The sequence below is a fragment of the Trachurus trachurus genome (assembly GCF_905171665.1).
Source record: "Trachurus trachurus genome assembly, chromosome: 1".
Lineage (NCBI taxonomy): Eukaryota > Metazoa > Chordata > Actinopteri > Carangiformes > Carangidae > Trachurus > Trachurus trachurus.
In genome coordinates, this window is record NC_139891.1 from 38198605 (window position 1) to 38479533 (window position 280929).

At 41.6% G+C, this 280929-nt stretch overlaps 6 protein-coding genes and 1 long non-coding RNA gene across 7 annotated transcripts; 1 reads left to right on the forward strand and 6 right to left on the reverse strand.

Moving 5' to 3' along the window:
* Positions 1-22274: 22274 nt before the first annotated feature.
* LOC310984633 (NACHT, LRR and PYD domains-containing protein 12-like) lies at positions 22275-220268 on the reverse strand. Its single transcript, XM_083969891.1, is given in 15 exon segments — positions 22275-22730; positions 80692-80865; positions 95953-96126; positions 96397-96573; positions 96751-96927; positions 97346-97519; positions 98195-98368; positions 99821-99994; positions 100662-100835; positions 101562-103110; positions 103270-103524; positions 104564-104756; positions 216203-216320; positions 217733-217843; positions 220208-220268. Coding segments are annotated over 14 exon segments (3843 nt in total). The 5' UTR covers positions 217744-217843; positions 220208-220268; the 3' UTR covers positions 22275-22411.
* Positions 105336-191529, reverse strand: LOC310990616 (uncharacterized protein; the record flags this gene model as incomplete). The annotated part of the gene is made up of 8 exons (XM_083978075.1): positions 105336-105426; positions 119383-119556; positions 120223-120405; positions 125063-125236; positions 129383-129556; positions 130548-130721; positions 189579-189725; positions 191477-191529. 8 exons carry the CDS (start codon positions 191527-191529, stop codon positions 105336-105338), a joined length of 1170 nt encoding a protein of 389 aa, XP_083834201.1.
* On the reverse strand, positions 158056-165085 carry LOC310990622 (NLR family CARD domain-containing protein 3-like; the record flags this gene model as incomplete). The annotated part of the gene is made up of 6 exons (XM_083978084.1): positions 158056-158059; positions 159357-159530; positions 160282-160449; positions 160773-162354; positions 162526-162692; positions 164955-165085. The coding sequence occupies 6 exons, from the start codon at positions 165083-165085 to the stop codon at positions 158056-158058; spliced, it is 2226 nt and encodes a 741-aa protein (XP_083834210.1).
* On the reverse strand, positions 190090-214621 carry LOC310990631 (NLR family CARD domain-containing protein 3-like; the record flags this gene model as incomplete). Its single annotated transcript, XM_083978096.1, has 9 exons — positions 190090-190154; positions 191473-191650; positions 192317-192490; positions 198502-198678; positions 199049-199219; positions 208025-208823; positions 212662-213729; positions 213982-214061; positions 214560-214621. 9 exons carry the CDS (start codon positions 214619-214621, stop codon positions 190152-190154), a joined length of 2712 nt encoding a protein of 903 aa, XP_083834222.1. The 3' UTR covers positions 190090-190151.
* A 14654-nt stretch (positions 220269-234922) lies between the features above and the next one.
* On the forward strand, positions 234923-240605 carry LOC310984756 (NLR family CARD domain-containing protein 3-like). Its single transcript, XM_083970071.1, has 8 exons — positions 234923-234955; positions 235133-235282; positions 236009-236226; positions 236321-236589; positions 236713-238268; positions 238615-238788; positions 239674-239850; positions 240000-240605. Exons 2-8 carry the CDS (start codon positions 235152-235154, stop codon positions 240172-240174), a joined length of 2700 nt encoding a protein of 899 aa, XP_083826197.1. The 5' UTR covers positions 234923-234955; positions 235133-235151; the 3' UTR covers positions 240175-240605.
* Positions 240606-241269: 664 nt separating this feature from the next.
* LOC310985823 lies at positions 241270-247185 on the reverse strand. Its single transcript, XR_014595374.1, has 3 exons — positions 247044-247185; positions 246850-246957; positions 241270-241762 (listed from the first exon to the last, which is right to left on the reverse strand). It is a non-coding gene; the product is annotated as an uncharacterized lncRNA (long non-coding RNA).
* LOC310990640 (butyrophilin-like protein 2) lies at positions 242910-244471 on the reverse strand (the record flags this gene model as incomplete). The annotated part of the gene is made up of 2 exons (XM_083978109.1): positions 244284-244471; positions 242910-243283 (listed from the first exon to the last, which is right to left on the reverse strand). The coding sequence occupies exons 1-2, from the start codon at positions 244351-244353 to the stop codon at positions 242910-242912; spliced, it is 444 nt and encodes a 147-aa protein (XP_083834235.1). The 5' UTR covers positions 244354-244471.
* Positions 247186-280929: the final 33744 nt, after the last annotated feature.

The following is a 280929-nucleotide window of genomic DNA, read 5'->3' on the forward strand; positions in this document are numbered from 1 at the left end:
TCTGATTTCAGGGAGTGTTTTCCACCTGCGCTACCTGAGCTGGTGTGACAGTTTCTTCTCTGGAAACTCCGCGGTGAGTTAATTAACAATGCTAAGAAGCTAATCATGATGCTATCTATCTGACTCCTGTCATGTGCGGTGTGGAGGACGAGTAGAAAGTATTTTGAGAAGTAATAATGTGTTTTAAAATGTCTGTGTTGATCAGTTTGAATGTGTCTCATATTATTAAGTTTAAAATATTGTTGTAAATCTACAAGTTAATTTATCATTTAGTTCAAGTAAAATCATCTTAATTTCATAGTAAAGGAGTGATGTGAACAATTCATGTCTAAATTATACTGAAATTATTATTATTACATTTATCATTACACACAACTATGTAAAATGTGAAGATAATTTGTTTTTAGGTTAAAATCGATTATGGATAAGACCAGCATTAATGAAGAAAACACTTAACAAATATCTTTGTCCTGTACTATTTATACAGAATGGTGTTTATGATCCTGGATTTAAGATTGAAGAAATCCATGTGAAGCTGAAGGCAGCCAGAGAGGGTTTTCTGAAGGACTCATGAAGTGGTGTGGCCAGCTGCTGCAGATTCACTCTGTGGATTCACATCTGGACTTCACAGGAATCACAGGTAGGAATAAACATTACACACTCATTTAGCTGACATGGGTAGAGAAGAGAAATACAAGTAGCAAGTGAAACAAGGAACATATGGGGAATTTAAAAAAAAAGTTTTTGATTGAGGTATATACAGTATTTTTAACTGTACTAGTTGTAACTATATTTATTCTGTCAACTGTTCACAACATTCAATCTAAATTTCCTTCCTATTAACTCATCAGAACATCGTTAATAAGTAATTTTGATTAAAACTCAGCACCAGTGCTACAACTTCAAACTAGAACAGCCTGAAATCCATTCACTCTCTTGCTGTGGAAGACTTGACTCTTTATTAACAGTCAAACCACACTAGTGCAGTTTCACTGTTTATTAGTGTCATGTTTGTCTCTGTCCTTGTATTGATGACTGAACACAGAAAAGGGAAATGTTCACTGAATTCATCCGACCGTCATGTTTGAGGGTTTATTTCCATACGCAAGCGTCGTGTATAAACTCCGACTGTATAACTGAAGACTATGGAAACAAACAAAGATCATGCACCGTCTATACAAGTTTTTGTGCGTATTTCCAATCAGGCTTTTCCGAACACGTGAACTCTGTGTCCCCACGCTCTGTTTGCTCCTGAATGCATCAGTGTGCATCCATAGAAATGTAAGTAACACATTTAAAATTGCATCTCATTGCAGGTGAGTGTTTTTCCCCCCATAGTTAATAGTTGTGTCTATCATACTGTGATTCTTAGCTTGTGGTAATGTGAGTGGCATTTTGCTACTGTATGCTCTGCAGACCTGCAAGTCTTTTTCTTTGTTTTATTCTGAATAATTATAATATTTCACTAGAACGTATTATCACAGAATCACGCTCAGATTCAAATAATCCTTTTGACTAAACGGTCCGAGCCCAAACCTGAACTCTGCGTCTCCGTATTCACACCCTCACCTGAACATCAGCTACTGTTCCTACTGGACACACTGAAGTGATGGACGGCTGCCACACCTATAGAGACACATCTCACTGTCTCTAAGTGGCATCAGCTGCTTTAAAGAAGCAGTATAGTAGAGAGGTCGTGTGTGATATAGTTCAGTTCAGTTCAGTTCAGGTGGTGTAAGTCCGGTCTTATTACTGCACGTTGTTCTGATATAATGATTGTATGTAACAACACATTCAGTGCAGCGTTATCCAGCCATGTGTCTCCAGACGGTCTATTATTATTATTATTACTATAAATTTAGAGATGATGATGCTGCTTATGTTTTGATTTATTATTCATGTTAACTGAAGAATCTCTGAAATGTTTTAGTTCATAGTACTTTCTAGCTTGTGTTGTAGCTAATTGTTAGCTACTGGATACCTGTGTAGTAGGTGTTCTTACTGCTGTTCAGTCAACTGTTACTAATCAGTATTTTGTATTGATTGTCATGCACATACACACACAGACACTCACACCTTTGCAGACTAGAGGAAAAGGCCAATGTCATATGAGGAGTCATCTTTTATTCCAAGTCTTGGGGGAACTGAGAGTGAAGACTTCTGACCGATGCACTCTGTGATTATTACTGTGAGTATCCAGCATTTAATTATTAAGCTTTACAACAAACTGCTCCCTCAAGCCATGTGACAATAACATGAAAATATAGTTATAACATCATGCAGTTTATTGTTTGTTTGGGTGTGTCATTAACCAATCCAATCCAATCCAATTTTATTTATATAGCACGATTGAAACAAACACAAGGTTTCCAAAGTGCTGCACTTGATACAATATGAGGCATTTATATATAACATTTATATATAACAAAGCAATTAACAATATATAACACAGTTAAAACTGTCTTTAACTACAACAGAAAAGGACAGCTAACATTGTTTTTCAGTATTTAATTTGAATAATAAGAATAATCTCTGCATTAGATTCTTTCAGGTTACACAACACAAGCCTATTTCATAAACAAGGACAAGTTAAAGGTCTTTACAGAGAATAAAAAGGAGGAAACTCTTCATTGATCTTGTCATAGTTGTGTGGGTGTTACCTTTGATAGTTTCATTTGGTCTTTTTTGAGTTATTTGACCTTTTTGCCACTTATTTGACACCTTTTCACGCTATATTGCTGTTTAACACATCCAGGATAACTCTCAGTTAACTGGATCAACTCAGGTAACACTGGGTTTTCCTCTCTGGCGTTGTTCAGTCTTTTGTCCCTGCCAGGATCCTGTAGTAGGAATGATGACTCAGTGTTTCTAGTGATCTCAATCGTCGGTAGTTTTTTTTAATTTATTTTTATTTTTTGGCAGGTTTTGATCTGATCCTCTGACGTTAACCTGCTACACAGCAGGTGAGGAGCTCAGCATCTGTTTCCATGGTGATTCACCCCGGTAAGTGAACAACCATCACAGAAGTAAAAGTAAAAAAAGTTACCTCAATAACTTTAAATCCTGCCTCGTGGTATAGAGTTATTCTGTCTGACCAACTCAGAGCCCAAAGACATTCAGTTTAATCAATCATTAAAATATAATAAATCATCATAAAAATGCCAAATAAATGAGTTGTTGTTGTTTCTTCTCTGCATATTTACATTTTTTTTCCATCTTGAGTGGATCGACTCATCTTTCTGCAGTGACCTGAGTTTGTCCAGTAGGTGGCAGCAGAGCTACACACACACACATAGAGCTTGAAGTTTGCCAGATATGAAAGTCACCAACAAGAATTACATCATGCTGGACTGTTTATTTTATATAGGCCTAGACACTACACACACACACACACACACTAACACCAGCACTATATTTTGATCAATGTATTGAATGATAAATGTCTATGTATCCTTAATAAAACACAGGCTTCATTGTGAATCAGAATTTCTTTTTCTCTCCTGAAGCTACTGTAGATCTGACCGGCCACCGTCCGCCTCAGATGATGCTGCTTTCAGAACCTCGTAAATACGAGACAAACACTCTTTAATCTTCAAATAGGCCACGGGGACAATCCTGGATTCTAACAGAGTGATGGCCACCGTGAACTTGCATCTTAGGCAAGTCGTAGGTATATTCTGTCCATTGCTTTAGTGTTTTTATAGTTTTTTTTGTTTTGTTTTGAACATTTTGAAATTAGTTGGCAGACAGCGTTCCCCCCCGTCCCCTGACCACGACACCCCTGCTGACCATCCACGTACCTTCATCTCCTGCATTTCCCCCACTAACCAGTGAATAACATCTGATCCTAAAGCACAGAACAGATGACTCAGATCTGCCTCCTGTAGAGGCTGTAAATCAACATTTTACTTTATGTTTGGAGGTAAAAAGAAAACTACATCAAACCCACAGTGAGTAAGAGACAATTCTGACTTTATATCAAAGTTTCAGATCATAAAACAACACTCAACACTTCTGATATAACGTGTTTTAGGTGTTTACGGTTATAAAAACCTCCTGTTACAGTTGGATTTACATTAAAACAACCAGAGCAGGAAACAATACAGTGTGGCTGGTTAATGGCGCCAAGACAGAGGAGGCTCCAAACATCGCAGTGTGCATTTAAACACACACACAATACGACTGTAGTTCAACCTAAAACACGTCGTGTTATCATTAAAGTAACTCTGACGTTAAAAAAGACGATAATCGTGTTGTTTCAGTTGATAAACGAACAAAACTCCTCTGAGCGGCGGAGCTGCCGAACAGCTTCCGGTGTCTATCGACTAACAGACTATTTCAGCTTTTACTGTGGAAACAAACGTGATAGATGAACTCACCTGTTGTTAAAAAGTGAAATAAAACCTTGTGTGCTCGGTCTGGAGGGTTTGCTGCTGTCCTGGAGGTTTCTCTCCCTCTCTCTTCTGCTGCAGACTGAGAACAAACTTGCGCCAAATCGTAGATCTGCCGCCTCCTCGTCGATCAGCTGTGTTTCCCGCCGCTGCGCTCTGATTGGTCAGCGTCACAGCGGCGTCGCTGCTGATTGGACACGCGTCAGGGCGGATGTTGCGTCACTTGTTGCTAGACCCGGCCCAGACTCAGGTCTGTGGCGGGAGTTTCAATAGAGCGCTGTTTTGGCGGACTGTCATTTTCCCAGGAAACACATGAATATTAATGAGGTCTATTTATTAAAGCACAAAGCTGACAGACTTTTACTTCCTAGTTCTACTAAACTACGGTACTATTTTTTTTTTTTTTTTTTTTTTTTACTTTACAACCGTTTTTCGACAACTTTTCGCCTTTTTCATTTTCAGACACAGAACAGTTACTACATGAGAAGTTTATTTTCTAACAATATATTTTCATGACAGACAAAGTTTTCACGTCAGAAACGTATCACGTTGTTTACAGTATGAATCATTGTAGTGTTACACTATGATATGACTGTATCTTGTAATAAGATTATATAAAATAATCCTTTATTTGTCCCACAACGGGACAAAATTCACAGAGTTGCAGCAGATAGATTATAAAAAGCAGATAGCAATAGCAGTAAAAAAGAAAGTTTGTAATAGTGTCATTAAGATTATGATTATTTTTTAAAAATATTTTTATTGAAAAATACAATTAGATACTTCCAATTACAGGGATACAATTATCCTTTTCTTTTTTTATACATATATGTATATGTAAACAAAGACAAATTAATAGAAATAAAGAAATAGATATACACATTGAATTTTGTTTTTTGATCAAATTTTTATTATGTTATTTCCCCCCTTTTACAATATAGGCCTACCCACATTTAATCATATACACAGCCACATAATTCACATACATATACATATAATATACATATAAATTTTTATTTTATTTGCTGTTGCTATTTTATTATGTATAGTTTGTTCTTTATATTTTACTATTTTATTATGTATAGTTTGTTCTTTATATTTTACTATTTTATTATGTATAGTTTATATTCTTATTCTTTATATTCTTATACTATATGTTGTTATCGTCACTGTGTGTCTGTGTGTCTGTGTAATGCTGCTGCTGCACTATAATTTCCCAGCTTGGGATCAATAAAGTATATCTATCTATCTATCTATCTATCTATCTATCTATCTATCTATCTATCTATCTATCTATCTATCTATCTATCTATCTATCTATCTATCTATCTATCTATACAACCGTACATCTCGTATATACATAATTTATAATTCACTTTTTACTTTTCTACATTAGATTTGTTTGGGTTGAATATCAAAAAGCTACAATATGATTGGTAAATAATCCTAACCTCAGAGCATTTTAATGAGCTTTAAGTCCAGAGACACTGATGATGCTCTGTCAGGTCCAGAGGACACACAGGGACGACAGTGGAGCTGTTCTCAGATCAGCTCAGACTGCAGCGCTGGGAGTCACCTCCACTTCCTCTGGGTCCTCTGTCAGTCAGAGTCGAAGAAGTCTGAGTCCCACCTACACACACACACACACACGGTAGTTAGTCAGTAGTTCAGTGACTGGACATTGGCCTGTCTAACATTGTGTAGAGAGGGGAGGTGGAAGCAGCTGCAGCTTCACCTTCACACCTTCACTCTGTGTTAGTACTGTGTTTGATTTCAATGTGCAGCAGCAACTGTGTACCCTTACGGAAGAACAATATATTGCAATATATTAGAAAATATCATGCGATATATTAGGCAATATATTCCCATATATGGGATTTAATTTTTATATTTTCCAATATATTGCAATATATGCATGGATCATATATGTGTATATATTGAGAAATATATTGAAATAAAGACCAAAAAGGCACTATATTTTTTAAATATTTTATATATTTATATATATATTGCATGGATCATATATGTGTATATATTGAAAAATATATTGAGATCAAGGCCAAAAAGGCACTATATTTTTTAAATGTTTATATTTTATACAACACACACACACACACACACACACACATATATAAAACATTTAAAAAATATAGTAGTATAGTATATGTGTATATTTATAACCCCCCCCCCCCCTGTAAGTTAAGTAATTTATCTAACATCACAATTAGTCCGAAACTGAAGGTAAAAATTCAAATATCCTGCATAGTTCTCCTCCTCTGTGTCCTCTGATCAGAGCGGTGACCCTAGCAACGGTGTGTTTTACTTAGCAATGGTCTGTGAACCGATTGCAGGTCAGGAATTCTTTTTTTTTTTATTATATATACAAATAAAAAATAAAATGTTACCACAATGAAACAAAATCCATTGGCTGTCTCATCGTGAGCATTTGAACATAATTGGTTGATCTGACTGACATAATGGCTCTTGGCCAATGACAGCTGTGCGCGCCTTTCCGGCGCCAAATTTGAAAATAACCGTTACTGCTGCTGTGAAACGGGAACCGCCGCGACGCACTTCAGTCGTTCAAGAATGACCAGTCATGTGGATTATTTTTACGATACGGATAAATGGACAAACAGTCGGCTGGAACCTGGTCCCAGCGAGACCTTGAGTGAATTTAAATCCTGCAAAAAATACCAGGTAAGATATTTCTCTGTTATTATTGTGGCGTTGTTGGTGTCGGGGATTCAAACGAGGCAGGCTCTGGTGAGAGGGAGGGGGGCTGTGTAACGGACGTTCGACATGTCACCATGGAGGGTTTTTTTTCTTATTCTCCTTGTTCTAACTAACGGTGAGGAGGATGTTTCAGCCGGTACATGGCTTCATTAACGTGTTACAGAGAAAGGGGTTAGAGAGAAAAGAGAGAAAAGCTAATTGCCATTAGCACATGAGCTATCCGGCTTTCAACCCCGTAGTAGCATTCTAGCGAGCGGCTAACTGGTAGCGTTAGCGGCTAACTGGTAGCATTAGCCACCGGTGTAGGCACCAAATGTGGAGGCTCCGGGCTGCCAAAACCGCCCTGACTAATCTGATGTTTGTTAAATCTACAAAACGAATTACCGAACAAACACCACAACTTGTGTGCACGCCTCTGCAACTAGTCATGGCTATCGTAGCCGTTAGCTTAGCTGCTGCTGACAGCTAACAGCAGCAGCTAAGCTAACACCAGGACGTCAGCTGTTAAAACCCTCCCGTTGTCGGACACAACATGAAACTACTCCAGTTAGCTCAGTCATATTGTAACAAAGATATCTGCTGGAAAAAATATTTTTTTCATGGGCTGTTTATTGAGTTATTTAAGACACTGCTAACGGCTAACGGTTAGCCCAGCTAACGTTAATCTAAAATGTAATGAATGGAGTGTCAGGCGACACCCAGCGTTGTTCTCCGGAAAGTGGTGGATAGTAACCACAATGTATTGAGTAACTGTTAGCGAATTTCAGTGTGTGTGTTCCTAAAGTCAGCATGAGAGGTAAATGAAAAGAGTCTATTTATAACAGAAAACTGCCTGTTGTACAGTATGCTTGTGCACTTAGGACCAGGAGCAGAGCAGCAGAGGTTGCCTGACTTGCCTCCAGTCTACTGTTCGGTTACCATGTATTGGTGATAACTTATAGTTTTGAACACTGTGTAAACATAAGTGAAAGTTCCTTTAGAACAGTGGTTCCCGGACGGGGGGGCGGCGGTGGTAAACCGGCTTCGGAATGTGTTTTATTTTGAAAATGAACCGGATTCTTCCGCTGTTTCTTTGTGCGACTTCCTGCCCGGCTTGACAGGCTCGCTCGCAGCCATAGCTCGCGGCTCGCGCGCCGCTGCGAACCGGAGCGACGTGGCTCCAGTGTGACACAGTCGTTAACATCAAAGGGCTCCGCTTCTCGCTGCTTCGCGGGTACTCGCGGCGCGTGGGTGTGTGAGAACCACTGCTTTAGAAAACGCACTCTGCTGCAGAAGAAAACAACATGAACTCTGCTAGTAACAGAAACTACTGGAGATGAGACACTACACTGACTGTGGCCTCTTAGCATGGTTACTCACTCCTGTTAATAAAAGTAAAGTATCACTGATATTAGTGTATACTCGGTTGATGAAGTATTGGTCATCCAGCTGAAAATGATATAGTCTGCAAATAAGCCATCATTAGTGAATCCAGTTTATACACAAGGGTGTAATAAGTTCAATTCACCCTTCATAGGTTGGACAAAATAATAGAAACTTTAAAGTCAAAGATATGTGGCAGTAATTTTCTTTAGGATATTAGTTCTAAATATAGTGTTATTTGAGTAATAATAATCAGGATCAGCCGCAAAATAAAATTAAAAAAAATCATTCTATCCTTAATACTGTGACACAGCTAAAGATATTTTTGTCGTTGATTAATTAATGTTTTACTCTGTTTCTAATTGACTGAATACTCTTTGTTATGTCAATCTGTATTTTACACAGCCAAGGACCCACAGCAGTTCTCTACCCATGAGATCATCGTGCTGGAGAACCCGAAGTGACAATAGAGCAAAAGATGATGGGGTACAGACTTCAACATGCAAACAGGTAGGCAAACAGACCAAGAATTATGGCAAATGCATTTTGCTTCTTAAATTTTTTCATTAAACCTAGTTCAGATTAATTTCAGTTCAAGTTTTTAAAGTGATAGTTCACCCAAAATTGAAATTGCACTCATTATCTACTCACCCTCATGTCGACTATTAAGGGCTGGGAGAAGTTTCAGAGTCCTCAGTGGCGTCTCTGAGTTACAGGGGGTCTCGACGTAGCAGTGCATGTCCATATAACGGTTGCTAATGGATACCAGCTGTCTTCATAACAAAAAGACACACCAAAAAACATCCAAATACCTCCTAATTCCTCCTGCTCGTATGTAATGTTCGTCTTGTATTGAAGCCCCGAAATGCAAAATTGTCCCAAAAACAATGAAATAAGTCTATTTTTCGAGCTTCTCGAAGCTCCTCTTCCCAGTTCGTCATATTTGGACGAACCAGGGTCTGTTCTCTTCCCGGTTCGTCCAAATATGACGAACTGGGAAGAGGAGCTTCGAGAATCTTCCGCTACAAAACAAGCTTGAAAAATTGACTTATTCAATTTTTTTCGGGACAATTTCACATTTCGGGGCTTCAATACAAGAGGGACATTACATACGAGCAGCATGGAGGTATCTGGATGTTTTTTGGTGTGTCTTTTTGTTACCAAGACAGTTGGTATCCATTAGCAACCGTCATATGGACATGCACTGCTACGTCGAGACCCCCTGTAACTCAGAGAAGCCACGGAGGACTCTGAAACTTCTCCCAGCCCTTAGTCCACATGAGGGTGATAATGAGTGAAATTTCAATCTTGGGTGAACTATCGCTTTAAATGTATAGCACCATCCCAGGGTTTCCGCTACATGTAATTGATCGTGGCGCACCGCCACGGCAAAATAAAAGCCGCCACACCTTCAGAATGATGATTTTTTTTTATTTATTTTTTTTATGTTAAAACAATGTAAAGCAGGTTTTCCACTAGGGCTTGCACAGACTAGTCCCCTGCTCCACAATGACGTTTTGAGCTTGACGTCGACTAGTCGCTGATCATGTAACAGTAGGCTACAAGAGTAGCGGCTTGAAACAACAGCTGAGTGCGCTGAATGAAAAAAATACGAGCGCCGTCAAGCTGGATAGAACGAGGTCGTACCAGACAGGAAGTCAGGCACAGAAAAGGCGAGGGAATCCGGTCAATTTTCAAAATAAAATAAATGATGATTAAGTTTGCTTGTCCGTCTATAAATATTTGTCAGTTGCGTCTGCACACTAGACACATCCATAGGCTACATACAGCGCTAGAGACAGACCTGTGTGTGTGGAAAACCGAGCAGCCTACAGACGGGTCGATGTTTGACCTGCGCGGAGAGAGAAAGCAGGAGAAGCTGCTGCCTGCAGCCCAGGCTGCGCTTCCGCGGGCAGTGTGTCCGGGCTGCCAGCAATAAAAAAAAAAAAAAAAAACTCTGCTCATATCGACCGCTTTACGTCGCGCACAACAACAGCAGCAACCAACCAGGAAAAACAGAAACTGTGAGTGAAACTGTGAGTGAGCAGGACTGTGATGGTGACGAGGCCTGTGTGTCGTTTTCCTCCCTAATTGTTTAATGAACAGCAGCTACAGTATTTTCTTTTGCACCTGTATAAGTTACAAAAAACAAACTGATTTACAGCTTGTTGTTTATAAAGCTGCTGTTCTGTGGACTAAGTTCTGTTCTGTGCGTGAGCTGTCAGTCAGTGAATACAGATTGTTGCAGAGCATTTCCCTCCTCCTGGGATTTTAGTTATGATGGGAAAAATATGAATGATGTCATCAGCGACTAGTCGACGATCCGGTCGCGCGCACCCCCCCCCCGTCGATCAGACCACCCTCGCCGCCACTCTTTAAAAAAATCCTGGAGGAAACACTGCATCCCATACAGAAGTAATTGAAATTTCCACAGGACTGATGCTGGCTAGCCTCGCATCACCAGGCTCTTCAGACAAGCCAAGAGCCTGGTGTCAGTTACCTCCCAATTAGTCTGCATTCTGGTTCCTGTCTGTAGCTGATACCGAAATCACCAAATTCACCAAAATAAAAGTATTCACCAACATAAAACTTATAAAATAAACATTAACTTGTAATACAATAGAGTTGAGGGAAATCATTGACTATACAGCTGAATACCGACTGAATACTAACATTAAACTAGTGGTCTATTATCTTGTTTTTACTGGTGTGGAGTCTGGACTCCGGGAGGGATGGGCATTTCAAGCAAAAGTATTTAATCATCGCGGAGTACTAATCGATTGACTCTTCGACACCCCCCTCCAAACCCCCTGTGAATGATCTGATGTTTGATGTTAGGTTGAACATTAGAATGAAGCAAAGGACGTCAGAGCATTTTATACAGATCATTTAAATAATATTTAAAAAATCTCTTTTTTTTCCTCTCTTTTCCCCTAGATGCACCAAGGAGCCAGCTGATTACTACCAATTGGAGGGTGGACATCTCTTCATCTGCTACATACATACATCTGCTTTATCTGCTACATCAATTTTCTTTTGGCTATTTATTTCTTTTCCACAGTTCCAAAAGTATATGTATTTTCTGTTCAATGGCATTCTTTAAAAATGTTGCACTGTTCAGAAATGTAGAGTCAGTCACATTTCCTTTGTCTGACCATATGCCAGGCCTGTTGGCAGGGTTCTTACGGATCCTTAAAAAGTCTTAAAAGGCATTGAATTCATTAATCTAAAAACAAGGCCTTAATTGGCATTAAAATGTCTTAAATCAATTTTTCAAAAGTCTTAAAAATGTTAACACTTGGTAAGTGGTATTTTATGGTTGTAATTAGTCTCAAATCTCAAAATAATTGGTAACATTCCGACATAGAGAAGTTTTAGTGGCGGCCGTCAACGCTAAATTTCTCACAGCCACCAGATTCCGAGTCAGTGTTTGTTTGTTTTTTTTTCGGACTTTTTATGCATTTATTTTGAAAGGACAGCTGGAAAGAGACACAATCCAATGTTCATGTAGCAGTCACTTTACCTTGGATCACATAGGAAAGTGGGTAAAATTGTCCCTAACCCTATGTAATAGATGTGAGGTGTTTCTTTTTTTTTCTGCATTTGTGTTTATTATGAAGTTGGTCTTAAATTTAATTTCAAGTGGTTTTAAAAAAGTCTTAAATTTAACTTGGCTTAAGCTGTAGGAACCCTGGTTGGGGTTTTAATAGGCCTGTATAGCTCCCTACCTCAAACTGGGTTCAGTATCTGTGCCTGATTAAAAGAAAATAAAGGTTGCTTTTGATAAATTACCCAGTCTGTGTTAATATGTGGTATAAAGGTTTGTGCACATATTGCAGTTTGCATATTTAAGTATTCATCCACAATATATTGAACACATATGTCATGTTTTTGTTTCCATATAATTTTCCATATATTAAATATATTCCACAATATATTGAACACATAGCCATACATATATTTCATGTATAATTTTACATATATTTAAAATATATTCTACCATATATTGAACATACATGTGACACTATATCTTTTCATATATTATCAATACATTTTATCATATAAATCTGAATACATTATGGTGGATATTTATAAATATATAATTGCATATATTTTGGGATATATAAACCCATATATTATATATTCAGGTTTAATATATTTCAATATATTAAAAGGGGCAGTTTTTTGTATATTTTGCAATATATTGCAATATATTACAATATATTACATCAATATATAATATGTTGTATAATATATGTGTCATCAATATATTTTTCCATATATTGCAATATATAATATATTGTATAATATATGTGTCATCAATATATTGTGGAATATATTTACAATATATAATATATTGGAAAATGTAATGGAAGAATAATATATTACAATATATTACAATATATTGCAAGTAATATATTGGTAAATATATTGTTCTTTCGTAAGGGTAGAAATATGAACAAAGACTGAAACAACATTGAACTGAAGTGAAACGTGCAGCATTTACTGCAGCATCACTGCTCCAACACTTCAGTGAGGGGTTTCCTCCTGTTACCTGTCAGCTCATGTTACAGCTACAAGTTATTACATAAGTATCTGTGGGACCGCAGCATCTGATTGGCTGTTGAGATTTCATAGAGAAACTGTTCTGTTGATCATTTCCACTAAAGTTTATCCACTGCATCTGCTGGAACATAGTTTGGCCATAAAAACAAAAAGACATTCTTCTCCATATTTATTGCAGACTAACATTATTCTAAAGCAAAGATCAACAACATGTATTTAGTGAATCTGTGATAGATGCAACAGGACGTCTGGCTCATACTTCCTGGTTTTGTCCTAACACCACAACACCTTTACCTGATACTGGAGCATTAGGACTCTGTTTGGCCTCCACACTCTGTTGGTTTTGGTTCTTGTCTTTCTTCATTAAATAATTAGTTTAACTGAACTTCTATGTGTCTATATGTTTACATGTCTTGTTATGGATCTAAGTTACATGATGAAAAGAAAAAGAAAAGAGACCAATTAAAACTGCCCACTAGTGTTGTTTTTGGCGGCCTGTTTTTTTTAATTAGTTTTTGTCACGTTCATGCGCCTTTTTGTCTAGTCAAGTTTCAGTCCAGTGTTAATTTCGTCAGACGAGATGAGACGAAAAATATTCGTCAACGATGGTTTTTTTCATGACGAAAACGAGACGAAGACGAGACGAAATCAATGCCCTTAAACACTGACTGTGACGAAATTTACACGCATTTTTGTTGACGTTGACGAAAAAAGACGGGACGAAATCTACTTAATCAAATAAAAACTTAATAAAATGTCTCTTTCTTTTTTCGTCACATACTTTTAAATTACAATCCAAAAAGTGCCACATCACTGGATGCATGTCATGTTTTTCTCCTCCTGCGCTGCTGCCGGGTGTGTGTGTGTGTGTGTGTGTGTGCCTGAGTGAGGAACACACACACACACACACCGGTGCTGTCTGTGCTAAGTGCGGCGAGTAGGCTACAAACTGGTTATGGGGGGCGGGGGGCGCATGGCCATTGCAGGGGGGTGCGGGCGCTGTAAACCGGCGGCGGAATCGCTGCGAAGCTCCGAGCAACGGAGATCATGTGCGAACCGGAGCCCTCCCGTTCACATCATTGCATTTGTCAATCGCCGTGTTTTATTTTGAAAATTAACCGGATTCTCTCGCTGTTTCTTTGTGCGACTTCCTGCCCAGCTTGACAGTCAGCTTGACAGCTGCGCAGCTGCGCTGGTGTGAACGACACAATCGTTAACATCAAAGGGCTCCGCTTCTCGGCGCCTCGTTTCTGCGGCCGGTGTGTCCGCTGGTCGGTCGCTTCTGCGCTGTGTGTGTGTGTGTGTGTGTGTGTGTGTGTGTGTGTGTGTGTGTGTGTGTGTGTGTGTCAGAGATGTTCACAAGTCTTTTTTTGCAAGTCCAAGTCAAGTCTCAAGTCTTTGGTCACGAGTCCAAGTCAAGTCTCAAGTCTTTGAGGGGTGAGACTTCATCAAGTCTCAAGTCTTTGGTCACGAGTCCAAGTCAAGTCTCAAGTCTCTAAAAAATAAAAGTCTCCTGTCTCTTCTGGTTGTAATGACCCTTCTATCATCTGCTGCTATCCGGTCTACTAAAGATACTGCACAGCTATATCTAAGAGATTTACTGTAGGTTATTACCACTCCTTTATCTATACAGTATTGATTTGTTTATTATATGATCACTTTAAAGAGGATATTGCAATGCAATATGAAGAAAACACAGAATGAAAGCTTTCCTTTAAAGGAAACTGTATTCTGAGTCAAGAAAGAATCAAGGCTGCTCTGCCCCTCTGCACTGGCCTTTTCTCTTTTTTTTGCTTTGTTGAATTCAGAAAACCCAGATGAACAACATGGAAAATGATTTAGGCTGTTAATTATATAGGCCATAAGATCTGGATGGTAGGCTATAGCTCACATATTTATGTGCAGCAAAACCTTTCTGGAACCGCATGTTCCTGAGAGAAGAACTGGTTGTTATTATTTTTTTAATTAGCTCCGTCAACTCATGGGGGCGTGTCGACACGTCCAGACTTCCATACGAGCCTTCAGTCATATTTCGCAGCAAAAACATAAATAAACAGGAGGATTTAGCCTACAGTAGCCTGATATGTGCCAGTTATGCAGCAGCTTGTCCCCGTGAAGGAAGGTCTGACAACAAACGGACATTGTACCTCACATGTAGGCTACGGACGGTGCCGCTATTTAAAAAAAAATAAAAAAAAAAGAAAGCCGGTTCACAGTCACCTGTCACTCACCCGCAGCAGCTGACTGCGCTGTCAGAGGAGCTCTGCTGCTCCTCTCTCTTTAGACACTGGTGTTTGGCTGCACTCTGTAGGAGTTCAATATGAAGATCTAACCTCCATCTGAATAACGTTACCGGCCATGTGGCGCTGCTCCGCTAGTGGCGTGTTAACGGCAAAAAAAAAGATCGTCGGTCGTCCTGTCAGGAGGGAGGCACGAGCCAAAAAAAATAAAGATTGTTCACGAGTCTCAAAACACGAGTCCGAGTCGAGTCTGAAGTCTTTAGGGCACGAGTCCAAGTCAAGTCTGAAGTCTCTGTGGGTGCGACTTAAGTGCGACTCGAGTTCGAGTCGCAAACTCGAGTCCCCATCTCTGGTGTGTGTGTGTGTGTGTGTGTGTGTGTGTGTGTGTGTGTGTGTGTGTGTGTGTGCATCTCTGTTTAGATACTGACAAATAGCCTACATAAACGCACACACAAGCTGGAAAGTTGGCTCATCTGACAGCTGCCTGTCAATATTGGTTTGAGTAGATTAGTTGTGATTAACATTACTGTCAATCTGCTTTCAAAGACTAAAAAAAGACTATTGACTAAACTAGACTAAAATACTTTGGATTTTCTTTGACTAAAACTAGACTAAAATGCCAAGACTTTTCGTCGACTAAATGTGACTAAACAAAAAATAATACAAGCTGACTAAATATGACTAAAACTTATAAGGGCATTTGACACAAGACTAAGACTAAAACTAAATTGAAAAATAGCCGACAAAATTAACACTGTTTCAGTCGACTAAAAGTCTGAGCATTTTAGTCTTATTTTAGACAGAATAAATAAATGGTAAATAAGTAAAATATATATTTTCGTCTAGTTTCAGTCAATGATTTTAATCTCTTACTAGTAATGTAATTCTATTTAACCCAGTCAATGTAGCCTATATCTAGTATAGAGAAAACTAGGGGTGTGCATTGGCACTGCCCTCACGATTCAATTCGATTACGATTCAGCAGGTAACGATTCGATTCGATCCGATTCTACGATGCATTGCGATGCATCAAAATTCTACTGCACGCAACACAGCAAATTTTTCATCAGTCATGAGATATTGAACAACAGTTTTTATCGGCTGCTATGTATTATCACTCTCCTGTATCTTTGACATAAATGTCATTAAATAAAATAAAATTGAATGGTACAGGTATTGGATATGGCATTTTCAAACCTGAAAAAGAAAACATAAATCACTTCTAGGGCTGCCCCCAAAAATTAGCCGACCAAAATTTCATTGGTCGATTGGTCGCAGGAAAAAACAAACAAACCTTTGGAGCCGTGTCTTGTCAATATTAACTCAAAATCAATATGACTTAACTATATGAAAGACTACGGGGCTTTTATTTTGAAGGGCCAGATACAGGAAGTCGTGACACTTTTTTGTTGTTGGTTTTTTTTTTACACGGCACGGCAGGTCTCTCTCTCTCTCTCTCTCTCTCTCTCTCTCTCTCTCTCTCTTTTTTTTTTTGTCAAAAGCTCTGTATTAACCATTAGCGGGTGCTGCCGTGTCCACAGCGCTCACCGGCGGTGAGTGTCACGGAGCAGATCAGTGATCGTCCCCGCTGCATCAGAGACCCCCCCCCCCCCCCCCCCCCGTACACAGCCTGAGTTCAGTCACTCACCCTCCTCTACTGTGTTTATTGGTGATAACGGCCGGACTCATGAGCGTTAATTAATTAATTCTCAAGCCGACCGCGGGTAAAAAAAAAAAAGGAAAAAGAAAGCCAGCGGCAACACTGCTCCTGCTGGTGCTGCTGCTTAGCATGTAGCTACGGGCTGCGCGTGTCGTTGCTCCGGAAATGCCCCCGGAGGTAATTGAAACTTCACAACTTTATTTGAGGCCAGAAAATAAACAGTCACATAATCGATTATGGCACGTTGCCGCATCGATCCTGAATCGTGCATGTCCCGCACTGCAATGCATCGCCGAATCGATTACGGTTGACACCCCTAGAGAAAACCATTTTTTCTTTTAGTCAAACCCATTTCACAATTCAATGTCGTTGATATGTTGTTATTATCTCTCTCTCTCTCTCTCTCTCTCTCTCTCTCTCTCTCTCTCTCTCTCTCTCTCTCTCTCTCTCTCTCTCTCTCTCTCTCTCACACACACACACACACACACACACACACACACACACACACACACACACACACACACACACACATTTAGATTTCAGATTTAACTGACCTCAGAGTCTCCAGTCGACAGTCTGGACTCTCCTGGAGATCAATCAGATCCTTCAGGTCTGAATCCTTCAGGTTGTTCCACCTCAGGTCCAGGTGTCTCAGGTGGGAGGGGTTGGACTTCAGAGCTGAGACCAGAGAAGAACAGCTGATCTCTGACAAACTGCAGTCTGCCAATCTGAATAGAGAATAAAAGAAGTACAACATTCATTCACCTCTTCATGTCAAACTGATAATTGCTGCTGACCTCAGGACAGTCTGTCAATATAGAATCAATATCTGATCAGACAACTGTCAATATAGAATCAATATCTGATCAGACAACTGTCAATATAGAATCAATATCTGATCAGACATGTTGGACTAAACACTGACTCCAACACTTTTATTCAGGACTGAACTGGACCAAAGTTTACAGGTCCAGTCCTGATCCAGTACTAAGGTCTTTCTTGGTCCTGGTCTCAGGAAAGTAAAACTACACACATTCAACTGAACACAAACCTGTTGACAAACCCCACCCACCCACATCTGATGTGATGGCTTCAGACCAGACAGTCTTTATCTGAGTCAAAAGCCGCGTTTCCACTACATGGTACCAGCTCGACTCAACTCGACTCGACTCGGCTCTGGTACCAGGTACTATTCTAGAGAGCGTTTCCATTACAGGATAGTACCGCCTTTAGAGTAGCCGGTCGTCATATCGACCGGCGGCGCTTAACAAAATAAAACAAAACTATAAACAGGATTTTCCCTGTGGTTATGCCACATTTTTACCTTAATTAAAAAGCTCCGGAGTAATTTGATAGCTTACTACATGACTTGTGACTTGTTACGAGTGAGAGCGGAGGCTCTCTGCCTTCACCTGGCCTCTCACGAGTCACGACTGAAAACCAACCTTGCAACATCCGTTACCTGGCCGCAGCCCCCCGGTGTCCCAGCTCTCCTCTCCTCTCTGCTGCACCGGCACCGGCACACAAACAAGCTCCGTAACTGTAAGCCTTTGTTTTTGACAGTTAAGACTACACATCGTAACATCGTAACATCCTATTTGTTAGATAAAGTTATTCACCTCTCCGTATTGATTTTTCGCCGGCTTCGTTGTCAACAAACCCACATGGCCAGACGGGGAGGGGAGGGGCGGGGGGACAGCAACAGCGGAAAAGCGACCAGACTTGCATAGTTTGTTCATTTTAAAACATTTATTTATTGAAATGTGGTGATATCTGATGACCCGCGGCCACCGGTGACGACTCTCTGACCACTCTCTGACCAATCAGCAGTCTGCAATGTTTACACGTCACATTTTAGTACCGCTTCAGCCGTTTTGGAACCGCGGCCGAGCAGGTACTAAAAAAATAGTACCGGGTACCAGATTCTAGGTACTTTTACGTAGTGGAAACGCAAAAAGGCCGAGTCGAGTCGAGCCGGTACCATGTAGTGGAAACGTGGCTAAACGCTCTGACTTTAAGATCAGATTCAGATCATCTCTGGGAACAAAATGAAGACTGGTCTAACACTACAGAGCAGTCTAACATGTGTTTGTGACAGCGCCCCCTGAAGGTTGAAGTGAAGTGAACAGACATTATTGATGAGGACTAAGTGAAATGAGCTGAAAGTGAAGAATCATTGTCAGTGAGAGAGATGAACAACTGGAAACATGAAACAACAACTATTTCAAACGTTCTTCATTCATGACATCAAAGTCAATGATTCAAGTTCTGAGAGAAGATCAATCAGGTTCAGTTGTGGATCAAAGATCTCAGATCTACAACAGTAACAGTCAGTGAACTCACTCCAGAGTCTCCAGTCTACAGTCTGGACTCTCCAGAAAACCACTCAGATCCTTCACTCCTGAATCCTGCAGCTTGTTTCCACTCAGGTACAGGTGTCTCAGGTGGGAGGGGTTGGACTTCAGAGCTGAGACCAGAGAAGAACAGCTGATCTCTGACAAACTGCAGTTCCACAATCTGAAAAGAATGAAAGAAGTACAACATTAATTCTTGGTCCTGGTCAGAGGTGGGTAGAAATACCCTACATTAACTCTGCATACTTTTAGTTGTGAAGAAGCGGTATTGATCCAATGCGCAAACTCTTTGTTTAGGGTAAAACACACACACACACACACACACACACACACACACACACACACACACACACACACACACACACACACACACACACACACACAAATAGTTTATGGACAGCTATAGACGTCTGTATGCATATGTAAGTTATTGTGGCTGACTTTGCTTTACTTTGTTACTTTGTAAAGATTTAATTATTGACTTAGTTGTTACTGTAAGTTTTGTTCTTTGACATTATCTGAATTTGTTAATAATCTGTTTATTACACGGCTCTATTGAATGCTACTCTCTGATTGGTCCATCGCTGCGTTCTGCGGTCCGTTATTTTTGTATAATGACCGTCATCAAGTATAGCAGACTGTTGCTAGGGACGCCGCTCTGATCAGCGCAGCACGGAAAAGAGAAACTGCAGGATATTTACCTTATGTTTCATTTTTACTGTCATTAAACAGCGTCAGACTAACTGTGATGTTAGATAAATGACTTGTAACTTGTTACAAGGAGAGTGGAGGCTCCTTCCACATCGCTGCTGGAAACCAAACCTGTGATCAGAGCCTCTGACCAGGTGTCACAGCTCTCCTCTCGTCTCGGTGGCAACGCGACTCCGCCACACAAACGCACCCCGTAAACAGTAAAGTTAATCTCTTGTTTATGACAGATACGACGACACACAATACACACACCGTAACACGTGTATGGTAATCCATCTGATTGATTATCAAAGGCTTAAAATGCACGACCGGGAGGAGGCTCAGCAAAACAGTGGACGTCACCAGTCTTGCAGTTGCGCTAAATGATGCAATTATAAATCGATGAAAGTCGTATTTTGATCAGCATTATGTTTCAAATGAATTACTTCACTTGTAAACTGTGTAATAAGCGGGATAATGTATAGTTGGTCGGGTGTTATGGAGAAAACCCCTTCCATACATGTTCCATACAACCTGTCGGGGTTTATTTCTCTGTAACAACCTCCAAACTATAGCTACATTATCCCTTACGTAGGCTATTTGATTACATTCATGTGCTGATTATTTAACAAATAAAAGGTTACTCAGCAGCAGTTACTTAGTACTGGAGTAGTTTTTTCACCAAGTACTTTCTTACTCTCACTCAAGTAAATATTTGGATGACTACTTTTTACTTTTACTTGAGTAATATTATTAAGAAGGTAACAATAGTCTTACTTGAGTAAAACCTTTGTCTACTCTACCCACCTCTGGTCCTGGTCTCAGGAAACTACAACTACACACATTCAACTGAACACAAACAAAAGTGAACAGACATTATTGATGAGGACTGAGTGAAATGAGCTGAAAGTGAAGAGTCATTGTCAGTGAGAGAGAAGAACAACTGGAAACATGAGACAACAACTATTTCAAACGTTCTTCATTCATGACATCAAAGTCAATGATTCAAGTTCTGAGTGAAGATCAATCAGGTTCAGTTGTGGATCAAAGATCTAAGATCTACAACAGTAACAGTCAGTGAACTGACCTCAGAGTCTCCAGTCTACAGTCTGGACTCTCCAGAAAACCACTTAGATCCTTCACTCCTGAATCCTGCAGCTTGTTGTCACTCAGGTTCAGGTGTCTCAGGTGGGAGGGGTTGGACTTCAGAGCTGAGACCAGAGAAGAACAGCTGATCTCTGACAACCTGCAGTTCCACAATCTGAATAAAGAATAAAAGCAGTGAGTTGAGGACAAAGCTCCTTGTTGACAGCGTTCAATGTCTCATCATCTGTTCAGAGCTGAAGAAGCTTCAGAAAGAACAAGTTTAGAAAATGAAAGTCCAACATCTGAAGCAACAGGAAGCAGGTTAAACAGTCACATAGAGAGAAAGCAGCTCATTAATATTCATGAGAAGCTGCTGCTGCTTCAACACAGACGCAGTGACTCCGCCTCTTCACCTGTCAGCTCCACCTGTGGCTCCATCCATACAAACTCATGTTGAGCAGCCACATTGATCAGAGATTTACTGACCATGTTCACGTTTTATAAAGAAAATTAACATGTGAGGCTGAACTCTGTTGCCATGAAAACAAACATGTGAGGCTGAACTCTGTTGCCATGACAACAAACATGTGAGGCTGAACTCTGTTGTCATGACAACAAACATGTGATAGAAACACATGTTGAATGAAGCAGCTGGTGAAGCTCAGAGACAGAAAAACCTGCTGACTGACTTCACACATTGAACCTGCTCCAACTTCTTCAAAGAGATGAAACTAGCACACACAACTTGCTATTATGGGATGTTGGGCTGGAGGGGGAAGAAATCTGTTCTCCCATTAAAATCACTTTTCACATGAATAATCCAGTATGGACTCATAAAAGCTGAGGTTGATGTTTAACACTCCTGTGTCTGACACAACCAGATGTGTTCAGGTGAGTTCAGGTGTAGAGCTGCTGGTGTCACCTGGACAAAGAGCCAACTGGTTTTTATTCTACACATGATGAAAGACAATAAATGAATGATGAACATTCATGTTTGTAATAATGCAGCAGGTCAGAGGAACAATTTACAGCTTCAGTTCTCTGAGAATCTCATTCATATCCAAACAAATAGAAACTGTCAGTGAATTATCTCTAACTGAATCAAATCCAATGGAGTCAGGACCCTGTGGATCCAAACTGAATCCATTCAGCAGATCCATGGCAACACCAGCTCTAATGACATGTTGGCTTTGAATATTTCACTACATCACAGAGCCTCAGGAAAGAGGAGGAGCCACCAGCTATTGATGATAGATCAGTGATTGTCTGACACATTACATGTGTTTCTGTAATGGAGGTGAAATGTGAAGAGAAACAGAGACTGGACTAAAACCAGAGGAGAAGAAAACAGACGTCACCATGACGACCCTCAGTGTGGATCAGTCTAATATCAACCTCATGTCTGCAGCTCAGTGTCAACACAACTTTCACATCACATTCATCTGAGCACAGAAATAAAACAGAGTCTGACCTCAGAGTCTCCAGTCTACAGTCTGGACTCTCCAGAAAACCACTCAGATCCTTCACTCCTGAATCCTGCAGGTTGTTGTCACTCAGGTTCAGGTGTCTCAGGTGGGAGGGGTTGGACTTCAGAGCTGAGACCAGAGAAGAACAGCTGATCTCTGACAAACTGCAGCTCTTCAATCTGAATAAAGAATAAAAGCAGTGAGTTGAGGACAAAGCTCCTTGTTGACAGCGTTCAGTGTCTCATCATCTGTTCAGAGCTGAAGAAGCTTCAGAAAGAACAAGTTAAGAAAATGAAAGTCCAACATCTGAAGCAACAGGAAGCAGGTTAAACAGTCACATAGAGAAAACAGCTCATTAATATTCATGAGAAGCTGCTGCTGCTTCAACACAGACGCAGTGACTCCACCTCTTCACCTGTCAGCTCCATCCATAACTCAAACTCATGTTGTGCAGCTGCATTGATCAGAGAGGTATTCCAGAAACTCAGAGTAAGTGAACCCTGAGATGAGGGAAACTCTGGGTTTTCCGTTCCAGATTGAGAGGTAACATATGCGGTTGCATATCGGAACGTATTCTTGATGTTGTGTTCACGTGAACTCGGGCAGAAGTCAGACAGACAACAGACGCTGCACGTAACAGGATAAACAAGCTTCTATGTAAACAAGTGGTCCGCCAGCACGAGGCAAAACAGTACAGGTGTGACAATATGTTGTCATGGTGATGTCGTATTGTTTACCTGACCCACGTTTTATTTTTATTTTTTACCGTCTTTCTCTCGTCGACTAAAATGACATCCGGTTGGTTTGCCGACGGCGTCATTCAGGTGTCTGACTGCACCTGAATGCAACACCAGTGCCTCCGTCCTTCCTCACACTTATATTAAAAGTACAGGGAGAGTTAATCGAAGATAATCATGTTGTTGCTTCTGCTCTTAATAATTTTTTTCTTGAATCTATGTGAACTTGGGAAAAAATTTCCAACAAGAAAACTGGATATTGCTCCATTAGATATAACAGCACCGGTCTTCGAACTGGTAGAAACAAATGTGTCACAAGTACAAAAAATCATCAGCTCTCTGAAAAGCTCCAAATCTAGAGATGCTTTTCACTTTGCCACCAAGTTTGTTAAGTCACATAAGGATATTTTATCCTGTCCTGTCACTCATCTAATAAATCTCTCTTTTAAACGTAGTCTTTTTCCTGAGGACTGGAAATGTGCCATTGTCACACCTGTTTTTAAATCTGGGGGGGTTGCACGCAGACGTGTGTAGCCATGTTGTTGTGGTGTTTTATCCCTGTATACTGTTTAATGTGTCTTGTTACTGTGTTGTATTTTTGTGACCTGCCAAGGGACTACAGATGCAAATTAGCTTAAAGCTACAATCTGGTATAGTGCATCAAATGTCAACATTTATGTTTTAACTGTACATTGTCCCTTTTAAATAAATTAAAATTGAAATTGACACTACACAGTGGTGACAGTTTTAACAGGCCGAGCCCACAGCTCCGCTGAGTTTCCGTGGTTACCTACGGTCACGCTGCCACTGAATGTAAAAAATGGCGATGCAACATGGCAGCCAAGGTTCCGTACGCCCCCCCCCCCCCCCCATGTACATTTGTAATGACTTGTAACAATTCTAATTCATTCTAAGGTACGAGAAAGCTTTCGTTTGTATGTGGGTGTGATTCGACTTCAGTGAAATACGTATTTATCAAGCAATTTTTGATTTTTGCTAATAAAAAGCCAAATAAGTTGCATACTGGGGCTTTAAATTACTTCTAGAGCAATTCATCCATATGTCAAATCTACAGTTCTTGTGGGTTGTAGTAAAAAAGCAACTGAACTTCTTCAAATCTACAGTGGAAGGAAAAATCATCTCTCCTTGAAAATTGAAGCCTGTAATTCTGTTTGAACAGACACCAAGAATGAAATGATCAACAGTGAAAATGGACACAACAGGTTCTGTTCTAAAGAACCAACTGGAAATAAACAGGAACCTTAGAAACCTTTGTTTTTTCAAGAAATCTCAAATCTCCTGCCATTCATCATCATCATCATCATCATCATCATCATCATCATCATCATCATCATCATCATCATCACTAATGTGACTTCAGCTTGGTGAAATATTTGTTGGAGACAGATGAAGCTTCTGTCATGTTCAAATCAGCAGCACAAGATCTGTGAGTTTGATCCTCACAAAGTTAATGATTTGAAGATAAAATCTAGATAGATAGATAGATAGATAGATAGATAGATAGATAGATAGATAGATAGATAGATAGATAGATAGATAGATAGATAGATAGATAGATAGATAGATAGAACTTTTCTCCATCACAAACTCTATGACTGGTCTCACTTTCCTCTTATAGTAATAATAACGCTGAGTCCTTTCTCTTTGCCAGTTCTTTGTTTAAATCCTCAACCAACGAACAAGTGAAATGACAACAGTCAAACTGACCTCAGAGTCTCCAGTCTACAGTTTGGACTCTCCAGTCCAGCACTCAGAACCTCCACTGCTGAATCCTGCAGGTCGTTGTCACTCAGGTCCAGTTCTGTCAGGTGGGAGGGGTTGGACTTCAGAGCTGAGGCCACAATTTCACAGTGATTCTCTGAGAGTTCACAGGCACGCAATCTGTGATGAGAGGAAAAATAAAATCTATTAAAATCTAATTTAAATAGTGGTGAAAATACAGTTGGTGCATATGATTGTGCGAGAACCATGACAGGTGTAGGCTAACCATAACAAAACAAAAGTAATGGTATAATGCAAAGGTATGCAGTGCAACACTATGGAAGACATTCTCAACAAGCTCTTTTTTTATTTTTAGTTGATCTTGCAGGAACGCAAACACAAACTAAATGTGCATTGGCATATTCAGTTTATTTCCCTGAGCAAAAGGCTCAATCAATCTCTCACTGGGATGATCCTCATGACTCGATTTGGTTGACCCTTTTTAAAACAGAGTCTATTTCCTCATGACAGAGCTCTGAGGCTTCCTCTTCTTCAATCATATTCAACAACATTATTTAAGCAATATCACACGAGAGGGAGTGCTGTTGTACTGTATATCAGCACGGCTGTGATTCGGTCGTAGGCACGAGGCCGCAGGCCGAGTGCCGCAGATAATCACACCGTGCTGATATACAGTACAACAGCACGACCTCGAGTGTGATATTGCTTTTATACAACAGTGCTACGAGCGCATTTTTAGAACAGTAATAAACTACAAGAGATTAAGATTTGTTTGTTTATTTAATCATTTATTTGGCTCCGCCAACAGAAATAGTTCCGCAACTGGAAGGGAGACAAGGCTGTTGCCAGGCAACACAAACATTTCATACTAGCTTGCTACTAGCTACGAGCTGCTTCCAGTGCTGGTTCTGGTTCTGAGCCCGTGTCTGATTAGCACCGCAGCAACAGGACCAGCATGAAGACATACAGAGACGTTATCGATACCGTATTACATTTGTTTATCATCTATGTAATCAATATAAACACAGTTGAAGCTAAGTAGCTGAGCTACGTGGCTAACAACAGCTAACGCTAATATCAAAACACATCACCGTCAAAACGTAGTTGCCCCCGCGGCGATTTTTTCCCCAGCCGGGTTTAGTAGAGATTTATCGCCAATTAGACGGACCAGGTCAGGTCCAGGTTTTAATGTTCAGGTCCGTTTATAACTGTAGCAGCAGCAACAGCAGTAGCAGCAGAGAGATGGGGCAGCTCCTGTATGGGGAGCGTGGCTCTGACTTAGCTCATACATCCATGCTTAGCTCCTGTCCAGCTAAACAGCGGAGTGATTATGTCTGTGAAAAGTCCCAGTGCTGTTATACTGTATATCAGCACTATGGAATGTCTCGTTGTCCAATCAAATTGCTCGGTTGGGACCGGTCGGAACTAACTGTTGTATAACCAATAATATCGCTAATGAAAAAACTGTTTATCTTAACTAGACTTAACTACTGCTCTGATCCACTGATCAAGTCAAGTCAAGAGATCTTTATTGTCCCCGAAGGGCAATTTGTAGTGCAGCCAGCAGCATCAATCAATATTTATAAAGATCATGTCTGGACTCACCGAGCCTTCCTGCAGTTCCTCACAGCTGGGATCAGTCTCAGACGTCCCTCCTCTGATGTGTTGTACTTCTCCAGGTCCAACTCATCCAGAACCTGCTCTGACATCTGCAGCGTGTAGGCCAGAGCTGAACACTGGATCTCAGAGAGTTTCTCTGATCTGTTCTCTGACTTGAGGAACTGTTGGACCTCCTGATGAACTGACTGGTCCTTCATCTCCGTCAGACAGTGGAAGATGTTGCTTCTGTCAGGACAGATTTCATCACTTTTCATCTCCTTCAGGTTGTTGATGGTTCTCTGGATGGTTTCTGGACTGTTGTCTGTCTGACCCAGCAGACCTCCTAACAGCCTCTGGTTGGACTCCAGAGAGAGGCCATGAAGGAAGCGAACAAACAGGTCCAGGTGACCGTTTCTACTTCTGAGGGATTTCTGCATGGCTCTCTTCAGGAAGACATCCAGGGTTAAATCAACATCTTGTTTTCCCAGGAAGTTCTCCAGGACCTGTGTGTTCCTGCTGGTGAAACAGTGGAACATGTAGACTGCAGCCAGAAACTCCTGAACACTCAGATGAACAAAGCAGTAGACTGTTTTCTGGAAGATCACACTCTCTCTTTTGAAGATCTCAGTGCAGAGTCCTGAGTTCACCAAGGCCTCTGTGACATCCAGACCACACTGCTCCAGGTCTTCTTGGTAGAACTTGATGTTTCCTTCCTCCAGCTGTTCCAACGCCAGCCTCCCCAGCTTCAGAAGAACTTCCCTGTCGGCCTCCGTCAGCTCCTGTGGACTCGTCTCATGTCCTTCACCGTACTTGTTGTTCTTCCTCTTTGTCTGGACCAGCAGGAAGTGTGAGAACAGGTCAGTCGTGGTCTTGGGCAGCTCTCCTCTCTGGTCTGTGGTCAACATGTGCTCCAGAACTGTAGCACTGATCCAGCAGAAGACTGGGACTTGACACATGATGTGGAGGGTCCTGGACGTCTTGATGTGTGAGATGATTCTTCTGGACAGATCTTCATCACTGGACCTCCTCCTGAAGTACTCCTCTATCTGGGCGTCAGTGAAGCCTCGGACCTCTGTTACCCTGTTGACACATGTAGGAGGGATCTGATTGGCTGCTGCAGGTCTGGAGGTGATCCAGACCAGAGCCGAGGGAAGCAGATTCCCCTGGATGAGGTTTGTCAGCAGCACGTTGACTGATGACGTCTGTGTGACATCAGACACAACCTCCCTGTTGTTGAAGTCCAGTGACAGTCGGCTTTCATCCAGGCCGTCAAAGATGAAGAGAAGTTTACAGACAGCCAGCTGCTCTGCTGTGACCTTCTGTAATGTTGGATGGAGAACATGGAGCAGCCTGAGAAGACTCAACCGCTGATCTCTGATCAGGTTCAGCTCCCTGAACGAAAGCAGAACCAGCAGACTGACATCTTGGTTCTCCAAGCCCTCGGCCCAGTCCAGAGTGAACTTCCGCACCAAGAAGGTTTTTCCATAGCTAGCAATGCCGTTCATCTGAATCATTCTGATGGGTCTCTGTTGGACAGGTGAGACCGTAGAGACGTCCTCTCTCTGTTGGACAGGTGAGACCATAGAGACGTCCTCTGTCTGTTGGACAGGTGAGTCTTTAAAGATGTCGTTGCACTTGATTGGAGTCTCATGGAAGGTCTCCTTCTTGGGTGTTGTTTCCAGCTGTCTCACCTCATGTTGGGTATTAACCTCTTCACTCTGTCCCTCTGTGATGTAGAGCTCAGTGTAGATGCTGTTGAGGAGGGTTTCACTTCCTGTTCCACTTCCTGTTTCCTCAGCTCCTTCAGTCACTCGTTCACATCTGCTCCTCAGACTGATCCTATGTTGATGTAAAACCTTGTGAAGACGGCGATCTGCTCAAAGACAAAAACAGAGTCAGACTGAAGACAGAGAGTCTGATAATCTGATCAGATTATTTTCATCAACTACAGAAAAACTACAGACAACAAAGAGAAGGGTTGAATCATCATCTTAAATGTCAGGGCTGTGGTATGGAACAGTAGCTGTGTTTCCATTACAGGTTTTTGCAAGTGATATTTCTGAAATTTCCAAAAAGTACAATTGCTATTTGCAGATGTTTCTATTAAAAGGTGTTTTGCAAATGAGCCGCAGCTCTTGTAATGTCTAGTCTCATGACATCCCATAATTTTTGTTTTTTAAATTCCTGCAAGTCTTCATTTTGAGGAAGATGGATGTAAGTGTCTTGCGTTTCCATGGCGATGGGACAGCGATCTCAGCTGCCGCTACAGATGTTGATTGATTGCTTGATTGCTTAAAGGCAAAGCCCTTATGTGTGGCACTGGCAGTGAATAAGGGATTTCTGGGATAGGATTATGAATGAGGATTTCACAATTATGGATTCAAAACTTCAGGATGACCCGGGATACGTTCAATCTGCTGTGTGATGTTCTCGAATCAAAATAAGTGTTTCCATTGCACTTTTGCAAAACACTTTTATATCGATACGTCTGAAAAACCACATCATGAGAGCGTACAAATGTTGTTGCGATATTTGAGAGGTTTTTCAAAATAAAGGCATTTTCATTACCAGTTTTTTATTGCGATATTTAGGTTTTGCGCATTTCTAGGGGTAATGGAAATGCACCTACTGACTCTGTAGAAAACAACAGGTCCTGGTTTCAAAAATGACCACATCAGCAGACAGATGTTCAGTCTCATTTGTACACAGCTGCTCTGATTGGCTGTCTGCAGCTCACCTCTGGTTCTGGGTCTTTGTCCACACTGGGGACAGGAGGGGGGTCCTGAAGAACCAGACTGGTCCCAGTCTGAGATGAAGCACTGTCTACAGAACCAGTGTCCACAGCTGGAGGAGACTGGATCCTTCAGGACGTCCTGACAGAGACCACAGCAGGACAGCTGCTGGTCCACAGAGACACCACTCCTCTTCTCTCTGTGAAGACATTTCTGTATCAACATGTCACAGTTTCACATCCGTGCCCTGATTGGTTGTCTACCTCAAGTGGGCGAGGCTTCAGAGACAACAGGAAACGTTGATCACTTGTTTGTTGAGCTCTTTCAACTGTCTGGTTCTCATTAACATGTTACTGACTCTTCAAAATAAAAGCATCTTTGTAGCTGCTGCTTAAATGTCCCATATTTTGCAAAATGCACTTTAGAGCGGTTTTCTATCAATAATATGCATCCCCGGCCTGTCTAGAATCACCCCTGGTATGAAAAAAGTTAATCCTCTCAATTTTTTGCTTTCTCTGTCTTTAGAAAATGTGTGCTTATACAGGCCAGTTGAAGATAGTTTGTTGGTGACGTCAACGACAGACTCGACGCCACCCCCTAGGTTGGTGGCACCGCCCCAGGTGAAGGTTTGCCACGCCTGAAGAAATTTTCTAAACCGTGCCATTTTTTTCCTGCTTGTTAACATAGCTCTGGTTAGAACAATGGCGAATGTACGACCTGGAAGAAGCGGTTGCTCTGTTGTTGGCTGCACACACAGCGCCAAAGTCATCAGATATCACCGCATTTCAATCAATAAATGTTTTAAAATGAACAAACTATGCAAATCTGGTCGCTTTTCCGCTGTCGCCGCCCCCCCCCCCCCCCCCCCCCCCCCCGCTTTATTTACGTAAATGTGGTGATTTCAGTACATAGCCCAGCTCCTCCTCACTTTTCATTCAAACAAACTAATGCCACTGCCACAGTTGTTAAATTTCATCAATGAGACCAGCATTAATCTCCTAAAAAGAATTTAACCAGCCAGCGGTAAACCTCTAAAAGCATGCGGATACGTTTTTTTGGCTCGTTTTCTCCTCCGGGAGGAGGACAGATGTCCGTGCCGGCAGAAGGTCAGTAGAGCGGCTGCTGCTGCTGTGACAGCCGCTGCCACGGTCTCCGGGCGGGGCTTGCACAGACTCTGCACTTCTCCCAAACAAACAATGGAGCAAACTGACCACAGACCCTGGATTAAACTTTCTCGCATGAAAACGTGACGTGTTAACAGTGCTAAAGCCAGAATTAAAACAGGTTTTAGCAGCTTCTATGGCTGTTCGTTTGCCGTGAAACGGCGACAGCCGATGCTAATTTCTGTTAGCCCGTCTATGAGGTTTTACATTATGCGTTAGCATTAAGCTAACAGACTTTATGCTTAGTTGTGATACTGGCTTTGTGTGTTTTGAACGTTGTTTCAAGCCTAGTTTGGGACTATTGTGAGCTACATGAACCACGAGACTGCACTGGCGGCGACGTCAAGAGCTGTCGCCACGTTGTTATATCAATCGCTCTGGCCATAGTGATACATCCACCCATAAACATTAGCCCATGCTACGTCAAAAATCCTAGAGGAAATACTGCACATAATATTGTTTGCACTTAAAAGAAAAGAAAGAAATATTTTATTTTATTTATTTTATTTTAACTTTTATATATTTTAGTTTTTGTTTCAGTTTGTGGAAGAAGAAGTTGATTAAAAGCTCATGCTTACATCATGCATGTAAAGAGTTATAATAAAAACATTTCAAAATGCATGTGCAACTAAATAAAAGTCTGTTGGTCCAGTCATATATTTTGTCATTGTAGTTTTCTTTTTTTTTAATTCAAGTTTTTATTGAACTTTCCAAGGCTTGGTACATGGCAAAACTAGTTATGTTTCTCCATACAAGAACAGGTAGTCATTATTAAGAGTTAACTGTTATAGACACATTTTTGTCTCTCAAAGGGCAGAAATTGCAAAAGATAGTGAGTAAAAAATAATATCAACTAAAACATATCATATCTGTACACACACGCACATCATAATGACATGTTGCTGGGGTATACACCAGATCCCCCTGGGGGAAGTACAACAAAACAAGAAAACCAGTCCTGTACCCTACTGAGGGTTATTATTTACCTTTATGTAATCCCAGAACCTGTCCCAAGGGGTCCCCCCGTCCCCCCTGTCATTGTAGTTTTCTTAAAATCTCGTCTCATTCTCGTGAACCCAACATCGTGTCTCGTCTCGTCTTGTGAGCTGAGTGTATCGTCACACCCCTATTTAGTATTATTATTATGTTTTTTTTGTTTGTTTTTTTGAAGTATATATATATTTTTTTTCCCTTTCGTCTTAACCACTGCGCCACGCACCGCCCCAGTATTATTATTATGTTTTGTGTATGTTTTACCTTTCAATGAATGTTTATTATCTTTCAATGAACTCTTGCAAAAGCAAAGTGCTTTCCAAAAATGAGTCAATCAGACAAGAAACATTATCAGACAATACACAAATGAGTGCAAATGCATACAAACAACACAGAAATTAAGAGCACGATGCAGAACATATGTGCACATACACAAACACATGTACATTTGTAACCCCAATGAAAACAAGGAGCACATTCAGTTGTTTAACAACGCCATTTCATAAAAGTATGTTTTAAGATGTTACCTGTACACCCGCAGGGCCTGTTCGGACAGTAGGGTGTGAGAAGCTCTGTAATGTATTCTGGTCCCTGGTTATTTGGGACCATGTTTGTAATTAAAGTTAATTCTTAAGGGGATGGGAAGCCAACGTAATGAAGCCAGGACTGTTGTGTGTTAGGGAGAAATTCTGGGGATGATTCTGAGAGAAGAAGAGGCACCAGAGTCCTGGATGTCTTATGCTGAAGAGGTTTTATTTGGACTTGATCAAGGAGAATGGAAGAGTGCGTGATGTCACCTCAGTTCTGAAGAACCAGACCTCAAGTTATGATTCTTATCCACCTTTTTCCGAACGTCAAAAACGTAGCCTGTTTTGCCGGTTTTGCTCTTCTGGTGGAATTTTATGTTTATGTTTCCATGGTTTCAGTAGTCGCGGTAAATGCATGTTTTTTTTTTTTTCTTTTTCCAATGAAAATCTGTAAAACGCATGGATCATCACACCAGCTTTTAACAGTGGATATCACACAAATGGACATCCGTGTTAAAAGCCAGCGTTAATAGATCCATGCATTTACCACAACTATGACAACGACTGAAAACCATGGAAACGTAACCGTACAATTCCACCAAACCGGCAAAACCGACTTCCGGGTTTGCCCATAGATGACGTTCGGAAACTTGTGGATAGATAGATCACGTGACGTCACACAGCGTTCGCAGCCGGTCACAGCGCCATCTTGGGTACCGACTTCCAAAGGCAGTCTATGGGCTGTGACCATACATCCATGGCTGTGACATCAAATCTCACAAAAATAGTGGATAAACCTTTTTTTATTACATGGCTCTATTGAATGTCGTATTCCGATAATTTATTGATATTTCTGATATTTATTTACATGTTGATTTTGCATTTAACAGTCTGTTATTCTTGTTTAACAGGTCGTTGCTAAGTAAAATACACCGTTGCTAGGGACGCCGCTCTGATCAGCGCAGCACAGAAAAGAGAAACTATGCAGGATATTTACTTTCTGTTTCATTTTTACCGTCATTAAACAGCTTGGGAGACATACGCCAAGGGAGGCTACGCTGCCTCATTGCGTAACTCTACTGAGTGTGAGCGGCGAACAAACAGCGCCCCCTCGGTTTTAGCTTCCAGCAGTTTAGCGGCTAATTCAACAGCAGTGATGGATAACTGTACCGGAGAGGCTCAACATGAGCTTCATTTGAGGAATAAGCGGCAGCTTTTACCTGACGGGAGACCGACGCCTGAGCTACGGTAGCTAACAGTTTTTTTTTTTTTACGTAGTTAGGTTACTTTCTCTCTCTCCCTCCCTCCATCTCTTTCTTACACAGGCACACACACGGCCCAGGTTGTCTGTCATATCTGTTGTAAACCTTGTAATAACAGCTTGTTGAGTACAGTTAACACTATTGTTGCTTTGGTTTGAGTATGGATTAATTGTTAACGGTTTGTTTAATGTGAGTGGTGGATATCGCGTCCTGATGAGTTGGGTTTTAATAACAGCTGATAACGTAACTGTGTAGATGGGGGTCCATGGCACTGGTCCGACCTCCCATTAGTCCGACCTCCCATTGGTCCAACAATTCGGAGTAATGAGAGTTCGAACTAATGGGAGGTCCTCATTAGTTCGAACTGGACTAGTTATTAGTCAAACTCTCCATTCTTACCGTTCACTATGCATTTATATAATTATTCATATAGGCTCCACCTGTCAACAAGACACACGTGGAAGAAGAGGTGCAGTTTATTATGTTTCACCAACGAGGAGCTGTCATTACGCACGACTTTTACGCACTGCTGCGCGCTCATTAGTGTCCGTAATTAAACCTTGACACTCATATCAAATCAAACTTACATTACAGACAGGTGGATTGGGTTCTCTGTCTCTCTCTCCCACTCCGAACAGACAGACGGACGCAATCAGAAAGGAAACGGAGGCTGCGCATTGATCCTTTTTTCCTTTCTGGGATCAAACGGATCATGTGCAAAACAAGCACTTCATATTAATAACATATATCGCTCATTATGCTTCCAGCCTGTCTAGCCTCTACCTGGTCTTTTTACTAAACTTAACCAACTCCTTTCTTCATTGCCTGAACCTAACCAAAGCGAAATTTACTTTTTTCCCTCTCTCTCTCAGTCTGCTGTCAGCAGGAGCAGCTGCAGCAGGCTCGCGCCCGTGAAGTGAGCTCAAGCCGGCCAGGTTCAGCCGTGCTCGAGCGGAGGGGGGGAGAGAAAAAAAGTGTATTTCTTTGATTATCAGTTTACACATCTTGATCAGCATTTATGATGGTTGTGCGCGATCTGACATGATCTGGCTCTCTGACTGAATGTGGTTATTCTGGGGGAGAGAGAGAGAGAGAGAGAGAGAGAGAGAGAGAGAGAGAGAGAGAGAGAGAGAGAGAGAAAGCTGCATGCTCGTATCAATGGAAGAGCTTGTCACAAAGTAGCGATGACAGTTCGAACTAACGGGACCACCCATTGGTTCGACCTCCTATTGGTCCGACTTGTGGTTGATTTTGTCGGAGTAACGGGAGGTCGAACCAATGGGAGGTCGGACCAATGGGCAGTTCCCGTAGATGGCGTGGATTGTGATGAGAAGGTGTTGCACATATTTTAAGACTTATCTGTGCAAACCATTGTGCAAAACCTGTTTGTTGTGACTTTTTGCGTGATAAGATGATTTGCCGAATTCTTCTTCCATTCCTGCAGCCTTTTGTCTCAATGTTAACGATGGCAAAACGTCGAGATATTTTATTACTTTATGAAAATAAATGTCTGTGAGTAAAAAAGAAGTGGGCTAAGCATTTCTGATTTGATTTGGCTTTTCGTGTATTTGGTTAAACACATATAGTAACAGGAGAGAGACAGTGAGAGCGAGAGAGAGAGAGAGAGACGAGGAGAGAGAGGTCCGCTGGGTGAGCTAGATTCACTTTTAACGGGAGAGAGAGCGGCGCACCGCGCTGTCAAAGCTCGTCTCAGCAGAAATGGTGTGTGCTTTCAAGGCAAGGCCATCAAAATGAGAGGGGACAGCCCTCCATTCCGACACCCCTCCACTTCGACACCCCGCTGTTCCGAAATAGCCCCACTTCGAAACGCCGCTACTCCGACACCCCCTCCTCCCCCCCGCAGCTGTCCAAGGTGCTGAACCGCGTGACGTTGTTTACATTCTGCTTTGTGGCTTGTCTGTGAAACGTGCGCTGCTCAGAGACTGGGCAGATCTGTCCCACTTGCTTTCTCCCCGACTCCGTTGTTGGAGATCTCCCACACAGTAATAGAAATACACTTTTTTTATTTTTCTCCCCCCCTGCTCTGCTCGAGCACGGCTGAAGCCGGCTTGAGCTCACACGGGCGCGAGGCTGCTGCAGCCGCCGCTCGCACTGACAGCTGACTGAGGGAGATGCTTTAGTTAGGCTTAGGCAATGAAGAAAGGAGTTGGTTAAGTTTAGTAAACAGACCAGGTAGAGGCTAGACAGGCTAGAAGCAGAATGAACATTATATGTCATTAATATTAGTATTTGCTTGTTTTGCAGTTAATTATGCACATGATCCGTTTGACCCCAAAAAGGAAAAAAGGATCAATGCGCACTGCGCACTGGGGGTTTCCCCCAATAGCCTTTTCGGAATAGCGGGGTCTTTAGAAAAAATAGAAAACCCCGCTATTACGATGAATGGAAGTCTATTGTCGGAAAGGCGGGGCTTCGGAAAGGCGGGGTGTAACCAAAATGAGAATGTGGATGTGGCTGCACTGAGCTGAATAGAGGTTAACTCAGTGTTCGGTACCCAGCATGGCGGCGGCCAGGTGGAACGCATCGTGACGTCACCCTACTGATAAGTATCTATACGAGAAAGGTGGACTGAGCCTATGGAGAGGGATGTGTTAGCATTCTATTGGCTATTGAGCATCAACACCTAGATAAAGATTTACACTTCCTAGATGAAGGAGAAGTTACCAAATGTTTCTCTCATTCTCACTCCATGTGTTATTCAGTGATGGTGCCATTTGTCAAACAGGATGGAAAGTGCAGGGCAGATACCTGTTTCTGGCAGTATATCTAAGGGAGTGGCCTCTAAATCTAGGCCTTCAGGTTCAAACATAGAGGGACTGACCTTTGACGACATATAACGGCTTAGAAAATTCAAATTTTCTCTCGTCACAGTGTGACGTGTGTCAACTGGTTAGTCTTGGTTAAGTCTAGCTCCTGAGTTTTTGATAATTTGTCGCTGACCAAAGGCTTGATCATTAAGACAGGTGAATAAGGAATTGCAGGATATAAGTGCATGTATGATTTTCTCTGTGTTGCTGAAGGATAAAAGTGATTTTGGCGATGCCAGTAGAAACGAGTAGAAACCGTCTCTTACTGTGACTCTGAGGTTCCAGGTCCAAGACTAAAGCCTGGAGGCATCCATTCTTTGGACCAGTCACTCTTCATAGACAGACAGGTGGATCCTGGAGATTCTGCTCTCAGTCTCTGGTCTTGACCTCTGCAAAGACATGTTGTTATTCATATCACATCACTTATCAGTTCTCTGATGACAGAAGCATTGTGGGACTTCCAGCACCACACACTGTAGTAAAGGATGGAAGAAACAAAGCTGTCAGTATGAACACAGGCTAATAGCTGACCGCAGTTTCCAACTTTTTTGTTTATCCTTCTTTTAAAGTATATTTTTGGGACATTTTGACTTCAATTGACAGGTTGGTTGAGAGAGACAGGAATTGGGGAAGCAGAGAGAAGAGGAATGACACGCAGCAAAGGGCCATTACCCTAGAAAAGAGTATTAAACACATACAAAGAACAAACACAAAACAAAGAACACATTCACAAACCAAAACAGCACAGCCTATCAAACACATTTATACACTCTCTTTTATGAAAGGCAGAAACTGATCTCAGATAAACAAGTACGACTCTTTACAGTTATGCAATTTAACAATCAATAGCTCAAGCATTCTCTGTCATTAACCTAAGGGGATGGGAACAATGTAATGAAGCCAGGACTAGTGTGTGTTAGGGAGATATTCTGTGGGTGATTCTGAGAGAAGAAGAGGCACCAGAGTCCTGGATGTCTTATGCTGAAGAGATTTTATTTGGACTTGATCAAGGAGAACAGAAGAGTGCGTGATGTCACGTCAATTCTGAAGAACCAGACCTCAAGTTATGATTTGTATACAAGAAAAGTGGACTGAGCCTATGGAGAGGGATGTGTTAGCATTCTATTGACTATTGAGCATCAACACTTATGTAGATAAAGATTTAAACTTCCTACAGATGTTACTGGTTCAAAATTGCGGGGTTTTTCCTGCACTGCAGGATCGCGTGATCGCGTGACTTTTCACCACAACTGTTTTCCTCTAGGTGGCAGCACCGTACTAAATACTGCTCAGACGTTTTGGGGACAATGCTGACAGCCTGATAGCCGCGATTAGGAGTGGCGCTGTTCATGATACAGAATACAAGAGGATGAAAGGAGAACTAGCTGCAGACAGTAAATAATATAGTAGCCTCGTTTTTCAATGACAAAATGTAACGACGGCAGCTACAGTAGACTATAGCCCACGTCTCACTCTCTTTTTTCGGTCATCTGTCTCGTCATCTCCAAAATGTGTTTTTAAAATGAGCCAACTACAGTACTGTGCAGTAGTGCCGCAGATTTCTCACTCCGCACCTTGTTTGAGAGTGCAGCTGGATGATTTCTTGTGAATGAACGGGTCTGTGTCACTTTGGGGCTGGGCGATAAAACATAGGATAAATAACTTTCCCTCGATAGAAGACGCGGCCGATACAAAGTCTATAGGTTTAATTCATCCATTTTTTGACAGACAACACAAACAGCCAGTGATAATGAGAGTGGTGACACCGTCAGCCATGCAGCCGGCCTGGACTTTTTATTTTTAATTATGAAGGATCATCTGCGCAAGGCAAAGATGATAGCATCAACAAAACACGGCGTAACACACGCGGCTGTATGGGACAGGCTTTTATTTAATTCAGAACAAACCGCTTAGCAAAAATGGAAAATATAGTCTAGGGGAGAGCCGGGTCGATTGATACACTTTTCATTTAAACGTCTTTTTCAAAGATGACGTTATGTACACAAACATTTTTATCATGTGATCAACAACTCACATGTGTATTTTCTTAGTTACAAGTGTAATTTAACACATATGTTGGATGATCGCGCTGTTTTATAACTTTGAACGTAAGTTGACGTTTGTCTCAAACGCCCCACCTATGCGGGTCGTTTGAGACACAGAGGAGGGACGGTTGAAACAGCATGTTTTAAACAGAAACTACTGACATTACTCTCGTTTTTATGAAGCATATCGGACAACATACTAGTGTACTTGTTATTGCCAAAATGTCACATAATTTCTCACAATATAAATAGGTCAAATAAATATTTTTGTCCCGTGCGCAATTGTCAAGATCCGCATTTCGATTAAACTCGCCTTTCTTCTTTTGTACGAGTTGTTGGACAACTGCATTTTCATTTAATTTACTTATTTCCCTGCCCTAAGTCATGTTTATGGATACACAGTTGAACATATTGTCATTTTTCCCTCGGCATTTTCCCCTCACTTTGCTGAATATCTGTTGATTCACGTCATAAACACGAACATTAAAAATATGTGGTGTTTATTAAAAATACATGTTGTTCATTCAAATCGGTTGTTGTTCATTGCAAAACAGTTAGGCTATTAATTTGGTGATTTATATACAGATATTGATCGCGCAGTGTGACCACAATCACTACGCACGGTGGCGTGAGGGACATTTGAAACAGCTGTATCAATCGTCCCTCCAGCGACTACTGACAATAAAACCTGTTTTGCCTCTAAACTTCAAAACTATGACATTTCATAATTTAGGACCTGTTTATGTACGAATTCATCTGTTGTTAGGTCATATTATTATTGCATTAAACACACAATACAACTTTTGATCACTTTCTCCCCGGCTACGTTGGTGGAGATCTCCCACACAGTAAAAGATTTAGGCAACACATTCTTCCAGCTGGCTGTTTTTCTTCCAGTTACAGAAAGTAGCCTATGTGCAAAGTACCACATTAACATCTCTATTCATATAACGCCCATCGAAACAGCTGATTTACATGTCGGCCGTTAAGGCAAGGCAAGGCAAGGCAATTTTATTTGTATAGCCCGTTTTTACAAACAGTTTGTCTCAAAGGGCTTTACATGGCATCGTAGCAACATCCTCTGTCCTTAGACCCTCACATCGACTGAGGAAAAACTCCATGGAAACCCTTTTAACAGGGAAAAACAGGAGAAACCTCAGGGTGAGCAACAGAGGAGGGATCCCTCACCCAGGACGGACAGACGTGCAATAGATGTTGTTACAGACAAGAAAACAGTTTACAGTTTGTCACAGAATGTGCGGAATATGGAAATGTTAACACATGGCGATTGGCCATTCACGCGGCTTTGTTCTTGGTTTCGGCCAATCAGCTTATAAGCACATGGCTAATTATCAGCTTTCAACCAATCGCACTGTTTTAATGTGTGTGTGTGAAAGTTATTTTCTTTAGTTCATTTTCGTTTCTTTTGGATTTTTTTTACAACAATGTATCAATATAATATTGTTTTCGTTTCATTTCGTTATAAAAATCAATCCCTTTTCTTTGAAACAATGAGATTGAGCAGCTAAAACTCAATAAACTCAACCATGGCTTGTCTTATTGTTAATCTGAACGCACATGTATAAAGGGCAGAGTCAAGGCAGCAGATAAATCACAAAACATCAACGCGTCCGTGAGCGCAGCGCACCTCATTTTCTCCTGTGAAGAAGAAGAGAAAAAATAACCCCATGGTCCGACCTGACCCAGTTATTTAATGTTTAGGTTTATTTAGAAGAAGTCTGATTATGACTGCTGTTCTGGGTCAGATTATTTGCTCATAATTCGGGTTATTTTCAAACAGTGGCCAAACAACAGATCAATTAATTATTATAGACTATATTTTCCATTTTTGCTAAGCGGTTTGTTCTGAATTAAATAAAAGCCTGTCCCATACAGCCGCGTGTGTTACGCCGTGTTTTGTTGATGCTATCATCTTTGCCTTGCGCAGATGATCCTTCATAATTAAAAATAAAAAGTCCAGGCCGGCTGCATGGCTGACGGTGTCACTTTGTATCGTCTTCTATCGAGGGAAAGTTATTTATCCTATGTTTTATCGCCCAGCCCCAAAGTGACACAGACCCGTTCATTCACAAGAAATCATCCAGCTGCACTCTCAAACAAGGTGCGGAGTGAGAAATCTGCGGCACTACTGCACAGTACTGTAGTTGGCTCATTTTAAAAACACATTTTGGAGATGACGAGACAGATGACCGAAAAAAGAGAGTGAGACGTGGGCTATAGTCTACTGTAGCTGCCGTCGTTACATTTTGTCATTGAAAAACTAGGCTACTATATTATTTACTGTCTGCAGCTAGTTCTCCTTTCATCCTCTTGTATTCTGTATCATGAACAGCGCCACTCCTAATCGCGGCGATATGTGATACATAATCATCAAGTCATAAAGCAAGACAGGCTTTATCATATTACAATAGTTTCTGTGATTTAGGCAGTGTATACAGTAGTTAGTTCTAGTTTAATAGCCTAGAGTTTAAGCTGTGGATTACTGCACAGATCACTGAGTCATCCGCCTGTCGTCCTCCGTTCTCACAGATGCCACCTGGCGGTTGTTTTGGCACATTGAGGCTTTTCATTAAAACCTCTTGTCTCGCCAAAGAAAAAAAATGCATGAGTCTTGTGCCGTCTCGCGTGGACCACGCGTGAAGTCCGCAAATTTGAACCAGTAACATCTGTAGGTGAAGAAGAAGGTATCAATTGTTTCTCTCATTCTCACTCAATGTGTTATTCAGTGATGGTGCCATTTGTCACATAGGTCTGCAGCTATGTCTGGGAAAAGCCAAAAAATGAGATTTAGGATGGAAAGTGCAGGGCAGATAACAGTCTCTGGCAGTATACTGTATCTAAGGGAGCGGCCTCAAAACCTAGACCTACGGTTTCAAACATAGAGGGACTGACCTTTGACGACATATAACGGCTTAGAAAATTCAAATTTTCTCTAGTCACAGTGTGACATGTGTCAACCGGTTAGTCTTGGTTAAGTCTAGCTCCTGAATTTTGGATAATTTGTTGCTGAGCAAAGGCTTGATCGTTAAGACAGGTGATTAAGGAATTGCAGGATATAAGTGCATGTATGATTTTCTCTGTGTTGCTGAAGAATAAAAGTGATCTAATTTTGGGGATGCCAGTAGAAATGTGTAGAAACCGTCTCTTACTGTGACTCTGAGGGTCCAGGTCCAAGACTAAAGCCTGGAGGCATCCATTCTTTGGACCAGTCACTCTTCATAGACAGACAGATGGATCCTGGAGATTCTGCTCTCAGTCTCTGGTTCTGACCTCTGCAAAGACATGTTGTTATTCATATCACATCACTGATCAGTTCTCTGATGACAGAAGCAATGTGGGACTTCCAGCACCACACACTGTAGTAAAGGATGGAAGAAACACAGCTGTCAGTATGAACACAGGCTAATAGCTGACCGCAGTGTCAACTTCCAACTTTTTTGTTTATCCTTCTTTTAAAGTATATTTTTGGGGCATTTTGCCTTCAATTGACAGGTTGGTTGAGAGAGACAGGAATTGGGGAAGCAGAGAGAAGAGGAATGACACACAGCAAAGGGCCCTTACCCTAGAAAAGAGTATTAAACACATACAAAGAACAAACACAAAACAAAGAACACATTCACAAACCAAAACAGCACAGCCTATCAAACACTTTTATACACTCTCTTTTATGAAAGGCAGAAACTGATCCCAGATAAAGAAGTATGACTCTTTACAGTTATGCAATTCAACAATTAATAACTCAAGCATTCTCTGTCATTAACTTAACCCACTCTCTATATTCCGGTTACAAAGGATAACTCTACATGAAATAAAGCCTGTGGGGTCAGATCAGAGTTCTATCGCTCCTCCAAACCTGGCTCTACACCTCTGCCTTCTTTGACTCTCTCCAAGATGTTAAAACGTGTTTTTTTCATAACTTCCTCAAACTCAATGGAAATTAAACTGAATTCCTTCTTGTTGGCACCAAAACCACAGTCTCCAAATCTTTTTATTACATATTGATTACTCCAGTGTCCATTCCTCCCCTCAGGTCAAGAGTCTGGGTGTCATCCTTGACAGCAGCACATCCTTTACTGCCCACATGAATAACAGCACCCGGTCTGCTTACTTCCATCTCTGAAATATCAACAGCCTCCGTCCATCACTTACCCGTAACAGCACTTATATACTAGTTAATGCTCTTGTCACATCCCACCTTGATTACTGCAATGCTCTTCTACATGGTCTACCACACAAATCCCTCCATACACTTCAACTGGTCCAGAGCTCGGCTGCCCACATCATCTCCAGAACTCATTTCACACAACACCTCAATCCTGTCCTCAAACAGATTCATTGGCTTCCCGTCAATCTCCACATCGACTTTAAAATCAATAATCTTACTCCTTCATATCTAAACACTAAACTCCCCTACACTCAGGTCCTCCTCTGTTTCCCTCCTGTCCACCACAAGACTTAAATCTTTTAGACGCTCTGCCCCCTGGCTCTGGAAAACACTCCCACAGGACATCCGGACTTTAACATCTCCACTCACCTTCAAAGTACGTCTCAAAACACACCTGTTCAGACTGGCTTACCCCTCATAATATATCATTTTGTTTTACGATATGTGTTGTTTTCTTGTAAGGTGACCTTAAAGGGATAGTTAAACATTTTTGCAAATCCGTCCATTGCCATAATCCCTATAGTCATAGAAGTACAATGATAATGTAACATTACGAGACTGAGTTGTTTTCGAGGCAAAACCAGAAACTACATTCCAGACACGGCTACTGGGTGGAGTGATTTCAAAAACGTAAGTTGTGCTGCGTCTGACACACACACAAAGGTAACCTAATGTGATTACAGCTCCTCCATATCAGTGCTTATAGAAAGATGATCATGTCTCTGTCTGATCAGCTCTGTCTTGACCTTAACTCATTGAGTGCCGCGCTCCTTTCCAAAGTTTTAGTCAAGTGTACCGGCAATTTAGACCATTTTTGACTTTTTATGTAGAGCCACAGTGTATTCTATATTATTGCCACCAACACATACTGTGGCTCAATTGAAAGGTTTAACTTAATGCTTCAAGTGGCCACAAACCGTTTGTTTCTACGTGCCTCCGTTCCTGAGAAAAGTCAAGCTAAACATGGCTGGGTTTCACCAAAATCCCTCCTTTTTTTCTAGAAAAGGAGATAGAGCGTCTTTTATGAAAGGTGCGCTGTTTGTGTCTGTCGCTCTTCTCACACTCGCATTTCTGGATCAAAGGGCTCGTATAAGATAAATATACACAACAGTTGTTGTTCTATTCACAAAACCACCAGCGGGGGCGGGGGGGGCGCCACTAAACAACAATAACACAGACGCACCGTGCCGTGTCACAGCTTCTCGCCGCGGAGCGTGAGGGTCAGTCGGCCACCGCGGCTCGGGAAGACCGGTCTCGCCGGTGGTCGCGGTCCTTCTGTGGTACGGGTCGGTGATGCCGGTCTGCTTTGGCCCAGAGACCATCAGATTTTACCGCGGGAGGACTTTGGGGAGGACACGGTGTTGCTCCAGCTGAAGACCGGGCGGACTGTCGGCTGAGAGCTTCCTGTTTCTGCTCCGAGCAGCTCGAGCAGCTGGAGCAGCAGCGCGGGTGAGAGCAGAGCAGCTGCGCTGCAGCTGCGCTGCATCTGCATGCAGAACTCGTTTGCAGAAGCCGAGTTATGATAAAAACTTCCAGATCATGAGCTGTCATGTGACTTTGATCGTCATCTATTTTAGTTCTCCTCGTCGTAGAGTCCCCAAATTTACATATAATGTGTATTAAAGTGTCTATTTTCATAATTTTAAAAAAAAGCAAAAAACGTAAAATTACGTTGTTGGCACTCAACGCATGGGAACGAAAAACGAGAAATTACGTGGTTGGCACTCAATGAGTTAAGATCGTGGGTTTGATTCCCATGTTGACAGAGATGGCAAAACCGGCAGTAGCCCCTTGGGCCTTTCAAAATTTCCCCAGAGGAAATTTTCTAGTTATTATTATTATATGTATATCCATTTGTCTAAATGTCGTGATGTGGATGATGAGGGACACTTTTACTTCATGAGTTGATTAATCTGGAGGCAAACAGCTACAGATTTAACTGACCTCAGAGTCTCCAGTCTACAGTCTGGACTCTTCTGGAGATCAATCAGATCCTTCAGGTCTGAATCCTGCAGGTTGTTAAAGCCCAGGTCCAGTTCTCTCAGGTGGGAGGGGTTGGACTCCAGAGCTGAGCCCAGAGAAGAACAGCTGATTTCTGACAACCTGCAGCTCCTCAATCTGAATAAAGAATAAAAGAATTACAACATTGATAGACCTCTTCATGTCAAAACATAGTCATATCGTCTATATATGAACAAAAGAAGACTGTCTCAACACCGACCAGTCTAACATCTGTTTATGAAAGTGGCCCCTAAAGGTTTAAGTGACAAACTTTATTGATGAGGACAAAGTCAATGATTCAGGTTCTGAATGAAGATCAATCAGTTTTAGTTGTGGATCAAAGATCTAAGATCTACGACAGTAACAGTCAGTGAACTGACATCAGAGTCTCCAGTCTACAGTCTGGACTCTCCAGAAAACCACTCAGATCCTTCACTCCTGAATCCTGCAGGTTCTTGTTGTAGCTCAGGTCAAGTTCTCGCAGGTGGGAGGGGCTGGACTTCAGAGCTGAGCCCAGAGAAGAACAGCTGGTCTCGGACAACCTGCAGCCCTTCAATCTGAATAAAGAATAACATAAGAACAAAATGTATACACCTCTTCGTGTCAAAACTGGCTTCAAACCACCTTCATTCTTTACATCAAAGTCAATGATTCAAGTTCTGAGTAAAGATCAATCAGGTTCAGTTGTGGATCAAAGATCTAAGATCTACAACAGTAACAGTCAGTGAACTGACCTCAGAGTCTCCAGTCTACAGTCTGGATTCTCCAGAAAACCACTCAGATCCTTCACTCCTGAATCCTGCAGATTCCTGTTGGAGCTCAGGTCCAGGTGTCTCAGGTGGGAGGGGTTGGATTTCAGAGCTGAGCCCAGAGAAGAACAGCTGATCTCTGACAAATTGCAGCTCCTCAATCTGAATAAAGATCAAAGGAAAACATTGATACAAATCTTGATGTCAAAACTGATTGATCACTGCTGCTGACCTCAGGACAGTTTGTCAATATAGAATCAATATCTGATCAGACATGGACTAAACACTGACTCCAACACTTTTAGTCAGGACTGAACTGGATCAAAGTTTAAAGGTCCAGTCCTGATCCAGGACTAAGGTCTTTCTTGGTCCTGGTCTCAGGAAACTAAAACTACACACATTCAAGTGAACACAAACCTGTTGACAAACCCCACCCACCCACATCTGATGTGATGGCCTAAAACCACCTTCATTCATGACATCAAAGTTAATGACTCAAATTCTGAGTGAAGACCAATCAGGTTCAGTTGTGGATCAAAGATCTACAACAGTAACAGTCAGTGAACTGACCTCAGAGTCTCCAGTCTACAGTCTGGACTCTCCAGAAAACCACTCAGATCCTTCACTCCTGAATCCTGCAGGTTGTTGGAGCTCAGGTCCAGGTGTCTCAGGTTGGAAGGGTTGGACTTCAGAGCTGAGACCAGAGAAGAACAGCTGATCTCTGACAAACTGCAGCTCATCAATCTGAATAAAGAGTAAAAGCAGTGAGTTGAGGACAAGGTTCCTTGTTGACAGCATTCAGTGTCTCATAATCTGTTCAGAGCTGAATACGTTTAAAAAAATTTTTTTTGAAATTGAAGGTCAGCTGAAACAACAGGAAGCAAGTTAAACAGTCACAAAACCACCTCAGAGCAGACTAGTGAGACTTGTTGCATACGAACTGATGAAGCCCATTGGATAAGAGGCGAAACGTCTTCCCAGACAAATACAAGTCCAGTTGCCTACAATTCAATTTGCCCAGAAAAAAGGCCTTCAATGGTTACAGCGGCATCACATTACAAAACCCTTATGACTGCCAGCCTGTTTATGGTACTGCTCTTAGTGGGAATCGCAGGCTCAGAGTGTTATGGCTGCAGCAGAGTGTGTTTCTCCTCTATGCTCTTCACCTGGCTACCCCAATCCCCCCTTCACATACTAAACATACATGCATGCATGCATGCATACACATAATCAGCATAAAGGCTCGCTATATACAGTATTTTCTTGCTTAAGCTTCTTTTTGCAAAAGACAATTTCAGGATAAAATTTCTATATTATAAAAAAAATTGTTTTGAAGATTGCTCTGTGTAAATTTTCTTTGTTTCATTGACGGGGAAGGACTCTCCAATCTTAATATCTTTTCATGTACAATTCATAATGCTGCATTCACATGGAATCAGGCAAACAGCAGATGGACTACAGCCATGGGACGTAATGGGAAAAACAAACAACAAAATGGCATGACTTCATCACATTCATCTCAGCACAGAAACAAAACAGAGTCTGACCTCAGAGTGTCCAGTCTGCTGTCTGGACTCTCCAGAAAACCACTCAGATCCTTCAATCCTGAATCCTGCAGGTTGTTGTTGCTCAGGTCCAGTTCTCTCAGGTGGGAGGGGTTGGACTTCAGAGCTGAGACCAGAGAAGAACAGCTGATCTCTGACAATCTGCAATCGTCCAATCTGAATAAAGAATAAAAGATGTCAATCAAATCACTGATAATCAATCAGTGAATAGTGTCTAAATGAGCAGAGGGACTTTGTCAAATCTTTGTAACTTATTATTCTGACTTGTTCCACGGTTTTTTGCTGTCAAACTACTACTTCAGACTTTGTGCAATTTCAACAATTCATATATCAAAAGGTGCAGCTTTTTATGGACATTATTGTTATTATTAGTGTGGATCAGTGGCGTAAGTATCGACGGTGCAACTGGTGCAGCTGCACCGGGGCCCAGCCCCAGACGCCGTCAGGGGCCCATGAAGGAAGAGAGAGAGAGAAAAAAAACAGCTGTCCAGAATTGCCACAGGCCCCAGTTTTGTGAATGGAATAGCTCGGGGCGGGCCGGTAACGCTGAGCGGCTAGTATGGGAGGAGGAAATGATAATTTGTCCAATCACCTTAATACCTGTCAGTCATGATGAGTCGCAGTTTGAGCCCAGGTCAGGGCAGGCTGTTAGATAAGTGTTGATATAGAGCCGCTGTCCGTGGTGCTTAAACACTGGTTTGCAGGGTGAGAGAACTGAAACCTAGTCAGTACCAAGTCGATCCTGACACGTAAAAAATACGTTGGTACCTGCATTTTTTCTCGGCGGGCCGTGTCGATCGCTGTTGGGACTGACACGGAAAGAATACGTACGTGAGTCTGACCAGCGCGTGGTCTCCGTGCAGCTGCAGTCGAGCTCGCGGCCAGACCTCGAGTCTCCAACTGCTCAGTGTGCACCCCAAGTTTGCACCAGTTTGTGTGAAAACAAGTGAATGAATGAGAACAACAGTTCTCTTGTTGAACTACTTGAGGGATAAAAGTAATGACTCCATGACTTTCTGTGCTTCTGTTTAGGGCGGCGGGCAGGGGCACAAAAAAAATATTTGCACCGGGGCCTATCACCATGATGTTACGCCAATGGTGTGGATGCTGAAAGTATTTACTGCCCAGATGAAGTTTTTGGAAATATCAATTTCTAAAGACCCACTCCCGTGAAAATCGTGTTTTTTGAGCTTTTCACATGTTCCTGTGGCATTTTTCTTGTGTTAGAGCACATATCAGCAGAAAAGGAAGTGCAAAATTGCATTTCTGAGTTTTTCTGCCTTCAAACTGCTGTGAACCAATGGCAGACGCAAACTGGCAGTTTCAGGGAGACTGGAGTTGAGAGTGTCACAGCTCCAGGGGAGGGCACCAGTGGCGTAGATGACGTAGGGTTGGTGGGTTTTGTAAACCCATGGGCCCTCTTGTGGTGAAATCCTGCGGCCCCCCCCACACACTGCCGAGGATTTTAATTTTTTTTTAATTTTTTTTGGTTTAAATCAGGGGCCGGCTGGTCATAGGGAGGTTCGGGACGCGGTTGACCGCGGCTGCCTTCCGTCGCAGCGGCAGGTAGCACAGAGTGTAACATCAGACTGGGTCACTGCATTATGTTGCATATTAAGGGGGGATACGAGCGGGCGCGGCCCCTCCCAATTTGAGCTGATCCATGCGTCTATTACATCAAATTAAACAACAGAAGCTGGTCTACAACGTGTAAAAATCATGTTTCTATGACCCAAACACAGCCCAAACACTACTCAAATAAACAACTAAACATCAAACTTCATGAAGCACCTGTGTGTGGACCCAGTCGCCACATTTCTGGCTCGTATACTACTGTACATTATGCAAAACAGTACACAGCTACCGCTCATCTGAAAGGGCTACAAAGATTGGAACGTTACATAGCAACGCGGCTGCACAGCAGCAGGCAGAGAGAGAAGACAACAACCAGCAAAGTCCAGCACACACAGACTGCTTGACCAAAACATGGTTGTACATTTCCTCTTACCTTTGCTGTTTTGCCGTGAAAAGTTTGTTTTATGGGTAAATCCCATAGACCAGGGGTGCTCATTACGATTGGGTCGATCGTGTGATGAAGAACAAAAAAAAAAGTAGGCCTATATTTAAAAAAACACAGTTGTCTGGACAGCAGGCATTTTTCTCACAATCGACCTCAAAAGCGAGGGCAGGTCCGCCGAAGCATCATTCCGGGTGAATCAGCTCTCCGCCCGTTGTCTTTGTTGTTACTCCGCTCCACAGAGCACATGGCTACTTAATTATGCACGTGCTGACCATATGGTTGTGCTGATGCATTCTGGGGGAGTATGAGGTGTGTTCATGTCTGCACCATTCTTGGGTCCGGTGTGATTTAATGGAATATTGCGGAGAGGTGTGCGTACGCACAGCTTGATCAGTGTTTCCCACAAACAGAAAAAAAAAAAAAAAAAAAAGTGTTTTTTTTTTCCTCACGTGTGTTTACGTGCGGTGCGCCCGCACGTGAGAGAGGCGGCGGAGATGAGAGATGGTGAAACGCTAGCATGATTATTAAAAAAACACCATCTCTGCCCGCACATAGACAGACACAGGTTCACATTTATTGTGCCATATGGATTCATGCAGTTATGAAAGGTAGGCTACACCGACATATAGTATATGCAGTGTTATGTATGTTCATATACTAGGCTATATAAATAAACGTGAATCATTAATAATGTTGGTAGATCATTTTGACTTGGTCACTTGAAAAGTAGCTCTCAGGCTGAAAAAGTGTGAGCACCCCTGCCATAGACTGTAAGGTAAATCCACAATATTTCCAGTTTGAACAGAACTTTGACAGGTGTTAGCTACATCTAAATGGTCCGGACGGGCTTTAGGAGCGGCCGAACCTTTGTTGTTTATTTTTTTAATTTTTTTTTTCAACTTTATTTAAAGTTGTAGCAACAACAACATTTCAGTCTTTCCAGCTCACATTCGTTACAACAGTAACAGCACACTTTATCAGAATCAACCACTGCAGAGATAATGTTCATACATTGTAGGCTACAATCATTTGATAGAGGTTTTGAGCTTTAGCAGCATCATTCTGAAGGACACATCTAAAATATATATATATTTTTTTTTTTTTTGGGGGGGGGGGGGGGTTCTGTCCTCTATTTGTGTGTGCAATGTGGCCCGCTGCGCACGCGGGCCCCTTGGACCTCAAAACCCATGTGGAATACAGCCCAGCTACGCCACTGGAGGGCACTAGTGCTACAAGCTCCCGCCCCACTCTGCATCTGACTCAGAGGTGAACGGCTTGGCAGCTCGGTGTAGCTGTCAAGGTATAACAGGTATAGCTCACCTGGTAGAGCAGCTTTCACCGTGAACAGGGACTATCTTCCAGTCTGGGATCGAATCCCAGTGTGGAGTTTTACGCTAAACGCGCTGAATCTGTAATTGTACAATGTCCAGCTGTCAGCGAGTGGGGAGGTGGGGTGTGAGGAGGTGGCTGGGCGGGTGCAGAGCAGCGCAGTCTCCGCCCACCCTCCAGAGGTGCATTGCTAATGTGCATGGCTAATGAGCTGCTTTTAAAATGGCCGAAAAGGGTCGCGGGAGTGGGACTTTAAAGGACCAAAAAGACTATTAGGTGTGGATGGCCCAAACACATGACACAAGACACATCCAGTTTCGTTGGTTTGCATGTGGACAAGGTCTCAGACACAATCATAGTCAATGCAATTCACTTCCAGGCTTAGTAAGTTACAGTCAACACAACTTTCACATCACCTTCATCTCAGCACAGAAACAAACAGGGTCTGACCTCAGAGTCTCCAGTCTACAGTCTGGACTCTCCAGAAAACCACCCAGATCCTTCACTCCTGAATCCTGCAAGTCGTTGGAGCCCAGGTCCAGGCGTCTCAGGTGGGAGGGGTTGGACTTCAGAGCTGAGCCCAGAGAAGAACAGCTGATCTCTGACAAACTGCAGTCGTCTAAACTGAATAAAGAATAAAACATATAGATAAAATCATTGATAATCAATGAGATGAGTTATGTTCAATGGTCAGTGTCTAAATGAGTAGAGGGACTTTGTCCTTTTGTTATTGACTTCCTCTGTTATTGGGCCTCAAAGAGCCCTGAGCTCTATCAGAGCGTTTCAGACACATGTCAGATCTACAGTGGAAGGAAAATCACCTCTTGAACTGGAACCATTTGATTATTCCAGAAATCTCAAGTCTCCTGCCATTCATCATCATTGATGTGACTTCAGCTTGGTGAAATATTTGTAGGATACATATGAAGCTTCTGTCATGTTCAAATCAGCAGCAGAATATCTGTGAGTTTGATCCTCATCAAGTTTATGATTTGAAGATAAAATCTAGATTTTATCATCAACCAAATCATCCAAATCATCAGCCATTGAACAAGTGAAAATAAAAACATTTGAGCTGAATACTGAAAAAACCTGTGAGTGTGAGTAAACTGTGAGTTTGATCCTCATGTTTCTTAAGAAGATGAAAATATAGATCTAGTTAGAACTTCTGTCTATCACAAACTCTATGACTGGTCTCACCTTCCTCTTGTAGTAATAATAACACTGACTCCTTTCTCTTCTCTAGTTCTTTGTTTAAATCCTCAACCAATAAACAAGTGAAACTACAACAGCCAAACTGACCTCAGAGTCTCCAGTCTACAGTTTGGACTCTCCAGTCCAGCACACAGAACCTTCACTCCTGAATCCTGCAGGTCGTTGTCACTCAGGTCCAGTTCTGTCAGGTGGGAGGAGTTGGACTTCAGAGCTGAGGCCACAATTTCACAGTGAGTCTCTGAGAGTTCACAGTCACGCAATCTGTGATAAGAGGAAAAATAAAACCTGATTTAAATGGTGGTGAAAATACAGTTGGTGCACATGATGGTGCTACATGGTGATGTGATGGTTCAACTTCTTTTACTGGGATGATCCTCATGACTCGGTCTGGAGACCTGATTTGTTCGGCCCTTTTTAAAATAGAGTTTATTTCCTCATGACAGAGCTCTGAGGCTTCCTTTTCTTCAATTATATTCAACAACCATATCCAATGATGTTTCACCAAGGAATTGTGAAGCAGTGTGTAAGAAAGGACATCAGCGTTTGTTTTACCTTCGGAAACTGTCCCGTTTTAATGTTGGCAAAACTATGCTGATCCTATCGTGCTTTTACATGTATTGAGCCTGTTTTATCTTTTGCTCTGGTGTCCTGGTTTGGAAATCTGTCACTACAGGACACAAATTCCCTGAACCAAATCATTAAATTGGCTGGTGGGCTAATTAAGGAGCCTCAACTCTCTATGACAGCCCTCTACAACACACAGATGCAGCGTAAAACCAGCTCTGTTCTTAATGACTGCTCACATCCTTTGCATGGTAAGTTCCAGCTCCTTTGTTCTGGCCGTAAACAAATTTACCGTCTGGTAGCAATAAAGAAACCTTGACCTGGACCAATGATATCGCTAATGAAAAACTGTTTATCTGAACTTGATTAAACTACTGATCTGATCCACTGATCAATAACTGTAAAGATCATGTTTGGACTCACCCAGCCTTCCTGCAGTTCCTCACAGCTGGGATCAGTCTCAGACGTCCCTCCTCTGATGTGTTGTACTTCTCCAGGTCCAACTCGTCCAGAACCTGCTCTGACATCTGCAGCGTGTAGGCCAGAGCTGAACACTGGATCTCAGAGAGTTTCTCCTCTGATCTGTTCTCTGACTTCAGGAACTGTTGGATCTCCTGATGAACTGACTGGTCCTTCATCTCCGTCAGACAGTGGAAGATGTTGATGCTTCTGTCAGGACAGATTTCATCATTGCTCATCTCCTTCAGGTTGTTGATGGTTCTCTGGATGGTTTCTGGACTGTTGTCTGTCTGACCCAGCAGACCTCCTAACAGCCTCTGGTTGGACTCCAGAGAGAGGCCATGAAGGAAGCGAACAAACAGGTCCAGGTGACCATTTCTACTTCTGAGGGATTTCTGCATGGCTCTCTTCAGGAAGTCATCCAGGGTTAAATCAATATCTTGTTTTCCTAGGAAGTTCTTGAGGACCTGTGTGTTCCTGCTGGTGAAACAGTGGAACATGTAGACTGCAGCCAGAAACTCCTGAACACTCAGATGAACAAAGCAGTAGACTGTTTTCTGGAAGATCACACTCTCTCTTTTGAAGATCTCAGTACAGAGTCCTGAGTTCACCAAGGCCTCTGTGACATCCAGACCACACTGCTCCAGGTCTTCTTGGTAGAACATGATGTTTCCTTCCTCCAGCTGTTCAAACGCCAGCCTCCCCAGCTTCAGAAGAACTTCCCTGTCGGCCTCCGTCAGCTCCTGTGGACTCGTCTCATGTCCTTCACTGTACTTGTTCTTCTTCCTCTTTGTCTGGACCAGCAGAAAATGTGAGAACAGGTTAGTCGTGGTCTTGGGCAGCTCTCCTCTCTGGTCTGTGGTCAACATGTGCTCCAGAACTGTAGCACTGATCCAGCAGAAGACTGGGACTTGACACATGATGTGGAGGGTCCTGGACGTCTTGATGTGTGAGATGATTCTTCTGGACAGATCTTCATCACTGGACCTCCTCCTGAAGTACTCCTCTATCTGGGCGTCAGTGAAGCCTCGGACCTCTGTTACCCTGTTGACACATGTAGGAGGGATCTGATTGGCTGCTGCAGGTCTGGAGGTGATCCAGACCAGAGCCGAGGGAAGCAGATTCCCCTGGATGAGATTTGTCAGCAGCACGTTGACTGATGACGTCTGTGTGACATCAGACACAACCTCCCTGTTGTTGAAGTCCAGTGACAGTCGGCTTTCATCCAGGCCGTCAAAGATGAAGAGAAGTTTACAGACAGCCAGCTGCTCTGCTGTGACCTTCTGTAATGTTGGATGGAAAACATGGAGCAGCCTGAGAAGACTCAACCGCTGATCTCTGATCAGGTTCAGCTCCCTGAACGAAAGCAGAACCAGCAGACTGACATCTTGGTTCTCCAAGCCCTCGGCCCAGTCCAGAGTGAACTTCTGCACAGAGAAGGTTTTTCCAATGTCAGCGACGCCGTTGGTCAGAACCACTCTGATTGGTCTCTGTTGGAGAGGTGAGACTGTAGAGACGTCCTCTCTCCATTGGACAGGTAAATATGTAGATAACGTGTATCTCAGTTTGACAAAGTAGTAAAATATGTTGTGTCCCTGTTGGATAGGTATATATTTATATAACGTGTATCTCGGTTTGACAAAGAAGTAGTAAAAGATGTTGTCTCTCTGTTGGACAAGTAAGTCCTTAAAGATGTCTTGGCACTTGATTGGAGTGTCATGGAGGGTCTTCTTCTTGGACGTTGTCTCCAGCTGTCTCACCTCATGTTGGGTATTAACCTCTTCACTCTGTCCCTCTGTGATGTAGAGCTCAGTGTAGATCCTGTTGAGGAGGGTTCCACTTCCTGTTCCCTCAGTTACTTCAGTCACTCCTTCACATCTGCTCCTCAGACTGATCTTATGTTGATCTAAAACCTCCTGCAGACCACGATCTGCTGAGACAGAAGAGACAGAATCAATAAAGAGAAGGTTTTAATCATCATCTTAAAGTGATAGTTCAACATTTTTGGCAAATTGGCCCATTAATCCCTATAGTCATAGCAGTAGTTTCGTTACCTTTAATTGTCGGTGTAAGCTATTTTTAGAAGCGGGGAGCAGAGCCGTGAGCTGCTCAGAGCTACGCTATGGAGACTGGAGAATGGGATTTCTTGGTTTCCTTCATCAAACTCATCAAATACACAATCCAACAACTCCAAAACGCTCTGGTGGACAAGTTGTGACCTGCACATTCACCACGCTATGAGATAATAACAGAACGTTACCAGACAGAGTTGTTTTAGAGGTAAATGCAGAGACTGTTGATGAAAAACTGTCCCTGAAGGCAACGCACATCAGCGGTTTCGCATGAATTTACCTCTAAAACAACTCTGTGTGGTAACGTTGTGTTATTATCTCATAGCGTGGTGAATGTGCAGGTCACAACTTGTCCACCAGAGCGTTGTGGAGTTGTTGGATTGTGTATTTGATGAGTTTGATGAGGGAAACCAAGAAATCCCATGAGCCTCCGTAGCGTAGCTCTGAGCAGCTCACGGCTCTGCTCCACCGTTCTAAAAACAGCTTGCACCGACAATTAAAGGTAACAAACCTACTGCTATGACTATAGGGATTATGGCAATGGGCCAGTTTGCCAACATGTTGAACTACAGTATCCCTGTCAGTGCTGTGTGATAGAACAATGACTCTGTAGAAAACAACAGGTCCTGGTTTCACAAATGACCACATCAGCAGACAGATGTTCCGTCTCAATTTGTACACAGCTGCTGCTCTGATTGGCTGTCTGCAGCTCACCAATGGTTCTGGGTCTTTTTCCACACTGGGGACAGAAGGGGGGTCCTGAAGAACCAGACTGGTCCCAGTCTGAGATGCCGTCCTGACAGAGACCACAGCAGGACAGCTGCTCGTCCACAGAGACACCACTCCTCTTCTCTCTGTGAAGACATTTCTGTATCAACAACATGTCACAGTCACAGCTCCACATCTGTGCACTGATTGGTTCTCCACCTCAAGAGGGTGGGGCTTCAGTAACCAGAGGAGCAGAGAGAGAGACAGTAGAGGAAGACAAGTGTAGAAAGACTAGCTGAATGAAGATCTGGTAATGAACTGGTCTGGCTTCTGTCTCTGTTTATCATTGACCTTAAATTTTGACTGCAGCTGCTGAGGCTGAGCTTAAAGCCACTGAGGGGATGCGATAGGGGCTAACAGCTGACTGTCGTGTGTAGTGAAATCCAACTTTGTTACTGGAATATTTCGATGCTCACAGTTAAAACTCTCCATCAGCTGATTGTAGCTGTGTCTGAATCCATCTATGGAAACTGTGGAGGTGGAGATCAGGCTGGTGTTGATGCACCAACTAACAAAACATTAACATGAGGACGCTCTGCTTTACCAGTCTGATGGACAAAGTGTGTGTTCATGTTTCTGTCTCTGAGGTTTGTAGTGAACCTGCACAGAGTTTGATGGATCTGGTTCCTGGTTTCTCTCTGTTGTTTTTATTCATATCAAATCAATCACTGATCAATTCTCTGATGACAGAGGCATTGTGGGAAGAAATAGTATGAAGGAGCATCCAGTGGAGGTTGGTTTCAGGGGCTGCTGGCTGTGGCTGAAGTAAAAGGACACAGTCAAGGTGCTAACTGACCACTTGGCTGGTCATTTGGTCATTTGGTGGTGGTGAACCAGCTTCAGCTGACGGTGCCGTCTCTGTTGTGGAGCATGCACACATTTTAGCCCGATTAAGGCGTATACATGCTGAAGAATATCAGTTTCCAATTGCATTATCTGGGTGTCTCAATCAGAATTGGAGAACTCCGATATTAGTCAGACTAACGCGTTTACATGCACTTCAATTGTCCAGTTATAGTTGGATTGGGGCAATAATTCGTTTTCAAGTCTCATGTTAACGTACTGACAGTTAGATCCCAGCTCATCAACTCTGTTAATATGTAACCACCATCAGATACAGGAATAATACGACCTTTGATCACATCATATCATAAGTCAGTATCAATAAAGTAATAAGACAGAAGAACCAGGGAGAGAACTAGCTGCAGCACTAGCTGCTACAATCCGGCACATTTACATGTTTTTATATGTCCATTAATGTGCATTGTCCCACCCAAATAAACCAATAAATAAAAAAAAGTTACTTCCTGTTCCAGAGACTTCGACTGCAGCAGCTCAACACACTAAACTAAACTCTGCTACAGAAACAGTTTGGAGGTTCACAGGTTTGTAGCAGGTCTCTTACTGTGACTCTGAGGGTCCAGGTTCAGGTTCAGGACTGAAGTTTAGAGGTTGTTCTCTGGACGCGTCACTCTTTATGGACGGACAGGTGGATCCTGGAGACTCTGCTCCATCCTCGTCCACACAAACACTCATCTTCAGGACTTCAGTCAGTCTGAGAGGGAAACCAGAAACACTGACTGTCAGACAACACACACTCACACAGTATACAGTTTTATGTTTATTATTCTACTCATCAGCTCTTGTTGTTGACTTTTCACACAGGGACAAACTGACTCACACACTCTCACACCTAAATAATAACTATATTAATAATAAATTATAATGTTGTGTTAACTCACCTGCCTCAGACTTCAGTTTCCCTCCTTCTGCTCCGTTCATATTTAAAATGGCGTCTGAACTGAGGCGTAGCTACCTGGCTGCAGTCTGAAGGACGGGGCAGAGTTCAAGGAAGGACATTAAACTACACCTACAACTGATTCCAGTTGTTTAATTGGAGGATTTGAACAGTCAGCCTTTACAATCACAACCTGCCAGAAAGAAAATCTACTATTTTACAATATTTCGGAAACATAGATATGACAGGAACTGTTCCTTTGTATGATTGTTGTGAGACAACATAAATCATCTGCAAACTATGTGTAATATTGTATGTTAATATTTTAGGATAGCCTACCTTTTTATTCTACTGTATATCTGATAGTTGAAGTTACATTTAAATTCTCAGATTACTTTTTGAACTTCCTATTCAATGACAACCAGTTTATTGTTTGCTTTTTAATCTTTGTGATGAACTGAAGGAATAGTGTTTCTTTATGGGTTGAAAAAAAATCTTCCTCACCATTAAATAAGCTACTTGGATCAGCTGGAAAATGCGTTGTAATAGAGCTGCAAAAGAACTGAGCTCATGAGAAGTTGACATTTTAGATATACGTAGACCTAACACAACAGGAAAACTTCAACATAGCACCATTATCATCCACAGACTTTATTTCAGTGTGTGTTATTCACTTACAAGTCGTTTTTTTCATTCGAAATGTAAAATGAGAAATAACCTGCTATCTATGAAACAGACTTAACTTTTTATCCAGCTTCATATAAATAATATTGATGATCGTTGTGACAGAGAGAAGGGAAGTGATTTGATACAGGTAAAAAGGTTTTACCCCTGTATTGATATTCAATGTGACTCCATGAATAAAAAGTGAGCTATAGGATACAGCCGTGGTAGAAGAGCTGCTGAGATATTTTAAATGAACAGAGGCATTAAAAGTAAAATGAACTGAGATTATCGTTGCGTCCCATGTTCATCCCCTCTCTCTCTCTAACAAAGAAAAGCCAACAGGTGAACATAAACAGATGACCCCGCCCATAAACATGTGATGATCCGCCATTCCCTAATCATTACAACCGATATCCTGATTAACACAAAACATCAAAACAATAACCTTTAACCTTACCCTTAGAAAATGCATAATTCATTCATGGTTCCTACACTTTTTCTTCAAATCAATATTCATGTCATCATACGTCACTCAGGTGTGTTCAGGTGAACTATGAAGAATAAAGGACTCTTCTTCCCTCCACAGTCCACAGGGACAAACTCACTCACACACTCTCACACTTCAATGATAACTAGCAGCATAATAATAATAATGTTGTGTTAACACTCACCTGCCTCAGACTTCAGTTTCCCTCCTTCTGCTCCGTCCACTTTAAAATGGCGTCTGAACCGAGGCGTAGCTACCTGGCTGCAGCCTGAAGGACGGGGCAAAGTTCAAGGATCAACATTAAACTCCACCTACATCTGATTCCAGTGGTTTAACTGGAGGATTTGAACAGTCAGCCTTTACAATCACAGCAACGCCAACCTGCCAGAAAAGAAATCTCTTTTCTTTTTGTGATAACCCAGGTTTTAATTTGTTACTTGATAAACATAAAGACTAATGCTATATTGGTGTGAACAGTGCTGTACGTAGTGAAAGATGAATTAATGTTGTGGTGGAAGGTGGTCTGATAGTGAGTAGCCTACGTGTGGGTCTGTGAGTATCTATGTGTTGGAAATAGTGGGGATGAGCTGGAATGGACAACTGACCATTGATCTACTGGTAATGTTTATTATCAACTATCATTACGATCATTTTTTTTCCTTTTTTTAATGTAAAGTGTCTTTGAGTTTCTGGAAAAGCGCTTATAAATAAAATGTGTTATTATTATTATTATTAATGGAGCTGCTGGGAACTTTCACAAGAGGACTATAATACATGATTGTTTACTTGCACCTTGCGATAATTTATTGTAGTCTAACTCTCTTGTAATGTGATGTTGTGAAGCACATTGATGTGTATTGTGCATGAAATGTAGGCTACTTTATGAATAAAATTCGAATTGAATTTAATATAAAGTATTTAGGCCTACATCAATGCATATGAATACATTTTAGATTTGTACAACACGTGTTTTACTTTATTGGTGTTTTTTTTCTCTCCCTCTCTCCTTCAGTTCAAAGTTTTCCCAGTGTAACTTTACCTTCCCTACGTCTGTGACGCATGGGACATGACGCTGGCTGTGATTGGCTGTTTCTGACCGCAATGTCAAGTGGTAATGTAGTTTTCCCCACTCAGCCGACGAAACGTAGCTCTATCACCACCGGATGCTGTTATTTTCCATTGATTGTGATATTAGTATCGATCTTTTCTGCAAATATTGTTTACAGTATTTTTTTATTTTTTATTTTTATTTTTTACCTGGGCTTCCTCTTGACCCTGCACAGCTCAACTCTGGACCCGTCCTCTCCTCCTGGCTGCTTCGTCTCAACAACGTGAATAAAACCCACCGGAACAGTCCGTAAGTACTTGAACCTGCTTTCTTCTGTGTCATATAATACTCGTTGACTGAAACGTTGCTCCGTTTGTCGTTTAGGGGGGAAAATCGCTACGAAATAATGTAAATATTCACTCAACTGCCCACAGTTAGCTAGCTAAACGGCTCGCTAGCTAGCACAGCTAACAGTGACAACATTCATATAACTGTTAGCTCACGTTAGCTCGTCTCGGCAACTCGTGTGCTTTACATAAAAATAAAACATGTAACAGTAAGAATTGGAAACGAAAATAACATTAAAAACTAAGATAAAACCCAAAATAGTAAAAAAAAAAAAAAAAAATGTAAACATTAAACATACAATTAAAAGAAAGTACAGAACAAAGAGAGAAAATGTAATAACATAAAAACTAGACTTAAACAGAGCATTAAATATGAGTTTGCAGCATGAAATAGGCTATTGATTTGTATTAGGTTACAACAATTAGGCTAAGATGACTTGCAGTGCAAATACAAGATCAAAATGCAAAGTTCTTTAAAAGAGCTCAGCCATAATACACATGAAAAGATAAATGTTTTTAACTTGGGTTTAAAAGTCCTCACAGTTGGGGCTGATCTCAGTTCTGCTGGTAGTTTGTTCCAGTTGTGTTGCAGCATAGCAGCTAAATGCTGCTTCACCATGTCTGGTCTGAACTCTGAGCTCCACTATCTGACCTGAGTCAGTAGATCTCAGAGCTCTACTGGGTTTAGACTCTACTGACATGTCATTCATGTAGTTTAGACTCTACTAACATGTCATTCATGTAGTTTAGACTCTACTAACATGTCATTCATGTAGTTTAGACTCTACTGACATGTCATTCATGTAGTTTATACTCTACTAACATGTCATTCATGTAGTTTAGACTCTACTGACATGTCATTCATGTAGTTTATACTCTACTAACATGTCATTCATGTAGTTTAGACTCTACTTACATGTCATTCATGTAGTTTATACTCTAACATGTCATTCACAGGGTTCTTACAGATCCTTAAAAAGTCTTAAAAGGCATTGAACTCATTAATCTAAAAACAAGGCCTTAATTGGCATTAAAATGTCTTAAATCAATTTTTCAAAGTCTTCAAAATGTTAACACATGGTAAGTGGTATTTTATGGTTGTAATTAGTCTCAAATCTCAAAATAATTGGTAACATTCCGACATAGAGATGTTTTATTTATTATTTTTATTTTGAAAGGACAGCTGGAAAGAGACACAATTCAATGTTCATGTAGCAGTCACTTTACCTTGGATCACAGAGGAAAGTGGGTAAAATTGTCCCTAACCGTATGTAATTGATGTGGTGTTTTTTTTTTCTCTTTTTTCTGCATTTGTGTTTATTGTGAAGTCGGTCTTAAATTTCATTTCAAGTGGCTTTAAAAAAGTCTTAAGTCTTAAATTTAACTTGGCTTAAGCTGTAGGAACCCTGCATTCATGTATTCTGGACCTAAACTAGTGGCAGAACTTTAAAATCTATTCTGTAGCCGACTGGGAGCCAGTGTAAAGACTGAAGAACTGAGGTGATGTGCTCTGATCTCTTTGTTCTGGTTAAAACTCCAGCTGCAGCTGTTTGATATAGCGTACGATAGATGCAACATAACACATCTAACTGTGACAGTCACTCAGCGTTCAGGAACTGCATTTATGACTTGGAACAATTGATAACGGTTTGTGAGCCTGTATCCGACACACAGCTCACAGAGGAGCACAGCAGGAAGACGGCAGCATCACTACACATCTGAGCACTGGATCACATGGGACATTCATCAGCTCTGTGAGTAACTGCACTTTTTGAACCTCTAAGACGAAGACTTTCAGACATGGTGTAGGACTTGAATTAGTTTAACAGTCTAGTGTCATTCACGTACGTATAGTTGACTTGTTAATTTATATGTTGTGGGTTTTAAACATAATTTTCTAACTTGTTAAGTAGGGATGGGCATTTGAAGAAATATTTTTGATCGATCTTCGGGAAAATTAACGATCAATTATCGATTAATCGTTAATATTAATATTAATATTAATTAATTAATAATTAATATTAATATTAATATTAATATTCATAATTAAAAAAAAAATGCGTGCGGCTATGGCGTGTGCCAGTAATCCAGGCCAGTCCCCGTGAAGGAAGAAGGTCAGACAACAACGTACACGGACGTCTGTGTGCTTGTGCTTCACCTGTAGGGACGGTGCAGGTGCCGGCATCATTTAGTTAAAAAAAAAAAAAGCACCATTGCGCTGCCTGGCTCACCTGCAGCTGAGCCGTCAGAGCAGCTCTGCTGTCCCTCTCTCTTCAGCCTCGTGTTTGGCTGCTCTTGTACAAAAAAAATCACAAGCACTTTCAAACTGTGAAAGCGTGTGTTTTATTGTTTTTTCTGTGGCCAACACACCGCAGAGCGGCGCTCTGATCAGCACGGCACAGAAAAGAGAAACTAACTCTGCAGGATATTTACCTTAAGTTTAATTTTAACCGTCGTTAAACAGCTTCGGACTAATTGTGATGTTACTTGACTTGTAGCTTGTAACTTACAGAGAGAGTGGAGGCTCCTTCCACACTGCTGCTGAAAACCAAACCTGCTGATCAGAGCGGGCGGAGCCGCGGTGTCACAGGTCTCGTCTCTGCTGCACAGAGTCCGCGACACAGGCGCACCCTGTCATATTTAATGAATTATTCCACTCTTAAACCATGTAATAATAATAATAGGCCTGTATAATAACACTTATATGGAGTTTATTGGTTGTTATGAAAAAATAAACCCGTGGTTTATTTCTCCATGACAACCTCTGCCCTCTACATGATCCCTTATAATAAATCGATAAAAAATTTCCGTGATCGATAAAATTCTTAACGATCAATAATCGATCATCGATTAATCATGCCCATCCCTATTGTTAAGGATGTTTAGAGGATGTTAAAGCAAAGTTAATTTGTGTGATGCTAGTAACTCTTAGCCGGTCCCGATTGCTGCCGCCATCTTGTGTCTAGTGTAAGTCACATACGCATTTAATCAGATATTTTGTCCTGTGAATCACGTCTCTGTCGAGTCCTGCTAGCTAAGGTAGAAGAGAAGTAATAACGAGGAAAACGTGCAGTGAAATAACTGATACAAAGTCATAAAATTAGTGAGATGAACAGAAATAATTTACACATCTTGTTCTGATTTCAGGGAGTGTTTTCCACATGCGCTACCTGAGCTGGTGTGACGGTTTCTTCTCTGGAAACTCCACGGTGAGTTAATTAACGATGCTAACAAGCTAATCATGATGCTATCTATCTGACTCCTGTCATGTGTGGTTTGGAGGACGAGTAGAAAGTATTTTGAGAAGTAATAATGTGTTTCAAAATGTCTGTGTTGATCAGTTTGAATGTGTCTCATATTAAGTTTAAAATATTGTTGTAAATCTTCAAGTTAATTTATCATTTAGTTCAAGTAAAATCATCTTAATTTCAAAGTAAAGGAGTGATGTGAACAATTCATGTCTAAATTATACTGAAATTATTATTATTATATTTATCTTTACACACAACTATGTAAAATGTGAAGATAATTTGTATTTAGGTTGAAATCAATTATGGATAAGACCAGCATTAATGAAGAAAACACTTCATAAATATCTTTGTCCTGTACTATTTATACAGACTGCTGGTGTTTATGATCCTGGATTTAAGATTGAAGAAATCCATATGAAGCTGAAGGCGGCCAGAGAGGGTTTTCTGAAGGACTCATGCAGTGGTGTGGCCAGCTGCTGCAGATTCACACTGTGGATTCACATCTGGACTTCACAGGATTCACAGGTAGGAATGAACATTACACACTCATTTAGCTGACAAGGGTAGAGAAGAGAAATACAAGTAACAAGTGAAACAAGGAATATAAGGAATAATAAAAAAAAAGTTATAGGGTATATATTATGTGTTGTGTTTGTTTGTTTTTTAATGGACCTTGAGTCTAATAATAAAGTCTATCTATATTTGTAACTGTACTAGTTGTAACTATGGCCTAATTATTCTGTCAACTGTTCACAACATTCAATCTAAATGTCCTTCCTATTAACTCATCAGAACATCGTTAATAAGCTATTTTGATTATAACTCATCATCAGTGCTATAACTTAAAACTAGAACAACCTGAAGTCCATTCACTCTCTTGCTGTGGAAGACTTGACTCTTTATTAACAGTCAAACCACACTAGTGCAGTTTCACTGTTTATTAGTGTCATGTTTGTCTCTGTCCTTGTATTGATGACTGAACACAGACGAGGAAACGTTCACTGAATTCATCCGACCGTCGATGATGATTGAGGGTTTATTTCCATACGCAAGCGTCACGTATAAACTACGACTGTATAACTGAAGACTATGGAAACAAACAAAGGTCATGCGCCGTCTATACAAGTTTTTGTGCGTATTTCCGATGAGGCTTTTCCGAGCACGTGAACTCTGTGTCCCCACACTCTGTTTGCTCCTGAATGCATCAGTGTGCATCCATAGAAATGTAAGTAACACGTTTAAAAGTGTTTTTACCCCCATAGTTAATAGTTGTGTCTATCATACTGTGATTCTTAGCTTGTGGTAATGTGGCATTTTGCTACTGTATGTTGTGCAGACCTGCAAGTCTTTTTCTTTGTTTTATTCTGAATACTTATAATATTGCACTAGAACTATTGTCACAGAATCACACTCAGATTCAAATAAACCTTTTGACTAAACGGTCCGAGCCCAAACCTGAACTCTGCGTCTCCTTATTCACACCCTCACCTGAACATCAGCTACTGTTCTTTACTGGACACACTGAAGTGATGGACGGCTGCCACACCTATAGAGACACATCTCACTGTCTCTAAGTGGCATCAGCTGCTTTAAAGAAGCAGTATAGTAGAGAGCTAGTGTGTGATATAGTTCAGTTTAGTTCAGGTGGTGTAAGTCCGGTCTTATTACTGCACGTTGTTCTGATATAATGATTGTATGTAATAACACATTCAGTGCAGCGTTATCCAGCCATGTGTCTCCAGACGGTCTATTGTTATTATTACTATACATTTAGAGATGATGATGCTGCTTATGTTTTGATTTATTATTCATGTTAACTGAAGAATCTCTGAAATGTTGCACCACAGTGACTGAGATGTTTTGGTTCATAGTACTTTCTAGCTTGTGTTGTAGCTAATTGTTAGCTACTGGATCCCTGTGTAGTAGGTGTTCTTGCTGCTGTTCAGTCAACTGTTACTAATCAGTATTTTGTATTGATTGTCATGCACATACACACACAGACATAACACTCACACCTTTGCAGACTAGAGGAAAAGACCAAAATCGTCTGAGGAGTCATCTTTTATTCCAAGTCTTGGGGGAACTGAGAGTGAAGACTTCTGACCGATGCACTCTGTGATTATTACTGTGAGTATCCAGCATCTAATTATTAAGCTTTACAACAAACTGCTCCCTCAAGCCATGTGACAATAATGTGGAAATATAGTTATAACATCATGCAGTTTATTGTTTGTTTGGGTGTGTCATTAACCACTTCAATCCGATCCAATCCAATCCAATCCAATCCAATCCAATCCAATTTTATTTATATAGCACGATTGAAACAAACACAATGTTTCCAAAGTGCTGCACTTGATACAATATGAGGCATTTATATATAACATTTATATATAGCAAAGCAATTAACAATATATAACACAGTTAAAACTGGCTTTAGGTACAACAGAAAAGGACAGCTAACATTGTTTTTCAGCATTTAATTTCAATAATAAGAATAATCTCTGCATTAGATTCTTTCAGGTTACACTTGAATCTACATTATAATCAGTTAATAAATTACAACACAAGCCTATTTCATAAACAAGGACAAGTTAAAGGTCTTTACAGAGAATAAAAAGGAGGAAACTCTTCATTGATCTTGTCATAGTTGTGTGGGTGTTACCTTTGATAGTTTCATTTGGTCTTTTTTGAGTTATTTGACCTTTTTGCCACTTATATGACACCTTTTCAGGCTATATTGCTGTTTAACACATCCAGGATAACTCTCAGTTAACTGGATCAACTCAGGTAACACTGGGTTTTCCTCTCTGGCATTGTTCAGTCTTTTGTCCCTGCCAGGATCCTGTAGTAGGAATGATGACTCAGTGTTTCTAGTGATCTCATTGGTCGGTCGTTGTTGTTTGTTTTGTTTTTTTGACAGGTTTTGATCTGATCCTCTGACGTTAACCTGCTACACAGCAGGTGAGGAGCTCAGCATCTGTTTCCATGGTGATCCCCCCCCGGTAAGTGAACAACCATCATAGAAGTAAAAGTAAAAACCCGAAGTTACCTCAATAACTTTAAATCCTGCCTCGTGGTATAGAGTTATTCTGTCTGACCAACTCAGAGCCCAAAGACATTCAGTTTAATCAATCATTAAAATATAATAAATCATCATAAAAATGCCAAATAAATGAGTTGTTGTTGTTTCTTCTCTGCATATTTAATTTTTTTTTCCATCTTGAGTGGATCGACTCATCTTTCTGCAGGGACCCGAGTTTGTCCTGTAGGTGGCAGCAGAGCTACACACACACACATAGAGCTTGAAGTTTGCCAGATATGAAAGTCACCAACAAGAATTACAACATGCTGGACTGTTTATTTTATATAGGCCTAGACACTACACACACACACACACACACACTAACACCAGCACTATATTTTGATCAATGTATTGAATGATAAATGTCTATGTATCCTTAATAAAACACAGGCTTCATTGTGAATCAGAATTTCTTTTTCTCTCCTGAAGCTACTGTAGATCTGACCGGCCACCGTCCGCCTCAGATGATGCTGCTTTCAGAACCACTCGTAAATACGAGACAAACACTCTTTAATCTTCAAATAGGCCACGGGGACAATCCTGGATTCTAACAGAGTGATGGCCACCGTGAACTTGCATCTTAGGCAAGTCGTAGGTATATTCTGTCCATTGCTTTAGTGTTTTTATAGTTTTTTTTGTTTTGTTTTGAACATTTTGAAATTAGTTGGCAGACAGCGTTCCCCCATGTCCCCTGACCACGACACCCCTGCTGACCATCCACGTACCTTCATCTCCTGCATTTTCCCCACTAACCAGTGAATAACATCTGATCCTAAAGCACAGAACAGATGACTCAGATCTGCCTCCTATAGAGTCTGTAAATCAACATTTTACTTTATGTTTGGAGGTAAAAAGAAAACTACATCATCAAACCCACAGTAAGTAAGAGACAATTCTGACTTTATATCAAAGTTTCAGATCATAAAACAACACTCAACACTTCTGATATAATGTGTTTTAGGTGTTTACGGTTATAAAACCCTCCTGTTACAGTTGGATTTACATTAAAACAACCAGAGCAGGAAACAATACAGCAGGGCTATTCAATTGGCGGCCCGCGGGCCACATCCGGCCCTGAACCAATGTCCGAGTGGCCCGGCTCGTCCTGACCCAAAAAAAAAAAAAAAAAAAGACACTTAGGGAAACACGTTTTTAACCCTTTCGAGAACTCAAAATCCCTACTGTAGGTCAGACAGTGAATGCACCACTCAACGCAGCCTAGCAACACACAACCCACCCACCCAGTGCGTTGTTTTGAAAGTTACCGGTAGAAACGAGGCTTGGTCGGTCAGCTGGTCTCCAGAAACACTGTGTCGGGCCACAGCCGCTCGTCACGGAGCGGGAGGCTTCACTGCGGCGGACGGCCGTCAGGCCGAGGCCGAGGCCGAGGCTGCCCTCCGTGGTCCTGTGGTGCTACAGGTCAGCGAGAGAAAGTCTCCCCGTCCGTCCGGGACCGACGGACCTCACACTCCACACCGGGCCGCTGTGGCACGACACGGTGTTTCTGGAGAGCACGCTGACCGATCCTCAGCCCTCCCATCAGCCAACAATAAACCGTGGTGGCTGGTTAATGTCTCTCCACTCCTTTCAGTCACACATGAGCACCGTCCACGCACTGACAGCACGCCACGCTCCGCTGTCCTTTTTTTTCTTTCTTTTTGAGGGAATGAAGTAACCAATATTTTAATTTTAATGCAACTAAATACTTGCAATGGAATCAGAACAGTAACTTGATTAGGATAGCTACCTTTCAAAGGAATAATCCGTAATCAAATACTTTCCCAGAGTAATTTGCCCAAAATGGCTTTTTGCTCCTTGTTTTTCACCAATCAAAATATCTTTGTTAATCTCTAGGCCTAATTTTAAGACTAGGCTACATTTAGTGATTTACATAACCCCCTGCTGTAAACCTCAGTGGAAACTCAGACAGTAGGCCTCAGGAAACTTTTAGTTCCTAAAAAAACCTCCAATTCAAAGCATTAACAGCTACACCTTTACTAGGTACTACTATCACTAGGTAGCTAAGTAGCTACCTAGTGATAAAAGAGAGAAAAGAGAATAAGCCAATAAAAGTAGTACTACTTTTATTGGCTTATTCTCTTTTTTCTGGCTGTGTAGATTTGTTTTTAATAGCTAATGCTGGGTTTTAAAAATGCCCCTCATTTGTCATAACCTTCTTATTGATCGCTGAAAAATGTCCGGCCCAGTTCAAGGTCTCAGTTTTAAAATCTGGCCCCACTGAATTTGTAATTGAATAGCCCTGCAATACAGTGTGGCTGGTTAATGGCGCCAAGACAGAGGAGGCTCCAAACACCGCGGTGTGCGTTTAAACACACACACACAATATGACTGTAGTTCAACCTAAAACACATCGTGTTATCATTAAAGTAACTCTGACCGGACACATGAGTTGATATAAGACGTTAAAAAAGACGATAATCGTGTTGTTTCAGTCGATAAACGAACTAAACTCCTCTGAGCGGCGGAGCTGCCGAACAGCTTCCGGTATCTATCGACTAACAGACTATTTCAGCTTTTACTGTGGAAACAAACGTGATAGATGAACTCACCGGTTGTTAAAAAGTGAAATAAAACCTTGTGTGCTCGGTCTGGAGGGTTTGCTGCTGTCCTGGAGGTTTCTCTCCCTCTCTCTTCTGCTGCAGACTGAGAACAAACTTGCGCCAAATCGTAGATCTGCCGCCTCCTCGTCGATCAGCTGTGTTTCCCGCCGCTGCGCTCTGATTGGTCAGCGTCACAGCGGCGTCGCTGCTGATTGGACACGCATCAGGGCGGATGTTGCGTCACTTGTTGCTAGACCCGGCCCAGACTCAGGTCTGTGGCGGGAGTTTCAATACAGCGCTGTTTTGGCGGACTGTCATTTTCCTAGGAAACACATGAATATTAATGAGGTCTATTTGTTAAAGCACAAAGCTGACGTACTTTTACTTCCTAATTCTACTAAACTACGGTACTTTTTTCACTTTACAACAGTTTTTCGACAAGTTAAGTGACTTTTTCATTTTCAGACACAGAACTATGTAAATTACTACATGACAAGTTTAATGTTCTAACAATATATTTTCATGACAGACAAACTAATCACGTCAGAAACGTATCATGTTGTTTACAATATGAATCATTGTAGTTTTAGTATGATATATGACTGTATCTTGTAATAAGATTAAATAAAATAATCCTTTATTTGTCCCACAATGGCGAAATTCACAGAGTTGCAGCAGATAGATTATAAAAAGCAGATAGCAATAGCAGTACAAAAAGAAAGCAGTATTTGTAAGAGTGTTATTAAGATTATTAATAGAAATGAAGAAATAGATATACACATTAGTTTTTTTGTTTTTTAATCAAATTTTTATTATTTCATTTCCCCTTTTTTCCCTTTTACAATAAAGGCCTACCCACATTAAATCATATTTGCCTGTGCATATTCTCATTTGTCCAGGTCATAGTATCTCAAAGGAGTTTTCAATCGAAAGCAACTGGACTTGGTTATTTGTCTAGGAAGACGTTTCACCTTCATCCAGGAGGCTTCATCAGTTCATGTAGCATCTGACCAGGCTGAGACTAGTCCAACAACAAATCCAGTTGCTTTCGATTGAAAACTCCTTTGAGATTAAATAGTCTACTTGCCAGCCCATAGGGCCCCATTGTGAACCCGGAAATGTTGAGTACCCCAAAGTTTTATGTTAGAAATAGATAGTATGGGTCCCCAGTATTCAGAAACAGCCGGATGCTAAGTTATATATATTGGGCAATTAGCATAACATACATAATTAGCATAAATTAGCATAATTGCCTATATGGGCAATATTTCAACAAAATTGACTTGGCTGATCTGGGCAATATTGGAGTGGTTTTAGGGGTTATTGATGATGCTGAATCCATTTCTGACATTTTCAAAATTCAAAATGGCTGTCTAAACCGGAAGTGACCAGATTTTAACCGCCAGTGGGCCGATTTTGATGGTCCAAAATCTGGTCATCGGTTTAGACAGACATTTTGAATTTTGAAAATGTCAGAAATGGATTCAGCATCATCAATAACCCCTAAAACCACTCCAATATTGCCCAGATCAGCCAAGTCAATTTTGTTGAAATATTGCCCATATAGGCAATTATGCTAATGTATGCTAATTATGTCAATTATGCTAATTGCCCAATATATATAAGTTAGCATCCGGCAGTTTCTGAATACTGGGGACCCATACTATATATTTCTAACATAAAACTTTGGGGTACTCAACATTTCCGGGTACTCATTGTTGGCAAGTAGACTAAAATCATATACACAGCCACATAATTCACATACATGTAGTACATATACAACCGTACATCTCGTATATACATAATTTATAATTCACTTTTTACTTTTCTACATTAGATTTGTTTGGGTTTCATATCAAAAAGCTACAATATGTTTGGTTAATAAAATACACAAGGACAATTCAAACATCTGTACAGAGAATAAAAAGGAGGAGTAAGAGGACTTTTAGACATTTTTGTGGTGTGAGTTCAATTTCACGTTTGAAAAATATTGATGAGTTTCTTCAACAATCTGGACCAACTGAACTCACTAAAAGCTTCAAATCAAAGTTTGGCGCAGAGAGTTCGGTGAAACCATGTCCGTTCCCAGCAGCAGGTGAATCAGGCTGCGTCTCCCACATAGACTGTAAAAAGAATGGACGTAGCGTCCGTGACGTCACCCATTGGTTTGGGGGAGTCTGTTTTGTGCCGCTACTACGGGGGTTAGAGCCGCGCCATGTTGGATTCTACTTGCCATATTTGGAGCGGTGCGGCCGTTGGCCGGCCGAGGGCCCGCCCACTGGCCTCGTAGCAGCGGTCGCCGGACCTGTCACTCAACGGTTCTGCGCCCTGATTGGCCAGAACTTTAAACCTAATAATAGTAAAACGGTAGAGTTTAAAAAAAATCCACCCCCCTCAGAGTGTGTGCGGGGGTAGAAACTATCGGTTGAGACCAAAAAAATAAAATGTACCAGGCTGTAAATATGTTTTTTTAAGCTGTAAAATCGGCTATTTTAACATGGGGCTTGATTGGAGTTGCTCCCTTCTGGAGCCAGCCCCCAGCGACAGCCGAGGGGATTACAGTTTTTTGAACGCGGAAGTGAGCTTCACTTCTCAGACCGACAACTGCCCCCTTGGTCTCCCATCGTGACAAGAAAAAAAGGCCCAATGGAAACAGAGCAAAGGACAGCGCCCCCCTCAGGCAGGGAGGGAGTCCAGAGACACTGATGATGCTCTGTCAGGTCCAGAGGACACACAGGGACGATGGTGGACTGGACTCTGTGTGACAGTGGAGCTGTTCTCAGATCAGTTCAGACTGCAGCGCTGGGAGTCACCTCCACTTCCTCTGGTTCTTCTTTAAATCCTCTACTGCTTCTTCCACCTACACACACACACACACACACACACACACACACACACACACACACACACATGGTAGTTAGTCAGTAGTTCAGTGACTGGACATTGGCCTGTAGTGAGAGTGCTGCTGTTTGATTTCAATGTGCAGCAGCGACTGTGTAGAAATATGAACAAAGACTGAAACAACATTGAACTGAAGTGAAACGTGCAGCGTTTACTGCAGCATCACTGCTCCAACACTTCAGTGAGGGGTTTCCTCCTGTTACCTGTCAGCTCATGTTACAGATACAAGTTATTAAGTATCTGTGGGACCGCAGCATCTGATTGGCTGTTGAGATTTCATAGAGAAACTAAACTATTCTATTGACCGTTCAAGCAAGAAAAGAAGTCCAGTTGCTTTTTACTACAACTCCACAAGAATATTCTATTGACCATTTCCACTAAAGTTTATCCACTAATCTGCTGGAACGTAGTTTGGCCATAAAAACAAAAAGACATTCTTCTCCATATTTATTGCAGACTAACATTATTCTAAAGCAAAGATCAACAACATGTATTTAGTGAATCTGATATGAGTGATTGATGCAACAGGACGTCTGGCTCATACTCCCTGGTTTTGTCCTAACACCACAACACCTTTACCTGATACTGGAGCATTAGGACTCTGTTTGGCCTCCACACTCTGTTGGTTTTGGTTCTTGTCTTGTTTCTGCATTAAATAATTTGTTTAATCAAACGTCTATGTGTCTATATGTTTATATGTCTTGTTATGGATCTAAGTTACACATGATGAAAAGAAACCAGTTGAACTGCCCACTAGTGTTGTTTTTGGCGGCCTGTTTTAATTTTAGTTTTAGTCTAGTCTTTGTGTCAAACTGTCCTTTTAGTTTTTATTAGTTTTAGTCACGTTCATGCTCCTTTTTTGTCTAGTCAAGTTTCAGTCGACTAAAACTCAGCATTTTAGTCTGATTTTAGACAGAATAAATAAATGGTAAATAAATAAAATATATATTTTCGTCTAGTTTCAGTCAATGATTTTAATCTCTTACTAGTAATGTAATTCTATTTAACCCAGTCAATATAGTATAATTACCTAGTATAGAGAAAACCATTTTTTTCTTTTAGTTAAATTTCATTTCACAATTCAATGTTGTTCTCTCTCTTTCTCTTTCTCTGTCTCTGTCTCTCTCTCTCTCTCTCTCTCTCTCTCTTTCTCTCTCTCTCTCACTCTCACATACACACACACACACACACACACACACACACACACACACACACACACACACACACACACACACACACACACACACACACACACACACACACACACACACAGATTTAACTGACCTCAGAGTCTCCAGTCTACAGTCTGGACTCTTCTGGAGATCAATCAGATCCTTCAGGTCTGAATCCTGCAGGTTGTTTTCTCTCAGGTCCAGGTGTCTCAGGTGGGAGGGGTTGGACTTCAGAGCTGAGCCCAGAGAAGAACAGCTGATCTCTGACAAACTGCAGCTCATCAGTCTGAATGAAGAATAAAAGAAGTACAACATTAATTCACCTCTTCATGTCAAACTGATCATTGCTGCTGACCTCAGGACAGTCTGTCAACATAGAATCAATATCTGATCAGACATAACATAACATGACTAAACACTGACTCCAACACTTTTATTCAGGACTGAACTGGATCAAAGTTTACAGGTCCAGTCCTGATCCAGGACTAAGGTCTTTCTTGGTCCTGGTCTCAGGAAACTAAAACTACACACATTCAAGTGAACACAAACCTGTGGACAAACCCCACCCACCCACATCTGATGTGACGGCTTCAGACCAGTCAGTCTTTATCTGAGTCAAACACTCTGACGTCACGTCAGATTCAGATCATCTCTGTGAACAAAATGAAGACTGGTCTAACACTACAGAGCAGTCTGACATGTGTTTGTGACAGCGCCCCCTGAAGGTTGAAGTGAAGTGAACAGACATTATTGATGAGGACTGAGTGAAATGAGCTGAAAGTGAAGAGTCATTGTCAGTGAGAGAGAAGAACAACTGGAAACATGAGACAACAACTATTTCAAACGTCCTTCATTCATGACATCAAAGTCAGTGATTCAAGTTCTGAGTGAAGATCAATCAGGTTCAGTTGTGGATCAAAGATCTAAGATCTACAACAGTAACAGTCAGTGAACTGACCCTAGAGTCTCCAGTCTACAGTCTGGTCTCTCCAGAAAACCACTCAGATCCTTCACTCCTGAATCCTGCAGCTTGTTTCCAGTCAGGTCCAGTTCTCTCAGGTGGGAGGGGTTGGACTTCAGAGCTGAGACCAGAGAAGAACAGCTGATCTCTGACAACCTGCAGTAGAACAATCTGAAAAGAATAAAGAATAAAAGAAGTACAACATTAATTCTTGGTCCTGGTCAGAGGTCGGTAGACACACGCTACATTTACTCTGAGTAGTTTTAATGCAGCGTACTTTTAGTTGTGAAGAAGAAGCGGTACTTATTCCGTTATTTCTGTATAATGACCGTCGTCAAGTATAACAGACCGTTGCTAGGGACGGCGCTCTGATCAGCGCAGCACAGAAAAGAGAAACTATGCAGGATATTTACCTTGTGTTTCATGTTTACCGTCATTAAACAGCTTCAGACTAATAGTGATGTTAGATAAATTACTTTTAACTTGTTACAGGGAGAGTTGAGGCTCCTTCCACATCGCTGCTGGAAACCAAACCTGCTGATCAGAGCCTCTGACCCGGTGTCACAGCTCTCCTCGTCTCGGTGGCACCGCGGCTCCGCGACACAAACGCACCCCGTAAACAGTAAAGTTAATCTCTTGTTTATGACAGAAAAGACTACATAAAACGCACACATCGTAACACATGTAGTCTATGGTAATCTATCGATCCACTGATTGATTATCAAAGGCTTCAAATGCACGACCGGGAGGAGGCTCAGCAAAACAGCGGACGTCACCAGTCTTGCAGTTGCGCTAAATGATACAATTATAAATCGATGAAAGTCGTATTTTGATCAGCATTATGTTTCAAATGAATTACTTCACTTGTAAACTGTGTAATAAGCGGGATAATGTATAGTTGGTCGGGTGTTATGGAGAAAACCCCTTCCATACATGTTCCATACAACCTGTCTGGGTTTATTTCTCCGTAACAACCTCCAAACTATAGCTACATTATCCCTTACGTAGGCTATTTGATTACGTTCATGTGCTGATTATTTAACAAATAAAAGGTTACTCAGCAGCAGTTACTCAGTACTGGAGTAGTTTTTTCACCAAGTACTTTCTTACTCTCACTCAAGTAAATATTTGGATGACTACTTTTTACTTTTACTTGAGTTATATTATTAAGAAGGTAACAATAGTCTTACTTGAGTAAAACCTTTGTCTACTCTACCCACCTCTGGTCCTGGTCTCAGGAAACTACAACTACACACATTCAACTGAACACAAACAAAAGTGAACAGACATTATTGATGAGGACTGAGTGAAATGAGCTGAAAGTGAAGAGTCATTGTCAGTGTGAGAGAAGAACAACTGGAAACATGAGACAACAACTATTTCAAACGTCCTTCATTCATGACATCAAAGTCAGTGATTCAAGTTCTGAATGAAGATCAATCAGGTTCAGTTGTGGATCAAAGATCTAAGATCTACAACAGTAACAGTCAGTGAACTGACCTCAGAGTCTCCAGTCTACAGTCTGGACTCTCCAGAAAACCACTCAGATCCTTCACTCCTGAATCCTGCAGGTTGTTCCAGCCCAGGTCCAGGTGTCTCAGGTGTGAGGGGTTGGACTTCAGAGCTGAGACCAGAGAAGAACAGCTGATCTCTGACAAACTGCAGCCCTCCAATCTGAATAAAGAATAAAAGCAGTGAGTTGAGGACAAAGCTCCTTGTTGACAGCGTTCAGTGTCTCATCATCTGTTCAGAGCTGAAGAAGCTTCAGAAAGAACAAGTTTAGAAAATGAAAGTCCAACAGCAGAAGCAACAAGAAGCAGGTTAAACAGTCACATAGAGAGAAAACAGCTCATTAATATTCATGAGAAGCTGCTGCTGCTTCAACAGAGACGCAGTGACTCCACCTCTTCACCTGTCAGCTCCACCTGTGGCTCCATCCAGACAAACTCATGTTGAGCAGCTACATTGATCAGAGATTTACTGACGATGCTCAAGTTTTCAAAGACAACAAACATGTGAGGCTGAACTCTGTTGCCATGACAACAAACATGTGATAGAAACACATGTTGAATGAAGCAGCTGATGAAGCTCAGAGACAGAAAAACCTGCTGACTGACTTCACACATTGAACCTGCTCCAACTTCTTCAAAGAGATGAAACCAGCACACACACAACTTGTTATTATGGGATGTTGGGCTGCAGGCAAAAAAATCTGTTCACCCATTAAAATCACTTTTCACTTGAATAATCCAGTATGGACTCATAAAAGCTGAGGTTGATGTTTAACACTCCTGTGTCTGACACAACCAGATGTGTTCAGGTGAGTTCAGGTGTAGAGCTGCTGGTGTCACCTGAACAAAGAGCCAACTGCTTTTTATTCTACACATGATGAAAGACAATAAATGAATGATGAACATTAAAGGTACAGTATGTAAGAAATCTAAAGCAACTGGCCGTAAAATCCTCCTAATATGTCACAGAGACTCGGGAATAATGTTCATATAACATGATGAACTCACCAACAACAATAGTACAGCCAGAGTATTCACATTAAAAAAATCTTTTTTTGCAGACTGCAAATCATATTTATGTTTTGAATTTACGTGTTTACATGTTGCGCCACCTAGCGCTCTCTCCCAGTGTCAGTGGCATTTCAGCCTCCAGTCTGCTTCCACTGAGCTGCTGCTACGACTGGGAGAAAAAATGAGATCGCTGTGTTTTGAATTTGACTGCAGTAACCGTTTTTGGCCACATTCTTACATATTGCACCTTTAATGTTTGTAACAATGCAGCAGGTCAGGAGGAACAATTTACAGCTTCAGTTCTCTGAGAATCTCATTCATATCCAAACAAATAGAAACTGTCAGTGAAATATCTCTGACTGAATCAAATCCCATGGAGTCAGGATCCTGTGGATCCAAACTGAATCCATTCAGCAGATCCATGGCAACACCAGCTCTAATGACATGTTGGCTTTGAATATTTCACTACAAACATCACAGAGCCTCAGGAAAGAGGAGGAGCCACCAACTATTGATTATAGATCAGTTATTGTCTGACACATTACATGTGTTTCTGTAGTGGAGGTGAAATGTGAAGAGAAACAGAGACTGGACTAAAACCAGAGAAGAAGAAAACAGACGTCACCATGACGACCCTCAGTGTGGATCAGTCTAATATCAGCCTCATGTCTGCAGCTCAATGTCAACACAACTTTCACATCACATTCATCTGAGCACAGAAATAAAACAGAGTCTGACCTCAGAGTCTCCAGTCTACAGTCTGGACTCTCCAGAAAACCACTCAGATCCTTCACTGCTGAATCCTGCAGGTTGTTGTTCCAGTTCAGGTCCAGTTCTCTCAGGTGGGAGGGGTTGGACTTCAGAGCTGAGCCCAGAGAAGAACAGCTGATCTCTGACAAGCTGCAGCTCTTCAATCTGAATAAAGAATAAAAGCAGTACAACATTAATTCTTGGTCCTGGACAGAGGTGGGTAGAAACACGCTACATTTACTTGGGTAAGTTTTTGGATAAACTGTACTTGTAAGAGTAGTTTTAATGCAGTGTACTTTTTACTTTTACTTGAGTATAATTGTGAAGAAGAAGCGGTACTTTTACTCCGTTACATTGAGCTACATTCTGATTGCTACTCGCTAATTTCTATCGATCCAATGCGCAATCTGTTTGTTTAGGGTAACACACACAGAGAGTTTGACAGTTCATAGACGTCTGTATGCATATGTAAGTTATTGTGGCTGACTTTGCTTTACTTTGTTACTTTGTAAAGATTTCATTTCTTGTCTCGGTTGTTAAGTGTTGTTCTTTGACAATATCTGAATTTGTTCTTTGCTGTTTTATATTTTTGTGTAGTTGCTTACGTTCATCCGCTGATTATTTAACAAATAAAAGGTTACTCAGCAGCAGTTCCTCAGTACTGGAGAAGTATTTTCACCAAGTATTTTCTTACTCTTACTCAAGTAAATATTTGGATGACTACTTTTTACTTTTACTTGAGTAATATTATTATGAAGTAACAATACTCTTACTTGAGTAAAATTTTTGGCTACTCTCTACCCACAACTAAAACTACACACATTCAACTGAACACAAACCTGTTGACAAACCCCACCCACCCACATCTGATGTGATGGCTTCAGACCAGTCAGTCTTTATCTGAGTCAAACACTCTGACTTTAAGATCAGATTCAAATCATCTCTGTGAACAAAATGAAGACTGGTCTAACACTACAGAGCAGTCTAACATGTGTTTGTTACTGCACCACTCCAATCTGAATAAAGAATAAAATCAGTGAGTTGAGGACAAAGCTCCTTGTTGACAGCGTTCAGTGTCTCATCATCTGTTCAGAGCTGAAGAAGCTTCAGAAAGAACAATAATTGGAAAATGAAAGTCCAACATCTGAAGCAACAGGAAGCAAGTTAAACAGTTACATGGAGATAAAATAGCTCATTAATATTCATGAGAAGCTGCTGCTGCTTCAACACAGACGCAGTGACTCCGCCTCTTCACCTGTCAGCTCCACCTGTGGCTCCATCCAGACAAACTCATGTTGTGCAGCCACATTGATCAGAGGGGTATTCCAGAAACTCAGAGTAAGTGAATCCTGAGATGAGGAAAACTCTGGATTTTCCGTTCCAGATTGAGAGGTAACTGAAACTCTGTCTCAGTCACCATGGTAACTGACTCAGTGAACCTAACCTGCTCTCTGGCAGGTTTACTTGAAGAAACCCTGAGTCGCACATCGAATATCAGGCTACACGTCACCGCTGACGTTCTCTCAGATCTGAACTATCCTCTTCGTTTTTATCACTTTGCAGGTTAATCAATCACCTTCCAGCAGCCAGAAAAAGATAAACTCACATTTTATTTGTCTTTCTTTCATTCCTACAGATAGCTACAAAAGTAACAATCATAGGTGTGGCAAGGTGAAGAGGGCCCGGGCGGGGATTGAACCCACACCTCCCGGGTAAGAGTCATGCGCGCTTGCCAGTCAAAGGGACCCAAAGGGACATCCCCTTGGCCAAGTAGCCAGGGCACATGATCAATTGGAGGCATAGTGACAGGACCACCACTGTCACATCTCTCCCCCTCTTTTCACAAGCACGTCCTCGTGCTTCCGCGCAGGCTGCCACACATTAGGAATCCATGGACCCACCCCTAGTGCTACATGGATCCTGCCAACAACGCCAGAATGTGGCAAGGTGAAGAGGGCCCGGGCGGGGATTGAACCCACACCTCCCGGGTAAGAGTCATGCGCGCTTGCCAGTCACCCAAAGGGGCATCCCCTTGGCCAAGTAGCCAGGGCACATGATCAATTGGAGGCATAGTGATAGGACCACCACTGTCACATAGGCATGTAGGATATATATTTTTTCCAACAAAGCAAACTCAAAGTTTGTGTAATTTGCATTGAGGACAACATTAAATTAGGCTACTTCTAGTTCAATCTGTAGACAGTGGCTCTGGATCAGAAAGCAGGTTTAGTGAAAACTCTGAGTTAGAGCAAACTCTGGGTTTTCGGTTTCACAAAGCCGGTTCCGCTCGACTCTGAGTCAGTTACCATAGCAACATACTCTGTGAACCTAACCTGCTCGCTGGCAGGTTTTCTTCAGCTAACCCTGAGTTTCTACTCTTTATCTCTTTTTCTGAAGCTTGCAGAATGAAAGCAGCTCTCTTTTTTCATAAGGTAGGTTATCAGTCTATCAATAGGTCCTAATCAATGTAGTATGAAGAGACTCGATCCACTTACAAATTATATTTACAGCCAGACTGATAGATGACATGCACAACCCTGTCACGTTATAATGGAGACAAACTTGAACATATTCAGTAAACACATTTGGAGACAGCAGTGTAAAGACATTTAGATGTTGCTTTTAAATAGAAAATATTAAATACTGGCAGGGTTGGATATCTAAAAAAAATGAGTATTTAGCTGAGAAGATTTAATAACATTCTTTTCTGTTCAGGAGCTTTGTTACAAAATTATTTCTACCTAAAGTCATTCTGATATCAGATGTTGAATGCAGGTTAAACAACATCATAACTGTCTGCCTGTAATAAATTTATACTACACCCAAACTGTATTTTTTTTATAAATGTTGATTTTTACAAATACGAATATACATTTTTATAAATTTTTCCAATTTTTTTTTTTAATTAATCCTCACATACCTATTGTCTCGGTCAACAATCAGACCTTTAAAAAAAAAAAGTGAACACTCTCGTTGACCTCTTACAATTTGCATATCAGGCCAACATTACTGGACTTCTTCAAATCTACAGTGGAAGGAAAATCATCTCATCTTGAAAATTGAAGCCTGTAAATCTGCTTGTAAAACAGGTTCTGTTCCAAGAACCAACTGGAAATAAACAGGAACCTTAGAAACCTTTGTTTTTTCCAGAAATCTCAAATCTCCTGCCGTTCATCATCACTGATGTGACTTCAGCTTGGTGAAATATTTGTTGGAGACAGATGAAGCTTCTGTCATGTTCAACTCAGCAGCACAAGATCTGTGAGTTTGATCCTCACCAAGTTAATGATTTGAAGATAAAATATAGATAGATAGATAGATAGATAGATAGATAGATAGATAGATAGATAGATAGATAGATAGATAGATAGATAGATAGATAGATAGAACTTCTCTCCATCACAAACTCTATGACTGGTCTCACCTTCCTCTTGTAGTAATAATAACGCTGAGTCCTTTCTCTTCTCCAGTTCTTTGTTTAAAGACCCACTCCCGTGAAAATCGTGTTTTTTGAGCTTTTCACATGTTCCTGTGGCATTTTTCTTGTGTTAGAGCACATATCAGCAGAAAAGGAAGTGCAAAATTGCATTTCTGAGTTTTTCTGCCTTCAAATTGCTGTGAACCAATGGCAGACGCAAACTGGCCGTTTCAGGGAGACTGGAGCTGACGTGTCACAGCTCCAGGGGAGGGAACTAGTGCTACAAGCTCCCACCCCGCTCTGCATCTGACTCAGAGGTGAAAGCCTTCACAGCTCGGTGTAGCTGTCAAGGTATTACAGGTATAGCTCACCTGGTAGAGCAGCTTGCACCGCGAGCAAGGACTATGTTCCAGTCTGGGATCGAATCCCAGTGTGGAGTTTTACGCTAAGTGCGCTGAATCTGTAATTGTACAATGTCCAGCTGTCAGCGAGCGGGGGGTGGGGTGCGAGGAGGTGGCTGGGCGGATGCAAAGCAGCGCAGTCTCCGCCCACCCCCCAGAGGTGCATTGCTAATGTGCATGGCTAATGAGCTGGTTTTAAAATGACCAAAAAGGGTCGCGGGAGGGGGACTTTAAATCCTCAACCAACGAACAAGTGAAATGACAACAGTCAAACTGACCTCAGAGTCTCCAGTCTACAGTTTGGACTCTCCAGTCCAGCACTCAGAACCTTCACTGCTGAATCCTGAAGGTCGTTCTCACTCAGGTCCAGTTCTGTCAGGTGGGAGGGGTTGGACTTCAGAGCTGAGGCCACAATTTCACAGTGATTCTCTGAGAGTTCACAGGCATGCAATCTGTGATAAGAGGAAAAATAAAACCTATTAAAATCGAATTTAAATAGTGGTGAAAATACAGTTGGTTAGGGGTGTCACGATTTCGATTTTTTATCGAAATCGATCGAAATTACGTCACAATCTCGAGCATCGAAGTCAAAGAGAGGATCGACGATCCCCCCCCAACACCCCCGCCCGCCCGCAAAGCTACAACTGCCCGTTGTCCCCATTGCGCACCAAGCGTCTTGTCAGTCACTGGTCCGAGTTTTCCTTTACTTTTTATTTCGAGACAACACTCACTCATTCTCTCTCTCTCTCTCTCTCCCTCGCTCTCTCTTTTTTCTTTTCTTTTTTTTTTACCGGCGGTGTCAGCTGATGTGCACGTCTACAGCAACCTAAACAAATGCACATGTTGACTGGCTCTATTCCAGCCACATGATTGGTTCGGCGCAGCGGAACTCTCAATATCATTGGCTATTTGCCAAAACATGGATGAATGTCCGGCCAAAGACAATATTTCTATCGAAGAAAAGTTATTTCACAATTTATAGCGTTTTATCACCCAGCCCTGGTGGGCTACTGTCCCTCCTACCTGGGGAACAGGAGGGAGACACAGCTCTAACTACACAGCACCGACAAGCACTGAGAGCCGCATGTTGCAGAGACGTTATGAGATAAAAACATTTTTAAAAAACCCGCAAATAATAAGCCGACGAAAAGCTGCAACTTGCCACTTTTTGTCGATGTATTATTTGCGGGGGCTTTCGGGGGATCTGGTGACGGTGGAGGATCCGGGACTGATTGACTGTGGACCACCACCAGTCTGATCAGGACCTGATCATCAGGTCCATGGCAGCGCTGCAGCTGCAGCTCTGCCCCGCTGTCTGTCACATGACTCTCGCGTATCAGCGCAATCTCGTTTACATTACATTAAGCCGACATCAGGAGAATAATGAGACACAACGGTAAATTAATGAAAATAAAATTATGATAATGTACAGATATAAATATATTTGTTTCAAAACCTTGGGGGCAATTTTGGCCCCTGGATCATGATTTTTGGGGGCATGTTACCTTTATATATGTAAAGAAATTATTTAAATGTGACCATTAGTGCCTAATGTGATACATTATGGAAATTGCATCACTTATATGTATCCCATCTTTTGAAATAAGATTTACTGTACAAAATTTGATGAACAAAACCAATGATCGTAGACTAGACTAGTCTGAAAATAGCATAGGCGTCTGTGCTGTTAGAAAAAGAAAAAAAATCGAGAATCGTATCGAATCGTGACCCTAAAATCGAAAATCAAATCGAATCGAGGATTTGGAGAATCGTGACACCCCTACAGTTGGTGCATATGATTGTGCGAGAACCATGACAGGTGCCCTGGTGAAAAAAAAGTGTACTTTATTGTATTTCAAGTATATTCGTATTTTGAATAGTATATTGAAAATGTAATTATACAAATTGTACTTTATATAAATATAAAAATTACACTAACATCACACTTTCATGCTAACACTTTTAACACACTTGAAAATAATTATACTATATTACACTTTATAGAAATATATTAAACTAAAATATACTTAAAGTGAAATTTATGTGTAATTTCTAAAGTGTACTTATTTGAAATTTGTTTTCACACATACTTTTGATATATTTTAAAATGTATGCTAAAATTGTCATTGTAAAATACAATGATAACATATTTTGAAAGTATACATTTTAATATCAACACTGTAATATTAAGTTTGAGTGTATTTTAAGTTACATTTGAGTTTAATTATAAAGTGAAGTTATTTATGCTTGTAGCCTACTTCAGGACATTTTGGAAAGTGGTATTAGCCTATGCACCTAAACCCGTTTATTAAATTTTGTGCTGTGTGTTTGGCAAAAAAAAAAAAAGATAGGCTACAACCTTACACGCATGAAATCACATGAAACAATACACTTAATTAACACTTAACAATCATCCACAAGAGCGTTGTAGAGTTGTTGGATTGTGTGTTTGATAGTCTCCGTAGCGGTAGCTGAGCAGCTCATGTCTCTGCCCCGCCGATCTAAAAACAGCTTGTAGGTTACCGTCAATTACAGTAAAAGTAACGAACCCTATCCCTAAAACTAGGGATTAACGGGCAAATCTGCCAAAATGTTGAAATATCCCTTTAAGCACATTGTTTTAATGTTATAATGTCTGTTGTAACCAAGGTTAAAAGTCTGTATAAAAAATTAGTTGATTGCATATTAAAACAGCTGAATCCATATTTAAAAAGTTAATTAATAAATACTAAGTTATGTTAATAATTAAAAACAGATACTTACCTATAAAAAGAAATTGAACAGTGATAAAATATTTTTTTATACGTTTATTTTGAAAGAGATTGGCTGGAGATGAGCTGTCAGCCAATCGGGAAGAAGCTCCCGCCCCTTGACCTGCTCAGAACAAGGTTCACTTCCTCCGGAGCCGTTGTCAGGAGAGCGAGCAGCCCCGCATCGAGCACGACACTTAGCTTGTGAAGAGGAGACACTAGTAAAAGTTGATAAAAGTGATTAAAAACTACGGGATAACTCCGGTGACGCCCTGGACCTGTGAGAGTGAAGCTAGAGGGACCCGACATCTCCACCAAGAAGAAAACGCATCGGTGAGAAATCGTTTTTTCCATGCTAAATGCTAACCGCCAGTGCTAATCAGTGCTAATACCAGAGACCTTACCCACTCGTGTGAATCACTAGCGTTAAAGCTAGCACTAGCTTCATTTTGAAGGTGCAATATGAGACGTTTTGAGAATTTGTTGCACACTGAACTGTAAAATCTGATGATTTAGCACAGTATCTGCGTTTTTAGCACGCCGAGTCACTATTTTATGCTAAGACATGGCAGAAGGTGCACACTGTACGTCTTCTTACTGGTATTAATGTTATATTTGCATGCTTATTACTATGTGAAGACGTTATTTTTATATTATTGATGTGGAGAAGTTATTTTAATAACTTAATCTCTGATATTTTGAGAATGTTGCTATGATATTATTGGGTGTGGTGTCATATTACAATGTTTATTCAGTTAGAAATATTCTCTGTGAATTGAGTGGATTTAACATGATTTATATATTGTATTTCATGATTGAGAGTTGAGAGAATTAAGAGAATGTTCTGACATTACTCATCATAGGTCAGGTTTTCCTGTTGGATCCTTTGAACCTTGGACCTACCCGGATGTTGGAGCCTGGATCGAGACGTTTGATGGCGAACCACAGCCTGGAGGACAACAAGAGATATGGTGCCCGCAAAGAATCAAAAACCTGGATCCTTTCATCACTTCATTACACACACACACACATACACATATCCAACACATTCAACCATGCGGTAGGATAGATCCTCTTCACTTCCTCAATGGACTGAACATTTCATACTGGGAGTGACTGAAAAAAGAGGTGACTTGAACTTTCAAACATAGCTGCAATTTTTTTTTTTTTATGTTCCTACTTACCTGGGTAAGAATTGTGTTACACTGTGTATGTACATGTGTTTTGCTTATCCTTCTTTAAAGGACAATTCCAGGCAAATTCAACTTGAGGGTGTATGTTCTTATCATTTTAAGTCTAAAAGAAGGAATGTGAAGATTTTCAGTTTAACGTCTCCTGTTTTGCGGTAGCTGCGTCTGTCCCCGCATCGCTACGGCAGCAATGAATGGGAGTGGATGCAAGTTCCGCTGGTTAGGCTGTTTACATCCCTCAAAGCCGCAATTTTTTTCCACAGACAGCGTCAGATGGTTACTCAAACATGCACTGAGAAGTTTCTTTACTTCAAGCAAGCCGACATGCTTGTAAAACTAGATCTAAATTCAAAGTCTCACGCGAGACCCAAGTTGATGCGCTCGGTGCATTCAGGGGTAGTCAGAAAGCTACCGTTTGTGTCATAAACACAGGAATATCGACTCTTGACTTGCTTCAAGTAAAAAAAACGTATCGGCGCATGTTTGAGTCGCCACCTGACGCTGTCTGTTGAAAAAAATGTACACTTCAAGCAAGTAAAGAGTCGATATTCCTGTGTTTATGACACAAAAGGTAGCTCCTACTGCACCTGAATGCACCGAGCACGGCAACAGGGTCTCGCACAAGACTTTGAATTAGATCTAGTTTTACAAGCATGTCGGCTTGCTTGAAGTAAATAAACTTCTCGGTACATGTTTGAGTCGCCATCTGACGCTGTCTGTGGAAAAAAATGCGGCTTTGAGGGCTGTAAACAGGCTAACCAGCGGAACTTGCATCCACTCCCATTCATTGCTGCCGTAGCGATGCGGGGACAGACCAAGCTACCGCAAAACAGGAGCGATTAAAATGAAAATCTTCACATTCCTTCTTTTAGACCCAAAATGATAGGAACATACACCCCCAAGTTGAATTCACCTGGAATTGTCCTTAAAGGTTTATTTGTAATGTTTAGGTCTGCTGCCTGAAATAAACCTATTTCTATTTTCTATTTCCTATGTACGAAAGAAGCAATATTTGAAAATGTGTTATTAAAGTTTTCCTTTGAAAATGTTTAAAAGCCATATGTAAATGTTTATACATTTAGAGATAGTACAAGTTTCTGTATTATTTGCAATGTATTATTATAATTTGGATGTGGTTTAAATACATTAAAGTATGTTTTTTTTACCTGGAAGTAGTCCCACAAGTCTTTCAGCCTTTAGTATACTTGTAACACATTTGCATGAAGGTAGAAAGTAGTATACCAAAAGTATAATTAAGTATATATTTTAATACACTAACATCTAATTTTTAACGTACTTATAATACAAACAAAGTACACTTTAATTTAAGTAATTAGGCATATATTAGTACATGAAATGTCATGTACTTAAAGTGAACTAAATATACTTTAAGTTGTTCCACTTTAGTACACAAAAGTACACTAAATACACTTTAAGTTGAGCTTTTCTACAACTTAATTACAATTTAAATATACTTAACACAAAATTAGTTGTTCCAATTTAGCACTCTTCAAGTTAACTAATCTTAAACACACTTGAAATATAATGATGATTAGTGCGGCTTGAAGTACACAAAAGTATGCTAAATTTTAGTACACTTAGTACATTAATTTTTCACCAGGGTGTAGCCATAACAAAACAAAAGTAATGGTATAATGCAAAGGCATGCAGTGCAAAAGTATGGAAGACATTCTCAACAAGCTCTTTTTTTATTTTTAGTTGATCTTGCAAGAACGCAAACACAAACCAAATGTGCATTGGCATATTCAGTTTATTTCCCTGAGCAAAAGGCTCAATCAATCTCTCACTGGGATGATCCTCATGACTCGATTTGGTCGGCCCTTTTTAAAACAGATTCTATTTCCTCATGACAGAGCTCTGAGGCTTCCTCTTCTTCAATCATATTAAACAACAATATCCAATAATATCGCTAATGAAAAAACTGTTTATCTCAACTAGACTTAACTACTGATCTGATCCACTGATCAATATTTATAATGATCATGTCTGGACTCACCCAGCCTTCCTGCAGTTTCTCACAGCTGGGATCAGTCTCCGTCGTCCCTCCTCTGATGTGTTGTACTTCTTCAGGTCCAACTCATCCAGAACCTGCTCTGACATCTGCAGCATGTAGGCCAGAGCTGAACACTGGATCTCAGAGAGTTCCTTCTCTGATCTGTTCTCTGACTTCAGGAACTGTTGGATCTCCTGATGAACTGACTGGTCCTTCATCTCCGTCAGACAGTGGAAGATGTTGATGCTTCTGTCAGGAGAGATTTTATCAGTCTTCATCTCCTTCAGGTTGTTGATGATTCTCTGGATGGTTTCTGGACTGTTGTCTGTCTGACCCAGCAGACCTCCTAACAGCCTCTGGTTGGACTCCAGAGAGAGGCCATGAAGGAAGCGAACAAACAGGTCCAGGTGACCATTTCTACTTCTGAGGGATTTCTGCATGGCTCTCTTCAGGAAGACATCCAGAGTTAAATCAACATCTTGTTTTCCCAGGAAGATCTCCAGGACCTGTGTGTTCCTGTTGGTGAAACAGTGGAACATGTAGACTGCAGCCAGAAACTCCTGAACACTCAGATGAACAAAGCAGTAGACTGTTTTCTGGGAGGTCCCACTCTCTCTTTTGAAGATCTCAGTACAGAGTCCTGAGTTCACCAAGGCCTCTGTGACATCCAGACCACACTGCTCCAGGTCTTCTTGGTAGAACATGATGTTTCCTTTCTCCAGTTGTTCAAACGCCAGCCTCCCCAGCTTCAGAAGAACTTCCCTGTCGGCCTCCATCAGCTCCTGTGGACTCGTCTCATGTCCTTCACCGTACTTGTTCTTCTTCCTCTTTGTCTGGACCAGCAGGAAGTGTGAGAACAGGTCCGTCGTGGTCTTGGGCAGCTCTCCTCTCTGGTCTGTGGTCAACATGTGCTCCAGAACTGTAGCACTGATCCAGCAGAAGACTGGGACTTGACACATGATGTGGAGGGTCCTGGACGTCTTGATGTGTGAGATGATTCTTCTGGACAGATCTTCATCACTGGACCTCCTCCTGAAGTACTCCTCCATCTGGGCGTCAGTGAAGCCTCGGACCTCTGTTACCCTGTCGACACATGTAGAAGGGATCTGATTGGCTGCTGCAGGTCTGGAGGTGATCCAGACCAGAGCCGAGGGAAGCAGATTCCCCTGGATGAGGTTTGTCAGCAGCACGTTGACTGATGACGTCTGTGTGACGTCAGACACAACCTCCCTGTTGTTGAAGTCCAGTGACAGTCGGCTTTCATCCAGGCCGTCAAAGATGAAGAGAAGTTTACAGACAGCCAGCTGCTCTGCTGTGACCTTCTGTAATGTTGGATGGAAAACATGGAGCAGCCTGAGAAGACTCAACCGCTGATCTCTGATCAGGTTCAGCTCCCTGAACGAAAGCAGAACCAGCAGACTGACATCTTGGTTCTCCAAGCCCTCGGCCCAGTCCAGAGTGAACTTCTGCACCAAGATGGTTTTTCCAAAGCTAGCAATGCCATTCGTCTGAATCATTCTGATGGGTCTCTGTTGGACAGGTGAGACTGTAGAGACATTGTCTCTCTGTTGGACAGGTGAGTCTTTGAAGATGTCGTTGCACTTGATTGGAGTGTCATGGAGGGTCTTCTTCTTGGACGTTGTCTCCAGCTGTCTCACCTCATGTTGGGTATTAACCTCTTCACTCTGCCCCTCTGTGATGTAGAGCTCAGTGTAGATCCTGTTGAGGAGGGTTCCACTTCCTGTTCCACTTCCTGTTCCCTCAGTTCCTTCAGTCACTCGCTCACATCTGCTCCTCAGACTGATCCTATGTTGATGTAAAACCGTGTAAAGACGGCGATCTGCTCAGAGACATAAACAGAGTCAGACTGAAGTCAGAGAGTCTGACAATTCGATCAGATTATTTTCATCAGCTACAGAAAAACTACAGACAACAAAGAGAAGGTTTGAATCATCATCTTAAATGTCAGGGCTGTGGGATGGAACAGTAGCTGCGTTTCCATTACAGGTTTTTGCTAAATAAAAGTGATATTTCTGAAATTTCCAAAAAGTACAATTGCTATTTGCAGATGTTTCCATTAAAAAGTGTTTTGCAAATGAGCCGCAGCTCTTGTAATGTCTAGTCTCACGATATCCCATAACTCTTTTAAATTTTTGTTTTTTAAATTCCTGCAAGTCTTCATTTTGAGGAAGATGGATGTTAGTGTCTTGCGTTTCCATGGTGATGGGACAGCGAGCTCAGCTGCCGCTACAGCTGTTCATTGATTGCTTAAAGGCAAAGCCCTTATGTGTGGCCCTGGCAGTGAATAAGGGATTTCTAGTTGAGGATTGTGAATGAGGATTTCACAACTATGGATTCAAAACTTCAGGATGACCCGGGATACGTTTAATCTGCTGTGTGATGTTCTCAAACCAAAATAAGTGTTTCCCTAACACTTTTGCAATACACTTTTATATACGTCTGAAAAACCACCTCATGAGAGTGTAAAAATGTTTCAGCGATATCTGAGAGTTTTTTCGAAATAAAGACGTTTTCATTACCAGTTTTTTATTGCGATATTTAGGTTTTGCGCATTTCTAGGGGTAATGGAAATGCACCTACTGACTCAACAGAAAACAACAGGTCCTGGCATGAGACATGACTGCATCAGCAGACAGATGTTCAGTCTCACTTTGTACACAGCTGCTCTGATTGGCTGTCTGCAGCTCACCTCTGGTTCTGGGTCTTTTTCCACACTGGGGACAGGAGGGGGGTCCTGAAGAACCAGACTGGTCCCAGTCTGAGATGAAGCACTGTCTGCAGAACCAGTGTCCACAGCTGGTGGAGACTGGATCCTTCAGGACGTCCTGACAGAGACCACAGCAGGACAGCTGCTGGTCCACAGAGACACCACTCCTCTTCTCTCTGTGAAGACATTTCTGTATCAACATGTCACAGTTTCACATCACAGTTAAATGATTTTTACCTGCGCTTTGAGAACTCAGACAGTGTACATGAATGTCGTGCTGTTTTAGAAAATGTCACCTGTGATCGCGATGTGCACAGGATTGTTATTGACCCTCTTTCTGTTAACAAAGTGTTTAAATCTATGAATGCGAAAAAAGCAGTGGGGCCAGATAATCTGTCAGCACTTTTTCTTAAAACCTTTGCTGATGAACTTTCACCTGTCTGGCACCGGCTCTTCCAGCTTTCTATAGACACTCACATTGTACCAGATCTTTGGAAAAAATCAATTATAATACCAGTTCCCAAATCATCATGTCCCCAGGTTAACAATGATTATCGACCCATCGCTCTCACGTCCAATGTTATGAAATCTCTGGAGAGACTTTTATTAGAGGTACTGCAGGCAGATGTGGCGCAATCCCTTGACCATCTACAGTTCGCCTACTCAAAAAAACGCATTACGAGCGATGCTATTGCCACTTTAATGCATTTTTCTTTAAAACATTTGGAGAGCCCAGCAGCTTACGCCAGGCTGCTTTTTATTGATTTTAGTTCGGCTTTCAACTCGATCCAAACACACATTCTTCTTAAGAAATTGGCGAAGCTGGATGTGAATCCTTTTTTAATCAAATGGTATCATTCTTTTCTCTCCTCGCGGTCCCAGCAGGTGAAATTTAATTCTGTCCTTTCTAATCTTTCCTTAAGCAGTACAGGGGCCCCCCAGGGGTGCGTCAGTTCACCTTTTCTTTTTACGCTGTATACTAATGATTGTGGTAGTTCTCAGCCTAACCAACTTGTTCTTAAGTACTCAGACGACACTGTAATCCTCAGTCTGCTCACCAACAACTTAGACAACCATAAAGCTGCTGTCGATAAGTTTGTTGTTTGGTGTGATACTCATAAACTGTATATCAATACATGTAAAACTGTTGAAATTATTCTTGACCCACGATCTGTAGGTGACAGTCGCCCTGTCGCCATACATGGTAACGACATCAGACAAGTCGACTCAGTAAAGTATTTGGGCGTGCATATAGATAGTGATCTCACCTGGCACACACATGTGGCAGGTGTGTGTGCCAGGATCCATCAGCGCCTTCACTTTCTCAGGCGACTCCGCCTATTCGGCGTTAGCTCTAACATCATGAACATCTTCTATTGCGCTGCCATTGAGTCCATCCTGAGATACGGCATTACGTCCTGGTTCGGTAATCTCACAGTAAAAGCCAAATCTCAAATACTCAACCTGGTCAAGACGGCTAGCAAAATCTTGGGTTCCCCTGTCCCACGCTCACCCCAAGATCTGTTTGAACAGGCCACCATTAGGCTGACTAACTCTGTTCTAGCAGATCCTACGCACGCTCTTCTCCCTGAATATGAGCTTTTAAATTCAGGTAGAAGATATCGAGTCCCTCTGTGCAGGCACAATCGCCTCAAAAACTCGTTCATCCCTCTGTCCATTAAATTTATGAATGAGCAGCTAGTGTGATGTTATGTATGAATGTTTGTGTGTTGTCCGCAGGCACAATTGCCTCAAAAACTCGTTCATTCATCCCTCTGTCCACTAAATTTATGAATGAGCAGCCTGTGTGATGATATGTATGAATGTTTGCGTGTTGTTTGCAGGCATAATCGCCTCAAAATTCGTTCATCCCTCTGTCCATTAATTTTATGAATGAGCAGTTTGTGTGATGATATGTATGAATGTTTGCGTGTCCTCACATCTGCCACTAGTACTTTTCTGAGGCATATTGCACTTTAATGATTTTATTGTATGTTTTTAGTACTTCTCTGCTGTTTTTCCCTTGTACTGTTTTTGTCTTTGTTGTGACGCAGCACTGCTCTCTGTCCGAGAGAAATTTCTCCTTCGGGAGACTAATAAATGATTTTGACATTTTGACATTTGACACATCCGTACCCTGATTGGTTGTCCACCTCAAGTGGGCGGGGCTTCAGAGACAATAGGAAACATTGATCACTTGTCTGTTTAAATTCACCATTGAGCTCTTTCAACTGTCTGGTTCTCATTAACATGTTATGTTACTGACTTTTCAAAATAAAAGCATCTCTGTAGCTGCTGCTTTAATCTCAGTCTACAGGCTCAGACGTGTGGATCATTAAAATGTCTCTGTGTCTCTTTTCTTCTCTGTCCTTCTGTCCACTGACAGCTCTACAGGTGTAAACCTTTGTGTGTGTGTGTGTGTAATGACTTATATGTTAATGAAATAAAAAAGTCTGGATGTTATGCTACTTGATAACCATAGTGTGTAATTAATTTAGTATTATTATGTTTTGTGTATGTTTTTACCTTCCAATGAACGTTTATTACCTTTCAATGAACTCTTGCAAAAGCACAAAGTGCTTTCCAAAAATGAGTCAATCAGACAAGAAAACATTGTCAGACAATACACGAATGGACTGAGTGCAAATGCATACAAACAACATAGAAATTAAGAGCACGATGCAGAATATACATGCACATACACAAACACATGTACATTTACGTGTAACACCAATGAAAAAAAGCAGCATATTTTCACAACGCCATTTTATAAATGTATGTTTTAAGTTGTTACCTGCAGACCCGAGGGGCCTGTTCGGACAGTAGGGTGTGTGAAGCTCTGTAATGTGTTCTGATCCCTGGTTATTAAAGGGCAACTTCGGTTTTTTTCAACCTGGGTCCTATTTTCATATGTTTTTATGTATATGTGAGTGATGGATAACATTTTTATTGAGGTCGCTCCAGTATTGAGCCCGGCCGGCAGCCGGCAGACAGCCTGCAGCCTAACTAACGCTCTTATATGGGGCAAGTGGCTCCCGTCAAAGTTCGCCGTATAAACGGTCATTTCTTTCAAACTGGCGGGCTCAGATAGTCACAATAAGTGTCCAGCAACATACTAGAGAGGAGAAGTGAATGAAATTGCCTTTACCTGTTGCTGGAGGTCGCTGTTTATTGTGATCTGAGTCTGTCAACAGGCGAGAAATCTCGTTCTGAAATCTCGCTATAACTCGCGATAAGACACCGGTTGGGATTAGTACGTAGTAATTAGTCTGCCTGGCAACAGTAGCCTACCGTACGGTATACCCAACCGGTGTCTTATCGCGAGTTATAGCGAGATTTCAGAACGAGATTTCTCGCCTGTTGACAGACTCAGATCACAATAAACAGCGACCTCCAGCAACAGGTAAAGGCAATTTCATTCACTTCTCCTCTCTAGTATGTTGCTGGACACTTATTGTGACTATCTGAGCCCGCCAGTTTGAAAGAAATGACTGTTTATACGGCGAACTTTGACGGGAGCCACTTGCCCCATATAAGAGTGTTAGTTAGGCTGCAGGCTGTCTGCCGGCTGCCGGCCGGGCTCAATACTGGAGCGACCTCAATAAAAATGTTATCCATCACTCACATATACATAAAAACATATGAAAATAGGACCCAGGTTGAAAAAAACCGAAGTTGCCCTTTAAGTGCCATGTATGTAACTAAAATGACTGAAGTTAATTCTTAAGGGGATGGAAAAATGTAATGAAGCCAGGACTGGTGTGTGTTAGGGAGAAATTCTGTGGGCAGCAGAGTCCTGGATGTCTTATGCTGATGAGATTTTATTTGGATTTGATCAAGGAGAATGGAAGAGTGCGTGATGTCACCTCAGTGCTGAAGAACCAGACCTCAAGTTATGATTCTTATACGAGAAACGTGGACTGAGCCTATGGAAAGGGATGTGTTCACATTCTATTGGCTATTGAGCATCAACACCTACGTAGATAAATATTTACACTTCCTAGGTAAAGGAGAAGGTACCAGAAGGTTTCTGTCATTCTCACTCACTGTTTTATTCAGTGACAGCGCCGTCGTATAGGGGGGAAAGGTAATGACAATTATAAGGGCCCACAGCCCGCTGGGGCCCACACACAGCCCTATCCTCTATGACAAAATTATTATGCATACACTGAACTAATATATACAACTAATATATGCATACACATAATGAATCCGAATTAAAACAAAGCCACAAGTCATACAATATTTTAATTTTAATCATTTCAATAACCCCCCTGACCCCTTCTTAAAAAATGGTTTGGTCCACACAGCGGTTCGTTCTTCCTCCTCGGAAAAAAGTGAGCGCAGGCGAACTCCAGTAGGGTTAGGATGGCCCCCCAAAAAGCATAAGTCTGGACACCAGAAAAGAGTTGAGAAGGAGGCCAGGAGTAGGGACAGCAGAGCAGGGACCCAGGATATCAAAAACTTTTTTACTAAGAATGGTGAGAGTAAAACTACAGAGGGTGGCTGAATCAATTTGCCTACTGTAACATTACCTTTGACGGGGCGCAGGCTGGAGCCTCGCTGTCACCTGGCCGCGCCACACTCTGGACAAGTCGCCAATTCATTAAAAAAAAAAAAAAAAAAGTCGGCAGTTCATTGTAGAGTAACGGTTCCTAGAGTAGCTATAACTAAACGTTACTAATTTGGAGGCTACTACAGTGTGTGTGACTGTTTCACACTGTCACTGGCACTGACAGTGCTCCAGTATGCGCCCACTCAGAGGTTGCATTGAATTGTATTATGACGCATTCAAGTTCCACTCAGTAATTATGAGTATCTGACGAAGGTCAGTTACGTTATCATGATGTGTTCAATGTGGTCTTGTAAAATGTGTTATGGTGGGACATTTGAATAGCCTAAATACAAAAAAGTTAAATGTTCAAAGATTTGTTGTTGTTGTTTGTTTTCATAGCAATATAAAATAAAATACACCATAATAGCTGACAACAACAAAGTAAAAAAAAAAAAAAAAAGACTATTTAGAATAGGCTACAGTTTACACTGACTTTTGAATGGTTTAAAAATGGTTTATATATATATATATTTGAGTTAAATGCTACATATTTACCTGTAGACTTCTTGAGCCAGGACACTTTGTTTGGGAAACGCCAAAAAATGAGATTTAGGATGGAAAGTGCAGGGCAGATAACAGTCTCTGGCAGTATATCTAAGGGAGTGGCCTCTAAATCTAGGCCTTCAATTTCAAACATAGAGGGACTGACCTTTGACGACATATAACGGCTTCGAAAATTCTAATTTTCTCTAGTCACAGTGTGAGGTGTGTTAACTGGTTAGTTTTGGTTAAGTCTAGCTCCTGAGTTTTGGATAATTTGTTGCGGACCAATGGCTCGATTGTTAAGACAGGTGAATAAGGAATTGAAGGATATAAGTGCATGTATGATTTTCTCTGTGTTGCTGAAGGATGAAAGTGCTCTAATCTGGCGATGCACCTGAGTTGGTAGAAGCATGACTGGACAACAGTCTTAACCTGTTGCTCTGAGCTGAGGTTTCAGTCCAGAGTGATGCCCAAGTTCTTGTAAATTACTTTATGTTGGAGATGATGGGGGTGAGGAGATGCTCACAAAGTTGGATGGATATGGCTCCTTGTTTCTCTCTGTTTCCTTCACATGAGTCTAATGACTGAATCATCTTCAGCTCAGTTTACAGTAGAAACCATCTCTTACTGTGACTGTGAGGGTCCAGGTCCAGGTCCAAGACTGAGGTCTGGAGGCAACCACCCTTTGGACCAGTCACTCTTCATAGACAGACAGATGGATCCTGGAGATTCTGCTCTCAGTCTCTGGTCTTGACCTCTGCAAAGACATGTTGTTATTCATATCACATCACTGATCAGTTCTCTGATGACAGAAGCATTGTGGGACTTCCAGCACCACACACTGTAGTGAAGGATGGAAGCAACACAGCTGTCAGTATGAACACAGGCTAATAGCTGACCGCAGCGTCAACTTTCAATTCCTTTGTTTATCCTTTTTTTTAAAGTATATATTTGGGACATTTTGCCTGTAATTGACAGGTTTTTTGAGAGAGACAGGAATTGGGGAAGCAGAGAGAAGAGGAATGACACGCAGCAAAGGGCCCTTATCCTAGAAAAGAGTATTAATACAAACACATACTCTATGTGTTTAAAGAACCAAAACAAAACAAAGAACACATTCACAAACCAAAACAGCACAGCCTATCAAACACTTTTATACATGCTCTTTTATGAAAGGCAGAAACTGATCCCAGATAAAGAAGTACAACACTTTACAGTTATGCAATTTAACAATCAATAACTCAAGCATTCTCTGTCATCAACTTAACCCAACTTAACCCACTCTCTATATAGAGGGTATGTGTTTACGTCACGTTGCCCTCGGCAACGCCCCTTTCGTTCGGACTGAGTGGCAAAACAAACCTCCCTCAACGTGCTGGCGGATAGCGGTGGACTCATAAACTGGATAAAATATGTTATATCAAAACAAATTGATGTCAAAATGAATCGACAGCCAACTCCCCAAAACCGTCTGCTCCACGGACACTGACAATCCTGTAACACACAGTGTGACCTGTCTCTGAAAACAACATGCACCAACAAATAAAGGTAATTAACCTACTCTTATAACTGTAGGTATTATGTCAATGGGTGAATTTGCCAAAATGTTGAACTATCCCTTTAAAAGTCTCAAAAGGTTATTATTACTGTATTATAATATGTCTGTCCATTTGTCTAAATGTCGTGATGTGGATGATGAGGGACACTTTTACTTCATGATTGATTAATCTGGAGGGAAACAGCTACAGATTTAACTGACCTCAGAGTCTCCAGTCTACAGTCTGGACTCTTCTGGAGATCAATCAGATCCTTCAGGTCTGAATCCTGCAGGTTGTTAAAGCCCAGGTCCAGGTGTCTCAGGTGGGAGGGGTTGGACTTCAGAGCTGAGCCCAGAGAAGAACAGCTGATCTCTGACAAACTGCAGCTCCTCAATCTGAATAAAGAATAAAATAATAATAACATTGATAGACCTCTTCATGTCAAAACATAGTCATATTGTCTATATATGAACAAAATGAAGACTGTCTCAACACCGACCAGTCTAACATCTGTTTATGAAAGTGGCCCCTAAAGGTTTATGTGAGGTGAAAAAACTTTATTGATGAGGACAAAGTCAATGATTCAGGTTCTGGGTGAACATCAATCAGGTTTAGTTGTGGTTCAAATATCTAAGATCTACAACAGTAACAGTCAGTGAACTGACCTCAGAGTCTCCAGTCTACAGTCTGGACTCTCCAGAAAACCACTCAGATCCTTCACTCCTGAATCCTGCAGGTTCTTGTTGTAGCTCAGGTCAAGTTCTCGCAAGTGGGAGGGGCTTGAGTTCAGAGCTGAGCCCAGAGAAGAACAGCTGGTCTCGGACAACCTGCAGCCCTTCAATCTGAATAAAGAATAAAATAAGAACAACATGTATATACCTCTTCATGTCAAAACTGGCTTCAAACCACCTTCATTCTTTACATCAAAGTCAATGATTCAAGTTCTGAGTAAAGATCAATCAGGTTCAGTTGTGGATCAAAGATCTCAGATCTACAACAGTAACAGTCAGTGAACTGACCTCAGAGTCTCCAGTCTACAGTCTGGACTCTCCAGAAAACCACTCAGATCCTTCACTCCTGAATCCCGCAGGTTCCTGTTGGAGCTCAGATCCAGGTGTCTCAGGTGGGAGGGGTTGGACTTCAGAGCTGAGACCAGAGAAGAACAGCTGATCTCTGACAAACTGCAGCTCCTCAATCTGAATAAAGATCAAAGGAAAACATTGATACAAATCTTGATATCAAAACTGATTGATCACTGCTGCTGACCTCAGGACAGTTTGTCAATATAGAATCAATATCTGATCAGACATGTTGGACTAAACACTGACTCCAACACTTTTATTCAGGACTGAACTGGATCAAAGTTTAAAGGTCCAGTCCTGATCCAGGACTAGGGTCTTTCTTGGTCCTGGTATCAGGAAACTAAAACTACACACATTCAAGTGAACACAAACCTGTTGACAAACCCCACCCACCCACATCTGATGTGATGGCCTAAAACCACCTTTATTCATGACATCAAAGTTAATGACTCAAATTCTGAGTGAAGCCCAATCAGGTTCAGTTGTGGATCAAAGATCTAAGATCTACAACAGTAACAGTCAGTGAACTGACCTCAGAGTCTCCAGTCTACAGTCTGGACTCTCCAGAAAACCACTCAGATCCTTCTCTCCTGAATCCTTCAGGTTGTTGGAGCTCAGGTCCAGGTGTCTCAGGTGGGAGGGGTTGGACTTCAGAGCTGAGACCAGAGAAGAACAGCTGATCTCTGACAAACTGCAGCTCATCAATCTGAATAAAGAGTAAAAGCAGTGAGTTGAGGACAAGGTTCCTTGTTGACAGCATTCAGTGTCTCATAATCTGTTCAGAGCTGAATAAGTTTCAAAAAGAAAAAGTTTAGAGATTGAAGGTCAGCTGAAACAACAGGAAGCAAGTTAAACAGTCACACAACCACCTCAGAGCAGACTAGTGAGACTTGTTGCGTACGAACTGATGAAGCCCCTTGGATAAGAGGCGAAACGTCTTCCCAGACAAATACAAGTCCAGTTGCCTACAATTCAATTTGCCCAGAAAAAGGCCTTTAATGGTTACAGCTGCATCACATTACAAAACCCTTATGACTGCCAGCCTGTTTATGGTACTGCTCCTAGTGGGAATCGCGGGCTCAGAGTGTTATGGCTGCAGCAGAGTGTGTTTCTCCTCTATGCTCTTCACCTGGCTACCCCAATCCCCCCTTCACATACTAAACATACATGCATACATGTATGCATACACATAATCAGCATAAAGGCTCGCTATATACAGTATTTTCTTGCTTAAGCTTGCTTCAGGATAAAATTTCTATATTTAAAAAAAAATTGTTTTGAAGATTGCTCTGTGTAAATTTTCTTTGTTTCATGGACGGGGAAGGAAAATGGCATGACTTCATCACATTCATCTCAGCACAGAAACAAAACAGAGTCTGACCTCAGAGTATCCAGTCTGCTGCCTGGACTCTCCAGAAAACCACTCAGATCCTTCAATCCTGAATCCTGCAGGTTGTTGTTGCTCAGGTCCAGTTCTCTCAGGTGGGAGGGGTTGGACTTCAGAGCTGAGACCAGAGAAGAACAGCTGATCTCTGACAATCTGCAATCGTCCAATCTGAATAAAGAATAAAAGATGTCAATCAAGTCACTGATAATCAATCAGTGAATAGTGTCTAAATGAGCAGAGGGACTTTGTCCTTTTATTACTGTATTATTAGTGTTTAACCATTAACCTCTACTGCTGAAGGCATTCAGCCTTTATCAAATCTTTGTAACTTATTATTCTGACTTGTTCCACCGTTTTTTGCTGTCAAACTACTACTTCAGACATTGTGCAATTTCAACAATTCATATATCAAAAGGTGCAGCTTTTTATGGACAATATTGTTATTATTAGTGTGGATCAGTGGCGTAAGTATCGACGGTGCAACTGGTGCAGCTGCACCGGGGCCCAGACGCCGTCAGGGGCCCATGAAGGAAGAGAGAGAGAGAAAAAAAACAGCTGTCCAGAATTGCCACAGGCCCCAGTTTTGCGAATGGAATAGCTCGGGGCGGGCCGGTAACGCTGAGCGGCTAGTATGGGAGGAGGAAATGATAATTTGTCCAATCACCTTGATACCTGTCAGTCATGATGAGTCGCAGTTTGAGCCCAGGTCAGGGCAGGCTGTTAGATAAGTGTTGATATGGAGCCGCTGTCCGTGGTGCTTAAACACTGGTTTGCAGGGTGAGAGAACTGAAACCTCGTCAGTACCAAGTCGATCCTGACACGTAAAAAATACGTTGGTACCTGCATTTTTTCTCGGCGGACCGTGTCGATCGCTGTCGGGACTGACACGCAAAGAATACGCACGTGAGTCTGACCAGCGCGTGGTCTCCGTGCAGCTGCAGTCGAGCTCGCGGCCAGACCTCGAGTCTCCAATTGCTCAGTGTGCGCCCCAAGTTTGAGCTCATGTAAACATGGCAACGGCCATGGTGTCTTTCTCCCCTCGGTTGTCATGATGGAAACATGACGCTCTGAGAGTGGTGCAGCGTGTGGACCATAATAAATCCATGGTATGGACCAGAGAAAATACAAACGTATGTAAACGTAGGCTAATACTATGAGCTGAAAAATTAAACAATGTGTCATTTTTGCACCAGTTTGTGTGAAAACAGCCAGAATGTGAATGAATGAGAACAACAGTTCTCTTGTTGTACTACTTGAGGGATAAAAGTAATGATTCCATGACTTTCTGTGCTTCTGTTTAGGGTGGCAGGTAGGGGCACAAAAAAAATATTTGCACCGGGGCCTCTCACCATGATGTTACGCCAATGGTGTGGATGCTGAAAGTATTTACTGCCCAGAAGAAGTTTTTGGAAATATCAATTTTTAAGGACCAAAAAAACCATTTAGGTGTGGATGGCCCAAACACATGACAAAGACACATCCAGTTTTGTTGGTTTGCATGTGGACAAGGTCTCAGACACAATCATAGTCAATGCAATTCACTTCCAGGCTTAGTAAGTTACAGTCAACACAACTTTCACATCACATTCATCTCAGCACAGAAACAAAACAGGGTCTGACCTCAGAGTCTCCAGTCTACAGTCTGGACTCTCCAGAAAACCACCCAGATCCTTCACTCCTGAATCCTGCAAGTCGTTGGAGCCCAGGTCCAGGTGTCTCAGGTGGGAGGGGTTGGACTTCAGAGCTGAGCCCAGAGAAGAACAGCTGATCTCTGACAAACTGCAGTCGTCTAAACTGAATAAAGAATAAAACATATAGATAAAATCATTGATAATCACTGAGATGAGTTATGGTCAATGGTCAGTGTTGAAATGAGTAGAGGGACTTTGTCCTTTTGTTATTGACTTCCTCTGTTATTGGGCCTCAAAGAGCCCTGAGCTCTATCAGAGCGTTTCAGACACATGTCAGATCTACAGTGAAAGGAAAATCACCTCTTGAACTGGAACCATTTGATTTTTCCAGAAATCTCAAGTCTCCTGCCATTCATCATCACTGATGTGACTTCAGCTTGGTGAAATATTTGTAGGATACATATGAAGCTTCTGTCATGTTCAAATCAGCAGCAGAATATCTGTGAGTTTGATCCTCATCAAGTTTATGATTTGAAGATAAAATCTAGATTTTATCATCAACCAAATCATCCAAATCATCAGCCAATGAACAAGTGAAAATAAAAACATTTGAGCTGAATACAGAAAAACCCTGTGGGTGTGAGTAAACTGTGAGTTTGATCCTCATGTTTCTTAAGAAGATGAAAATATAGATCTAGTTAGAACTTCTGTCTATTACAAATTCTATGACTGGTCTCACCTTCCTCTTGTAGTAAAAGCACTGACTCCTTTCTCTTCTCCAGTTCTTTGTTTAAATCCTCAACCAATAAACAAGTGAAACTACAACTGACCTCAGAGTCTCCAGTCTACAGTTTGGACTCTCCAGTCCAGCACACAGAACCTTCACTCCTGAATCCTGCAGGTCGTTGTCACTCAGGTCCAGTTCTGTCAGGTGGGATGGGTTGGACTTCAGAGCTGAGGCCACAACTTCACAGTGATTCTCTGAGAGTTCACAGTCACGCAATCTGTGATAAGAGGAAAAATAAAACCTGATTTAAATGGTGGTGAAAATACAGTTGGAGCACATGATGGTGCTACATGGTGATGTGATGGTTCAACTTCTTTCACTGGGATGATCCTCATGACTCGGTCTGGAGACCTGATTTGTTTTGCCCTTTTTAAAATAGAGTTTATTTCCTCATGAAAGAGCTCTGAGGCTTCCTCTTCTTCAATTATATTCAACAACAATATCCAATGATGTTTCACCAAGGAATTGTGAAGCAGTGTGTAAGAAAGAACATCAGCATTTGTTTTACCTTCGGAAACTGTCCCGTTTTAATATTGGCAAAACTATGCTGATCCTATCGTGCTTTTACATGTATTGAGCCTGTTTTATCTTTTGCTCTGGTGTCCTGGTTTGGAAATCTGTCACTACAGGACACAAATTCGCTGAACCAAATCATTAAATGGGCTGGTGGGCTAATTAAGGACCCTCAACTCTCTATGACAGCCCTCTAAAACACACAGATGCAGCGTAAAACCAGCTCTGTTCTTAATGACTGCTCACATCCCTTGCATGGTAAGTTCCAGCTCCTTCGTTCTGGCCGTAAACAAATTTACCGTCTGGTAGCAATAAAGAAACCTTGACCTGGACCAATGATATCGCTAATGAAAAACTGTTTATCTGAACTTGATTAAACTACTGATCTGATCCACTGATCAATAACTATAAAGATCATGTTTGGACTCACCCAGCCTTCTTGCAGTTCCTCACAGCTGGGATCAGTCTCAGACGTCCCTCCTCTGATGTGTTGTACTTCTCCAGGTCCAACTCGTCCAGAACCTGCTCTGACATCTGCAGCGTGTAGGCCAGAGCTGAACACTGGATCTCAGAGAGTTTCTCCTCTGATCTGTTCTCTGACTTCAGGAACTGTTGGATCTCCTGATGAACTGACTGGTCCTTCATCTCCGTCAGACAGTGGAAGATGTTGATGCTTCTGTCTGAACAGATTTCATCATTGCTCATCTCCTTCAGGTTGTTGATGATTCTCTGGATGGTTTCTGGACTGTTGTCTGTCTGACCCAGCAGACCTCCTAACAGCCTCTGGTTGGACTCCAGAGAGAGGCCATGAAGGAAGCGAACAAACAGGTCCAGGTGACCATTTCTACTTCTGAGGGATTTCTTCATGGCTCTCTGCAGGAAGTCATCCAGGGTTAAATCAACATGTTGTTGACCAAGGAAGTTCTCTAGGACCTGTGTGTTCCTGTTGGTGAAACAGTGGAACATGTAGACTGCAGCCAGAAACTCCTGAACACTCAGATGAACAAAGCTGTAGACTGTTTTCTGGGAGATCACACTCTCTCTTTTGAAGATCTCAGTACAGAGTCCTGAGTTCACCAAGGCCTCTGTGACATCCAGACCACACTGCTCCAGGTCTTCTTGGTAGAACATGATGTTTCCTTCCTCCAGCTGTTCAAACGCCAGCCTCCCCAGCTTCAGAAGAACTTCCCTGTTGGCCTCCGTCAGCTCCTGTGGACTCGTTTCTTGTCCTTCACCGTACTTGTTGTTCTTCCTCTTTGTCTGGACCAGCAGGAAGTGTGAGAACAGGTCAGTCGTGGTCTTGGGCAGCTCTCCTCTCTGGTCTGTGGTCAACATGTGCTCCAGAACTGTAGCACTGATCCAGCAGAAGACTGGGACTTGACACATGATGTGGAGGGTCCTGGACGTCTTGATGTGTGAGATGATTCTTCTGGACAGATCTTCATCACTGGACCTCCTCCTGAAGTACTCCTCCATCTGGGCGTCAGTGAAGCCTCGGACCTCTGTTACCCTGTCAACACATGTAGGAGGGATCTGATTGGCTGCTGCAGGTCTGGAGGTGATCCAGACCAGAGCCGAGGGAAGCAGATTCCCCTGGATGAGGTTTGTCAGCAGCACGTTGACTGATGACGTCTGTGTGACATCAGACACAACCTCCCTGTTGTTGAAGTCCAGTGACAGTCGGCTTTCATCCAGGCCGTCAAAGATGAAGACAAGTTTACAGACAGCCAGCTGCTCTGCTGTGACCTTCTGTAATGTTGGATGGAAAACATGGAGCAGCCTGAGAAGACTCAACCGCTGATCTCTGATCAGGTTCAGCTCCCTGAATGAAAGCAGAACCAGCAGACTGACATCTTGGTTCTCCAAGCCCTCGGCCCAGTCCAGAGTGAACTTCTGCACCGAGAAGGTTTTTCCAACGCCAGCGACGCCGTTGGTCAGAACCACTCTGATGGGTCTCTGTTGGACAGGTGAGACCTCGTCTCTCCATTGGACAGATAAATATTTAGATAACGTGTATCTCCGTTTGACAAAGAAGTAGTAAAAGATGTTGTGTCCCTGTTGGATAGGTATATATTTATATAACGTGTATCTCGGTTTGACAAAGAAGTAGTAAAAGATGTTGTCTCTCTGTTGGACACGCAAGTCCTTAAAGATGTCGTTGCATTTGATTGGAGTGTCATGGAGGGTCTTCTTCTTGGACGTTGTCTCCAGCTGTCTCACCTCATGTTGGGTATTAACCTCTTCACTCTGTCCCTCTGTGATGTAAAACTCAATGTAGATCCTGTTGAGGAGGGTTCCACTGCCTGTTCCCTCAGTTCCTTCAGTCACTCGTTCACATCTGCTCCTCAGACTGATCCTATGTTGATCTAAAACCTCCTGCAGACCACGATCTGCTGAGAGAGAAGAGACACAGTCAGACTGAAGACAGAGAGTCTGACAATCTGATCAGATTATTTTCATCAGCTACAGAAAAACTACAGACAACAAAGAGAAGGTTTCAATCATCATCTTAAAGTGATAGTTCAACATTTTGACAAATTGGCCCATTGCCATAATCCCTATAGTCATAGCAGTAGGTTTGTTACCTTTAATTGTCGGTGCAAGCTATTTTTAGAACGGCGGAGCAGAGTCGCGAGCTGTTCAGAGCAATGCTACTCAGGCTAATGGGATTTCTTGGTTTCCCTCATCAAACTCATCAAATACACAATCCAACAACTCCAAAACGCCCTTGTGGACATTCACCACACTATGAGATAATTACGGAACGTTATGAGACAGAGTTGTTTTCTAGGTAAATTCAGAGACTGCTTGCTGAAAAAATGTCCCTGAAGGTAAGGCAAGGCAATTTCATTTGTATAGCCCGTTTTTACAAACAGTTTGTCTCAAAGGGCTTTACATGGCATCGTAACAACATCCTCTGTCCTTAGACCCTCACATCGACTGAGGAAAAACTCCATGGAAAACCCTTTTAACAGGGAAAAATTGGAGAAACCTCAGGGTGAGCAACAGAGGAGGGATCCCTCACCCAGGACGGACAGACGTGCAATAGATGTTGTTACAGACAAGACAGTTTACAGTTTATGTCACAGAATGTGCTAAATATGGAAATATGGAAATGAGTTTGATGAGGGAAACCAAGAAATCCCATGAGCCTCCATAGCGTAGCTCTGAGCAGCTCGCGGCTCTGCTCCGCCGTTCTAAAAATAGCTTGCACCGACAATTAAAGGTAACGAACCTACTGCTATGACTATAGGGATTATGGCAATGGGCCAATTTGCCAAAATGTTGAACCATCCCTTTAAATGTCAGTGCTGTGTGAACAATGACTCTGCAGAAAACAACAGGTCCTGGTTTCACAAATGACCACATCAGCAGACAGATGTTCAGTCTCACTTTGTACACAGCTGCTCTGATTGGCTGTCTGCAGCTCACCTCTGGTTCTGGGTCTTTGTCCACACTGGGGACAGGAGGGGGGTCCTGAAGAACCAGACTGGTCCCAGTCTGAGGTGAAGCACTGTCTGCAGAACCAGTGTCCACAGCTGGTGGAGACTGGATCCTTCAGGACGTCCTGACAGAGACCACAGCAGGACAGCTGCTGGTCCACAGAGACACCACTCCTCTTCTCTCTGTGAAGACATTTCTAGATCAACAACATGTCACAGCCACAGCTCCACATCTGTGCACTGATTGGTTCTCCACCTCAAGAGGGCGGGGCTTCAGTAACAAGAGGAGCAGAGAGAAAGAAAGTAGAGGAAGACAAGCGTAGAAAGACGAGCTGAATGAAAACCTGGTCATGAACTGGTCTGGTTTCTAATTAAATTTTGACTGAAGCAGATGAGGCTGAGCTTAAAGCCACTGAGGGGATGCGATAGGGGCTAACAGCTGACTGTCGTGTGTAGTGAAGTCTAACTTCTGTTTGTCCTTTTACTGGAATATTTCGATGCTCACAGTTAAAACTCTCCATCAGCTGATTGGAGCTGTGTCTGAATCCATCTATGGAAACTGTGGAGGTGGAGATCAGGCTGGTGATGATGCACCAACTTACAAAACAGTAACATGAGGACGCTCTGCTTCATCAGTCTGATGGACAAAGTGTGTGTTCATGTTTCTGTCTCTGAGGTTTGTAGTGAACCTGCACAGAGTTTGATGGATCTGGTTCCTGGTTTCTCTCTGTTGTTTTTATTCATATCACATCAATCACTGATCAATTCTCTGATGACAGAGGCATTGTGGGATCACTAGACAGGATGAAGGAGCATCCAGTGGAGGTTGGTTTCAGGGGCTGCTGGCTGTGGCTGAAGTAAAAGGACACAGTCAAGGCGGTAACTGACCATTTGGCTGGTCATTTGGTGGTGGTGAACCAGCTTCAGCTGATGGTGCCGTCTCTGTTGTGGAGCATGCGATAAAGACGTATGCTGAAGAAAATCAGTTTCCAATTGCATTATGTGGGTGTCTCAATCAGAATTGGAGAACTCGGATATTAGTCAGACTAACATGTTTACATGCACTTCAGTTGTCCTGTTATAGTCGGATTGAGGCAATAATTTGTTTTCAAGTCTCATGTTAACGTACTGACAGTTAGATCCCAGCTCATCAACTCTGTTAATATGTAACCACCATCAGATACAGGAATAATACGACCTTTGATCACATCATATCATAAGTCAGTATCAATCAAGTAATAAGACAGAAGAACCAGGGAGAGAACTAGCTGCAGCACTAGCTGCTACAATCCGTCACATTTACATGTTTTTATATGTCCATTAATGTGCATTGTCCCACCCAAATAAACCAATAAATTAAAAAAGTTACTTCCTGTTCCAGAGATGTCGACTGCAGCAGCTCAACACACTAAATTAAGCTCTGTTATAGTTTGGAGGTTCACAGGTTTGTAGCAGGTCTCTTACTGTGACTCTGAGGGTCCAGGTTCAGGACTGAAGTTTAGAGGTTGTTCTCTGGACCCGTCACTCTTTATGGACGGACAGATGGATCCTGGAGACTCTGCTCCAGCCTCGTCTTTGTCCACACAAACACTCATCTTCAGGACTTCAGTCAGTCTGAGAGGGAAACCAGAAACACTGACTGTCAGATAACACACACTCACACTAACAGAGTATAGTATACAGTTTTATGTTTATTATTCAGCTCATCAGCTCTTGTTGTTGACTTTTCACACAGGGACAAACTGACTCACACACTCTCACACTTAAATAATAACTATATTAATAATAAATTATAATAATGTTGTGTTAACTCACCTGCCTCAGACTTCAGTTTCCCTCCTTCTGCTCCGTTCATCTTTAAAATGGTGTCTGAACCGAGGCGTAGCTACCTGGCTGCAGCCTGAAGAACGGGGGAAAGTTCAAGGAAGGACATTAAACTCCACCTACATCTGATTCCAGTTGTTTAATTGGAGGATTTGAACAGTCAGCCTTTACAATCACAACCTTTATACTATTTTACAATATTTTGGAAACATAGATATGACAGGAACTGTTCCTTTGTTAGCACGTTGTATCATGTTTAATATTCTGTCATGATTGTTGTGAGACAACATGAATCATCTGCAAACTATGTGTAATATTGTATGTTAATATTTTAGATACTTTTTTAACGTATCTGATAGTTGAAGTTACATTTAAATTCTCAGATTACTTTTTGAACTTCCTATTCAATGACAATCAGTTTATCATTTGCTTTTTAATCTTTGTGATGAACTGAAGGAACAAGTGTTTCTTTATGGGTTGAAAAAAATCTTCCTCACCATTAAATAAGCTACTTGGATCAGCTGGAAAATGCATTGTAATAGAGCTGCAAAAGAACTGAGCTCATGAGAAGTTGACATTTTAGATGGACCTAACACAACAGGAAACCTTGTTGTTTAAAGTTGTTTAAACTAGTTGTTTTTCATTCGAGATTTAAAATTAGAAATAACGTGCTATCGATGAAACAGACTTAACTTTTTCTCCAGCTTCATAATGTTGATGATCGTTGTGACAGAGAGAAGGGAAGTGATTTGATACAGGTAAAAAGGTTTTACCCCTGTATTGATATTCAGTGTGACTCCATGAATAAAAAGTGAGCTATAGGATACAGCCGTGGTAGAAGAGCTGCTGAGATATTTTAAATGAACAGAGGCATTAAAAGTAAAATGAACTGAGATTATCGTTGCGTCCCATGTTCATCCTCTCTCTCTTTAACAAAGAAAAGCCAACAGGTGAACATAAACAGATGACCCCGCCAACATGTGATGATCCGCTATTCCCTACTAATTACAACCGATATCCTCGTTAACATAAAACATCAAAACAATAATCTTTAACCTTACCCTTAGAAAATGCATAATTCATTCATGGCTCCTACACTTTTTCTTCTACAAATCAATATTCATGTCATCATGTCACTCAGGTGTGTTCAGGTGAACTACGAAGAATAAGGGACTCTTCTTCCCTCCACAGTCCACAGGGACAAACTCACTCACACACTCTCACACTTCAATGATAACTAGCAGCATAATAATAATGGTGTTGTGTTAACACTCACCTGTCTCAGACTTCAGTTTCCCTCCTTCTGCTCCTTCCACTTTAAAATTGCGTCTGAACCGAGGCGTAGCTACCTGGCTGCAGCCTGAAGGACGGGGCAAAGTTCAAGGATCAACATTTAAACTCCACCTACATCTGATTTCAGTGGTTTAATTGGAGGATTTGAGCAGTCAGCCTTTACAATCACAGCAACGCCAACCTGCCAGAGAAGAAGTCTCTTTTCTTTTTGTGATAACCAGATTTGTTACTTGATAAACATAAAGACTAATGCTATATTGGTGTGAACAGTGCTGTACGTAATGAAAGATGAATTGGTGTTGTGGTGGAAAGTGGTCTGTGCATAGTGAGTATGTGTGGGTCTGTGAGCATCTATGTGTTGGAAATAGTGGGGATGAGCTGGAATGGACAATTGACCATTGATCTACTGGTAATGTTTATTATCAACTATCATTACAATCATTATTTTATTTTATTTTTTTAAATGTAAAGTGTCTTTGAGCTTCTGGAAAAGCGCTTAAAATGTATTATTATTATTATTATTATTAATGGAGCTGCTGGGAACTTTCACAAGAGGACTATAATACATGATTGTTTACTTGCACCTTGCCATAATTTATTGTAGCTTAATTGTCTTGTAATGTGATGTTGTGAAGCACATTGATCTGTATTGTGCATGAAATGTAGCTACTTTATGAATAAAATCAAATTGAATTTAATATAAAGTATTTACATCAATGCATATGAATACATTTTAGATTTGTACAACATGTGTTTTTCTTTGTTGGTGTTTTTTTTCCCTCTCCCTCTCTCCTTCAGTTCAAAGTTTTCCCAGTGTAACTTTACCTTCTCTACGTCTGTGACGCATGGGACATGACGCTGGCTGTGATTGGCTGTTTCTTACTGCAACGTCAAGTGGGAATGTAGTTTTCCCCACTCAACCGACGAAACGTAGCTCTATCCCCTTCGGATGCTGTTATTTTCCATTGATTGTGATATTAGTATCGATCTTTTCTGCAAATATTGTTTACAGTATTTTTTTTTTTTTTTTACCTGGGCTTCCTCTTGGTCAGAGAGTGACCCTGCACAGCTCCACTCTGGACCCGTCTTCTCCTCCTGGCTGCTTTGTCTCAACAACGTAGCCTAAATAAAACCCACGGAACAGTCCGTAAGTACTTGAACCTGCTTTCTTCTGTGTCATATAATATTCGTTGTCTGAAATATTGCTCCGTTTGTTGTTTAGGGGGGAAAAAATCGCTACGAAGTGATGTAGGCTAAATATTCACTCATCTGCCCACAGTTAGCTAGCTAAACGGCTCGCTAGCTAGCACAGCTAACAGTGACAACATTCATATAGCTAACGTTAGCGCGTTTCATACCAAGGGCAACTCCTGTGCTTTGCATAAAAATAAAACATGTAACAGTAAGAATTGGAAACGAAAAAAACATTAAAACATAAACATAAAAATATAGTAAAATTTGGAAACATGACACATACAATTAAATGCAAGGAAAAAAGAATAAAAGAAAGCACAGAACAAAGAGAGAGAAAAATATACAATAACATAAAAAATAGACTTAAACAGAGCATTAAATATGAGTTTGCAGCATGAAATATTGATTTGTATTAGGCTACAACAATTAACATGACTTACAGTGCAAATCCAAGATCAAAATGTAAAGTTCTTTAAAAGAGCTCAGCCATAATACACATGAAAAGATAAATGTTTTTAACTTGGATTTAAAAGTGCTCACAGTTGTGGCTGATCTCAGTTCTGCTGGTAGTTTGTTCCAGTTGTGTGCAGCATAACAGCTAAATGCTGCTTCACCATGTCTGGTCTGAACTCTGAGCTCCACTATCTGACCTGAGTCAGTAGATCTCAGAGCTCTACTGGGTTTAGACTCTACTAACATGTCATTCATGTAGTTTAGACTCTACTAACACGTCATTCATGTAGTTTAGACTCTACTAACATGTCATTCATGTAGTTTAGACTCTACTACATGTCATTCACAAGTCTTAAAAATGTTAACACATGGTAAGTGGTATTTTATGGTTGTAATTAGTCTCAAATCTCAAAATAATTGGAACATTCCGACATAGAGATGTTTTATTTCTTATTTTTATTTTGAAAGGACAGCTGGAAAGAGACACAATTCAATGTTCATGTAGCAGTCACTTTACCTTGGATCACATAGGAAAGTGGGTAAAATTGTCCCTAACTCTATGTAATTGATGTGGTGTTTTTTTTCTTTTTTCTGCATTTGTGTTTATTGTGAAGTCGGTCTTAAATTTCATTTCAAGTGGCTTTAAAAAAGTCTTAAAAAGTCTTAAATTTAACTTGGCTTAAGCTGTAGGAACCCTGCATTCATGCATTCTGGACCTAAACTAGTGGCAGAACTTTAAAATCTATTCTGTAGCCGACTGGGAGCCAATGTAAAGACTGAAGAACTGAGGTGATGTGCTCTGATCTCTTTGTTCTGGTTAAAACTCCAGCTGCAGCTGTTTGATATAGAGTACGTTAGACATAACACGTCAAACTGTGACAGTCACTCAGTTCAGGAACTGCATTTATGACTTGGAACAATTGATAACGGTTTGTGAGCCTGTATCCAACACACAGCTCACAGAGGAGCACAGCAGGAAGACGGCAGCATCACTACACATCTGAGCACTGGTTCACATGGGACATTCATCAGCTCTGTGAGTAACTGCACTTTTTGAACCTCTAAGACGAAGACTTTCAGACATGGTGTAGGACTTGAATTAGTTTAACAGTCTAGTGTAAGCATGCACCATGTACGCATAGTTGACTTGTTATATTAGGCTATATGTTGTGGGTTTTAAAACACACTTATCGTATCTGTATAATTTTCTAACATGTTCAGGATGTTTAGAGGATGTTTTTGTGACATTATGAGTAAGTTAAAGCAAAGTTAATTTGCAGAAAGTAAAACAAAGTGTGTGACCGAGTCCCCACTCAGTGATGCTAGTAACTCGTAGCCGGTCCAGAGTGCTGCCTCCATCTTGTGTCTAGTGTAAGTCACGTACGCATTTAATCAGATATTTTGTCCTGTGAATCACGTCTCTGTCGAGTCCTGTTAGCTAAGGTAGGAGAGAAGTAATAACAAGCAAAACGTGCAGTGAAATAACTAATACAAAGTCATAAAATTAGTGAGATGAACAGAAATAATTTACACATCTTGTTCTGATTTCAGGGAGTGTTTTCCACCTGCGCTACCTGAGTTGGTGTGACGGTTTCTTCTCTGGAAACTCCACGGTGAGTTAATTAACGATGCTAACAAGCTAATCATGATGCTATCTATCTGACTCCTGTCATGTGTGGTTTGGAGGACGAGTAGAAAGTATTTTGAGAAGTAATAATGTGTTTTAAAATGTCTGTGTTGATCAGTTTGAATGTGTCTCATATTAAGTTTAAAATATTGTTGTAAATCTACGAGTTAATTTAGCATTTAGTTCAAGTAAAATCATCTTAATTTCATAGTAAAGGAGTGATGTGAACAATTCATGTCTAAATTATACTGAAATTATTATTATTACATTTATCTTTACACACAACTATGTAAAATGTGAAGATAATTTGTTTTTAGGTTAAAATCGATTATGGATAAGACCAGCATTAATGAAGAAAACACTTAATAAATATCTTTGTCCTGTACTAAAAACAGACTGCTGGTGTTTATGATCCTGGATTTAAGATTGAAGAAATCCATGTGAAGCTGAAGGCAGCCAGAGAGGGTTTTCTGAAGGACTCATGAAGTGGTGTGGCCAGCTGCTGCAGATTCACTCTGTGGATTCACATCTGGACTTCACAGGACTCACAGGTAAGGAATAAACATTACACACTCATTTAGCTGATATGGGTAGTGAAGAGAAATACAAGTAACAAGTGAAACAAGGAACATATAAGGAATTTTAAAAAAGGTTTAGTGTTTGGGGTATATATTTTTAACTGCACTAGTTTACAACATTCAATCTAAATTTCCTTCCTATTAACTCATCAGAACCTCATTAATTAGTTATTTTGATTATAACTCAGCACCAGTGCAACAACTTCAAACTAGAACAACCTGAAATCCATTCACTCTCTTGCTGTGGAAGACTTGACTCTTTATTAACAGTCAAACCACACTAGTGCAGTTTCACAGTTTATTAGTGTCATGTTTGTCTCTGTCCTTGTATTGATGACTGAACACAGAAAAGGGAAATGTTCACTGAATTCAACCGACCGTCGATGATGATTGAGGGTTTATTTCCATACGCAAGCGTCGCGTATAAACTACGACTGTATAACTGAAGACTATGGAAACAAAGGTCATTCGCCGTCTATACAAGTTTTTGTGCGTATTTCCGATCAGGCTTTTCCGAGCACGTGAACTCTGTGTTCCCACGCTCCTGTTTGCTCCTGAATGCATCAGTGTACATCTATAGAAATGTAAGTAACACATTTAAAATTGTATCTTACTGCAGGTGAGTGGGTTTTTTTCCTTGCATAGTTAATAGTTGTGTCTTATCATACTGTGATTCTGGGCCTGGCAGTTAGCTTGTGGTAATGTGGCATTTTGCTACTGTATGTTTGTTATATTCTGAATAATTATAATATTTCACTAGATACGTATTGTCACAGAATCACGCTCAGATTCAAATAATCCTTTTGACTAAACGGTCCGAGCCCAAACCTGAACTCTGCGTCTCCGTATTCACACCCTCACCTGAACATCAGCTACTGTTCTTTACTGGACACACTGAAGTGATGGACGGCTGCCACACCTATAGAGACACATCTCACTGTCTCTAAGTGGCATCAGCTGCTTTAAAGAAGCAGTATAGTAGAGAGCTAGTGTGTGATATAGTTCAGTTTAGTTCAGGTGGTGTAAGTCCGGTCTTATTACTGCACGTTGTTCTGATATAATGATTGTATGTAACAACACATTCAGTGTGGCGTTATCCAGCCACGTGTCTCCAGACAGTCTATTATTATTATTACTGTACATTTAGAGATGATGATGCTGCTTATGTTTTGATTTATTATTTATAAGAATCTCTGAAATGTTGCACCACAGTGACTGAGATGTTTTGGTTCGTAGTACTTTCTAGCTTGTGTTGTAGCTAATTGTTAGCTACCGGATACCTGTGTAGTAGGTGTTCTTGCTGCTGTTCAGTCAACTGTTACTAATCAGTATTTTGTATTGATTGTCATGCACATACACACACAGACACTCACACCTTTGCAGACTAGAGGAAAAGGCCAAAATCGTCTGAGGAGTCATCTTTTATTCCAAGTCTTGGGGAAACTGAGAGTGAAGACTTCAGACCGATGCACTCTGTGATTATTACTGTGAGTATCCAGCATGTAAATATTAAGCTTTACAACAAACTGCTCCCTCAAGCCATGTGATAATAACGTGACAATATAGTTATAACATGATGCAGTTTATTGTTTGTTTGGGTGTGTCATTAACCACTTGATACAATATGATGCATTTCTATATAACAAAGCAATTAACAATATATAACACTGTTAAAACTGGCTTTAGCTACAACAGAAAAGGACAGCTAACATTGTTTTTCAGTATTTAATTTCAATAATAAGAATAATCTCTGCATTAGATTCTTTCAGGTTACACTTGAATCTGCAATAGGATCAGTTAATAAATTACAACACGAGCCTATTTCATAAACAAGGACAACTCAAAGGTCTTTACAGAGAATAAAAAGGAGGAAACTCTTCATTGAACTTGTCATAGTTGTGTGGGTGTTACCTTTGATAGTTTCTTTCAGTCTTTTTTGACTTATTTGACCTTTTCACCACTTATTTGACACCTTTTCACGCTATATTGCTGTTTAACACATCCAGGCTAACTCTCAGTTAACTGGATCAACTCAGGTAACACTGGGTTTTCCTCTCTGGCGTTGTTCAGTCTTTTGTCCCTGCCAGGATCCTGTAGTAGGAATGATGACTCAGTGTTTCTAGTGATCTCATTGGTCGGTAGTTGTTTTTTTTTTGTTTTTTTTGACAGGTTTTGATCTGATCCTCTGACGTTAACCTGCTACACAGCAGGTGAGGAGCTCAGCATCCATGCCGATTTACCCCGGTAAGTGAACAACCATCATAGAAGTAAAAGTAAAAAAAGTTACCTCGATAACTTTAAATCCTGCCTCGTGGTACAGAGTTATTCTGTCTGACCAACTCAAAGCCCAAAGACATCCAGTGTAATCAATCATCAAAATATAATAAATAATAATGAAAAATGCCAAATAAATGAGTTGTTATTGTTTCTTCTCTCCATAGTTCTTTTTTTTTTTTATCATCTTGAGTGGATCGACTCATCTTTCTGCAGTGACTAGAGTTTGTCCAGTAGGTGGCAGCAGAGCCAAGTTTGCCAGAGATGAAAATCACACTAACATCAGCACTATATTTTGATCAATATACTGAATAAATGTCTATGTATCCTTGATAAAACACAGGCTTCATTGTGAATCAGAATTTCTTTTTCTCTCCTGAAGCTCCTGTAGATCTGACCGGCCACCGTCCGCCTCAGATGATGCTGCTTTCAGAACCACTCGTAAATACGAGACAAACACTCTTTAATCTTCAAATAGGCCACAGGGACGATCCTGGATTCTAACAGAGTGATGGTCACCGTGAACTTGCATCTTAGGCAAGTCGTAGGTATATTCTGTCCATTGCTGTAATGTTTTTATAGGTTTTTTTTGTTTTGTTTTGAACATTTTGAAATTAGTTGGCAGACGGCGTTCCCCTGCCTCCCCTGACCACGACATCCCTGCTGCATCTCCTGCATTTTCCCCACTAACCAGTGAATAACACCTGATCCTAATGCACAGAACAGTGACTATTTCACAGTATGATATCCTGTATATTGACTCAGATCTGCCTCCTATAGAGGCTGTAAATCAACATTTTACTTTATGTTTGGATGGAAAATGAAAACTATATCAACCCCACAGTGAGTAAGAGACAATTATGACTTTATATCATAGTTTCAGATCATAAAACAACATTCAACACTTTCGATATAACGTGTTTTAGGTGTTTAAGGTTATAAAAACCTCCTGTTACAGTTGGATTTACATTAAAACAACCAGGGGTCTCATTTATAACCGTTGCGTACGCACAAAACGGGGCTGAAAGTGGCGTACGTGACTTTTCACGCCAAGGTTGTGATCTATAAAAAACTAACTTGACGGGAGAATGTGCGCAGCTCTAAGCAAACTCTGACCCATGCGTACGCATGGTTTGGAGGAAAAGGGGAATTGGCGACACAGACGGTGTGGTGGTGAACTGAAGTCAGACTCAGGAAATGATGATTGAGAAGAACGATTATGTTTTTATTATCGGCCGTCACACATTTCATTTCAACCCGTATGCGTTAGATCCATGTTGCCACGGTGATTTAATTCAACAGCGCCCTTATTTTGCATCGGACTGGTGTTTCAGAAACATCTTCTTAGAATCTAACTTAAAATTCAAAATCAAAATTCCTTCTCTATATTTAATCACCACCATCTCTCCGTCATATTGTCCACTCCCAGAGCGCAGGAGGAGGAGAGGACGGCGCTGCTGCATGGGATAAATACATGGTGTAAATAACTATATGTTCCTATGATACTGTGGACATATGATCTTGAGTCAATTAAATCTCAAACCCTGGGGGAAAAATCCAGTAATTGTTGCCATAATTGTTACATTCTGTTTTCTTGTTATCAAGAGAAGTGTCATGTTTGATCATTCCTCAGAATGTAACTGATTCTGCTAATTATTCAAAGTTTTATCGATCAGTCTAATTACTGAAAATAATACAGTGAGCCCCGTGCGTAATTCTGCACCACGGCACCGCTGGAGGAGAAAGGAGGGAGAGGGAGACGAATGGTTAATAACTCGTTTCAGATTAGAACTGTTGTCATTGTTGTAACTATGTGCCGAACCGGGTCCAGCATGTGAGAGGCAGCGCACCAAAACAACACCGCGTGCGCTCTGAGCCGCTGACGCCGTTAACAGCTGCGGCAACACGTCACGTCGCCACTTTCACACCTGCAGCTAATTCACAACAGCGACAGAACAACAGCACGTCAGGCTCATTGACATGCAGATCGCATTCATGTGGTGGTTTGCATTGACCATCTACGGTTAAAACAGGGCGTGTACAGGGCGGAACGTGGAGTGGATTCAGCTGCGCACAATTGTAGGAACTCTCTGATTTATAAAGGGAAGTTTGCTTGCAAGTGTGCGTACGCAGGGTTTTATAAGTCTGAATATTTACTGGCGCACGCAAAACTTGGCTTTTGGGCGTACGTACACTTTTAGTAACGATCCCACGCACAGTTTTATAAATGAGACCCCAGAGCAGGAAACAATACAGTGTGGCTGGTTAATGGCGCCAAGACAGAGGAGGCTCCAAACATTGCGGTGTGTGTGTGTTTAAACACACACACAATACGACTGTAGTTCAACCTAAAACACATCGTGTTATCATTAAAGTAACTCTGACCGAACACATGAGTTGATATAAGACGTTAAAAAAGACGATAATCGTGTTGTTTCAGTCGATAAACGAACGAAACTCCTCTGAGCGGCGGAGCTGCCGAACAGCTTCCGGTATCTATCGACTAACAGACTATTTCAGCTTTTACTGTGGAAACAAACGTGATAGATGAACTCACCTGTTGTTAAAAAGTGAAATAAAACCTTGTGAGCTCGGTCTGGAGGGTTTGCTGCTGTCCTGGAGGTTTCTCTCCCTCTCTCTTCTGCTGCAGACTGAGGACAAACTTGCGCCAAATCGTAGCTGCCGCCTCCTCGTCGATCAGCTGTGTTTCCCGCCGCTGCGCTCTGATTGGTCAGCGTCACAGCGGCGTCGCTGCTGATTGGACACGCATCAGGGCGGATGTTGCGTCACTTGTTGCTAGACCCGGCCCAGACTCAGGTCTGTGGTGGGAGTTTCAATAGAGCGCTGTTTTGGCGGACTGTCATTTTCCCGGGAAATACATGAATATTAATGAGGTCTATTTGTTAAAGTACAAAGCTGACGTACTTTTACTTCCTAGTTCTACTAACACTATTTTTATTTTTATTTCCATTTTTTTTACTTTACAACAGTTTTTCGACAAGTTAAGTGACTTTTTCATTTTCAGACACAGAACTATGTAAGTTACTACATGACAAGTTTAATGTTCTAACAATATATTTTCATGACAGACAAACTAATCACGTCAGAAACGTATCATGTTGTTTACAATCTGAATCATCGTAGTATTAGTATGATAATATAATATGACTGTATCTTGTAATAAGATTATATAAAATAATCCTTTATTTGTCCCACAATGGGAAAATTCACAGGGTTGCAGCAGATAGATTATAAAAAGCAGATAGCAATAGCAGTAAAAAAGACAACAGTATTTGCAATAGTGTCATTAAGATTATGATTAAGAAAAATTAATAGAAATTAAGAAATAGAAAATACACGTTGAATTATGCTTTTTCTAATCAAGTTTTTATTATTTCATTTCCCCCCCTTTTATTTCCCTTTTACAATATACCCACATTAAATCATATACACAGCCACATAATTCACATACTATACAACCGTACATCTCGTATATACATAATTTATAATTCACTTTTAACTTTTCTTTCTTTTCTTTTTTTAAGTATATTTTGGGGCTTTTTTCACCTTGGATAGGACAGTTGAGAGAGAGACAGGAAACGGGAGGCAGAGAGGTGGGGAACGACACGCAGGACAGGACCGCTCGGCGCGGACTCGAACTGGGGTCGCCCGCAGTGAGGACTACAGCCTGAACACATGGGGCAGGTGCTCCACCAACTGAGCCAAACACCGCCCTGACTTTTAACTTTTCTACTTTTAGATTTGTTTGGGTTTCATATCAAAAAGCTACAATATGATGAGTTAATAAAATACACAAGGACAATTCAAACATCTGTACAGAGAATAAAAAGGAGGAGTAAGAAGAGGACTTTTAGACATTTTTGTGGTGTGAGTTCAATTTCACGTTTGAAAAATATTGATGAGTTTCTTCAACAATCTGGACTAACTGAGTTCACTAAAAGCTTCAAATCAAAGTTTAGCGCAGAGAGCTCGGTGAAGTCCCGTCCGTTCTCAGCAGCAGGTGAATCAGGCTGCGTCTCCCATCGTGACAAGAAAAAAAGGCCCAATGGAAACAGAGCAAAGGACAGCGCCCCCCTCAGGTAGGGAGGGAGAACAGAACACAACAATAGAAGATTCACAGTTGAACCTCAGAGCATTTTAATGAGCTTTAAGTCCAGAGACACTGATGATGCTCTGTCAGGTCCAGAGGACACACAGGGACGATGGTGGACTGGACTCTGTGTGTGACAGTGGAGCTGTTCTCAGATCAGCTCAGACTGCAGCGCTGGGAGTCACCTCCACTTCCTCTGGTTCTTCTGGCAATCCTCTACCGCCTACACACACACACACACACACACACACACACACACACACACACACACACACACACACACACACACACACACACACACACACGGCAGTTAGTCAGTAGTTGAGTGACTGGACATTGGCCTGTAGAGAGAGAGCTGCTGTTTCCTGTAACATAGAGAGGGGAGGTGGAAGCAGCTGCAGCTTCACCTTCACACCTTTTCACACTGTGTTGCTGTGTTTGATTTCAATGTGCAGCAGCAACTGTGTAGAAATATGAACAAAGACTGAAACAACATTGAACTGAAGTGAAACATGCAGCATCACTGCTCCAACACTTCAGTGAGGGGTTTCCTCCTGTTACCTGTCAGCTCATGTTACAGATACAAGTTATTACATAAGTATCTGTGGGACCGCAGCACCTGATTGGCTGTTGAGATTTCATAGAGAAACTGTTCTATTGATCATTTCCACTAAAGTTTATCCATTGCATCTGCTGGAACGTAGTATGGCCATTTAAACAAAAAGACATTCTTCTCCATATTTATTGCAGACTAACATTATTCTAAAGCAAAGATCAACAACATGTATTTAGTGAATCTGATATGAGTGACAGATGCAACAGGACGTCTGGCTCATACTTCCTGGTTTTGTCCTAACACCACAAACCTTTACCTGATACTGGAGCATTAGGACTCTGTTAGGTCTCCACACTCTGTTGGTTTTGGTTCTTGTCTTGTTTCTGCATTAAATAATTAGTTTAATCAAACTTCTACGTGTCTATATGTTTATATGTCTTGTTATGGATCTAAGTTACATTATGAAAAGAAAAAGAAAAGAGACCAATTAAAACTGCCCACTAGTGTTGTTTTTGGTGGCCTGTTTTTTTTATTAGTTTTAGTCAGGTTCATGCTCCTTTTTTGTCTAGTCAAGTTTCAGTCGACTAAAAGTCTGAGCATTTTAGTCTGATTTTAGACAGAATAAATAAATGGTAAATAAATAAAATATATATTTTCGTCTAGTTTCAGTCAATGATTTTAATCTCTTACTAGTAATGTAATTCTATTTAACCCAGTCAATATAGTATAATTACCTAGTATAGAGAAAACCATTTTTTTCTTTTAGTTAAACCCATTTCACAATTCAATGTTGTCTCTCTCTCTCTCTCTCTCTCTCTCTCTCTCTCTCTCTGTCTCTCTCTCACACACACACACACACACACACACACACATACACACACACACAGATTTAACTGACCATAGTGTCTTCAGTCGACAGTCTGGACTCTTCTGGAGATCAATCAGATCCTTCAGGTCTGAATCCTGCAGGTTGTTCCATCTCAGGTCCAGTTCTCTCAGGTGGGAGGGGTTGGACTTCAGAGCTGAGACCAGAGAAGAACAGCTGATCTCTGACAACCTGCAGCTCATCAATCTGAATAAAGAATGAAATAATTAAAACATTCATCCACCTCTTAATGTCGAACTGATAATTGCTGCTGACCTCAGGACAGTCTGTCAACATAGAATCAATATCTGATCAGACATGTTGGACTAAACACTGACTCCAAAACTTTTATTCAGGACTGAACTGGATCAGAGTTTAAAGGTCCAGTCCTGATCCAGGACTAAGGTCTTTCTTGGTCCTGGTCTCAGGAAACTAAAACTACACACATTCAACTGAACACAAACCTGTGGACAAACCCCACCCACCCACATCTGATGTGATGCTTCAGACCAGTCAGTCTTTATCTGAGTCAAACACTCTGACTTTAAGATCAGATTCAGATCATCTCTGTGAACAAAATGAAGACTGGTCTAACACTACAGAGCAGTCTAACATGTGTTTGTGACAGCGCCCCCTGGAGGTTGAAGTGAAGTGAACAGACATTATTGATGAGGACTGAGTGAAATGATCTGAAAGTGAAGAGTCATTGTCAGCGAGAGAGAAGAACAACTGGAAACATGAGACAACAACTATTTCAAACGTCCTTCATTCATGACATCAAAGTCAACGATTCAAGTTCTGAGTGAAGATCAATCAGGTTCAGTTGTGGATCAAAGATCTCAGATCTACAACAGTAACAGTCAGTGAACTGACCCCAGAGTCTCCAGTCTACAGTCTGGACTCTCCAGAAAACCACTCAGATCCTTCACTCCTGAATCCTGCAGCTTGTTCTGACTCAGGTTCAGTTCTCTCAGGTGTCTCAGGTGGGAGGGGTTGGACTTCAGAGCTGAGACCAGAGAAGAACAGCTGATCTCTGACAAACTGCAGTTCCACAATCTGAATAAAGAATAAAAGCAGTACAACATTAATTCTTGGTCCTGGTCAGAGGTGGGTAGAAACATGCTACATTAACTCTGAGTAGTTTTAATGCAGCGTACTTTTTACTTTAACTTGAGTATAATTGTAAAGAAGAAGCGGTACTTTTACTCCGTTACATTGAGCTACATTCTGCTTGCTACTCGCTAGTTTTTCCTGTTTGTTTAGGGTAACACACGCACACACTCACACACACACACTATGCCGGTACAATCGTGTCATATTACGTGCGCACCTATCAACTGGACGTGTCACACCCACGTGCTTTGACGCCTGTGCAGCAGACAGCGCCTGACGTGTAATGTAGTTTCCTCATTGACTTATAATGGCCCCCCGTTCACGCGCACGTTCACGCGTGATGACTGCTGCACGCCGGTAATCACACTACGCGTAGTGACCACGTGTAACATTCATGCGTTTTTCAGCGAACGCACGCATTAACGCTCGCGTGAAGCTGATTGAACATTTTTGTCAGGCGCTCACGCGTACGCGGAAACGACGTGCGCAAACTGTGTTACGCGTGACAAGAAGCTGCGTTCGTATGAAGCAGATTGTGCACGTCTGTCTGTCACTGTTTGACTAATGTTGCTAGGCGTTCACACGTGCGTGCAGTCGCAGAATCTATTGCTGCGCAGCCGGAAGTTGAGCTGCCCGGTGTGCACCACTACATGTAACATGACGCGTAGTGTAACTTAGTTGTTCTGTGTTCTATTTTCATCCAGTAGATGGTGCAATCGATCCAATACGAGATACAGATATATAGGCTGTTGCATGACATGATTTATTTGTTCAATGAAGACAGAGAGAATAATCCGTGTCCCAGCTGGCCACAGCGGCCGGCCGGAGCCACTCTCTCCACACCTTGCGTCTGAGCCGCTGTGGACCGTGGTCCATATGCCATCCCCGGGTCAAGCTGCTGCCCCGCCTCGCTGACCAGGCAGCTCACAGTGGCCTCCTCCTCCAGCGCTCCACAGCGGCGGCTGCGGCGACGTCGCTCCCCGGTCCAGGACGGAGCGATCCGCTGGAGAAGGAGGCCGCTGCGAGCTGCCTGCTCCGCGGGGCGGATCAGCAGCGTGACCCGGGGAACTCTGGTGCAGGGATGGCATATGGACCACGGAGCTCCGGCCGGGGGGGGGTGAGCGGACGCAAGCGGGGGGTGTGGAGAGAGTTGCTCCGGGACCTGGCCGCTGTGGAGCGAAGTTTCCAAATATCATAATGACAAAACAATAAAAAAGTCAAAGACTTAATTTTCCACGTTATTCTGTTTTTGTTTTAAAACAGAATAACAGAAAAACAACGTTGTTTTTTGATTTTTTTTTGGTTTTGAAACAGAAAAACGAAAGAGTTCTGTTTCTGTTTCTTTTACTTTGCTTACACATGGCCTGCAGACACAAATGAATACAAACATTTGTAAGTTAACCACGCCCCCCGCACGTAATCAGTTCATTGACAACTGCTGGGACAGCTGGAGATGTGCGTTAGGTTTGTGCACCTCAATAGCTGCACAGAGGCTGCAACACACTCCCGGCCGAGTTTTATTATTATTTTTTTTACACTTTATTAATAATTATATAGGTACTGTAACAAAACTGTCGAGCCATCAGGAAGGTTGAAATTGAAATATCAATGCAGAATCAGTGTCAACCATGGAGCATAAAAAGACATGACATCACTGAGCCTCCTCCTGTCTATAATATAATTATCTCATGGGTCTTTTCCATGGATGTATTATATTGGTCTTTTCCTTTTTTCTTTTCCTTCTCCTTCTTCTCCTCCTTCTGCTTCTTCTTCTTCTTTTCGTCCGGCAGGCAAAGTGTGGCTCACTGCTGCCTCCCCTGGTTGACTAAAATGAATTGGCCAACTACATTACATGTCAAGTTACGCGGAGTGGTGCGCACGGTGCAGATCAACTTCCTGCTGCGCAGCAACAAAATCTGCGACCGCACGTGTGTGTGAACGCGTAACATAATTTGTCAAACAGTGACTGACAGACGGGGACAGCCCTCCATTTCGACACCCCGCTGTTCCGAAATACCCCCACTTCGAAACACCGCTGTTCCGACACAGTCCCCCCCCCCAGCTGTCCAATGTCCAAGGTGCTGAACCGCGTGACGTTGTTTACACTCTGTGTTGCGGCTTGTCTGTGAAACGTGCGCTGCTCAGGGACTAGGCAGATCTGTCCCACTTGCTTTCTCCCCGACTCCGTTGTTGGAGATCTCCACACAGTAATAGAAATACACTTTTTTTCTCCCCCCCTGCTCCGCTCGAGCACGGCTGAAGCCGGCTTGAGCTCACACGGGCGTGAGGCTGCTGCAGCCGCCGCTCGTGCTGACAGCTGACTGAGGGAGATGCTGGTTGGGTTTAGGCAATGAAGAAAGGAGTTGGTTAAGTTTAGTAGAAAGACCAGGTAGAGGCTAGACAGGCTAGAAGCATAATGAACATTATAAGTCATTAATATGAAGTATTTGCTTGTTTTGCAGTTAATTATGCACATGATCCGTTTGACGCCAAAAAGGAAAAAAGGATCAATGCGCACTGCGCACTGGGGTTTTCCCCCAATAGCCTTTTCGGAATAGCGGGGTCTTTAGAAAAAATAGAAAACCCCGCTATTACGATGAATGGAAGTCTATTGTCGGAAAGGCGGGGCTTCGGAAAGGCGGGGCGTAACCCTGACAGACGTGCACACGCTGCTTCATACGTACGCAGCTTTTGTCACGCGTGAAATACAACCTGCGCGTAACAACGCACGCACACACGCGTTTCAAAGTAACCATGCGTGCACACACACGTCGCTGCGCGTCTTTCCGGTTGTTTTGAAATCGATTTCACCCCATACACACACACACACACACACACACACACACACACACACAAAGAGTGTGAGTCAAGAGAAATGAGCTGAAAGTGAAGAGTCATTGTCCAGGGTTTATACAGAAATTCTTAAGTTGAATTTAATACCTTTTAATACCGCCACAATATTTTTTAATACCAACACGACTTCGAGCTGCAACTGTAGTGGCAACTTTTCGAACTTCAGTGTTGGGGGTAACTAATTAAAAAGTAACAGATTACTGTCATTTTCTTACTTAACTTTCTGAGTGACTAAGTGTAGTAGGCAAATGCTCACAATTCAAATCAAGTACCTGTTACCTGTTAGGGGGGTGTGCTCAGGGCGGTGACACTCAGCATTAACAAATTATACAGTATACAGGTGCATCTCAATACATTATAATATCATGGCAAAGTCCATTTCCAGAAGTAAAGCCAACATTTCTGTAGCCTATTAAAAATGCTTTTTTTTTTTTTTTTTTTTTTTTTTAATTGGTCCTTTGTAATATTTAGATTTTTGGGGATACTGAATTGTAAGTCTTCATTTAATGTTAGTCATAATCAGTACAATTAAAATAAATAGAATAAATAAAGACATGAAATGTTTCATTCTTTGTGTTAGTTTCACTTTATGAATTGAAATACTGACATATGCCTTGATAAACTTAACCATGATATTCTAATGCACCTGTGAATTGGAAATAATAGGAGTGATAGGTACAGTATATGAAATAATTAATTACTGCATACATCTTGACAGCTCACCTTTACTTCATTGTTAGCCTTCTGTGATTACGTTTGTCTGTACAGCACTTTGGAAACCTTTGTGTTTATTTAAATTGGGCAGAGCTCTGTGGGAAACACCTGCCTGACACAGCAACATAGGGAACCGTGCACGTCTGCAGCGCACAGCTGATACTCGTGCACGAAAAAACAAGCGCGTCGCCGTCGCATCGAATGCGCGCAGCTACGGTGCTGCTTTCGGTTGTGAGCGTGCATGTCGCGCGTCTACATTGGATATTGTATAATCAGAGCGAACTATGAACGAGGTTGCTTCACTTTCACGTGATTATCAGCCTGTTCAACATTTTACTGACCTGACGTCTTTTCACATGGGCTTCCTTCACCTTTCAAACGGGGCAGAGCTCCGTGGCAAACAGTAGGAGAGACACCGAGGGAGAATCTTGGTCTGACCCAACACTGACACATTGTGATCGCGCATGATGCGCATCTATATTGAAAGTAATGACAATACATCTGAACGGTCCCCCATGCACACATGTTTTAACCAAGGCAGCAGCCAAAATCACCCAGGCGGCACGGTTTTAGACTGAAGCGCAAATAGTTTTACCGCGAACGCACACTGACCGACGTCACATCATTGATATCGCTCTGGTCCTACTTGCACATATAATTTATAAAATATAGGCTAAATAAATTAACGGGATTTTTAGGCCTGCACCTAACACAAATGGGAACAAACTCATAGTTGGATAGTGCTTCGAAAATTTAATACCACGTCAGATGACATTTATTACTTTTTAATACTTTTTAATGGCCTTAATTTTTGCTAATTTCATTTACTACCTTTTACTACCTTTTACAACCCCGCGGAAACCCTGTTGTCAGTGTGAGAGAAGAACAACTGGAAACATGAGACAACAACTATTTCAAACGTCCTTCATTCATGACATCAAAGTCAGTGATTCAAGTTCTGAGTGAAGCTCAATCAGGTTCAGTTGTGGATCAAAGATCTCAGATCTACAACAGTAACAGTGAGTGAACTGACCCCAGAGTCTCCAGTCTACAGTCTGGACTCTCCAGAAAACCACTCAGATCCTTCACTCCTGAATCCTGCAGCTTGTTGCCACTCAGGTTCAGTTCTCTCAGGTGGGAGGGGTTGGACTTCAGAGCTGAGACCAGAGAAGAACAGCTGATCTCTGACAACCTGCAGTTCTCCAATCTGAATAAAGAATAAAAGCAGTGAGTTGAGGACAAAGCTCCTTGTTGACAGCGTTCAGTGTCTCATCATCTGTTCAGAGCTGAAGAAGCTTCAGAAAGAACAAGTTTAGAGAATGAAAGTCCAACATCTGAAGCAACAGGAAGCAGGTTAAACAGTCACATAGAGAGAAAACAGCTCATTAATATTCATGAGAAGCTGCTGCTGCTTCAACACAGACGCAGTGACTCCGCCTCTTCACCTGTCAGCTCCACCTGCGGCTCCATCCATACAAACTGACTTCACACATTGAACCTTCTCCAACTTCTTCAAAGAGATGAAACCAGCACACACACAACTTGTTATTATGGGATGTTGGGCTGCAGGCAAAAAAATCTGTTCTCACATTAAAATCACTTTTCACTTGAATAATCCAGTATGGATTTATAAAAGCTGAGGTTGATGTTTAACACTCCTGTGTCTGACACAACCAGATGTGTTCAGGTGAGTTCAGGTGTAGAGCTGCTGGTGTCACCTGAACAAAGAGCCAACTGCTTTTTATTCTACACATGATGAAAGACAATAAATGAATGATGAACATTAAAGGTACAGTATGTAAGAAATCTAAAGCAACTGGCCGTAAAATCCTCCTAATATGTCACAGAGACTCAGGAATAATGTTCATATAACATGATGAACTCACCAACAACAATAGTACAGCCAGAGTATTCGCATTAAAAATCTTTTGTTGCAGACTGCAAATCATGTTTATGTTTTGAATTTACGTGTTTACATGTTGCGCCACCTAGCCCTCTCTCCCAGTGTCAGTGGCATTTCAGCCTCCGGTCTGCTTCCACTGAGCTGCCGCTACGACTGGGAGAAAAAATGAGATCGCTGTGTTTTGAATTTGACTGCAGTAACCGTTTTTGGCCACATTCTTACATATTGCACCTTTAATGTTTGTAATAATGCAGCAGGTCAGAGGAACAATTTATAGCTTCAGTTCTCTGAGAATCTCATTCAGATCCAAACAAATAGAAACTGTCAGTGAAATATCTCTGACTGAATCAAATCCAATGGAGTCAGGACCCTGTGGATCCAGACTGAATCCATCCAGCAGATCCATGGCAACAGCAGCTCTAATGACATGTTGGCTTTGAATATTTCACTACAAACATCACAGAGCCTCAGGAAAGAGGAGGAGCCACCAGCTATTGATTATACATCAGTTATAGTCTGACACATTACAGGTGTTTCTGTAGTGGAGGTGAAATGTGAAGAGAAACAGAGACAGTCCATGAGCCAGACCACCAATCGCAATCGAAAGGGTGGGCAAATTCTTGTTGCTATTTTATTATTCCTATATATGTCCAGATTATTAATTGGTATGATAACCTTCGCACAAGAGTAGCTTAACAATATTTATCATGCATTCACTATTTTGACCATAAAAATGCCATATACACCAATTATGGCCATTCTCCGATGTTGCACATTTCATAATTTGTGTGCCACTACTGATGATTTAGAGCGCCTTTGAAGTTGCAGAAAGGCCCTGCAGATAATATTTGTTTGCACCACTAGTTGGCGCTAATTCCACTGGGTGCATGAGGGAGCGAGGGGGAAAATCGGCTTTAATACTGCTGTTAGCAGGAAGTAGCAGAGGACTTTTGTGAAATCACATTATACAGGGAACATTTTTAATGGTTTATATATACATCCAAGGTTAAGAAGGCTAAGATGTAGTGAGTAAAGATGACATTAACATTATAGCATATTACATCCATAGGTTTAGGGTTATTTAGAGGGAACTGGGGCATTGTTCATTAGGCTGACTGCAGAGAGGAAGAAACTGTTCTTGTGGCGTGAGGTCCTGGTCCGGATGGACCGGAGCCTTTTGCCAGAGGGGAGGGGCTGGAAGAGTTTGTGTCCAGGATAAGAGGGGTCAGCAGCTATTCTGGCTCTGGTCCTGGAGATGTACAGCTCTTGAAGAGATGGGAGGCTGCAGCCGATCACCCTCTGGGCAGAGTGAATGACACGCTGCAGTTTGGCCTTGTCTCTGGCCGTAGCTGCAGCACACCAGACTGACATGGAGGATGTGAGGATGGATTCAGTGGTGGCAGTGTAGAAGTTCACCAGCATCTTCACAGGGAGGTGAAACTTCTTCAGCTGCAGCAGGAAGTATAGCCTATCCTCTGCTGAGGCATCTTGGTGAGGGAGCTAATGTTCTGCTCCCATTGGAGCTCCTGGGAGATGGTGGTGCCCAGGAAGAAGAAGGACTCAACCAGGGTCGCTGTAGAGTCACAGAGGATGACAGGGGGGAGGGCAGGTGGGTCCTTTCTGAAGTCCACTATCATCTCCACTGTCTTCATAGCGTTGAGCTCCAGGTTGTTCATGCTGCACCGTGACACCAGACGGTCCGTCTCACTGCTGTAGGCCGACTTGTCCCCATCAGAGATGAGGCAGATGAGGGTGGTGTCAGCAAATTTCAGGAGCTTGACAGACTGGTGTCCAGATGTGCGGCTGTTGGTGTACAGGGAGAACAGCAGAGGAGAAAGGACGCAACCTTGGGGGGATCCAGTGCTGATGGTCCGGGTGTCAGAGACATGCTTCCCCAGCCTCACGAACTACCGTCTGTCAGTCAGGAAGTCCGTAATCCACCTGCACATGGAGTCAGGCACATTAAGCTGGGAGAGCTTGTCACGGAGCAGAGCTGGGATGATCGTATTGAAGGCAGAGCTGAAGTCCACAAACTGTATCCTGGCGTAGGATCCTGGGGAGTCCAGGTGCTAGTGGAGGGCCATGTTTACAGCATCATCTACAGATCTGTTGGCTCTGTAGGTGAACTGTAATGTCCTTAAGGTGGGTCAAGACGAGGCACTCAAAAGTCTTCATGACCACAGAAGTCAGAGCAACGGGTCTGTAGTCATTAAGGCCTGTGAGCCTTGTCTTTTTGGGAACTGGAACAATGGCTGAGGCCTTGAAGCAAGCTGGCACATGACAGTTCTCCAGTGAGGTGTTAAAAATGTGTGTGAACACCGGAGACAGCTGATTGGCTCAGTGCTTCAGGGTGGAGGGGGAGACTTATACCCCTTTCCCACTGGCCAAAAAACCCGTTTAAACCCACAAACGCACCGACCCGCGTCAACCCGGGACGTCTGTCTGACTACCCATTTCTCCGACCATACATTTCTTTATTTTTGAGTCCATTAGTCCGACCTCCCATTTCTCCGACTTAAGTAGCCCTAACCCTCAACCTTACCCTAAACCTAACCTTAACACTGTCACAGTCTCTTCACCTCTCCTTCTTTGATTTGATTTGATTTCTATGATGGAGAGAGGTGTGGGGGAGGGTGGCACTTGGGTGTGGGGCTGTGTAGGTGATCCAGGTTTGGAGGAGCTGTTGCTGATCGATGGCTGGTGGTTGGAGGTGTGGGGGATATCAGGTCTGTCCCATTGTCTTTCAAAGCGGCAGTAGAACTCGTTCAGGCTGTTGGCCAGGCGTAGGTCATTGACAGAGGGACACTTGAAATACTGTACTGGTAGTATGCTCCACATTATTTGTGACAGAAGGAGCAAGCTCTTTAGTTGATTTTAATTGTGTAAAAAAATATTTGTTTGTTCTTGTTATTGCATGAAAAGTAAAACACTCTAAAAACGTTGGCCATTTCATGTGTAGGCCTATGTTCTAATTTTTATCACATTTTCATTCACATATTCCTGAGGTGAGTCTATTATTATTACAGTAGGGTCTTGATAAAAGGGAAAAACATCCTTGAAGTGATTTAGGCACTGAGTGGTCAACAAACAGCATAATACCGAACAAGCACTATACACAGTTTTCAAGTTTCCACTCTACCGGTCCACCTATTCAACACATGATAACCACCACTAAGCTACCTGTTTGCAATGGTTATCATGCCAAACTGTTCACTAGAGATGTCTACCAAGTCAAAAAAACAAACTAGAAATTGCCCACCCGTTCGATTGCGGGAGGCCAATTTTGGGGTCTTGGCTCATGGACTATAAAACCAGAGAAGAAGAAAACAGACGTCACCATGACGATCCTCAGTGTGGATCAGTCTAATATCAGCCTCATGTCTGCAGCTCAGTGTCAACACAACTTTCACATCACATTCATCTGAGCACAGAAATAAAACAGAGTCTGACCCCAGAGTCTCCAGTCTACAGTCTGGACTCTCCAGAAAACCACTCAGATCCTTCAGGTCTGAATCCTGCAGCATGTTGTCACTCAGGTCCACTTCTCTCAGGTGGGAGGGGTTGGATTTCAGAGCTGAGACCAGAGAAGAACAGCTGATCTTTGACAAACTGCAGTTCTCCAATCTGAATAAAGAATAAAAGAAGTACAACATTAATTCTTGGTCCTGGTCAGAGGTGGGTAGAAACATGCTACATTTACTCTGTTACATTTACTTGTGTAAGTTTTTGGATAAACTGTACTTGTAAGAGTAGTTTTAATGCAGCGTACTTTTTACTTTTACTTGAGTATAAGTGTGAAGAAGAAGCGGTACTTTTACTCCGTTACATTGAGCTACATTCTGCTTGCTACTCGCTACTTTTTATCGATCCAACGCGCAATCTGTTTGTTTAGGGTAACACACACAAAGAGTTTATGACAGTTCATAGACGTCTGTATGCATATGTAAGTTATTGTGGCTGACTTTGCTTTACTTTGTTACTTTGTAAAGATTTCATTTCTTGTCTCGGTTGTTAAGTGTTGTTCTTTGACAATATCTGAATTTGTTCTTTGCTGTTTTATATTTTTGTGTAGTTGCTTACGTTCATGCGCAGATTATTTAACAAATAAAAGGTTACTCAGCAGCAGTTCCTCAGTACTGGAGAAGTATTTTCACCAAGTATTTTCTTACTCTTACTCAAGTAAATATTTGGATGACTACTTTTTACTTTTACTTGAGTAATATTATTATAAAGTAACAATACTCTCACTTGAGTGAAATTTTTGGCTACTCTCTACCCATCTCTGGTCCTGGTCTCAGGAAACTACAACTACACACATTCAACTGAACACAAACCTGTGGACAAACCCCACCCACCCACATCTGATGTGATGCTTCAGACCAGTCAGTCTTTATCTGAGTGAAACGCTCTGACTTTAAGATCAGATTCAGATCATCTCTGAAGAGTCATTGTCAGTGAGAGAGAAGAACAACTGGAAACACGAGACGACAACTATTTCAAATGTCCTTCATTCATGACATCAAAGTCAATGATTCAAGTTCTGAGTGAAGATCAATTAGATTCAGTTGTGGATCAAAGATCTCAGATCTACAACAGTAACAGTCAGTGAACTGACCCCAGAGTCTCCAGTCTACAGTCTGGACTCTCCAGAAAACCACTCAGATCCTTCACTGCTGAATCCTGCAGCTTGCTGTTGGTCAGGAACAGGTTTCTCAGGTGGGAGGGGTTGGACTTCAGAGCTGAGACCAGAGAAGAACAGCTGATCTCTGACAACCTGCAGTTCTCCAATCTGAATAAAGAATAAAAGCAGTGAGTTGAGGACAAAGCTCCTTGTTGACAGAGTTCAGTGTCTCATCATCTGTTCAGAGCTGAAGAAGCTTCAGAAAGAACAAGTTTAGAAAATGAAAGTCCAACATCTGAAGCAACAGGAAGCAGGTTAAACAGTCACATAGAGAGAAAACAGCTCATTAATATTCATGAGAAGCTGCTGCTGCTTCAACACAGACGCAGTGACTCCACCTCTTCACCTGTCAGCTCCACCTGTGGCTCCATCCAGACAAACTCATGTTGAGCAGCCACATTGATCAGAGATTTACTGATGATGCTCAAGTTTTATAAAGACAACAAACATGTGAGGCTGAACTCTGTTGCCATGACAACAAACATGTGAGGCTGAACTCTGTTGCCATGACAACAATCATGTGATAGAAACACATGTTGAATGAAGCAGCTGATGAAGCTCAGAGACAGAAAAACCTGCTGACTGACTTCACACATTGAACCTGCTCCAACTTCTTCAAAGAGATGAAACCAGCACACACACAACTTGCTATTATGGGATGTTGGGCTGGAGGGAAAAAAAGTCTGTTCACCCATTAAAATCACTTTTCACTTGAATAATCCAGTATGGACTCATAAAAGCTGAGGTTGATGTTTAACACTCCTGTGTCTGACACAACCAGATGTGTTCAGGTGAGTTCAGGTGTAGAGCTGCTGGTGTCACCTGAACAAAGAGCCAACTGCTTTTTATTCTACACATGATGAAATACAACAATGCAGCAGGTCAGAGGAACAATTTACAGCTTCAGTTCTCTGAGAATCTCATTCATATCCAAACAAATAGAAACTGTCAGTGAAATATCTCTGACTGAATCAAATCCAATGGAGTCAGGACCCTGTGGATCCAGACTGAATCCATCCAGCAGATCCATGGCAACAGCAGCTCTAATGACATGTTGGCTTTGAATATTTCACTACAAACATCACAGAGCCTCAGGAAAGAGGAGGAGCCACCAGCTATTGATTATACATCAGTTATTGTCTGACACATTACATGTGTTTCTGTAGTGGAGGTGAAATGTGAAGAGAAACAGAGACTGGACTAAAACCAGAGAAGAAGAATGAGACGTCACCATGACGACCCTCAGTGTGGATCAGTCTAATATCAGCCTCATGTCTGCAGCTCAGTGTCAACACAACTTTCACATCACATTCATCTGAGCACAGAAATAAAACAGAGTCTGACCTCAGCGTCTCCAGTCTACAGTCTGGACTCTCCAGAAAACCACTCAGATCCTTCAGGTCTGAATCCTGCAGCTTGTTGTTGTCCAGGTTCAGTTCTCTCAGGTGGGAGGGGTTGGACTTCAGAGCTGAGACCAGAGAAGAACAGCTGATCTCTGACAAACTGCAGCTCTTCAATCTGAATAAAGAATAAAAGAAGTACAACATTAATTCTTGGTCCTGGTTAGAGGTGGGTAGAAACATGCTACATTTACTCTGTTACATTTACTTGGGTAACTTTTTGGATAAAGCGGTACTTTTACTCCGTTACATTGAGCTACATTCTGCTTGCTACTCGCTACTTTTTATCGATCCAATGCGCAATCTGTTTGTTTAGGGTAACACACACAAAGAGTTTATGACAGTTCATAGGCGTCTGTATGCATATGTAAGTTATTGTGGCTGACTTTGCCTTACTTTGTTACTTTGTAAAGATTTCATTTCTTGTCTCGGTTGTTAAGTGTTGTTCTTTGACAATATCTGAATTTGTTCTTTGCTGTTTTATATTTTTGTGTATTTGATTACGTTCATGTGCTGATTATTTAACAAATAAAAGGTTTCTCAGCAGCAGTTCCTCAGTACTGGAGAAGTATTTTCACCAAGTATTTTCTTACTCTTACTCAAGTAAATATTTGGATGACTACTTTTTACTTTTACTTGAGTAATATTATTATAAAGTAACAATACTCTCACTTGAGTGAAATTTTTGGCTACTCTCTACCCATCTCTGGTCCTGGTCTCAGGAAACTACAACTACACACATTCAACTGAACACAAACCTGTGGACAAACCCCACCCACCCACATCTGATGTGATGCTTCAGACCAGTCAGTCTTTATCTGAGTGAAACGCTCTGACTTTAAGATCAGATTCAGATCATCTCTGAAGAGTCATTGTCAGTGAGAGAGAAGAACAACTGGAAACACGAGACGACAACTATTTCAAATGTCCTTCATTCATGACATCAAAGTCAATGATTCAAGTTCTGAGTGAAGATCAATTAGATTCAGTTGTGGATCAAAGATCTAAGATCTACAACAGTAACAGTCAGTGAACTGACCCCAGAGTCTCCAGTCTACAGTCTGGACTCTCCAGAAAACCACTCAGATCCTTCACTGCTGAATCCTGCAGCTTGCTGTTGGTCAGGAACAGGTTTCTCAGGTGGGAGGGGTTGGACTTCAGAGCTGAGACCAGAGAAGAACAGCTGATCTCTGACAACCTGCAGTTCTCCAATCTGAATAAAGAATAAAAGCAGTGAGTTGAGGACAAAGCTCCTTGTTGACAGCGTTCAGTGTCTCATCATCTGTTCAGAGCTGAAGAAGCTTCAGAAAGAACAAGTTTAGAAAATGAAAGTCCAACATCTGAAGCAACAGGAAGCAGGTTAAACAGTCACATAGAGAGAAAACAGCTCATTAATATTCATGAGAAGCTGCTGCTGCTTCAACACAGACACAGTGACTCCACCTCTTCACCTGTGGCTCCATACATACAAACTCATGTTGTGCAGCCACATTGATCAGAGATTTACTGATGATGCTCAAGTTTTATAAAGACAACAAACATGTGAAGCTGAACTCTGTTGCCATGACAACAAACATGTGAGGCTGAACTCTGTTGCCATGACAACAATCATGTGATAGAAACACATGTTGAATGAAGCAGCTGATGAAGCTCAGAGACAGAAAAACCTGCTGACTGACTTCACACATTGAACCTGCTCCAACTTCTTCAAAGAGCTGAAACCAGCACACACACAACTTGTTATTATGGGATGTTTGGGCTGGAGGAAAAACGTCTGTTCACCCATTAATATCACTTTTCACATGAATAATCCAGTATGGACTCATAAAAGCTGAGGTTGATGTTTAACACTCCTGTGTCTGACACAACCAGATGTGTTCAGGTGAGTTCAGGTGTAGAGCTGCTGGTGTCACCTGAACAAAGAGCCAACTGGTTTTTATTCTACACATGATGAAATACAACAATGCAGCAGGTCAGAGGAACAATTTACAGCTTCAGTTCTCTGAGAATCTCATTCATATCCAAACAAATAGAAACTGTCAGTGAAATATCTCTGACTGAATCAAATCCAATGGAGTCAGGACCCTGTGGATCCAGACTGAATCCATCCAGCAGATCCATGGCAACAGCAGCTCTAATGACATGTTGGCTTTGAATATTTCACTACAAACATCACAGAGCCTCAGGAAAGAGGAGGAGCCACCAGCTATTGATTATACATCAGTTATTGTCTGACACATTACATGTGTTTCTGTAGTGGAGGTGAAATGTGAAGAGAAACAGAGACTGGACTAAAACCAGAGAAGAAGAATGAGACGTCACCATGACGACCCTCAGTGTGGATCAGTCTAATATCAGCCTCATGTCTGCAGCTCAGTGTCAACACAACTTTCACATCACATTCATCTGAGCACAGAAATAAAACAGAGTCTGACCTCAGAGTCTCCAGTCTACAGTCTGGACTCTCCAGAAAACCACTCAGATCCTTCAGGTCTGAATCCTGCAGCTTGTTGTCACTCAGGTTCAGTTCTCTCAGGTGGGAGGGGTTGGACTTCAGAGCTGAGCCCAGAGAAGAACAGCTGATCTCTGACAAGCTGCAGTTCTCCAATCTGAATAAAGAATAAAAGCAGTACAACATTAATTCTTGGTCCTGGTTAGAGGTGGGTAGAAACATGCTACATTTACTCTGTTACATTTACTTGGGTAACTTTTTGGATAAAGCGGTACTTTTACTCCGTTACATTGAGCTACATTCTGCTTGCTACTCGCTACTTTTTATCGATCCAATGCGCAATCTGTTTGTTTAGAGTAACACACACAAAGAGTTTATGACAGTTCATAGGCGTCTGTATGCATATGTAAGTTATTGTGGCTGACATTGCCTTACTTTGTTACTTTGTAAAGATTTCATTTCTTGTCTCGTGTTCTTTGACAATATCTGAATTTGTTCTTTGCTGTTTTATATTTTTGTGTAGTTGCTTACTTTCATGCGCTGATTATTTAACAAATAAAAGGTTACTCAGCAGCAGTTCCTCAGTACTGGAGAAGTATTTTCACCAAGTATTTTCTTACTCTTACTCAAGTAAATATTTGGATGACTACTTTTTACTCTTACTTGAGTATTATTATTATTATAAAGTAACAATACTCTCACTTGAGTTAAATTTTTGGCTACTCTCTACCCATCTCTGGTCCTGGTCTCAGGAAACTAAAACTACACACATTCAACTGAACACAAACCTGTGGACAAACCCCACCCACCCACATCTGATGTGATGGCTTCAGACCAGTCAGTCTTTATCTGAGTGAAACGCTCTGACTTTAAGATCAGATTCAGATCATCTCTGAAGAGTCATTGTCAGTGAGAGAGAAGAACAACTGGAAACACGAGACGACAACTATTTCAAATGTCCTTCATTCATGACATCAAAGTCAATGATTCAAGTTCTGAGTGAAGATCAATTAGATTCAGTTGTGGATCAAAGATCTAAGATCTGCAACAGTAACAGTCAGTGAACTGACCCCAGAGTCTCCAGTCTACAGTCTGGACTCTCCAGAAAACCACTCAGATCCTTCACTGCTGAATCCTGCAGCTTGCTGTTGGTCAGGAACAGGTTTCTCAGGTGGGAGGGGTTGGACTTCAGAGCTGAGACCAGAGAAGAACAGCTGATCTCTGACAACCTGCAGTTCTCCAATCTGAATAAAGAATAAAAGCAGTGAGTTGAGGACAAAGCTCCTTGTTGACAGAGTTCAGTGTCTCATCATCTGTTCAGAGCTGAAGAAGCTTCAGAAAGAACAAGTTTAGAAAATTAAAGTCAAACAGCTGAAGCAACAGGAAGCAGGTTAAACAGTCACACAGAGAGAAAACAGCTCATTAATATTCATGAGAAGCTGCTGCTGCTTCAACACAGACGCAGTGACTCCACCTCTTCACCTGTGGCTCCATACATACAAACTCATGTTGAGCAGCCACATTGATCAGAGATTTACTGATGATGCTCAAGTTTTATAAAGACAACAAACATGTGAAGCTGAACTCTGTTGCCATGACAACAAACATGTGAGGCTGAACTCTGTTGCCATGACAACAATCATGTGATAGAAACACATGTTGAATGAAGCAGCTGATGAAGCTCAGAGACAGAAAAACCTGCTGACTGACTTCACACATTGAACCTGCTCCAACTTCTTCAAAGAGATGAAACCAGCACACACACAACTTGTTATTATGGGATGTTGGGCTGGAGGAAACGTCTGTTCACCCATTAATATCACTTTTCACATGAATAATCCAGTATGGACTCATAAAAGCTGAGGTTGATGTTTAACACTCCTGTGTCTGACACAACCAGATGTGTTCAGGTGAGTTCAGGTGTAGAGCTGCTGGTGTCACCTGAACAAAGAGCCAACTGCTTTTTATTCTACACATGATGAAATACAACAATGCAGCAGGTCAGAGGAACAATTTACAGCTTCAGTTCTCTGAGAATCTCATTCATATCCAAACAAATAGAAACTGTCAGTGAAATATCTCTGACTGAATCAAATCCAATGGAGTCAGGACCCTGTGGATCCAAACTGAATCCATCCAGCAGATCCATGGCAACAGCAGCTCTAATGACATGTTGGCTTTGAATATTTCACTACAAACATCACAGAGCCTCAGGAAAGAGGAGGAGCCACCAGCTATTGATTATACATCAGTTATTGTCTGACACATTACATGTGTTTCTGTAGTGGAGGTGAAATGTGAAGAGAAACAGAGACTGGACTAAAACCAGAGAAGAAGAATGAGACGTCACCATGACGACCCTCAGTGTGGATCAGTCTAATATCAGCCTCATGTCTGCAGCTCAGTGTCAACACAACTTTCACATCACATTCATCTGAGCACAGAAATAAAACAGAGTCTGACCTCAGAGTCTCCAGTCTACAGTCTGGACTCTCCAGAAAACCACTCAGATCCTTCAGGTCTGAATCCTGCAGCTTGTTGTTGCCCAGGTTCAGGTGTCTCAGGTGGGAGGGGTTGGACTTCAGAGCTGAGACCAGAGAAGAACAGCTGATCTTTGACAAGCTGCAGTTCTCCAATCTGAATAAAGAATAAAAGAAGTACAACATCAATTCTTGGTCCTGGTCAAAGGTGGGTAGAAACACGCTACATTTACTCCGTTACAATTACTTGGGTAACTTTTTGGATAAACTGTACTTGTAAGAGTAGTTTTGGAATAGCAAAGTGTTTCCACACTACATTTATGAGCCTCCGCACCGTGAAATTCTTTGACCGGCGCAAGACAGACTCATGTTTTCATTCATCAAGAATTAAAGTCAGAGGTTGGAAGACGATCACATACCGTCGTAGTTCCCACCATAAACGGAGATTCGGCGGCATTATTCTCATGATTCGCCGCAAAACCCAAAGTAAAGAAACGCTGGTCGGCTCGCCCAGCATTTCCACCACCACTAATAATAACAAAATAACAATAGTGACAAAATGATATATTTATCGAAAATCACCCATATGAGACTTTTTTATTGTCGCAGAATTTTTCGTTTTGCCGATAGAGAAACTCCTCGTCGTCCCTTTAAGTGTTGTTCTTTGACAATATCTGAATTTGTTGCTGTTTTATATTTTTGTGTATTTGATTACGTTCATTCACTGATTATTTAAGAAATAAAAGGTTACTCAGCAGCAGTTAGTTACTCAGTACTGGAGTAGTTTTTTCACCAAGTACTTTCTTACTCTTACTCAAGTGAATATTTGGATGACTACTTTTTACTTTTACTTGAGTATTATTATTATAAAGTAACAATACTCTTACTTGAGTAAATGTTGTGGCTACTCTACCCACCTCTGGTCCTGGTCTCAGGAAACTACAACTACACACATTCAACTGAACACAAACCTGTTGACAAACCCCACCCACCCACATCTGATGTGATGCTTCAGACCAGTCAGTCTTTATCTGAGTCAAACGCTCTGACTTTAAGATCAGATTCAAATCATCTCTGAAGAATCATTGTCAGTGAGAGAGAAGAACAACTGGAAACACGAGACAACAACTATTTCAAACGTCCTTCATTCATGACATCATAGTCAGTGATTCAAGTTCTGAGTGAAGATCAATCAGGTTCAGTTGTGGATCAAAGATCTAAGATCTACAACAGTAACAGTCAGTGAACTGACCCCAGAGTCTCCAGTCTACAGTCTGGACTCTCCAGAAAACCACTCAGATCCTTCACTCCTGAATCCTGCAGGTTGTTGTTGGTCAGGAACAGGTTTCTCAGGTGGGAGGGGTTGGACTTCAGAGCTGAGACCAGAGAAGAACAGCTGATCTCTGACAACCTGCAGTTCTCCAATCTGAATGAAGAATAAAAGCAGTGAGTTGAGGACAAAGCTCCTTGTTGACAGCGTTCAGTGTCTCATCATCTGTTCAGAGCTGAAGAAGCTTCAGAAAGAACAATAATTAAAAAATGAAAGTCCAACAGCTGAAGCAACAGGAAGCAAGTTAAACAGTCACATAGAGAGAAAGCAGCTCATTAATATTCATGAGAAGCTGCTGCTGCTTCAACACAGACGTAGTGACTCCGCCTCTTTACCTGTCAGCTCCACCTGTGGCTCCATCCATACAAACTCATGTTGTGCAGCCACATTGATCAGAGAGGTATTCCAGAAACTCAGAACTCAGAAACTCAGAGTAAGTTAATCCTGAGATGAGGAAAACTCTGGGTTTTCCGTTCCAGATTGAGAGGTAACTGAAACTCTGTCTCAGTCACCATGGTAACTGACTCAGTTAGCCTAACCTGCTCGCTGGCAGGTTTACTTGAAGAAACCCTGAGTCGCACATCGAATATCAGGCTACACGTCACCGCTGACGTTCTCTCAGATCTGAACTATCCTCTTCGCTTTTATCACTTTGCAGGTTAATCAATCACCTTCCAGCAGCCAGAAAAAGAGACATAACTCACATTTTATTTGTCTTTCTTTCATTCCTACAGATAGCTACAAAAGTAACAATCATAGGCATACAGGATATATTTTTTCCAATTAAGCAAATTCAAAGTCTGTGTAATTTGACGCTGCATTGGGGATAACATTAAATTACTTCTAGTTCAATCTGTAGACAGTGGCTCTGGTTCAGAAAGCAGGTTTAGCGAAAACTTGACTCTGAGTCAGTTAACATGGTAACATACTAACCCTGAGTTTCTACTCTTTATCTCTTTTTCTGAAGCCTGCAGGATGAAAGCAGCGGCTGAGGATTATCATGAATATTTGATCATTCCTCGATGAGTATTTGTTTGATCGTTCCCTTTTTTCTGCGTCATCAGTTTATCTGAACAGCCGTCACATGGCTCATATGACACATCGTGGACACACGCAGTTCAGAGCAAATTGTACTTTTTTCCGTCTCTCTCTCTTTTTTCATAAGGTAGGTTATCAGTCTATCAATAGGGCCTAATCAATGTAGTATGAAGAGACTCGATCCACTTACAAATTATATTTACAGCCAGACTGATACATAGATGACATGCACAACCCTTGCACGTTATAATGGAGACAAACTTGAACATATTCAGTAAACACATTTGGAGACAGCAGTGTAAAGACATTTAGATCTTGCTTTTAAATAGAAAATATTAAATACTGGCAGGGTTGGACATCTAAAAAAAAAGAGTATTTAGCTGAGAAGATTTGATAACTTTTTTTTTTCTGTTCAGGAGTTTTGTAACAAAATAATTTACCTAAAGTCATGTGTGATTCTGATATCAGATGTTGAATGCAAGTTAAACAACATCATAACTGCCTGTAATAAATGTATACTACACCCAAACTTTATTTTTTATAAATGTTGATTTTTACAAATACGAATATAAAAAAATAGGCTACTTTATTAATCTTAATTATTAACTTTTATTAATTTTTAGTGAAACACTTGAGATCAAACTTTTTTTTTTTCAATTAATCCTCATGTACCTATTGTCTCGGTCAACAATCAGAGCTCACCATCTTTTTTTTTTTTGGAATATGTACTCATATTCTGCGTCAGCATTCACATATCTAACTCCACTAGTGATAAGTAGGTTCTCTGTTCCTACACTCCTTATGCTGTATTCTGAACAATAATAAAGTGTTCAAAGTGAGTACCACATCTGCCTTCTTCCACATGTTCATCTATTCAGCAGGATGTTAGGAGACAGGATGTGTGTTAATCAGCATCTGTTGCCACCGCATTGTTTTTTTGTTTTTTTTAAAAGTGAACACTCTTGTTGACCTCTTACAATTTGCATATCAGGCCAACATTAGTGTTGAGGACTTATCTACATGAGAGTATATGCTCACCTGGACACTCCTGATGCAACGGTCAGAATAACTTTCTTTGACCACCGGGGCGCCACTGGGGACTATTTCTCACCTTTTCTGTTCAGCTTCTACACGCAGTGATCTGTGTTTAAACGAGTAGTAGGACATTGTCCTTCTGTTATTGGGCCTCAAAGAGCCCTGAGCCCTATCAGAGCAATTCATCCATATGTCAAATCTACAGTTCTTGTGGGGTAGTAGTAAAAAAGCAACTGGACTTCATCAAATCTACAGTGGAAGGAAAATAATCTCTTCTTGAAAATTGAAGCCTGTAAATCTGTTTGAATAGACAGCAAAAATGAAATGATCAAAAGCGAAAATGGACACAACAGGTTCTGTTTCCAAGAACCAACTGGAAATAAACTGGAACCTTAGAAACCTTTGTTTTTTCCAGAAATCTCAAATCTCCTGCCGTTCATCATCACTGATGTGACTTCAGCTTGGTGCAATATTTGTTGGAGACAGATGAAGCTTCTGTCATGTTCAAATCAGCAGCAGAAAATCTGTGAGTTTGATCATCATCAAGTTAATGATTTGAAGATAAAATCTAGATAGATAGATAGATAGATAGATAGATAGATAGATAGATAGATAGATAGATAGATAGATAGATAGATAGATAGATAGATAGATAGATAGATAGATAGATAGATAGATAGATAGATAGAACTTCTCTCCATCACAAACTCTATGACTGGTCTCACCTTCCTCTTGTAGTAATAATAACACTGAGTCCTTTCTCTTCTCCAGTTCTTTGTTTAAATCCTCAACAAACGAACAAGTGAAATGACAACAGTCAAACTGACCTCAGAGTCTCCAGTCTACAGTTTGGACTCTCCAGTCCAGCACACAGAACCTTCACTCCTGAATCCTGCAGGTCGTTGTCTCTCAGGTCCAGTTCTGTCAGGTGGGAGGGGTTGGACTTCAGAGCTGAGGCCACAATTTCACAGTGATTCTCTGAGAGTTCACAGGCACGCAATCTGTGATAAGAGGAAAAATAAAACCTATTAAAATCTAATTAAAATAGTGGTGAAAATACAGTTGGTGCATATGATTGTGCGAGAACCATGACAAGGTGTAGGCTAACCATAACAAAACAAAAGTAATGGTATAATGCAAAGGCATGTAGTGCAACAATATGGAAGACATTCTCAACAAGCTCTTTTTTTATTTTTAGTTGATCTTGCAAGAACGCAAACACAAACCAAATGTGCATTGGCATATTCAGTTTATTTCCCTGAGCAAAAGGCTCAATCAATCTCTCACTGGGATGATCCTCATGACTCGATTTGGTCGACCCTTTTTAAAACAGAGTCTATTTCCTCATGACAGAGCTCTGAGGCTTCCTCTTCTTCAATCATATTAAACAACAATATCCAATAATATCGCTAATGAAAAAACTGTTTATCTCAACTAGACTTAACTACTGATCTGATCCACTGATCAATATTTATAATGATCATGTCTGGACTCACCCAGCCTTCCTGCAGTTCCTCACTGCTGGGATCAGTCTCCGTCGTCCCTCCTTTGATGTCTTGTACTTCTCCAGGTCCAACTCGTCCAGAACCTGCTCTGACATCTGCAGCATGTAGGCCAGAGCTGAACACTGGATCTCAGAGAGTTTCTCTTCTGATCTGTTCTCTGACTTCAGGAACTGTTGGATCTCCTGATGAACTGACTGGTCCTTCATCTCCGTCAGACAGTGGAAAATGTTGATGCTTCTGTCAGGAGAGATTTCATCACTATTCATCTCCTTCAGGTTGTTGATGGTTCTCTGGATGGTTTCTGGACTGTTGTCTGTCTGACCCAGCAGACCTCCTAACAGCCTCTGGTTGGACTCCAGAGAGAGGCCATGAAGGAAGCGAACAAACAGGTCCAGGTGACCATTTCTACTGCAGAGGGATTTCTCCATGGCTCTCTTCAGGAAGTCATCCAGGGTTAAATCAACATCTTTTCCCAGGAAGTTCTCCAGGACCTGTGTGTTCCTGTTGGAGAAACAGTGGAACATGTAGACTGCAGCCAGAAACTCCTGAACACTCAGATGAACAAAGCAGTAGACTGTTTTCTGGAAGATCACACTCTCTCTTTTGAAGATCTCAGTACAGAGTCCTGAGTTCACCAAGGCCTCTGTGACATCCAGACCACACTGCTCCAGGTCTTCTTGGTAGAACATGATGTTTCCTTCCTGCAGCTGTTCCAACGCCAGCCTCCCCAGCTTCAGAAGAACTCTCCTGTTGGCTTTCATCAGCTCCTGTGGACTCGTCTCATGTCCTTCACTGTACTTGTTCTTCTTCCTCTTTGTCTGGACCAGCAGGAAGTGTGAGAACAGGTCAGTCGTGGTCTTGGGCAGCTCTCCTCTCTGGTCTGTGGTCAACATGTGCTCCAGAACTGTAGCACTGATCCAGCAGAAGACTGGGACTTGACACATGATGTGGAGGGTCCTGGACGTCTGGATGTGTGAGATGATTCTTCTGGACAGATCTTCATCACTGGACCTCCTCCTGAAGTACTCCTCCATCTGGGCGTCAGTGAAGCCTCGGACCTCTGTCACCCTGTCGACACATGTAGGAGGGATCTGATTGGCTGCTGCAGGTCTGGAGGTGATCCAGACCAGAGCCGAGGGAAGCAGATTCCCCCGGATGAGGTTTGTCAGCAGCACGTTGACTGATGACGTCTGTGTGACATCAGACACAACCTCCCTGTTGTTGAAGTCCAGTGACAGTCGGCTTTCATCCAGGCCGTCAAAGATGAAGAGAAGTTTACAGACAGCCAGCTGCTCTGCTGTGACCTTCTGTAATGTTGGATGGAAAACATGGAGCAGCCTGAGAAGACTCAACCGCTGATCTCTGATCAGGTTCAGCTCCCTGAACGAAAGCAGAACCAGCAGACTGACATCTTGGTTCTCCAAGCCCTCGGCCCAGTCCAGAGTGAACTTCTGCACCGAGAAGGTTTTTCCAAAGCTAGCAATGCCGTTCATCTGAATCATTCTGATGGGTCTCTGTTGGACAGGTGAGACCGTAGAGACGTCCTCTCTCTGTTGGACGGGTGAGACCATAGAGACGTCCTCTCTCTGTTGGACAGGTGAGACTGTAGAGACGTCCTCTCTCTGTTGGACAGGTGAGACCATAGAGACGTCCTCTCTCTGGACAGGTGAGACCGTAGAGACGTCCTCTCTCTGTTGGACAGGTGAGACCATAGAGACGTCCTCTCTCTGTTGGACAGGTAAGTCTTTAAAGATGTCGTTGCACTTGATTGGAGTGTCATGGAAGGTCTTCTTCTTGGACGTTGTCTCCAGCTGTCTCACCTCGTGTTGGGTATTAACGTCGTCACTCTGTCCCTCTGTGATGTAGAGCTCAGTGTAGATCCTGTTGAGGAGGGTTTCACTTCCTGTTCCACTTCCTGTTCCCTCAGCTCCTTCAGTCACTCGTTCACATCTGCTCCTCAGACTGATCTTATGTTGATCTAAAACCGTGTAAAGACGGCGATCTGCTCAGAGACAAAAGCAGAGTCAGACTGAAGACAGAGTCTGAAAATCTGATCAGATTATTTTCATCAGCTACAGAAAAACTACAGACAACAAAGAGAAGGTTTGAATCATCATCTTAAATGTCAGTGCTGTGATATGGAACAGTAGTTGTGTTTCCATTACAGGTTTTTGCAAAATAAAAGTGACATTTCTGAAATTTCCAAAAAGTACAATTGCTATTTGCAGATGTTTCCATTAAAAGGTGTTTTGCAAATGAGCCGCAGCTCTTGTAATGTCTAGTCTCACGATATCCCATAATTCTTTTAAATTTTTGTTTTTTAAATTCCTGCAAGTCTTCATTTTGAGGAAAATGGATGTAAGTGTCTTGCGTTTCCATGGTGATGGGACAGCGATCTCAGCTGCCGCTACAGCTGTTCATTGATTGCTTAAAGGCAAAGCCCTTATGTGTGGCACTGGCAGTCAATAAGGGATTTCTAGGAGAGGATTGTGAATGAGGATTTCACAACTATGGATACAAAACTCTCAAACCAAAACAAGTGTACGGTTTTTATTAATCTAACTGTGTTAACCTAATAAATCCCACCGCACGGGGTGTGCTTGACCGGCGAAACAGTGTCACACTCAGCTCCGACACAATCTCTGTCTTTTCACGTGTTTATTTCTTTATTAGCAACTCGACACATGCTTTTCTTTTGGCACTTAAACAGTGATCGTGCCGTCAGTAGCAACAGTATCAGCAGCTCAGCTTCACCGGTCAAACCGAGTCACAGTAATGATAACCACCGAAGAAGAAATACTAGGTGTACTGCCGCCGCTAGAGGGCGCTATGAACTCCCAACAATGTAAAATAGTAGGAGACATGTCTGAAAATAGGAGAACTCCACACAATAAGTGTTTCCCTAACACTTTTGCAATACACTTTTATATTGATACGTCTGAAAAACCACCTCATGAGAGCGTACAAATGTTGTTGCGATATTTGAGAGGTTTTTCAAAATAAAGACGTTTTCATTACTATTTTTTTATTGCGATATTTAGGTTTTGCGCATTTCTAGGGGTAATGGAAATGCACCTAGTGACTCTGTAGAATACAACAGGTCCTGGTTTCAGAAATGACCACATCAGCAGACAGACGTTCAGTCTCACTTTATACACAGCTGCTCTGATTGGCTGTCTGCAGCTCACCTCTGGTTCTGGGTCTTTTTCCACACTGGGGACAGGAGGGGGGTCCTGAAGAACCAGACTGGTCCCAGTCTGAGATGAAGCACTGTCTGCAGAACCAGTGTCCACAGCTGGTGGAGACTGGATCCTTCAGGACGTCCTGACAGAGACCACAGCAGGACAGCTGCTGGTCCACAGAGACACCACTCCTCTTCTCTCTGTGAAGACATTTCTGTATCAACAACATGTCACAGCTCCACATCCGTACCCTGATTGGTTGTCCACCTCAAGTGGGCAGGGCTTCAGAGACAATAGGAAACATTGATCACTTGTCTGTTTAAATTCACCATTGAGCTCTTTCAACTGTCTGGTTCTCATTAACATGTTATGTTACTGACTTTAAAAAAAAAAAAAAAAGCATCTCTGTAGCTGCTGCTTTAATCTCAGTCTACAGGCTCAGACGTGTGGATCCTTAAAATGTCTCTGTGTCTCTCTTCTTCTCTGTCCTTCTGTCCACTGACAGCTCTACAGATATAGTGTAAACCTTTGTGTGTGTGTGTGTGTGTGTGTGTGTGTGTGTGTGTGTGTGTGTGTAAAGACTTATATGTTAATGAAATAAAAAAGTCTGGATGTTATGCTACTTGATAACCATAGTGTGTAATTAATTTAGTATTATTATGTTTTTACCTTCCAATGAACGTTTATTACCTTTCAATTAATTCTTGCAAAAGCACAAAGTGCTTTCCAAAAATGAGTCAATCAGACAAGAAATCATTGTCAGACAATACACAAAAGGACTAGAGTGCAAATGCATACAAACAACATAGAAATTAAGAGCACGATGCAGAATATACGTGCACAAACACATGAAGGCCTACATTTACGTATAACACCAATGAAAAAAAGCAGCATATTTTCACAACGCCATTTTATAAAAGTATGTTTTAAGATGTTACCTGCAGACCCGAGGACAGTAGGGTGTGTGAAGCTCTGTAATGTATTCTGGTCCCTGGTTATTTAGTGCCATGTATGTAACTAAAATGACTGAAGTTAATTCTTAAGGGGATTGAAGAATGTAATGAAGCCAGGACTGGTGTGTGTTAGGGAGAAATTCTGTGGGCACCAGAGTCCTGGATGTCTTATGCTGATGAGATTTTATTTGGATTTGATCAAGGAGAATGGAAGAGTGTGTGATGTCACCTCAGTGCTGAAGAACCAGACCTCAAGCTACAGTGGGTACTAGTTTCATTTGGACGTTTCCCTCACGTAACGAGTGATTCATGCGTTGCGTGAAATTGTAGGTCACATTGTAGCCACTAGGTGGAAGCATCGTACTGAGATGCAGCTCAAAAGATTTTGGGATAATTCCACGTTTGACCACAACGTAGCTGCAATGGAGAGTGGCGCTGTTCATAGGCCATAAGCTACTTCATTTGCAGCTGTGGTCGAGAGAGCTAGGGAGTGAATGGAGAGAGGGACCGCTACGCCGGTGATCAATGTTGTTGTTTTTTATTGTGTCACAGTGGTCACAGTAGTCTACGTTCAACAGGATCAGTGGTTCTCATGGGGGTCCTGGACCCCTCCGTATTTTTGATCTCTCCTGGCCGGGTCTGGCTCCAAGTTTGAGTAAATTGTCTCATCTATTTTCTGCAAGTTCTGGTGAATGTAACAATCCACTCATAGCCCACGATCGCTGGTTAAACAGTTTCTAAGCTGCTTCGTCCGTGCCAGCAGCCTGGACCCGATGCGGCTGGACTCACGAGCGGAGCAATAATGCACATCTGTCAGCAGCTGCTCCAAACACACAATTTGAAGGGACAGATTAGATGCTGATTTTGTTACCAGTGACTTTGTTTCAGCCAAGAGCAGCAGGTTGTTTTAATGGAAAGTAGGCAGCGATAGCCCACAAAAAAGCTGATCACAGTCTGAATGATGTTTAGTTATTTTTTTCGTTTCTTTTGGATTTTTGTGCGTATTACTGAGCCGTTTTGGTCCATGTTTGTAATTTCCCCTGTATTATATTTTCTAAAGTTGCAACAATATAGTAATATAATATTGTTTTCGTTTCATTTCGTTAAGTAAAAATCAATCCATTTTCTTTGAAACTATGAGCACCAGTTCTCTGTAGCGATTTTCACAACACTGTCACTCCGGATCAGCGGTACCACGACGCTGGTTATCAACTCGGTAACTCACCCCTGGCTTGTCTTATTGTGAATCTGTGAACGCGCACGTATAAAGGGAGGATTCAAGGCAGCAGACAAATCACAAACAGAGCACCGACGCATCAGAGAGAAGCGAGGTGACCGCAGCGCAGCGCACACCTCATTTCTCCTGTGAGGAAGATGAGAAAAAAAGAAGCATGTGGTCCGACCTGACCCAGTTATTGAATGTTTACGTTTATTTAGAAGACGTTTGATTAAACTTGTAAATGAATGCTGCTCTGAATCGATCAGATTCTTTCCTCATATTCTGATTATTTTTAAACAGTGGCCAAACAACAGAACCATTTTATTATATTAGACTATACATTTTCCATTTTTGCTGAGCATAAGGTTTGTTCTAAATTAAATAGAAGCCTGTCCCATATAGACGCGTGTCTCTCTAAACGGATCCGCTCGGCACACACACACACTCTCCAAAAAAAAAAAAAAAAAACCATTGGCAGAAGTCCGGGCCGTGAGAACCGGCAGCCTACCTCTCGTATGGATAATCAGTGTGATAATCCAACGGATTTGATCTGGAAAATATATGTGTTTTCATAATGTAGCCTATCATAAAGTGGATACAATCACCGCAACTCTGTCCGGAGCTTCGCTACTTTTATTTCCGTATAGGCTACTGTACTTGGAAATAAGATGCGTTCCGTGGTCCATGGCGATTTTCATACACACACCCAGCCTCGCTTTCAATAAAACACACACCCGCCTCCTTCGATGTGAACTCGCACAGAGCATGACGCTGAGTTGATCTCCTTCGCAGTAGGATACAGGCCGGCTGGCTGACGGTGTCACCGGTCTCATTATCACTAGCTGTTTGTGTTTTCTGTCAAAACATGGATGAATGAAACCTATCAACTTTGTATCGGCCGCGTCTTGTAGCCTATTTCTATCGAGGGGAAGTTATTTCAGGATATCCTCACTGCTCCGTGCTGCTGTCTTATGGAGGCGTCCTCCTGCTCACAGATGCCACCTGGCGGTTGTTTGGGCACATTGCAGCTTCTGGTGAAAACACAAAACTCCTCCACAAAAAATCCGTGTGAGTCTCCTGTGACTCACGCGAGAATCTCGCGTGAAATCGTCCAAATGAAACTAGTACCCACTGTAGGATTCTTGTACGAGAAACGTGGACTGAGTCTATGGAAAGGGATGTGTTCACATTCTATTGGCTATTGAGCATCAACACCTACGTAGATAAATATTTACACTTCCTAGGTAAAGGAGAAGGTACCAGAAGGTTTCTGTCATTCTCACTCAATGTGTTATTCAGTGATGGTGCCATTTGTCACATAGGTCTACAGCTGTGTCTGGGAAACGCCAAAAAATCTGATTTAGGATGGAAAGTGCAGGGCAGATAACAGTCTCTGGCAGTATATCTAAGGGAGTGGCCTCTAAATCTAGGCCTCAGTTTCAAACATACTGTAGGGGGACTGACCTTTGACGACATGTAACGGCTTAGAAAATTTAAATTTTCTCTAGTCACAGTGTGAAGTGTGTTAACCAGTTAGTTTTGGTTAAGTCTAGCTCCTGAGTTTTGGATAATTTGTCGCTGACCAATATGGAGTTATATTTGTCTCATATATATCTGTAAACGCACAGAAGGTGATCTACAAATGTTACTTGGTTTGCATACGTGTTTTGCTATCCACAAAGGGTGATCTACAAATGTTCCTTGGTTTGCACACGTGTTTTGCTATCCACAAATACAAATTTCTAATTTGTAACTTGTATTTTGGTTTTTACAAATAAATGTGTATTTGTAAATATATTGTGTATTTGTAAATGTATAATTTTCCATTTGTAAAAACAAAAAAGCCATTTGTAAAACCGAAAATTCTGTTTGTGAAGTGTAACTCTGCATTTGTGGATCACCAATCACACACACGCATCTCTTTCCGCAATGACGTATTTCTGAGACAATCCTGCCGAGATCCACACAGATCCACAAACTCACAGCTGCTGATTCACAAAGGGCCGCTCTTCTCACCAGGAGGGGCCGCTCTCCTCACCAGGAGGGGCAGTGTTGGCGAGTAGCTGAATGAAAACTAACGAAGAAGACCGCTACTGGCTTATCTCGAGAAATTATTTTAATTCCCACTGTTAATGCGTCACTTTATTAAGTTTTAATGTTTTTTCATGCGATAAAGTAACTGTTAAGATCCCCAATATGCGGTTAGTTTATCCAAATGACGCCTGTTTGGAAGTTTGCTCCGCCGTTCGCGGAGCAGTGAAGCTCCATCTGTGGAGCAGCTAAGCTAACTAGGCTACCACCGGACGAGCGGTCTATCACAGAGGCTACAGCCGGGCTGCTGTGGTGGTCGGCCGGCTAACCTCCGCTGTCATCCGGGTCTCTCCCGGCTCGTTTTTTCCCCCGGAATGACGAAGCTGGTTAGCCAGCCCACCGCAGCAGCCCGGTTGCTGTTTAGATCTGATTAGATGTTTAGATGTTAAGACTGTTTAGATCCCCAATATGTGGTTATTTTTATCCAAATGACGCTGGAGCAGTGAGGCTCCACCTGTGGAGCAGCTAACTAGGCTACCACCGGACAAGCGGTCTATCACAGAGGCTACAGCCGGGCTGCTATGGTGGTCGGCTGGCGAAGCCACGGCGTCTTCTCGGGGGAGAAAACGAGCACTTCAGTAAACCGGTTGCTGCCTCTGGATGAGCAGATCATCACAGAGGAAGCAGCCGGGGCTGCTGTGGTGGTCGGCCGGCTAAGCCGCGGCGTCATTCCAGGGGAGAAACCAAGCCCCAACCCGGTTGCTGCATCTGGATGAGCGGATCATCACAGAAGCAACAGCCGGGCTGCTGAGGTGGTCGGTCGGCTAATCTGCGTCGTCCTCCCAGGGGAGAAAAGGAGCCCATCAATCTACCGGCAGTTTTTTAGAGGTTTACCGCCGGCTGGATGAATTATTTTTAGGAGATAAATGTTGTCTCATTCAGTGGTGTAGTAGGCTATATCAACAAACAAAACTATTTAGTCTATAATGGGCTATGTACAATCACACCGCTACATCAATAAATAAATGTTTTACAATGAAACGGTCAGTCAGTTGACATTAACAATGCAGGTCGTTTTCTCCCCTGGGAGGAGACCCGGATGACAGCGGAGGTTAGCCGGCCGACCACCACAGCAGCCCGGCTGTAGCCTCTGTGATAGACCGCTCGTCCGGTGGTAGCCTAGTTAGCTTAGCTGCTCCACAGATGGAGCTTCACTGCTCCGCGAACGGCGGAGCAAACTTCCAAACAGGCGTCATTTGGATAAACTAACCGCATATTGGGGGTCTTAACAGTTACTTTATCGCATGAAAAAACATTAAAACTTAATAAAGTGACGCATTAACAGTGGGAATTAAAATAATTTCTCGAGATAAGCCAGTAGCAGTCTTCTTCGTTAGTTTTCATTCAGCTACTCGCCAACACTGCCCCTCCTGGTGAGGAGAGCGGCCCTTTGTGAATCAGCGGCTGTGAGTTTGTGGATTCTGTGTGGATCTCAGCAGGAATGTCTCAGAAATACGTCATTGCGGAAAGAGATGCGTGTGTGTGATTGGTGATCCACAAATGCAGAGTTACACTTCACAAACAGAATTTTCGGTTTTACAAATGGCTTTTTTGTTTTTACAAATGGAAAATTATACATTTACAAATACACAATATATTTACAAATACACATTTATTTGTAAAAACCAAAATACAAGTTACAAATTAGAAATTTGTATTTGTGGATAGCAAAACACGTGTGCAAACCAAGGAACATTTGTAGATCACCTTTTGTGGATAGCAAAACACGTATGCAAACCAAGGAACATTTGTAGATCACCTTCTGTGCGTTTACAGATATATATGAGACAAATATAACTCCATAGACCAATGGCTCGATCGTTAAGACAGGTGAATAAGGAATTGAAGGATATAAGTGCATGTATGATTTTCTCTGTGTTGCTGAAGGATAGAAGTAATCTAATTTTGGCGATGCACCTGAGTTGATAGAAGCATGACTGGACAACAGTCTTAACCTGTTGCTCTGAGCTGAGATTTCAGTCCAGAGTGATGCCCAAGTTCTTTGTAAATGACTTTATATTGGAGGTGATGGGGGTGAAGAGATGCACACAAAGTTGGATGGATCTGGTTCCTGGTTTCTCTCTGTTTCTTTCACATGAGTCTAATGACTGAATCATCTTCAGCTCAATTTACAGTTGAAACTGTCTCTTACTGTGACTCTGAAGGTTCAGGTCCAGGACTGAAGTATGGAATCCATTCTTTGGACCCGTCACTCTTCATAGACAGACAGATGGATCCTGGAGATTCTGCTCTCCATCTCTGGTTCTGACCTCTGCAAAGACATGTTGTTATTCATATCACATCACTGATCAGTTCTCTGATGACAGAAGCATTGTGGGACTTCCAGCACCACACAATGTAGTGAAGGATGGAAGCAACACAGTTGTCAGTATGAACACAGGCTGTATTTGCGTGTGTCTCTGTGTGTGTGGGGTGCTTGGCAGAGGTTCATAAAGGGACCTGACAGTGTATTATCTTGAAATTTCCAACCAAGTCGCGGAGTTTACTTTCACTTTCGTCAACTTACCAACTGCTTTAATGAAAGAAACTGATCTCAGATAAACAAGTACGACTTTTTACAGTTATGCAATTAAACAATCAATAACTCAAGCATTCTCTGTCATTAACCTAAGGGGATGGGAACAATGTAATGAAGCCAGGACTAGTGTGTGTTAGGACGAAATTCTGTGGGTAATTCTGAGTGAAGAAGAGGGACCAGAGTCCTGGATGTCTTATGCTGATGAGATTTTTTTTGGACTTGATCAAGGAGTGCATAATGCCACCTAATTTCTGAAGAGCCAGACCTCAAATTACGATTCTTATATGAGAAACGTGGACTGAGCCTATAGAGAGGGATGTGTTCACATTTTATTGGCTATTGAGCATCAACACCTAGATAAAGAATGGAGAAGGTACCAATCATTTCCCTCAGTCTCACTCAATGTTTTATTCAGTGATGTAGCCATTTGTCACATAGGTCTGAAGCTGTGTCTGGGCAACGCTAAATAATAAGATTTAGGATGGAAAGTGCAGGGCAGATAACAGTCTCTGGCAGTATATCTAAGGGAGTGGCCTCTAAATCTAGACCTTCAGTTTCAAACATAGAGGGACTGACCTTTGACGACATATAACGGCTTAGAAAATTCAAATTAGTCACAGTGTGAGGTGTGTCAACTGGTTCGTTTTAGTTAAGTCTAGAGCACTGGAATAAGAGACTAACAACACTGAGTCCCGTGGTAAGCCTCATGCGCCCCGAGTGGCAGGATATGGGTATTGCAAAAGTGCCCAGAAAAGCCATTCACTTCAATAATGTGTGTTGCCCACTTGCTTGTAAATTGATGAAAACGGCCGTGTTTTTGTTTTTAGGTGTCTTTGTGACAGTTGAGGGTCCTGTCACTATGCCTCCAATTGATCATGCGCCCTGGCTACTTGACCAAGGGGATGTACCACGGTGGCACAGTGGTTAGCACTGTTGCCCCACAGCAAGAGGGTTCGAATCCCCGGCCGCCCAGGTCCTTTCTGTGTGGAGTTTGCATGTTCTCCCCGTGTCTGCGTGTTTGCGGTTTCCCCCACCACTAAAAACATGTCGGCTAGGTTAATCCTCCAGTCAGCGCCCCTGACCAAAGGCACTGGCTCATAATCTGGAGTTGGTCCCCCCACTGCTCCTCAGGGATGGGTTAAATGCAGAGAAATAATTTCACTGTACTAGCTGTATATGTGACAAATAAAGTACCTTTACCTTTGGCCAAATGGTTAGCGCGCATGACCCGGGAGTCTGGGGTTGTTTTTTTTTTTTTTTTATTTAACCTTTATTTAACCAGGAATAATCCCATTGAGATTCAGAATCTCTTTTGCAAGGGGGTCCTGGCCAAGAAAGCAGCACAGTACATCCACATTTAGACATCAACAAAACAAACATAAAAACAGCTAAAACAATAACAGCAAATCGCATCAATACATTATAATCACCAGCTGCGTTCGGTGAGAGAACATGTGCATTCAGTAGTTAAATAGTCCTTGATCCTAGCTTTAAAATCTTCCATACTTGGGAGATAATCCAATTTAAGATGACTCTGTAATTTATACCAGGACGAGGGTGCAAATGCTTTGAAGGCACTTTCCCCAAAGACAGTCCGTGTACGAGGAATAGTATACATTATCAATCTATCGTGCCTGAGACGACAGCTTCTGGTGTTGACTTTAGGAACCAAGAGAGAACACAAATAAGGAGGCAAGTCACACAGGATGGCCTTATAAAGGAAACAATACCAGTGTTCCCATCTACGATTGTACAAAGAAGACCAACCAACACTCTCATAAAGACTACAGTGATGAGTACGAAAACCTAAATCTGTTACAAATCTTAATGCTGCATGATACACCGAATCCAGCATTTTCAGAGAGGAGAGATTTGCATGCATGTATAAGATATCACCATAGTCAAGTATTGATACAAAAGTTGCCTGAATCAGTCTTTTTCTCGCATTAAAGGAGAAACAACTTTTGTTTCTATAATAGAAACCAAGTTTAACCCTGAGTTTCTTTGTAAGACACTCAATATGATATTTAAAAGACAGATTTTCATCCAAGTAAAATCCCAAGTACTTGTAGACTGAAACTCGTTCAATCACGAAGCCCATCATATTACACTTATAATTTGTTTATTACAAAATGTAGAATGAAACATTAATGTAGACAACTATTTTTTGGTTGTTTTTTTTTACTAGTCTATGTGTTAATGTTTATCTGTAAGGGGTCCACGATGATGCTAATAACATGGGTGATCTATAAATGTCCTGAAATTATTGAAAACATCACACTTGCTCATTCACCAACAATGCAGAGTTGTCAGTCCTTGGGCGCTTTTGCAATACCCATATTCTGCCATCAGGAGGCACTTCCATTGGACCAATGCGTGTCGTTACACTCTTATTCCAGTGCTCTAGTTAAGTCAGGTTTTGGATAATTTGTCGCTGACCAATGGCTCGATCGTTAAGACAGGTGAATAAGGAATTGCAGGATATAAATGCATGTATGATTTTCTCCGTGTTACTGAAGGATAGAAGTGATCTAAGTTTGGCGATGCACCTGAGTTGGTAGAAGCATGACTGGACAATAGTCTTAACCTGTTGCTCTGAGCTGAGGTTTCAGTCCAGAATGATGACCAAGTTCTTTGTAAATTAATTTATATTGGAGGTGATGGGGGTGAGGAGATGCTCACAAAGTTGGATGGATCTGGTTCCTGGTTTCTCTCTTTTTCTGAATCATCTTCAGATCAGTTTACAGTAGAAACTTACTGTGACTCTGAGGGTCCAGGTCCAAGACTGAAGAATGGAATCCATTCTTTGGACCCGTCACTCTTCATAGATAGACAGATTGATCCTGGAGATTCTGTTCTCAGTCTCTGGTTCTGACCTCTGCAAAGACATGTTGTTATTCATATCACATCACTCATCAGTTCTCTGATGACAGAAGCATCAAGATGTTAAAACTTGTTTTTTTCATAACTTCCTCAAACTCAACTGAAATAAAACTGAATTCCTTCTTGTTGGCACCAAATCCACTGGCTCCAAATCTTTTTTTAATTTTTTTATTACACATTGATTAGTGTCCATCCCTCCCCTCATGTCAAGAGTCTGGGTGTCATCCTTGACAGCACCAGCTCCTTTACTGCCCACATCAATAACAGCACCCAGTCTGCATACTTCCATCTCTGCAACACCAACCGCCTCTGTCCATCACTCACCCCTAACAGCACTATACTGTTCTTGTCACATCCCACCTTGATTACTGCAATGCTCTTCGACATGGTTTACCACACAAATCCCTCCATAAACTTCAACTGGTCCAGAACTCGGCTGCCCACATCATCTCCAGAACTCCTTTCACACAACACCTCAATCCTGCCCTCAAACAGCTTCACTGGCTTCCCTTCCATCTCCACATCGACTTTAAAATCCTGCTTCTCGTTTTCAAAACCTACAATAATCTTACTTCTTAATATCTAAACACTAAACTCCCCTAGACTCAGGTCCTCCTCTGCTTCCCTCCTGTCCACCACAAGACTTAAATCTTTTAGACGCTCTGCCCCTGGGCTCTGAAAAACACTCCCACAGGACATCTGGACTTTACAGTAACATCTTCAGACTGGCTTACCCCTCATAACATATCATATTGTTTTATTCTTGTGTTGTTTTCTTGTAAGATGACCTTAAAGTGATAGTTCAACATTTTGGTAAATCCGCCCTTTGCCATAATCCCTATAGTCATATAAGTACAATAATAGTGGAACATTACGAGACGGAGTTGTTTTCGAGGCAAATGAATAGCCAGAAACTACATTCCAGACATGGCTGCTGGGTGGAGTGATTTCAAAAATGTAAGTAGTTGTGAGTATTTGCTTCATGTGTTGTAATGTTACATAATTATATGTTACTATTTCATAGCGTGGTGAATGTGCAGGTCACAACTTCTCCACAAGAGCATTTTGGAGTTGTTGGAGTTTGTATTTAGGGAAAACCTAAAGCACAGTGTGCTGCGTCTCTGCGCCTCTCTCTGAAAACAACATGCACCAACAAATAAAGGTAATTAACCCACCCTTATAACTGTAGGTATTATGTCAATGGGCAAATTTGCGATGTGATGTGGATGATGAGGGACACTTTTACTTCATGGGTTGATTAATCTGGAGGCAAACAGCTACAGATTTAACTGACCTCAGAGTCTCCAGTCTACAGTCTGGACTCTTCTGGAGATCAATCAGATCCTTCAGGTCTGAATCCTGCAGGTTGTTAAAGCCGAGGTCCAGTTCTCTTAGGTGGGAGGGGTTGGACTTCAGAGCTGAGCCCAGAGAAGAACAGCTGATCTCTGACAACATGCAGCTCCTCAATCTGAATAAAGAATAAAAGAATTACAACATTGATAGACCTCTTCATGTCAAAACATAGTCATATCGTCTATATATGAACAAAAGAAGACTGTCTCAGACCAGTCTAACATCTGTTTGTGAAAGTGGCCCCTAAAGGTTTAAGTGAGGTGAACAAACTTTATTGATGAGGACAAAGTCAATGATTCAGGTTCTGAGTGAAGATCAATCAGGTTTAGTTGTGGCTCAAATATCAAAGATCTACAACAGTAACAGTCAATGAACTGACCTCAGAGTCTCCAGTCTACAGTCTGGACTCTCCAAAAAACCACTCAGATCCTTCACTCCTGAATCCTGCAGGTTCTTGTTGTAGCTCAGGTCAAGTTCTCGCAAGTGGGAGGGGCTGGACATCAGAGCTGAGCCTAGAGAACAACAGCTGGTCTCGGACAACCTGCAGCCCTTCAATCTGAATAAAGAATAAAATAAGAACAAAATGTATACACCCCTTCATGTCAAAACTGGCTTCAAACCACCTTCATTCTTTACATCAAAGTCAATGATTCAAGTTCGGAGTGAAGATCAATCAGGTTCAGTTGTGGATCAAAGATCTAAGATCTACAACAGTAACAGTCAGTGAACTGACCTCAGAGTCTCCAGTCTACAGTCTGGACTCTCCAGAAAACCACTCAGATCCTTCACTGCTGAATCCTGCAGGTTCTTGTTGGAGCTCAGGTCCAGGTGTCTCAGGTGGGAGGGGTTGGACTTCAGAGCTGAGGCCAGAGAAGAACAGCTGATCTCTGACAAACTGCAGCTCCTCAATCTGAATAAAGAACAAAGGAAAACATTGATACAAATCTTGATGTCAAAACTGATTGATCTTTTCTGCTGACCTCAGGACAGTTTGTCAATATAGAATCAATATCTGATCAGACATGTTGGACTAAACACTGACACTTTTATTCTGGGCTGAACTGGGTCAAAGTTTAAAGGTCCAGTCCTGATCCAGGACTAGGGTCTTTTTTTGGTCCTTGTCTCAGGAAACTAAAACTACACAACTCTACACAAACCTGTTGACAAACCCCACCCACCCACATCTGATGTGATGGCCTAAAACCACCTTCATTCATGACATCAAAGTTAATGACTCAAATTTTGAGTGAAGACCAATCAGGTTCAGTTGTGGATCAAAGATCTAAGATCTACAACAGTAACCGTCAGTGAACTGACCTCAGAGTTTCCAGTCTACAGTCTGGACTCTCCAGAAAACCACTCAGTTCCTTCTCTCCTGAATCCTGCAGGTTGTTGGAGCTCAGATCCAGGTGTCTCAGGTGGGAGGGGTTGGACTTCAGAGCTGAGACCAGAGAAGAACAGCTGATCTCTGACAAACTGCAGCTCATCAATCTGAATAAACAATAAAAGCAGTGAGTTGAGGGCAAGGTTCCTTGTTGACAGCATTCAGTGTCTCATCATCTGTTCAGAGCTGAATAAGTTTCAAAAAGAAAAAGTTTAGAAATTGAAAGTCAGCTAAAAAAACAGGAAGCAGGTTAAACTGTCACAAAACCACTTTTAAAGACAACAAACATGTAAGGCTGAACCCTGTTTCCATGATGACAACAAATGTATAAAAACACATGTTGAATGAAACAGCTGATGAAGCTCAGAGACAGAAAAACCTGCAGACTGATTTTACACATTGAACCCGCTCACACTTATTCAATGAGCTGAAACCAGCACACACACACACACACACACACATACAACTTATTACCATAACATGTTGGGCTGGAGGCAAAAAATCTGTTAAAATCCATTTTCATTTGAATAATGTCTAAGACACTCCTGTGTCTGACACAACAAGATGTGGTCAGGTGAGTGCAGGTGTAGAGCTGCACTCAGCTGAACACAGAGCAAACAGGTGTTTATAATAGACATGATTAAATAAAATAAAATAGGGGCATCGCGTGCCGTAGTGGTTAGAGCGGGCGCCCCATGTATAGAGGCACAGTCCTCGCTGCAGTCGGCCCTGGTTCGAATCCCGCTTCGGGCGCCATTTGCTGCATGTCATTCCCCCTCTCTCTGCCTCCCCGTTTTTTAAATAAAATAAAATAAATGATGAACATTAAAGGGACAACGAGGAGTTTCTCCATCGGCAGAGCGAAAAATTCCGAGACAGTAAAAAAGTCTCGTATTAATGTGGATGAATCTACGTTACCCACACTTGTCAATGGGTCCATTTTCGATAAATATATAGTTTTGTCTCTATCGTTATTTTGTTATCATTAGTGGGGGTGGAAATGCTGGGCGAGCCGACCAGCATTTCCTTACTTTCGGTTTTGCGGACGCTGTCCGGCGGGTTATGAGAATAACGCCGCCGAATCACTGTTTATGGTCGGAACTAGGGCGGTACCTGATCGTCTTCGAACCTCTGACTTTAATTCTTGATGACTGAAAACTTTTTTTGCAAGACATCGGTCTTGCGCTGGTCAAAGAATTTCACTGTGTGCGCGAAGGCTCATGGTAAATGTAGTGTGAAAGCACTTCGCTTTCCAAACCTCCTTGTTGTCCCTTTAATGTTTCCAATAATGCACCAGGTCAGAGGAACAATATTTGCTACAGCATCAGTTCATTGAGAATCTCATTCATATCCAAGTAAATAGAAATTGTAAGTGAAATTTTCAGTCAGGACCCTGTGAATGTGAAACCCAGCTGTAATATCAGCTAATTCATGTCGCAATAGTAGTAGCCCACTGTTTTGGGTGTAATGGCCTTTAATGTCTACGGATATTCTCATTCATCCAGGTCATTGTTCTTTTCTGGGCAAATTGAATCAAAGACAACTGGACTTGTATTTGTCTGGGAAGACGTTTCGCCTCTTATTCAAGGGGCTTCATCAGTTCGTACGCAACAAATCTCAGAGCAGACTAGTGAGACAAAAGACAATTTAAGGACAACATTTCTATATTTTTAAAAATTTTGTTTTGAAGATTGCTCTGTGCAAAATTCTTTGTTTCATGGACAGGAGAAGGACTCTCCAATCTTAATATATTTTCATGTACAATTCATAATGCTGCATTCACATGGAATCAGGCAAACAGCAGACGGACTACAGCCATGGGACGTAATGGGAAAAACAAACAACAAAATGGCAGGACTTCATCACATTCATCTCAGCACAGAAACAAATCAGTCTGACCTCAGGGTGTCCAGTCTACAGTCTGAACTCTCCAGAAAACCACTCAGATCCTTCACTCCTGAATCCTGCACTCTGTTGAGACTCAGGTCCAGTTCTCTCAGGTGGGAGGGGTTGGACTTCAGAGCTGAGCCCAGAGAAGAACAGCTGATCTCTGACAATCTGCAATCGTCCAATCTGAAGGTGTGGATGGCCCAAACACATGGAAAAGTATCCAGTTTTGTTGGTTTACATTTATATGTGGACAAGGTCTCAGACGCACGTCACTGCAATTCACTTCCAGGCTTAGTAAGTTACAGTCAACACAACTTTCACATCACATTCATCTCAGCACAGAAACAAAACAGGGTCCGACCTCAGTGTCTCCAGTCTACAGTCTGGACTCTTCAGAAAACCACTCAGATCCTTCACTCCTGAATCCTGCAAGTCGTTGGAGCCCAGGTCCAGGTGTCTCAGGTGGGAGGGGTTGGACTTCAGAGCTGATCCCAGAGGAGAACAGCTGATCTCTGACAAACTGCAGTCGTCCAAACTGAATAAAGAATAAAACATGTAGATGGAACCTTAGAAACCTTTGATTTCTCCAGAAATCTCAAATCTCCTGCCGTTCATCATCACTGATGTGACTTCAGCTTGGTGAAATATTTGTTGGAGACAGATGAAGCTTCTGTCATGTTTAAATCAGCAGCATAAGATCTGTGAGTTTGATCCTCATCAAGTTTATGATTTGAAGATAAAATATAGATTTTAAAATGATAGAACTTCTCTCCATCACAAACACTATGACTGGTCTCACCTTCCTCTTGTAGTAATAATAACACATAATCCTTTCTCTTCTCCAGTTCTTTGTCTAAATCCTCAACCAATGAACAATTGAAAATTCAAACATTTGAGCTGAATACAGAAAAAAACCTACGACAGCCAAACTGACCTCAGAGTCTCCAGTCTACAGTTTGGACTCTCCAGTCCAGCACACAGAACCTTCACTCCTGAATCCTGCAGGTCGTTGTCACTCAGGTCCAGTTCTGTCAGGTGGGAGGGGTTGGACTTCAGAGCTGAGGCCACAACTTCACAGTGAGTCTCTGAGAGCTCACGCAATCTGTGATAAGAGGAAAAATAAAATCTGATTTAAATGGTGGTGAAAATACAGTTGGTGCACATGATGGTGCTACATGGTGATGTGATGGTTCAACTTTTTTCACTGGGATGATCCTCATGACTCGGTCTGGAGACCTGATTTGTTCGGCCCTTTTTAAAATAGAGTCGATTTCCTCATGAAGGAGTTCTGAGGCTTCCTCTTCTTCAATTATAGTCAACAACAACATCCAATGATATCGCTAATGAATAACTGTTTATCTGAACTTGACTAAACTACTGATCTGATCCACTGATCAATAATAGAGAGATCATGTCTGGACTCACCGAGCCTTCCTGCAGTTCCTCACAGCTGGGATCAGTCTCTGTCGTCCCTCCTCTGATGTGTTGTACTTCTCCAGGTCCAACTCGTCCAGAACCTGCTCTGACATCTGCAGCATGTAGGCCAGAGCTGAACACTGGATCAAAGAGATTTTCTCTTCTGATCTGTTCTCTGACTTCAGGAACTGTTGGATCTCCTGATGAACTGACTGGTCCTTCATCTCCGTCAGACAGTGGAAGATGTTGATGCTTCTGTCAGGAGAGAATTCACAACTGTTCATCTCCTTCAGGTTGTTGGTGGTTCTCTGGATGGTTTCTGGACTGTTGTCTGTCTGACCCAGCAGACCTCCTAACAGCCTCTGGTTGGACTCCAGAGAGAGGCCATGAAGGAAGCGAACAAACAGGTCCAGGTGACCATTTTCACTTCTGAGGGATTTCTCCATGGCTTTCTTCAGGAAGTCATCCAGGGTTAAATCAACATCTTGTTCTTCCAGTGAGTCATCCAGAGTAAAATCAACATCTTGTTGGTCCAGGAAGTTCTCGAGGACCTGTGTGTTCCTGTTGGTGAAACAGTGGAACATGTAGACTGCAGCCAGAAACTCCTGAACACTCAGATGAACAAAGCAGTAGACTGTTTTCTGGAAGATCACACTCTCTCTTTTGAAGATCTCAGTACAGAGTCCTGAGTTCACCAAGGCCTCTGTGGCATCCAGACCACACTGCTCCAGGTCTTCTTGGTAGAACATGATGTTTCCTTCCTCCAGCTGTTCAAACGCCAGCCTCCCCAGCTTCAGAAGAACTTCCCTGTCAGCCTCCGTCAGCTCCTGTGGACTCGTCTCATGTCCTTCACCATACTTGTACTTCTTCCTCTTTGTCTGGACCAGCAGGAAGTGTGAGAACAGGTCAGTCGTGGTCTTGGGCAGCTCTCCTCTCTGGTCTGTGGTCAACATGTGCTCCAGAACTGTAGCACTGATCCAGCAGAAGACTGGGACTTGACACATGATGTGGAGGGTCCTGGACGTCTTGATGTGTGAGATGATTCTTCTGGACAGATCTTCATCACTGGACCTCCTCCTGAAGTACTCCTCCATCTGGGCGTCAGTGAAGCCTCGGACCTCTGTTACCCTGTTGACACATGTAGGAGGGATCTGATTGGCTGCTGCAGGTCTGGAGGTGATCCAGACCAGAGCCGAGGGAAGCAGATTCCCCTGGATGAGGTTTGTCAGCAGCACGTTGACTGATGACGACTGTGTGACATCAGACACAACCTCCCTGTTGTTGAAGTCCAGTGACAGTCGGCTTTCATCCAGGCCGTCAAAGATGAAGAGAAGTTTACAGACAGCCAGCTGCTCTGCTGTGACCTTCTGTAATGTTGGATGGAAAACATGGAGCAGCCTGAGAAGACTCAACCGCTGATCTCTGATCAGGTTCAGCTCCCTGAACGAAAGCAGAACCAGCAGACTGACATCTTGGTTCTCCAAGCCCTCGGCCCAGTCCAGAGTGAACTTCTGCACAGAGAAGGTTTTTCCAATGCCAGCGACGCCGTTGGTCAGAACCACTCTGATTGGTCTCTGTTGGAGAGGTGAGACTGTAGAGACGTCCTCTCTCCATTGGACAGGTAAATATGTAGATAACGTGTATCTCAGTTTGACAAAGTAGTAAAATATGTTGTGTCCCTGTTGGATAGGTATATATTTATATAACGTGTATCTCGGTTTGACAAAGAAGTAGTAAAAGATGTTGTCTCTCTGTTGGACACGTAAGTCCTTAAAGATGTCTTGGCACTTGATTGGAGTGTCATGGAGGATCTTCTTCTTGGACGTTGTCTCCAGCTGTCTCACCTCATGTTGGGTATTAACCTCTTCACTCTGTCCCTCTGTGATGTAAAACTCTGTTCCCTCAGTTACTTCAGTCACTCCTTCACATCTGCTCCTCAGACTGATCTTATGTTGATCTAAAACCTCCTGCAGACCACGATCTGCTGAGAGACAAGAGACAGAATCAATAAAGAGAAGGTTTTAATCATCATCTTAAAGTGACAGTTCAACATTTTTGGCAAATTGGCCCATTAATCCCTATAGTCATAGCAGTAGTTTCGTTACCTTTAATTGTCGGTGTAAGCTATTTTTAGAACGGGGGCGCAGAGCCGTGAGCTGCTCAGAGCTACGCTATGGAGACTAATGGGATTTCTTGGTTTCCTTCATCAAACTCATCAAATACACAATCCAACAACTCCACAACGCTCTGATGGACAAGTTGTGACCTGCACATTCACCACGCTATGAGATAATAACAGAACGTTACTAGACAGAGTTGTTTTAGAGGTAAATGCAGAGACTGCTTGCTGAAAAACCGTCCCTGAAGGCAACGCACATCAGCGGTTTCGCATGAATTTACGTCTAATACAACTCTGTCTCGTAACGTTCTGTTATTATCTCATAGCGTGGTGAATGTGCAGGTAACAACTTGTCCACCAGAGCGTTGTGGAGTTGTTGGATTGTGTATTTGATGAGTTTGATGAGGGAAACCAAGAAATCCCATGAGCCTCCGTAGCGTAGCTCTGAGCAGCTCACGGCTCTGCTCCACCGTTCTAAAAACAGCTTGCACCGACAATTAAAGGCAACAACAAACCTACTGCTATGACTATAGGGATTATGGCAATGGGCCAATTTGCCAACATGTTGAACTACAGTATCCCTGTCAGTGCTGTGTGATAGAACAATGACTCTGCAGAAAACAACAGGCCCTGGTTTCACAAATGACCACATCAGCAGACAGATGTTCCGTCTCACTTTGTACACAGCTGCTGCTCTGATTGGCTGTCTGCAGCTCACCAATGGTTCTGGGTCTTTTTCCACACTGGGGACAGAAGGGGGGTCCTGAAGAACCAGACTGGTCCCAGTCTGAGATGCCGTCCTGACAGAGACCACAGCGGGACAGCTGCTCGTCCACAGAGACACCACTCCTCTTCTCTCTGTGAAGACATTTCTGGATCAACAACATGTCACAGTCACAGCTCCACATCTGTGCACTGATTGGTTCCCCACCTCAAGAGGGCGGGGCTTCAGTAACCAGAGGAGCAGAGAGAGAGACAGTAGAGGAAGACAAGTGTAGAAAGACTAGCTGAATGAAAACCTGGTCATGAACTGGTCTGGTTTCTGTCTCTGTTTATCATTGACCTTAAATTTTGACTACAGCTGCTGAGGCTGAGCTTAAAGCTGAGGGGATGCTATAGGGGCTAACAGCTGACTGTCGTGTGTAGTGAAATCCAACTTCGTTACTGGAATATTTCAATGCTCACAGTTAAAACTCTCCATCAGCTGATTGTAGCAGTGTCTGAATCCATCTATGGAAACCGTGGAGGTGGAGATCAGGCTGGTGTTGATGCACCAACTTACAAAACAGTAACATGAGGACGCTCTGCTTCATCAGTCTGTTGGACAAAGTGTGTGTTCATGTTTCTGTCTCTGAGGTTTGTAGTGAACCTACACAGAGTTTGATGGATCTGGTTCCTGGTTTCTCTCTGTTGTTTTTATTCATATCACATCATTCACTGATCAATTCTCTGATGACAGAGGCATTGTGGGAACAGATAGTATGAAGGAGCATCCAGTGGAGGTTGGTTTCAGGGGCTGCTGGCTGTGGCTGAAGTAAAAGGACACAGTCAAGGTGCTAACTGACCATTTGGCTGGTCATTTGGTCATTTGATGGTGGTGAACCAGCTTCAGCTGATGGTGCCGTCTCTGTTGTGGAGCATGCGCACATTTTAGCCCGATTAAGGCGTATACATGCTGAAGAAAATCAGTTTCCAATTGCATTATCGGGGTGTCTCAATCAGAATTGGAGAACTCCGATATTAGTCAGACTAACGCGTTTACATGCACTTCAGTTGTCCTTTTATAGTCGGATTGAGGCAATAATTTGTTTTCTATAAATCTCATGTTAACGTACTGACAGTTAGATCCCAAGTCATCAGCTCTGTTAATCTGTAACCACCATCAGATACAGGAATAATACGACCTTTGATCACATCATATCATAAGTCAGTATCAATAAAGTAATAAGACAGAAGGACCAGGGAGTAGTTACTTCCTCTTAAAGAGACGTCGACTGCAGCAGCTCAACACACTAAATTAAGCTGTTATAGTTTGGAGGTTCACAGGTTTGTAGCAGGTCTCTTACTGTGACTCTGAGGGTCCAGGTTCAGGTCCAGGACTGAAGTTTAGAGGTTGTTCTCTGGACTCGTCACTCTTCATAGACGGACAGATGGATCCTGGAGACTCTGCTCCATCCTCGTCTTCGTCCAAATTAACACTCATCTTCAGGACTTCAGTCAGTCTGAGAAGGAAACCAGAAACACTGACTGTCAGATAACACACACTCACACTAACAGAGTATACAGTATACTAGTTTTAATGTGTATTATTCAGCTCATCAGCTGTTGTTGTTGACTTTTCACACAGGGACAAACTGACTCACACACACTCACACTTCAATAATGACTATATTAAAGCAGAAGTAAGTGATATTTTTGTGTTAATATAAGTCTTAAATAGTTATATCTTCCGACAGCAATCACTTACATAGAGTGGTTGGACCGAAACACGGGTCTCTGCTCTGAGCCCAGGAGAAAACTTTTCTTGTATCCTACAACCTTTATCCAATGAGGAGAGAGAACGGCATAAAGGGGCGGTCCTCTCTGTGTGTGCAGCCAAGGGATGCGCGTGAATGTCGTGACATATGGATGAGGACCAATAGATCCATGACGAGGGCGGGGGCTGTTAACTCCGTCGGCTGACAAGAAGTTATGGTGCATTCAGGGCAACTCGTAACTTGTGTTTTTCCGACCTGTGAAGTCGTACCAGTTCGATCTGGTACGAGTTCACGGGTCAGAAGTTACGAGTGGCCGTTATAGTGACTTTCACAGGTAAAACAGTGTGTTGCCTGGAACGCTACAAAGTCGTAAGTCGTGACTTGAAGCTGTAACTTACGGTTTCAAAATAGTTGGGTCATTTACAGAAGTTCCGTGACCGTGGAGAGCGAAGGTTCGTTTCTCACTGGATTTGTTATCTATGAAGGTTAAATAGAAAATTTAGCTAGGGTGCCCCGCCCAAAAATGTGGGGACAATTTTTGAGAGCCCTAAATCCAAAATGGCTACCGTCCGCCAAGCTGGAAATGATCTTTTCAATGGTTTGGCCCACAGTGCTGCATAATACATGGTTTCTATGACTATTTGGGTCAAGAAGTTCATAAATGATGTAGATTTATTGATTTGACCTATTTTTGACCTTCAAATTCAAGATGGACACCAAGTTTTGGCCCTTTAAATGGCCAATTTTCAAAATCGTCATAGAGCCTCAATATTAGGCTCAAATGAAAGCTCTGCTCATACTGAGTTCAGTTTACGACAGTAAAATTACAAGTAGGCCACACAGAAGTCATCTCAAAGGCAGAGCTCCGTGGGAGACACCTGCCTGACACAGCAACGTACAGTAGGGAACCGTGCATGTCCGCGGCGCACAGCTCCACGGACATGCACGGGGGGGAAAAAACGGCGTTGCCGCCGCACCGACTGCACGTGGATACGCGCCGCTTTGGGTAACGAGCGCGCACGTCGCGCGTCAACATTAAAGGTAGGCTGTTATCAGTGTAATCAGAGACAACCATGAATGAGTTCGCATTAGATTGTCACCGTCAGCCTGTTAGAAAAACATTTTACTGACCCCAGCTGAGACGCTGAGACCCCCCCCCCCCCTCCCCTCAAAAACAAAAACTCTTCGGATCTGAACGATTCACACAAGTCACCTAATTGGTCATGAAAAAAGCGAGTTTCGCTTTTCGGCGCGCTGTTTGCATCCCTGGGTGAGAAACAAACTTTGCTGATGTTCTTTTCCATTAGTTACCTGGACTGTGTTGGTCAGTGGTCCCATCAATTCATTATGAACCAGGAAATCATTTTACATTCTCAATAGCATAAAATATCTCTAAAGTTGTCTTCTGCAGTGATTCCCAAATCAGTCAGCCCCAATTCCTCAAAGTGTCTCAGCTAGGAATTTTCCAATGACATTAGCGTGTGGAAACTTAAAGAGTGGGTGAACATGTAAAAAGCCTTTTTGCCATTCATAATGTCATTGTGGAGCTAGAGGCTGTTTCAACATCTCTGTGTTCAGGATTTAATTGGTGGGTCTGAAATTAGGGCTGCAATATGTAACGACCGTGTAAGTGTATGCTCATGTCATATTGCAATTAAATGATGTAAGTTAGTAAGTGACCAATTTTGTTAACGGTGCAAATCCATAATATGTCATGCTTGTGTAACATCACCGCTAGCTAATTGCTTTGCATGTAATCATGACAGCTCAATGATAATCCACAACCAGGTAATATTTTATGTGCACCAATAGGTGGTGTGCAGTCACATGATTCCGATGACACGTGAAGTTCAGATGGGGGGCAGGAAGTGGAGAACGGTGATTGGAAATGAATGGAAAGCGAGTACTCAAAAGTGTTGGGTGAGCCTGCAAGTAGCAGGTATTGTCTAAAAATAGAAAAAGATATCGGATGTGATCCATATACACTGAGGAAAAGTGAAAAAAAAGGCCAGAGTGGAGAGACTGGACTGGAGCAAAAACCAACCGCCCCGCTTTCATCTGTGGGGTGTTTGCAGCTCGGAGCCGATCAGGAAGGGTGGAGGATCGGGCGGACGGGGGGTCGGTAAGACGGCTGAGACAGACGGAGCGTCTCAGACTAGTGGCGCATCATTGAAAAGTTCCATCCGCCTCGGTCGTCTTATGACACCTCTTCCTCCACCGTCAGGCGGTGAACGGCCCCGAGCTGTGAACACCACACGGCTGGTGGGAATTACATGCCATGTTTCAGTCACATAATTGAGATAATAACTTCTTTCTCCCTCAATGTTGTTATTATTTAGTTTTTCCCGGTTTGACTGGTTTGTACAGCCGTAGCAGCGCAAAACTTGGGCATTTTCCAACCGTTATCCTGTCGGCAAAACACTTCCTGCCATCCCATCCCATCCCATCTGCAGTTGTGACGTTCCATGTGACGTCACCTGCAAACCACCTATGTAGCTATGGCAAGGAGTTATAGACTGGGGTTTTATGTTTGTTTGCAATGTCAAACATGGTCACATTTCTTCACAACTAAAGCTAATCCATAGCTGGTATTATCCCTCACAACAGATAATACTGTAAATGGGTGGGAGTGACTGAGTGAGGAGGAGGATTTCTTTTATTGCGGTGATATTGGTGATATTGATCAGGCCCGTGGGGCCCCTCTGTGTGGAGTTTGCATGTTCCCCCTGTGCATGTGGGTTCTCTCTGGGTACTCTGGCTTCCTCCCACAGACCAAAGACATGCAGGTGAGGTTAATTGGTGACTCTAACTCTGATAGGTGTGAGTGTGAACGGTTGTTAACCCTGCGATAGACTGGCGACCTGTCCAGGGTGTACCATGCCTGAAGGCTCCAGCTCACCTGCAACCTTAGTGCAGGATAAGCAGTCTAGAGAATGAATGAATGAATGAATGAATGAATATTGGTCAGGGGCAGGGGCGGACAGGCCATCTGTGTATTCTGCAGAATCACAGAACTACCTGTCCAGGACAGCCAGCGGCCGCAACACAGTCACCGTTTTTTTTTCTTTTTTTTCTGTGATCTACCTGTTGACCCTTGAGCCACTTGTGATTGTTTAGTTATGCTTGCAGACAGAGCCAGCCCAAAGCATAAGCAAACGTTAACACCTGCTTAGGGCCCCATGCCCACTGGGACCCCAAAAAACAATTCACTTTTTTAAATCTGTAGTGCGTAACTTCTGTCGATCCCTACAGAAATCCTGCATGATTACAATTACCCTTAGTTGTTGTTGTTGCACTTCAAGTTGTTGTTGCACATTTGTGCACTTGTGCAGTTTATTTTAAACCAAAGATTAAAAAGCAGATGGCGTGTTTACAGCAAATGCATTGTTTATTGGTTTATTTTGTTACTTTTTGTAGGCCTAGTTCATAGCATCACACTTGAGTACTATATCATTTGAATGTTAAGTGTAAATCAACCCCAGGCTGCACATTCAGCTGAATTTGGTACCATTTCTGATTTTAAAAAAAACATAGGCTAGATGTGTAAAAAGAAGCCAGGCTAGGATGATGATTCGTAATGACTGATTAGAAAAATTAAATAAGTTTGTAGTAGGTGTGTAAATAATCAATAATCAGTATTATTGGCAGTAATAGCGGGCCCCAAATTAAAAATTTGCTTGGAGGGCTTGTGTGCAAAGTTTATCCCCGTATTGATTGAAACCCGATGTGGCCCGACACATGGGTGCTGAAGCCTGGACCCGACAAGCCGCCCGACTCACTAGCATTGGTTGAGTGTGGTATTATTAAAGAGTAAGGTATGCTTTGTTGAATCACTGCAGAAGACAACTTTAGAAATATTTTATGCTATTGAGAAGTGTAAAATGATTTCCTGGTTCATAATGAATTGATGGGACCACTGACCAACACAGTTCAGGTAACTAATGGAAAAGAACATCAGCAACGTTTGTTTCTCACCACAAACCTGGATCTTTTTGACCTTTGAGATGACTTCTGTGTGGCCTACTTGTAATTTTACTGTCGTAAACTGAACTCAGTATGAGCAGAGCTTTCATTTGAGCCTAATATTGAGGCTCTATGACGATTTTGAAAATTGGCCATTTAAAGGGCCAAAAATTGGTGTCCATCTGGAATTTGAAGGTCAAAAATAGGTCAAATCAATAAATCTACATAATTTATGAACTTCTTGACCCAAATAGTCATAGAAACCATGTATTATGCAGCACTGTGGGCCAAACCATTGAAAAGATCATTTCCAGCTTGGCGGACGGTAGCCATTTTGGATTTAGGGCTCTCAAAAATTTTCCCCACATTTTTGGGCGGGGCACCCTAGCTAAATTTTCTATTTAACCTTCATAGATAACAAATCCAGTGAGAAACGAACCTTCGCTCTCCACGGTCACGGAACTTCTGTAAATGACCCAACTAAAAGCCGGCCTGGAACGCAGCATTAGCCAAAACGACCGGATCGCTTACTTCTGCTTTAATAATAATGTTGTGTTAACACTCACCTGTCTCAGACTTCAGTTTCCCTCCTTCTGCTCAGTTCATCTTTAAAATGGAGTCTGAACCGAGGCATACCTGGCTGCAGCCTGAAGGACAGGGGGAAAGTTCAAGGAAGGACAATAAACTCCACCTACATCTGATTACAGTTGTTTAATTGGAGGATTTGAGCAGTCAGCCTTTACAATCACAACCTGCCTACTATTTTACAATATTTTGGAAACATAGATCTATGACAGGAACTGTTCCTTTGTTAGCACGTTGTATCATGTTAAATATTCCGTCATGATTGTTGTGAGACAACATAAATCATCTGCAAACTATGTGTAATATTGTATGTTAATATTTTAGATACTTTTTTTATGTATCTGATAGTTGAAGTTACATTTAAATTCTCAGATTACTTTTTTAATTTCCCGTTCAATGACAACCAGTTTATTATTTGCTTTTTAATCTTTGTGATGAACTGAAGGAACAAGTGTTTCTTTATGGGTTGAAAAAAATCTTCCTCACCATTAAATAAGCTACTTGGATCAGCTGGAAAATGCAATAGCTATTGCTTAAAAGAACTGAGCTCATGAGAAGTTGACATTTTAGATAAATATGGTTCTAACACAACAGGAAACCTTGTTGTTTAAAGTTGTTTAAACTAGTTGTTTTTTCATTTGAGATTTAAAATTAGAAATAACCTGCTATCTATGAAACAGACTTAACTTTTTATCCAGCTTCATATAAATAATGTTGATGATCGTTGTGACAGAGAGAAGGGAAGTGATTTGATACAGGTAAAAAGGTCTTACCCCTGTATTGATATTCAATGTGTCTCCATGAATAAAAAGTGAGCTATAGGATACAGCAGTGGTAGAAGAGCTGCTGAGATATTTTAAATGAACAGAGGCATTAAAAGTAAAACAAACTGAGATTATCGTTGCGTCCCACGTTCATCCTCTCTCTCTTTAACAAAGAAAAGCCAACAGGTGAACATAAACAGATGACCCCGCCCATAAACATGTGATGATCCGCCATTCCCTAATCATTACAACCGATATCCTCGTTAACATAAAACATCAAAACAATAATCTTTAACTTTAACCTAAGAAAACGCTTAATTCATTCATGGCTCCTACACTTTTTCTTCAAATCAATATTCATGTCATCATGTCACTCAGGTGTGTTCAGGTGAACTACGAAGAATAAGGGACTTTTCTTCCCTCCACAGTCCACAGGGACAAACTCACTCACACACTCTCACACTTCAATGATAACTAGCAGCATAATAATAATAATGTTGTGTTAACACTCACCTGCCTCAGACTTCAGTTTCCCTCCTTCTGCTCCGTCCACTTTAAAATGGCGTCTGAACCGAGGCGTAGCTACCTGGCTGCAGCCTGAAGGACAGGGCAAAGTTCAAGGATCAACATTAAACTCCACCTACATCTGATTCCAGTGGTTTAACTGGAGGATTTGAGCAGTCAGCCTTTACAATCACAGCAACGCCAACCTGCCAGAAAATAAATCTCTTTTCTTTTTGTGATAACCCAGATGTGTTATTTGATAAACATAAAGACAAATGCTATATGGGTGTGAACAGTGCTGTACATATTGAAATGGTGTTGTGGTGGAAGGTGGTTTGTGCATACAGTAGTGAGTATGTGTGGGTCTGTGAGCATTTATGTGTTGGAAATAGTGGGGATGAGCTGGAATGGACAATTGACCATTGATCTACTGGTAATGTTTATTATCAACAATCATTACAATCATTGTTTTTTTTTTTTTTTTTTTAAATGTAAAGTATCTTTGAGCTTTTGGAAAAGCGCTTATAAATAAAATGTATTATTATTATTATTATTATTATTATTATTATTAATGGAGCTGCTGGGAACTTTCACAAGAGGACTATAATACATGATTGTTTACTTGCACCTTGCGATAATTTATTGTAGCCTAACTGTCTTGTAATGTGATGTTGTGAAGCACATCGATGTGTATTGTGCATGAAATGTAGGCCTAGTTACTTTATGAATAAAATCAAATTGAATTTAATATAAAGTATTTACATCAATGCATATGAATACATTTTAGATTTGTACAACACGTGTTTTTCTTTATTGGTTATTTTTTTCTCTCTCCCTCTCTCCTTCAGTTCAAAGTTTTCCCAGTTTACCTTCCCTACGTCTGTGACGCATGGGACATGACGCTGGCTGTGATTGGCTGTTTCTTACCGCAACGTCAAGCGGGAATGTAGTCTATCACCACCGGATGCTGTTATTTTCCATTGATTGTGATATTAGTATCGATCTTTTCTGCAAATATTGTTTACAGTATTATTTTTTTTTTACCTGGGCTTCCTCTTGGTTGGAGAGTGACCTGCACGGCTCCACTGTGGACCTCTGGACCCGTCCTCTCCTCCTGGCTGCTTCCTCTCAACAACGTGAATAAAACCCACCCGGAACAGTCCGTAAGTACTTGAACCTGCTTTCTTCTGTGTCATATAATATTCGTTGACTGAAATATTGCTCCGTCTGTCGTTTAGAGTGGGAAAAATCGCTACGAAATGATGTAAATATACACTCAACTGCCCACAGTTAGCTAGCTAAACGGCTCGCTAGCTAGCACGGCTAACAGTGACAACATTCATATAGCTGTTAGCTAACGTTAGCTCGTTTCATACCAAGGGTAACTGGTGTGCTTTACATAAAAATAAAATATGTAACAGTAATTGGAAACGAAAAAAAAACATACAAAATTAAAATAAAACCCAAAATAATAAAAATTGGAAACATTAAAGGAGCATTATCGCAAATACAGCAGTAATAGCATAAAATAAGATGAAATATGCAAAAGATGGGTCGGGGGGAGCCATAACTAAATTTACAAAAAAAATCGCCAACAGTATAGTGTCCGTGGGGCAAATGCAGCATTTGTCTTTGTTATGATCCAAGCCGGCCCGGCGCTTGCTGCGTTAAAATGCACTCGGAACTCGCAAATCCGACCCCCGAACCGGACAAATATGCAACAGTAAGTAATGTAGCAGTGTGTTAGGCTGCTCACAGTCACTGAATCGCTGGTAGAACACTTTGTCTCCACGTCCCTGTGTCTTTCTTTAGCTGTCCTCTCAGCGTAAGGAGGAGGACGTTTCAGTTGCTGTTGTTGTCGTTGTTGTGGTTGTACGCGACGTAGAGCTGCCGCTTCCACTAGCGAGTTTTCTTTTACCCGCGATTGCACGTTCATTCACGCTGGTGAGGGAGGAGGAGGGGGGAGGAGGGGGGAGGGGGAGGGAGAAGGAGGGGGGGCGGGGGGGACTAAACGAGGCTGCTCTCTCTCTCTGACAGCTGCCCACTTGTTTATATCTGATAAACTCCGCCTGGCTCCATCTAGTGGCCGAATTAAGGATTTGGATTTGCGATAATACTCCTTTAAACATACAATTAAAAGTAAGGAAAAAATATTTTTAAAAAAGTACAGAACAAAGAGAGGAAAAATTATACAATAACATAAAAACTAGAGTAAAACAGAGCATTAAATATGAGTTTGCAGCATGAAATATTGATTTGTATTAGGCTACAACAATTAAGATGACTTGCAGTGCAAATCCAAGATCAAAATGCAAAGTTCTTTAAAAGAGCTCAGCCATAATACACATAAAAAGAGAAATGTTTTTAACCTGGATTTAAAAGTGCTGACAGTTGGGGCTGATCTCAGTTCTGCTGGTAGTTTGTTCCAGTTGTTGCAGCATAACAGCTAAATGCTGCTTCACCATGTCTGGTCTGAACTCTGAGCTCCACTATCTGACCTGAGTCAGTCGATCTCAGAGCTCTACTGGGTTTACACTCTACTAACATGTCATTCATGTAGTTTATACTCTACTGACATGTCATTCATGTAGTTTAGACTCTACTGACATGTCATTCATGTAGTTTAGACTCTACTAACACGTCATTTATGTAGTTTAGACTCTACTGACATGTCATTCACAGGGTTCTTACAGATCCTTAAAAAGTCTTAAAAGGCATTGAACTCATTAATCTAAAAACAAGGCCTTAATTGGCATTAAAATGTCTTAAATCAATTTTTCAAAGTCTTAAAAATGTTAACACATGGTAAGTGGTATTTTATGGTTGTAATTAGTCTCAAATCTCAAAATAATTGGTAACATTCCGACAGAGATGTTGTTATTTTTATTTTGAAAGGACAGCTGGAAAGAGACACAATTCAATGTTCATGTAGCAGTCACTTTACCTTGGATCACATAGGAAAGTGGGTCAAATTGTCCCTAACCCTATGTAATTGATATGGTGTTTTTTTTTTGTTTTTTTTCTGCATTTGTGTTTATTGTGAAGTCGGTCTTAAATTTCATTTCAAGTGGCTTTAAAAAAGTCTTAAATTTAACTTGGCTTAAGCTGTAGGAACCCTGCATTCATGTATTCTGGACCTAAACTAGTGGCAGAACTTTAAAATCTATTATGTAGCCGACTGGGAGCCAGTGTAAAGACTGAAGAACTGAGGTGATGTGCTCTGGTCTCTTTGTTCTAGTTAAAACTCCAGCTGCAGCTGTTTGATATAGCGTACGATAGACGCAACATAACACGTCAAACTGTGACAGTCACTCAACGTTCAAGAACTACATTTATGACTTGGAACAATTGATAACGGTTTGTGAGCCTGTATCCGACACACAGCTCACAGAGGAGCACAGCAGGAAGATGGCAGCATCATTACACATCTGAGCACTGGTTCACATGGGACATTCATCAGCTCTGTGAGTAACTGCACTTTTTGAACCTCTAAGACAAAGACTTTCAGACATGGTGCAGGACTTGAATTAGTTTAACAGTCTAGTGAAAGTCACATACGCATATTTGACTTGTTATTTTATATGTTGTGGGTTTTAAAACACAGTTATCGTATCTGTATAATTTTTAACTTGTTAAGGATGTTTAGAGGATGTTTTTGTGACATTATGAGTAAGTTAAAGCAAAGTTAATTTGCAGAGAGTAAAACAAAGTGTGTGACCGAGTCCCCACTCAGTGATGACAGGAACTCGTAGCCGTTCCCGAGTGCTGCCGCCATCTTGTGTCTAGTGTAAGTCACGTACGCATTTAATCAGATATTTTGTCCTGTGAATCACATCTCTGTCGAGTCCTGTTAGCTAAGGTAGGAGAGAAGTAATAACGAGGAAAACGTGCAGTGAAATAACTGATACAAAGTCATAAAATTAGTGAGATGAACAGAAATAATTTACACATCTTGTTCTGATTTCAGGGAGTGTTTTCCACCTGCGCTACCTGAGCTGGTGTGACGGTTTATACTGAAACTAGTATTATTACATTTATCTACACACAACTATGTAAAATGTGAAGATAATCTGTATTTTGGTTAAAATCGATTATGGATAAGACCAGCATTAATGAAGAAAACACTTAATAAATATGTTTGTCCGGTAACACTTTACACTAAGGTACACAAAATTAGAGTAGTTAATGAGTAACTAATGAAGAACTAATGAGGAACTAATGAGTAGTTAGTGAGGAACTAAGCTACACAAAATTACAGTAGTTACTGAGGAACTAAGCTACACAAAATTACAGTAGTTACTGAGGAACTACTGATTAATTAACTATTAGTTAATGGTCAGTTCTTCAGGAACCCCTGATCAAATTTCAGAGGAGTAGTTACTGAGGAACTAATGAGTAGTTAGTTAGGGAAATGAGATACACAAAATTACAGTAGTTACTGAGGAACTAATGATTAACTAACTATTAGTTAATGGTCAGTTCTTCAGGAACCCCTGATCAAATTTCCGAGGAGTAGTTAATGAGGAACTAATGAGGAACTATTAATGATCAGTTCTTCATTAACTCATGATATAATTTCATAGAAAGTTAATCACAACTTGATGATTAGTGAACTAGTTACTTCATCAGTACAGAATCATTACTCAGTAACATGTCCAGTAGTTAACCTTTATGACCTAAAGTGACACATAATGAGTGGTTTTTCATTTCTTCATCTTCATCTTTACATTAGTAGTTCCTTAAAAAAATCACAGACAGCAGGATTCTTTAGAAGATTTTATTCATTAATTTCAGACCACATACACAATATGACCATCCATTTTGCCTTTGAAATAAATATGATAGTTTGTCACATGTTTGGTAGGCTAAATGAATGTATCATGGGGCTGTGTAGTACTGTATACTGATCACACCGTGGTTCACAGTAAAGTTGTTTGAGGTGCACAAAATTTAGAGTAGTTATTTACTATGAAACAAATTTGGAATGAATGAGGAACTCACTATTAGTTAATGGTGAGTTATTCAGTAACTCCTAATCAAATTACTGAGGAACTAACTATTACTTAATCATTAGTTACCCTTTTTGTGTACCTTAAGGTAAAGTGAGACATCAAAATGAGTAGGTAATGAGTACTGAATCATTACTTAGTCATTAGTTACCCTTTTTGTGTACCTTATAGTAAAGTGAGAAATCAAATTGAGTAGGTAATGAGTACTGAATCATTAGTTACCCTTTTTGTGTACCTTATAGTAAAGTGAGACATCAAAAGGACTAGGTAATGAGTACTGAATCATTAGTTACCCATTTTGTGTACCTTATAGTAAAGTGAGACATCAAAATGACTAGGTAATGAGTACTGAATCATTACTGAATCATTAGTTACTCTTTTTGTGTACCTTATAGTAAAGTGAGACATCAAAATGAGTAGGTAATAACTACTGAATCATTACTGAATCATTAGTTACTATTTTTGTGTAAGGTACACAAACATTACAGTAGTTACTGATGAACTAATGAGGAACCAAAATAATCATTTGCCTCCATGTGCACCAAAATGACATAGAATGTAAAACAACAACAAAAACCTTTGTAACTTACTTGCTTAAAAAAAGTCATGTCTTTTATTTTGGAAACAAGATCTTCAATTCCGGTGGCTCACCTGTGCAGCTTTACTGTGAGGAGCAGTGAATTCATTTGACGACGATGAGAGAAGTAATGGACAGAGCAAGGAAGAGCAGAAGCTCCCATCTCAACTATATCAGAGACGTTCTATATCTCGAGGATGAGGATGTGACTGTACAGTATAAGTACATTTTAATGGTATCTCTCTCTTTTTTTTTTATATATACAAATTCGGTAAGATTGCTCCTCAAATTTACTGTAAGATAACTTTGTCCAAAGTGAATTTAGCCCTCTAAAACCGACCGTAGTTTGGTTAACCGAACGTTACATTGATGCTACGCTTGCACATGTTTTACAAAACATTAAATAACTTATGAACCGTTTATGATAGAGACGAGCTGTGAACAGCATCTGAATCGGGGGGGTTATCCGCTTTCCGAGGGTCCTTGAATGGTGCCTCTACGACAACACGTGACACTGGAAGAGAAGCTAAACCGAGCATAGCATTGATGCTGAGGTTGCACATTTTTGTCAATATTTAATAACTTATGAACCGTATATGATAGACACGAGTTGTGAACAGCATCTGAATCACTGGATTTTTTGAATGGTGCCTCTATGACAACAAGGGACGATATGCGTCATGTAACCACATGGTAAGGGAACAGAGCTAAACCGAGCTAGCATCAATGCAACACTTGAGCATACTTTCATAGAGGCACCATTGAAGGACCCTCGGAAAGCAAAGAATCCCGTGATTCAGATGCAGTTAACAGGTTATTTAATGTTTTGTACAATGTGTGCAAGTGTAGCATCAATGCTACATTCTGTTAACCGACCATAGCATCGATGCTATGCTAGGTCACTTTGGAGAAAGTTAGCATAGTAAAATTTGAGGAGTCATCTTACACATCTTCCAAAAAAAAAAAAAAAAGACAGATACCATTAAAATATCACTGTACGGTCACACCCTCATCCTCGAGATATCGTCGAAATGGGATTTTCCTTCTTTTGCTTTTCCCTGCATGGTCCATTGCTTCTCTTGTGGCATGGTCAATTGCTTCTCTTGTGCCAAGTGAATTCACTGCTCCTCACAGTAAAGATGCACAGGAAATGATGATCTCGTTTCCAAAATAAAAGACAAATGACACTTTGTAAATGACCTTTATGATAAGAACATTACTTCATTTGTTGTTTTTATGTTTATTTATTTAGTTTCTGAACATTAGTCAAGGTCAGGGCTTTATTTCTTATATATTAAGCCGACGTTATATTCAGTGCTTTTATTTTGAAAGCGTCTCGCCGAGACCTCATAAACTTCCGGTGCTACGGATTTTACCGGCAGTGTGTCTGCAAGGCCAGAGTGTCTTCAATGCTAAAAGTGTGCCTAACTTACATGAAACGCCCTAGCACCTGGCTAATAAGGGGCACAAGGTTTGTTTTTGTTACCTTTTCATGTTATATTTATGTCCGGCTCGAGTTTGGTCGCCGTTGATAGTCTCATGTATGTATGGAACATGTTGTGGTTAGCGGTAGCTATTAGCATTGGCCAGCTCGGCTTAGTTAGCTTAGCTTAGCTCCATCTCACTTCAATACATTGAAGTGAGATAAAGCTAAGCTAACTCGTTGATTGTTTTATTAATGCAACAGGACTGTTTTGTCTGTTTGATGTGAGGTCTGGTAAGGTTAAAAACAGTTTATTGGATTAAAAACAAACGGTTAAAAATATTTATTTCATGGTAATACAGCACTCCATTTGGATATTGTCTTTTGATTAAATAGATAAAAAGGGAGTCAACTTACATTGAGCATGTTTTTATTTCCTTTACCCTGTTTTTAACATTTTTAACTCTTCCTTCTACCCTGTTTTTAACTCTACTTTCCCTACCTTGTTTTAACAATTGTAGCACTTTGAGATCGTGCCGATGAAAAGTGCATTACAAATTAAATTTATTATTATTAATATTATTATGATTGTTTATGTGATAAAAGCAGTTTAAAATAATTTCATTTATGTAAAAGGAAAGGTAACTGTATTTTATTTTCTTCTCATAGCTCTTACGGTGTGTCTGCAACTGAATACGGTCCATGGAATGAAGGAATGTGAACCATCAGTTTCATCATTTGTGACCATCATTTAGCTGGGGACGCTACACACTTGTTATTTTTTATTAGGCTATTATTAAAACAAGAAAGCTACAAAGGTTTTTCTTTTCTTTTCTTTCTCTTTTTATTATTATTTTTTTTACATTCTATCATATTTTCTTGTGTGTGGACATAAAAAAAATGTTATTTTGGTGTACCTGTGCAGGTAAAATCTTATTTTGGTGCCCGTGAAGACAAAAGTTATTTTGGTGCACATAGAGGCAAATGATTATTTTGGTTCTTCATTAGTTCATCAGTAACTACTGTAATGTTTGTGTACCTTACACAAAAATAGTAACTAATGACTAGGTAATGATTCAGTACTTATTACCTACTCATATTGATGTCTCACTTTACTATAAGGTGCACAAAAAGAGTAACTAATGATTCAGTAATGATTCAGTACTCATCACCTAGTCATTTTGATGTCTCACTTTACTATAAGGTACACAAAAAGGGTAACTAATGATTCAGTACTCATTACCTAGTCATTTTGATGTCTCACTTTACTATAAGGTACACAAAATAGGTAACTAATGATTCAGTACTCATTACCTAGTCCTTTTGATGTCTCACTTTACACAAAAAGGGTAACTAATGATTCAGTACTCATTACCTAGTCATTTTGATGTCTCACTTTACTATAAGGTACACAAAAAGGGTAACTAATGATTCAGTACTCATTACCTAGTCATTTTGATGTCTCACTTTACTATAAGGTACACAAAATAGGTAACTAATGATTCAGTACTCATTACCTAGTCCTTTTGATGTCTCACTTTACACAAAAAGGGTAACTAATGATTCAGTACTCATTACCTACTCAATTTGATTTCTCACTTTACTATAAGGTACACAAAAAGGGTAACTAATGACTAAGTAATGATTCAGTACTCATTACCTACTCATTTTGATGTCTCACTTTACCTTAAGGTACACAACAAGGGTAACTAATGATTAAGTAATAGTTAGTTCCTCAGTAATTTGATTAGGAGTTACTGAATAACTCACCATTAACTAATAGTGAGTTCCTCATTCATTCCAAATTTGTTTCATAGTAAATAACTACTCTAAATTTTGTGCACCTCAAACAACTTTACTGTGAACCACGGTGTGATCAGTATACAGTACTACACAGCCCCATGATACATTCATTTAGCCTACCAAACATGTGACAAACTATCATATTTATTTCGAAGGCAACATGGATGGTCATATTGATGTGTATGTGGTCTGAAATTAATGAATAAAATCTTCTAAAGAATCCTGCTGTCTGTGATTTTTTAAGGAACTACTAATGTAAAGATGAAGATGAAGAAATGAAAAACCACTCATTATGTGTCACTTTAGGTCATAAAGGTTAACTACTGGACATGTTACTGAGTAATGATTCTGTACTGATGAAGTAACTAGTTCACTAATCATCAAGTTGTGATTAACTTTCTATGAAATTTGATCATGAGTTAATGAAGAACTGATCATTAATAGTTCCTCATTAGTTCCTCATTAACTACTCCTCTGAAATTTGATCAGGGGTTCCTGAAGAACTGACCATTAACTAATAGTTAGTTAATCATTAGTTCCTCAGTAACTACTCTAATTTTGTGTATCTCAGTTCCCTAACTAACTACGCATTAGTTCCTCATTAACTACTCCTCTGAAATTTGATCAGGGGTTCCTGAAGAACTGACCATTAACTAATAGTTAATTAATCAGTAGTTCCTCAGTAACTATTGTAATTTTGTGTAGCTTAGTTCCTCAGTAACTACTGTAATTTTGTGTAGCTCAATTCCTCACTAACTACTCATTAGTTCCTCATTAGTTCTTCATTAGTTACTCATTAACTACTCTAATTTTGTGTACCTTAGTGTAAAGTGTTACCGTTTGTCCTGTACTATTTATACAGACTGCTGGTGTTTATGATCCTGGATTTAAGATTGAAGCTGTGAAGCTGAAGGCAGCCAGAGAGGGTTTTCTGAAGGACTCATGAAGTGGTGTGGCCAGCTGCTGCAGATTCACTCTGTGGATTCACATCTGGACTTTACGGGACTCACAGGTAGGGAATGAACATGACACACTCATTTAGCTGACTTGGGTAGTGAAGAGAAATACAAGTAACAAGTGAAACAAGGAACATATAAGGAATTTAAAAAAAGGTTTAGTGTTTGGGGTATATATTTTTAACTGCACTAGTTTACAACATTCAATCTAAATTTCCTTTCTATTAACTCATCAGAACCTTGTTAATAAGTCATTTTGATTATAACTCAGCACCAGTGCAACAACTTAAGACTAGAACAACCTGAAATCCATTCACTCTCTTGCTGTGGAAGACTTGACTCTTTATTAACAGTCAAACCACACTAGTGCAGTTTCACAGTTTATTAGTGTCATGTTTGTCTCTGTCCTTGTATTGATGACTGAACACAGAAAAGGGAAATGTTCACTGAATTCAACCGACCGTCGATGATGATTGAGGGTTTATTTCCATACGCAAGCGTCGCATATAAACTCCGACTGTATAACTGAAGACTATGGAAACAAACAAAGGTCATGCGCCGTCTATGCAAGTTTTTGTGCGTATTTCCGATCAGGCTTTTCCGAGCACGTGAACTCTGTGTCCCCACGCTCCTGTTTGCTCCTGAATACATCAGTGTGCATCTATAGAAATGTAAGTAACACATTTAAAATGTCATCTTACTGCAGGTGAGTGTTTTTTTTCCTTGCATAGTTAATTGACCCCTTGCAGCTACGTCACAATTAGAACGTGACGCGAGAGGCGACGCCATGACGGACGGCAGAAAGTGCTCAGTGATAATGTACTGTCTATACAGTATGGTGCCGTCCAACAATGTGGCTCGATCACTTCACACTACAACCTCACAGCATTATCACTTATTTTAAATAGAATATCTACTCCTCCGTTGCAATATTCTGTTTGTTTTTTTGTTATTCGCCGTAGAATATCTCAGTTTTCTGTGCTTTTTCCACTGCTAAGGAGTTAACGTCAGTCAGTGCCACACTCCCCATACAGCAGCTGCTCCTGTCTTTGCTGCTGCTAACTACAGTTAACGGACCTGGAAGTCCGACCCGTGGGTGTTGAAGACCTGTCTAATTAGTGATCATTCTCTGATTAAACCCGGCTGAAAAATAAAAGAAATCAGGAAGCCGTCTTCGTTGTAATCGCCGCGATCCGACGGCGGCAACTACGTTGTGACGGTGCTATGTTTAACACGAGCGTTAGCTGTTGTTAGCCACAGCATGTAGCTCAGCTAGTTAGCTTCAACTGTGTTTACATCGACTATACACTATAGATAACTTATAATGGCATCGATAACGTGTCTGTATATCTTTGCACTGGTCCTGTTGCTCATGTAACCCCGCTGCCAGTGGCCAGCCCTGGTTCTTAGCTCTAGACCAGCAAGGAGTTGGTGCTTGGGAACAGTTTTAAGGACCAATAACCGGTTCTTAAGCGGTGGAAAAGCAAAGAACCGGTGCTAGTCAAGCTCTAGCTCCGAACCAGCACTCGAACCAGCTCAGTGGAAAAGGAGGGGAAACCCTACAACCCCGGTATGTCACAAAACTATAACGCGCCCATTGAATTACATTGACGTTCACTGTTCTTTTGCCGTCCATCATGGCGTCCGTAGCTACCGCGAGTGGAACGTGACGTCACGTGCAAAGGGTCAATAGTTGTGTCTATCATACTGTGATTCTTAGCTTGTGGTAATGTGAGTGGCATTTTGCTACTGTATGCTCTGCAGACCTGCAAGTCTTTTTCTTTGTTTTATTCTGAATACTTATAATATTGCACTAGAACGTATTATCACAGAATCACGCTCAGATTCAAATAAACCTTTTTGACTAAACGGTCCGAGCCCAAACCTGAACTCTGCGTCTCCGTATTCACGCCCTCACCTGAACATCAGCTACTGTTCTTTACTGGACACACTGAAGTGATGGACGGCTGCCACACCTATAGAGACACATCTCACTGTCTCTAAGTGGCATCAGCAAGAAGCAGTATAGTAGAGAGGTCGTGTGTGATATAGTTCAGTTTAGTTTAGTCCGGTCTTATTACTGCACGTTGTTCTGATATAATGATTGTATGTAACAACACATTCAGAGCAGCGTTATCCAGCCACGTGTCTCCAGACGGTCTATTATTATTATTACTATACATTTAGAGATGATGATGCTGCTTATGTTTTGATTTATTATTTATAAGAATCTCTGAAATGTTGCACCACAGTGACTGAGATGTTTTGGTTCATAGTACTTTCTAGCTTGTGTTGTAGCTAATTGTTAGCTACTGGATACCTGTGTAGTAGGTGTTCTTGCTGCTGTTCAGTCAACTGTTACTAATCAGTATTTTGTATTGATTGTCATGCACATACACACAGACACTCACACCTTTGCAGACTAGAGGAAAAGGCCAAAATCGTCTGAGGAGTCGTCTTTTATTCCAAGTCTTGGAGGAACTGATAGAGTGAAGACTTCTGACCGATGCACTCTGTGATTATTACTGTGAGTATCCAGCATTTAATTATTAAGCTTTACAACAAACTGCTCCCTCAAGCCATGTGACAATAATGTGAAAATATATTTATAACATGATGCAGTTTATTGTTTGTTTGGGTGCGTCATTAACCACTTGATACAATATGATGCATTTCTATAACAAAGCAATTAACAATATATAACACAATTAAAACTGGCTTTAGCTACAACAGAAAAGGACAGCTAACATTGTTTTTCAGTATTTAATTTGAATAATAAGAGTACTCTCTGCATTAGATTCTTTCAGGTTACACAACACAAGCCTATTTCATAAACAAGGACAATTCAAAGGTCTTTACAGAGAATAAAAAGGAGGAAACTCTTCATTGAACTTGTCATAGTTGTGTGGGTGTTACCTTTGATAGTTTCATTTGGTCTTTTTTGAGTTATTTGACCTTTTCGCCACTTATTTGACACCTTTTCACGCTATATTGCTGTTTAACACATCCAGGATAACTCTCAGTTAACTGGATCAACTCAGGTAACACTGGGTTTTCCTCTCTGGCGTTGTTCAAGTCTTTTGTCCCTGCTAGGATCCTGTAGTAGGAATGATGACTCAGTGTTTCTAGTGATCTCAATCGTCGGTAGTTTTTTAAAATTTATTTTTATTTTTTGGCAGGTTTTGATCTGATCCTCTGACGTTAACCTGCTACACAGCAGGTGAGGAGCTCAGCATCTGTTTCCATGGTGATTCACCCCGGTAAGTGAACAACCATCACAGAAGTAAAAGTAAAAAAAGTTACCTCAATAACTTTAAATCCTGCCTCGTGGTATAGAGTTATTCTGTCTGATCAACTCAAAACCCAAAGACATTCAGTTTAATCAATCATCAAAATATAATAAATAATCATGAAAAATGCCAAATAAATGAGTTGTTGTTGTTTCTTCTCTGCATATTTAATTTTTTTTTTCCATCTTGAGTGGATCGACTCATCTTTCTGCAGTGACCTGAGTTTGTCCAGTAGGTGGCAGCAGAGCTACACACACACATAGAGCTTGAAGTTTGCCAGATATGAAAGTCACCAACAAGAATTACAACATGCTGGACTGTTTCTTGCTCATTACCACACATATACACACATTACAACAATATAGGCCTAGACACTACACACACACACTAACATCAGCTCTATATTTTTATCAATGTATTGAATAAATGTCTATGTATCCTTGATAAAACACAGGCTTCATTGTGAATCAGAATTTCTTTTTCTCTCCTGAAGCTACTGTAGATCTGACAGGCCACCGTCCGCCTCAGATGATGCTGCATTCAGAACCACTCGTAAATACGAGACAAACTCTTTAATCTTCAAATAGGCAACGGGGACGATCCTGGATTCTAACAGAGTGATGGCCACCGTGAACTTGCATCTTAGGCAAGTCGTAGGTGTAGGTATATTCTGTCCATTGCTTTTGTGTTTTTATAGTTTTTTTTGTTTTGTTTTGAACATTTTGAAATTAGTTGGCAGACGGCGTTTCCCCACGTCCCCTGACCACGACATCCCTGCTGATCATCCACGTACCTTCATCTCCTGCATTTTCCTCACTAACCAGTGAATAACATCTGATCCTAATGCACAGAACAGTGACTTTTTCACAGTATGATATCCTGTATACTGACTCAGATCTGCCTCCTATAGAGGCTGTAAATCAACATTTTACTTTGTTTGGAGGTAAAAAGAAAACTACATCAACCCCACAGTGAAGTAAGAGACAATTATGACTTTTTATCAAAGTTTCAGATCATAAAACAACATTCAACACTCCCGATATAACGTGTTTTAGGTGTTTACGGTTATAAAAACCTCCTGTTACAGTTGGATTTACATTAAAACAACCAGAGCAGGAAACAATACAGTGTGGCTGGTTAATGGCGCCAAGACAGAGGAGGCTCCAAACATCGCGGTGTGCGTTTAAACACACACACAATATGACTGTAGTTCAACCTAAAACACATCGTGTTATCATTAAAGTAACTCTGACCAGACACATGAGTTGATATAAGACGTTAAAAAAGACGATAATCGTGTTGTTTCAGTCGATAAACGAACAAACCTCCTCTGAGTGGCGGAGCTGCCAAACAGCTTCCGGTATCTATCGACTAACAGACTATTTCAGCTTTTACTGTGGAAACAAACTAAACCACGTCACTATTTTTCACTTTACAACAGTTTTTCGACAAGTTAAGTGACTTTTTCATTTTCAGACACAGAACTATGTAAATTAGCTACTACATGAGAAGTTTAATGTTCTAACAATATATTTTCATGACAGACAAACTAATCACATCAGAAACGTATCATGTTGTTTACAATATGAATCATTGTAGTATTAGTATGATAATATAATATGACTGTATCTTGTAATAAGATTATATAAAATAATCCCTTATTTGTCCCACAATGGGGAAATTCACAGGGTTGCAGCAGATAGATTATAAAAAGCAGATAGCAATAGCAGTAAAAAAAAAAAAAAAAAAAAAGACAGCAGTATTTGCAATAGTGTCATTAAGATTATGATTAAGAAAAATTTATAGAAATTAAGAAATAGAAAATACACGTTGAATTATGCTTTTTCTAATCAAGTTTTTATTATTTCACCCCCCCCCCCCCTTTTTTTTCCCTTTTACAATATACCCACATTAAATCATATACACAGCCACATAATTCACATAGCCTACATATACAACCGTACACATAATTTCTAATTCACTTTTAACTTTTCTTTTTTTAAGTATATTTTGGGGCTTTTTTCACCTTTATTGGATAGGACAGTTGAGAGAGAGAGACAGGAAACGGGAGGCAGAGAGGTGGGGAACGACACGCAGGACAGGACCGCTTGGCGCAGGACTCGAACCGGGGTCGCCCGCAGTGAGGACTACAGCCTGAACACATGGGGCAGGTGCTCCACCAACTGAGCCAAACACCGCCCCGACTTTTAACTCATTGAGTGCCGCGCTCCTTTCCAAAGTTTTAGTCAAGTGTACCGGCAATTTAGACCATTTTTGACTTTTTGACTTGCCACTAAACAACAATAACACAGACGCGCCGTGCCGTGTCACAGCCTCTCGCCGCGGAACGTGAGGGTCTGTCGGCCACAGCGGGTCTGGAACACCGGTCCCACCAGTGGTCGCGGCCCTTCTGTGGTACGGGTCGGTGGTGCCGGTCTGCTTTGGCCCAGAGACCATCAGATTTTACCGCGGGAGGACTTTGGGGAGGACACGGTGTTGCTCCAGATGAAGACCGGGCGGGACAGTCGGCTGAGAGCTTCCTGTTTCAGCTCCGAGCAGCTGGAGCAGCTGGAGCAGCAGCGCAGGTGAGAGCAGAGCAGCTGCTGCATCTGCATGCAGAACTCCGTTTGCAGAAGCTGAGTTATGATAAAAACTTCCAGATCATGAGCTGTCATGTGACTTTGATCGTCATCTATTTCAGTTCTCCTCGTCGTAGAGTCCCCAAATTTACATATAATGTGTATTAAAGTGTCTATTTTCATAATAATAAAAAAAACTCAACGCATGGGAACGAAAAACGAGAAATTACGTGGTTGGCACTCAATGAGTTAACTTTTCTGCATTAGATTTGTTTGGATTGCATATCAAAAAGCTACAATATGATGAGTTAATAAAATACACAAGGACAATTCAAACATCTGTACAGAGAATGAAAAGGAGGAGTAAAAGGACTTTTGGACATTTTTGTGGTGTGAGTTCAATTTCACGTTTGAAAAATATTGATGAGTTTCTTCAACAATCTGGACCAACTGAGCTCAGTAAAAGCTTCAAATCAAAGGCTGTGTTCGAAACCACATACTCCATACTGCATACTTCCATACTCCATACTACATACTAATCGATCATACAGTATGCAGAGCGTTCACACTGCTGCGTACTATGATAACCCACAATGCATTTCGCTCCTGCCCGAGCCGAAATCAGCCGCCCTGAAGCTGATTTCACTTAAGCTCTAAACTGTGTAAATATATAACTTCAGCAACATTTGAAACATTTTCAGGCGAGAAAGTACTACTTCGTATCCCCATGGTGTTGAAAAAATGACAAAATAACACCTATTTACAATTTTAGTCGGACGAAGTCGGACTTCTCTGGCGTTAGTAAAACCAGCCGTAGTGAGCACTGTACTTCCGGTTTCTGTGTCAAAATAAAGCACCCGTTGCAATTGACCATAAAGAAAGCCGTTACAATGACGTCAGTGCTCTTACTTTATAAACAGGAAGTGAACCTGTCCCCACTGTGCCTAGCTTGGAAACGCCGTTTGGACCGACTTCGTGCCGTTAACGGAATTTGCCCGTTCAAAATGCCTTACCGGAGAGTTTTGCCTGCTCTGAGACGAAGATCCGCCCGCCGTCTTCGCTACACCATACTTGCTCTGGACTGGGGATTATTTCAAAATTTATAGATTTGGACAGCTCCTGTGTTTTCTGTGGCCATACTGAAGAAACTTTAAATCATCTGTTTTTTGAATGTAATGTAACAATGAAATTTTGGTCAGACTTGTGTTCTTATATTTTCTCCCATGTAAACATGTCATAGGCTACTGCTTCTCCCTTAAAGATGTTATATGTTATTATGAAAATAAGAAGAACAGGAGTCTTCAGTATTTAGTTAATTTTTTCATTTTATTTGGTAAATACTTTATTCATAAGCAAAAGTTTGCAACCTCCAAACCAACCTTTTCTCATTTTTTAATTGAATTGAATTCTCTCTATAAATCCCTAGCCTTAGTTAAAAATAAGAAGAACACAACTTTTTTAGAAAACTATGAAAAGGTATTTATTGTACTTCCTGACATTTAATGGAATTTGTTAACAGTGATTATTACACACCTATGTATTGACATGATAATATTTATTTATTTTTGTTTTGTTTCTGTTTGTCTAATTTTCTTCATTTTCTACTTATTTGAATGAGATCCTTGCTGTATTTATTTATTTTATCCATTGTCTTTCTGAATATGAAACAGCTCTCGTGTTGTGTTATGTGTCAGTGTTTGACACTTTTTGTACACTTTGAACACTTAAATAAAAAAAATAAAAAAAGCAAGGAAGAGGCGGTCCTTGACGTCACGTTGCGTTGCATCTTGGGTAGTTTGAGTATGAGTAGTGACCTCATGATGTATACTCAACATTTCGGCCGAATCTAGTATGCATCCGGGAACTTCTCGCCTACTGCAAATCGCATACTGCGCAGTGTGAACATACTGCATACTCAAATCGTTAGTATGAGTAGTACGAGTAGTAGGAGAAGTATGCGGTTTCGAACACAGCCAAAGTTTGGCACAGAGAGCTCGGTGAAGTCACGTCCGTTCCCAGCAGCAGGTGAATCGGGATGCGTTTCCCATCGTGGCAAGAAAAAAAGGCCCAATGGAAACAGAACAAAGGACAGCGCCCCCCTCAGGCAGGGAGGGAGAACAGAACACAACAATAGAAAATTCACAGACGAACCTCAGAGCATTTTAATGAGCTTTAAAGGAGAATTCCGGTCATTTCTGACACCACTGAACTCATATAGTGTACAGTATAGGCTACAGTATAAACTTTGTGTTTTTGCATGTAATCACTCACCTCAGACAGCAGTCAAATAAACGGTGGAGCAGTGCAGTGGTAATGTAAAGACATTTTGTACAGAAATCATCACAACAGGGACAAAGTGTTAGTTTCTGTGGCAGGGAGAGCAGGCGCTCTGTGATGGGATAGTAATGTCTTTCTGGGATGTTTCAGAGTTGGGCTATCTGAGGTGAGTGGCTACATGCAAAAACACAAAGTTTATACTGTTTATACTCTACACTATATGAGTTCAGTTGTGTCTCTAAGAATTCCAGTCATGTACCAGAGATATTTGATTGTTTTCTTGAGTTCTTTGAGTGTTTGTTGTGGTTGAAAGAATTGCCCCCATGGGTTAGCGTTGTCACTAGCGCTAGCGCCGGGTAGCCATGGTGTAACTCTGGTTTGCCTGCATCAATTTTAGTCGCGTTTTTTGCTCCAACCAACACTGGGTGACCATCAGGACAACGATTTAGGGTTCAAAAATGACCGGAATTCTCCTTTAAGTCCAGAGACACTGATGATGCTCTGTCAGGTCCAGAGGACGGCAGGTTCTCCCTCCTGCCGTCCGGGAAGAGGTACAGGAGCATCTGCTGCAGATCAACCAGGATGCTGAACAGCTTCTTTGCACAAGCTGTAAGGCTGGTGAATGGACTGCGCCCCCTGCCCACACACACATTCACACACACACATTCACACTCAACCCTCCCGCCCAGTAGGTCAGTCACCCCGCATTTAATAGCACTTTATTATGGACACGTTCCAAAACTGCTGCAGCTGTACCATTGCCATGGTTTTTATTCTTGTTTGTTTTCTTTCTTAAATTTTTATACGATGCGATATGTTTTTAACTCGTTTTAAATTATTTATTATTTTTAATAAAGCACTGCTAGTAGCTGGTGAGAAACGATATTTCGTTTCAGCCGATGTATTTTGTACATTTGTGTGAAATCACAATAAAGTTTCTGAATCTGAATCTGAATCTGACACACAGGGACGATGGTGGACTGGACTCTGTGTGACAGTGGAGCTGTTCAGACTGCTGCGCTGGGAGTCACCTCCACTTCCTCTGGGTCCTCTGTCAATCCTCTACTTCCTCCACCTACACACACACACACACACACACACACACACACACACACACACACACACACACACACACACACACACACACACACACACACACACACACACACAGTTGTTAGTCAGTAGTTCAGTGACGACATTGGCCTGTAGAGAGAGAGCTGCTGTTTCCTGTAACATTGTGTAGAGAGGGGAGGTGGAAGCAGCTGCAGCATCACCTTCACACCTTTTCACTCTGTGTTGCTGTGTTTGATTTCAATGTGCAGCAGCAACTGTGTAGAAATATGAACAAAGACTGAAACAACATTGAACTGAAGTGAAATGTGCAGCATTTACTGCAGCATCACTGCTCCAACACTTCAGTGAGGGGTTTCCTCCTGTTACCTGTCAGCTCATGTTACAGCTACAAGTTATTAAGTATCTGTGGGACCACAGCATCTGATTGGCTGTTGACATTTCATAGAGAAATTATTCTATTGATCATTTCCACTAAAGTTTCTCCACTGCATCTGCTGGAACGTAGTCTGGCCATTTAAACAAAAAGACATTCTTCATATTTATTGCAGACTAACATTATTCTAAAGCAAAGATCAACAACATGTATTTAGTGAATCTGATATGAGTGATTGATGCAACAGGACGTCTGGCTCATACTTCCTGGTTTTGTCCTAACACCACAAACCTTTACCTGATACTGGAGCATTAGGACTCTGTTTGGCCTCCACACTCTGTTGGTTTTGGTTCTTGTCTTGTTGTTTCTGCATTAAATAATTAGTTTAATCGAACTTCTACGTGTCTATGTGTTTAAATGTCTTGTTATGGATCTAAGTTACATGATGAAAGAAAAAGAAAAGAGACCTGTTAAACTGCCCACTACTGTTGTTTTTGGCGGCCTGTTTTAGTTTTAGTCTAGTCTTTGTGTCAAACTGTCCTTTTAGTTTTTATTAGTTTTAGTCACGTTCATGCTCCTTTTTTGTCTAGTCAAGTTTCAGTCAACTAAAAGTCTGAGCATTTTAGTCTGATTTTAGACAGAATAAATAAATGGTAAATAAATAAAATATATATTTTCGTCTAGTTTCAGTCAATGATTTTAATCTCTTACTAGTAATGTAATTCTATTTAACCCAGTCAATATAGTATAATTACCTAGACAAAACCAATTTTTTCCTTTAGTCAAACCCATTTCACAATTCAATGTTCTCTCTCTCTCTCTCTCTCTCTCTCTCTCTCACTCACACACACACACACACACACACACACACACACACACACACACACACACACACACACACACACACACACACACACACACACACACACACTTAACTGACCATAGTTTCTCCAGTCGACAGTCTGGACTCTTCTGGAGATCAATCAGATCCATCAGGTCTGAATCCTGCAGGTTGTTTCCACTCAGCTCCAGTTCTCTCAGGTGGGAGGGGTTGGACTTCAGAGCTGAGCCCAGAGAAGAACAGCTGATCTCTGACAACCTGCAGCTCCTCAATCTGAATAAAGAATAAAAGAAGTACAACATTAATTCACCTCTTCATGTCAAACTGATCATTGCTGCTGACCTGAGGACAGTCTGTCAATATAGAATCAATATCTGATCAGACATGTTGGACTAAACACCGACTCCAACACTTTTATTCAGGACTGAACTGGATCAAAGTCTAAAGGTCCAGTCCTGATCCAGGACTAAGGTCTTTCTTGGTCCTGGTCTCAGGAAACTAAAACCACACACGTTCAACTGAACACAAACCTGTGGACAAACCCCACCCACCCACATCTGATGTGATGCTTCAGACCAGTCAGTCTTTATCTGAGTCAAACACTCTGACTTTAAAATCAGATTCAGATCATCTCTGTGAACAAAATGAAGACTGGTCTAACACTACAGAGCAGTCTAACATGTGTTTGTGACAGCGCCCCCTGAAGGTTGAAGTGAAGTGAACAGACATTATTGATGAGGACTGAGTGAAATGAGCTGAAAGTGAAGAGTCATTGTCAGTGAGAGAGAAGAACAACTGGAAACATGAGACAACAACTATTTCAAACGTCCTTCATTCATGACATCAAAGTCAATGATTCAAGTTCTGAGTGAAGATCAATCAGGTTCAGTTGTGGATCAAAGATCTAAGATCTACAACAGTAACAGTCAGTGAACTGACCTCAGAATCTCCAGTCTACAGTCTGGACTCTCCAGAAAACCACTCAGATCCTTCACTCCTGAATCCTGCAGGTTGTTGGAGCTCAGGTCCAGTTCTCTCAGGTGGGAGGGGTTGGACTTCAGAGCTGAGGCCAGAGAAGAACAGCTGATCTCTGACAAACTGCAGTAGATCAATCTGAATAAAGAATAAAAGCAGTGAGTTGAGGACAAAGCTCCTTGTTGACAGCGTTCAGTGTCTCATCATCTGTTCAGAGCTGAAGAAGCTTCAGAAAGAACACGTTTAGAAAATTAAAGTCCAACATCTGAAGCAACAGGAAGCAGGTTAAACAGTCACATACAGTACGTTTACATGCAGAGCTTAATCGAGCTATGCTCAAAATTCGATTTTGGCGTCAAGTCGGACTTCTGTCCTTGTCTCAATCTACATGCAACTGAGAAAATCGAATAACTGACGGGGTCCGCCCCCTCATGCAGTGTCACCCGTTGTTTCAGCGGGTTAATACGCCCCCTGTCCTGTTGACTTTTCTGTCACCTCCTAAAAAACTGAATATAAACAACTTATAAGCTTATTAATAAATTCTCAACTGCAGTTCCCGACCAGACGCACCAGTCTGGGCCGGATGCGCTGAGAATATAGGATGGGCTTCCTTTTTCTCTCTCTCTCTCTCTCTCTCTCTCTCTCTCTCTCTCTCTCTCTCTCTCTCTCTCTCTCTCTCTCTCTCTCTCTCTCTAATAAAACAATCTGGCTGGTTGCGCTGTGTATGTGTGAAATGCATTGAATCTGCGCTGACGTTGGTTTTTTTTCTTTACTTTGCCGGTTCAGGCGGCTTCTCTGCTCCACTTGGTGCCGTCTCTACGGTTGTGGAGCAGCACACATGCATTGTCCAGTTATACTCCGACTAAGGTGTATACATGACGGAGAAAATCGAATTCCAATCGCATTATCTGGGTGTCTTAGTCGGAGTTCTCAATTCCGATTTCAGTCGGACTAAGGTGTTTACATGCACTTCAGTTATCCAGTTATAGTCGGATTAAGGCAATAATTCGGTTTTTTCAAGTGTCATGTAAACGTACTGATAGAGAGAAAACAGCTCATTAATATTCATGAGAAGCTGCTGCTGCTTCAACACAGATGCAGTGACTCCGCCTCTTCACCTGTCAGCTCCACCTGTGGCTCCATCCATACAAACTCATGTTGTGCAGCCACATTGATCAGAGATTTACTGACCATGCTCAAGTTTTACCAAGACAAACACGTGAGGCTGAACTCTGTTGCCATGTCAACAAACATGTGATAGAAACACATGTTGAATGAAGCAGCTGATGAAGCTCAGAGACAGAAAAATCTGCTGACTGACTTCACACATCCCAGCAAACATTTTTTGGTTGAAAAGACGTTTAAAAAACGTTTATGCCGACCATTGAAAAGACGTTCAGAATTGGTTCAAAAGTGAAAGTTTTTTCAACGGCTATTTGTGGACGTCTATTCAACGTTCACGTATAAACCATATTTCACCAGGAAATGCTATATTTAAATTGTTCTCCTTATTTAGTGTGCATACACAGTATATTGTTATGGTGGATCATAACTGGTAAATGTTGTCAAAATTTCTAATTTGAAAGCCCCTATTGCAAGACGTTTAAATATGGTCTAGATATGAACGTTCATTAAGCGTCTACATATAGCCGGTAAAAAAACTTTCACTTTTCAACCAATTTTGAACGAGTTTTGAACATAGACGTTTAAGTCTATTAAACGTAAAAATGCTCACTGTAATATATAGTTGCTGACTATAGGATACCAATTCAACCACCAGCCTATCTACTTTGTCAACAGTTTACAGTAAGGACAAAGGCTACAATAAACTTGAATTCATTCAAATATTGGAAATCAACAGTGTTAAATACAGACACATTTGTGAAATATGACAATACAGTACAACACTAACAATCAGACATGGGGGATCTTTCTAGAAAAAAGTAGCAATATTTGACGGAAAAAAGAGTCACAAAATATACAGAAAAAGTCTTCTTGAACAAATAACACATTAAAGTCCTTCAAGTAATCTTACTTGAGACAGTAACAGTGTCAGGAAACACACATTTAAATTGTTACACAATACAGTTACTCATTTTCTATTTAAAATACTGTATTTTAAATATTTAACTATTCCATTACTCCCCAACCCTGCAAAAAATAAAAAAAATATCTTCTCTAAATAAAATTGTTTAGAACAAAGGTTGTGGAAATGCAGGGCTGAATCCACCACCACCACTAGTCCTCCCTGCAGCCTGTTTCCGGTGGTCTGCCATGGGGGCGCATGATGTCCGTCCGACAACCCATTTCTCCGACCATACATTTCTTTATTTTTGCGTCCATTAGTCCGACCTCCCATTTCTCCGACTTAAGTAGCCCTAACCCTTAACCTTACCCTAAACCTAACCTTAACACTGTAGAATGGGTAGTCGGAGAAATGAGCCGTCGGACTTATGGGCAGTCGGACTGATGTATGCTCCCCCTGCCATGGTGCTGTTGACATTTGCCTGTGGCGCTGGGATTCAACCTTATGACAGCATCTAAAATATTAGGGAAAGAGTATAGGAATTATGAGATGCAAGGATTTCACTGTGCAACCACTCAGTAATATAGACAAACTTTATTATTAGCAAAAATTACCTTTAATCACAGAGTACGCCACAGTTTCCCTGAAGGCCCTTTTTTGTTGTTGTTTTTGTTTTTCCCTTTTACTTTTACTTGCATACAGTAGCCCATTTCAGTAGGGTGTGCCCTTTTCCCACTGGTCATACTTTCTCTATATGTTGTTGTAGTAGGACAAACAACAAAGTTTTGGGCCATTTCATCATCTTCATTATCATCACAATCCCTCATTCACTCCCTCCCCCAGCTCACAGGCCCCTCACTTTCAGCTGTGTATTTTCGATGTAAAATGGCCTGAATATTACATTTAGAAGGCTACGTCGACAGTCCAATTGTGGAATTACATGCAATAGCAAACCAACATTATAAACACACGCCTTAAAGTAGTCGGGCAGAAAGTTTTGTCAAGGTCGCAGCATGAAAACGTTACAAGCTACCATGCTAACCTTACTGCTAAGTTAGCATGCCCGAACGAGCGGCCTCGTCCGCATCGTTAGCAGCGTAAAATGAAACAAATGGTGTCATAATTTCTTGTTGGAACATAGGAAATACTGTACAGTAGTACATGCACTTACCAAAAATGCTGTATTTGACGACTCAGGCAGCGTGAGTAGGACCGACTCGTTCGCCGCACTCCTGCTCGCTCAGTACAGCAGCCGGTTACGGTCAAGTTGAGTCCTCAGCCTAAGTGTTTGCGCATGCGCGTTACAGCAGTACACGGCATCCTCTAATTTTACATAAATTCATTAAAATATCACCATTGCGATGTACTGGAAGCTTTCTATTAACTCATTGAGTGCCGCGCTCCTTTCCAAAGTTTTAGTCAAGTGTACCGGCAATTTAGACCATTTTTGACTTTTTATGTAGAGCCATAGTGTATTCTATATTATTGCCACCAACACATACTGTAGCTCAATTGAAAGGTTTAACTTTATGCTTCAAATGACCACAAACCGTTTGTTTCTACGTGCCTCCGTTCCTGAGAAAAGTCAAGCTAAACATGGCTGGGTTTCACCAAAATCCCTCCTTTTTTTCTAGAAAAGGAGATAGAGCGTCTTTTATGAAAGGTGCTCTGTTTGTGTCTGTCGCTCTTCTCACACTCGCATTTCTGGATCAAAGGGCTCGTATAAGATAAATATATACAACAATTGTTGTTCTATTCACAAAACCACCATCGGGGGCGGGGGGGGGCGCCACTAAACAACAATAACACAGACGCACCGTGCCGTGTCACAGCTTCTCCCCGCGGAGCGTGAGGGTCTGTCGGCCACAGCGGCTCGCGAAGACCGGTCCCGCCGGTGGTCGCGGTCCGTCTGTGGTACGGGTCGGTGATGCCGGTCTGCTTTGGCCCAGAGACCATCAGATTTTACCGCGGGGGGACTTTGGGGAGGACACGGTGTTGCTCCAGATGAAGACCGGGCGGGACTGTCGGCTGAGAGCTTCCTGGTTCAGCTCCGAGCTGCTGGAGCCTCGCGGGTGAGAGCAGAGCAGCTGCTGCATCCACATGCAGAACTCCGTTTGCAAAAGCCGAGTTATGATAAAAACTTCCAGATCATGAGCTGTCATGTGACTTTGATCGTCATCTATTTCAGTTCTCCTCGTTGTAGAGTCCCCAAATTTACATATAATGTGTATTAAAGTGTCTATTTTCATAATTTAAAAAAAAAAGCAAAAAACGAAAAATCTCGTTTTTGGCACTCAACGCATGGGAACGAAAAACGAGAAATTACGTGGTTGGCACTCAATGAGTTAACAGCACAAAGCTCATATATGTCCATATTTATGATATTTTATAAAACATTAAATGCGTTGAAATTACGTTTTGTTTAGACGTAATTTCGCCTCCCTCATTTAGAGAAAAAACGTCAATCTAATCAATACAATCTCTTTTGAGAGCTACAACGGAAATGATTATCAACCAAAATTAAACAAATATGTGTTTTGCGCCACGTTGATGTTATAACCGCTTTTTAGACGGTTGAAAAGAGGTTGAAAAACGTTCAAACCTTATATCAACCTGGTTTCAACCGGAAATCAACGTTGAAATTACGGTTTGTGTTTGCTGGGATTGAACCTGCTTCAAAGAGCTGAAACCAGCACACACACAACTTGTTATTATGGGATGTTGGGCTGGAGGGAAAAAATCTGTTCTCCCATTAAAATCACTTTTCACTTGAATAATCCAGTATGGACTCATAAAAGCTGAGGTTGATGTTTAACACTCCTGTGTCTGACACAACCAGATGTGTTCAGGTGAGTTCAGGTGTAGAGCTGCTGGTGTCACCTGAACAAAGAGCCAACTGCTTTTTATTCTACACATGATGAAATAAAATATAATGAATGAATGGTGAACATTAATGTTTGTAATAATGCAGCAGGTCAGAGGAACAATTTACAGCTTCAGTTCTCTGAGAATCTCATTCATATCCAAGCAAACAGAAACTGTAAAAAACAGTAGAAAGAAACTATTCATACCTGGATCGATTGGACCAGTTGTTCCGGAACAGGGAGCGATTTACGTCAGAGATCGGTTCATTTGGTCGTATGTCATATGTGAACACTGCATCGGGCTCGGATGCAGAACAAAACAAACGGGCCGAGATCGCTTGGGAGAGGTGTTCTCGGCTTATTTCCAATCAAGCCCTGTTTGCAGTGAGAACACAATTGACACAGAAACCGACACAACACACTACACACGGTCTTCAGTGGTTCTCAACGCCCAGGCGTGCTGGTTCGTACTGGCCTGACTGGACCTGCTGATTCAGGCCAAGTTCTGGTCAAGGATCACTCCGGTCAACTTCTTTTCTTTCTTTCTGTCTTTTTTTTTTGGCTGTGTTTGGGTCGGATTAGGGCTGAAAATATTGGCTACGCAAAAGACTTGGATTGGGTCTAGTCCGGGCTTCAACCGCAGTTATATTAGGACCGTGTCAGATTTTAATTTTCATTAGACTATTTTTTTTTTCTTTTCTGACCATTAAGAGAAGAGTTTGATAGTGCATGGCATTTGTTTACAACTTTGGACCGCTTGGAACTATTACCATGTATGAACACAAACAATCCCCCAAAAAAGAATGCAACAGTTGTATCTGTTTAGTTGCTGAATCGGAACAAAGCAGGTGTGAATACGCCCTAAGTGAAATATCTCTGACTGAATCAAATCCAGTGGAGTCAGGACCCTGTGAATCCAAACTGAATTCATTCAGCAGATCCATGGCAACACCAGCTCTAATGACATGTCGGCTTTGAATATTTCACTATAAACATCACAGAGCCTCAGGAAAGAGGAGGAGCCACCAGCTATTGATTATAGATCAGTGATTGTCTGACACATTACATGTGTTTCTGTAGTGGAGGTGACACGTGAAGAGAAACAGTGACTGGACTAAAACCAGAGAAGAAGAAAACAGACGTGACCATGACGACCCTCAGTGTGGATCAGTCTAATATCAGCCTCATGTCTGCAGCTCAGTGTCAACACAACTTTCACATCACATTCATCTGAGCACAGAAATAAAACAGAATCTGACCTCAGAGTCTCCAGTCTACAGTCTGGACTCTCCAGAAAACCACTCAGATCCTTCACTCCTGAATCCTGCAGGTTGTAGTTCCAGTTCAGGTCCAGTTCTCTCAGGTGGGAGGGGTTGGACTTCAGAGCTGAGCCCAGAGAAGAACAGCTGATCTCTGACAACCTGCAGAGCTTCAATCTGAATAAAGAATAAAACCAGTGAGTTGAGGACAAAGCTCCTTGTTGACATCATCAGTTCTCTGAGAATCTCATTCATATCCGAGCAAATAGAAATTAAGTGAGATATCTCATGTCAACACAACAAAATCAGCAGCAGATCTGTGACTTTGATCCTCACCAAGTTTTTTTTAAAGATAGAATCTAGATTTTAAACTTCAAAATTCAGTCTATCACAAACACTATGACTGGTCTCGCCGTCTTGTAGTAATACTGTAGTAACACTGAGTCCTTTTTCTTCTCCAGTTCTTTGTTTAAATCCTCAACCAATGAACAATAACTACAAACATTTGAGCTGAATACAGACAGAAAACTCCAACAGACAAACTGACCTCAGAGTCTCCAGTCTACAGTTTGGACTCTCCAGTCCAGCACACAGAACCTCCACTGAATCCTGAAGGTCATAGTCACTCAGGTCCAGTTCTGTCAGGTGGGAGGGGTTGGACTTAAGAGCTGAGGCCACAATTTCCCAGTGATTCTCCGAGAGTCGACAGCAACTTAGTCTGTGATTAGAGAAAACATAAAATCTGTTAAGTTTGAAGCTAACTCTGCCAGAACACATCACATGGCCTGTGTGTAATATTGTACATGAACCCATTAGAAATAGAATACAAAAACTTCTTTAAAAAAACACAGTATAACTCAGTCACATAGCCGTGTCTGCATGGTGTGAGAGGAACAGAAAATGTTAATAAATGACAGGAACAGATTTATGGATATTTCTAACTGTGCTCTGACGTTTGCTGCTCATATGCTACTGGATTTACTGGGAGATCAATAGGGGTGTCACGATTTCGATTTTTTATCGAAATCGATTACGTCATGGTCTCGATCATCGAAGTCAAATAGAGGATCGACGATTATAAGTCTGAATATTTACTGGAGCACGCAAAACTTGGCTTTTGGGCGTACGTACACTTTTAGTAACGATCCCACGCACAGTTTTATAAATGAGACCCCTGATCATCAGGTCCATCGCAGCGCTGCAGCTGCAGCTCTGCCCCGCTGTCTGTCACATGACTCTCCGTATCAGCGCAATCTCGTTTACATTACATTAACCCGACATCAGGAGAATAATGACGCGACAGTGAATTAATGAAAATAAAATTATGAGAATGTACAGTTATAAATATATTTGTTTTGAAACCTTGTAGGCAATTTTGGTCCCTGGATCATTATTTGGGGGCATTCTTGGTAAAAATGGGGGCCGCTAATTTCCGACGCTGTAAGGCTCTAATTGTTCCATGACTTTGGACATATTTTTTATTTATTTATTTTGTTTTGTTGCACATTGTCATTTTAAAAGTAGCCTAGTGCACACTGCTGTAACCAAAAGGATAGGGCTGGGTACCGAACTTCGGTTCTTTTGTGGCACCGACCGAAATGCTTCGGTAGTACCGAGTATCAAAACATGCCTCGTCTTTCGGTGCCAAGTTTCGGTACCCAGAGGTTAATCACGTGATCAAGATCTGATAATGCTGCCGGTGATCAGCTGTAACATTACGGTTGCAGCATGCATCGGGTGACCCGTTCCTCTTCACGTCCTGTCCGGGGCGTCCGGGTTTTATATATATATATATATATATATATTTCATGAAATGTCCCGTTTTGATTGTTTTTCATGTGCTTAAATTGACTGGCGCTTAGAAAACTCCGGTATTTTGTTGCGTTTGGCGTAATTCCCGAGAGGCTGCCTCTCCGTGCGGACCCGCGACGGGCACATACAGATTCTGCTCTCGGCTATTTCATGTTATCAGTCCCTCCTGCCTCTTTCTGTCGCCTCTATATGTGCGGCTCCGCGACGTGCACTGCACATGAGGGAGCAGACCTCGGAGCAGCGTTTCCTCTGCCTGCAAAATGCTGGAGCGCAAGTGTAGCTGAACACAGGGGCGGACCAACCATCTCTGTGTTCTGGAGGATCACAACACGGCCGGCGGCCACCACGTATTCACCGTTTTTTTTAATTAGTTAATTTAAAGCAGAACTATGCAGGATTTCGGCTGTAATTATTGTGGCTCAGAGTCACTGTGATGGTTGAGTGACCTATTATGAGGTGAATGGGGTCTAGGCCAATGCGCCCCCCCCACTGGCTGAAAACCGCACTTGCAAGATCAGTCGTCCGTCTCGGTGTCCCAAATCTCATCAATGGATAGAACTATCGCGAGAAACTGCCTAACGGCAGTACGAGATAAAAACGCAGATGACGTCATGCATGTCATGAATCGTGATTGGTTTGAGTTCGGAAAGTCGGAGGAAACCATGGAAACATGAAATGTTTGTACTGATGAAGTTCGACTTCTGGCTACACGGAGCTAATGCTAACACAGACACACACACACCATGGATCTTTTATAAGATAATGTAATACATCATGACACACACACACACCTTCGCGTTTTGGAACCTTTATTCCTGTGTGTGTATGTCTGTGTCTTTGTGTCTGTGTGTGGCCGTGTTAGCGTTAGCTCCGTGTTAGCATTAGCTCCGTGTTAGCAGGGCTTAGCAAACACCGCTCTCTACCTTCAGCAGCTTCCAATGTAAACACAAGCACGTGTAAGGGGTGGAGGGGGTGGAGGAGGTGGTGGCGGCGAGTTTTTTTTTTTTTTTTACGACAGTGACATGTGCCTCCTAGAACTGTGGGGGAGCCCCGGAGAGGGAAAAAAAGAGAAACCAACGAAGGAGCGAGCTATTTCCGGCCGACTTGCATAGTTCTGCTTTAATGGGACTACCTGACAGCCATGTTTAGGGGAGACCAGGGACAATTGTAACACTTTTTGGATTTAACAAATCAGAAACCCTTAGCCTATTTAAAAACCTTAATGTGTCAACTACAAAAATTATATTAAAGTGGTTTCCTAATATTTTCAGGTTGCAAAATTCATCTAAAAGAAGTGACTGCAATGTAGTTGTAACACATGCCAGGGTGATCTACCTGTTGAGCCTTAGAAAAGCTGCTGGTTGGAATAGAAAAATACAACTCAAGATTTGTACCTTCATGTGTAATGTAATTTGAATTTTTTTTAGAACTGATGTTATAAAATTGGTATCGAAAAAAGTATCGTTCAGGAACCGGTATCGAAGTGAAGGTATCGGTATCGGTACGGGTATCGAAAATTTTTGATTGATACCCAGCCCTACAAAAGGATGACATGCACCCTCTGTGACCTCTCATTTATTTTGTTGTTACCTTTATATTGTAAATAAATTATTTAAATTTGACCATTAGTGCCTTGATGACCCCTCCGATTCTCTATTCATTGATATTGAACTTCCAAATGGTAAAAAACTCACTGTTGGAATAATTTATCGGCCCCCTGATTCAAACCCAAGTGTGTGGGATAAACTTGAAGAATCACTATATGCCATAAACATGAAAAACAATAATTGCATTATTATGGGCGATTTTAACATAGACATTTCTAAAGAAAATTCAACAAAAAATTGATTTTTCATCAATCATGAAATTTCATCAATACTATACACTCTTTTTCTTTTATTCCAACGATAAACATCTATACAAGATTAACTTCTAACATCTAAGTCAATTATAGATAATATGGTCACTAACATTCATAACTCCTGGCTGGAGTCTGGAGTGGTTTTGTCTGACATAACCGATCATTTCCCTATTGTGTTGTTTGTAAACCTAGCCCATGAACCTACACTCCCTCCCAGTATGAAAACAATTAAAGTGTTAAATAATGGGACTCTGGAGCAGCTTTGTGTCAATCTCGAGACAAAGTCCTGGAATTGTGTATATAATGCTTCGGATCCAGATACTGCATATGACAGCCTAATCAGTGAATTATCAGAATCCATCCGTTCTACCATTCCTGTGAAGACTGTCAGGTGCAGAGCTGAAGAGCAAAATCCTTGGCTCACTAAAGGGATCTTAACTTCTATTAAACAAAAAATAAACTGTATAAACAGTATATCAAAAATCCAAGTATCATAAATAAAATTAAATATAATACTTACAGAAATAAGCTCACTCATATAATAAGAAAAAGCAAATGTGCACATTTTACTGAGCAGCTAAGGCTAGCTCAGGGTGACACTAAGAGGACGTGGTCAGTCTTGAATAATGTCCTGAATAGGGGAAGAAAACCCATTGTGCTTCCCGATGGTGGAAATCGATCTGAACAGGAACTCACCAATCAATTTAATAATTATTTTTGTTTCGATTGGTGCTGACCTAGCAAATAAAATTAGCCATCCTCAGGGTACTTCTTTCAACCAGTACCTTACAAGTGATTATCCATCCTCTTTTTTTCTGTCACCGACTGATCCTGTGGAAGTCAATGAAATCATACTGGGCCTTAACAACTCTCATACAGCTGGCATAGATGGAATCAATAATAAAATACTGATTGCCATTGCTTTGGTGATTGCCAAACCACTCTCATTTTGTATTAATTTATTTTTACTTTCTGTCGTGGTGCCAAAGATGATCAAAATTGCAAGAGTATTACTAATATTCAAATCAGGAGATAAAAATAGCATTACTAATTACCGTCCAATATCTGTCTTGCCTGTTATTTCCAAGATCTTTGAGAGAGTTGTTTTTACAAGATTAAATAAATATCTTGACAAGCATAACATCCTCCACAGCTCTCAGTACGGCTTCAGGAGAAAAATACAACCTGCATGGCAATATTGGACCTTATAGAAAAAATTAATGATGCTATAGACAAGGGGAACTGTTGAGTGGGAGTTTTTTTGGACCTATCCAAGGCCTTCGATACCATAGATTTCAACATCCTACTAGGGAAACTGCACCACTACGGTATTAGAGGGCTGGCTTTAAAATGGTTCTATAGTTATCTACATGGCAGAAAACAGTATGTTGACATTAATAATCATCATTCACAAAAAAAGGATGTCATCTACGGGGTACCCCAAGGTTCAATTTTGGGACCATTGCTCTTTATTATTTACTTCAATGATTTTGTTAATTCTTCTAGTTTGTTGCATAAAGTCATTTTCGCTGACGATACTAGTATTTTCATGTCTCACAACAACCCACTTGAACTTCAAGACCTACTCAATATAGAGCTGCATAAAGTGGTGACTTGGCTGAAATGCAACAAATTATCCCTTAATATCAACAAGACAAATGTTATATTATTTCATTCAAATAAAAAAACCTGTGAACAACATTATTCTCAAGATTGATGGAAGGGAGCTGGAAAGAGTAAAATCCACAAGATTCCTGGGGGTCCTCCTAGATGAAGCACTAAATTACAGTCATATTGAACAGCTCCTCATAAAATTGTCTAAATATGTTGGTTTATTTTTCAAACTCCATTATGTTCTTCCTTTATCTGCTCTACTTATTCTATATAAATCCTTGTTTGAGCCCCATTTACTTTACTGCAATGTAATATGGTGTAACACTTTTCCTACCCATCTTAGAAAATTAGAAAATTTACAAAAGAAAATTATATGTGCCATATCTCGCTCCGGCTTCAACACTCCCACACGTCCACTCTTCCATAGTCTAAATCTCCTGAGGCTCACAGAATTCAACATCCATCAGAACGCAACAATGATTTACCAAGTTGTACAATCTGAATCCTAAACTGTCTATGCTCATCCCAGTCAGCAGCCCTGTGCATGGCTACCATACCAGAAATTTACATCTCATTTATGGAAAAAAGAGACGTTTAAAACGCACTAGCCTATGTATCACCACCAGGGGGCCGCTGATCTGGAATGGGCTGGATGAGAGTCTGAAATCAGCCAATTCCATCTCAGTCTTCAAGAAAAGGTTAAAGGTGCAACTTCTTAACTCATATTTATCATCGTAATCTGGGTATGTCTGTTTGATGTCTTTGTCTATTTTGAGTTATTGATTTGTCTTGTGATTGTATGTTATGTTTTGTTTGGTAATATGTATTGTCTCATTGTCTCCGTGCATTCTGTGATGTATGTTTTGTCTTGTTTTCTATCATGATTTGACATATGTATGAACATGTAATTCGTTAGTATTACGTTTGAGGCTCCCGCCATAAGCTTTAAATAGCTTCTTGGGAGACCTGGCGCTACACACATCTGCTTCCGTTCTTTTCTGCTCTGTCAACTAATATCATGTGTGTTGTGCGAAATAAAAATACCGAATACCGAATGTGATACATTATGGAAATTACATCACTTATATGTAGCCCATACTTTGAAATAAGATTTACTGTACAAAATTTGATGAATAAAACCAATGATGACATAGGCCTCTGTGCTGTAAGAAAAAGAAAAAAAATCGAGAATCGAACCGAATCGTGACCCTAAAATCGAAAATCAAATCGAATCAAGGATTTGGAGAATCGTGACACCCCTAGAGATCAATAATCCCAGTGTGACCTCTGTTACAGGCACAGTTTAATCTGACCATTTCTGTCCTGAACCGAAGAGGGAGGGGCTCAGTCAGGTGATAGCCCTCCCAAAAAGTGAGCTGCTCAGGGTGCAGGAGTTTAATCTTAAAGGGGAACTATGCAAGTCTGCTCGCTTTTCCGCTGTTTGGTTACACTGCTACGAAACTTTCTTAGCTCATGCTGGATCTAGCTGATCCAGCTAACACTAACTAATTTGTTAAAATGACCGAGATCACTCAGGTGCACCAGAGGTTTTTATAGTGTGATGATCACCTGATCGATACAAAGCTCCAGTCATTCTCTGAGCTTGACCGTGCTGTGCTGTGAAACTACGGCGAAGAAGTTGGACTCTGACACCCGGTACCGCCACACGGAGCCTCAGACCGGTGTGACGTCTCTGTTAACGTTCATCCATGAGAACACCTGCCGAGGCGGTGCCGTCCACAGGGACTGACCGCAGCTCAGACGGACCGGAAATGAAATTAACCTGAGACCGCGGTGCGCGCTGAGGAAAAGTTCTGATAGACTTGAATGGGAGTGAATTGCTTTGACAGTCCGTCCGGGTCCGGTTCAACAGATCCAGCAGTATTGGTGAGTGACAGCATATCCATCATCATGCTGCGTTTGTGGTGCTGGTCTGTGCTTACTGTGTCTATTTAAACAGATTCAAAACAGTAGGAGGATAATTCACGTTTGTAATTAATTATAATAGCAATCCGCTATTGTTGTGCTGGATCGCTATAGATGGTGACAGTAAAGTTGTTGTTGTTGTCATGAGGTGGTTGTCTTAGGATGGATCTGTTTCGCTAACAGTCGTGTATCTCCGTTGTGGCCTTCAGTACTGAGCTCTTTGCTGTTTCCTCCCTGTTCTCTCATTTGCTCTGAGCTTGGTTTTGTCAGCTTATGATGTGGAATATTCAGAGGTGGGTAGTAACGCGCTACATTTACTCCGTTACATTTACTTGAGTAACTTTTTGGATAAATTGTACTTCTAAGAGTAGTTTCAGTGCAGCCTACTCTTTACTTTTACTTGAGTATATTTCTTCAGAAGAAGCGGTACTTTTACTCCGTTACATTGAGCTTCATTCCGGTCGCTACTCGCTACTTTTTCTTATTGATCCAATGTGCGATCTGTTTGTTTATGTTTTAATCATAGAGGTTTTAATGCAGATACTTCCGAGCCTCTGTCACATGACTGCGTTTCACCAATCAGATGTAGCCACTCGCGACGTTTGCCTCCGTTTAACCAATCAGACAGAGCCAGGCAGTCACATGACCGCACGCAAAATCTCCGCGGTAAACAGGACGGCCACTCCGCCTCAAATTTGAGAAACTGCTGCTAGTAAATGATTAGGATGATGTCAGCCCTGGTATGTCGTGGATAATGCCCGTGAAGGTTCTCAGTCATCCAGGTCAGCTTATTCTTCTTCCTCCCCAGGAAGTTTAAACCCCATACACACACGGAGACACTGACTCCTAGTCACATGACCACCCCCCCAGTTTCGGGGGGGTGGTCATGTGACTTTGGTTTCACTAGAAACCAAGCATAGGACCCCCCCCACCCCCCCCCCCCCCCCCCCCCCCCCCCCACACACACACACACACACACACACACACATACACACACACAGTCACAGATAGACACACATCAGACACCACACCCACACAAAGAGCTTATGGACAGTTCATAGACCTTTCATAGATAGATAGGCCTATGTAAATTATTGTGGCTGAATTTTGTCTTCATTTATGTTACTTTGTAAAAAATGTCATTTAGGCTTTTGTCTTAGTTGTTAAATGTTGTTCTTTGGCAATATCTGGATTTTTTCATTGCTATTATATTTTTGTGTATTTGATTAGGCCTACATTTACGCACTGATCATTAAACGAACAAATCAGAGGTTACTCAGCAGTTACTCAGTACTTGAGTAGCTTTTTCACCAAGTACTTTCTACTCTTACTCAAGTAAATATTTGAATGGCTACTTTTTACTTTTACTTGAGTAATATTATTCTAAAGTAACTATACTCTTACTTGAGTACAATTTTTGGCTACTCTACCCACCTCTGGGAATATTGCATTCTCTATATGTGAAAGTGCAGTGGAAAAGCGCCATTTGATCCCTCTGGTCAGTGGTCAGAGCGTTTAGATCCGTGTGTCCCACCTGAGCTCTCTATTAATCCACTGGATCATGGGCGGCACACACACACACACATATTATAGGTGTGTGATTGTCGCTGCAGCTGCTGCCTGTTCATCACTATATGACGAGTTGGGCCCTGTAGCGATTTGTGTTTATTAATCTAAACAGAGTGCAAGAGAGATGAACACACATGCTGTAATTGTATGCATCGGATCAAATGGCATTCTGTGCCTTCGTCCATCCAGCTCTCTGTCCACACTCCCCATGGCGGAAACGATTACCACGCGCAAAACCCTCATTTACATATTGCGGTTTGCACGTGTTTTCATTTAGCGGGTTACTCTTAGTAGATCACCTGTTTTGCGTGCGCTAAACAAACACGCAATATTTTAGCGCTATCTGGGATCTTAGTAAATCCGGCCCTAAGGGTTTAATACAACGCTTCTCTTTCTGCAGTCATACTAACAACTGGAAACCATGATGTGTAAGATCAGTGGAGCTGCTTTATTTGCTTCATCAGGTTTGAATAAAAACAAAAAGTCAAAATGAATTAAAATTAAAAAAAACAAAAAAAACACAAAATAAGTGTTTTTATTAACTGAGCAGCAACAATCACAACCAACTTATTTCCATGTTGGAGCTAACGGCTTTGTAACAGCTCCAGAAAAAACACAACTGATCTGTAAATTTTCAAAAAAATACAAAGTCAAACTATGAATAATGAGAATAAACGAACTTGACTAAACTACTGATCTGATCCACTAATCAATAACTATAAAGATCATGTCTGGACTCACCGAGCCTTCCTGCAGTTCCTCACAGCTGGGATCAGTCTCCGTCGTCCCTGATCTGATGTGTTGTACTTCTCCAGGTCCAACTCGTCAAGAACCTGCTCTGACATCTGCAGCATGTAGGCCAGAGCTGAGCAGTGGATCTCAGAGAGTTTCTCTTCTGATCTGTTCTTTGACTTGAGGAACTGTTGGATCTCCTGATGAACTGACTGGTCCATCATTTCCGTCAGACAGTGGAAGATGTTGATGCTTCTGTCAGGAGAGATTTTATCACTGTTCATCTTCTTCAGGTTGTTGATGGCTCTCTGGATGGTTTCTGGACTGTTGTCTGTCTGACCCAGCAGACCTCCTAACAGCCTCTGGTTGGACTCCAGAGAGAGGCCATGAAGGAAGCGAACAAACAGGTCCAGGTGACCATTTCTACTTCTGAGAGATTTCCCCATGGCTCTCTTCAGGAAGACATCCAGGGATAAATTAGCATAATGTTTTCCCAGGAAGTTCTTGAGGACCTGTGTGTTCCTGTTGGTGAAACAGTGGAACATGTAGACTGCAGCCAGAAACTCCTGAACACTCAGATGAACAAAGCAGTAGACTGATTTCTGGGAGATCACACTCTCTCTTTTGAAGATCTCAGTACAGAGTCCTGAGTTCACCAAGGCCTCTGTGACGTCCAGACCACACTGCTCCAGGTCTTCTTGGTAGAACATGATGTTTCCTTCCTCCAGCTGTTCAAACGCCAGCCTCCCCAGCTTCAGAAGAACTTCCCTGTTGGTCTCCATCAGCTCCTGTGGACTCGTCTCATGACCTCCACGATAAGGCGATCGATTTAATGACTGAAAGAATGATGATAGTTTGGAGCTGGAAGAAGCTGATGGCTGATTAATCAGCTGATAACCTATGAAGAAAAAAGGACACTGTTGTAAATGAATACTCAGGCAGACACGGAGGGTATTGTTGGACCAGTCCCACATCCTTCTAGAGGAATATGAGCTCTTGCCTTCCAGTAGAAGGTACAGAGTCCCTGAATGCAGACTGAACTGTTTTAAATACTCACTACTACTAGTCTGTGACTACTACTCACCTCCATCAAACTTTTAAACAGCTCTGTAGGTGGTGTACAATTAGGTCTGTGAAGTGTGCACTAACTTTTGTTTTGCTCTTTTGGAAAGTGTGCAATATTTGGTTTTCTGTTTGTTTGTTTTCCCTCTTAATTAAGGGCCGGGCAGCATCAACTGCATTGCCCCTGAACCCACCTGCCCACATCTGGTCACGCTTGTGATGCCACCTACAGTGGGTACTAGTTTCATTTGAACGTTTCCCTCACGGAAAGCGTGATTCACGCGTTGCGTGAAATTGTAGGTCACATTGTAGCCACTAGGTGGAAGCATTGTACTGAGATGCAGCTCAAAAGATTTTGGGATAATTCCACGTTTGACCACAACGTAGCTGCAATGAAGAGTGGCGCTGTTCATAGGCCATAGGCTACTTCATTTGCAGCTGTGGTCGAGACAGTAAGTAAGTAAGTAAGTACTTTATTTGTATAGCACCCTTCTCAGTACGAATACACAGAGTGCTTCACATCGTAGATAAAACCATCATACACTACATCACAATACGCAATAAAATATAGAAAGTACTGTGCATATTACATAGCTAGAGAGTGAATGAAGAGAGGGACCGCTACGCCGGTCAATCAGATCAATGTTGTTGTTTTTTATTGTATCACAGTGGTTACAGTATGTTCAACAGGATCAGTGGTTCTCATGGGGGTCCTGGACTCCTCCGTATTTTTGATCTCTCCTGTAGCCTGGCCGGGTCTGGCTCCAAGTTTGAGCAAATTGTCTCATATCTATTTTTTGCAAGTTCTGGTGAATGTAACAATCCACTCATAGCCGACGATCGCTCGTTTAAACAGTTTCTAAGCTGCTTCGTCCGTGCCAGCAGCCTGGACCCGATGCGGCTGGACTCACGAGCGATTAATACACATCTGTCAGCAGCTGCTCCAAACACACAATTTGAAGGGATAAATTAGATGCTTATTTTCAGTGACTTTGTTGATGCTACTTTAATCGTAGAATGGAGCCACAACGGGCTGTAATAGAATGCGAGTGTGTTTTATTGAAAGCAAGACTGGGTGTGTGTATGAAAATCGCTACAGTGAACTGGTGCTATGGTTTTTGCTCTACAATCTCATAGTTTCAAAGAAAACGGATTGATTGATTTTTACTTAACGAAATGAAACGAAAACAATTATAGTACTATATTGTTGCAACTTTAGAAAATATAATCCAGGGAAAAAAGGGCTTACAAACATGGACCAAAACGGCTCAGTAATACGCACAAAAATCCAAAAGAAACGAAAATGAACAAAACAAAAAAACCAAACATCATGAAGTAGTCTCAATCTCTGTTTTACGCATGCCTCTGTGCGTCTGGCACATGTGTCTTGTTCTGAATGGAGGCTGTATGTTCAGCTCCCCTTACATGTGAAATTTATTACATGAAACGACGAAATTTCTTCTCTTAGACTATGAACTGAAAAGTGTGAGGAGAGCTACTGTAGGAACCGGTTTTTCTGTTCAAAGCAAACAGCTGTGTGAAGTACTGTGGGGGGCAGGACTTCTGTCTGACAATGTACTTGAGTGAAGTATCCACAAACACCCCCATTGGTCAGAGATAAAGAGGATGTTAATGTGTCGCTAATGTGTTACATTGTGTCCAGCTGTCGTCACAGCAATTATTACAAGCACACCTATTGGTCATTGCTAATATGTCTATTAAGCACATTACTTTCAATAGAGCCGAGAAGGTGGAACATAGTAAAATATTTTTCATTCTAGTTTTAGAGGTTGCATTTAAAATATATATAAAAAAAACAAAGTTATTACTTTAGTCAAGTCAAGTCACAATTTATTCATAAAGCACATTTAAAACAACCTCAGTTGACCAAAGTGCTGTACAATCACGTTCATAAGATGTGTAGTGCGTATCTGAGCCGTTTTGGTCCATGTTTGTGAGCCTTTTTTTCCCCTGGATTATATTTTCTAAAGTTACAACAATATATTAATATAATATTGTTTTCGTTTCATTTCGTTAAGTAAAACTCAATCAATCCATTTTCTTTGAAACTATGAGATTGCAGGGCACCTAAAAACCAGAACACCAGTTCATAGCGATTTTCACAACACTGTCACTCCGGATCAGCGGTACCACGACGCTGGTTATCAACTCGGTAACTCAACCCTGGCTTGTCTTATTGTAAATCTGTGAACGCACACGTATAAAGGGTGGATTCAAGGCAGCAGACAAATCACAAACAGAGCACCGACGCGTCAGAGAGAAGCGAGTTCAGTGCAGCGCAGCGCACACCTCATTTCTCCTGTGAGGAAGAAGAGAAAAAAAAGAAGCCCGTGGTCAGACCTGACCCAGTTATTGAATGTTTACGTTTATTTAGAAGAAGTTTAACTGGTGCTGATTAAACTTATAAATGAATGCTGCTCTGGATCGATCAGACCTATTTTAAACAGTGGCCGAACAACAGAACTATTTTATTATATTAGACTATATTTTCCATTTTGCTGAGCATAAGGTTTGTTCTAAATTAAATAAAAGCCTGTCCAATATAGATGCGTGTCTCTCTAAACGGGTCCGCTCGGCACACACGGACACACACTGTCAAAACATGGATGAGTGAAACCTATCAACTTTGTATCGGCTACGTCTTGTAGCCTATTTCTATCGAGGAAAAGTTATTTCAGGATATATGTTCGCCCAGCCCAAAAGTGACACAGGCTATTTCCCGTTTATTCACGAGAAATCATCCAGCTACACTCTGAATCAAACAAGGTGGGGAATGAGAAATCTGTGGCACTACTGTACAGTAGTTGGCTCATTTAAAAAACACAGACGGGTGTGTTTGGAGCTGACGAGACTGAGGACCGAAAAAAGAGAGTGAGACGTATAGCTGCCGTCGTTACATTTGTCTCATTGAAAAACTATACTGTATTATTATTATATTGCATTCCCCCTTCGTGTTCACTGCTCCGTGCTGCTGTCTTATGGAGGTGTCCTGCTGCTCACAGATGCCACCTGGCGGTTGTTTGGGCACATTGCAGCTTCTGGTGAAAACACAATTACTGGGCCTTGACCATCATCCCTTGCAGCTTGAATTAAGATTTATATTTTTTATGTATTTTTCCAACTGAACGTATGTTACAGTGTGTTCTAGGGCGCTCTGTTTTTCTCTGGATTCAATGGGAGAATGTGCAGTAAATTGTCCTTGTGAAGAAACCATTTCAGAAAACCACTGTGATCTGCTATTTTCATGCAGGAGCAATAAATGTGCATCCACTTGGTTGCCCTGTCATCCATTGAACGAGCCTCAATGCAGAATAGAATCGCTACACTTGCATACTTGCTATGGCTTCTCTCTCTCCTTCTGCTTCTCCCTCCATCTCTCCCTAACTCTCCTAAAAATCTGCACTGCCTTGCCTTGTTACCCTGGCCTCACCTCTGTGTGCAAATCTGGTGCAATAACATGATGCAGCTTACTGTGACTGGATGAGGTTACACAGCCACTATCAAAGCTGAACTTCAGCAGTAACGACAGTTTATAAAATGTCCTATCCAACTCTATCACTCACCATACTTGTTCTTCTTCCTCTTTGTCTGGACCAGCAGGAAGTGTGAGAACAGGTCAGTCGTGGTCTTGGGCAGCTCTCCTCTCTGGTCTGTGGTCAACATGTGCTCCAGAACTGTAGCACTGATCCAGCAGAAGACTGGGACTTGACACATGATGTGGAGGGTCCTGGACGTCTTGATGTGTGAGATGATTCTTCTGGACAGATCTTCATCACTGGACCTCCTCCTGAAGTACTCCTCCATCTGGGCGTCAGTGAAGCCTCTGACCTCTGTTACCCTGTCGACACATGTAGGAGGGATCTGATTGGCTGCTGCAGGTCTGGAGGTGATCCAGACCAGAGCCGAGGGAAGCAGATTCCCCTGGATGAGGTTTGTCAGCAGCACGTTGACTGATGACGTCTGTGTGACATCAGACACAACCTCCCTGTTGTTGAAGTCCAGTGACAGTCGGCTTTCATCCAGGCCGTCAAAGATGAAGAGAAGTTTACAGACAGCCAGCTGCTCTGCTGTGACCTTCTGTAATGTTGGATGGAAAACATGGAGCAGCCTGAGAAGACTCAACCGCTGATCTCTGATCAGGTTCAGCTCCCTGAATGAAAGCAGAACCAGCAGACTGACATCTTGGTTCTCCAAGCCCTCGGCCCAGTCCAGAGTGAACTTCTGCACCGAGAAGGTTTTTCCAACGCCAGCGACGCCGTTGGTCAGAACCACTCTGATGGGTCTCTGTTGGACAGGTGAGACCGTAGAGACGTCGTCTCTCTGTTGGACAGGTGAGACCGTAGAGACGTCCTCTCTCTGTTGGACAGGTGAGTCTTTAAAGATGTCGTTGCACTTGATTGAAGTGTCATGGAGGGTCTTCTTCTTGGACGTTGTCTCCAGCTGTCTCACCTCATGTTGGGTATTAACCTCTTCACTCTGTCCCTCTGTGATGTAGAGCTCAGTGTAGATCCTGCTGAGGAGGGTTACACTTCCTGTTCCACTTCCTGTTCCCTCAGTTCCTTCAGTCACTCGTTCACATCTGCTCCTCAGACTGATCTTATGTTGATCTAAAACCTCCTGCAGACCACGATCTGCTGAGAGAGAAGAGACAGAGTCAGACTGAAGACAGAGAGACTGACAATCTGATCAGATTATTTTCATCAGCTACAGAAAAACTACAGACAACAAAGAGAAGGTTTGAATCATCATCTTAAATGTCAGTGCTGTGTGATGGAACAATGACTCTGGAGAAAACAACAGGTCCTGGTTTCAGAAATGACCACATCAGCAGACAGATGTTTAGTCTTATACACAGCTGCTCCGATTGGCTGTCTGCAGCTCACCTCTGGTTCTGGGTCTTTGTTCACACTGAGGACATGAGGTGGGTCCTGGATACTCTGCTCTCAGTCTGTGCTTCTGCAGCCTACAAACACAAACATGTTGTTATTCTGTGTCCAGTCTCCAGCTGTTGACCACCTGTCTCACATCAGCTCTAAAGAAGCAGAGTGACGTGTAACACACCATCAGAGAACAACACACATCAAATCAGCCACTTCCATTATTTTCTATGTTGAGCTCCACACAGACCACAACACACTGACTCTACTCTGTTCATTTCATCCTCTGTTCAGTTCCCATAGCAACTCGTTCAGTAATATTCTCCTGTCACTGATGCTTCCTGATGGTGATTTGGGCAACGACCCCAGGTGTGTGTTGCACTTAATACAAATCGTACACTCCACAGACAAAGACAAAATTGTCCTTCACATCTTTCCCTATGAGTTCACAGATTTTTTTTCCCTCCAGTATCGGTCCCCAACAAACTTCATATCAGTTGGGCCCTAGTTGTTTCCTGTTCCAGTGATGTCGACTGCAGGAGCTCAACACACTGAACTAAACTCTGCTACAGAGGGTCTCTTACCGTGACTCTGAGGGTCCAGGTTCACGACTGAAGTTTGGTGGTATTTCGTTGGACCCACTCATAGACGGACAGATGGATCCTGGAGACTCTGCTCTCAGTCTGTGCTTCTGCAGCCTACAAACACAAACATCTTGTTATTCTGTGTCCAGTCTCCAGCTGTTGACCACCTGTCTCACATCAGCTCTAAAGATGCAGAGTGAAGTGTAACATACACCATCAGCGAACGAGAACATCAAATCAGGACGGTAGTCCATCTTAAAGCAGAAGTAAGCGATCCGGTCGTTTTGGCTAATGTTCCAGGCAGGCTTTTGAAACCGTAAATTACAGCTTCAAGTCACAACTTACGACTTTGTAGCGTTCCAGGCAACCCACTCGTGTTTTTCCAACCTGTTTTACCTGTGAAAGTCACTATAACGGCCACTCGTAACTTCTGACCCGTGAACTCGTACCAGATCGAACTGGTACGACTTCACAGGTCGGAAAAACACGAGTTACGAGTTGCCTTGAATGCACCATAACAGTCCTCGTCCCTACGTCACCACATTCACGCGCATCCCTTGGCTGCACACACAGCCCTGCATGCCGTTCTCTCTCCTCATTGGATAAAAATTGTAGGATACGAGAGCAGAGTGACTGACAGACCCGTGTTTCAGTCCAAACACACTATGTAAGTGATTGCTGTCGGAAGATACAACTACTGGTTGTAGTTTGATTCATAATAACTTTTAATATTTTTTTGAGGATTTTTTATTTTGACTGAAAGTTTAGTAGAGAGAGAGACAGGAAATGGGGAGGCAGAGAGAGGGGGAATGACATGCAGCAAAGGGCAGCCCGAGTCGGGATTCCATACATGGCTGGCTGCAGTGAGGACTATAGTCTTTGCTGCATATGGGGCGCCTGCTCTATCAACTGAGTCCGGATTCATAATAACTGCATGGTTCTGATAAGTCAGATAATGACATTTTTTGCTGGTTACTAGAGCCAATTATAATCAGGCAACATAGCTTTGATTTTGCTCATTTTTAGTCCATTTGCCCCCTGAGTTGATTTGAAACAATATAAATGTTGATTTTTGAAGAGTCATAACTGATTTTGTTGTGATTGCAACAGTAGTGATGTCAGAGGCAGAGCTATACTGTTAAATTCAACTTTACTCATACATCTTAGCCTTTCTTAACCTCAGGTGTGAATATAAACTATTAACTATGCTATCGGTATTGGCATCTGTTGTTTATGAAGAACAGGAAGTTATCAGGTATTGATGAAAAACAAAAACAGTTATTGTTCATCCCTACTTACGACTTGTTCATGTGCTGCTTGGCTCAAACAATAATATTTGACAATATAAGTATTTCAAAATACTAAAATGTTATGCCTTCACTTTATATCTTTCTAACAAGTGTTTGAACTATATTTATGGGATCAAAAGAAGCTATGTGTTTTCATTTTTTTAATTTATTTGGCCGATATATCAGTTCACAGAATTTTTTCCCCCTAATGTCGGTCCCCAACAAACTCCATATCAGTCGGCCCTGGTTATTTCGGGTTCCAGAGACGTGGACTGCAGCAGCTCAACACACTGAACTAAACTCTGCTACAGAGACAGTTTGGAGGTTCACAGGTTTGTAGCAGCCCTCTTACCATGACTCTGAGGGTCCAGGTTCAGGACTGAAGTTTGGTGGTATTTCGTTGGACCCGTCACTCTTCATAGACAGACAGATGGATCCTGGATACTCTGCTCTCAGTCTGTGCTTCTGACCCCTACAAACACAAACATGTTGTTATTCTGTGTCCAGTCTCCAGCTGTTGACCACCTGTCTCACATCAGCTCTAAAGAAGCAGAGTGAAGTGTAACACACCATCAGTGAACAGCGCATATCAAATCAGCTACCATTTTGATTTCATTGTCAAGTTACGACTCTGTTTCTAGACACAACAGTATATTAGTGTCAGCATGAACAGTAGTCTTAAAAATACAAAAACAAAAACAACAGGAATTAAGATAAAAGATAAGTAAACATAAGTATTGACACAAGTCATCATGCTCAGTGAAATGCATTGCTGGCCTGGAGGGAATGAATAACGTAGCAGGTAACGTTATTGTTCCATCCTTTACTTCTCTACAAAACTGTTGTGTCACTCTGATTGATACTATGTCTCTTTGCCATGTAACAGTAACCTCATGACTGAACACATTACAGATGTATTTACAGCAGCACATCGACTGTGTTTTTAATCGTTTAATGTTGAGCAGGAAAAGGCGTTTTTGGTCGAAGTTTGATTCATAATAACTTTTAGTATTTTTTTGAGCATTTTTTATTTTGATTGAAAGTTTAGTAGAGAGAGAGACAGGAACTGGGGAGGCAGAGAGAGGGGGAATGACATGCAGCAAAGGGATTCCATACGTGGCTGGCTGCAGTGAGGACTATAGCCTTTGCTGCATATGGGGCGCCTGCTAATAACTGAATGGTTCTGATAAGTCAGATAATTACATTTTTTGCCGATTACTAGAGCCAATTATAATCAGGCAACATTGCCTTGATTCTGCTCATCTTCAGTCCATTTGCCCCCTGATGATTTGAAACAATATAAATGTTGATTGAAGAGTCATAGCTGATCTTGATTTTGTTGTGATTGCAGCATTAGTGATGTCAGAGGCAGAGCTATAATGTTAAATTCATCTTCACTCACTACATTAGTCTGTCTTAACCTCAGGCGTGAATATAAACTTATTAACTATGTTATCGGTATTGGCATCTGTTCTTTATGAGGAACAGCAAGTTGTCAGGTATTGGCGGGAAAAAAACAGTTATTGTGCATCCCTACTTATGACTTGTTCATGTGCTGCTTGGCTCAAACAACAATTTTTGACAATAAAAGTATTTCAAAATAGTAAAATGTTATGCCTTCAATTTATATCTTTGTAACAAGTATTTGAACTATATTTATGGGATCAAAAGAAGCTATGTGTTTTCTTCTTCTTTTTTTTTTTTTGGCCGATATATCAGTTCACAGAATTTTTTCCCCCTAATGTCGGTCCCCAACAAACTCCATATCACTCGGCCCTAGTTATTTCCTGTTCCAGAGACGTCGATGCAGCAGCCCAAACATTGAACTAAAACTCTGCTACAGAGACAGTTTGGAGGTTCACAGGTTTGTAGCAGGTCTCTTACCATAACTCCATGGGTCCAGGTCCAGCACTGAAGTTTGGTGGTATTTCGTTGGACCCGTCAGACAGACAGATGGATCCTGGAGATTTTGTTCTCAGTCTGTGCTTCTGACCCCTACAAACACAAACATGTTGTTATTCTGTGTCCAGTCTCCAGCTGTTGACCACCTGTCTCACATCAGCTCTAAAGAAGCAGAGTGAAGTGTAACACACCATCAGCGAACGAGAACATCAAATCAGCTACCATTTTGATTTCATTGTCAAGTTACGACTCTGTTTCTAGACACAACAGTATATTAGTGTCAGCATGAACAGTAGTTAAGAGCCCATCTAAATGGACAAAAACAACAGGAATTAAAATAAAAGATAAGTAAACATAAGTATCATCCTCAGTGAATTGTATTGCTGGTCTGAAGTAAATGGATAACGTAGCAGGTAACGTTGTTGTTCCATCCTTCTCTACAAAACCGTTGACCAAAATCAAAAAATGATCCTACAGTGCATGAAAACGTTTTACTGTAAACAGTACTGTAAACATATACCATCCAATTCTTGCTAAATACATTTTCAATCTTCCTAAAAAAAAATTGAGAATATTTTGGAGTCATGGTTGATGAAGTTTGGCAAATATCAGAATTTTATCTCAAAAACGGAATTTTCTAGAACATTTTGAATTCTGCTCTCATGGGAACAACTGCAGTCAATGTGAGAGTGGAATTTTTAAACATCACATTTTCTCTTATGAAGCAAAACACTTATCATTAAAAACAAATCACCAACATTTCCATGCTGTCAAGATGCAATTTATGTATTTTGTTTAGATATTAGAATTTGTGACATTTTGACCATTTTTGAAATCTGCCTTTACAACAGCTGCCCGGACACTGACTCCCTGAGTCTATCTGAGAAGACACACACCATGTCTCACTTCCAGATAATTAGCTCACTGAGTTAAGCGCTGGTTTGTGGTGCGAGGGGATCTGGGTTCAAGACCCAGCAAGGGTGATGATGATAATCACACATCAAAATGCCAGATGTCCTCATGGTGGCATCACAGCAAGCCTCTAAATTAAAAAAACCAAAACAAATAGCTTGGACTGGACCATGTGTGAAGGCTCCTAACATCTTAGACTCATAGTAGATGTTTAACAAATACATATCATTATTTTACCTCAAAAACTGATTTTTCTTTTTACTGTGGTTTCAAATCTGCCAACACAACAGTGAATGACTTACTCAATTTGTGAAGCCACTGTTGAACTGCCACTTGTCAATTAGCTCAGTGTGATAGACAATGGTCTTTGGTTCCCAAGGTTGTGGGTTCAATCCTCAAATGATGCAAATTGAACATTATAAGGTCAACTGTCCTGTCTTCCTATTCTCCTGTTTGTTGCTCAGAATTGCCTAAATTTGCCCAAAAGTAGCCCGGACCCGACCCATCACTGCGCAGCAGCTATAATAACTGATCTTGTTGTTGTTGTGATTGCAACAGTGATGTCAGAGGCAGAGCTATAATGTTACTCACTGCATCTTAGTCTGTCTTAACCTCAGGCGTGAAAATAAACTATTTACAATGTTATCAGTATTGGCATTGGTTCTTTATGAGGACCAGGAAGTTATCAGGTACAAGGAGGTTCACAGGTTTGTAGCAGGTCTCTTACCATGACTCTGAGGGTCCAGGTCCAAGACTGAAGTTTGGTGGTATTTCGTTGGACCCGTCACTCTTCATAGACAGACAGATGGATCCTGGAGACTCTGGTCTCAGTCGGTGCTTCTGCAGCCTACAAACACAAACATGTTGTTATTCTGTGTCCAGTCTCCAGCTGTTGACCACCTGTCTCACATCAGCTCTAAAGAAGCAGAGTGAAGTGGAACACACATCATCAACGAATGAGAACATCAAATCAGTCACTTCCATTATTTTCTATGTAGAGCTCCACACAGACCACAACACACTGACTCTACTCTCCTTTTTCATCCTACATTTGGTTCCCGTAACAGCTCGTTCAGCAATATTCTCCTAATTCCTGAGGGTAAATTGGGAAGATTTTGATGTGCATCAACACACCGTGTCCATCGGTGTGTGTTGCACTTAAAACAAATGTGACACTCCACAGACAAATACAAAATTTTCCTTCACATCTTTCCTTGACCACTTGATGTTGTCCATCAAGGTGCAGAAGTTCTAGTGATCCCTCTGGAAGTTGCTCTCACACTTGACTCATGACTTTGGATTTCTTAGAATAAGTCAAATATTTAAAAATATTATCCATGTATAAATATCAATGTAAAAACTGAACATATCGTATCAGTTCACAGAATATTTTTCCCCGAATATTGGCCCCCAAAAAACTCCCTATCAGTCAGCCTCTAGTTATTTCCTGTTGCAGAGACGTGGACTGCAGCAGCTCAACACACTGAACTAAACTCTGCTACAGAGACAGTTTGGAGGTTCACAGGTTTGTAGCAGGTCTCTTACCGTGACTCTGAGGGTCCAGGTCCAAGACTGAAGTCTGGTGGGTGTCCTGCTCCATCTTCCTCTTCCACACTCATCTTCAGTCTGTCTGAGGGAGAAACCAGAAACAATGACAGTCAGATAACACACACTCTGACAGAGTATAATAAACTCCACCTGGTCAGTTTCCATGTGTATTGTTCAGTTCATCTCTGTGTGGACTGATCTTTTCCTGAAAGAATTCTGTTAAGTGTGCATGTGTGCGCGCGTGTGGCTCAATATACAGTATGTGATTGTTTGCACTTGCACTTGCACTTTGCAATTGATAATATATTGTAACTCTATGGTTGAAAAAAGCGCCCCTCCCTACTGATTTGTTGTTGTTGTTGTCTTTTCTTCTTTTCTCTCAGTGTCTCTGTGTGGACTGAAGTTCACTGTGACTCTTCTTCCCTCCACAGTCCACAGGGACAAACTGACTCACATAACACTGTAACACTCCTCTAACCTGCCTCAGACTTCAGATTTTCTTCTGCGTCATTTACTTTAAAATGGCGTCTGAACTGAATCCTTTGACTTCCTCTTTCTTCCTCCCTGCAGTGACGGAAACCACAAGACTCTGTGAGTGTGTTGATCATCACGTACAAGCTGTTTATAGTTGACAATTCACTTTCAGTTGATTCAAATGACAAAAATGAGTTACACTCTTTCTCCAACTTCATATAATTACTGATGATGATCAATGTCACAGATAGAAAATATTGCTATATAATATATGGCAAAAAATATTGAGAACCGTGTCCTGCAGCTTTTTTTGTTTTGCAGACTTTTGCAACTACTTTGCTTCGCACATAGTAATTTCCCCATTTACTGGCTGAAAATCGGTTATGAAAAAATAAAATAAAATCTTATATTTTTGATTACTTTAGCTAAATACCTCTAATGAACAAATCTCAACATTTTAACCATTGATCTCACTTCACAGATCAGAAAACCCATCAACAGAAAACCAAAAAATGTTATACAATGGATTCCTAACCTTAAAATTCTAGGGTTAGAGGGAAAAACAGTGTGTAAGTACATACTGAAAGTAGCCTGACTAAAATTTCGGTACTTTCCTTGTTGCACACACACACACACACACACACACACACACACACGCCGCTCGTGCTAAACTTACGGTGCTTATTTCCCTATTGGCCCTGATATATAATGTTGTATTTTTACCGTGGAAGTAACATTATTGACGGTAGGCTACACATTACGTTTAAAGGGATAGTTCAACATTTTGGCAAATTGGCCCATTGCCATAATCGCTATAGTCTTCTACGTTTTCTTCAGCTTCATATAAATGATGTTGATGATCGTTGTGACAGAGAAGGAAAGTGACTTGATACAGGTAGAATGACACCATCTGCTGGTCAACTCTTGTTATTATATAGGTATGGATTAATTGACTCCATAAATAGTGAGCTGATACAGCAGTGGTAGAAGAGCTGCTGAGATATTTACTATTTAAATAAACAGAGGTAGTAAAATAAAGTGAGATTATCAGCAACATGTTTTATTTATCATTATGGACACATCCCATGAGGGTTTTTTTAATCCTGTAACTTTAAAGCAGAAGTAATGGCGCATTTCCACTAGCACGGCTCGGCTCGGTACGGCTCGGCACGGCACGGGTCGGCTCGGTTTGGTTGTGTTTCCATTACAACTGAGTATCACTAGTGCCGCCGTGACGTCATTTACACGGCGCCGAGCAACGCTCTAAACTCTGTAAATATATAACTTTAGCAACATTTGAAACATTTTCAGGCGAGAAAGTAGTGGTTTAGATCCCCAACGTGTTGAAAATCTGACTAAATACCAACTGTTTACAATTTTGTTTCAACGAAGTCGGCGTTACTAAAGCTAGCCGTAGTGAGCAACGCACTTCCGGTTATTTTCACAAAATAAAATACCCGTTGCCTTTTATCATAAGGAAAGCCATTACGATAGAATTGGTGCTTTTACTTTGTAAACAGGAAGTGAACCTACCCTCGCTGTAGCTAGCTTTAAACCGCCGTTTTGACTGCTCTCGTCCCGTTAACGGCATTTAACCATTCAATATGCCTTACCGGAGAGTCTTGCCAGCTCTGAGATCGGCCTGGTTCATTGTAAAACATTTATTTATTGATGTAAATGTGGTGTTTTCTGTGCGTACAGACCCCAAGGCAGTGCTGCTCTTCTGTCTAACCACAAACAAACTTCTGCTACAGCCACAATTGTTAGATTTCATCAATGAGACCAACATTTAAGAGTTTAACCAGCCGGTGGTAAACCTCTAAGCCATCGGGGAAGTTAATTAGCGGTCGTTTTCTCCTCGGGGTGACGATGGTAGGCTGGCCGGCGGAGCACGTCAGGAGCCGGGCTGCTGCCTCTGTGCACTTCTCGGCATAACACCTGTCGCTGCTCGGACCTGGAGCTTCACTTCTCCGAAAAACATCGGGCAAACTTCTAAACAGCCGTCGTTTGGATAAACTAACCGCACATGGGGATCTAAACAGTTACTTTCTCGCATGAAAAAATATTAAAACTTAATAAAGTCACGTAATAACAGAGCCAGTCTAAATATTAGAAATTCTCTGGTAATAACAGGCTTCAGGCTTCAGCAGGAACATTTCTGTTGTCGGTCGTCGCTTCCAGTGACGACACTCATCGGCCAATCAGTGGAAGGCAGTCGGCTGACGTCACGTTTTAGTAACGCTTCGGCTCGCTTGGAACCAGGGCTGAGGTGATACCAAAAATGTACCCGGTTGCAGGTACTGCGTGCTAGTGGAAACACGCAATAGCGCGCCGAGCCGTGCCGTACCGAGCCGAACCGTGCTAGTGGAAATGCGCCATAAGTGGTCCGGTCGTTTTCGCTAATGCTGCATTCCAGGCAGGCTTTTGAAATCGTAAATTACAGCTTCAAGTCACAACTTACGACTTTGTAGCGTTCCAGGCAACCCACTCGTGTTTTTCCGACCTGTTTTACCGGTGAAAGTCACTATAACGGCCACTCGTAACTTCTGACCGGTGAACTCGTACCAGATCGAACTGGTACGAGTTCACGGTCGGAAAAATACGAGTTTCCTTGAACGCACCATAACAGTCCTCGTCCCTACGTCGCCACATTCACGGCGTTCCTTGGCTGCACACACAGCCCTGCATGCCGTTCTCTCTCCTCATTGGATAAAAACTGTAGGATACGATAAATGTTTTCTCCTCGGCTCAGAGCAGAGCAGAGGGACTGACAGACCCGTGTTTCAGTCCAAACACTCTATGTAAGTGATTGCTGTCGGAAGATATAACTATTTAAGACTTAGATTAACACAAATATATCACTTACTTCTGCTTTAAGTTTGGTTTGTGAACACCAGCTGAGACAAGAAACACATCCAACACTTTACTTTTCTCCTACAAAGTTTCATATCATCTCATAAACTCAGGAGTAATATTCACGAGGTAGAAATCTATTTTTATTTTTCCCCTTTTCTTCTAAAAAAATATATTCATGTCATTGTTATAACACTTAGGTGCATTTGTGTGAACTACGAATAATTATGGAATAGTTCAAAAATCTGTGTATTACTTCCTGCTCCGTCGACTGTAAAATGGTGTCTCAACTCACTCTGCAATGACAGGAAACCACGTGCAACACTAACCGACAAATTTGTGTCGCAGTTTGAAATGGCAGAACAACAACGCACTCCTGCCAACTTCCAAAATCTGTGCCTTCGATCCACATGTCCAATGCTATCAAACTTAATTTACTACTGTATAATTAAAAAAAAAAACTCAGGCACAATCTATTCTGCCAAATTTATTTCAAATTTCAAATGTCGTTGCCTCCACCCCAAATCGAACCGTGGGTTAGAAATTGAGATACGCATTGAATTGTGACTTTGGTTTACTGTTACCAGCTGACTCACAAGTTGTTTATAGTCGATATTTCACTGTTAACTATAATAATTATAATTATAATAATAATGTTAACACTGACCTGCCTCAACTTCAGCTTCTCTCCTTCTGCTTTGTTCACTCTAAAATGTCGACTGAACACGTTCACTTCCTCTTTCTTGTTCTCTGCAGTGACAGGAAACCACAAGTGACACTCTGAGTGTGTTGATCACGTACAGGACAAGCTGTTTATATATGATAATTCACTGTCAGTTGTTTAAAATGACAAAAAAAAAATTCTGACTCTTTCTCCAGCTTCATATAAATAATATTAATGTTCAGTGTTGCAGAGAGAAGACAAGGTGAGTTTATTTGTAAAGCCCATTTTTACAAACAGTTTGTCTCAAAGGGTTTTTACACAGCATCATAACAACATCCTCTGACCTCTGACCCTCACATCAACTGAGGAAAAACAACCACTTGTGTCATCTGACTGTTTAGATCTGCTGCTTGGATCCTCTGGATTTTCCATACTGTCTTTAACTAAACTGGTCTCTTCGGTCAGGTATATTTCCCACATCACTAAAATCAGCCGTCATCGAACCACTTCTCCAGAAGGATAATTTGGATCAAAGTGTCATTGCAGATTACAGGTCCATCTCCAATTGACCCTTCGCGTAAGCCCCGCCCCCTTGGTTACTGTTGCTACGGCGGGCAAGCTTTCACTCCCAGCCATGCTCCTGGCAGTATTTGGTATCGATTTCAAAGGAAATATCAGCAAATGTCTGGATAAACTGTTCTGAGATAATAGAGAGAAGAAGTCACAAAGATCATTCATAGTTTTCAGTGACGTGACTCGCGCAGGAGGATAAAACATCTGTTCAACGACACGACTGGACAATGTACAGAGCAGCAGTAAGGACCGGTCATTTTACCGTCTATCAACCCACCAAGACTTAGGTCATCTCACTGGTCATGAAACGTTGTCAAACTCTAAGTTTTTGGGCGATTGTGAACCACATACAGCTTTGGCTGCTGTTTTGTTTTCTCCCACCGCTGTATCAGTCAGTGAAAGCAGTCCCTGCCTGGAGGATCCCTCGCCTAAAAGCCCAGGTAAAAGCCCTAAAAGCCCAGGTAAAAGCCCTAAAAGCCCAGGTAAAAGCCCTAAAAGCCCAGGTAAAAGCCCTAAAAGCCCAGGTAAAAGCCCTAAAAGTACAGCTGTCATTTCGGAGGTGAACATATGGTTATCCCCATATTTACACTTGCTCAAGTCGAAAAAAAAGTCAGCTCGTATCTGAACTACTCTATATTGCTGCCGCCGCCGCCGCCGCCGCCACCGCCGTAGTAGCAGCAGCAACAACAACATCCTTCTCTACAAACAAATGTTTTTCGTTTTTAGTCTCAAAATGTGTCCACAAAAGCAAACGTAATGACTCACTGCGGAAAGCTTGCCAGGCCTATAGTTACGGTTGCTAACGTAGGATTGGACAATAGCCGTTTGTGGGAGGAGTTGGCGAAGGGTCAATTGACCATTCCTCAGTAAAATACTTGAAAACAGTTTAAATTCAGCTCAAGAATTACCTCACATCAAATAGCCTTCTAGATATTTTATCAGTGGTTTCCTTCCCCACCATAGTAAAGAAATGGCACTTATTAAAGTTATAGATGATGTACATACAAACACAGACTCAGAAAACCACCCGATCTCAGTTCTGTGTGCGATACCATTGACCACAAAACCCTACCGGAGCAGCTTCAAAATGGGTTAACTTATTGGCCCAGTTCTAAACTCATTCAGAACCTCCCTACCAAAACCTGCCTTTTTTGTCTCCATCGGTGATTTCTCCTCCGACACAATGGACAGTTATATGTGGTGTCCCCCAAGGGTCAATTCTTGGACCTCTGCTCTTCAATCTTTACATGCTTCAACTCTCGCATGATTCGCAACTTTACATTTCACTACACCCAGATTAACTGTCTCCCAATCCCTCACTAAGTGTATCAAAGATATTAATCTATGGATGACAGATTTTTTTTTTTTTTTTTTACAACTAAACAAAGACAAAACAGAAATATTCATTTTGGTGCAGATGCTCAGAGACAGAAAACTGCTAAACTGCAAACTTATCTTTTCTTGAAAGCATTCTGTTAAGTGTGCGTGTTTGTGTGTGTGTGCATGCGTGTTTGTGTGTGTGTGTGTGCGTGCATGCGTGTTTGTGTGTGTGTGTGTGTGTGTGTGTGTGTGTGTGTGTGTGTGTGTGTGTGTGTGTGTGTGTGTGTGTGTGTGTGTATGCGCGCGTGTGGCTCAATATATGTGATTGTTTGCCTGCACTTGCACTATGCAGTTGATAATATATTGTAACTCTATTGTAACTACTTAGTTGAAACAAGCGCCCCTCCCTACTGATTTGTTGTTGTTGTTGTTGTTGTCTTTTCCTCTTTTTCTCTCAGTGTCTCTGTGTGGACTGAAGTTCACTGTGACTCTTCTTCCCTCCACAGTCCACAGGGACAAACTGACTCACACAATAATAATAATTATTAATTAATAATAACAATAGTAATAATGTTGTGTAACACTCCTCTAACCTGCCTCAGACTTCAGATTTTCTTCTGCGTCATCTACTTTAAAATGGCGTCTGAACTGATCTTTTTGACTTCCTCTTTCTTCTTCCCTGCAGTGACAGAAACCACAAGAGTCTGTGAGTGTGTTGATATGAACAAGCTGTTTATAGTTGATATTTCACTTTCTGTTGATGCGAATGACAAAAATGGGTTAAACTCTGACTCTTTCTCCAACTTCATATAATTACTGTTGATGATCAGTGTTACAGATAGAAGACAAATAAGGCAAGTTTATTGGTATAGCCCATTTTTACATTTTGTCTCAATATGACTGTTTAGATCTGATAGAACTTGAAAATATTTTTGCTCAGTGTTGTTGATCTAAAAACAGCCGTTTTACTTTACTTTGCTTTGCACACAGTAATTTCCCCATTTACTGGCTGAAAATCGGTTATGAAAAAAATTTAATCATATATTTTTTGATTACTTTAGCTAAATACCTTTAATAAACAAATCTCTATATTTTAACCATCGCTTCACAGATCAGAAAACCCATCAACAGAAAAACAAAAAATGTTATGTCCTGTCATCCACTATGGATTCCTAACCTTAAAATTCTAGGGTTAGAGGAAAAACAGTGTGTAAGTACATATATACAGTATATACATACAGTATATATAATACTGTAAGTAGCCTGACTAAAATTTTGGTATTTTCCTTGTTGTACACGCACGCACACACACACACACACACACCGCTTGTGCTAAATTTATGGTGTTTATCTCCCTCTTGGCCCTGATATTATATAATGTATTTTTACCGTGGAAGTAACGTTATTGACGGTAGGCTAGGCGTTACGTTTAAAGGGATAGTTCAACATTTTGGCAAACTGGCCCATTGCCATAATCCCTATAGTCCTAGCAGTAGGTTCGTTACCTTTAATTGTCGGTGCAAGCTATTTTTCGAACGGCGGAGCAGAGCCGTGAGCTGCTCAGAGCTACGCTACGGAGGCTCATTATGGGATTTCTTGGTTTCCCTCATCAAACTCATCAAATGCACAATCCAACAATGTAAATTCATGCAAAACCACTGATGCGTGTTGCCTTCAGGGACAGTTTTTCATCAACAGTCTCTGTATTTCCCTCTAAAACAACTCTGTGTGGTAACGTTGTGTTATTATCTCATAGCGTGGTGAATGTGCAGCTCATAACTTGTCCACCAGAGCGTTGTGGAGTTGTTGGATTGTATAAGTTGTGTAATACTCCTCTAACCTGCCTCAGACTTCAGATTTTCTTCTGCGTCATTTACTTTAAAATGGCGTCTGAACTGATCTCTTTGACTTCATCTTTCTTCCTCCCTGCAGTGACAGAAACCACAAGACTCTGTGAGTGTTTATAGCTGTTTATAGTTGACATTTCACTTTCAGTTGATTCGAATGACAAAAATGAGTTACACTCTGACTATTTCTCCATTTCTTTCTCCAACTACATATAATTACTGTTGATCATCAATGTTCCAGATATTTGATATATGAATTTTCAGAGGGAAATTCATGCAAAGCCGCTGATGCACGTTGCCTTCAGGGACAGTTTTTCATCAAGCAGTCTTTGTATTTACCTCGAAAACGGCTCTGTCTCGTAACGCTCTGTTATTATCTCATAGCGTGGTGAATGTGCAGCTCACAACTTGTCCACCAGAGCGTTGTGGAGTTGTTGGATTGTGTATTTGATGAGTTTGATGAGGGAAACCAAGAAATCCCATAATGAGCCTCCGTAGCGTAGCTCTGAGCAGCTCACGGCTCTGCTCCGCCGTTCTAAAAATAGCTTGCACCGACAATTAAAGGCAACGAACCTACTGCTATGATTATAGGGATTATGGCAATGGGCCAATTTGCCAAAATGTTGAACTATCCCTTTAAGTTGGCTGTACGCATTTTATGTAGCACCCAATTTGACATCAAAATACGGTACAATTTGCCCCTCTGGTCTGGTTTTTGTCTGAACCATAGCACAGATACTGCAGTTATTTAAGTTATAAATGACCTACATACAGTATAAACACAGACTGGACCAGCTTACCCAGCCCAGTTCTAAACAGCAATCTAAATTTCAAAAGTCATATTAAAGGGATATTCCAGCCTAAGGTAACCTATGGTCTAATCCACCGTCAGAACCAATACAACCGTCCTCCCCCCCGCCCAGAGATCGAGTTTGTCGACCAAAAACTTCTCTTTCTTCTCTCGTTGTAGCGACAAAGAAAAACACTGATGTCTATGAAGCCAAGAGCCAACCACAATTTAAAAAGCCTGTCATAGCTACAAATAATGCTCAGAACAGCACCAAACTACATCAACAGCACAAACAGGGTCCCATCCCATAATACGACGACCAAACACCTGCTAGCTTTGACCTGTTTTTCTATTGGAAAGAGTGTAAAATCACCATGGTAGCAACGTGGTCTCACTAAAAAGTAGACAAGCCAAATAAGCAAAAGAACACAAAAACAAGGGGGGAAAAAGGATAAGGATATAACAATTATAAACTCAAATTCACCAAAACATCAACTCCATCCATCAACATACCAACAAAACTTTAGAGACAAGTCCTTAAAATTAGAAGGCTTCGTTTTAGCAGAGATTAACATGGGGACGTTCTGACTCATCCACAGTTTGATATTGCACACATGCCTCTAGTTCACGTGTCATTTGGCTGCAGCGGCATGCATAGCTGGATGTCATCAGCATAACGGTGATATTTAATGCCACATTCTGAGATGATCCTTTGTAGAGGGAGCAGGTAAATACTAAACAAAATAGGACCAAGAACAGAACCCTGTGGCACACCAGACATCACATTAGTGCATTCAGAGAAATAATTATTGAAATTAAATATATAATATTAATAATATTATTAAATTCCACCTCCATGGACAAATACTACTGCGCGGACCCCCCGTAACTCAGAGAAGGCACAGAGGACTTCTCCCAGCCCTTAGTCCACATGAGGGGGGGAGATGATGAGTGAAATTTGAATTTTGGGTGAACTATCCCTTTAAAACAAGGATTAAAATTAGGGAAACAAATCCAGTATCTGCTGTGATCAGCAGGTTATTGACATTGACAGTTTAGGTGGATTTACAGGATCAGAAGCCAGATTGAAATTGAAGAGGAAGCAGCTTTTCGTGTAGGCTATATGAACCATAGTCTACAAATGAAACACCCTGCCTGATATAATGAGACATGACACATGAGCAGCCATTTTTAAAAACAGATCAATAATGTATCTATTATTGACAGCGTTCTGTTGAGTTTTCAGTGTGTGTGTGTGTGTGTACAGAAAATGGCTCTGCATGCAGTCGAGTCTGCCTCGTGCTTTATAAATACATTTGTAATTAATAACCTATTGAATTTGAACCACAAGAAACAAACCAAACAGTGATCAACGGTTCATCTGTGACATCAGAGAGAGGGGGTGGGGAGTTTCCACCCCTGGCCTTATAATCGTGCTCCTCCACTCCTCCCTCCTCCTCTTTTCTGAACAATTATTTCCCTGACCTGGACAATCTGTCACATAAACACGTGTGAAGACGGACACGCATTTATAATAAGTCAAAAATTTAACTTTTCTCCTACAAAGTTTAATATAATCTCATAACCCCAGGAGTAATATATTCATGAGGTAGACCTGTATTTATATTTTAATTAGTAATTTAATTATTTATTTAAAAAATTAATATTCATGTCACTGTTACATCACTCAGGTGACCTCGTATGAACTACGAAAAATAATGGAATAGTTTGAAATTACAGTCTATACTGTATATTTGTACTTGAAGTGGCCCCATACTGATCACTTCCTGTTGTTTCCTCTTTTCTCTCAGTATCTCTGTGTCAACTGAAGTTCACTGTCTCTGACTGACTCTTCTTCCCTCCACAGTCCACATGGACAAACTGACTCACACACTCTTACACTTCAATAATAATGTTGTGCTAACACTCACCTGCCTCTGACTTCAGTTTCTCTCTGTCGGTTCCATTCACTGTAAAATGGCATCTGAACTGAACTCTTACTTTGACTTCCTCTTCCTTCTTTTTCTTTACATTTACAGGAAATCACATGACTCTGAGTTGTTTAAACTGTTTTTACGTGATACTCAAAATGGTATGGATGAAGTGGACGTTACCTTTTTCTCCAGTTTCATATAAATAGAATATTACTTATATACTACTATATAATAATAATATTGTGTTAACACTCACCTGCCTCAGACAGACTTCTCACCTCCTGCTCCAGCAACGGTAAAATGGCGCCTGAACCCACTGAACACATTGTGACTTCTTTCTTCTCTGCAATGACAGGAAACCACAAGTGAGGGTTAGGTTAGGGTCATGTACACTAGGTTTGTACGTGATCAACACACACTCATAGAGAGTGTGTTAGTCACGTACACTAGGTTTGTACGTGATCCATACACTCTCTGTGAGTGTGTGTTGGTCACTTACAAGTTGTTCACAGTTCATATTTCACTGTCAGTTGTTTAAAGCAGAAGTAAGGTGAATGTTTGTGTTAATCTAAGTCTTAAATAGTTGTATCTTCCGACAGCAATCACTTCTATAGAGTGTTTGGTCTGAAACACGGGTCTGTCAGTCCCTCTGCTCTGCTCTGAGCCGAAGAGAAAACTTTCCTTGTATCCTACAACCTTTATCCAATGAGGAGAGAGAACGGCATAAAGGGGCGGTCCTCTCTGTGTGTGCAGCCAAGGGATGCGCGTGAATGTGGTGACGTAGGGACGAGGACCAATAGATCCATGACGAGGGCGGGGGCTGCTAACTCCATCAGCTGACAGGAAGTTAGACAAAACCACCGGATCGCTTACTTCTGCTTTAACATAAAAAAACAAAAAACTCTTTCTCCTTGTGGTGACTATTCAAAAAGCAAAACGTATTAGTCACCTGCAGATGGTGGCTTGAGAAGGCCCTTGACTCGATTCCAGAAGAAAAGAAAAATTAGGGTTTCAAAGTTGTTTCTTTGGGTGATGTTCCCATTTATTGTAACAAAAAGGTAAAAGGTACAGTAGATAACAAAAACAGAAATTACCCGGTTGTTTGTTCCTCTGACTGTCGGTAAGAACTGTGACTTTCCCCACCACCATCCAACTAATCATCTCCTGATCTTAAACAGCTGGGCAGCTGCTGGTGGCAAGAAAACAAAACTGACACAATACTACACCCTTGTGGTTAAAAAGTAAAATACATGCACAACTTAAAGAATGCCTCCTACACTCCTGCTTCATATCAATAATGTCGATCATCAGTGTTACAGGGAGAATACAAGGCAAGTTTTTTTGTATAGCTCATTTTTATAAACAGTCTCAAAGGGCTTTACACAGCATCATAACAGCATCCTCTGACCTCTGACCCTCACATCAACTGAGGAAAAACAAACAAACACAAAAAACCAGGAGAAACCTCAGGGTGAGCAACAGAGGAGGGATCCTTCACCTGTTGTTACAGACAAGAAAAGAGGGTAACACTTTACTTGAAGGTATCATCATAACAGTCATGAACGTGTCATAAACATTATGTCAATGTCATAACGCTGTCATTAAGTGTCATTCAGTTAACCCTAACCCTAACCCTACAAAAACCGAATGACACTTGTCATAAACACGCATTGTTTATGACACTATTGTTCTTTTGCTTAATGCTGTGAACAAATTAGAATCGCAAAGTGTAGTAAAAATGTGAAACATAAGTGTCTTCTACTCAGTTACTCCACTAAATACTGTAATGTGGTACTTCACTGTAGTTTTCAAATGGCTGTAGTCTATAGCGTTGCCTTGAGCATTTTTAAGTAGTGTCACCAAGATCTGACTTTTTTGCATTGGAAAACACTTACAGAGTGAACTGTCGCAATGAAAACATGACAAAGCCATTTAACTATCTTGTTCATAAACGATGGTGTCAGGACTTATCATTTTGATGACACTGACAGTTTCATTGACGTGAATACTTGCTTGAGCAACGGACACACCCATGCAGAAATGCACTGTTGTACAATAATAGTGATGTGAGAAATGCACCAAACCCACTGAGAAAAACTATAATTCAATGTGAATAAGGAGTGAGCTATTGTCCTGTTACAAAGTACAGACTGAGGTAATATAGTATAAGGAAAATAAATGTAAAGTATCAAAAGTAAAAATTACTATTTACACAAAATACCTTTATTTAGTGTTTTGTTTTTTGTTTTCATTTCCAGTTCCTACTGTTAACTCTTTCGCGACCATTGACGAGTAAACTCGTCACAGCCTGCCGAACGTTCACGACCATTGACGAGTAAACTCGTCAAAACCGTTTTTTTACAGATTACTATAATAGACACTCTGAGGTACCCTGTGTGTGAATATGGTAGTCCTCTGATATGTAAAACTGTTTTAAACTAAAATCAAAACATAATGTTTTTTATAAACTGTGTGATCTTGGTTTTATTTGAGTAATCGTTCTCCTTGAACGCTGCTGTGGGGACAGCGTGCAGTGCTGTGCGGCTGTCGGCTACAGTGTTGCGACTTTCTCGCTGAATCTGGCGACTTTCCAAACCCTCTTTTGACTAAAGCGACCGACGACAAATCTGGCGAGTTTTTCCGGTGCGGTTACAAACGTTTCTGGTTTGGAGACTCGGATCTGAAAGCCCGTTATCACGGCTGTTTTCACGGTGCAGCGGAGCGGGCGCTGTGACCGGCCGCCCCCGCCCCAGAGCACTCACCGCCGGCCAGTCACACAGCAGTGTCACGGAGCTGCTGCGCTGCAGCCAGAGACCCACACCGCTGCACCGCTGCTCTCCAAGCTGCCACCCCCCCCAGATTTGCCTACAAATATATTTATTTAGCCGTAGAAATGATTTGGGAGACATGCCACACTGCAGAGAACCGGTAAAATGAGCAGATTGCCACTTGACACAAAAGTGCGTTTTTCTCTGAAACTAGAGCGGGAGCTCCGTTTTTGGAGAAACCCAGCTCTCTGCTTCTACTTCGTACTCACGAACGAAACGGCGGAAAAACTCGCCGTTTTTTCGAGAAGCACGTTGTAAAGTCACTCTTCAACCACGTGAAGACCGTTTGTTTCTAGGTGATGTACAGAGTTCGGTTCGACGTGAGATAAAAGGTAAACAAATAGCCAAAAACATGTGGTCCTGAGCGGATGACTCAGAGCAGAGCAGAGTGACTGACAGACCCGTGTTTCGGTTCAAACACTCTATGTAAGTGATTGCTGTCGGAAGATATAACTATTTAAGACTTATATTAACACAAATATATCACTTACTTCTGCTTTAAATGTTTTGTCTAAAGCATGTTGAGTTGACCCTTGGTTGTGCTGTATAAATAAAGATGCCTTGCCTAATTAATATGTTTATAGAGTAATGGACACACACCATGAGTTTTTTTTCTGATCCTGGTTTTTTTAAATTCATTTTCTTTTCCAGAAAAATTAAATCTAAAAGATTATGGCCTCTTGGACATCTGGTTGTGGTGACATTGGTTGTGTTTAATTAGATGTTTTCATCGCAAATCTTATGTTAAATCTGATGTTGCAACGATTTTTTGTTTAGTTTTTTTGTCATTCTTAATAGTGTGACTTTGTTGTGACCTATTAGCCCTTTTGAGCACGAAACATACTTCCGGAACGCGAAGCTTAAAGTCTGTGGATGATAATGGAGGTATATATTCCATGGTGTCACTGTCCTGTTAGATATACATATACTATATTTTTAGTGTCTTCTATGTTCAGCTCGATGACAAGTAGTTGGTGAAGTTTTTTTCTTAACCCATAAAGAAACACTTCCTTCACTTCATGAAGAACAAATCTGGTTGTCACTGAACAGGAAGTTAAAAAATAATAAGATAATTTAAATGTTACTACAACTGTCAGATACATGTACTGTAGTAGAATGACAATATTAACATACAATATTACACATAGTTTGCAGATTCTCTTTGAAGTCTCACGACAATCATGATGAAATATTAAACATGATGCAACATGCAAACAAAGGAAAAGTTCCTGTGATGATATCTGCTGTATGTGTCCTATAAATATAGTATAAATATAAAATAGTAGATTTTCCTTCTGGCAGCTTGTTATGATTGTAGAGGCTGACTGCTCAAATCACTGGAATCAGATGTAGGTGGAGTTTAATGTCCTTCCTTGAACTCTGCCCCGTTCTTCAGCCAGATACGCCTCAGTTCAGACGCCATTGGACGGAGCAGAATGAGGGAAACTGAAGTCTGAGGCAGGTGAGTGTTAACACAAAATTATTATTATTATTATATTACTGAAGTGTGAGAGTGTGTGGGTCAGTTTGTCACCGTGGACTGTGGAGGGAACACACTTGAAAACTGACTGGGTCGAGTTTATTGTTAGTGTGTGAGTGTGTTGTCTGACAGTTTGAATGTTTCTGGTTTCCCTCTCAGACTGAATGAAGTCCTGAAGATGAGTGTTTGTGTGGACGAAGACGAGGACGGAGCAGAGTCTCCAGGATCCATCTGTCTGTCTATGAAGAGTGACGCGTCCAGAGGACAACCTCTAAACTTCAGTCCTGAACCCGGACCCTCAGAGTCACAGTAAGAGACCTGCTACAAACCTGTGAACCTTTAGTGTGTCGAGCTGCTTTAGTCAACGTCTTTGGAACAGGAAATATTTTTGCTCTGGTTCTTATCTTATTACTTTGTTGATACTGACTTGTTTCTTATGATATGATGTGATCAAAGGTCGAATTATTCCTGTAGTTGATGGTGGTTACAGATTAACAGAGCTGAGAGGTGCAGCTCTACAGAAGGTTGATTCAGCTATGGCCTAAACCTTGTCCAGAGATGGGGATTTCTTCCCCATTGAACGGCTTTGATGATGAACCATGATCCACAGCCAGTGATCGTTTCCTTTGGCAACGGTTGCAGTATTGCCTTCCACTGGACCTGCACTCTGATGCCCATTTCCTTCAGCAGCTACAAAGCCCCTGAAACCAACCACCACTGGATGGACCTTCATCCTGCCTGTTCCCACAATGTCTCTGTCATCAGAGAATCAATCAGTGATTGATGTGATATGAATAAAAAACATGTTTGTGTTTGCAGAAGTCAAAAGCGCAGACTGGGAGCAGAGTCTCCAGGATCCATCTGTCTGTCCATGAAGAGTGACGCGTCCAGAGGGCAACCTCTGAACTTCAATGCTGGACCTGGACCCTCAGAGTCACAGTAAGATAAGGTTTCTACTGTAAACTGAACTGAAGATGATTCAGTCATTAGACTCTGTGATTGTGACATGTTGTTGATCCAGAAATGTCTTGACAGGAGGAAGAGGAGTGGTGTCTCTGTGGACCAGCAGCTGTCCTGCTGTGGTCTCTGTCAGGACGTCCTGAAGGATCCAGTCTCCACCAGCTGTGGACACTGGTTCTGCAGAAAGTGCTTCACCTCAGACTGGGACCAGTCTGGTTCTTCAGGACCCCCCTCCTGTCCCCAGTGTGGAAAAAGACCCAGAACCAGAGGTGAGCTACAGACAGCCGATCAGAGTAGTCTTTGTAGTTTTTCTGTGGCTGATGAAAATAATCTGATGAGATTGTCACCCTCTCTAACTTCAGTCTGACTCTGTCTCTTCTCTCTCAGCAGATCGTGGTCTGCAGGAGGTTTTAGATCAACATAAGATCAGTCTGAGGAGCAGATGTGAACGAGTGACTGAAGGAACTGAGGGAACAGCAAGTGGAACAGGAAGTGGAACCCTCCTCAACAGGATCTACACTGAGCTCTACATCACAGAGGGACAGAGTGAAGAGGTTAATACCCAACATGAGGTGAGACAGCTGGAGACAACGTCCAAGAAGAAGACCCTCCTTGACACTCCAATCAAGTGCAACGACATCTTTAAAGACTCACCTGTCCTACTGATAGACAATGTCCCTACAGTTTCACCTGTCCAACAGAGAGAGGACGTCTCTACGGTCTCACCTGTCCAACAGAGAGAGGACGTCTCTACGGTCTCACCCGTCCAACAGAGAGAGGACGTCTCTACGGTTTCACCTGTCCAACAGAGACCCATCAGAGTAGTTCTGACCAACGGCGTCGCTGGCGTTGGAAAAACCTTCTCGGTGCAGAAGTTCACTCTGGACTGGGCCGAGGGCTTGGAGAACCAAGATGTCAGTCTGCTGGTTCTGCTTTCGTTCAGGGAGCTGAACCTGATCAGAGATCAGCGGTTGAGTCTTCTCAGGCTGCTCCATGTTTTCCATCCAACATTACAGAAGGTCACAGCAGAGCAGCTGGCTGTCTGTAAACTTCTCTTCATCTTTGACGGCCTGGATGAAAGCCGACTGTCACTGGACTTCAACAACAGGGAGGTTGTGTCTGATGTCACACAGACCTCATCAGTCAACGTGCTGCTGACAAACCTCATCCAGGGGAATCTGCTTCCCTCAGCTCTGGTCTGGATCACCTCCAGACCTGCAGCAGCCAATCAGATCCCTCCTACATGTGTCGACAGGGTAACAGAGGTCCGAGGCTTCACTGACGCCCAGATGGAGGAGTACTTCAGGAGGAGGTCCAGTGATGAAGATCTGTCCAGAAGAATCATCTCACACATCAAGACGTCCAGGACCCTCCACATCATGTGTCAAGTCCCAGTCTTCTGCTGGATCAGTGCTACAGTTCTGGAGCACATGTTGACCACAGACCAGAGAGGAGAGCTGCCCAAGACCACAACTGACCTGTTCTCACACTTCCTGCTGGTCCAGACAAAGAGGAAGAAGAACAAGTACGGTGAAGGACATGAGACGAGTCCACAGGAGCTGATGGAGGCCGACAGGGAAGTTCTTCTGAAGCTGGGGAGGCTGGCGTTTGAACAGCTGGAGGAAGGAAACATCATGTTCTACCAAGAAGACCTGGAGCAGTGTGGTCTGGATGTCACAGAGGCCTTGGTGAACTCAGGACTCTGTACTGAGATCTTCAAAAGAGAGAGTGTGATCTTCCAGAAAACAGTCTACTGCTTTGTTCATCTGAGTGTTCAGGAGTTTCTGGCTGCAGTCTACATGTTCCACTGTTTCACCAACAGGGACACACAGGTCCTGGAGAACTTCCAGGGAAAACAAGGTAAGCCTTCAACCCTGGATGACTTCCTGAAGAGAGCCATGCAGAAATCCCTCAGAAGTAGAAACGGTCACCTGGACCTGTTTGTTCGCTTCCTTCATGGCCTCTCTCTGGAGTCCAACCAGAGGCTGTTAGGAGGTCTGCTGGGTCAGACAGACAACAGTCCAGAAACCATCCAGAGAACCATCAACAACCTGAAGAAAATGAACAGTTACAAAATCTGTCCTGACAGAAGCATCAACATCTTCCACTGTCTGACGGAGATGAAGGACCAGTCAGTTCATCAGCAGATCCAACAGTTCCTGAAGTCAAAGAACAGATCAGAGAAGGAACTCTCTGAGTTCGACTGCTCAGCTCTGGCCTACATGCTGCAGATGTCAGAGCAGGTTCTGGACGAGTTGGATCTGGAGAAGTACAACACAACACAAGAGGGACGACGGAGACTGATCCCTGCTGTGAGGAACTGCAGAAAGGCTCGGTGAGTCCAGACATGATCATTATAAATATTGAGACCTGGAAACACTGAGGTGAAATCAGATTCAGGCCAAACACAACTTTGCCCAATGCATTTGACAGTTCTCCTGTTTTATAAAAATATGGAAGGTGATGGCTTAAGATTCATGCAGGAAGTTCACTCGAAAGGATCTTCAGTCTTGAGTTATGCAGGGATCTCAACTGTAAAGCATATGCATATCAGACACTGAGTTCTGCCAGTAGCTATGGTTTGTGGTTATGAGGTCAAACCAACCACTCTACAATGGGCCCAATATTACACATAGGTTAAATGATACCATGCATTCTTTTCATGTTATCTCTAATCACAGACTACGCTGCTGTGGACTCTCAGAGATTCACTGTGAAATCGTGGCCTCAGCTCTGAAGTCCAACCCCTCCTACCTGACAGAACTGGACCTGAGCTACAACGACCTTCAGGATTCAGAAGTGGAGGTTCTGAGTGCTGGACTGGAGAGTCCAAACTGTAGACTGGAGATTTTGAGGTCAGTTTCTCAGTTGTCGCTCTACTCATTTATTATTGATCAGGACACATCTCATTCATTATCATGATTTCTACAACTTTGATTCTTTATTCAGATTGGAGGATTGCAGGTTGTCGGAGATCAGCTGTTCATCTCTAGTCTCAGCCCTGAAGTCCAACCCCTACCACCTGAGACACCTGGACCTGAGCTCCAACAACAACCTGAAGGATTCAGACCTGAAGGATCTGAGTGGTTTTCTGGAGAGTCCAGACTGTAGACTGGAGACTCTGAGGTGAGACTCAATGTTTGTTGTCTTAGAAAACTTGAGCATTGTCAGTAAATCTCTAATAAATGTGGCTGCAGAACTGAGTTTGCATATAGATGGCTGGCATGGAACGTCACGTGGAACGTTCACAACTACAGATGGGGGGCAGGAAGAGATTTGCTGATGGGAAAAAGCTCTACAAGCTGTACCAACTGGTCAAAAGGGGGGGAAAAGAAGAGCTACTCTCGTGCAATTAATAAAGCAGGTGAATTCATCAGTTTGCTCTCTCCCCGGGATGACGACAGAGTTTGACCAGCCAGTCATCACAGGGGACTGGCTGCTCACCTCTCAGAAGACCAAGTTGTCCCAGCCAGCCAGCTGGTCTCATACATGGCTCTTTTTAACGTTTTTTCAAAGTTTCCAAAAAGGCGTTATTTGGCGGACATGTTGGGGATCTAAACGGTGACTTTCAGTTCATCCAACACTTTCATGTTCTCGCTGTCTGTCATTTTCAATCACTGTTCTCCACTTCCTGCTCCCCACTTCACTCATCATCACAATCAAGTGACTGCAAGTGACTACACTGAACGCTGTCCACAATGAGCTTTGTCCTCAACTCACTTCTTTTATTCTTTATTCAGATTGGAGCTCTGCAGTTTGTCAGAGATCAGCTGTTCTTCTCTGGTCTCAGCTCTGAAGTCCAACCCCTCCCACCTGAGACACCTGGACCTGAGCTACAACAGGAACCTGAAGGATTCACACCTGAAGGATCTGAGTGGTTTTCTGGAGAGTCCAGACTGTAGACTGGAGACTCTGAGGTCAGTCCACTGACTGTTACTGTTGTAGATCTTAGATCTTTGACCCACAACCTGATTGGTCTTCACGTGCAACTTGAATCATTGACTTTGATTTGATCAGTTTTAACATGAATTGTATGAATGTTGTACTTCTTTTACTCTTCATTCAGATTGAGTTACTGCAAGTTGTCAGAGATCAGCTGTTCTTCTCTGGTCTCAGCTCTGAAGTCGAACCCTTCCCATCTGAGACACCTGGACCTGAGGGGAAATGACCTGAAGGATTCAGATCGGAAGAATCTGATTGATCTTCAGGAAAGAGTCCAGACTGTCGACTGGATACTCTGAGGTCACTCAGATCTGTAGCTGTTTCCCTCCAGATCAATCAACTCAACTCATGGAGGAAAGAACTGTTTGCCAGAGAAACCTGACAGAGCATTAGTGTCTTGCCAGCTGGGTAAAAATGGAGGCAGCATCAACCAAGTTTACTCCTTTATCATTGTTATGTGTTATTAAGTTGCCACATGGGTTTTGTCTAATGTCAACAGTTCCTTTGTGTATTATGTGTATGTGCTGGTACTGTTTTATCAGCTGTTAGCTCCTTTGATTTATCCACTGGTCAATTCTTTGTTCTGCCACATCCAAACAGAATCACATTATAATGTAAACAGTAGGTTATTGAGGTTTAATAATGTTTTTCATGTTATAATAATGAATTTTCACGTTATTTCACTTCATGTTAAAACAATGACAAGTGATTCAGAACAATAAACTTTTCACATGATAACATGAAACCCTAACCTTCAACTCTTTGGTGTTGCCTCCGGTTATTATCAGTCCAAAGTCAGCGTTTTATTCAGGAGTAAGGGTAAAAAGTCGGCTCTGGTTGGAGATGGACCTCACTTAGAAACCCATCACCTTGACCCTGTTTCAGAAGATGGAGGCTCTGAGGCTTCCTCCTCTTTGACTATGTTAAACATCAAAGGCAAGTGGACTTGGCCGGACGTTATAACGCTGGTTTCAAGAATTTACACACACACACACAAACCTCAGAAACAGGAAGTTGTCATATTTGGAAAGAACAGTTTAATGAAGTAAAAAAACATTTAAATATAGCTTCTTCTTTAAAAATAAAATGAATAAATACAGCTTTTATCTTACAGCACTTTAAATAAAACATATGAAGTTATATTAAAAGAGACGAATCTCCCTGCACAGTCACAGTTCCTCAGGTGCTGGTGGGAAGCAGGAGTACACAAAATAGATTGACAACGACGCTACAAGTTCACATAATAAATTGTATCAGCATAGAGTCCTATCATTGTGCAGTGGTCATTCTTCTCAATGTATTTTAAATATATTTAAGTTATTGTATCATACAGTGGAAACAATGAGCCATTATACAAACAGGGCGTGGCAGGGACAAAACACTTTGAAACACAGGATAGGGCTCCTTGGCGCGGGATTCGAACCTGGGCCGCCTGCAGTGAGGACTATAGCCTCAACACATGGGGCGGGTGCTCTACCAACAGAGCTAAACACCGCCCCTTAAAGCTTATTTCAACAGTGATGATGATTTTACTCTTCATTACTGCAGCTCATTATAACACAAGGACCAGAAGTAAAAAATAAAAAAACAAACATCTGATGTCTTTGATCACAACTATGATCCTCACATTGATCAGAATTTACATGATTATAGATCTGACTGAACAATTTCAAACATGCAGTCGTTTTCTCTCTGCAGCAGAAACAGTTTGAGGTCAACTTTAGATTTCATCTTCTGAAACACACGTTCATAACAGTCTGTTTATGATCAGACAAATGACTGGCTGATGTTCAAGTTTGGACAGGAAGTCGTGCTCTTTCATCCCCGTCTGTCTTTGGCTTCACACCTGATGATTCTGTGGGACGGCTGTGTAGCATGCTGGGAAATCTGATCAGAGAACAGTTCAGATCACAGGATGGAGATTATGATGGAGGAAATGACCTGAGACCTCAGAGGGTTAAATGTCCTGATGAGTGGAACTTACTGATCTTTCCCAGCTTCACCAGGACTACAACGATGACAAGACCAAGAATAAGAACAGCACCACCAACACCTCCAGAAATGGCAGCAACATTCAGCCTCTGAGGCTCTGAGGGAAAAGCAGAAGGTGATGAGTGGAGGTGAAGAAGAGTTTCTCTGCAACAGTTTAGTGGAGAACAAGTGGAGGACATTTACCAGCGTCTGGAGTCTCTCTGGTCCTGGGAGCTTCTGTCGTTGTCCTGTGGCGTCTGCCTTTTTCTGCTGTTTCACATGATGACACACAAACTGTTTCAGCTTCTTCACATCATGTGTTTGATTTCTTCACCATCTGTGATTTTTATTATGAATTTAAAGGTACATTGTGTAACTTCTCCTATTATCTACTCACGAAAATCGATTATTCATTCATTCATTTTCTATACCGCTTATCCTGCACTAGGGTCACGGGTGAGCTGGTGCCTATCTCAGCTAACTTCGGGCGAGAGGCGGGGTACATCCTGGACAGGTCGCCAGTCTATCGCAGGGCCAAAAAAAATCGATTATTTCGTTCAAAAGTACGTTTTTCATTCCTCAGTAATCCTCCCCATCAACAAAGTGAAGTGTTCCTTTCAGCTCTGAATGAGCCGTTCATATCATTCATATCTCCATGGAGCGGGTAAGCTCGGTGCTGCTGCCATGTGGTGTCGCCATGTTTTTACGTTCAGTGGCAGCGTGACGGTAGGAAACCACGGAAACGCGGTAACGCAGTGAGGAGGAATGGAGCGTTACACTGATGCTGCATTCACCTGCAGTCGGGCAGACGGCCGTCGCTAACAAACCAGATGTCATTTTAGTCACAGAAGTCCAGAGAAAGACGGTAAAACAATACCACATCGCCATGACAACATATTGTCACGTGTATTGTTTTGCCTCGTGCTGACGGACCACTTGTTTACATAGAGGCTTGTTTATGCCGTTATGTGCAGCAGCTGTCGTCCGTCTGACATCTAACCGATTTCACGTGAATGCAGCATGAAAAATACGACTGAGTTGCTTGTGATATACAACCACAACGCTAGATGGAGGAATTCCTACACAATGTACCTTTAATTAAACCCTCACCAATATCAAGGTAGATGTCACGACGAACATCCAGGTCTGGGATGAACAGTCGGTACTGTCCAGTGTCGTTGAGCTGCACTGAGGAGATCTTCAGAGTGATGGTTCCTCTCTGCAGGTCTTCATGGACCAGACTCGTCCTGTCTCTGTACCAGGACGTCTGAGGGTCAATGAGGTCTTCTCCGTCTCGATAGGCGTGGACAACCTCATCGTTGAGGTCGGCTCTGGAAACATCCAGGTTGTGATCCAGCAAATTCACCGGAGGATCCAGAAAAAACCTGAGTGTGACGTCACCACCTTCTTCTGGCTGGATTGGCTCATGATGCTCTCCTAAGGACATGGACAAGCTGTCTGATTAACTACATAAGTAAATGAGATTCTATGTTTCTGGTCTTGTTTTGTTTCAAATCTGTTCTAGCCTAGTCCTGTATAAAATAATTTTTAACCATTTGACAATGAAATCTATCTGTGTGTACATAAATCTGTCTTTCTCTGTGTAACTCCATATTCCTTATTTGCCAAATATGTTTTACAGCTGTGTCTCAAGGTTTCCACTCTCTTCACAGCTCTAAAAATTGACAGGAAAACACATCATTTCCTGTAGCCTAATGTGTAAAAGTTGCTTCATCTTCATCTTCTCAGACTTAAAAGCAGCTGCAACTCAGATCAGCCACTAGATGGGGCCAGTGGTCAGCGTATCAAACATCTGGTTCAGGAGGTGGGGCTGAGCGCCGGCCGGCTTGTCAGCTTGACTTCAGGAACACTGTTACTGTAACACTAAACAAAACACAACTCTGCTCACAACAGTAGGCTTCATCTTTCCCAGAATGAGGGAAATAAATTAGCTTCATAAAAATGCTTCTCTATAATAAAAATAGCCTAGATGTAGCCTACACCTCATCTGTACTGCATAAAGACTTCAGTTTCTTTGCACACAAAACTGGCTGACAAAGATACCTCCCCTACATCAGGATTCAATGATAATACATAAAATGATGTGAATAAATGACTCATTACTATGGATCTGGAGTTCCGTTGCACACATGGAGCCAAGGCGACAAGATGACGATAAGTGGATAACTCAGATTCACTTTAAAAACGACCTTACTTTTCCCTATATCTTGTTTATCGTCCATTTTATTTATTTATGCTTTATAGGCTACTTGTCTGCATTTTGCTTTTAATGATGATGACGATGCCAAACAGCGTTTTCATTGTTTTTAACAGTGACAACAAAATTCTATTCTATTCTCTAACACAACCAATACGTGGGAGTGAGTGTGTCCGTGACCGTGTTGTTGTGAAACTCAGCTGATAGATCCTCACTCACCTGCTGCTGCGGACTGTGACGTCATGACCAGCACCAGAGTCAACAGAACCAGGTCCAGGTCCAGGTCCATTAGATCTGAACCGTCGGTCCCGCTGCGGTTCACCCAGAGAGGCCACGAGGACAAAGGAACAAAGGAGAGGATCCTCCTTTACCGACTTCACACTCATATTCCTCCTTTTGACTCCTCTCGTCAGTGGTCGGTGGGGATCTCCAGGTTTCTGCGCTGTCAGCTCACTTCAGCTCGACCAATCAGGTGAAAGATCGCTTGACCTAAAGTAAACTTGTGTTTTAGCGGAGTCAAAAACGAAAGTATCTCAATTTGGTTTACTTATCCCTCTTGTGTATTATACGACATCATTATATCCATACCGATTCATCAGCAGCGGTGGAAATAAGTATGATTTATCCTAAACATGTTGGGGGAACAAAGGTCTGATACAGAAACATAAACAGACTTTTCTCCAACACCACATAACCAGATGTAAAATACCAGATAAACTTACTTTAACTTAAAAAACAAAACACAAAAACAACATTTCATCATCTTTTTATTATCATATTCAGCTTTGATTTCCTTTAGGAAAGACTTCCAATCTTTGACACGATGACTCATATCTTACTTCCCCGTCCCTCTGACAGTGAGAGCTGCTTATAGTCACTCATATAACATTAGTAAAGGAAGTGGTCACACTTGTAAAGAACAAAAAAACAAAAACAGTTCAATAACAGAAAAGAGGAAAACCTTTAATCATACAGTATCTGGTCAAAGCATAAAGAGGAATGTTTAAACTACAGCACATGAAATAAATTAAGTTACAGAACATATCTCTCTCACTCACACACGCACGCACACACACACACACACACACACACACACACACACACACACACACACACACACACACACACACACACACACACACACACACACACACACACACACACACAGAGCAGAGACAATAAAGCTCATAGTGAGAGAAAGTGAGAACACACAGCTGCTGTTCCAGCGATCAGATGAACATTGACAGGGAACTGAGTTGACTTGGTCTTCGCCAAGTTTCTGAGTCACTCAGCTTCAAGTAGTTCATCCAGTGTGAACAATACAACTCTTCTTTTCTCTCATGCTCTCTGTGAGTTCAGAGTTTAAGCAAGGCACAATGAAAAAAACTAACAGAAAATCACTCTAACACAACACTTTATATGAAGACATGGTGTTTTTACTCCTGCTGACAAACACATGGGAGAAGTTGGAGTTATTTTAAAGGGATAGTTCAACATTTTGGCAAATTGGCCCATTGCCATAATCCCTATAGTCATAGCAGTAGGTTTGTTACCTTTAATTGTCGGTGCAAGCTGTTTTTAGAATGGCGGAGCAGAGCCGTGAGCTGCTCAGAGCTACGCTACGGAGGCTCATTATGGGATTTCTTGGTTTCCCTCATGAAACTCATCAAATACACAATCCAACAACTCCACAACGCTCTGGTGGACAAGTTGTGAGCTGCACATTCACCACGCTATGAGATAATAACACAACGTTACCACACAGAGTTGTTTTAGAGGGAAATACAGAGACTGTTGATGAAAAACTGTCCCTGAAGGCAACGTGCATCAGTGGTTTTACATGAATTTCCCTCTAAAACAACTCTGTGTGGTAACGTTGTGTTATTATCTCATAGCGTGGTGAATGTCTCAGCCAATCATATACAATCAGTTGATCATAAATATCTAATATAACTTCACTACAAACTCAAGTACGTGTGTTTAACCCGTATAAGGACATGTTTGGCGATAGGTCCAGTTCATTAAAATATTCAATAACACACGTCTTGTGATCGTCACATTCATGATTCAAAGGTTATTCGTTTAAAAAGAACCTGATGATTCATTTAAAACATTCAAAAGAAGCAGTGACAGCTTCAGGATGAGGATCTAGACTGGTTGTTGTGTTTGTCCTCTGCTCAGCTCCTCCTCTGACTGGAGCTCCAGGCTGTGACTGGTGTTTCTGCCAGATGTGTAGCACCGTTGGAAATCTGATGAGAGAACAGTGATCACAGGATCAGACCTCAACAGAATGAGAAGACGTTTTACTTACTATAATAATAATAATAATAATAATACCAACACCACAGACGGACATGAACCAGAGTGTTTACATCATCTTCAGCTCTGTGACTGTGGTTTAAATTAACTTTAACTCACAAGATGTTTGAGAAATGTTCAAAACTCACTAGCTGTCTTCTAAAAACAGCATACTATACTACTAGTACTGATTTGGCCAAAATGTAGTATGCAGTAGTAGTAGGCTATGCAAATAAAAGCTAAATCTGAAGTATGCAAAAAATTCCCGGATGTCGTAGTGATTCTGATGCGGCCCTGACCTCTAACCAAACAGTTTATAGTAGTGAAGTATCTTTACCCAACCGTAACATGTTGTATTACTGGATAACATTGTAGACTGATCGGTTCATTGTAAAACACTAATTTATTGATGTAAATGTGTTGCTTTCTGTACGTAGGCTCCAGAGCTCCGAGATCGGTATTCACATCTTTCTCATCTTTAACTTACTGATTGTTCCACATCCCACCAGGACTCCAAAGATGACAAGACCAAGAAGAGCAGCAGCACCACCAACTACACCTCCAACAATGGCAGCGTGATGCTTCCTCTGAGGCTCTGAGGGAAAAGCAGAAGGTGATGAGTGGAGGTGAAGAAGAGTTTCTCTGCAACAGTTTAGTGGAGAACAAGTGGAGGACATTTACCAGCGTCTGGAGTCTCTCTGGTCCTGGGAGCTTCTGTCCTGGTCGTCGTCCCGAGGCCTCGGCCTTTTTCTGCTGTTTCACATGATGACACACAAACTGGTTCAGCTTCACATCATCATCATCATCATGTGTTTGATTTCTTCACCATCTGTGGTTTTTATTATGAATTTAAATGAATCCTCACCAATATCAAGGTAGATGTCATGGATGATAGGTGGATGACCAACATTCGGGTCTTGGATTAACAGTCTGTACTGTCCTCTGTCACTGAGCTGCACTGAGGAGATGTTCAGAGTGATGGTTCCTCTCTGCAGGTCTTCATGGTCCAGACTCGTCCTGTCTCTGTACCAGGACGTCTGAGCCTCAGCCAGGTCTCGTCCGTCCCGATAAACATGGACCTCGTCCCTGAAGTCAGGTCTGGACACGACCAGGGTGACGTCCACCAAGCTGACCGGAGGATGCAGACGACACTGGAGTGTGAAGTCTCCATCTTCCTCTGGCTGGACCGGCTCGGTGCTGCAGCTGACATCATGCTCTCCTGAGGACACACACACCAGGTTTACACTGATTGAGAAAAATCATATTAGGAATTAGGTTTGTGCATTGTTATGGTTTCTGTTTCCTTCCTTATGTTACGAAAAGGAATTCCTTGGTACACTAGTTGGCAAGCACAATGTGGTCCGAGGGGACAGGGATGAAGAAGACAGTTCAGACTCCGAGCCTGAGCCTCCGTTACGGAAAAAGAAAAAGAAGTCACCGTCCACTGACAGAGAGACGCCTCCCTCCCTCGTCTCCCAGCCACCTTCCACCCCCCTCACCTACACACACACACATATACACACGCATGCAGATGCATACAGACAAACTATGAAGGAGAGGAACACAAAGTTTTGTGAACAAATTGTGAATTTGTGAACAAATTGTGAACAAAAAAAACAAATTCAAACGTCCCTCATGATCTCCTCCCCCTCATGTGGACTATTAAGGGCTGGGAGAAGTTTCAGAGTCCTCCGTGGCTTCTCTGAGTTACAGGCAGACATGTTCACAAGTCTTTTTTTGCAAGTCCAAGTCAAGTCTCAAGTCTTTGGTCACGAGTCCAAGTCAAGTCTCAAGTCTCTAAAAAATAAAAGTCTCCTGTCTCTTCTGGTTGTAATGACCCTTCTATCATCTGCTGCTATCCGGTCTACTAAGGAGGATACTGCACAGCTATATCTAAGAGATTCAAAGCGTTTACTGTAGGTTATTATCACTCCTTTATCTATACAGTATTGATTAGTTGTTTATTATATGATCACTTTAAACAGGATATTGCAATGCAATATGAAGAAAACACACAATGAAAGCTTTCCTTTAAAGGAAACTGTATTCTGAGTCAAGAAAGAATCAAGGCTGCTCTGCCCCTCTGCACTGGCCTTTTCTCTCTTTTTTTTGCTTTGTTGAATTCAGAAAACCCAGATGAACAACATGGAAAATGATTTAGGCTGTTAATTATAGGTCATTAGATCTGTATGGTACCTATAGTTCACATCTTTATGTGCAGCAAAACCTTTCTGGAGCCGCATGTTTCTGAGAGAAGAACTGGTTGTTATTATTTTTTTAATTAGCTCCGTCAACTCATGGGGGCGTGTCGACATGTGACTTCCATACGAGCCTTCAGTCATATTTCGCAGCAAAAACATAAATAAACAGGAGGATTTATCCTACAGTAGCCTGATATGTACCAGTTATGCAGCAGCTAGTCCCCGTGAAGGAAGGTCTGACAACAAACGGACGTTGTACTGTACCTCACATGTAGGCTACAAACGGTGCCGCTATTAAAAAAAAAAAAAAAAAGAAGCCGGTTCCCAGTCACCTGTCACTCACCCGCAGCAGCTGACTGCGCTGTCAGAGGAGCTCTGCTGCTCCTCTCTCTTTAGACACTGGTGTTTGGCTGCACTCTGTAGGAGTTCAATATGAAGATCTAACCTCCATCTGAGTAACGTTACCGGCCATGTGGCGCTGCTCCGCTAGTGGGGTGTTAACGGCAAAAAAAAAAAAAAAGGATTGTCGGTCGTCCTGTCAGGAGGGAGGCACGTGCCAAAAAAAATAAAGATTGTTCACGAGTCTCAAAACACGAGTCCAAGTCAAGTCTGAAGTCTCTGTGGGTGCGACTTAAGTGCGACTCGAGTTCGAGTCGCAAACTCGAGTCCCCATCTCTGGTTACAGGGGGTCAGCGTAGCAGTATTTGTCCATATAATGGTTGTGAATGGATACCAACTTTCTTCGTCCAAAAAGACACACCAAAAAACATCCAAATACCTCCATGCTGCTCGTCTGTAATGTCCCTCTTGTATTGAAGCCCCGACATGAGAAATTGTTCCGAAACAAATTAAATAAGTCTATATTTTAAGCTTGTTTGTAGCGGAAGCTCCAAGTGTCTCAGTTCACTGCTCTTTCAATACCAGAGGGACATTACATACGAGCAGCATGGAGGTATTTGGATGTTTTTTGGTGTGTCTTTTTGGAGGAAGAAAGTTGGTATCCATTCACAACCGTTATATGGACAAATACTGCTGCACGGACCCGCCCCCCCCCTGTAACTCAGAGAAGCCACGGAGGACTCTGAAACTTCTCACAGCTCTTAGTCCACATGAGGGGGAGGAGATAATGAGTGAAATTTGAATTTTGGGTGAACTATCCCTTTAAACTCTACAGCACGCGCACAGGAGCTGCTTTGCGCGCGCTGGCTGCAGCAACTCTCTCCCTCTGTGCGCTCCATGTTCACTTCTGCTCGCTCTCTCTCTCTCTCTCTCTCTCTCTCTCTCTCTCTCTCTCTCTCTCTCTCTCTCTCTCTCTCTCTCTCTCTCAGCATCACACAGGTCGAACTCCTTCAACACAACTCTCTCCCACTCGACGTATCAAAGCCTTCCGCCTTTTTCCCCTTGGACGCACTGCACGCGGAAGCTGGGCGCGCGCACTGCGCGCGGCTTCTCGGGCGCTTGGGTGGTCGCACTAGGAGCGTACTTCTCCTCCTCTCTCCGCGCCGGTCAGACATCGACTGCAGTCGTTCATACTCGTATTCACTCGGTTTTCCACACACACGTCATTTTAAACATGTGTCTGTGTGTCTCATGTGCAGACGCAACGGTCAAATATGTATAGATGGACAAGCAACAACTTAATTAATCATCATTTAATTATTTTATTTTGAAAATTGACCGGATTCTCTCGCCTTTTCTGTGCCCAACTTCCTGTCTGGTACGACCACGTCTGTCCAGCTTGACAGACGGCGCTCTCGGCGCGCGCGGCTCGCGCGAAAAATAGAAATGAACCGAACTGAAGCGCTCCAGGCGCGCGCACTGCGCTCCACAGCGCGAGATGTGCGGCCAGGCAGACCTGTTAACATGTGCGCCGAACTGAAACTCCCTCCGCTCCAGGGCGCTGCGCTTCGGTTCCGCGTCTAGTGCGTCCAAGCTGTTTTGAGAGAGAGTTTATAAAACAACACAAGACCTGCGGTTTTGAGGAAGGAATCCTGATACAAGCAACTTAGTAAACGATAATAATATTATTAGTAGCCTATTGGTGCGCACGTAAACGCGCTCATCAACTCACTGTGATTTCTGTTCAGATCATTGGTCTGAAGTGATAAATGTAGGTGGGTAATCAGCACAGGTGCGCACGCTGAGGAACTCATACGGTTTTGACCGTGTTATGCCACAGAGAGAATGTGTTGTTGTGTTAAGTGAGTATTCGAGTCGGCTGTATAAATAAATCTGCAACAAAAAGAGAAGCTTTGACTGGACAGTTGCTGTGTTATGCACTTTGGCTACACCTGCATACACCTACACTTACGTATTGGCACGCGTAAAGCCCTTTAAACCGCAGCGTGCGTCGATAGTGACAAAGATCCGCTATAGTTTGTCTTCGACTTCAGCGCTTAACGACGACGACAATGAGGTGGTAAACAGAAAAGAAAACACACTCACCGGAAACCAAAGCAGCGGCTGATAAAAGAGTAAGAAGGGTGAAAGTCAGCATCCTCATGCACATCATCACAGCACTGGACTGACTGAGACTCACTGACCTCATTCTCCCCGCGCAGCTGGCCGTGACCCCACCCAACCACTCCAGCCACCTCCACCCACCTACAACAAGGTCACTTCTCGTTTCTGAAAACCCGGCGGTTTCTTTTTGTGCAACATCCCCTGATCCGAGAAGACTGATTCAGGAAGTTTTTTTTTAGAAGCAGTGACAACTTGGAGTTATTGACAAACAAAGAGACAGACAGATAAACAGTTAACAGTTAACATCAGTGTTAATAAAGAAACAAAAATAAGTAAGACAAAAACGTTTCGGCCTACACAGCCATCTTCAGTCTGTCTTAGGGGGCAAATCACACACCTGTGCTCTATTTGTAGATTCATATTTTAAAACGAAGAGAGAGAAGTCTGTTTATGTTTCTGTTTTTTTAAATCGAGTCCCAGCCCTAAAAATAACACTACATCACTAAATCATTGATTTGAGACTTTTTTTTAGGTTGTTTTGTTTGGTCATATGTTGATCATTTATCTGTTTTACTGCTGACAAACGCAGAGAAGTCGGGCTTACTTTAACTTAGCTTCAGTCACTTCTAATTAATGCTGGACCGACTGACTCTGCTTGCTTACTCATCACATTAGTTAGTACAAACACATGACGAGTTGATGTGCATCGTCTCCAGAGGATCTGAGAACAGACGAATCAAAGGCAACAGGACCTGATTTCATACTTTACTTCTGGTTTCAGGAATGTACACACTACAGGAAGTGGTCATATGGGGACCATTCAATAACCGGGAATAAAACATTTGATCTGATCAAAGCTTAGAGAGAAAAGCTAAAACTAGGACAGCATATGAAATGAATTAAGTTACAGCTTTTGGGGAAAAACTTAAACATCACACACAAACAGAGCAGACAAAACACACAAATATATATAATATATATAAGAATTTTTGCTATTTGCTTAGGGCCCCAGCAGACTCTAAAATCGCCTCCCTTCCTCTTTCTTCTTTTCTGCAGTGACAGGAAACCACAAGTGACTCTGTGAGTGTCTGTTGATCACGTACAAGCTGTTTACTTTATAGTTGATATTTCACTGACAGTTGATTTTTTTTTAAAAAGAGTTAAACCCTGACTCCTTCTCCAGTTTCATATTAATAATGTTGATGATCAGTGTTACAGAGAGAGGACAAGACAAGTTTATTTAGTTTGTCTCAAAGGGTTTTTACACAGCATCATAACAACATCCTCTGACCTCTGACCCTCACATCAACTGAGGGAAAACAACCACTTGTGTCATGTCTCACTTTGACTGTTTAGATCTGACAGACTTGACAATATTGTCGGTCAGTGTTGTTGGTCTGCTTGGATCCTCTACCAACTGTATTTTTCCATACTGTCTTTAACTAAACTGGTCTCTTCGGTCAGGTATATTTCCCACATCACTAAAAACAGCCGTCATCAAACCTCTTCTCCAGAAAGATAATTTGGATCAAAGTGTCCTTGCAGATTACAGGTCCATCTCCAATTGACCATTCCTCAGTAAAATACTTGACACAGTTTAAATTCAGCTCAAGAATGACCTCACATCAAATAGCCTTCTAGATATTTAGCAGTCTGGTTTTTGTCCCCACTACAACACAGAAACAGCACTTATTAAAGTTGTAAATTATCTACGTATGAACACAGACTCCAAAATATTCTTGTACTTCCCGATTTAGGTTCTACGAGAAAAGCAGCAGCTGATAAAACAGTGTAGATGGTACAAGGCAGCAACATCTTCCTTCACATCACAGCACAGGACTGAGAGGCAGCTGGTGACACCGGACAGAGCAGGCAGCGGTCCCTCCTCCTCCTCCTCCCTCTCCTCCATCCTCCTCCTCCTCCTCCTCCCTCTCCTCCATCCTCCTCCTGGCTGACTCAGGGTGTAAAACCCTGAGGATGAGGTCACATCTCGTTTTTTCAGCTTTCCTGGACTTCAGAATGTTGCTTTTTGCAGCAACAGCCCCCTGATCCGACAACACATCATTACAGTTTTGTTTTTTTTTGTTTTCTTTTTTACGATCACTATGACCCATTTTTCAATACTTTTAAGTAATTAAAATTCATTAATCACTTGGTTTATGCTGATGACTTGGTCATTATATCGCCCTCTAGTGTTGGGCTACAGCAACTGCTGAGAATCTGTTCTTGTTATAGTATGCAGTTTGATATTGTGTTTAATTCAGCAAAAAGTGTGATTATGATTGTAAAAACAAAGGAGGATAGGAATACACAATTCCCCTCCTTTTTCTTAGCTGGTCAAGCACTTGGTGTTGTGAAAAAAGTTAAATATCTGGGCCACATAATCAGAGAAGATCTATGTGATGATGATGACGTTCAACGTCAGTGTTGTAAACTCTATGCGCAGGCCAATATGCTTAAAAGGAAATTCAATAAGTGTACAGAGGATGTAAAGATAGCCTTGTTTAGATCATATTGTACTACACTGTACACAGCACACTTGTGGTGCAAGTACAGTGCTGCAAAAATGAGAAAACTGTTGGTAGCTTACAATGATGCATTTCGAATATTACTTAGGCGCCCAAGATGGACAAGCGCGAGTCATATGTTTGTATCTTGCAATGTATCTACCTTTCATGCTCTTTTAAGAAATTACATGTACAGGTTCAGGTGTCGACTTAACCAGTCAAGCAATAGCATCATAGTCGCACTAGTCACACACAGTGATACAAAATACTTGTCAGGTCTCTGGAGACACTGGAACAGGTGTCTGTATGTGTTTTAAATTTATGATGGTGTTTTTTATCTTGTATTGTATGTGTTTTTGTATTGTCTCCCCATAATGGACCTGAGTCCGTAATAAAAGATTATCTATCTATCTAACACTTCTTAGAAATTCTTCACACAGTTACCACAACATCAGCCTGTGTGGGTTTACAATTAACACAATTCTTGTTCTTTTGACACAAATACATACAATTAACACATTGCAAATTTAGTTTTAACTTCTTTTACACACAAGCTGAAGACCAAGACTAAGACCAAGACCAAAACAATAGATGTTAACTGGTAAATTTGCAATTGCTTTCACTGTTTGTCAAAACAGAAAACCTCATGTTCAAAGCCCAAACCTAAAGGCCGAAGTGAACAGCAGTTCACATTGTAGACTCAAATGTATGACCTGTATTTTATAGATAGATAGATAGATAGATAGATAGATAGATAGATAGATAGATAGATAGATAGATAGATAGATAGATAGATAGATAGATAGATAGATAGATAGATAGATAGATAGATAGATAGATAGATAGATAGATAGGCAGGCAGGCAGGCAGGCAGGCAGGCAGGCAGGCAGGCAGGCAGGCAGGCAGGCAGGCAGGCAGGCAGGCAGGCAGGCAGGCAGGCAGGCAGGCAGGCAGGCAGGCAGGCAGGCAGGCAGGCAGGCAGGCAGGCAGGCAGGCAGACAGGCAGGCAGGCAGGCAGGCAGGCAGGCAGGCAGGCAGGCAGGCAGGCAGGCAGGCAGGCAGGCAGGCAGGCAGGCAGGCAGGCAGGCAGGCAGGCAGGCAGGCAGGCAGGCAGGCAGGCAGGCAGGCAGGCAGGCAGGCAGGCAGGCAGGCAGGCAGGCAGGCAGGCAGGCAGGCAGGCAGGCAGGCAGACAGGCACAGCCCTGACATCTCTCCTCTCTCCCTCTCCTCTCTTGTGTAAACATGTGGCCACCTGATTATTCAGCGGTGGCAACAAAACACGTTCTATGAATAATGTTGTTACACAGCAACAAACTATTAACCTGCCTGTAGTGGCAATTTAGCTACCAACAAAAAAAGGCCACTTGATGGAATCTGAAGTCGTTTTCAACTCCTGGTGGTGTGTGAAAAATGAGGTCCTCCATTGGCAATAAGTTTGACACTTTATTAATTTTACATCATTAAAAAACACCTACAAAAGGCCGGGTGCTAATTAAACTTAAAAATGAGCTCATACAAAAATGCTAAGACGGTGATACAAAACTCATTCAGCCCTCTCACACACACAGACACGGTTGAAAAACTGTGTGGCTTTCCTGATCCTGATTCCCTGACACTACTGAGCTCTGTCTCCCTCATATAACCTTTGTCTGCCTGATTACCACCCAAGCCCACAGGTGTGCAGGTAGACCCTACCAACCACAGTGCCTCACCACTGACACACCCACACTCATTCGTTCACACCCACACACACACACACACAAATGCAAATTGGCTACAACACACCGGCCCCTAATTGTTACTGTATAATAACACAACAATTCAACACACTCAAACAACTGGAGCCAATTACTATGCATTTTTTTAAAAGTCCCATTCAGTAATATTCATGTGTCCATAGTCCAACTTTGACGCCAACGTATGACGTAAATCTTCATAAGAGCCTTCAACCAGCTTCCAGTGGAAGAAGGATCTTCATAATTAGTTGCTCCAATATGTTGTACTTGATCTGATCTTTGACAGACCGCACAAACCGTCGTGTGTCAGGAAAGGTCTGTATAGTACCCTCCCCAACAGCCAGGAGTCCACCACAAGATCAACATCTCCTGCGCCAAAGCTTCTCTTGTCCTCCATCCAACTTTGTTTCTCCTCAATAGAGGTGAATATCCCAAATGTGTGATAAGAGATCTTGAGCTTGCCTCCAGCGTAGTCTGAAAGCAGGTGATTTCTTCCACAGTGTCCCAGCTGTTCATTAATGTGGCGTAAAGTGAGAGTGGGGATGTGCTGATCTTCAACAAGAATGACAAGATGTTTCGTGTCATCTGGCATAGCTGTTTTGCTGCGCTGTCCTCCCATTCCCAAAAGCCCATTTTCCAGCACTGGGTCGAGTTTGTAAACGTAACTGCTTTTCTTCACTCCAGATGTTTCAATTTTCAGTGCGGCTGTTCCACCACTGAATCTTTCCTGTTGGCAACACTGAATGATGGAGTTCTCAGCTGTCGTAGTATCTTCAAGAGGCAAGATTTGCTCACCCAACGTGGCTCTGAATTCTCTCATCTCCTTCTCAACTTTGTTCTTTTGTCGAGTCATGTCAAGCCCATTACTCAACACAGATGCTCCTATTTCGTTCCTCTTCTGAGTCAACTGTAACACCTTTGCGTTTGGTGCATCTTTGATTATCACAGTGTTTACCATGGCCTCACCTTTGACCTCTGGCTTTCCATCTGTTGAACTTTCATTACAATTGTGGTCGTATTGCTTCAGTTCCTCTATGTGAGCAATGGATATTGGATTAGCAGTAATGGTGCGACAGATGCTGTTACTCTCACTGCCTCCTCTCAGTGGTCCATTGATAACCCAGCCCAACAGAGTTTTGATGGCATAGGGTTCTTCACCATTACTGTTTATCACCTCCCATGGCTGCATTACCTTTGGAACGTTGGTTCTGATTAACAGTTCCACATCAGCATCAATGACAGGAATTTCCACAGAGCTGAGATGAGACCAGGCACTCAATTCTTCCTGCCGTGGAATGTTATCACGGGTCACAGGCATCTTGCATTGTGTGTACACATCAGGTAAATTAAAGTAGGTGTTACTGTTGAGTGCAGCTATCTCCAATCCTGAGATGATGTGACTGTCCACAAACTTTTCTTGGTTCATTGTTTTCAATAGAAATTTAGCACTTCTTCCTCTGACATTTAGCTCCCTCATGAGTCGCTCGGAGCAGAAAGTGGCTGTGCTGCCGGGGTCTAAGAACGCATAAGTGGTCAGTATCTTGCTACCTTTGTTGGCCTTGATCTGTACAGGTACAATAGCCAAGACACAATCCTGTGCTCCAGCCCCTATATGGCCACATGTCTTAGGAGAAACCGTGTGACTGCTCTCTGGTGTTTCCTGCTGTGCATCCTCTGACTTGATCTCTTTCTTTGAATGAATGTGGAGGATGGTAGGATGCTTTAGGTTACACAATTTGCAAGACAGACGCCTATGACAGTCTTTACTCATGTGTCCAACAGTTAAACACCCGAAGCAAGCACCTTTCTCTTTTAAAAAGTCAATTTTCTCTTGGTGCAACTTCTTCTCCATTATGGGACATGACTCCAGTTTGTGACCCTCTTCACACAGCAGACAAAACACATTTGTTGATTTATCAGGTAAGTTATTTTCCTTTTGCACTTGAGTCACAGGTTTAGCATTGACAGCCGTCACAGAAGTTGCAAAACTACTTCCTTTTCCATCGTATCGAGCATGAGAGACCTTGTTTCCACTTTTGTGATTTGGTGATGAAATGACTGTGTCCTGAATGTTTCCAAAAAGTGGATTAGAAACAATAGACACTTGTCTCTCAATGAAGTTGACAATGTCACTGAAGCCTGCTTGACGTTGGTGCCTCTCCTGCAGCTCATAAGCAGTGCTCCTCCATTTTTCCCTCAATTTATAAGGTAGCTTCAGGATAATGACACGCATATTGGAAGGCATGTTCATCTCTGACATGTAACTGATATCCTCCATAGCATTACAACAGACACGGAGAAACAATGAAAAAGCTTGCAAAGCCTTGATGTCCTCTGACTTCACCTGTGGCCATCCCAGGGCTTTCTCCATATATGCACTGGCTATTTTTTGCTCATTTCCAAATCGTTCCTTTAACAGTTCTTTTGCTCTTTCATATCCTCTGTCAGGTGGCATGTGTTGACAGCTCTTAATCAGTTCTTTTGGTTGTCCTTTTGTGTATTGTTCTAGGAAATACAGGCAGTCCATACTGCTGGCAGCCTTTCCTTCCACTCTCTTGGAGGGAGTGACAATGAAAACTGTTGCTGTATCAGAAGGGCTGTAATGTCATTTTGACGTTGCATGATGGTTAACAGATTGCCTTGATTCACATCAGTTTGCATTAGGTCATTGTGTTGAATGGGTTCCTGTGTAAAATACATGGTGGGTTGCTGTGTGTGATGCACATGAGATGTTTCTTGAAATCTTTGAGGCATGCTTGGTTGTGGATTCATAACATAAGGACTTGGTCCACCATGTGCAACATTTTCCTTGGGTCGTGCACCCATGGATATGGCAGCTTTGTGGCCTCCTAATGGTGGATGATGGAGCTGATGGTCTGACTTTATGGGCTGTGCATCCATTGACGTGGCAGCTTTGTTATCTCGTAATGGTGGATGATGAAAATGATGGTTTAACTGATTGAACTGTGCCTCCACTGGCATTGCAGCCTTGCTGCCTCCTGATGGTAAATGATGAAACTGATGGGCTGGCTTTTTGGGCTGTGCCTCCATTAGCATTGCCGTCTTGCTGTCTTCTGATGGTAGATGATAAAACTGATGGTTTGAACCTTGTGGAACAAATTCTATAGCAGAGGGTCTGAGGGATGATTTACGTTTTGATCTTTCCAGATACGAATTCATTCCATTTGAATGGGCTCTGGAGCTCTGACCATCCTATTCTCTGTACACAGTAACCTTTGCGGTGTGAGCAGCAATTTTACTTTGCAGTTCAAGAAGTTCCTTTTTCTTTCTGATTTGCTCCTCTTGAGCTTCCAGTTCATGTTTTTCTTTGAGGCAAGCTGCCATTGCAAGGAGAGCAGCCCTTTCAGCCTCTGCTTTTAGACATGCAGAGGAGGCTGAAGATCTTAAAGACCTGTAGCTGGAACGGCCAGCTGATGAACATGTTCTACGACCAACATTAGAAATACTATCACCAGGAACAATATCATCATTGACCACAGAAACGGCAGCATTGTCAAGCACGTTTGTATTTGCAGCAGCATAATCGTTAAGCACATCCTTGTTTCCAGCATCATCATCATCAAGCACATTTGCAACATCATCATCAGGCACATCTGTATTTGCAACAGGACCATCATCACCTTCAACGTCGTAATCATCATCACCAACATCATCCTCTTGGTCATTTTTATCAAGCAACCACTCTTCAATTTTTTGTATTATTTCATTATTATTTTGCATTCGCGTTTCATACCATTCGTCTTGTTTTAATATTTCATCCGCAGGTAACATTGATTTCAATGATTGATGCAACTCTTTGATTTCCACACACAGCTTTAAGAACACTTCATACATTGTTTGCACCTCAGACACATTTTTCTTTGAAGTCATTAATTGTTGAACTTCCTTTTTTAAGTTATGGAGTTTCTTTATTTTGAGATTTCTTTCCTTTTGTTGTGATATTATTTTTGCTTCCAGTGCTTTAACTGTGAGTTTGATTAGTCTTTTATCACATCCACTTTCCATTTCACCTTGATTGACAGCTGCAGCCACGTCACCCATTTTGACTGATTTAAAGGCCAGAGGCTTTATTTGAATTGTAGCAGGATTTATACCTGTATCCTTTTTGTGAGAAGGCCAATCTCTTCCACACGGCTTAACAATCCTTAATCAGTCCTACCGTGATTCTTCAGTGTTGCTTTGCCCAGGCTTTCTTTGTCTGCATCCACTTGATTGGAATCAGCTGGCATGGAATGGGGTGAGTGCAGCTTGAAGCTGAGTTTTTCAACAAAATGTAGTGGCAATTTAGCTACCAACAAAAAAAAGGCCACTTGAGGGAATCTGAAGTCGTTTTCAACTCCTGGTGGTGTGTGAAAGATGAGGTCCTCCATTGGCAATAAGTTTGACACTTTATTAATTTTACATCATTAAAAAACACCTACAAAAGGCCGGGTGCTAATTAAACTTAAAAATGAGCTCATACAAAAATGCTAAGACGGTGATACAAAACTCATTCAGCCCTCTCACACACACAGACACGGTTGAAAAACTGTGTGGCTTCCCTGATCCTGATTCCCTGACACTACTGAGCTCTGTCTCCCTCATATAACCTTTGTCTGCCTGATTACCACCCAAGCCCACAGGTGTGTAGACCCTACCAACCACAGTGCCACACCACTGACACACCCACACTCATTCATTCACACCCACACACACACACACACAAATGCAAATTGGCTACAACACTGCCTAAATATAGTTGGATAGATTCACTAAAGATAGATGGTCTGGGAGCAGCCAGGTCAGATAGAAGCTGCTGCAGCTGCTGGTAGTGGTTTGCTGGGGATTTTCTCTCTGAACAGTCCTAACCACACGCTCTGCATTCCTCTCCTTCCTGTGACACACACACACACACAGCGCTGCTGACTGCTCATTCATCCCCTCGCTCTAATCTCACTTCCAGCTTTCCAGTGTGTAAAGTAACATGTAACCACCTGATGCAGTGGCTGACTGACAGAGAGGCCACACATTACACACACACATAACAACGATGTTCAAACACCAGACATGACATGATGACTTTATCTGACTTTCAGTTCTTCAGCGAGCTTACTCATCGCATTAGTTAGGCTAGTACAAACACAGTGTGAGAGTTGTTTTCATGTGCATTGTCTCCAGAGGATCCAAGAACAGATGAATCAAAGGCAACAGGACCTGATTTCATATGAAATGATTTAAGTTACAGCTTTTGGGGAAAAACTTAAACATCACACACAAACAGAGCAGACAAAACACACAAATATATATAATATATATAAGAATAAGTGGCCAAAAGTGCAACAAGTGAAAATTAATGAAATATAAGAACATTATAATAATAGGCTACATGTATTTGTATAGTATCTTTCACAGAAATACACCAAAAGTGCTTCATAAAATTACAATTCAAAGAGCAATTTATACATCAGTAAATAAAAAAGATAAAGAAATAAACAACAACAGTTCCCTGATAATGACAGTGTTAACAACAGTCAACAACCTCATCATACATATAAATGCAGACGATCACGATGAGCCACACAGACAAAGACCCTACAGAACAGATGGGTCATTTAAGCAGAGATGAACGTGATGGTCAGTGACCAGCTGCAGCATTTTGGATCATTTGGAGGCAGTTCAGAGATGATAAATTGAGACACGTGAAAAGTGCGTTGCAATAATCTAACCGAGAGGAAACAAAGGCATCGATAATCATCCAGCTCCAGCTCAGGCAATTATGTAATCTGTGCTTCAATAACTTCCTGATAACAATGTTCAAAGGAGGCGAGGCGTATACATTTTTTTGGAAGGTGCCTGCTCACACATTGAATATTATTTAGGCCTATTATACTTGGTAACATATTTTATAAAAAAAAAAAAAAATCTATTGCTCTTTTTGCTCCATTGCTTGGATAATATCATATGTAACAGATGGATATAGCTGTTACCGGGTGCTATTTAGCATTTAGCATTTAGCATAGCCATTGTTGTTTTTCCTTGTGATTGGCTAAAATGGCCTTCCTGTTAGAAGTGATTGATTGATTTTGGTTTATTTAGCACATAGTCAATTACAATATCCATAGAATAAGTAAAACAAACAAGAAAAAAAACCAACAACAATAAAAAAGACATTATACACAGCGGACATGGGAGGTCCGAAAAGGGGCCTGTCAAGAGAACCTCCTGAGACCATTATAAAGCATGGATAAGAATGCAAGCTACTGTATTACTGAAATGCTATCGCCACCTACTGCTTTGGCATGTGCATGACATTGTTTGAGGCGGATTCTGCGGTCTCATGTGGATGGAGATATTTTTTATCACACCGGTGGTGTGGACGCGATTTTTTTTTTTTTAACCGGGGGCCATAAAAGTTCGGTTTCAAAAATACCCGTGTTCGTGTGGACTAGGCGTGAGAAGAGAAAGCTGCAGGATATGGAGCTCGATAGAGAATTAAAAAAAATAAATAAAATAAAAACTTGAGAAATTTGGAACTGGAAATGAAGAAACGCAATAGACCTTATTATGAAAAAAAAAGCCTAATAAATATTGTTAATGCATTTTGTTTGGTTATAAATCAGGCTGATATGTATATAAGAACATAGAATAACTGTTTAAAACACATTGATTTCTGACCAGAGTGATAAAGACAACAGAATCAACAAAGCCTGGCTGGTATTATGGTCTGGAGCAGGCTAGCTGCAGAGAATAAATCACCATAGTAACTTGACCAGGATGAATCTAACCTGCTTTCGAACAACCGACCTGAGATTCAGCCAAGATAACCAACAAATCCCGGCTTAATCCCTTATTTTCAGACAGGTTCAGACAACAGGATGACTGGGTTGTTGTTGTTGTTGTTGTTGTTGTTGTGGACGTCTCCGATGTGTTTGTCCTCCTCTGTGTTTCTGCCAGGTGTGTAGCGTCGTCGGGAACCTGATGAGAGAACAGTGATCACAGGTTCAGACCTCAACACACAGAACCAGCAGAGGTGGAAGACGTTAATATCAACGCCACAGTGTTGCGAGTTCGAGTCCCCATCTCCGGACCGGTCCCTCACTTTATCATGTCCCCGGTCCGGTCCAGGGATCGGTATCTTTCACATCTAAAGAAGCGATACTGTACCGATACCTAGTTCCTGTGAAACTGTACACAACTAGCTATATCTGTTGTCTGTACTTTTTTCTGTGTATGTGTGGTAAATAAAGTTAGTCTTAATAAAGTTTATTTGAAAAATAGTCAAAACGTCTAAATTTTGAATATTTATTTAGTTATGGTTCAAAGCAAATCTGACATAATGAGGGTTCTCTGTTTAAAGCAGCTTCAGACGGTGCAGAGAGACAACAGGCTGTTCACACATCTGACATTTTAAACTGTGGTTGTTGAAGCTCTGACCGGACGCAGCCTGACTTTAGTTCTGGGCTGAACCCTCCAAGAAATAAAGGAGGCGCGGGGCAAATTTGAATTTCAGGGCAACTGAATTTACAGATCCCCGGCCTGGTCCGTCACTTTATTGTTTCCCCAGAACAGAACATGAAGAACATTTAACCTCAGAGGGTTAAAAGGTCCTGATGACTGGAACTTACTGTTTCCACATTTCACCAGGACTCCAACGATGACAAGAAGAACAACAGCACCAACACCAACTGCACCTCCAACAATGGCACCAACTTGTTGCTTCTGAGGCTCTGAGGGAAAAGCAGAAGGAGATGAGTGGAGGTGAAGAAGAGTTTCTCTGCAACAGTTTAGTGGAGAACAAGTGGAGGACATTTACCAGCGTCTGGAGTCTCTCTGGTCCTGGGAGCTTCTGTCCTGGTCGTCGTCCCGAGGCCTCGGCCTTTTTCTGCTGTTTCACATGATGACACACAAACTGTTTCAGCTTCTTCACATCATCATCATGTGTTTGATTTCTTCACCATCTGTGATTTTTATTATGAATTTAAATGAATCCTCACCAATATCAAGGTAGATGTCATGGATGATAGGTGGATGACCAACATTCGGGTCTTGGATTAGCAGCTTGTACTGCCCTCTGTCACTGAGCTGCACTGAGGAGATGTTCAGAGTGATGGTTCCTCTCTGCAGGTCTTCATGGACCAGAGTCGTCCTGTCTCTGTACCAGGACGTCTGAGGGTCAATGAGGTCTTTCCCGTCTCGATAGGCGTGGACAACCACATTGTCGATGTCGGCTCTGGAGATATCCAGGGTGTAATCCAGCAAGTTGACCGGAGGATACAGACGACATCTCAATGTGATATCATCTTTCTCTGGCTGCTTTGGCTCGGTGCTGCAGCTGACATGATGCTCTCCTGAGGACACACACACCAGGTTTACACTGTTTCTGAAGGCAACAAATCCAAGGGTGAAAGTTTGCATTTGGACAAAAAGAGTCAAGTCCTGACCAACATTTTGTGGGGATGTAAGAACAAGAAAATAACCAATAAACTAAATATTGTGATATTTCATTATATAAAACAGAAATTTAGTGGCATTTGTTAAAAACAATTATTAAAAAAATAAAACAAAATTAATTGCCTTGCCCCTTCAGGATGTCACATTATATATACAATATTTGACTTCGTAGTGAAGTCATGTCAGATACTTATGGACAGATTTAGGCATGTGTGTATGTGATTGGCTGAGAGATGTAAAGGTTCAAGTTGCAGTTAGTTAAAGCAGATATCAGTGGAATGTTTTTGTTAATATAAGTCCTAAATAGTCCTATTTTCCGTCAGCAATCACTTACATGAAGTATTTCAGCCTAAACACGAGTCTCTCCGTCACTCTGCTCTGCTGTAACCCGAGGAGAAAATTTTCCTTGTGGGATACAAGTGTTATCCAATGAGGAGAGAGAACGGCATGAAGGGCTGTGTGTGCAGCCAAGGGATGCGCGTGAATGTGGTGACGTAGCACGAGGACCAATTGATGCCTGACAAGGGCGGGGGCTGCTAACTCATGGTGCGTTCAAAGAAACTCGTACTTTGTGTTTTTCCTTCCTGTGAAGTCATACCAGTTCGATCTGGTACGAGTTCACGGGTCGGAAGTTACGAGTGGCCGTTATAGGGAACTTTCACAGACAACAGGATGGTAAAAACACGAGCTACGGGTTACCTGGAACGCTACCAAGTCGTAGTTGTGACTTGAAGCTGTAACTTACGGTTTCAAAAGCCTGCCTTGAACGCAGCATTAGCCGAAACGGCCGTGAAGCTGATATCTGCTTTAACCAAAACTAGTGTTAAACCAACCCAGACTCTTCTTACTCTTTGATTTGTGAAAATAAGTGACACTCGACCTTGTCTTTTCATGTGTTTTACATGTTCAATTTGTTGCATTAACACAATCGAAAAGCATATCTTTTGCAATCTGCTTGGAAAATATTTGAAACTGGAATGGAGGCATGCATGGTGCATTACGTATTGAGTTTATTTGAAACCAAGAGCTACTTCATGAAGAGCTGCTTGTTTGATCCAAAACATAAAGTTACAATATAATAACAATCTATCCACAGGCCTATATGTGAAGAGGCTGTCACATGTTACACATGTTCATTCCTCACAATAATTAACAGTGATTTACCATGGTACACATGCAAATTAAATATATAATAGTCTGAAATAATCTAATAATAAAACACTGTGCTAACGATCAGACCAGTTCATTGAGCAACAGCAGGTCAGGTGAGTTAACTACCGAGTCATTACGTTTGCTTTTGGCCTTTTGTGAATCAACTGACCCGTTTTAATAAGATCATTCATTTAGAGTGAAAGACCTACAGATAACAGTCCTCTGGCTCCTTGGACTCAGACTGAAACATCTCACCTCAGCCTCGTCCTCATGACTCCATACTCAGTCTGACTGGACAAGTTGCCACATCAATGATATGTAATAATATCTAATATAAAATAAAGGTCCCTTAATTAACGTTAGTTAGTACATTATTAAGCATTAATATACTAATGTGTGAATTAATTCCGAGTAATGCATACATAATGATAACTAATTACATTATTCAACTTTTAAATGTATTTACTAACTTTGAGTAGTAAACATTAATTAACTGCTTACTAATAGGCTACATTAATTAACGTGTTCCCTAATCCTAATACATAATAATGATTGTTAATATATATGTGTGTGTGTTAACAGTTAATTAATGCTTAATAATAAGGGACCCTTAATGTAAAGTGTTACCATAATAATAATAGCCTTCAGTAATACAATAATACAAAACCAGCCCAGTGCTCGATAGAGCTTCTTCACATTGCCCCTCATCCATCCCGTTACACTCTCAATCAAACAAGTGGAGGATTCAGCGCCAGTCCGTCGATCACCTTGTCTCCTGCTGCTGCTTTCTAACATCACTAGGTTTGTCATCAAACAACCGGATGTTTGGCTCCGTCTCTCGCTCTCTGTGACTCACACACGTGCTCCACTGACTGAACCCACATTTCTAGAGAGCGCCCACACACACACACACACACCACCCTCCTCTCCTCTCCTCTGCCCCGGGGCTCAGAGCCACTACTTCACGCAAACACAACTCTCCCACTCGACTCTTCGACCTTTTCCCTTCAACCACAAACGTTTTTTTTTATATATAAAACAACAGAATACAGAATAAAATAGAAAGTATTCTGATGCAGAAGCACGTAAACCATAATGGTTTTCTGTTTATTGGTGTGCAGCCAGGTGAAGGCGCTGACGCTGTGGCCGGTACAAAACAAACTGACCATCATCATCATCATCACTGCCGCCACGTGCAGCGCCGCGCGCAAAACAGCTGGACTCCAACTACTCTTTCTGTCCAGACCTCCAGACTAGTCCAGTTGTCTTCGACTTCAGCGCTTAACGACGACGACGACAATAACATGGAAAACAGAAAACACACTCACTGGAGACCAGAGCAGCGGTTAATAAAACAGTAACGACGGTAAAAGGCAGCATCTTCCTTCTTCATTCATAACAGTCTGACTGTTCGCTGTTTACAAACCCGGAACCGGCGTCGCGGGCGGCGGGCCCTCCCTCTTCCTCCCCCTCTGACACATTGCTCCAAGTCTCCAAAATGAATGCAGTTTCTGGAGCTAGGAGCCAATACATTCCTCTAGTCCAGTGGTTCCCAACCTGGGGGGCGCCAAAGATCCAGGGGGGGTCGCGAAGCCCTCTTGATTTTAAGGGGTTTAATCATTTTAATGTAATGAAAATGTTAAATAAATGAGTAGGCTAAGCATCTAATTCATATATGTGACAAAATCAACTAAATTCAAGGGCCACATTAAACATTTATTCGTGTATTTAAATAGATAAACAAATAAATTATAGGCCTATATCAATAGATGATTGAATATCAACAGTGTTAAAACATTAAATACATAATATACAGCAGGGCAATATCAGTCACAATGAATTTGAAAAGCAGCATGGAACAATGAGAAAAAACCAGTGTAAAATTACAACATACAGGTTCTCCTGATCGTTTGTTCCATGCTGTTATTAAATCACTACACTTAAAACCACACGGAAGAGGTCACATCTCGTTTTTTCAATTTCCCTGGTTTCTGAATCCCTGATCTGAGATTAACGCATCGTTAATTTAAATCCAGAAATAGATTTTTTTTTTTTTAGAAACAGTGAAAACTTGAGGATTCATTGAACATTGTTTGATTTGTACAGTAGGGAAGATGGGTGTGGTTAAATTAAATTAAATTATATTAAATAAACAAATATATATCAGGACAAATGTAGGACTGTTGAGGGAGTTATTTTATTTATTTATTTATTTATTTGTTGTTATGTATGTTTTGATGGTGTCGTTATGTGTCTATATGCATGTAAATGGAGGATGGATATTTAAAGGCTATGCTTATCGTCCATCCCCTTTTCAGGCCAGGTTGTTGTTTTCTAACTGTGCTCTTGCTGTATTGGTGTGTTGGTGTGTTGGTGTCTGTAGTTTGTTTTGTCTGGTTTCTGTGGTTGGTTTGAAATAAACTAGAGAGAAAAAACAAAAACAAAACAAACATCCACACGATGTTGGGACAGAGGATCATTCCCCTGTGGTTTGATTTGGATTTGAAGGTGATGACAGACTCCTCCAATCCAAACACCTGAGGTTAGCTGTGCACTCAGCTCCAAATAAAGGAAAGTCTACTTCTGTTTTGTCTCCACCTGGCAGGTTTAATGTCACTAGACAAACACAGAGACATGCAGACAATAAACCTCAGTGTAGCACTACATGAAAATATACAAAAGACATAGAAAAGACATAGAACATGAGGGAAAGAAACACAGGTGTGATACAGAAACATAAACAGACTTCTCTTTCACCTTTGACCTGACGTAAAACACCAGATAAACTTTGTCTCTCTTGTATGTCATCATGTTTCTGCTTTGGTTTTCTTCATTTACTGTGAAACTTTGATTCCATTGTAGAAATAAACCACTAAATCAAAGTGTCAGGGAGGAAACCAACAGGAAATTAACAAATACGTTCAACTACCAGACATGACATGATACTTTATCTGACTTTCACTTCCTCTGCTTACTCATCGCATTAGTAAATACAAACACAGTCTATTATACTGTAGGTTCTTATCTTCTTAAACAGGAAGTGGTCATATTTGGAAATAAGAACAAAGCAAACCGTTCAGTAACAGAGAATAAAATCTAATTTGGCAGCCATAATTTATATATTATATAATACATATAGATCTTACTTTAATTGATACAATTTTAAAACTTTATTTAAAAAAAAAATCAGCCGATTAATTGGTTATCAGATTTTTTCCCCCCAATAATCGTAATCTAGCCTCGTAAACCAGCCTCTCCCGGAACTGCATTTAATTTCATTCCGAGGGAGAGTCTGGCCTCATCCCCGTTGTCAGCGTTTGGCCTGAAACCCTCAGAAGGCCGAGCCAATCAGCGTCGCCGCTGTGATTGACACAGCACGTTGGCCAATCAGGGACCGACTGGTGCAAAGCCCCGTCACTACACCAACTTGCTGATTGGCCGAATGGGGTTGTCTGTCAACGCTACTACCAAAGATATTAAACCGTCTTTGCTACTACTCCCGCCCAGCTCCCGCCCCCCCCAAACGGTTAGAGGGGGGATGAGGCCAGACTCTCCCTCAGAATGAAATGAAATGCAGTTCCGGGAGAGGCGAGTTTACGAGGCTAATCGTAATCGGCATCGGCCCCAAAAAATCCACATCGGTCGGGCCCTAGTACAAACCCAAGCATGTGTGTTTAACCCGTATGGAGACTAGGGATGGGCATGATTAATCGATGATCGATTATTGATCGTTAAGAATTTTATCGATCACGGAAATGTTTTATCGATTTATTATAAGGGATCATGTAGAGGGCAGAGGTTGTCATGGAGAAACCACAGGTTTATTTTTCATAACAACCAAAAAACTCCATATAAGTATTATTATACAGGCCTGTTATTATTATTACACGGTTTAAGAGTGAAATAATTCATTAAATATGACGGGGCGCTTGTGTCGCGGACATCAGCTGTGAGCCCGCGGCTCCGCCCGCTCTGATCAGCTGGTTTGGTTTTCAGCAGCCTCCACTCTCTCTGTAAGTTACAAGCTACAAGTCATTTATCTAACATCACAATTAGTCCGAAGCTGTTTAACTACGGTTAAAATGAAACTTAAGGTAAATATCCTGCATAGTTTGTTTCTCTTTTCTGTGCCGCGCTGATCAGAGCGCCGCTCCGCGGTGTGTTGGCCACAGAAAAAACAATAAAACAATAAAACACAGGCGTTCACAGTTTGAAAGTGCTTGTGATTTTTTTTGTACAAGTGCAGCCAAACACGAGGCTGAAGAGAGAGGGACAGCAGAGCTGCTCTGACAGCTCAGCTGCAGGTGAGCCAGGCAGCGCAACGGTGCTTTTTTTTTTTTTTTTTTTACCTAAATGATGCCGGCACCGTCCCTACAGGTGAAGCACAAGCACACAGACGTCCGTGTACGTTGTTGTCTGACCTTCTTCCTTCACGGGGACTGGCCTGGATTACTGGCACACGCCATAACCGCACACATTTTGTTTTTAATTATTATTATTAATATTAATATTAATATTAACGATTAATCAATAATTGATCGTTAATTTTCCCGAAGATCGATCAAAAAGATTTCTTCAAATGCCCATCCCTAATGGAGACGTTTGGCGATAGGTCCAGTTCATTAAAATATTCAATAACACACGTTCTGTGATTGTCACATTCATGATTCAAAGGTTATTTGTTTTAAAAACCTGATGATTCATTCAAATCGTTCAAGAGGATCAGTGACAGCTTCAGGATGAGGAAGATCTAGACTGGGTTGTTGTTGGTGGCGTTGAATCTGGCCGGTTTGTAGCGTCGTCGGAAACCTGATGAGAGAACAGTTCAGGTTCAGACTTCAACACTGAGAACCAGCACAGGTGGAAGACTTTTTACTTTATAATAATATTAATAATAGGCTACTACTACTAATAATAATACCAACACCACAGTCAGATATGAAACAGTGAGTGTTTACATGATCTTCAGCTCTGTGACTGTGGTTCAATTAAACTTAACTCTAGTTTGCTTTCACAAGATGTTTGAGAAAAGTTCAAAACTCAGCTGAGCTCTGTGATAGAAATAAATGTTACATGCATTAAGTACGGTGGCCCTGAGGGGTCAACTCACTACAACCTGAGAAAACACATCAAGACACATTCAGAGAAACAACTTCATCAGTTTGAGCTGCAAAAAGTCACAACACATGGGACCAAAAGGCTAAAGGCTAATGCTAAGCTAAAGCTAATAAACCAAACAAACTCAGCTTACTAAAAAAAATGAAAATTGAAAGCCTTTGTCATTAAACACCAGTACAACGAAATTATGTTAAGCTGTCTGAAGCTGTCTGCACAACTTCTAGTCAAGAAGGACTTTGGTCCCTCGCTTTGGCTGCGATCCAAAAGCAGGTAGAGTCGCCCTCGGGGGAATCCCCGCCGCCATCATCAGGGCTGCTCCATATCTCTGCTGAGGTCGATTGACCCTTGAGGGCTGAGTGATCGAGTCAACATCGGTCACTCCAGAGCTGTGTATCACCCACAATGCATTGCAGTGATGCACCAAAAATGCATTCATGCGGTCAAGGCCGACTGGGAGATATGCGAGGCCTAAGGCGAAGTCGCGCTCCCCGGCCCGTCACATCTACATAGGCTACTCGCCAACATGGTGTGCGGATAAATTGTCGTCATTTCTTGCCTTGTACTTTAAACCTGATGAAGGAAACTTGTTCTGAAAATCTCGTTTCTTTGATAGTCAATAAATGACCTCAATGATACCACTGAGGACAATGAAAACAATTAATTGTTGAAATTACTACCAGAAGGCTAAATAATAAGGTGGTTGCTTATCAAATTTCTAAATTTCAGAACTGTAAAACTTCAGACTTCTAGTGAGACCCAGAATGGGTCATACATGGAAATAGCCTGTTTTAAACCAACAGACAAGCAGTAACTTGTTTGTTTTCATGACCAACACAATATTTGGGGAATTGCCACTACACTATTATGATATGAATTACCGTACATCTCATTATATTTACTACTTAAATCACAGTAGTAGCCTATACTGTTGAACTCAGCCTGATGTAAACATTAATCAAACTCAACAACCAGCCACACAAGCAGCTCCATGTTGTCTCTGTGTGGCGTTCAGGGTCTGGACAGTCTAAGGACAGAGATCTTGGAGGTTGAAGCTTCTATATTAATAAATGGTCAATGTGAGACTGTGACAGACTACATGTCAGCTGCAGGAGACTCAGCTGTTCTCAGCTCCACCGCAACAAAGGTCTTTAAAAAAAAATAAAGCTCCGGTAGCAGCCCGGCTAAAATACGGGACGACACGCTGTACCGGCGCTACATATGAAACAGCCCCCCACACGCTTTGGTCAAGGCAGCGGCCAAAATCACCCAGGTGGCCCGCCAACCCTGCCCGTAACTTGAGCCCACTAAAAGTAGCGGGTCGATGCAGGTTTTTTAAACACGGGTCGACCCGCTAACAATCTAGTTATCTAGATTATGACGGATGTCTGCGTCGCCTCTTTTTTTTCCGCATCCAGTGGAATTTAGGCGTAATACGTGCAGGAAGACCAGGGTTGCCAGATACTGTGGCAAAAATCCCCCACAATCTTACTTGTTTCCTTCACTGTAAAATCGGGAGATTAGCTGGAGAAATTACGGACCGTCCGCCCCCCCCCCCCCCCCCCCGGCGTGAGGCCCAAGGCGGTGGCCTTGTTGCACCCCCCTAGCGGCGGTCCTGCATGCGTTGGCAATAATGAACCTCAAACACCGGTTGTGCGTTTACCACCAAAGACGAAGAAAATGAATGAAAGGGGTCAGTAAATATTCTATTTCCCTCGGCTCTCCAAGTGGCATCCGTGTGGCTGAGGGCGAGGGAGCGAGGGAAACTCAACCAAACCCTCACTTTGTTTTATTGTATTTCATCTGGTCCCTCACTTTATCGTGTCCCCAGAAACACTTCCTGTTGTGTTGGGAGTTTCTGCAGCTCATGTGTTGTTGTTGTCTTGTGAATATGAAGAACATTTAACCTCAGAGGGTTAAAATGTCCTGATGACTGGAACTTACTGTTTCCACGTGTCACCAGGACTCCAACGATGACAAGGGTTAGGACACCAAGAAGAGCAGCAGCACCAGCTACACCTCCAACAATGGCACCAACATGTTGCTTCTGAGGCTCTGAGGGAAAAGCAGAAGGAGATGAGTGGAGGTGAAGAAGAGTTTCTCTGCAACAGTTTAGTGGAGAACAAGTGGAGGACATTTACCAGCGTCTGGAGTCTCTCTGGTCCTGGGAGCTTCTGTCCTGGTCGTCGTCCCGAGGCCTCGGCCTTTTTCTGCTGTTTCACATGATGACACACAAACTGTTTCAGCTTCTCCACATCATCATCACATGTGTTTCATTTAGGGGTGCACCAAATGGCATTTTTTTGGCCGAAGCCGAATACTGAATAAAATCAAAACGCTTGGCCGAATAACCAAATAATACTGAATACCAAAAGTGGTTTTAAAGGTTTTTTTTTTTTTTTTTTAAATAGGGCCTATTGGATAAATAAAATATTTTTTAGACTTAATTTTCAAAGAAAGTAAATGTTTATTGACTATTCTGACAGTTTTTGAATATTCCAGTTGCCGTTGCTCATCAAAAAAGCACAACAAGTTAAATAAAGTTTTTCATTTATATCGGCCAATTGTGAGTGCTGAAAGATCTATGCATTCAAGTACATAAAAAAAAAAAAAACAAGTCTCTTTTAAAACAGTGGTTCCTAACCTTTCATGGTCAGATTTGTTTTTTTAATTAATCAATTAGGGTCGGGCTGTTGGAGCGACGTGCAGCGGTGCGCGGTCGCTGTGCAGCTCCCCCCCCACCCCCCCCCACTGCTCTTGTTGCTGTTGTTTTTCCAGCAGTAGGAGTCACCTACTAATAAAGCTCCATGGGGTTTAAGCTGCCGTTTCCATCATCACGCGATCGCGTATTTATCAGACTTTTTTTTTAATATATTCGGCCGCATATATTCAGTTACAGAGTATTCGGTGCATCCCTAGTTTGATTTCTTCACCATCTGTGATTTTTATTATGAATTTAATTAAATCCTCACCAACAGTAATGTTGATGTCATGATCAACATTCAGGGCTCTGACAAGCAGCTTGTACTGTCCACTGTCACTGAGCTGCACTGAGGAGATCAGAGTGATGGTTCCTCTCTGCAGGTCTTCATGGACCAGACTCGTCCTGTCTCTGTAGCAGGACGCCTGAGGGTCAACGAGGTCTTCTCCGTCTCTATAGACGTGGACGTGGACATTGTCGATGTCGGCTCTGGAGATATCAAAGTTGTGATCCAACAAATTGACCGAAGGATGCAGACAACACCTGAATGTGACGACATCATCTTCCTCTGGCTGGTTTGGCTCCGTGGTGCAGCTGACATTATAATCTGAGGACAGAAACCAGGTTTAGACTGATTGAAAAACCTGACAGACAAACACTGAAACATCCTGATGTTTGTGAATGCAACAAATCCAAGGGTGAAGGTTTACATTTGGACAAAAGAGTCAAGTCCTGACCAGTATTTCTATGTATATTTGATGTGATACTAAAGTTTGAAGGACAACAACAGTCTCAGTAAAGATCAGTGGTTGCTGTTGCCGCTGTGTTTTTAACGGGTTTGGGGGCATCGCGTGGCACAGTGGGCAGAGCAGGCGCCCCATCGCTGCAGTCGGCCCAGGTAGAGCCGTGGTGGCAATCAAGTCGTGCTTGTGGAAAAGGTTCAAAAGAGTCATATCAGATACTTAGGATGGACAGATTGAGGAAAGGACGTGTAGAAAAGTGAAAAAAGTGTTTCCATTACACTTTTGCGATACACGTTTGTATCGATACGTCTCAAAAACCACCTCATGAGAGCGTAAAAACCTTTTAGCGATATTTGAGAGTTTTTTTCGAAATGTATGCGTTTCCATTACCAGTTTTTAATTTCGATATTTAGGTTTTGCGCATTTCAAGGGGCAATGGAAACACACCTTATGAGGAGGTTCATGACTTCAGTTTGTTCATGTCCATGTTTTATACTCTGTAGATCAGTCCAACAACAACAAGAAAATCAGCAGCAGTGGTTTAGGAGGAGAACCTGCAACTTTCTAACGTCACTATGTCCCCATTGTAGACAATAACAGACAATTATTACAATAATGAAGTGGAGAATTAAAGTCATTTTATGTTCTACTGTCCTTTTTATGACTCTATAAGACAAAAATTGTTTAGTAAAAAAAAAAAAAATGCATTTATTCATTCATTACCAATCAGTACCAATGGAGAAAAACTGTAATCTGTTGGCCGGTAGTAAACACCACGTGTGTGGATTTATCAAAGCAAAAAATAAATAAAACATAATTATAATACAATTAAAAAATACAACAAAACAATGGGCTTTATACACAGCTCCCCTCTCTCTCTCTCTCACATAATACACACATACATACACATAGTTGAGCGGCTGAGCCCAGCGTCTGGAGGTCATTAGGCTATATATGTATTTTACGTTTATATACAGTCTACTATGGAGGCCACTGAAAGAAGTTAACAGATAATCAGATGAATAATTGGTAAAGTTAATAATTTCACTTTGATGTGGCCATGAATAAATTAATTCCAATGTTTTATATTAAACTCAGCCTAGTGTGCCATAAACATACCTAGTTACTGTGCATTTAATACTAAGCTATCTAAATAATACACAGGATCATGTACTCATTTTTTTTTTTTTAATTACTGTACAGGTACAGTGAGTAGGGGGCTGTGCCACTGCCGTTTATCAACAGACCTGTAAACTGATACCAAGGCCAATATCAACAATGTCTATCAATTTCATGATAATCATGCATACAAGCTATTCAAATTGGCACTTGCTTTATTTCAAACATAGATGTGGAAATTAAAAAATAACTGTCTAATCAACCAAAAAAGTACTTCCGCGGAGTGCTGCTTGAGGGACACTGCTGGATCAATAACACATTCATTCCTGAGGCTTGAGTGAACAGATGAGCCTAACTCACCATCAGTATAGCCTACTGCCTGATCTGAGGGATTCTGTCATGAATTATTAGTGTTTCTGTTTTATCAGGTTAATATATAAACTTTATGTCTAATGAATGATCTTTAAAAAAAAAAAAAGATAGTTCAGTTTTCAAGTGTGGTTGTATGAGTTTTTTTTCCTCCAACTTGGTCATCATCCCTGTGTTGTATGAGCTGCAACATGGCCGTATACATGGTCAGCTATTACATCAGCAAGGACCGGTAAAAATAAATAAATAAATAAATAATAATGATTAATACAATAAAAAATCTGAGAGAAATAGATAGAAGAAGCCCCAAATAGCATGATTAAACAGCTCGGACAGCTTTAATACTGAAATAACACGCATGAAGGTGAAGAAAGCACACAAACCCGGAGTTCAGTACATAGTTACACACACAGCCCTCCGCTGCAAATGACACATCTATCTCCAGATAATACACACGTTAATGTGGACGGAAAAACACTTACTGGTCTGTGGCTCAACAAAATCCAACGCTGAAGGCGGTGAAAGACAGAAAAGTAGGAAAAAAACCGCCCCAGTCATTCTGACACTCATGCCGCGGGAAACTATCAGACTGACTGCTTCAACTCCGCCACACGGAAACAAAAGTAGCTGTTGCATGTGCCAGTGAGCCAATCCCGCTCAGCAGAGAGAGGAGGAGGGGTTTGTCTTTCTGCTCAGTGCGTGGGCGTGGGCGTACTGAATGACTGACAGGGTTGTTTATTTAAAAAATAAAATAAAATCAAGCTGCTCCCGATGGCAAGTCCGCCACTGATTTCGTAGGCCCTAGTATTTTGGTGGCCCCCTAAACCAGGTTTTTGTTTGTGGCCCTGCACTCTAAGCGCAAACACCAAATCACTGGTTAAAACTGAATACAGACGTGTTTATCCCTCTGAGGTTTGAGGACATTTTCTCCACTTTTACATATTTTCTTAAATGTATCTTTTTAAGATACTTGCAGATGTAACAATACTCAAGTGTTTTATGTCTAAATATTAGACCCTCCGCTCTAAGCACACTGAGGCCAGTTTGTCCTACAACACTGTAGAAAGAAATAATTTAGGCCAAATGCTGGAAATTTGAGGTCTGCTTTTTGAAACATTTCAAATCCCTTGTGAAAACACTCCTTCAGTCATGAGAATTAACTGTTTTGGTGCTTGAAATAGGATATGAATACAGTAATATAGAAGTGTAGAAAACAAGTCTAAAATGACATTTTGTAAGATTACTCTTTGAGCACAAATGTTGTCATTCTGCCAAATGTGAGATAAAAGAAGCTGAATATTGACTTCACATTACATATAAAGCTCATAGCTGCACGTGCAGACCTCAGGATGTTTAAATGACTTGAATGAACCCCGGTACCTTTCTGATCATGTGGCCCCCCACCTAACGGCTGTGGCCCTAAACAACCGCATAGAGGGTTTATGCCAGCGGCCGGCCCTGCTGATGTATAGTTGATACTTACTTCACTTTATTTGTTTATTTGGGTGGGACAGTGCACATCAATGAACATATAAAAACATGTAAATGTGCCAGATTATAGCAGCTATGCTAATTTGGTGACTGACTTTAATGTGGTATCCTATATTATAATTTGAAAATAAGTGGTTTAATAACATTTTTATGATATTATTCATATATTAGTATAACTGTAACAAAACAATTCCCTTCAGAAGAGTTATAAAGTATTTCTTGCTGCGATTAAATGACAAATGTAGGCCTATAAGAAATATAACAGCATGATGAGGTTTAAAACTGTACATACTATCATAAAAACAGTTTCCTCAATAACTAAGCTATATTCAGGTTTTGCACCCGTCACTTAATATTCACTGTGTCCATGTGTAGCTAATTATCCGGGAGTAAGACAATTAAGTTGCTGGGTTTGGGTTTCCCCAGAAGCTCCTCTGAGAAACTCTTCTACAGGAAGCAGATCACAGACTCACAGACTCACAGTTGATCCGTGACCACTCCCCTTCAGTTACCAACTGCTCTTCAACCACTTGTCACTTGAGAACTGGGAAGTTTAGTTTTTCTTTTCTTAATCAATTATTTGCTACAAACACTAAATGCAGAAACCTAGAGGTTTAAGTGAGCAAACGGTCTGCATTGCAACAAAGTGTCAGTAAACATCAGACTTTAAAAAAAAAAAAAACTACAATAGCTTAAGTCAGTGGTTCTCAACTGGTGGGTCGGGACCTGTTCTGGATGGGTCGTGGACAGCTGGTCAAAAAAGTAAATAATATTTAATGCACATCTGATGTTGGACATGTCTTTTATTTTGAAAAATAACTTATTTTGAAAGGCACGAGACACGTGAACACATGCAGTTGTAATGCTCCTCCTCACTTTCTTATTATTTGCTCTGAATGCAAAGATATCAGTTTCTTATTATTGTGGCCTGAATGCAGTGAATCTGGTTTTGTTTTGTGGGTTTTTATTTTGTGCAATTTGATATTTATTCACTTTAGTGAACATGCTCTGAATGCAGAGATGCATTAGAAGTCAAATATATCATTTTGTTGGTCTCCATTTTGTGCAGTTTGATATTTTTTTATTCACTTCCGTACATGCAGTTGTCATGGTAACTCCTCAGTTTCATTCATGTGCTCTGAAATGCACTTTGCTCAATAAAGAGCAAAATTAGTTTTTAAAGGCTTAAAAAAAAATCTTGGTTTGAATTCTATAAAAGTGGGTCGTGACTTAATGACCATGAGAAAATGTGGAGCCCAGAGTGAGACTAGTGGAGAACCCCTGGCTTAAGTCATTTATGAACCACTGCTGCTCATGAATGACATGTAGCTCCACTAGCTCGTCCTGTTACAATGCATTTCACAACATATTGGACTACTTACACACTGCACAGTGCACACACATCCTGCACCACTAACAGAGTCCTGACACTTGAACCCCTGCCTCAGTTTGGTCTTTACACAGTGAACATGTGAAATAAATTCTCACCTGGTGTGAAACCGTGCAGGATTTCCTCGCTGGCAGAAGTTGTCCACTCTCCACAAATATGGGTAAAATTGTCTCCAAGTGCCCAAGAAGTTCAGTTAGGTGGTCACTGCATGTGCTCTGCTCTCAGCCTGGCTCCTTGCCTTATGGAGATCTCCCGCCGAATCATTGGGCGGGGTAGTTTTGGCGGGAAAGTTATGCGCTCTCTTAAAGCGACAGTAGCCTATCACCAAACGGAACTAGTTGGATTTAAATGGTTTGTAGTTAGCAACATAAACAGACAAAAACCACGAACAAACCAACAAAAAATATAAATAAAAGCAACTATTCACTAACACCGTCCAAACTTGACACAGTAAAATGTTGACTGCTGATTATTTTATTGATTAATCACATACTTGTTTAGTCTATAACACATATAACCCAACCTTTATCCTATTTTCTCTGTGACATCATCATCATCATCATCAGTCCAAAGCCCAGAGACACTTGTGTAACCAATATGTGATACATAAAGACCTAATAATGCTATTTCTTTTATTATCAGAAAGAAAGCCGTTTGATATATATTGCTGTGGTGAATCATGGGAAATTCCACCTCAATGAGAATAGGAAGTAGGTTTAATATTATATTTAAAGGATTCAAGTTTTGTTTTTGTTTCAGTATCTCTGATTTATTATAAAGATCTAAATGTGTGACCGATATTGGACCTGGTTTGATCGGATGTAGATTCACTACATGGTGACTCAACATTATGTCACGTGACCATGTGTAAATTTAGGCTGGTGTCTTTTTAATTTAACAATGTCTTGACTGATTCATTTACAGGTGTTTTCCCATGAGACATTGTGACATGAGCTCTGCACAGGTGTAAATATACTGTAGTATGAAGGATTGTATTGATTTAACTATAAGGAAAAATGTTCAGTGTCCTAAACCTCTCTACACGGAGCTCCATACTTTTATTTTGGTAACACATCAGTGTGTTTTTCCCCCTCTGACACAGACATAGAAGAAATAAAAACCACAGCCAGAACATCCGGTACCCTTTTTCCCCAACAGGAATACATTTATTTGAAATTATTTCAAATGATAAAAACATGGTTGATTAACATGAAATGACCACAGGGATTTTTGCTCTTCAGCGAGGACGAGGTGAGAACATGAGGAGGCGGATGTGACGGGAGGTGAGTGAGTGAAGATCCAGGACAGGAAGAAGTGTTTCTGTCGGACCGTTTTACCCACCAACTGGATTATTTCTCTAAGAAATAAAGACCACTCCTCCCCTCCCCAAAACAAAATAGAGAATAAAAAAAGGAAACCTCACACTCGTCCATTCAGCTCATTCACCTGCAGCCGAACGTCGCTCACCCACTGGAACATCGTTATAACTCTTAATCATCTCTCTTTTCCTATATTACAAGCTTTTTACAACATAAAAATAGATCAATAATAGCTATGATTACCATATTCCTTAATGTAAATATACAATATTTATTGCATTTTCATCAAATAGACTTGTTTCTTATGTACTTTGTTGCTGTTGCTGTTGTCATTTTCCCCCTAAATCAAAAAGAAAAAGAAAAAACTAAACAGAAAGTCAAAAATAAAAGCACTGGTACCGATACCGATGAGGGCGACAACACACACACATGAAGTGTGTAAGGCAAACGGAGCAGCAGGGGGCGCTGCGTCACTGCTGTTCTCTCTCCTGCATCATGGCGTCTGAGTTTTCAACATTAGTGTTTTAATTAAAGAGAAGTGTGGTGAAGAGCGTCCGTCTGCCTCCACAGCTCTCTGGCACTTACGGCTTCTTTTTCTTGTTTTTGTTGCTGTTTTTTTGTGTCTTTTTTTTGTTTTTGTGTCTTTTTTTTTTGGTTAGCTGCTGCCAGCTACACTCTGTACAAACTGCATAGCAATTTAAACATCACCAACAACATGTCGCCCCGTCTTCCTTAACGGCCGCACGGTCCTTCTGATTCTGTTTTTTAAAAAGCAACAAAAAGGACCATCAGCAGCAGTAAAAGTTAAAGGGATAGTTCAAATTTTTTTGCAAATTGGCCCATTTGTCATAATCGCTATAGTCATTATAGCAGTAGGTTTGTTACCTTTAATTGTCGGTGCAAGCTGTTTTTAGAACGGTGGAGCAGAGCCGTGAGCTGCTCAGAGCTACGCTACGGAGGCTCATTATGGGATTTCTTGGTTTCTTCTCATCAAACTCATCAAATACACAATCCAACAACTCCACAACGCTCTGGTGGACAAGTTGTGAGCTGCACATTCACCACGCTATGAGATAATAACACAACGTTACCACACAGAGTTGTTTTAGAGGGAAATACAGAGACTGTTGATGAAAAACTGTCCCTGAAGGCAACGTGCATCAGCGGTTTTGCATGAATTTCCCTCTAAAACAACTCTGTGTGGTAACGTTGTGTTATTATCTCATAGCGTGGTGAATGTGCAGCTCACAACTTGTCCACCAGAGCGTTGTGGAGTTGTTGGATTGTGTATTTGATGAGTTTGATGAGGGAAACCAAGAAATCCCATAATGAGCCTCCTCCTCTAGCGTAGCTCTGAGCAGCTCACGGCTCTGCTCCGCCGTTCTAAAAATAGCTTGCACCGACAATTAAAGGTAACGAACCTACTGCTATGACTATAGGGATTATGGCAATGGGCCAATTTGCAGAAAAAAAGTTAAAACTATCCCTTTAAATGACGGGTTCAGAGAAAAAACTAATAAGATAATGATCCCTTATAAAACTCTGCAGCTCAACTCGTCACAACGTTTCCTAACAAGACAAATAACAGAGTGTGTGTGAACTACAGTTTCCCACAAAGAGGAGTTAAACCTCCTCTCTGTTGCTTCTTTTACTAGTTTCTTTTTCGTTTTTTGTGTTTTTTGCTTTGTTTTACATCGACGTGATTCATCCTGATGTCGTTAAGTGTCATGCACAGTGTCTCGGTTAAAAGCGTGCAACATCGCCTGAAGGTGGAGATAAACCCTCCCTCGGAGTGAAGACGAAGAGGAGG

Bases quoted from the DNA above. Each gene is read 5' to 3' on its own strand.
- LOC310984756 (XM_083970071.1), top strand. From the start codon at position 235,152: ATGAGTGTTTGTGTGGACGAAGACGAGGACGGAGCAGAGTCTCCAGGA. The intron at 236,590-236,712 runs GTCCTACTGATA...CAACAGAGAGAG, and splicing joins ACATCTTTAAAGACTCACCT to GACGTCTCTACGGTTTCACC. The intron at 238,789-239,673 runs GTCAGTTTCTCA...TTCTTTATTCAG, and splicing joins TGTAGACTGGAGATTTTGAG to ATTGGAGCTCTGCAGTTTGT.